This window comes from Primulina tabacum, chromosome 4 (genome assembly GCF_025594145.1).
Source record: "Primulina tabacum isolate GXHZ01 chromosome 4, ASM2559414v2, whole genome shotgun sequence".
Classification (NCBI taxonomy): domain Eukaryota; kingdom Viridiplantae; phylum Streptophyta; class Magnoliopsida; order Lamiales; family Gesneriaceae; genus Primulina; species Primulina tabacum.
In genome coordinates this window covers 1,464,601-1,697,130 of record NC_134553.1, presented here as the reverse complement: position 1 = coordinate 1,697,130, position 232,530 = coordinate 1,464,601, and the positions used below count along the sequence as shown (strand labels likewise).

At 34.4% G+C, this 232,530-nt stretch overlaps 30 protein-coding genes and 1 long non-coding RNA gene across 72 annotated transcripts; 14 read left to right on the top strand and 17 right to left on the bottom strand.

The window, feature by feature from the left end:
* Positions 1 to 334: 334 nt before the first annotated feature.
* Positions 335 to 7,323, bottom strand: LOC142542263 (putative sugar phosphate/phosphate translocator At3g17430). Of its 3 annotated transcripts, XM_075648808.1 has the most exons (11): positions 7,006 to 7,323; positions 5,358 to 5,638; positions 4,326 to 4,433; positions 3,275 to 3,306; positions 3,149 to 3,199; positions 2,501 to 2,562; positions 2,373 to 2,408; positions 2,147 to 2,276; positions 1,496 to 1,761; positions 1,315 to 1,409; positions 335 to 863 (listed from the first exon to the last, which is right to left on the bottom strand). In XM_075648808.1, the coding sequence occupies exons 2-11, from the start codon at positions 5,439 to 5,441 to the stop codon at positions 690 to 692; spliced, it is 1,038 nt and encodes a 345-aa protein (XP_075504923.1). In that variant the 5' UTR covers positions 5,442 to 5,638; positions 7,006 to 7,323; the 3' UTR covers positions 335 to 689. The 3 variants fall into 3 exon arrangements, with proteins under 3 accessions (XP_075504923.1, XP_075504922.1, XP_075504921.1); XM_075648807.1 differs by having other exon boundaries at positions 2,147 to 2,408; positions 6,985 to 7,322; XM_075648806.1 differs by having other exon boundaries at positions 2,147 to 2,408; positions 7,006 to 7,322.
* Positions 7,324 to 14,378: 7,055 nt separating this feature from the next.
* LOC142542261 (uncharacterized) lies at positions 14,379 to 19,753 on the top strand. Of its 2 annotated transcripts, XM_075648801.1 has the most exons (9): positions 14,379 to 14,496; positions 15,338 to 15,711; positions 15,805 to 15,892; positions 16,466 to 16,551; positions 17,580 to 17,658; positions 17,832 to 17,891; positions 18,603 to 18,724; positions 19,024 to 19,095; positions 19,442 to 19,750. In XM_075648801.1, the coding sequence occupies exons 2-9, from the start codon at positions 15,377 to 15,379 to the stop codon at positions 19,542 to 19,544; spliced, it is 945 nt and encodes a 314-aa protein (XP_075504916.1). In that variant the 5' UTR covers positions 14,379 to 14,496; positions 15,338 to 15,376; the 3' UTR covers positions 19,545 to 19,750. The 2 variants fall into 2 exon arrangements, with proteins under 2 accessions (XP_075504916.1, XP_075504917.1); XM_075648802.1 differs by lacking the exon at positions 19,024 to 19,095 and having other exon boundaries at positions 19,442 to 19,753.
* Positions 19,754 to 21,159: 1,406 nt separating this feature from the next.
* Positions 21,160 to 26,139, bottom strand: LOC142542260 (putative plastidic glucose transporter 1). Of its 2 annotated transcripts, none has more exons than XM_075648799.1 (12): positions 25,742 to 26,139; positions 25,534 to 25,663; positions 25,072 to 25,272; positions 24,659 to 24,758; positions 24,360 to 24,472; positions 23,815 to 23,908; positions 23,587 to 23,743; positions 22,597 to 22,743; positions 22,446 to 22,519; positions 22,080 to 22,168; positions 21,541 to 21,655; positions 21,160 to 21,470 (listed from the first exon to the last, which is right to left on the bottom strand). In XM_075648799.1, the coding sequence occupies exons 1-12, from the start codon at positions 25,929 to 25,931 to the stop codon at positions 21,285 to 21,287; spliced, it is 1,596 nt and encodes a 531-aa protein (XP_075504914.1). In that variant the 5' UTR covers positions 25,932 to 26,139; the 3' UTR covers positions 21,160 to 21,284. The 2 variants fall into 2 exon arrangements, with proteins under 2 accessions (XP_075504914.1, XP_075504915.1); XM_075648800.1 differs by having other exon boundaries at positions 25,534 to 25,660; positions 25,742 to 26,137.
* A 2,247-nt stretch (positions 26,140 to 28,386) lies between these two features.
* Positions 28,387 to 29,960, bottom strand: LOC142541391 (protein SHORT-ROOT-like). Its single transcript, XM_075647926.1, has one exon. It carries the CDS (start codon positions 29,874 to 29,876, stop codon positions 28,554 to 28,556), a length of 1,323 nt encoding a protein of 440 aa, XP_075504041.1. The 5' UTR covers positions 29,877 to 29,960; the 3' UTR covers positions 28,387 to 28,553.
* A 6,237-nt stretch (positions 29,961 to 36,197) lies between these two features.
* On the bottom strand, positions 36,198 to 41,560 carry LOC142542258 (uncharacterized). 8 transcript variants are annotated; one of them, XM_075648793.1, is made up of 6 exons: positions 41,351 to 41,560; positions 38,491 to 38,959; positions 38,252 to 38,377; positions 37,996 to 38,076; positions 36,600 to 36,755; positions 36,198 to 36,409 (listed from the first exon to the last, which is right to left on the bottom strand). In XM_075648793.1, the coding sequence occupies exons 2-6, from the start codon at positions 38,506 to 38,508 to the stop codon at positions 36,350 to 36,352; spliced, it is 441 nt and encodes a 146-aa protein (XP_075504908.1). In that variant the 5' UTR covers positions 38,509 to 38,959; positions 41,351 to 41,560; the 3' UTR covers positions 36,198 to 36,349. The 8 variants fall into 8 exon arrangements, 7 of the variants coding, with proteins under 7 accessions (XP_075504908.1, XP_075504910.1, XP_075504911.1 ...); XM_075648795.1 differs by having other exon boundaries at positions 37,996 to 38,062; XM_075648796.1 differs by having other exon boundaries at positions 37,996 to 38,062; positions 38,845 to 38,959.
* A 1,324-nt stretch (positions 41,561 to 42,884) lies between these two features.
* Positions 42,885 to 44,881, top strand: LOC142541390 (uncharacterized). The gene is made up of 3 exons (XM_075647925.1): positions 42,885 to 43,092; positions 43,203 to 43,283; positions 44,594 to 44,881. Exons 1-3 carry the CDS (start codon positions 42,979 to 42,981, stop codon positions 44,612 to 44,614), a joined length of 216 nt encoding a protein of 71 aa, XP_075504040.1. The 5' UTR covers positions 42,885 to 42,978; the 3' UTR covers positions 44,615 to 44,881.
* Positions 44,882 to 45,569: 688 nt separating this feature from the next.
* Positions 45,570 to 51,985, bottom strand: LOC142542257 (uncharacterized). Its single transcript, XM_075648791.1, has 8 exons — positions 51,559 to 51,985; positions 51,287 to 51,475; positions 49,886 to 49,985; positions 49,282 to 49,344; positions 48,449 to 48,560; positions 46,881 to 46,963; positions 46,635 to 46,696; positions 45,570 to 46,002 (listed from the first exon to the last, which is right to left on the bottom strand). Exons 2-8 carry the CDS (start codon positions 51,463 to 51,465, stop codon positions 45,897 to 45,899), a joined length of 705 nt encoding a protein of 234 aa, XP_075504906.1. The 5' UTR covers positions 51,466 to 51,475; positions 51,559 to 51,985; the 3' UTR covers positions 45,570 to 45,896.
* Positions 51,986 to 61,686: 9,701 nt separating this feature from the next.
* On the bottom strand, positions 61,687 to 65,280 carry LOC142542262 (uncharacterized). Of its 2 annotated transcripts, XM_075648805.1 has the most exons (4): positions 64,362 to 65,280; positions 64,047 to 64,301; positions 61,987 to 63,548; positions 61,687 to 61,910 (listed from the first exon to the last, which is right to left on the bottom strand). In XM_075648805.1, the coding sequence occupies exons 1-3, from the start codon at positions 65,158 to 65,160 to the stop codon at positions 62,026 to 62,028; spliced, it is 2,577 nt and encodes an 858-aa protein (XP_075504920.1). In that variant the 5' UTR covers positions 65,161 to 65,280; the 3' UTR covers positions 61,687 to 61,910; positions 61,987 to 62,025. The 2 variants fall into 2 exon arrangements, with proteins under 2 accessions (XP_075504920.1, XP_075504919.1); XM_075648804.1 differs by having other exon boundaries at positions 64,047 to 65,280.
* Positions 65,281 to 68,761: 3,481 nt separating this feature from the next.
* Positions 68,762 to 79,185, bottom strand: LOC142542255 (fanconi-associated nuclease 1 homolog). Of its 3 annotated transcripts, none has more exons than XM_075648789.1 (15): positions 79,034 to 79,185; positions 78,814 to 78,937; positions 78,122 to 78,624; positions 77,932 to 78,036; positions 77,066 to 77,330; positions 76,913 to 76,975; positions 75,498 to 75,572; positions 75,276 to 75,394; positions 72,422 to 72,492; positions 72,267 to 72,354; positions 71,373 to 71,513; positions 71,085 to 71,308; positions 70,037 to 70,310; positions 69,675 to 69,908; positions 68,762 to 69,571 (listed from the first exon to the last, which is right to left on the bottom strand). In XM_075648789.1, exons 1-15 carry the CDS (start codon positions 79,136 to 79,138, stop codon positions 69,122 to 69,124), a joined length of 2,841 nt encoding a protein of 946 aa, XP_075504904.1. In that variant the 5' UTR covers positions 79,139 to 79,185; the 3' UTR covers positions 68,762 to 69,121. The 3 variants fall into 3 exon arrangements, with proteins under 3 accessions (XP_075504904.1, XP_075504905.1, XP_075504903.1); XM_075648790.1 differs by having other exon boundaries at positions 71,373 to 71,486; XM_075648788.1 differs by having other exon boundaries at positions 78,814 to 79,171.
* Positions 79,186 to 85,756: 6,571 nt separating this feature from the next.
* On the bottom strand, positions 85,757 to 90,795 carry LOC142542254 (uncharacterized). 2 transcript variants are annotated; one of them, XM_075648786.1, is made up of 8 exons: positions 90,373 to 90,795; positions 89,901 to 90,112; positions 89,121 to 89,402; positions 88,672 to 88,794; positions 87,613 to 87,763; positions 86,997 to 87,217; positions 86,169 to 86,205; positions 85,757 to 86,084 (listed from the first exon to the last, which is right to left on the bottom strand). In XM_075648786.1, the coding sequence occupies exons 1-8, from the start codon at positions 90,689 to 90,691 to the stop codon at positions 85,966 to 85,968; spliced, it is 1,464 nt and encodes a 487-aa protein (XP_075504901.1). In that variant the 5' UTR covers positions 90,692 to 90,795; the 3' UTR covers positions 85,757 to 85,965. The 2 variants fall into 2 exon arrangements, with proteins under 2 accessions (XP_075504901.1, XP_075504902.1); XM_075648787.1 differs by having other exon boundaries at positions 86,997 to 87,169.
* Positions 90,796 to 91,546: 751 nt separating this feature from the next.
* Positions 91,547 to 98,322, bottom strand: LOC142542253 (uncharacterized). 4 transcript variants are annotated; one of them, XM_075648784.1, is made up of 11 exons: positions 98,038 to 98,322; positions 96,493 to 96,587; positions 96,073 to 96,130; positions 95,246 to 95,440; positions 94,856 to 94,932; positions 94,287 to 94,369; positions 94,083 to 94,134; positions 93,335 to 93,403; positions 92,612 to 92,698; positions 92,452 to 92,513; positions 91,547 to 92,076 (listed from the first exon to the last, which is right to left on the bottom strand). In XM_075648784.1, exons 2-11 carry the CDS (start codon positions 96,517 to 96,519, stop codon positions 91,896 to 91,898), a joined length of 891 nt encoding a protein of 296 aa, XP_075504899.1. In that variant the 5' UTR covers positions 96,520 to 96,587; positions 98,038 to 98,322; the 3' UTR covers positions 91,547 to 91,895. The 4 variants fall into 4 exon arrangements, with proteins under 4 accessions (XP_075504899.1, XP_075504898.1, XP_075504897.1 ...); XM_075648783.1 differs by lacking the exon at positions 98,038 to 98,322 and adding an exon at positions 97,337 to 97,491; XM_075648782.1 differs by lacking the exon at positions 98,038 to 98,322 and adding an exon at positions 97,005 to 97,177.
* A 3,743-nt stretch (positions 98,323 to 102,065) lies between these two features.
* LOC142542252 (PTI1-like tyrosine-protein kinase 3) lies at positions 102,066 to 106,635 on the top strand. Its single transcript, XM_075648780.1, has 8 exons — positions 102,066 to 102,330; positions 103,272 to 103,449; positions 103,720 to 103,973; positions 104,079 to 104,205; positions 104,290 to 104,563; positions 105,799 to 105,931; positions 106,020 to 106,106; positions 106,230 to 106,635. The coding sequence occupies exons 2-8, from the start codon at positions 103,356 to 103,358 to the stop codon at positions 106,347 to 106,349; spliced, it is 1,089 nt and encodes a 362-aa protein (XP_075504895.1). The 5' UTR covers positions 102,066 to 102,330; positions 103,272 to 103,355; the 3' UTR covers positions 106,350 to 106,635.
* Positions 106,636 to 110,228: 3,593 nt separating this feature from the next.
* LOC142542251 (chitinase-like protein 1) lies at positions 110,229 to 113,890 on the bottom strand. The gene is made up of 3 exons (XM_075648779.1): positions 113,410 to 113,890; positions 111,719 to 111,878; positions 110,229 to 110,792 (listed from the first exon to the last, which is right to left on the bottom strand). The coding sequence occupies exons 1-3, from the start codon at positions 113,789 to 113,791 to the stop codon at positions 110,384 to 110,386; spliced, it is 951 nt and encodes a 316-aa protein (XP_075504894.1). The 5' UTR covers positions 113,792 to 113,890; the 3' UTR covers positions 110,229 to 110,383.
* Positions 113,891 to 115,151: 1,261 nt separating this feature from the next.
* Positions 115,152 to 123,005, top strand: LOC142542249 (CMP-sialic acid transporter 5-like). 4 transcript variants are annotated; one of them, XM_075648777.1, is made up of 16 exons: positions 115,152 to 115,341; positions 115,951 to 116,144; positions 116,286 to 116,402; positions 117,504 to 117,560; positions 118,472 to 118,549; positions 119,188 to 119,232; positions 119,879 to 119,938; positions 120,150 to 120,272; positions 120,421 to 120,498; positions 120,647 to 120,716; positions 120,884 to 120,991; positions 121,130 to 121,263; positions 121,342 to 121,421; positions 121,936 to 121,984; positions 122,068 to 122,131; positions 122,650 to 123,005. In XM_075648777.1, the coding sequence occupies exons 2-15, from the start codon at positions 115,977 to 115,979 to the stop codon at positions 122,116 to 122,118; spliced, it is 1,218 nt and encodes a 405-aa protein (XP_075504892.1). In that variant the 5' UTR covers positions 115,152 to 115,341; positions 115,951 to 115,976; the 3' UTR covers positions 122,119 to 122,131; positions 122,650 to 123,005. The 4 variants fall into 4 exon arrangements, with proteins under 4 accessions (XP_075504892.1, XP_075504890.1, XP_075504891.1 ...); XM_075648775.1 differs by having other exon boundaries at positions 115,937 to 116,144; XM_075648776.1 differs by having other exon boundaries at positions 115,152 to 115,344; positions 115,939 to 116,144.
* A 1,107-nt stretch (positions 123,006 to 124,112) lies between these two features.
* LOC142542247 (putative E3 ubiquitin-protein ligase ARI8) lies at positions 124,113 to 132,640 on the top strand. Of its 2 annotated transcripts, none has more exons than XM_075648773.1 (15): positions 124,113 to 124,585; positions 125,424 to 125,545; positions 125,784 to 125,889; positions 125,982 to 126,072; positions 126,595 to 126,767; positions 127,463 to 127,567; positions 127,651 to 127,739; positions 128,643 to 128,750; positions 128,943 to 129,033; positions 129,156 to 129,245; positions 129,829 to 129,876; positions 130,670 to 130,741; positions 131,249 to 131,348; positions 131,447 to 131,573; positions 132,044 to 132,640. In XM_075648773.1, exons 1-15 carry the CDS (start codon positions 124,373 to 124,375, stop codon positions 132,309 to 132,311), a joined length of 1,803 nt encoding a protein of 600 aa, XP_075504888.1. In that variant the 5' UTR covers positions 124,113 to 124,372; the 3' UTR covers positions 132,312 to 132,640. The 2 variants fall into 2 exon arrangements, with proteins under 2 accessions (XP_075504888.1, XP_075504886.1); XM_075648771.1 differs by having other exon boundaries at positions 124,115 to 124,585; positions 125,421 to 125,545.
* Positions 132,641 to 133,600: 960 nt separating this feature from the next.
* LOC142542248 (calcium-dependent protein kinase 24-like) lies at positions 133,601 to 137,508 on the top strand. The gene is made up of 8 exons (XM_075648774.1): positions 133,601 to 134,271; positions 134,627 to 134,750; positions 135,594 to 135,737; positions 135,973 to 136,125; positions 136,216 to 136,331; positions 136,472 to 136,639; positions 136,741 to 136,974; positions 137,167 to 137,508. The coding sequence occupies exons 1-8, from the start codon at positions 133,747 to 133,749 to the stop codon at positions 137,311 to 137,313; spliced, it is 1,611 nt and encodes a 536-aa protein (XP_075504889.1). The 5' UTR covers positions 133,601 to 133,746; the 3' UTR covers positions 137,314 to 137,508.
* Positions 137,509 to 137,779: 271 nt separating this feature from the next.
* LOC142542246 (tetrapyrrole-binding protein, chloroplastic-like) lies at positions 137,780 to 138,811 on the top strand. The gene has a single exon (XM_075648770.1). The coding sequence runs from the start codon at positions 137,905 to 137,907 to the stop codon at positions 138,697 to 138,699; it is 795 nt and encodes a 264-aa protein (XP_075504885.1). The 5' UTR covers positions 137,780 to 137,904; the 3' UTR covers positions 138,700 to 138,811.
* Positions 138,812 to 141,087: 2,276 nt separating this feature from the next.
* Positions 141,088 to 144,875, bottom strand: LOC142542244 (uncharacterized). Of its 12 annotated transcripts, XM_075648765.1 has the most exons (7): positions 144,746 to 144,875; positions 144,542 to 144,603; positions 143,702 to 143,765; positions 143,029 to 143,148; positions 142,780 to 142,837; positions 141,712 to 141,820; positions 141,088 to 141,434 (listed from the first exon to the last, which is right to left on the bottom strand). In XM_075648765.1, the coding sequence occupies exons 1-6, from the start codon at positions 144,759 to 144,761 to the stop codon at positions 141,739 to 141,741; spliced, it is 402 nt and encodes a 133-aa protein (XP_075504880.1). In that variant the 5' UTR covers positions 144,762 to 144,875; the 3' UTR covers positions 141,088 to 141,434; positions 141,712 to 141,738. The 12 variants fall into 12 exon arrangements, 6 of the variants coding, with proteins under 6 accessions (XP_075504880.1, XP_075504878.1, XP_075504879.1 ...); XM_075648763.1 differs by having other exon boundaries at positions 141,088 to 142,696; XM_075648764.1 differs by having other exon boundaries at positions 141,088 to 141,820.
* A 929-nt stretch (positions 144,876 to 145,804) lies between these two features.
* LOC142542243 (calmodulin-like protein 3) lies at positions 145,805 to 146,764 on the top strand. Its single transcript, XM_075648762.1, has one exon. It carries the CDS (start codon positions 146,014 to 146,016, stop codon positions 146,632 to 146,634), a length of 621 nt encoding a protein of 206 aa, XP_075504877.1. The 5' UTR covers positions 145,805 to 146,013; the 3' UTR covers positions 146,635 to 146,764.
* A 782-nt stretch (positions 146,765 to 147,546) lies between these two features.
* On the top strand, positions 147,547 to 150,474 carry LOC142542242 (protein FAR-RED ELONGATED HYPOCOTYL 3-like). 2 transcript variants are annotated; one of them, XM_075648761.1, is made up of 3 exons: positions 147,547 to 147,775; positions 148,244 to 148,967; positions 150,064 to 150,474. In XM_075648761.1, exons 2-3 carry the CDS (start codon positions 148,494 to 148,496, stop codon positions 150,262 to 150,264), a joined length of 675 nt encoding a protein of 224 aa, XP_075504876.1. In that variant the 5' UTR covers positions 147,547 to 147,775; positions 148,244 to 148,493; the 3' UTR covers positions 150,265 to 150,474. The 2 variants fall into 2 exon arrangements, with proteins under 2 accessions (XP_075504876.1, XP_075504875.1); XM_075648760.1 differs by having other exon boundaries at positions 147,547 to 147,782.
* Positions 150,475 to 152,109: 1,635 nt separating this feature from the next.
* Positions 152,110 to 154,574, top strand: LOC142542241 (putative fructokinase-4). Its single transcript, XM_075648759.1, has 4 exons — positions 152,110 to 152,641; positions 153,219 to 153,551; positions 153,892 to 154,008; positions 154,150 to 154,574. The coding sequence occupies exons 1-4, from the start codon at positions 152,231 to 152,233 to the stop codon at positions 154,276 to 154,278; spliced, it is 990 nt and encodes a 329-aa protein (XP_075504874.1). The 5' UTR covers positions 152,110 to 152,230; the 3' UTR covers positions 154,279 to 154,574.
* Positions 154,575 to 154,688: 114 nt separating this feature from the next.
* On the bottom strand, positions 154,689 to 156,660 carry LOC142542240 (B-box zinc finger protein 25-like). Its single transcript, XM_075648758.1, has 4 exons — positions 156,349 to 156,660; positions 156,044 to 156,263; positions 155,514 to 155,825; positions 154,689 to 155,122 (listed from the first exon to the last, which is right to left on the bottom strand). Exons 2-4 carry the CDS (start codon positions 156,224 to 156,226, stop codon positions 154,892 to 154,894), a joined length of 726 nt encoding a protein of 241 aa, XP_075504873.1. The 5' UTR covers positions 156,227 to 156,263; positions 156,349 to 156,660; the 3' UTR covers positions 154,689 to 154,891.
* A 3,665-nt stretch (positions 156,661 to 160,325) lies between these two features.
* On the top strand, positions 160,326 to 162,128 carry LOC142542239 (protein STRICTOSIDINE SYNTHASE-LIKE 13-like). The gene is made up of 4 exons (XM_075648757.1): positions 160,326 to 160,854; positions 160,940 to 161,227; positions 161,328 to 161,495; positions 161,593 to 162,128. Exons 1-4 carry the CDS (start codon positions 160,484 to 160,486, stop codon positions 161,999 to 162,001), a joined length of 1,236 nt encoding a protein of 411 aa, XP_075504872.1. The 5' UTR covers positions 160,326 to 160,483; the 3' UTR covers positions 162,002 to 162,128.
* Positions 162,129 to 162,682: 554 nt separating this feature from the next.
* Positions 162,683 to 176,217, top strand: LOC142542238 (electron transfer flavoprotein-ubiquinone oxidoreductase, mitochondrial). 2 transcript variants are annotated; one of them, XM_075648755.1, is made up of 18 exons: positions 162,684 to 163,199; positions 163,762 to 163,838; positions 164,353 to 164,459; positions 164,921 to 165,002; positions 165,076 to 165,184; positions 165,308 to 165,354; positions 165,453 to 165,527; positions 165,687 to 165,803; positions 166,401 to 166,469; positions 166,695 to 166,787; positions 166,962 to 167,064; positions 174,330 to 174,454; positions 174,918 to 174,967; positions 175,048 to 175,114; positions 175,286 to 175,365; positions 175,538 to 175,666; positions 175,737 to 175,803; positions 175,988 to 176,217. In XM_075648755.1, the coding sequence occupies exons 1-18, from the start codon at positions 162,731 to 162,733 to the stop codon at positions 176,069 to 176,071; spliced, it is 1,950 nt and encodes a 649-aa protein (XP_075504870.1). In that variant the 5' UTR covers positions 162,684 to 162,730; the 3' UTR covers positions 176,072 to 176,217. The 2 variants fall into 2 exon arrangements, 1 of the variants encoding a protein (XP_075504870.1); XR_012819488.1 differs by lacking the exon at positions 175,988 to 176,217 and having other exon boundaries at positions 162,683 to 163,199; positions 175,290 to 175,365; positions 175,737 to 175,804.
* An 855-nt stretch (positions 176,218 to 177,072) lies between these two features.
* Positions 177,073 to 181,346, bottom strand: LOC142542237 (putative transcription factor PosF21). Its single transcript, XM_075648754.1, has 4 exons — positions 180,654 to 181,346; positions 178,965 to 179,097; positions 178,531 to 178,615; positions 177,073 to 177,697 (listed from the first exon to the last, which is right to left on the bottom strand). The coding sequence occupies exons 1-4, from the start codon at positions 181,340 to 181,342 to the stop codon at positions 177,393 to 177,395; spliced, it is 1,212 nt and encodes a 403-aa protein (XP_075504869.1). The 5' UTR covers positions 181,343 to 181,346; the 3' UTR covers positions 177,073 to 177,392.
* Positions 181,347 to 191,355: 10,009 nt separating this feature from the next.
* LOC142541389 (uncharacterized) lies at positions 191,356 to 193,626 on the top strand. The gene is made up of 2 exons (XM_075647924.1): positions 191,356 to 191,542; positions 193,103 to 193,626. Exons 1-2 carry the CDS (start codon positions 191,417 to 191,419, stop codon positions 193,421 to 193,423), a joined length of 447 nt encoding a protein of 148 aa, XP_075504039.1. The 5' UTR covers positions 191,356 to 191,416; the 3' UTR covers positions 193,424 to 193,626.
* Positions 193,627 to 196,395: 2,769 nt separating this feature from the next.
* LOC142541388 (uncharacterized) lies at positions 196,396 to 199,444 on the bottom strand. Of its 3 annotated transcripts, none has more exons than XR_012819328.1 (3): positions 198,769 to 199,444; positions 196,784 to 197,676; positions 196,396 to 196,710 (listed from the first exon to the last, which is right to left on the bottom strand). It is a non-coding gene; the product is annotated as an uncharacterized LOC142541388 (long non-coding RNA). The 3 variants fall into 3 exon arrangements; XR_012819327.1 differs by lacking the exon at positions 198,769 to 199,444 and adding an exon at positions 197,841 to 198,262 and having other exon boundaries at positions 196,397 to 196,710; XR_012819329.1 differs by lacking the exon at positions 198,769 to 199,444 and having other exon boundaries at positions 196,400 to 196,710; positions 196,784 to 196,847; positions 196,932 to 198,262.
* Positions 199,445 to 200,715: 1,271 nt separating this feature from the next.
* LOC142542235 (DNA topoisomerase 3-beta) lies at positions 200,716 to 211,003 on the bottom strand. Of its 4 annotated transcripts, XM_075648750.1 has the most exons (15): positions 210,855 to 211,003; positions 210,710 to 210,766; positions 210,257 to 210,360; positions 208,079 to 208,172; positions 206,947 to 207,046; positions 206,602 to 206,842; positions 205,839 to 206,001; positions 205,642 to 205,761; positions 205,297 to 205,376; positions 204,486 to 204,764; positions 203,457 to 203,625; positions 202,859 to 202,987; positions 202,535 to 202,747; positions 202,111 to 202,290; positions 200,716 to 201,563 (listed from the first exon to the last, which is right to left on the bottom strand). In XM_075648750.1, exons 1-15 carry the CDS (start codon positions 210,873 to 210,875, stop codon positions 200,913 to 200,915), a joined length of 2,601 nt encoding a protein of 866 aa, XP_075504865.1. In that variant the 5' UTR covers positions 210,876 to 211,003; the 3' UTR covers positions 200,716 to 200,912. The 4 variants fall into 4 exon arrangements, with proteins under 4 accessions (XP_075504865.1, XP_075504867.1, XP_075504866.1 ...); XM_075648752.1 differs by lacking the exon at positions 210,855 to 211,003 and having other exon boundaries at positions 206,947 to 207,032; XM_075648751.1 differs by lacking the exon at positions 210,855 to 211,003 and having other exon boundaries at positions 208,079 to 208,167.
* A 1,140-nt stretch (positions 211,004 to 212,143) lies between these two features.
* On the top strand, positions 212,144 to 212,536 carry LOC142541316 (cysteine proteinase inhibitor B-like). Its single transcript, XM_075647871.1, has one exon. The coding sequence runs from the start codon at positions 212,144 to 212,146 to the stop codon at positions 212,534 to 212,536; it is 393 nt and encodes a 130-aa protein (XP_075503986.1).
* A 693-nt stretch (positions 212,537 to 213,229) lies between these two features.
* On the bottom strand, positions 213,230 to 223,617 carry LOC142542234 (putative UDP-N-acetylglucosamine--peptide N-acetylglucosaminyltransferase SEC). Its single transcript, XM_075648749.1, has 28 exons — positions 223,276 to 223,617; positions 221,216 to 221,359; positions 220,992 to 221,092; positions 220,845 to 220,895; positions 220,588 to 220,704; positions 220,446 to 220,502; positions 219,942 to 220,061; positions 219,728 to 219,790; positions 219,556 to 219,634; positions 219,047 to 219,156; positions 218,890 to 218,943; positions 218,729 to 218,796; positions 218,503 to 218,605; positions 217,866 to 218,068; positions 217,258 to 217,354; positions 215,998 to 216,069; positions 215,770 to 215,846; positions 215,574 to 215,690; positions 215,396 to 215,480; positions 215,155 to 215,322; positions 214,932 to 215,042; positions 214,763 to 214,849; positions 214,475 to 214,602; positions 214,315 to 214,397; positions 214,126 to 214,231; positions 213,884 to 214,030; positions 213,599 to 213,719; positions 213,230 to 213,512 (listed from the first exon to the last, which is right to left on the bottom strand). Exons 1-28 carry the CDS (start codon positions 223,457 to 223,459, stop codon positions 213,399 to 213,401), a joined length of 2,967 nt encoding a protein of 988 aa, XP_075504864.1. The 5' UTR covers positions 223,460 to 223,617; the 3' UTR covers positions 213,230 to 213,398.
* Positions 223,618 to 229,216: 5,599 nt separating this feature from the next.
* On the bottom strand, positions 229,217 to 230,129 carry LOC142542233 (glycine-rich protein-like). Of its 2 annotated transcripts, none has more exons than XM_075648748.1 (2): positions 229,912 to 230,129; positions 229,217 to 229,805 (listed from the first exon to the last, which is right to left on the bottom strand). In XM_075648748.1, exons 1-2 carry the CDS (start codon positions 230,015 to 230,017, stop codon positions 229,483 to 229,485), a joined length of 429 nt encoding a protein of 142 aa, XP_075504863.1. In that variant the 5' UTR covers positions 230,018 to 230,129; the 3' UTR covers positions 229,217 to 229,482. The 2 variants fall into 2 exon arrangements, with proteins under 2 accessions (XP_075504863.1, XP_075504862.1); XM_075648747.1 differs by having other exon boundaries at positions 229,906 to 230,082.
* Positions 230,130 to 232,530: the final 2,401 nt, after the last annotated feature.

Below are 232,530 nucleotides of genomic sequence, written 5' to 3'. Positions count from 1 at the left end.
TTATCACTATTATTATAATCAATAATAAGAGAGTGTGTGTGTGTGTGTGTTTGTGTATATATATATATATATATATATATATATATATATATATATATATGTCGAATGGTTAATTTTGGGGTGGCGATCTATTTGGTATAGGGAGGAGAAAATGTATTTTTATCGTTGTACGAGTCGTGCTACTGATATACGCCAAAATGTAGTGGAGATGCAAGATCTTTTCTTCGGGGTCAAACAATTCGTTCAGGGACAACCGAGTTAAATAGCTCAAATAAAACCACAACTAAGGAGAAAAATGTAAAAGATTAAAAAAATAAAATAACATTTTCCGAGAAAAGACAACTAAAGATTCACTCAATAGAGGGATACAACAAAATCTGTAATTGTACACCCAAAAACACATGCTCTGCTTCGATATTAAAAAAGATGAAAAAGCCAAGCACTAGATTAAAACCTCGAGTTAACAAAGCTGTGTAAACTACCAACGGTTCGCAAGCAAATGAAATATTCGCTACCTGCTTGAACTATTTTAAGTTCTTTAAGAAGTATTTGATCAAAAGATGTTCACAAAAGAATCGCACAATGTCACAAAAAGGGGTGTGGGCTAACAAACATGTACTAGTTCCATTCTAGAAAATAAAGCTGCACTAGAAATGGAAGACTAAGCAAAGGATATCGTAGTTCACCTACTAAGTAGGCTTTGTTCTTGAAGAAAGACCTTTGGAAGAAGGAAGCAATGGCGCTTCTTCGTCTACAATTACATCTAGATGAGATCCACTTCTTCCATTCTTTCCAACGATACTATAGCTTGAGTCTTCACTCGGAACATACAGATCAGATGACCTCTTTTCGGTCTTAAGGTCCTGTAAAAATGGACATGTAAGTAGTTTCTGTGGTATCAATTCTTTCATTACTTGGAAAAAGCAGTGACAAGCAACGTTATACTACATTGATCTATGGATGCGTAAAGTTTCAAATTCTTGTAGAGTTAACGAAAAGTTGTGAGTATTACATGGTACAAGGAAATAAAAGCAACTTTAAGAAAGCGACATCCAATTCATGATATCGTGGGATTAATCACAATACAGATAATCCACATTAAAAGAACCAGAAAGCTCATTTCCCCTCCCATGGATAGTCAATAAAGGCATTTTTCTCATGCCGTGTTCCCATTTTCAACTTGCAGCGAACAACAAGCTACTTCCCCGAGCAACTCAAGCGATAAGCTATGCTAGTTGGAGATTGGTAACTTGGCTTTTCTATTTTACATCAACTACTACTTTCGACACAGTTTATCCCAAACAAGGTGTTTACCTTAGCTGCTCTTTCAGTGATACTCTCGGCAGAAGTTTGAGATGACCGAGCATCCTTGGCCTTCAAGTAATTGTACATGACTACTCCACACAAGGCTGCAGAAACAGGAATAATTTTAGGTTGCCTTCCAGAATTTTATTTTCAAGAACTGCATATACTGCATATGGAATAAGAAGGGTACCGATAGCATAGCCAATAAGATTGAGCTTGGTGATAATTGATTCAGGAAAAATGATAGTTGAAAGCGCAATAAGTATCCAATCTTTTAGAACACCGGCAACTCGAATCGTCACTGCACCAGTTCTACCAATTACCAAAAAAATTGAGAAATTCAAAGCCAAGGCACAAAGTGCATTTGAGAAGAATATCCACAAATTGAACTGTATCTGGGAGACTTCCATTTCCGGCTTCTCCAAAAGATACCAAGGAACAAAGAGGAACACAAAACTGCACATGGAAAGAAAATTATCATGATTTGGCATGAGGGGTAAAAATTGTCTCCTCAAAAAAAAATACCAAACACCCTTTCTTATTATCCAAAACAAATTTTCAAACGAAACACTAAAATGAAACCAAATATGCGCAAATCTCCCAAAGCAGTAGTCTGTGTCATCTGCTAGAAATGCCAACATTATAACTGAACAGGCACCTTGAAATTGAAAATAAACTCTCATTTCGGTAATCTTGATAACAAGATCACATCCTCCTAACGGAAATCTTATGATGTTTACACATGTCAAAAAATTTGGATTTTTAAATTTTACCAATTTTGTGCCTTCCACAACAATTTTCATTCTTGCGCTTTTCTCAGACATTAGGTTTAATTAAGTACCTGCAAGGAGCAATATAATACAAGCTTGTGATAGGGTTGAGTGTCAAGCCCTTCTTCTGAAGCAGAACTTGAGTGAGGACCAACCTAAGAGCCTCAGCAAAGATTCCGGTAACTTGATAAACTGTTCCCACTACGTTGAAATGAATTTCTCCATATGAAGATATGACAACACCAAAACTGACCAGGATCATGTTAACAAAAATGTCGCATTTTAATTTGTCAGTACCACATACGACAGCCATGAGAAAAGTGGCAACCGGCACTGTCATTGGATATAAAGCGAAGGTTTCGAATCAGCAAATTTATCAAAGATAGCCAAAAAAACCGAGATTAAAAGAAAGCATAAAAACTTACTCAGAGCTTTGAGCATTTGTATGAAGGCCACAGAGATGAACAAATAGGCAGTATTTCCAAACCTGCGAAAGCATGCTCAGATTAGCAACCGAGAAAGGTAGTGCTTTACAAAAATGTAATATGGCATTGAAGCTATTGGGATGGACCCAGAAATGAAGGCTGATGCTGATAGAAACATTTCAAAATACAATGCCCCTCTAAGAACTAGTTATTAGATGAAAAACAAGGGGGAAAAGCAGAGGATGCAGTTGGTGATTACTCCATTATAAACTTTCACGACATACTCGAACAATATGGGAAAGTAATGATGTGATGATGTATGTATGTATAGACACAAACCCACAAAATGTTATCCCGTAAAAATATATTTTTCCCAAAGAATCATAATTACAGTCTACCCATGTAAGTTTATTGGAGTGGCATACAATGAATATCCAAGGTCATTACAAATAGATTTGAGATACTATTTTCCACAATGCTGGACGAGTTTACAAGACAGATAAATATACCGTTCATGATAATCCAATTTTGACATTATAAAAAATCTATATTATCACAGAAACATAAATAAGTGATATATCTCTGACATGAAAGACAAAACCCATATAACCAATCAAGGTTTCTCACTCTGCAGAACATTGTACTTACCAAAGACTCGATGCAAAAAAAGCACTAATTGGAACAACACATGTCACATATCTGCAGATTTTGTAAGGCATGGTTAGTTAGAGAAACAACATGAACTGAATGAGAACGAGGATGTAAATCACTTACATTTCAAAAGTCATCTTCACAGGTGAAACAACCTGCGAAAGTAAAATTAAGTGAAGACTATTATGGACAATGTGCGGTAAGTAATCACATTGATGTCCAAGAAACAAATGACTGAAACATCAGACAGAAGATAGCAGCACACCAAAGGATACAATACATGTTCAAGGAAGAGTTAGAAGTGTATTAATTTTTCACAAGGGGACAAGGAAATGCACAAAGTTGCACAAGCAGGGTTCTATTTGGCTCAACTAAACTAATTAATGTACTACGTCATAACACTTGGGAATACAGACAGCATTATATGACCTAACACCACAAAAAGATATAGGCAGTTTGTGAAACAGCACTAACAATTTCATAGTATGTACCTCACCATACTTGATAACAAAAAAAAACACAGGAAATGATGATCTATTTATGTTGAATGGAAATATGGATATGATCGTCTATTTATCACAAAAACTGATACCAAAGAAGAACGCAAAGCGGTAATGATCTGTATGACTCGATGAATGTTTCATGATCATGTGGTCATTTAGTAATTGATCTTAGGACCATGCTCAGACTGCAGTCATGACTCATGAGAGAAAAAACAGAGTCCGCAAGCTGCAAACTGAATAATGAAAATCCCCAATCACCTTGATATGCATTGAGATCAGTGACTTGATTCTAAAATTTACATCAGTTAAATTTCTAATACAAGGAAAATGTAGAACACTTTTAACCGTCATTATATAAATGTTCCATGAAGAAATTTTACAAACTCGATCAAGAATAAAGAAACTTATTGTTTCCGATGCCGTACCAAGTCTAAACCACCAAATTTCATTGATTTCATTCAGAATAAGTAATGAATCATTTCATCTGGTGTCCGTCGAAGCGTACACCGTAACGGTAAATAGTAAGGAAAGATGACAATCCATTGCAAGCTTATTGTGTTATATATCAGCTTCACCCTTCAAGGGGTAAGAGTCAGCCCAACTGCAAATATTAGTGAAATAAATATGGAATAGAAGTGTACCAAAGACAGAAGTTCTGAAATACTCTCTACCTTTAAAACGCGGATCAAAAGGAAGGCCACCAAGCCCGAAAAGCCCATGTGTATCATAGTAAGCGTTATTGGAAGTGGGAAATTGAAATACTTTGGCGAGAGAACCCACTGCACAGCAAGAAACTAACGTAAGGAAGATGATTCACAACTCAAAAGTATAATGAACGTCATATTTGTAGTTTGATGGAGAAGGTAAAATGGGTGTTGATGTAAGACCAGGCCAAACATTATTAGCATCATACAAAAAGCACACCCTCGAATCACATGCCAAACTTTGGGAAGGCGATGAAATTGAAGAACCCTCAACTTTGTTAATAAGGCAACAAAATAAGCACACAAATAACTGATCCACCTTTTCAAAACAATAAAAATTTGTTTACAAGGAGCATAATAATCTCATGAGTTATGCTTTTTCGTTAGGAGACGATTGAGCACTACACACGTAATGAACAGAGGAATATTACAGATCGTTCTCTAACTGTTAGAGCCACATTGAACTCTAAAATACCGGAACTAAATGATGAGATTAAGTTGATTAACTCTTTTGCAAGATTGATAAATTGATATACAGAAATAATTAATTAAAGCAGAGAAACTGCCAAAGATGACCAAATTTTTCTATTTAAGAGAACAGCAGAAGAGCCCAGACTTCACCTAGAAGCCAATAGATACACAATTCTAACCAGAGTACGTCAAACCACATTTAAAACCAAACAATATAACTTCATATGTTGTTGTCTACATGACAAGAAATTACTTTGTCATAGAAGCAAATACTGATGATCTTATAGTTTTAAATAGGCCATCGCTGATAACCAATACAGATACGCAAAATAGGAAAATGTCCAACTGCGGAAAAACTGAAGCCCAGAGCTTCAACAGCTGATACTATTACAATTGTCCAACAGAATGATGAAGAATAGGTGAAAGAGAAAGGATGATATATACAATCAACAAATGTAACAAGAAAAACCAAGAAGAAAAAAGAGAATAGAATCAAATATTGTCCATCTCTAAAGAGTGATTACATACCTTGTTGTACAAAATAACTCCCGATGATAGAACTATATATACTAACAGATACAGATAGGTCAATAAAAGTTGTCTGCTGATCATCGTGTGCGTATATGTATTCCTTCAACTATCACACAGACAAATCCAACTCCTACTTTGTCACAGCCGGCTGGATGAGTTTCTTGAAATAAAGTAAAATTTTCAGCTCAGAATGAAGTAATTCATCCCCTCGAAAACGGTGAAAAGGCCGTGATTTTCGCAGAACTGTTTGTAACTCCTTCACAAAAGGCCATATAGACCTAAAAATAAAATGCACATATGCATCATGTAATTGATCTACACAGCATTGTCAAGTAGAACATCAATTTGGCAAAGCATTCAATCTTGCCAAATATATAACTACATCATATTTTCAATAACAGTCCTCATGAGTTAGTTCTTTGCTAATCTTTTAAAATATTTATGAAACATGAGCTAATATGTATAAAGTACTCTGGCCAATTTCTTTAGTTTTCTTTATCTCTTATCAATTATATGTGAAACATTTTCTTTCCTTATCTTAACTGAGACAAAATCACACATTCAATCTCTTTTTTTTCATGGACAAAAATCCTTGATCTTAATCACATAAGTTTGAGAACATTTTCCCAAACCATTTGGCCCAGTTAGTATCAAATTAAATTAGACTTCCAGAAGGCAAACTCCGAAGGAAACATCTATAAGACCCAGAGTATATTTTTCTGCTCATTTGTTACGGCAATACTGTTAATGGGCTAGCACCTGGTCTGATCTATGGCCCTGTATTAACACACATAGTAGTCGGATTTTAATTTAGAAATGTCTCGGAAGCATTGAAAACATCGAGCATTGTTCCAAGTGGACAACATCTCTTGACCGTAGATGAAAACTGGTAGTTCAGTTCAGCTATCCAAATTTTTGCTTTCATGCAAAAGTATAACTCAGTCAATCTCTTCCTTCAAAATATCCATTGGGGTAAATATTTCAGAACTACAAAATCCTACTCTGGGTTCCACACGACGTCCTTTTTTAGCTAACCTGATACTTCAAAGTACATCCCTTATTCCCTTTCATTAATAACTCAGGGACATTCCAACTCTACAGTTCATTTCCACTTGACTAAATGCATAGTGAAACAATTTTGTGTGATAACTCAAACACAAGATTCATTCATGATAGGAACCAAAATAATAACATTATGGCCTACATAACTGACATTATTCGTTAATCTTCCTAGACAATTACCCATGTTTCTTAGACAGCTCTAGCATTTCATGCAGTCATGGAATAGCAAGTGAATGTCAGGCATGATGCAGCAAACAAAATGCTTGAAAACATGATTTATAACCACTTCACGAAAAGAATAATCTACTAGATCGCGCATCGACAAAGGTAAGCATAAACTCACAGGAGGCACCCACGTAAGTTACCGAAATAAGTTTTTTTTAAAAAAAAACATATGCTTAGCCAGTAATGGCGATCAGTCTGTGAGCAAGGGCAGGCGGTGAGCTCAAAGCTAAAGGCGTCAAAAACAAAATAAAAATATCAGCAGCGACAGAATGACATCCCTAAAACAACACAGCAAAGACGTAGTGGACAATGTTGCAGACATTCGAGAATAACAAACCAGCAACTGTAAAACACCGACCGGAACCCGGATTCGAGCAAATCCAGTGTCGATTTTCAACAGGTCTCCAAGAAACAGCGATGTGATTCGAATTGGTTCTCCGAAACTCCCAGGACTGGCGCTCACAAGCACCGACCCTCGTTCTAAGTACAGTTCAGTTATTGCGGTGCTTTGGAGTGGGAAACGTACTGCTTTCGGAAAAATGTAACAATTGATTAGTTGTGGTGCAGAGGCAAAGATGAAAAGAGTCGCTTCAGATCTCGGAGATTTGTTTCTCTCTCAAGCAACATGCTAAACCAAAGTTGCTTGCAAAAATCTCTCTCTATGGCATAATTTATAATGTGTGAACTCCAAAAAAACATAAATTCTACTGGGATTTTATCAAATTGGATTGGATGAAATTTTTAGTGATCAAATTGATTGGAAAAACTAAATTTGAATTCAATCTCAAATTTACTTGTCTCACATTTAATTATATGTTTAATTGCTAAAAACAATATAAAATATTATTTATGATATTATATAATTTGTGTGAACGAACCAAAAATCGTCTATATTTCAATTTTTTGGTTCTTTCCTCTTGTATAGGTCTTTTCCAAATTTTTTATCTCCAAAATGATATTCTTGTTCTTAAAATAAAAATATCTATACTATTTTATTAAGTTTGAGACACTTAAATTAACTAATTTTGGTGTCATGACCTGTTTTAATAATCTATACTATCTATACTATTTTATTAAGTTTGAGACACTTAAAATAACTAATTTTGGTGTCATGATCTGTTTTAATAATTATATATATTAATAAAATGTTAAAATTTTAGTGTAAGTTATATATGGTTCAGCGGATAAAGTCATTGTTTTTTGGGATCTAGGTTTTAGGTTCAATTCGTATTGATGTTATTTTTTAATTCTTTTATTTTTCAATTTATTTTTAATTTATATGTCAAAATTATAGTATAGTCCCTCATTATTTCTTATAATTATATTTTCATCCTCATTTAAATATAAATCAAATGAATTATATAAAATCGCAACGCATACGTCACTGTAATAGTTATAACGAATAGCCGTGCAAAAATGAAAATTATTAACTAATCCATAAACAATTTAAAATAGCATTAAATAATAAAAATATATGTCTATATATATATATATATATTGTTGTGAAAAAGTAAAAATTTATGGTAAAAAGTAAAAATCTCAAACTCTCAAAATTTACCAAACTACACACTTTATAATATTTTTCTCTCTACTCAATTGTGATTTTCTTCACAAATGAGAGATCTATTTATAGGAAATCTTTACAAATAATCCAAAAATAAAATACATCATTACCTACATCATCACACACTAATTTTCAATATTTACAACTCTTATTTTCAACATTCAAATATTCAACATTCAAATATTCAATACTCACATTTTAAATATATTTTTCAACACTCCCCCTTGTGATGATGATCATAATGATTGTCTTCATTACGTGTTTTTATACTGCCTCGTTAAAAACCTTACTAGGAAAAACCCATTGGGATAAAAACCATAGTAAGGGAAAAAGAGTGCAGTCACGTAAACTCCCCCTCATGTTGACACGAACAATTCTTCACAAATTTCGTAGATTGCGCATCCCAATATTATATATGTGACGTAGGAAGTGCCTTTGTGAAGAGATCTGATGAGTTTTCACTTGATTGAATGTGACGAACATCAATACATCTATTCTTCTCAAGCTCCTTGGTGAATGCGAAGAACTTAGGAGGAATATGTTTAGTTCTGTCGCTTTTTATGTATCCTTCTTTCATTTGAGCAACACATGCAGCATTATCTTCATATAGTATCACAGGCTTCTCATCAGATGATAATCCGCATGAAATTTGGATATGTTGGGTCATTTATTTTAACCACACACATTCACGACTTGCTTCATGTAGTGCAATAATCTCGGCATGATTTGATGAAGTTGTTACGAGCGTTTGTTTCTGAGAACGCCAAGATATTGCAGTGCCTCCACGAGTAAATACATATCCAGTTTGGGAACGTGCCTTGTGTGGATCAGATAAGTATCCAGCATCAGCATAACCAATTATACTTGGATTAGCATCTTTTGAATACAAAAGTCCCAAGTCTGTCGTTCCTCGTAGATAACGGAATATATGTTTAATTCCGTTCCAGTGTCTCTTTATTGGATATGTGCTAAATCTTGCCAACAGATTCACGGCAAAAGATATATCAGGCCTTGTACAATTTGTAAGGTACATAAGGGCACCGATGGCACTTAGATATGGTACTTCTGGACCAAGAATATCTTCATCATCTTCACATGGACGAAATGGATCCTTTTCTATGTTTAATGATCTAACAACCATTGGAGTACTTAAAGGATTTGTTTTATCCATATTAAAACGTTTAAGGATCTTTTCTGTATAATTTGTCTGGTGAACAAACATTCCACATTCTTTTTGTTCAATTTGTAAACCCAGACAATGCTTGGTTTTTCCAAGATCCTTCATTTCAAATTCTTCCTTCAAGTATGACACAACTTCTTGAATTTCTTTATTCGTTCCAATGATGTTTAAATCATCAACATATACAGCAATAATTACGCATCCGGATGTTGTTTTCTTAATGAAAACACAAGGGCATATTGAATTATTTACATATCCCTTTTTCATCAAGTGATCACTTAGTCGATTATACCACATTCGACCTGATTGCTTTAACCCATATAATGATCTTTGTAATTTCACAGAATAACATTCCCTGGGTTTTGAACTTTGTGCTTCAGGCATCTTAAATCCTTCAGGGATTTTCATATATATATTACTATCAAGTGATCCATATAAGTAAGCTGTAACAACATCCATAAGACGCATTTCTAAATTTTCAGATACCGCCAAGCTAATCAAATACCGAAACGTAATTGCATCCATCACAGGAGAATACGTTTCTTCATAATCAATTCCAGGCCTTTGAGAAAAACCTTGTGCAACAAGTCGAGCTTTATATCTTACTATTTCATTTTTCTCATTTCGCTTTCGAATAAAAACCCATTTGTATCCAACAGGTTTTACACCTTCAGGTGTAAGGACTATAGGTCCAAAAACATTACGTTTATTTAGCGAATTTAATTCAACCTGGATGGCATCTTTCCATTTTATCCAATCCTGTCGATTTTTACATTCACCAAAAGATTTTGGTTCATGATCTTCGTTATCATTTATGATGTCGATTGCCACATTATAAGAAAATATATCATCAATTTCATCTATATCTTTTCGGTTCCATATTTTTCCAGTATTAATATAATTGATAGAGATTTCATGATTCTCGTCAGTTTGTGGTTCTGACAGAACATTTTCATCATCATGTGTTTCTTCAGGAACACCATTCTCTATTTTGTGATCATCATGTGTTTCTTCAGAAACGTCATTCTTTATTTTGTGATCATCGTGTTTCTCTATAAATTTTCTTTTTCGAGGATTTTTATCCTTGGAACCGACTGACCTTCCACGCTTCAGGCGTTTAATGACATCATGAGTATCTTCCATTTGTTTCTTTGGAATTTCAATTCGAGCAGGGGCATTTGCAGCATGTATATATGATTTAGTTACCCCTTTTGTGTCTGCAAATGCATCTGGTATTTGATTTGCTATTCTTTGCAAGTGTACAATTTGTTGTACATCTTTTTCACATTGTTTTGTTCTTGGATCCAGATGTAACAATGATGATACATACCATGTAATTTCTTTTTCGGTATGTTTCTGTTCTCCCCCTAACATTGGGAAGATTTTCTCATTAAAATGACAATCAGCAAAACGTGTTGTGAACACGTCGCCTGTCTGAGGTTCAAGATATCGAATGATTGATGGACTATCATAACCAATATAAATTCCAACCTTTCTTTGAGGTCCCATTTTCTTTCGTTGCGGTGGTGCAATAGGCACATACACCATACATCCAAAAATTCTCAGATGAGAAATGTCTGGTTCTTTACCAAATGCAAGCTGCAATGGGGAGTATTTATGATATGCACTTGGTCTGATGCGAATTAATGAAGCAGCGTGTAAAATTGCATGTCCCCATATAGAAATAGGGAGCTTTGTTTTCATAATCATTGGTCTAGCAATCATTTGCAGACGTTTAATCAATGATTCAGCCAATCCATTCTGTGTATGTACATGAGCAACAGGATGCTCAACAATGATTCCCATAGACATACAATAATCATTGAAAGTTTGGGAAGTAAATTCACCAGCATTATCAAGTCTAATTTTCTTGATTGTATAATCGGGAAATTGATTCCTCAATTTTATTATTTGAGCAAGTAATCTTGCAAATGCAACATTTCGAGTTGATAATAAACATACATGTGACCATCTGCTGGAGGCATCAATCAATACCATAAAGTATCTGAATGGTCCACATGGTGGATGAATTGGTCCACAAATATCACCCTGAATACGTTCAAGAAACATTGGTGATTCAGTTTGGATTTTGACTGGTGATGGTCTTATAATAAGTTTTCCAAGAGAACATGCTTTACATTGAAACTTATTATTCTGAAAGATCTTCTGGTCTTTCAGTGGATGACCATGTGTATTTTCTATAATTCTTCGCATCATTGTTGAACCAGGATGTCCCAATCGATCATGCCAATTGGTTAATATCGAAGAATTATCAACTACCATGTTTGATTCAACGGGACTTATATGTGTATAATGCAATCCAGTAGGGAGCATTGGTAGTTTTTCAATCACATATTTCTTTCCTGATTTATATGTGATAAGACACATATATTTCTCATTCCCTTCATTCATTGTTTGAGTATCATACCCATGGGAATATATATCATTAAAACTCAACAAATTTCTTTTCGATTGTGGTGAATATAAATCATCATTGATCAAAAATTTTGTACCATTAGGTAACAAAAATTGTGCTTTACCACATCCTTTAATCAAGTCTACATGACCTGATATTGTATTCACCGTTGTTTTTGTTGGTTTTAGTTCCAAGAAATATCTTTTATCTCGGAGGATAGTGTGCGTTGTACCACTATCGGGTATGCAAACTTCAGCTTTGCTCATAGCATTTTCCATATTTGAACTTCAAAAAAATATGCAATGAAATAAATTACTTGCAATATATATTTAAATATAACACAAATCATAATTATACAATAAAACATTATTCTATGAATACATGAAAAATAGATTATTGTACATTTATATTCTACCATTATATTGTTCATTTTCAGAGAAATCGTTGAGAAAATCTGCAGCATCAATATTGTTCATTTCTATCCCACCAACATATTGATCATTTCCAGAGAAATCATTCATAAAATCACCAGCATCAAAATGAGTTGAATCACTCAAACGGTCACTGCGTTCAGTGAAGTTGGTCTCCTTTTCTTTCCCCTTTAATGATTCTTTATAAAGTTTACAAAGGTGCTCATGGGCTCGACAAACTTTGGACCAATGTCCTGGAGTACCACATCTGTAACAAGAACTTTCATATCTTTTTGAGTGCTTCTCATTAACACTTGTATTCTCATGATGCCTTTTCTGTGGATGGTTTGGGACGTTCTTTTGAGATGAGTTATAAAAATAACTATCTCGATTATTTTCAAAACCACGGCCTTGACCACGACCACGGCCAATTCCACGTCCACGTCCACGTCCACGACCTCGACCTCGACCTCGACCAAAACCTTGTCTTTGAATTTGATTTTGGTTTCCAGGTTTAAATTCATTTTTACTTACAGCATTTACTTCTGGAAATGCTGTTGATCCAGTGGGTCGGGACTGATAATTTCTCATTAATAGCTCGTTGTTTTTTTCTGCCACAAGAAGACAGGCGATGAGTTCAGAATATCTCGCGAATCCACGTACTCTATATTGTTGCTGTAGAGTAATATTTGATGCATGAAACGTGGAAAATGTTTTTTCAAGCATCTCAGATTATGTGACCTCATGTCCACAAAATTTTAATTGCGAGATTATTCTATACATCGCCGAATTGTAATCACTGACTTTTTTAAAGTCTTGGAATCTCAATGTATTCCATTCATCCCGGGCGGTCGGAAGTATAACTTCTCTTATATGTTCGAATCTTTCTTTTAATCCCTTCCACAAAGCCATGGGATTTTTTTCAGTCAGATATTCACATTTCAATCCATCGTCGAGATGTCGACGCAAAAATATCATGGCTCTTGCCTTTTCTTGTGACGTGCATATGCCATTTTCTTTAATGGTCTCGCTTAGACCCAATGACTCAAGATGCATTTCTACATCTAGAGTCCATGGCATATAATTCTTTCCCGTGATGTCGAGCGCAACAAATTCGAGCTTTGTTAAATTTGACATGGTGGTACTAAAAAAAATTACGATGCATTTTATTAGTCAATAATTATTGCAATACAAAGTAACGGATAAACAACAAGTACAAGTATTTGTAAAAATAAAGAAAACGCACGATGAGGATATTCTCCGATAAATAAAAGACTCGTGAGTATGATAACCAAAATAATTAAAAATATCCTTGAGAAAGCCATCTTCTTTTTTCTTCGAAAAATTTGATGATGAATAATTTTTAGAGAAGAAGAGAAAGTTGGAGTGATGGAATGTGTTTGTGAGATCATATTTATAGGGCAAAAACTAGCCGTTTTTTACCATTTATGACCGTTGGGGTACAAAAAAATAAAGGTATGTATTTGTATAATTTTATGGTAATAATATGATATATATATATAATATTAGACATGTTTAAATAATTATGTATATCATATCATAATATTATAATGAGTGTCATAATTTATTTTGTTTAAAAACCTTATAGGCTTTTATACTTGTCGTATCCCTTACCGGGAGTGTGGGATGTCGTCTTAACATCCTCCCAGGATTTATAACAAGTTTATGAAAAATTTATTTTTATTATTTCTAATAATAACATTATATTGTATATTAAATAAATACACAATAAATAAATAACAGTAAAATAAATATAATTATTTTTGTTACCTTTTTCTTCTGTTTGGAGCTTGGAAAAATATGTAGGACTTTTAGAGCTTCGTGCTGATAACGTGTTGTGAAAAAGTAAAAATTTATGGTAAAAAGTAAAAATCTCAAACTCTCAAAATTTACCAAACTACACACTTTATAATATTTTTCTCTCTACTCAATTGTGATTTTCTTCACAAATGAGAGATCTATTTATAGGAAATATTTACAAATAATCCAAAAATAAAATACATCATTACCTACATCATCACACACTAATTTTCAATATTTACAACTCTTATTTTCAACATTCAAATATTCAACATTCAAATATTCAATACTCACATTTTAAATATATTTTTCAACATATATAATAATTATCCAACAATCATCTTTTTGTAAATGGATAAACCGAAAAAACGGTTACATTTTGTAAAATTACTCAATTTTCGTAACCTGCGATCCGAGTAGTCAACGCTAACAATTTCTGCAGCAATCTGTAATTTCAGGTAAGATTAATAATCTGTGTATGTGATGTATTTAGATGTATCAGTACGCGGGTGTATAGTTGATGTCAAAATTTTGTCCTTTTTTGTTGGAGAATTGTAGTCGGTGCAAGCTGCTGTACATTCTATTTTGCTCTGAAAATTTAGTATCTTTGGTCAGAAAATCATGAAATTGGGAAATGAATGGAATATGATTAACATGTACATGCTTTAGTTGTGGACTTGGGATAAAAGAGTGGACAAATTGTGTTCAATTTAGTTGCAAGTTTTCTGCATGTTTACAAGTTTCATATTTAATTATCTTGTTTAGTTGTGACATATAATGCTTGATGAATGATATCAAAACAATGAAAAGGGAAAAAAACTGATTAAATGTTGCATTCACTGCAGGGTTGTGCTGGATGAACGACTTTAGTTTCTGAGTGGTACGAACAATGTTTTACCTTGTTTTGCTTGTACGGAACTGATTGGTAAAAGAACTAATTTGTTTAACATCAAATCAGAATGTTTGCACTTTGCAGTTTTGAAGTTTCCTGGTTGATTAACTTTCCATGGCTAGTTAATTTGAAGTACGCATGCTTAGGGTGTTTTTAACTTATTGAAGAAGTTAGCATCTGCTCAAGCAGTCAATTTACCAGTTACAAAAGTATAGATGATATTTGCTTTACCTCATGACCAAGAAGGCCGCTCGAGAAGCATTGGATATTTCTCTCTCTTTTTTTTGAGTTTTGTTTATCTGTACACAAAATATTATTTGTCAAAAAAGAAAGAAAAGTGAAGAAAGATAAATTTAGTTGTGAAAGAGAAAGGCTTTATTTTCTTTTGATACTGGATAAACATGCAGTTAATAGAAGAAGAGAAGGGCTGATTATGCCTTGTGTGTATGCCATGCTCTCATTTCACCATTTTGAAGGAGCTCCCTGCCTCTTCATCTCCATTCTTGGCAATCCCTCAATATAATGGAATGCTTCCTGCTGATATGAAGCTTAAACAGCACATGTCTTTTTCTTTAGCTGCATCGAAGGGTGTTAGAGGTAATGTTGACCAAAGTCTTGACGCTATTGTGAGTACGAGCGATGGAGATACCGCTGGTTTATCAAGTGAGAAGGCTGCTAAAGGGTCAGGGACTTCGGCTAGAGGACGCCGTCTGTTAAAAGTTCGCGAGGAAAAGAGGAAGCGTGAATATGATCGTCTCCATAACTATCCTGCTTGGACAAAGTCGTTTTCAGTGTCTCCTTTTCCTGTTGACCTTTTTAGTTTTATTGCACATATAGTTGTTGCATTAGCTGGTTATTACTTGTTTTAGTGCAGGGTGTTGGAAGATGCTTGTAAAAATGATTCCGAGCTTCGAGCTGTTCTGGGAGACAGCATCGGTAACCCTGAACTCATGAGAAAGAGGGTGAGGTGGTATTTATTTGGACTTTTTAATAATCTAACTCGAAACTTTTGATTGTAATTTTTCTCTGAGTTTTTGAAACAACTTTCATATAAATGCTTGTTTATATGTTTATGAAAGCCTAACGTGATATGATTTTTTAAAAAGATGTCAGGAGTGGTGTTTTTAAAAGTTATTGGCATTTTCCAATTTTGAAAACATTTATGCGGATGATTTTTGCCAAGCTTTTGATTCTTTATTTTTCCTTTTTTGGGTTGTTTTTTCTATTCTGGTCTGTTTTTTGGGAGTTGATATGTTAGCGTTATTGTTATTCCTTTGATCAAGACCATAGGAAATACCTGCAAGGTATAATTGATTAGGTATGCCGAATGGATCTAATCTAACATATTAATTTGTTCAGGGCACTTGTTAAGTTTTTTCCTCGAGCTTCTGAGATTCTGATCATAAACTGTGATAGACATATATTTTGGCGTGCTTATTTTATTTGGTACATTGAAGTCAGATGTTTTACTAGAGCATAACATGGCATACTAGTTTTTAGTCTAAATTTTGTAGTTTAAATTTATATTTTGACAGGTGGAAGATAGGATACGTAGGAGGGGACGAGATTTTCAAAAATCTAAATCCGGCTCTGTCCTTGCATTCAAAGTCAGCTTTAGAGAGTAATGGCCTTGCACCTATTTGTTGCTTCTCAATATTTCTCTTTTATTATTTACTTATCTGTTGCAAACCTCTCTTGTACTCTATCAATTTAATTGGTTTCTATAATCTATGTTATTGGAACTGAAGAGAGGCTGGATTAGCTGCATATTACTTTCTTGTGCTTTTAATGTTTTGGCTCTTGTGTTCTTTTTCGCAGCAAAAATTTCTTTGCTTGCAAGTGCCAAAAACAGAAGAACAAAAAGCCAGGCAACTTGTTTAATTGTACTGAGAGAATATATGGTTTATATTCAGCATAGTTCGAGATCTTAAATTTGAGCTCATTCAGCTTTTACTGAATAATAGTAACATGGAAGAATCTGTCAATTTCAAATGATGATGAAGGAGAGAACTCTATGGATTAGATTTTCTCTTGCAGCTAGTTCAAATAATTCATTATTGTCAGTACTTACATATTGAAGTTAATGAATTTGTGTGCAAAAATCCAATAAAATATCTTGCTGAAAATTTCAAATATCGATATGGGATTTCTATGTTAGATGCGGTTTCTTTTCTGTCAATGGTTTTATTTTGGCATGTGTGCTAACATTTGGTGTAATTGCTTGTAGCTCTTTCCTATTTTGGTGGCATATCACGTGACTTGCTTCATTTTCAGTTATTACCGAAAATAATGAGAGATGCGTACTACAATTCTATTTGATTGTGATTTGAAGAAAGCAAAAAGTGGAATAATTTTAAGAACAGTATTCTAGCAAGTCAGGGAGAAAGTTAGTATAAAATACTGTTGTGGTTGTTCATGTAACCAAGAGTGAAAATTTCATGTTTAAACGTTTTGGAAGTTGTGATCTCTGTCATGAGATCCAATGTCATGCTTTTCCAGGATAGCATTCAAAGGACATTCTGAATTCATTCCAAGTTACTATAAACAAACTAATTATCTTATCTTAGCAATCAGTCTCACGTTCGATGAACTATAATAGATATATTTTTTTATTTGAAATTCTCATATAGTTTTTGTCATGATTTCTAGTTTTAATCCTCTTGATTCCTACATATGGTTTGAGCTGTATGGATCACCTTCAGATCGAGATGTTGATATACTCGGTAGTGTATGTCAATTTTCTGCCCTATCCTTCTCGTTCAAATGAGTTCGATTTCATCAGTTAGTTTTGGGATTATGAACTTCCTATATGGGTTCTTTTTTTGTCTATCTTTTGTGCACCATACTATTTGATATATCTATGATTAAGCCCTTAGAATCATCGTATTACAATCATGACAGGTTATTCAGTCGTGGTATCTGATGGGTCGCCTAGGCGCATTTAATTCAGCCAATATTCAGGTTCAATCTTCTAAAAATGCATGTGCTCTTTATGTTAACTGGCCTTTATCCCATCTCCTCACTGGTTGGCGTTATAAGTTATCTGGTATTTTTCATGAGTGAACATAGAAGGCTTCATGCGGACAATAAAGGCCACAGGAAAAAGCATGTATAGTGTTTCTTTCTGAAAGTTGCAGCTTCTAATTATATTCTTCTGTCCAATTGAGTGTCGATAAATTTTATGTACCACTAATTGTTTTAAACCTGATTATTTGTTAAATCACTTTTGAAATTTTGAATAGTTTAGCAAGCCCGCTGATCATTTTGATGTAGTTTGTACCTTGTGGCCTGCACTTGACAGTTTTTAGACATGGTTTTCTTCCACATGCGCTTTCACTATTTGCCAACCACAAAATGACTCAAGTTTTTTTTCTTTGTAGTTACTGTTGTAGGGTTTGCAAATTATTTGTAGATATATCTAATCATGGCACATTATTCCTTGACTTTTGGAGATTTAGTGGCACATCATTAGTAGAAACATCAACGACTTTACAAATCTGCTAATTATTCTCGAACGGGAACATCATGTTTAAGACATTCTGTGTGTTAATTATGTTTGTGCTGGTATGTATATCCCATATCATGAGAACATTGAATCTATCTATTGAAGAATCAAGTCATGCGTTCCGATCATATCATGGTAGATGCTAAACCAGTTTTTACTTTATGTAGTTGACAAATTTATCCATGGAATACGACCCGATATATGATGCAGATAAAGGTTCTAAGGCGATGCCTTCATCATTTCATGATATAAGTGATGTTGAGTTCCAAGACAATTGGGGTAGAATCTGGTATGTAGTTTTTCGATTGCTCTGTCAATACCTATGCAATATCATATTTTGCAAAGTTATAGCAACACTCTCAGACTCGGTGATTGTTTTAATTGCCAAAATTCTGATTAATTTTTTTTGCACAAAACCCTCTATTTTAAACGGACAATTTGAAGAAAAGTTCACATCTATGGTAAATATCTCTCATTTGCTATCAGAAGTCGTCATACTACATACAGCCATCTCTATAATTACATCATACCTCTAGGTTCTATTGCAACTGTTTCTTCAAATATCATTATATACTCATGTTATTACAGGGTAGACCTCGGTACATCCGATTTCTTTTCAATTGACGTTCTTCTCAACTGCTTGACTGTATTAAGCTCGGAGTAAGCCTGTCTCCCTCTTCTTCTTTTTTCCCTATCGTGACATCAGGCATGAACATGCAGCTGATCTCATATATTGGTTGGATTCAGAAACAGGATCTTGCAAACAAACAGAACCAAACCAACAATGACTGATAATATCGTATTCAAGATTGAGCGATAAAATTTTTATTCCAAGTTCCATATATTTGGTTTGAATATAAGAAGTGATGTAATTTTAAATATTCAGACAATATCAGTGACAGGAGTAATGTCTCTGCCAAAACAATGTCGCTTCAAACGGTTTTGTCGATTATTTATTCTCCACAATTTCTATAATGAAGTGTTGAATTGTTTTTTCGTGTGGCAGATATTTAGGAATTCAACAGGTAGTTTTTGGGGGCCGTCGAATGGGAGACTGGGAAGATGGCATGACAAGTCCAGAATATGGATACAAATACTTCAAGATATAAACAGCCTTTGGAAGGATGAACAATTGTTTTTCTGGACTCAATAATTGGAGTCACATGCATTGCATAGATAATGTATACGCAAACAAGTTAATTAATTTGTCTTGTATTACCGGTTTGTATTCTACTTGAAAATCTTAGTGTTGTGGGGAATCACAACCAAGATCACCTAAATTTCCTCCAACTCATGTGTGGCAGTTTTCAAAGTCCCAAATACTACAGATAATCGGGATATAATCGCGAACAACAAACTGGAACTCAAGCAATGATACTGAGGTGAAACCCGAGAGGCGATGCCTTAACGGCGTGAAATCTTCTGATCAGGTCTCCCAGCCAGACGGGATTTTTATCAAAATTTGAATCTCCAATCCATTCAAGCTTTTGTTTCTTTCTTAAATCAATACCAGTTTATCAAAATTTATCCCAAAAAAAAAAAAATTAAGCAAACTGAATTGTATAAAGAGGATTCAAAAATTAGTCAATTTATAAAAACAATAAAGTAGTAATTCATGTGAACAAACATTTACAACAGTTTAAAAATGACTCGATCGAAATTTCGAAAGGAATAGATCGGATTGAAATTTATAAAATTTTCTAGCTTCAGTGTTTTGGGGAGACTAATGTTGGCGATTTTATACCAGTTCTGAGGTGGATTGTTGTGGACAAGTAAGAAAATATTGAAGGAGAAGAGGGGATAAGTTCATGCAAGATTTGATCGATCAGCATAGGAGAATTATGGTTTTTAAAGGGAAGAGGGATAGGACACTGATTAATTTTCTTTTTGTCTCTTCAAGAAACTGATCCAGAAACGTACACAGATGAAATTATTGAAGGGCTTATGCAGGTACGTGTTTACCTCTCAACATGTTTTTAAAATTGTATAGCGCCACCCCCCACACAAGGCTTTTCGAGTTCTAGTTTCCGTCTACCAAGTGCATTTTTTAACTAGACAACATACGCACCAAATCGACGATAAGAAAGGATATTCGAGATTGGTCGGCCATCTCGACCTCCCTCAGTTACCCTTTCTCCATGGGATCATCAATGAAACTATACGTATGTATCCAGCTGATCCCGTCGTCTCACACGAGTCATGGGTCAAGTGCATAGTAGGCGGATACCAGTCCCTCAAGGGACAGTGTTGTTGGTGAACTTGTTGGACATCCAAAACTGTGACTAATTCTGGAAGAATCCAAGAAAATTTGACCAGAAAGATTCATCATTTCGAAGGGCAAAGGGATGGATTTATGTCGATGCCATTTGGATATGGAAGAAGGGGCTGCCCCGGTGAGAACTTGACTATGCACGTTGTGGGATTGGCTTCGGGGTCACTAAATCAGTTATTTGAATGTGAAAGAGTTGGGGGGAGACCTGGTGGATATGAGTGAAGGGCCCGGGATTACAATGCCTAAGGCTCAGTCTTTGGTGGCTAAATATAGACCAAGGCCAATAATGAAGAAGTTGCTTTCGCAAATTTGATCATTAGGAATATGGTGGGAGTAATGTTACTTATTATTATTATGTTTCTTATTTACACATGGAGTAGATTAATGTAACAATTAGGTGTCCGAGTAAGGTTGACAATCACAATATTGGCTTTTAGAAGATTCGAATCACAGTAGTGCAACAGGCAATTTTATACATAAACACAACCATATTATTGTTCAAAGTGCAAATTATGATTCTGTATATCATTACCATCAAATTTTCCGGGGAGACAACAAAGATCCTAATATGATCAACTCATTTCCTGCCTTGAGACAGTGAAACCTCGATTTCTTCAAGGGATCGCCCTTTAGTTTCAACGATGAAATAGTAAGCAAATACAGCAGCTAACAAGGAAACCCCACCAAAACCCGCGTAAACTGGAGCAACCCCAAATTTATCCACGAGTTCAAGGAAATACAGGCCCACCAAGAAGTTGAAGACCTGAAATCACCGAGCATATTACATCAACATAAGACTTACATTGCATAACAGTTGCCTTTTGTTTACATACCCAGTGAACAGAGAAACTGAATGCCATTATTTTCCCTCGTGTCCGGTTGCTGCTCAGCTCGGGTATAATAATACCTGTAACCGGGCCAGCTCCAAGAGCAAAAGTAAATATGTACCTATAAGCAACAATCTTTGATGTCAAAAGACTGAACTTTTAAAATCCCATCCTACATTGGTTTATGGGAGAGATATGAATGACTTTAGGATACCATACTACATAACCTCTAGCAATTTGGGGTTCAATAATTTTCATAAAATGGTGAATGTAAAAAAATAGTTGCTAATCGAGCCTCATTATTTGCCGACTAAAACATAAGGAGCTTCATTTCGAACTATATCACTCCCTTCCATAAATTAAATTTCCCAAAAAATTATCTACTAGCAGATATATGCATTGGCGGGCATATATATGGATAAAGAACTCACACGACATTAAAAAGATAGGATGCTTTGAAAAAGAAAAGAAGGAAAGCACAAGATGAGATACGGGGACTGAATTTGACAAGATTTACTATCACATTTTTATACTAGAAAGCATACATTATGGTTCCGAAAATTGACAAGTTGCTGCTGATCTCACTACCCAAAGGAAAGCTGATCCCACCGGCTATGGCAAACATTGAAACAGCCTGCAGAAAGATCGTTATCTTTATTAAAACACAGGCGATAAAAATAATTTACAATAAATACTTCTTGCCTTGGAACATTCGAGAGTATAGCCATGTCATTCGACTTATTTCATTCAGAAAATTCTCAATCAAAAGCATATTTGACTATTGGTATGGAAAAAGATTATGCATTGAATGAACCTCATATAGCGACACACGATGACTATAGCTCATCTAAGTCAAATTGAACGAAGATATTTTATCAAATTATTTCATATTTGTATGTATATTCACTCACCATTCCCAAGTAACTTCCAATGAGTAGCACCTGTCTCCCTTGCTTATCCATTAAGTATGAGGCACAAAGTGCGCCTAAAAATCAGCTCAGATCAAAAAATTGAGACCAGAGTTATGGTCATAACTAGTATAGGCATAGATAAAGGCAAAACCTGCCAAGTTGGTACATCCAACATATAAGCTGGCCAAAGCACTACTTGTGATTCCTACATCTCGAAAAGTTAAGGATGAAAAATAGAGAACCCCGTTTATGCCCGCGAATTGCTGAAGAATAAAAAGGGCACCACCAATTAACGCAGCTGCAGCCACAATAAAAATGGACTGGGCAGTAAGTATATAAGAAAGACGCTAAGGATAGTATAAGGAAGTCCAACAAATAAAAAGTTAGAAAATAATAACGTCAAGAAAAGTCTTACATTTTTCATAATCTCTTATTGTGTCCAATCATTCTTTTGGTTAAAGAGAAGTTTTTACATTAAAACCTGAAATCTTGTCAATATGTTATCTCCTCTTGAAACCAATTTGTCAGATTAGGGTAGCCTAAGCCTCTGATCCTAATTTACCCAAAGCAGCTTCAAGTATCTGCTAAAACTCGAGAGTTAGTATAGTTTTCCAGAAAGATCCCTTTCTTTCTAGATATCGAATAAAGCAAAGGAGATTATGTTCCATGAACGTTCTGCTCAGTTCATAATCGGATCGCAGAGCAAATACGTCTTCCATAAAGTCCAATGTTATTTCCGAAAACTTAGGGTTCTATTTCAATATCCCAACACAATCTGTTTCTTTAATCCTCACTCAAGGCTTCGTAAATAAAAATCGATATGTTTTGTTCATGCATTGAAATTATAACATATAGATCATACAAATTCCATAAATTATAGGCTGGAGTCGAAGTAAAAGAAAATGCTTTTTCTTTAGTTTATGCAGGTTCTACTAGGCTGAAATGCTTCAAACAAAGTCCCCTAGCGAGGCATTCAACCCAAGTCCTTGTAAGCAACTCAAAGAACTCCAGTGTATTCAATGTGCAAGGTAACTTAATGGTTTTTTCTAGAAAGCAGAATAGGCAACGAACCACAACATGCACTTCAAGCTCAAAAACATAAATTGGCAAATGAAAAATGAAAATAACACCTTGATATCACCTCTAGAGTGAGGCTCTGCCAAGAGTTCCACCCAATCACTATCGAAACCATTACCGTCATTTTTAATGACAGACTGGAATTCTTCGATTACTTTATCGACTTCAGACGGCCCCCAGATTCTGCTTATCACTTCTTTGGCTTCTCCAACTTTCCCTGCCTAAATAGACCAGGATATTTATTTAGACACAGTGAATTATAAAGGCAGCCAATAAATAAAATGCAACATACTTTACATAGCCAGCGAGGACTGTCAACTGCAAATTGCATGCCAAGGGCAATAACGAAACCCGGGATGCTAGCCATGTATAGCATCACTCTCCACCTGGTATCAAAAGACTTCAAATTCAACAGCAGGAATGAAAAATCTGAAAATGAAGGTTACTACTTGCAGAAATACTTAGAGGGGAGCTAGAATCTAAGAAAATCACACCTCCTTCAAATTGAAAATTTTGAATTTTATGTTGATTTTTCTGAGAATCCTACTTTCTCACCCTAATTATATTAAACAGCCCCCATCACTGAATTTTCTATGTCAGCCCCTAATTACAAAGATAAAAAATTTGATTTTCTATGTATGGGATAAAAGCAGTAACAGACAATTTTACAGATATATAAACATTTTATTCGTGAAATTAACGCGTAGTTGCATGACTTATCCCAGCCTATAAATACTGAAAGATAATTAGGAACACAGGAAGAGAAGAAAACAAACAAGAATATGATCAACTTTCAAAATTAGAATAGTGGGGAATAAGTACTTAGGATGTGCTCACCAGTGGGGATCATTTTCTGAAGGGATCCCTAAACATAGCGAGGCAATAATGCCAAGGCACGTCCCAATTTGAGCAAAGGTCCCTAAAGCACCCCTATATTTTGTTGGTGCGATCTATGAAAGAAGAATAGAAGTTAATAAACAAGAAGACTGACCATACTCAAAGCTATAGAATTCAAGCTCAAAAAGTATTACTCTTGGTATCACAGAAAACTGGACATTTGGGCAGTTACAAAAGGAGAAAACAAATAGAAGATCTTGTTGCCCACACAACTTATAAGTCTGAAACATTAACTTTACCTCTGAAATATAAATAGGAACGAGAACTGTGTTCACACCAATACCAAGGCCAACAAGAAATCTCCCACACAGTATTTCGTTCAGGGAGTCTGCTTGAGCACTGGCATAAATTATTCAAACATGGAATTAGAAAAATGGCAAACATGGAAGCACGTGTCCTGCTAAATAATTCTTTTTAACAACAAAGCATCATAAATTTAAATTTGTGGTATCTGAAGTTTGCAATTTCTTTCATAAGAAGTCAAATAATACTACTTTTTAAATGTTGAAGAGCCAGTGGTCATTGATTTTTCTTTATTTTCCTAGCATGCGTGTGTTGAGTGATTTCGCAGGGAAAATATGAAAGGTTGACTGACGTTTTCCACTCCCTTGATACACTAGAAAGTGTAAAACAAACGTCTGTTAAAATTTACCTTATTATTGCACCGAGTATAAGAGGTATTGTGTCAATTTGAAAGGTGCGACGACAACCAAGTTTATCCACAAGAGAACCACAGCTTATGCTTCCAATAAATGCACCACCGATGAATATGCTAACTACAAGCCCCTCTAAAAATGAATTACCTTCAAAACCAAGCTCCTTAGCAATAGACACAATAGGACCATTCATTACCCTGAATAATGGATAATTATAGAAACATTTAAAGATGGTCGACACAAGTAGAGGCAGACACAAAAAAAACAACAATACATCAACTAACAGACACATCTTAAGTCCAGTACACTGTTTCACAAGATTAAAAATGCATTCAATCTAAAACAACTCAATTAGACGTAAGAATGCGCCAGATCAGTAGCTAACATAACATTTACATTCGTAGAACATGCATAAATCATGTTTTAAGCAATCAAGAACATCAGAAAGCGCAGCATACCCAATGTGATAACCAAAGAGAAAATTGGACATGGAAGCAGTCAGAACATGTAGAAAAGCGGGCAACCATCCAAATTCAATCCCTTCATCGGCGTTCTTTTCAGTCAAATGGAGCTTATTTTCGCCATCTGCTGAACCCAAAAGAAGATAAATTGTTCATCCATCCCCAAAATACTACGCCACAAACATGAAGAACCCAGATGACATACCTGAATCCTGAGGCTCCAATCCAGGATTCTGCCGCTGTTTCGCCGCACGAAGTTTGAAGTCCTTGTTACTTAACAGCAAGCATGAAATAGATGGGAAAAGTGGGTACTTTTTGCTTAAAATTGTGGGTGTCTGAAGCAAAATCGTTGAATGCCATGCGGGCGCGGACAAAAATGGAATAGCTTCGAGCATTTTGGATCGAGAAAATGAAACCACCGGACAAGTTATACTAACTGATAGAGCGAGGTTAGACTTCTAGTTCCAACGGATCAATCAACGGAACACCAGACAACTATTTCTTTATATATGAAAGCATTCGGATGCTGCGTGGCGTCTGGCTTCTGGCTTCGATTTTTGTGGAACTCGTGTCCATTTTCTAGCTTTTTCTTCGATTTCGTGCGAGTCATTGGCCATGAAGTTAACACGAGGGCATAAAAGTATTTTTGTGGTATCCTTTTCCGTTGCATTTTATGTTGTTTAATTTAATAAACAGCCAGTGTTGCTAAAAAATAGATAAAATAAATAAACATCCAGTGTTCATGTGTGTCATAATAATTTTTTTTATATCTTTGATCATTTTTGTTTGTAAAAATAAATATTATTTTACTAAGACATGATTATTATACACTGCATAAGATTTACTGATGTAGTTTAAATTCTAAAATATATTAGAGTTAAGTTCAAGAAGAAAAAAAATGAGAGATATACAAAAATCACAAAACTCATGTAATATAGTCTCACGGGTTAATTTTTGAGTCATATATTCTATTTGGGTAATCCATGAAAAAATATTATTTTTATGCTAAAACTATTAATTTTTATTGTAAATATAGATATGATTTTTCCAGCTCACAAATAATGATCAAATAAAGATACGTTAGACGTTCTCATAACAGACCTTACAAATTTTGTTAATAAACTTACAACAGTAAAGTTAACTAACAAATATCATGAAAGATAAAATATAAAAAAAAAATTGGTGTCATATCGACAGAACAAAATTAATTAACACTAGTAAAAGATGCACACGTGTTGCATGTGTTATTATTATTTTTAATTTGATCAAATAATACTAAACAATTAACAAGAAATTATTTTCAATTTAGAATTGTTGTTCGATTTAAAATGGAAGTTTTGTTTATATTTTTTTCTATGTAAAATATGGAGTGACTTAAGTAGGTTTTCAGTAAAGTAAGAAGAGTAATTATGAAATTAAATATTTTGGTTTCCTCTAAGGTAGTTATTATAAGGATCTCACACTTAATAATACAGTATATATGAGACATTCAAATTTAATAATATAATATATATAAATATTATTGTTGTATCTCATCCAACAACTCATATTTGGGATGAGATTTTACATGTCAAGACGTTTTTTGTTTTAGTTTCTCAACTTTGAAAACGTGCAACTTATGAACAACCATTCTCCTCACTTTGGGCCTGTCGATGTTGATATTATTGGGCCTGTAGAAAAATGAGTTGCTTTCATTTGAATTTATATGGAATGGATTTGAGCGAGCCCAGATTGGCAGACCCATCAACCCGACCCATCCTAGTTTTTGCAAGAAATAATTTATAAATTGCACAGCATATCAATTATAAATAAATTTCAATAAAATATATATATATATATTTTAAAAGATTTTGTTCCCTTTAAATTCCTTGAAATTGTAATATTTTAGCGTCGGCCATATATGGACGAAAAAAATAAAGGAGAAAAGGTGTGATAAGATTAAAGTTTGCAGGAAGAAATTTTTTTTAAAAAAAAGAGGATTTTAATTTCCACTATAAAAGATTTGGAGCAGAAAGGGGAAATATGTTGTTCATATCAGTAGACAAAAAGGCAAGCTTGGGTTTCATTTGGTATACTTGTGCTTGCCACCCAAACGTGCCTTTTTAATTAATGCAACTTTTTCCAATTCATTCATTTATATTGCATCATTTGATGTTAAGAAATTATTTTCTAAGTTTTATATCTAAAATTGTTGCTTCGACAAAGCCATTTATTGAGTTTCTAAGCTCACTAATTATATCATAGAGTTATAGTAGGAAAAAACAAGTCGAGTTTATGTTAGAACTTGAGGGTAAAAACTTGTGTGAGACGGTCTCACGGGTCGTATTTTATGAGACGGATCTCTTATTTGGGTCATATATGAAAAAATATCACTTTTTTATGCTAAGAGTATTACTTTTTATTGTAAATATCGGCAGAGTTGACTCGTCTCACAGATAAAGATACGTGAGAACGTCTCACAAAAGACCTACTCAAACTTGAGATAAGTATTACTTCAGTTAGTCAGTTGACTTTAATAAGTTGGAAATAATTACGATTGACGAATTCAAAATATATTTCATTGTACTAAAGTATAATTCAGTTCTTAATTAGTATGCAATTAAGGTTATGTTTCTAGTCCAAATATTATTATTATTATTATTATTATATAATATCGATACTTATGTGGTGTTTAAGTACTCCTTATATTATAATTTATAACAATTTAAAGCATCTGATCAATGTATTGAATTAATTATTTATACCAAACGGAAATTAATTGTTAAAGTAGCGCTGTATTTTTCAAACAAGAACAATGGCAAACAAGAAGAGAGAAAAGGCCACAAACAAGGAAGAATAATTAGACTTGAATCAAATTATAACCCCAAAAGAATTACAAAGTTGTTGAAATATATTATATATAACTCTATGTTTTGCAACCCTTGAAAATCGATATATATTTATAGAAATCTCATGCTAATATAAAATCGTAAAAAACGAAGATATATATATATATATATACCTGAAAACACATACTTTTAGGGTTTCCATACTGAACACCACACCACAGGTTCTTCTTTCCAACTCAAATAGATACCTGAATCATAGACGGAACCGGGGGGCGATATGTACGACCACCCTGCTCGATATCGCTTAAGCAATGCTTTGATATCATCGATGACATCGTCACTATATCCAACTGACGAAAAACCCGAATCCCGGAGCCTCTCAGCCCATTGGATCCCCCTCTCCCTCCTCTCATTTTCCCCTCCATGATCACTTTCGTCGTCACAAGCCAAAACCCTTACCATGGTTCTGGAGCACTCCCTCTCCAACATCAACTTCTCATTGCTAGTAGTTGGGAAACTCTCTTCTAACATGTCAAAGTATGCTGTATAGAACCTCAAACATTCTTCGAAGCACTTAACGAAGTCGTTTTTGTTAGTTGAAAAGTCAGCCTCCTCTTCAACTATTGTGACAACCCTCGGTTTTAGGGTTTGGATCATTTTGATGACATCCATCCTTTCTTCAACACGAACTTTTCTCAATGCTCCAATACAATTCACAGCCAAAGCTTCATCTTCTTGAACCCCCAAACCATCTTTTGTCAGGTCTCCTAACCGGTATAGGCCGCTCACGACCTTGAACTCAAAGGGCACACCCATGAGCCTTGCAAACTTCTCCATTCTTGGAGCTATCTCCTTCATAACCGACTTCGCGATGCTGGTTGTAACGACAATAGTCAGCTTTAAACTAGGCGTTTCATCGGCCCTTGTAGCTAAGGCTTCTAAAAGAGTAGGCCACTGTGTACACAAAGTGTTGCTTATATCAACGATATGAATCTTGGACTCACCCTCTAAGGCTTCCAAAATGGCTCCATTTGATGCCACATGACCGAAAGTTGTCCAAGGGCTCACTTCTTGAAACTTTAGGATCAATTTTCGGATAGAGTCGAAAGAGTGGCTCTTTTCTGCAACCGATATCAGGGTTTTGTGACAACGGTGACCGGAGTCGGTCGCCTTACAGACGAGGGCTTGCAAGAAATAAGATGCTAACTTTTGATCACAATCTCCATATGGAGAAGCAAGCTCATTCAACATCCACAGAAGGTGATGGATCTTGGTCGAGTCCTTATCAGATAAGGCTCTGGCACACTCTGTGAGTAGTTTTGATGCCCATTTCGCGTCGGAAGCCTCGACCGAATCCGAAGATTGGCTTGCTGCAGATGTGTTGTTGCTTTGAGGCTGATTGTTGAAGTTGCTTCCTTGTGTGTCTAACTGATCAAGAATTGGATTGTTTTTTGGGTTGGAAATTATGTGTAAGAAGCCAGCTTCATTTGAGAGGATTGAGGTTCTATCCATATGATCTAATTCAAGGCACTTGTCCACAGTTTAAAACTATATGTTTGTAAGTTTATAGTGCGCCAAAATATAAAGACACATGAGTATATAAATTGGAGTGGACCAACGGCACCAAGGGGGGCATTCTTTAATTCCCCTCAACCCAAAAATAAAATAATAATAATAATTACTATTTTTTTCCCAAAAAAATCAATTTTATTCATCCTCTTAAAATAATATGCCTACGTGCGTGAAGGTTTTATTTGATGTGTATTGTCAATATATATACTAGTGACGATGGCAGGATAAATCGGGTGAGTTAAGTGGGCGATGTACCGGGTTGGGTAGGTTCTTCTTATACACTCTGGAGACCGGATAGATGGTACACGGGCTGAAAAATCTGAACACATTAAGAGCAAAGAACGTTAATGTGGCGCCGGAAGATTTTTCGGCGTGACCAATCTGACGCTTAAGTCATTCAAGTGTTTTTCGCAAAGGAAAATATAATATGAAAATGTATATTGAGCACTTGTGCAAAAATGTTAAATGAATTGAATGTTTTGTAATATAGCAAACCTGAGAAAAATGTTAAATGAATTGAATGTTTTGTAATATAGCAAACCTGAGTATTTATAAAAGAAAAGTCAATGATGATCTTGTTTTCGGTGCTATGTCACTCCTCATGGCAGGACAGCTGCCTATGCCCTGCCCCTGATACGTTACAACTAACAACTGATATTACTTCTGGCTTGTCACATCATTCATATGTACGCTGAATGACATGTCAATGATTTCGGAGTATGGTCCTCCATACCTGTGGGCCTAGGATTGACGTCTGTTCCGAAGTGTTTGGGCAGTGATCTCGATGTGAGGATACAAATATGGTTCCTGATTCACTAAGTCTCCTTATGATGCTCGGGCTAAGCTTAGAGCTCAGGCTTGTTTGTGGTCAGTTTCTCTGGTTGTTGCTAACTTAGGGATGACTAATAAAATAGCACTTTTTCGGAATGATATAATGCCAGACGTGTCAACACTACATCAAGAATTTCGCTCAGTCGTGTCAGAACTTCGATGAAAAATAGAGTAAAGTAAAGAAAAAATAAATTATTTTATAAATACTTAAATGATAAAAAAATCCAATTTAGGCAAAATTTTCTGAAATAAATAACTCCACTAATAATTATTTTATTTCATTTCCTATAGTATACCGTCGTACAAATGAATCAAATTAGATAAAAGAAAGCATACACATTGCTCAAATAAATTAAATTTGGTTGGATAATTAATTATGAGAAATATATGAAGTTGGAGTCTCATATGTGGTTGTCTTCTCTATATCGTTTTTATCATCTATTTGTTGTCATTAGCTATGAGGAAAAAATCGCGTGCTTTGTTATTTTCCCATTACTAATTAATTAATGAAGATTCCATTGCTTGATAAGCTATACCTGGTATGTCGAATGGCATACATCACTTCAACTTCAAATATTATTTAAAATTCTTTGATGATAATAATAAGAATAAATATTTATTTTGATTACTATTGTTGTTATTAATTAATTTTCGTGTGTCATGGTGAAGTCTTTTTTAAAATTTCAGAAATTTTAATTTCCTCGTATCTGTTTTTTCACTTTTTGGTGCAAAATATATTGCAAATATAATCTTCCCTCCACTCCTTATTCAGTTTTCCACACGGTTAGATATTATTTTTGGTTGCATGTATTTTTTAGATTATTTATCCAGAAAAATTAAAATATTGATTTGAAATTTTGTGAAGATAAGGAGATAATTAAAAATAATAATTGTTTGGATATGTTTTATGATGTGTTGAAGATATTGGAAAACATTACTTGAAAATTATATTTCTATATTTGAAAAGATAATATATATCTGGGATATAATGATGAGTTTTTCTATATAAAAGAGTGTTCATTTTGAGGATTTACGAGGGCGGCCATGTGCTCCAAGGGACATCAAGAACTTTTAATGTTATATTATTTTGAGAGAGTATCAGTTGTTTTGAACGATATTTTGTGAAGAAAAATGTGTACTGTTCATTATGTGTCGCGACAACTGCTACGACAAAGTTCAATTAGTTCCAACTTATTCATTCTGATTTCAAGATTTCAACTTGTTGGTAGTATACACATACTCAAAAACTTGTGATTCATTCATCACAAAAGGAAGGTGACGTTCTTGGGATAGAAAAATCCACAATTTCCAAGCGTGATCGAGTTAGCAGACATTGAAGACGAGTGATGCTCGTCAAGTAAAGTCTATTGAATGTGTTCGTCATAGAGACGTCATTAGAAAATAGAGTTTTTATTTAAATAAGTCATTGTATGATTATAATCTGTTTATATTTAGTGGATTTGCTTAATAGCTGAGTGCAGCCCTGTGAAAGTAGGTCGGTTGGACCGTACCACGTTAAAATTGTTTGTATTCTTATTTTTGCTTTTTTACATTTCTTAATTGGGTTAATTATGCAAACTTTACAAAATAGGATAAAATCGAATCAACAGATGGCCCAGAACCGGTGCATTATTTTTTTGATTTGATCCTCAAGTTTGGTTATGCATGATGGATAATACATTGTACCCATCACGAAGTTAGGGGGAACTGATTGGAACATCTCAGTTTGATTTCTATAATTGTCTTTATCTTTGTCAAAAAAGTAGATAGTTATGATATTTTTAATTTTTTTGATTGATTTATGGTTTTTCCAAAAATAAGGCAAAGAGAGATATTGTTAGATGTTATTTTTTGTTGACTGTATTTTTTATATTTTTAGTCAAGAAAATTTTAAAGATGGATTTGAAGAATTTTTTGAGATAAGAAAATTATTGAACAAGATAATTGTTTGAATATGTTTTTTGATATGTTGAAGACATGATGAAAATATTGGATGACATTATCTTGAAAGACAAGATAATGTGTAAATTTTGAAAAGGCAAGGTCTATATTTGTATGACGAGTTTTTCTATATAAATAAGTGTTCATTCATTTTGAAGATTTTGGACGGTGACCATGTGTGCCAAGAGAGGTCGAAAGCTTTTAGTGTTATATATTATTCTGAGAGAATATAATTTGTTGCGAGCGACTTTTTTTTAAGAAAAACGTTTACATTTCATTTTGTGTCGCAATAACTGTTACAACATGGTTAAATCAGTTCTACCTTATTCATTCTAGATTTCAACCAGTTGGTGGTACACACATACTCAAATACATGTGATTCATCCCTCGGGAGAAGAATGTCACGTCTTTGGGAGAGAACAATCTGCAGTTTTGAAAGGAGTTTGAGTTAGTGGATATTGAAGACGAGTTCATGTGCTCGTCAAGTAAAGTATACTGGATATATTCGTCATGGAAACATCATTAGAAAAAAGATGAAGTCTTTTATTTGAAAAAGTCTTCGTATGAGTGTAACTGTTTATATTTAGTGAGTTTGCTTGATACCCAAACATGACCCCGTGGTTGTAGATCGGTTGGATTGAACCACGTTAAATTGTTTTTATTCTTATTTTTTCTTTTAGTTTTACATTTCTTAATTGAGCTAATTATGATAACTTGGTAAAATAAGATAAAATTGGATGAACACATCCAACTACCATACATGTTTTAAAATTTCTCATTCAAATAAAAATAACTCAATTATCGTTAACTTTTACACATACAACGCATATGTTTCGACTGTTGGTTATTATTATTTGTGTGCCACCCGTTTTTTCCTAGGCTGCGAGCTGCGCGCACGTCCAATAGATATTGATCTCGTAATTTAGTTGATGCATGGGTGGTTTAAACTATATATAAATGACGAAAAATTTTAATTAAAGAAATGTTTTGACCTTTAAAATGTTATAGAAATTTTCGTTTCAAGAGATAAAGCGACGTCCACTTTATAATGTGTTCCATCAAACGACGGTGATGCTTATTTTTCCAGAGAAACGAGCTTTTTCCAAAAACATGTTTCGAGTGGTTGCATCTTCCTCAATTTTTTTTGCAGATTATTAAAAAATTCTTAGTCCCTATCACATAATAAAAACAAGGTTGTAATTAACATATAAAATTAGACTTCAGGATTACATGACAAATTTAGATTCTCATAAATATATATATTTATATATATATATATGCACACACATTGTGTGTGTGTGAATTGGGCATTGGAGCATAGAGAATATCACTGACGAGTAAGTCTCTTGTGAGACGATCTCACGAATATTTATCTGTGAGAAAGGTCAATCCTACTTATATTCACAATAAAAAGTAATACTCTTAGCATAAAAAGTGATGTCTTTTCATGGATGACCCAAATAAGAGATCTGTCTCACAAAATACGACTTGTGAATCAGTCTCACACAAGCTTTTGTCATCACTAACTATACACTTGGGTTAATAGAGGGTTGGATATTTTAAAAAGTATTGTATAAATTATTTTTATAGGCATTCAATTAATCAACATCTTATTCTTCGTACCAAACAATATCTTGTATGTTTTCAAAAAAAAAACAATATCTTATATCAACCCTTACTAAAATATGTAATTGACAAAAATAATATTTAATATTTTTTAAAAAAAATATATTTTATGGGGAAAACTTTAAAGGGGATAAAACCAAAACCAAAACCAAAAGGTACCTAATGAAGTTTATTCCACACTAAAAAATGAGACAAGAGGACAAGAACAAAGATTTTTGTTTTATCTTTCCAATCATTGGAGAAGTGCCAATGAACTCCATTCCTCAAATTGCTTTCATAAAATAATACATAAAATGACGATTCCTTCCATATGGGCCCCTTTTTGCAATGCACATTGTCTCCTTGTTTAATCCTTTACATCGTATTTTAATATAGATGCATTGATTTTTAAATTAAGACCTAACAGAAAGGTTAAGCAGGCCAGCCAATATAATATATATGGCAAAAACTTGTGTGAAACGATCTCACGGGTCATATTTTGTGAAACAGATTTCTGATTTGGGTTATCCATGAAAAAATATTACTTTTTATACTAAGAGTATTACTTTTTATTGTGAATATCGGTAGTGTTGATCCGTCTCACAGATAAAGATTCGTGAAACCGTCTTACAAAAGACCTACTCAATATATACATACACGATGAAATGTTTTCACATAGTCTTAATAATCAGTTGTGTTACATTACATGGCAAAGAACACCTGATTATCACAATGTCTAAACACTGAGAATTTACCATAAGTTAGTTTGTTCGTTTTTCTAAAAAAATTATGACAGTGGGGTATATGAGGTTTTTGCATCATCGTGGGAACTATTGAAGCACACCGTTTTCTTTATTCATTACTTCGAATAATGAATAAATGAATCGATCAGTTTCCATGAATAAATCTATGTACCTTATTGTGCATAAATCGAGAAAATTTCAAGTTTCTTGATTTTTTATGAGGTGGGCTTAAATGCAAAACGATAGACTTTTCTACAATCACCAACAGAACTGTAGACACCCCGTTTATGGTTTACGAGGAAAAAACCAGCTGCACCTTGCATATTATTATTAACGAAAAACAAATACCTGAATAAGCAAATCAGTTTCACACTGCATTTTACTACAAATTCACAGTCCAGGTATCTAATGCACGCTTAAAACACCCATAAGAGCCTTTAGGTCGAAGCAAATGAGCACTTCAACAAAAGAGCGATGCGTCGTTGGCTTGTGGTTAGACTGTGATCGTCACATCTTTTCAACTACATAGTGGTGACAATGAGATCAAACTTCTTAACCAAAATAACCACATGACATGTTTATTACTGATACAAGCATAAAGTTGGCCCCCTAGATAAGTGCAACTTTTGAAAAAGAAAGCTGTCACAGTGTTGTGCCACTACTTTTCTATTTGATTCCTAATTATATTAGAAAGCGTAGCATGCCAGTGCCGACTTCGAGTTCCAAAATATGACTCCACATTCCACTTTTGCATGCATTTTATGCAAGTAAATAAAGTACAGAAAAAGAGTGCTACCCGAACAAGTTGAGTCACTAATTTTCACTTAGCCACACACTAAATATTCAGTAGCAAGTCTCAGAGACAACCATTGGAAAGGAGAAACTTAAACAAAAAATTCACTTACCACACAGAATCTTCAACTGTATCAATATGTTAGAGATGAAAAAAGATGATCATAGAAACAACCATCACAAAAAGTCAATGAAACTTGCCTCAGATGGCAATTATCTTCGTCTCGAGAATAATTTGTTCATTTCAAGTTCCACGGTTCCACCAGAGATAAATTTTAAAATTGTATATGTTATCCATTCAGCATTATTTGAAGTTGTAATTTTACAACTCCAACCAGCATCAAGTGTAGAACAAGCAACTCATTACATCGGATATTGCATTTTGATACTTGGAACTGTCCTCAAAGTTGAGTTTCATGAATTTAGTCAAATTCAAATAGATCCAGCTCTAGTTCCAGTTTGATACATCAATCACTAACTAACAAATTCTAAACAAATGAACTAATGCTTCCAGCCCTTCAAGAAACCATCCACCACATATGGCTCGAGAAATCCCATGAACTGCAAATCAAATAAAATCTTTCCGTTTTGAACATCTTTGATTTCTTCAGATGTAAATCTCTTTTATGCGTTTATATTGTCCAAACTACTCTTTTATTGTGCATAAAAGTATAGCCAAAATTTAAAAGTTCCTTTTGTTACAACAGCTATTAGAAGATCATAGTTAAGAACTTCACATAACATTGTATACCTTAATCCCATCTTCAGACCACCGTGCCCCAAAACCTTCGGCAATTCTGATCTCCAACACGATTCCATGAGGTGGAACGATATGAATGTTCAGCCAGGTACAACGAGTTAATAAGCAACTGATGACATCAAGAGAGAGCCTATTTTTTTTCAGAATCTGGATAAAAATGAAAAGCCTTGTAAACTCCATCAAGTGTCAGATTCATACTGTTTCATACAGACAACCTTCTCTAGAATCTCTCACAATTTTGCCACTCAATATGATCATAAATAGACAGATATACTCCCTGTAGATCCAGACCATTGAAGTTAATAATGATATAAACTCACTAATTCATACTAGAACTTGAGCACCAAAACTTAACAAAATGTGGGATCCCAGATGGATTGAACTCGATAACTATCCTAACTTACTACTCTATTACACATATGAGCCAGATATCACCCAGTTTCCACTACTCTTGTTTCATATAAGTTACGAAGAATTCATTTGTCCTCCAATTTCTGGAGATGGAAGAATTTTTAATATCTGTAACAAACTAGATGTATTATATTTTAATTTTCAGATCTATTTTAATAATAAAAATTTAACTTGCAACCAACAGAGTTCAGAAAAACGAGGTTGAGTCAAGTTAGATCATCAGCCCAGGAAACCGTCTTGAGTATCACTACTCATAAGCTTATGAAACAGCTTGCAAGCTACTAAATATTAAATAATTATTTTATTGTCACTATAATAAGAATGCCAAAATTCAAAAATAAACTTTTTTATTCGTAATTGCATGCAATATTTTGCATGACATATAAAAAATGAGGATAACTTTTTTAATCATCTAACCACACTCTCGATTAAAAAGATTTCATAATATCAAACTATTTACCATTTCATATAATCAACATATAATTATGATGTGACAATACCAACAACCACCCACTAAGGTTATGAGAGAGAAGAAAACATGTTAAAAACCCATTTGTCAATTCACATCAAGAATTATGACCTATCTGAAAAAGGTGAAAATAAAAAGCACAGAGTGTGAACAATCAATAAAGTTTTTCAACATTGAAAAATATTTTAGGGAAGCAGAAAAATAAATATTTATCCATGAATTCGATTCAAGATCAAGTTTCACATTTGAATAAAGACCGCTCATGTTTGAAAATATTCCCATGATCAAATCAATCACAAATAATTTCCACTTGTAATCTCACCTTGTGAAGTACAAAAAACTGAATCTCAAACTCGGTTAAAGCTTGCTTGGTGAAAATTTCTTGAGCAGATAAGATGAATGACACTTTAGTTGATAGTTGTTGATCAGTCAGGCGAAAGTAAATAATCTTGAGCTCATATGCTAACAAGGTTCAATTATGAAGAAGAATAATCAAATTGAACTGACCATTTCCACGTAAGGCACCCCAGTATCCTTTGCTGCTTCTATTGGCATGCTAGGTCCCTGGCACCAGCTGTCAAGGTCGAACTTTTTACCTCAAGCAAATAAAATATGGATACAAAAATAGAGACGAACTAATGCACCATTTAACATCTACATGCACGAGTAAAATCATATCACGAAGCAGAATGACACAAGATAGAAGACGTTATTCAATGAATAGTAAAATGTATTTGCAAATCATATAGAGGCATCATCCTACATGTGGATTATGTGGTTCCAAAAAGGTGGAGAGCCGAGTTGATGGTGGGGGAGGAAGTAGTTCAGGAACTGTCCCGACAGTATGAACAAAGCCCAATGGTCTTTGAATTCCTTCATAGCTCAGTCCCTGTAAGAGTAAATTTACATACAAACTACGATGTGTTTATTGACAAAAAATTCTGAGTTTGATATCAAAAGGCATAAGCATGTAAACCAGTTAAGGAAAGCAAGGGTGGTTACCAAAAAACACAAACGCATGCTTCATATGTAGATGAATCACAGATTTTGCAACTGCATTCCATGCGTATTCCCATGCCTTTGGACCATCACAAACATGAAATGACAGGAAAAGAATGCATAAAATTGAATGGGACATTCATTGAAAAGAGTCCAAAACATAACGAGGAAGCATACTTCCAGACATCATTGAAACAAAAAGATTGAAGATGCTAGAACACCAAAGTCTAAAGACGCTCTTATCCTAATGATATAATGTTTTAAATCATGTTAACAGTCAGTATGTTAAAACACATTTTTTCAAAAATTAATAATAATAAAAGAACATGAAAAAGAACACCCTGTTATAAACCATGCCTGTGAGTATTATTATCTGGATACACCTCTGCAACAATTAGAGTCCAACACATCATGCCTCTTATTTTCAAGCTTTCCTTCTCTTCAGAGTAAAAGGCTCTATAGACTCGTACACCTGAAAAAATTTGGTAAATACATAATTCCGGAAAGACTCATTTTAGTTATGGCATTCTTTTTTCCTCAATTCTGCAGTTCTTGATAGTTTAACTTGGAAATAACTTTTTACAAGTCTACTGATCCATATAAAGTTCTTATTGGAATAGCCCTAACAATCACCCACCATGGGGAAAGCAGGAGCAGATTGTTCCCCAAGTAATATCCGAATACAGTTACCTTACTATTTGTCAGAAATCATTTTTCTCAGTTTCCAAGTTACGCAGATCATTTGTTCATACATCATGCGAGATGGACTTGAAATTGCAAACATTAAAATGGGATTCACCTATTCACATATGACTGGAAATGATCAAATGCGAGATGAGGTAAGATTGATGAGGTAAGATTGAGAAATAAATTGAGGGATAAAGTTGAAATGAACTTTAGAATATAAAATTTGAGTGAATTTTTGGGAGTGCTTCAAGGTCGTGAACAGTAATAAATAGCAGTGGCCGAAAAAGTTTCATAGTTTACAAGTCGTCGCTGAAAAGCAAAGATGTTGACAAGAGATGAAATATCAGGATTAGATGTGTAAACATATTATTTAAAAAATGGTATATGTGCTCTTGCTCAAAATATATTCAACAGATGACCTAAGACGAATGATCATGGACAGAAGATTAAGTTATTAACGATTATCGAGTTTTTATGATACCTAAGTCACTGGACTTAATAGATACGCATCCATGGAGATAAACATCAGAGATTTTTTCTGAAGAGATACATTTTTGTACGTGACTTCTTTGTTTGAAAAGCATATTATGAACCAGTTTTTATAATTCTTATCTCATTTTCCTTTGTTATGACATCCATATTATGAGACTTTTTTTTTACAAATTCCAATCTTATTATCTTCTTGACTTCTTCCCACTTTCTTATAATGGATGCTTTTGCATGTAGCCAACGAAATGTCAATGAAAAGGATTATTTTCCATAGCAAATGAATAAAATAGAATCGGAAATAAAGATGTTCATTCCTGAACGTGAGGGGGTGTATTAATTGTTCACATCAGTTGGATAAAATTCATGGGACTTGCATATATTGGCTTAAACAATCCTCCCCCCTTGAACAAGCTTGTGAAGTTGAGTTAGGTCCAAGTTTCAATCTTAACATGGCAGAGCTCATGTTCCACCGTTATGTGTTGGACTGCCCCATAGTTGGACCACCTGTTCTGCTCATAGTTGGGTCATTGTAAACTTCACGCTCCAGATATTCATTCTTGGGCATGAGAGGGGTGTGTTAGTTGTTTCACATCGATTAAATAAAATACTTGTGTTCTGTTTCTGTTCTGTAGTGTAGCTTACTTAGTGTTTGCTACATATTGGTACTTGTACTAACTTTGTGTTTTCTGCAAGTGGGGCAATGATGATGGCTGTAGGTGACTCTCCTGACCAGTTGAACCGGTGTTGGGCCAAAAGGTGGAGAAATGTTGGGTTTGGCCCAATTTTTCTCCAGCCCATTACCATAGCCATTTTCCCTTCCACCCCTTATTGTTTTCACGTCTGGGCTGTAGGGCTTTAACAAGCCTCTCTTCCTTTTTTATTTATAGTGGCCGCCTAACGTTTTTTCTCCCTGAAGAGAGTGAGCAGACGATTTGAGAGAAGTGAGAACGTGAGACTTTGCTTCGTGTGCGTCTTCCTTCGGTGACTGAGTGTCTTCGGTGTTCTCTCTGATTTGTGTTCCTTTCTCTCTCGTTTGCTCTAGTGACAGTAAGGGGCCAAATTCTCTGAGTGTGTGTGCAACCCGCTGGCCGTGAGAGCATTAATCAGTGAGAGCGTGAGTTGAGGGCATTAATCAGTTTTTCTATTGGGAAACCTTTTGTGGTCTTCACCTTGGTTTACTGCGTATTTGGAGAGGCCAAAATCAGTTTGTCTGAGCCCCTTTTTATTCTAACATATCATATTATATTGGTTAGTGTTGTGGCTAAAAGTTGCAGGTTGGCCAGCCTAAGAGGAAGGTACAGCATCACTCACCGGTGGGCACCCATAACAACTTGGAGTTAAATATATGAATTTGTGAAATCCTCCCACTTGAGCTACTTTCTGGGGTTAAGTTAGGTCCAAGTTCTAATATTAACAATTACAAATTGTGCAGCTTCATTATCATAAAAATTATGAAATCAAAAATTTGCTCATTAAGCTTCAATTCAATGACCCATACAGCAAGAAAAAGGCTTTAACATTTTTTCCATTGATGATAGTGAGGCCTTCAACTTTACTAGCCAACTCATAGACCATAGTTCATCTCTCCTATCTCATTTCATCTATCTAGCAGAAAAAGAACAGTTATGAAACCACGTTAGTATATGAATCGATAACATATATTTGTTTCTGAATCGGGAGGAGTTACCTCCATTAGTGGGCAGGAGATCGGAGGGATTAGCTCTGGGAAGGTTGGCGCAGTAAGCATTTGAAAGTCCGCAGTCGATTTCCCTCGAGTGGATGGAATCAGGGTGAATTCCAGCAGCTTCTATGCAGTCCTGCAGTTGCACCCCGGGGGAAACTTCCGGCAGCGGTCGCGACGCATCAATTGCATGTGGCCGTGATTAGTAATGACTTCTAATTTATCTTACCTATAATCGATTATGTTTATTAAATTTAAACTTTATTTACTGCCTAATATCTATGACGGTGAAGTATTTTATAATTTTTAAAGTTCAATTGGAAGTTCAAAAAAAAAAATTTTGTCAAGTTGGGTTATTTGAGTTCAACTCAAAAAATTCGAATATATTAATGAGTTATTCAAATAATTGATTGAAAATAAATTTTTCGAAAGATTTGAAAAATATAATTTATACTCGAGTTTGGCTCGAAAAAAATTCGAACATGTTCGAGTTTGATTTAAATTCGATAAAATCGAATATCAATCAAATATTTTTCGAGTCGGCTCAAAAATTTTTTAAACTGCTCAATTTGTTTATGATATTACATCCAATTGCATATACCACATTTTTTTTCTCTTAGAATAACTTTCATTTTAAAATTTAAAAAACTAATCCATTCTATACTTTTTCTATATATGGTGTTAGATTGCGTATGTCATGATCCACTATTATTATTACTAGTAAAAGATGCACATGCATTGCATGTGCTATTATTATTTTTAGTTTGATAATTTGATCAAATAATACTAAATAATTAACTACAAAATTATTTTCGATTTAGAAAAGTTGTTCGATTTAAAAGGAAAATTTTTGTTTTGATTTTTTTCTATTTAAAATATGGAGTGATTTGAAAAATTTTTTAGTAGAATAAGAATGATAATTATGGAATTAAATATTTTGGTGTCCTCAAAGGTAGTTATTCTAAGGCCCTCATACTTAATATAATAGTATATATATATAAAACATATGGACATTAAATTGATTAATGTTTTTTGAGTATCGAAAATATTCTGTGAAATTATAAAAAAAAAAAAATAAGGCAACGGGGCACTAATAATAATAATAATCAACTTAATAATTAGAAACTATTGCCAAAGTAATTAGTTTAGAAATTCACATTTTCAAATTATTCGGGTTTTCTTTAATGAAACAACGAAAAACTAATAAATAAAAATATAAAATAAATAAGAAATTTAAAATAAACTATTGGCCGCTGTCCTGAATCTTGGCCCCTTAAATATTTAGAAGCAGGGCCCAACTCTGGCCCATTAAATAATTTTAAAACTTGGGGCTGGTTTTTCAGATCTTAGCCCATTTAATAATTAAAAGCAGGGACCGGGTCCTTAATCTTGACCCTTGAACATTTAACTTCGGCCCATTAGTTGTTTTTAGAAAAAGGTGAGGGTTGGGCTTTAAGCCCATTGAATAACTAAAAGCAGGGACCTCGGCCCCTTATCCTAAGTATTACAACAAAATTAATTTGTTATTGGTAAATTTATTTTTAGAAAAAAATTGATTAATTCACTGAAACAGTTGTGTTCCTCAATATATCATAGAAATCACTCCCAATTTTGATTGAAAAAATCGACAGAAAATGATTCGGACGAGGATGTTATGGTTCAGTTTTGGCTTCGCTTCTGCGTCGGCGACTATTGCTCAATTTGTGTACAAAGATCTCTTGTTCGATAGCAATTCTATCGCCTCACAAGTAGGATTCCGATTTACAACCCCCAAATTTGTTTGCATCTTGAATACTGAATTTATGGAGCTGGATTTGTTATAATTTGTATCTTTTTTGTGCCTTTTTTGTGAGCGCAGATGAAGGAAAGGTTTAAATCGTTGGACAGCAGGGTTTCCAATCTTGAATCAGCCTTTTCCAGCAAAACCGATGCACCTCGGGTACGATTTTTCATTCTTTAGCAATTTTTCAATTTTTTTACCTTTTTTCCTGTGTTAGAATTCGGATATACTAGAGTCAGACTGTGTGAGTTGGAACTTGGCTTTATTATACAGTCCATGTTGGAGATGAAAGATAATACGTTTCATTCTTTAGGTAATCTATGTATATGTTTGTTAAAATCTGATAAGAAATCATATATACTGATTGGAAATAAGTGGGATGCCATTCTTTACATAAGAATCTATGAAAACAGATATCTCGGTGTTTGGTCATCTTCCAAATAAAAAGAGTTGTTGAGGCTCACCTATGCAAGTGTGTGGATGGAGTTGGGAAGAGTCCATTTGCTATTGGAAAATGCAAATATTTTGTGAGTTTTGATGCACAGCTACGAAATTACAACTGCAATCTTAAATCTCTGTCCACTCTCACACCAAGAACTTCACACCCATGGAACTTCCTTCCTTTCTTTCTTTTTTTTTCAAAAAAAATACAATAACCGTTTGAAACCGGAACTTAGCATCTTCAAGAACCTGATTGTGTTTTATCCTACCAACAAGCCACTTTATCCCATGTTCGGGAGTTGGGTCGGGGAACTCCTCTCAGGCATCATCTTCAAAAAGGTGCAATTATCTCTGCATACGCCCAGCATCATGATTATCATAGCCGATAAGTTGCAAATATTAAATAAACTTTTCACACCATGAAACAATTTAATCGGTTAAAGAATATTTTAGTATTTGAGTAGATGGGGTTATCAATTGTCTACATTCGTCAATTTAAATAAATATAGCCGCCTTTTCTATCTGCATAATGTTTCTAGCAAATGTTGTAGTTATATGAGCAAACTACACAAGAAACCAACCATGCCTAAAATATTAACCAGACTAAATTAGATACACTTATAAATGTTCTTCCAATCATGTGTGACTCTCATTCTTACCATCTAGAAATTAAAGTGGTTCGATTAAGTTGTGGAAATCGTGTCAAGCATTGATAAATCTAGACCAGCCGTCTTTTCATCCCCTCTATTCACTTAGCACGTGCTTGTGCCAACAATTCATCATATTCTGGTCACATTTATTCCAATATGGACCCTGTGGCCTTTGTACAGGGAAAGCGATGATCTTGAGGAGTCAAATAAAATGACGATATGTGATTATTTGTTTGATTGTAGGTTTTTTGATTTGCATGTTTTAACATGAATTTTAGTAAACACGATCACATAGAGTGATTAGTATCTAGTAATGACTGATTTCAAACTCTTCATGTGTAGCTCGTGGGGTCTTTTAATGTGTCTTGCATCTTGCAGGTTGAAGAAACTGTTGGATGAAGCTTCGAACTTTTGCAGTTGATGTGTACACTCTTGGCAACTAATGCATAATCGAACCTAAGCTATAATTTCCCTGTGACTACCACCGACCCTTTATTTCCCTGTGTACACTCTTTTGCAGCAGATTGATTCATCAACATTTGCGATCGGTTTGTTGAAAAGAAAAACAAAAAAAGTGTGCCATTGACGAGGTCCACAACCTAAATTATCCCTCTCTCAAAAGTTTGTTTCTTTCTTTTTTTCTTAATGGTTTTGTTTTAACTTCCATTCTAATCTTGCACGTCTATTCACCAAAAACTATATATGTATTTGGTTCTCCTATATTATGCTAGAACTATTTTTTCTTAATAAAATATTCTTAATACAAAAAATATTCTTATTTGTTCTTGTAAAAGTTCATGATACAAAATGAATCTTCTACAGTCCTTTACAACTCACACAATCTCTTCTCCTTCTTGAATATCTGGACTACAAACGCTTTGTGTATGTAAAAACAATACCTAAGTTTTCATTCGTTTACATTCCTTTACTTTGTGCCTTTGTCACGATTTAAAACGCTGCTGGAAAAGAGAGATCGCGACAAAGACGCAAAATATGTTGTTTTAAATAAGTTTAGTAATTGATACGCAAAATTGCAAGGAGTTTAACGATGTATTTTTTAAGTAATTGATAGAATACATAATGGAAACAAAACAAAATTAATCATATATATTTACAACCATTGATATAAGAATAAGTTTAGTAAAAAAGTCACATTTATTTAATATAATTGATCTGAGTTAGTAATAAAGAAAGATAAGGTATTAGAAAAATGAGAATGACTTTCTTTGAAATATAAAATATTATCGAAAAATTCAAACATAGTTTGGCCATTACACGATTGCTATCATGCCGAAAAAGTGTCTTACGACTTGGCTTCTATGACATTTCATAAACAAAGTTTGGCCATTTGACAAGTCAAAAAGAGCACTATGTATATTCATGGGAACTTCATAGCAATAGTGGATTGATTTCAATGTGAAGAATGCCTGCCTGGATTTATTATTACAACTCAAACAACCTTGGTACCTTATTACACTAATCTAGAGTAACTACATCTTATCTTAACTACTAAAAGCACAAAATTTATAAAAATATTACCCCCACAATGGACAAACATGTTACAAGGACGAGGTTCAAAATAACGACATGTAGAGCCTTTTACCTTTGCTGAAACAGATGAACTCCTGTCCAATAAATCTGTTTTAACTATTATCCCAGGCCGGTTCCAACGGCCCCTGGATCAATGAATGGGGAAAGTTGAGGGTGGAAGAATGGTACTGGCTAAGTCTTCATTCACTTTAGGGAGGGGAGGCATCTTCTTCATTGTCTGGCCCATGCCGTTCAAGCTGGACATTTCAGATGATACATAATAACCAACATGAAGGAATAAATAGCTATCGAGGCAGAAAAAGAAAAAGAGAAATTAAATCTAAAACTACGGATAAAGAGATGATTTTAAGGCTTATAACACTCAAGAAATTCGTTGAATGTGAAAGTTGCTCCAAAACCCAGCAAAAAGGTCTAAAGTCGATCTTTTAACACTCGTTAGATGGGATTCTTAGGCTCCTAACTTGATTAAACATTGAATTTCAATCTGGTTTGGACCCTTCATAACAGCACTAACTAGAATCCAAGACATGGTATCTCGAAATAAATCAAATAACCGTTCGACATCATAACATTACCCAGTTTCATTTTCTAAAGATGAAAGAAGATGATTTCTGTATAATAATATAAAATCAAACAACTCCAGATAACTTTCTCTAAGACAAACTGTTAACTTAGAATACTCGAGTTAACAGTTTCATCATCTAAGCTTGTGCTTCATGGGTTTAATACAAACTGTTAACTTTAGAATCATTTGCGCTAAAGTAGACTTGACAGCAACATCTTCAAGATAACTCTTTAATTACTGAAAATCATAGCACATTGGTAAACAAAACAAGAATACAGCACAAGGAATCAACTAATTGCGTACTTGTTCAATATTTTGTAGATGTTCTCTCGAGCTTGATTCAAAAGTCCGATGTTTTCGTCTATCTGAAATATGAGAGAAATTGCATCAACTTTTTCTAGTAAAAAATCACCATTTCTTCTAATAGTTATATCTGTGTTATGTTGGAAATATTACATACACGAAGAAAAATATCATGAATGAATGCCCTGTAAAATGCACATCGGTGGGTAAAAATTTTCTCAACTATTTTTGCAAAATGTTATGCACCTGATGAGAAGCAAGATTCGAAGATATCTGTTTAAAGGCCCAAGAATTTTGCTCAATAAGCCGTCGAGTGACACCAGTGACATCTGCATATAAACCATCAATGTCTAAAGAAGCTGAGAGGTTAATTTCAATGTAACAATAAGTTCAATATCGATCCTCTAATATATAAGTTTAATGTTTCAAGTAGCAAGTTTTCTTGTGTTTTTAAAAGAAAAGAGTGCTGCAGCATCAGTCTTCACACTAGCATTAAATCTCTTCTCTAACCTTAAAGAAGAATGGTTTCTACATAATATTAGAAAATATAACTATGCAGTGTCAAAGAAGTTCTGTTTTGCTCAATCTAAAAGCCATTATCAATCAGTAGCATCATAGTCGTGCCTTCAACAACACATGCATAACTCGTTAGAATCTTGATTCAATTGTTACACAATACTAGAGATGGAACATTTAGAATTCTGTATTTCTCAATGCAAGAATAGTCGTCTCTTAGCTAGGGTCTCTAGTCACCCTCTTGGATCAAGAGAAAAGTCATATATAGTTCTCGTCTGGACTACCATGCTCCATAAATCCGAATTAGTACAAAATAAACTTATGTTCGAATTCAACATATTCTGAGCGATTCTGCTTGCTACTATTTGGCGTCCATGATCTCTCGAAATTGACTTCACGTTTTTCTATTCCAATAAGCGTGGCATGTTTTTTAAGCTTTCAGATTTTTTTTAAAACGAAGCTCTCAGAACTTTGATCATACAAAACTTCAGCTTTTTATGCACATAAATATCGATTTCACATCTACTCCAAACCATATCATCAGTAACCACTACCAAGTTAACTAATTAGAAAAACCGCTACTAAACATTGGAAATAGAATACAAGTACATATGTTTGACATCTAATGAAAAACGTCTTGCTTTCTTATCATTAAATAGCAAAGCATCTATTACGTTAATTTCTCTTCTATAATATTTGCACTTCGTGTGATCTTTTAAGTTCCTTTTGTGGCACTAAATCAGCTCATATCAACACTTCTCCCAGTCATTCAACACATGATACGTTTTTTAGCTGCTTGGATAAAATTTTATAAGATAATTGTAGAGCATCAGTTAAGGACCATTAAGCCTATTCCATAAAACTCTTGCCCATATCAACTGAGCCAGTCTCATCTCAAATCCATTTGGTCTTGGCAATTAATTTTCAATATTGCATTACTCTTCAACATTGATCAGCAAGACCCATCAAGTTTAAAAAGTTTAAACTTCTTGAATATCCGTACTACAAACATTTGGTGTATGTAAAAACTACACCAAGCTTTCATTCTTTTTTCCAAAACACAAGTGCAACAAACTTTAGTTCCCTAAATTTGTGGCTATTTCATCTGAAAAATTCTTTCTTAAGTCATAATAACAGCAAAAACATCTAAAATGCTGCAGGAAAAGAGAGATCCTGACAAAGGCACAAAATATGTCTATTGTGCATAGTCCTTGCAAGTTGCAACTACCTGATATGGCACATCTTATGATTTATTAACTTCTAACAACTACGATGTCCTAATAAAAAAATGTTCCTACCATTGTATGATATGCCATCATCATAGCCATCAGAAGCCATTCCTGAAGCATGAGAAAAACCCGACTGGATGGCGAAGCGAGAAGGCTTTGCTGAAGAATCAACTACCTTTTCCTGAGAAAAGAATAATGTAACAGTTCCCTTGAGCTTCTGAAGTCTATGTAAGAGATTCATTGAAATACGTGTGATAAAATTAATGGATTATATAGTATAGTAATCAATTAAGAGTCCACAATGAAAAAAAAAGGTGGTTAAAAGAAGAAATAGGGGAAAAATTAACGATTGTAAGATTAGCCTAATCCTAATTGGTGATTGCAATTACTCATAACTTAAGGCAAATTTTTGTACATATCACATGGACTTACTATACCCTAAAATATCAAGGACAGTACAAATTAATGGAGAAATGATGACCAAAACACCCACGAATACTGTAAGAAAAGTTTGTGAATGCTCAATTTTCTCCAAATGAAGGTCCTATGCACCATGAATCCATGGTCAAAAAATGACGAGTTTCTAAATACAAACTGTAAGGATGGGGTGTTACAGATCGAACATATAGGTAATAATACCGCTGTGCAAGTAGAAAGTGAATGTTTATTCTTATTACATGAAGGAAAAACAAATTTTATCGACACATTGTCTAGAGGGGAAATTTGAGATGCAAATGGTAGGCTTAAACATTAACCATTAACATCTTAATTTTTTCATTGAATTTCTTATGGCACGCTGCGAGCATGAGCTATTTCTCAAATAAGCTGTAACAAATATACATCCGATGACTGTCTAGAGTAACATACTAAGATTCAATAACGAACTAAAGAAAAGCACAAACCTTTCTTTCTTTACTTTTCCGTACATTGAAATCATCTTTCCTTCTCTTGGTGATTTCTTTCTTCTGCAGCCATTAATATATCACTCAAGATAAGTACAAAATAATATGCCAAATTCTTGTTAATCTATTAATAAATTTGTAAAACCAACTTAAAGTCGTCAAGTACACATTATCTCAGGAGTGCGGAATTCTTGATTGATAAATCATATGCTCGTGAACTTCTTCTCAATCTTTTCCAACGAATCGTAACCACAAACACAGAAAAGACACAACTATCCAAACATTCCTAGAACTTAAACCACACAAAGCTAAATTACTATTTCACCCATCAAACGAAACAAACTCAAAAAAATTTGGGAAATTATAGGAAAAAAGATATAAAAAAATATCAGTTGAACTATGAATCGTCAGTCAATGGGGTGAAATCCCACAAATGACAAGGGTGAGGATCCCATATCCCCTATTTTCAAAACTTGAGCATAAATTGGCTACTGAATGGCATAGTAATGCACTCTACGCTCATGTTTAGCAATAGAGAGCAAACCGCAATTGATCTCAAATGAATCTAGTTCTAGAATTTCGAAGGTGATGAATAAAAATTCACCGTCATCCATCTGCAGCGCAATGCCACATCGCGAACTGTCTTGTTTTTTAGCTGCTGAGCGATCTTCGCATAGCGGATAATGTTTGACTCAGAGGCATATCTGCAATGTGTATGTTGTAACACGGAAAAATCAGCAAAATAATTGCTTTGGGCAAATGTATCAAAATAATTCTCATGAGAAGTTATTTGTCTGAAGGCTTGATAGAGAGACCAAAACAAAAAATATTAAAGATTAGCGGCAAAAGCATTTAAAAGCTAAAACATTACTTTTCATCTACAGTTATTTTAGATGCAAACTCGACTTCGATATGCTGTTTCAAGCAATCAAATGGACATCTTTGAACACTTTCCTAATATCCCTGGCACGTCTTGGATATATAACATTCAAACTGTCATTCCATTACCCTGACTTTCATACTTTTGTTAACAGTCAGTCTATTTCACACATAATACTTCATATCGCTGAATATTTTTCTACTAGTGCACAAAATAAAGAATACCATGCTGGGTGAATGTTTGTGTTGTATGAACTCTTGAAAACCCCATCAATAATTCCCATTTCACTAGTAACCAAGAATACCAAATTCTTAAGCACAATAAGTCCAGCCCCAAACTACACTGTGTTAATAGTTCATTTCTGCATATTCATACATCTGAATTTGAATGAAATTGTCCTAGTCTCACTCTAATCCCCTCCCCTTCTCACTCCAAATGCTGAACTACTATGAAAGCAAAAGAAAAGAACTTTATCTGCATTAATAATAGATCTAAATCAATAAAAGAATTTATAAAAAAAAATTCCAAGACGTGACTAATAACTACAGTTGATGTGGTTGGTGATGAGAAAGCCAGTTTAATGATTATCCCGTCAGACTTTGGGCAAAAATTTGTCTAAGACGGTTTCACGGGTCGTATTTTGTGAGACAGATATCTTATTTGGGTCATCCATGAAAAAATATTACTTTCTATGCTAAAAGTATTACTTTTTATTGTGATTATCGATAGGATTGACCGTCTCACAGATAAAATTCGTGAGACCGTCTCACAAGAGACCTACTCCAGACTTTGTTGACATGAAAAGCAGACGAAAAGAAAGTAAAGGGAACTTAGCAACTATGAAACAAACACCTCAAAAAAACCAAAGAAATTAAAATATATAAAATATTTACCATAAGTCCATATCCGAAATCCCTCTCAATAAATGATCTAAAACGTATCACACAAATCCCATTATTTATTCCAATAAAAAGAAGAAAATCCTAACAAATAGAACCAAACAATTTCCAAATCTCGATAAACAGCAGCAGCATCAAGAACTTACGAAATCCAACAGAAAAACTCTTTAATCGAATAGTAAACTTCCAAAGAAAAATCAAGGAATAAAGATCCAAATCATCTCACTTGGCCAAACCTTCCTCCAACATAGTTTGTTCCTCAGGAGTCCACTCCATAGAAATTGTCTGCTGATGCTGAAAAGTTGGCACACCCCACTCCCCACTAACCGGGCTTCCATTGTATGGAGACACGGAGCTATGCCCTTGTTGTGTCCCTTCTTTATATGCCCCACTTGAGCTAGCCATCAAAAACTAACTACACACATGAACAAAAAAACACAGAAAATCTCAAGAACCAAGATTGAAATTCCCAACAAAAGAGGAAATCTCAAGACATACCGGAGAAAAATGAAGAATCTTTTCACCAAGAAAACAAGAATTGAGGATCGGCTGGATTGGAATAATAGTTGAGCAAAAAAGATTATTCTTTTCAGTTTGAGGAGGGCTCTAAGCTACTGAATTGAAGGACTTTAAGAGTGTGAAGGGCCAAAAAAAGCAACAAGGAATCTTGAAGTGCGCTTAGCAAGGGTGTAGTATGCGAACTGAAGCAATTTTTTTGTTGTGGCTATTTATATATTTTGGTTGCATGCGTGTGTGAAAATGGGACCTGAGATTTTGTTATTTTCCCAAACCGATTCGACACTGCAGAAACCGTTCGTATCTGGGTCTGGGATTTTTGGGGAAGATTGTGCCCATTTTAGCTGCTTATCCATCCACAAATCTATTTAACATAAAAGAAAATTATATGCCTGCAAAATATGTACTTTTTTATACAAATTTATGTTCTTTTAGAACAAAATTACATGTAAAACTGATAATAAAAAATGAATATCTTTAGATTGTGCTGGATATGTGTGTGTGCGGGAGTGGGCGCTGACACATTGACAGCATCTTCCTTATTTTTTACTTTGGAAAAGAAAGTTCTGTTCTTTTTGCTTTTGGCATTGTTGGTTTTGTGCGACATTTGTTGTGTACTTGGAATTTAGCTAATATTTTATAGAAATTGAAAGAATTTTATATAAATATATTTTAGAAAAATAATAATAGTTGGATGTGTTAAAGAAATAAAAATATGCCATATGGTAAATTATGAGCAGTGTTGTTGGCTGGGTTAAAGGTTTCCTGCTCTAAACTTCCATCTAAAGATGACAAATCCGTCTCCGTCCTCTATATTATTATCCATATTTCTCATATTTCTTAAGGAAATAAAAAAAAGAAATTTATATTACATATTTGGGTGGAAAAATTAAAATTTACAGTACCACTACTGATGTGGACATCATGCGACTATGATTATATATACTTATTTATTTTTAAAATAAAATAAATGTAAAATAGCTGATAGTGTATATCTACAAGTGCGCTCTCCTTTTCGATGCAATGATCATTTTTATCATTTTTATGATTTATCACGTTATGATAATTATATAAATTAGTGATCACTACTGAGATAGTTTAAACTTTTAAAATAAATGGAGAAAAAAACATAAAGAAATGTACAAAAAGTAATAATAAACTTACACCAATGAAATTAGCTAACATATATTAAAAATGATAAAATGGTAAAAAAAAAAATTTGCATACCAAAGTTACTTAATATGAGCTGCTCAACTTTAATAATATAGTATAAATAATATATAAATATTAATGTTACCTATATTTTGTGCTTGAACGTGAGTTTGTTTTAGTCTTTCCAAAATATGAATTACTATAGGTTTCCTCTTAGGTTGAGTTATAACCTAAATTCATGATTGATTTACTTGGTTTTAACTTTATAATTAATTTATATGTATAGATATATCACAAAAACTTTACTGTTTTATGGTTCAATTTTGTGAGACGAATCTTCAATTCGACTCATGAAAAATTTATTTTTATGTCTGAATATTATAAATAAATATTGTGTAACATATGACGATTTGAGTAAAATCATTTTTTTCTCTCAAAAATATATTATATAATATCATTATAAACATGAATCAGATTGACTCACATCACAAATATAAATTAGTTATATCGTTTTATACATAGATACAAACACAATATAGATGATGTGGACTGTAAATCCCAAATGCATGTGAACGGATCTTTGAGTTATCAGCACAAGGGCATGCATGCACCACTAGTCACTACGATCAATTAGGGGTGTGTAATCGGTCTATTCGGTTCGTCTATTCGATTATCGACCGAACCGAATAGACCTGAAATCGATTTTATTTTCGAATAGTTGAATCAATCGAAATATTCATAAAAACCGAATTAACCGAAATCGATTTTCAAATTGGTTATATATATATATATATATATATATATATTTAAATGCGAATTTTAACACACACCAAAAAAAAAAAAACAATAAAGAGCTTATAAATAATAATAAACATTGAACTAAAAATATCAATAACAAATAGAAATATTGAAGATAAAATCATTGGATCGATGAGCTTTCTTCTGATGTATGAAAAATTGAGCTTTCAATCTAATGTATTTTTAATACTCATATACAATTTAAATTAATCTATTACATATATAAAAGAGTCAATCTTTTTAGAATTGTGATTTGTCTTTTAACCTTTCATTAATTTATAGATTTTAATTAATTATTAATATTAATCTATATCTATAACCAAAACATTTGTCTTTTAAGTCATCATCAATACAAATCCAAGAATTTAATAAAGATATATATGTGAATTTCTAATTGTTGTAATAGTAAAAATGAAATATCAAATTTTTTAATTTATTCCACCTAATATATAATTAATTAGTAGCCTAATTATTCCACATAATATATAATTAGTAGTCTAACAAATGCTAATGAATTATCACTACAATATATATTGATTGTAGTAATTTATATCACTTCAAAAATAAAATGTATCTCCTATATTAAATTTCTCAAATAATCTATCTTTATACTACCTTTAAATATTTTACCCTTTTAATTTTTTATCTACATGTTATTTTATGATTTTAATTCAATTTTGTAATTATATTTTAGGGTAGTTTCTAATTAAGTAATAAATTATAATATCACAAGAAGATATAAGAAAAAATATTTATATATGCTAACATGATAAGTATATAATAATATATTAATATGAAATTTAATACTAATATATTTTATGATTTTTTAATTAAGAATTGAAATTAAAGAGTTTAATAAATTATTTAGTAGAATTTATATCAATAATTATGAATATTAATATATTAATATCATAAAATATGAATCTCATAGAAAAATTCAGAGAGTTAGCTATAATAAGAAATTTAAAGATTTTAATAGAAGTTTTTTTCAAAAAATTATATATCAGACAAATTTATAAATTACATAAACAAAATTTTGTAATATTAGAAACATCTACCAAGAATATTTAAGATTTAGGCGTAAGGGTCTAAAGTTAAACTCAACCATGCTTTTCAAAAACAGTGAAACCAAAATCAGAACTAAAATCTTATCTTGGCTTCAGTTCTAAAATCAACTCTCATAATATATAAATTTAAGGCAAAATTTTAGAACAATTAGTTTCATCGTTTCACATATTTTATGAACATTTTATTTGATATTTAAAAATGGATAATAGAAGCAATTTTTTAACAAATTATATCTCAGAAAAATTTATAAATTCAATACATAAAATTTGGTATTATGTGATCTTTTGATTTATAATTTTTAATTTTTATATATATAATATATATATATATATATACTATTTATGAAATTTTAAGAAAAAAATCAACAACAAAATAAGTGACAGAAATATTGCATATAATTTGTCTATGATACAACTGTAAAACTTAAAAAGCAAATGATTTCAAATGTTCAATACTACGACCTATTTGATATTAAAAAATGGATCATAGAAAACACATAATTTGAAATGTCCAATGGACATACATATACAATCACTAAGCACATAAAAATAAGAAGAGCTGGAAGTATTACAGGTTAACGTTACTCATCTCTTTCCGACCGTTGGAATGACAGCTTATATAAGAAGAGCTGGAAGTATGTAAGAAAAACATCAACGCGATACATAATCATCAAGCTTTCAACAGTGTGATTATCTTCAAGCCTGCATACTTAAAGAGTTTGAGCGCAATCAAAGATCATATATGTATTGCTCATCAAGCACGCACTCAACAGAAAGTTATCTGATCATTCAATGATCAAATTCGTGCTACTAAAACAAATTGTTTACTTACATCAATAATCTTTTGAGTTATTTGATTAATAGTGGTGTCTGGTGAACTGAGAGTTCTAAAAATCCATAAGTGTAAAGTGATCACTAAGAGCTCTAAAACAGGCAGTGTGATAAGTCCTGATTGGAGTGGGTTGTTGCAAAAAGTTTTGTAAAGCTAAAGTCTTTTAGTAGAATCCTTCATACAGAGGAAGAAGGGGTGACGTATGAGTGTTTTTCTCCGAACATCCATAAAATTCTCATGTCTTTACTTTTCACAAGTCCTTATATTTCGAACTATATCATATTGTTTAGATTGTTAACCGGTTGAAAATTTCATTAGAAATATTGAACTGCCTTCCGCACTTTTCACGTGGTTCATGAGAAAATTTTTCAACCGTCTAAAAACGATTGAAAACAAATTTTAAAAGTTAATATTTTTTAAAGAATTTATTCACCTTGTAATTGAAGGCTTAATGAAAAATATAAATTATGTACTTTTTAAAAATTTATTCATTAACTAATGTAAATGAAAATTAATTTATCTATGATATATAATTCTAAAAGCAAAAGGTAAAAAATTTTTGTAGGAGGTTAAATAATATTTAAATTGAATATTAGAGGTTATATTTCATTATCAATATTATTATTTCATTAGTTTTGATAATATTTTGGTGAGTTAGTCACAAATATTTTAAATTAATAATTATTTGTCATTATTGTGCTTCACTTATATAAATTATGATTTATGCATTTATAAAATCCATAATTGAGTTGATTTTTAGGTTATTATACCTTATACGTGGTTCTTAGATATATATTTTTTTCAAAATTTGTTTTAGTTCAATTCATTCTATATATTATGCTCATTATAATTTATTATATAACATAAAATCAACATTTTGAATTTTAATTTGAGATACTAATGAAATTACAAAACCACATAAAAAGAAACAAATTTCATCATGTTCCAAAGGAGAAACCATAAAATTCAAGATAATGAAAAAATAGATGATTTCAGTAATATTGATGAGGAAACTTAGACAAAACAGCCACACAGAGATACCCAAAAACTAAAAATTAAACAAGAAAAAATTTGATAGCACTTTTTCATATTATGAATATTCAATAAAAAATGGTTATTCGATTTCACTCAATATATCTCACCTAGGCTAATTCGCTTGCTCATTACAACGTTTATTCACCACGTGCAACGCACGTGTTACTTGCTAGTATTTATTAAATAGGCTAATTCGATTTAACTGAATTTTCAAATTAAAACCGAAATCGAACCGAATTAACTGTTTGTTTAAACTAAACCAAATTTCTGAAATAATTCGGTTTAATTGAAATTTTGCACACCCCTACTACCAACAAAGTTGGAGTTGGCTAGATTTAAATAAAAAGAGATTCGAGAGTGGAGACAAGATTGGATATATAATATATTTTATTAATGTTATTATTTGTATTTCACTTTATAACTAAATTTTATAACACATTAACCGGAGTGTGGATAATATAAATTAGAGTGTAAATATGATCCACATTATTTTATATATATTTATATATGTATATCACACACTAACACAATGGACCATTCTTAAAAAAATAGTAAAAAATTAATTATAAAAATAATAATGGCCTTTTTATTCAGCCAATTAAATTCCATATATTTATAATTTGGATGGATTGGATCGTTAAATGTGTGAATATAATTTTAGGATATTTGATAGAATAACATGGGAGAATAACATTGGTTAAATTTCATTTTTTAAAAATGATTATCTCCAAATATATTTTCAAATATCCATGAGAAAATAATTTTTTTTAAAAATATTTGATCAATTTTTTTTTCTATCTATCTCTTTTGGATCTTATGAGGACAAACCCAAGCCCACTTATTATACGTTTATTGATGGGATGGGCCTGATGACTAGGTCTGGTATTACCTCCGAGTCCACAACCTACTACTACAATTTTTTTTAAAAAAATTGTATGCAAAGGAACTTGTCAAAAAATTGGAGGTAGTAAACTATTTTCCTTGATGAATCCAGCGTAAGGATTAGAAAAATTAAATATCCCCCCATTTTTTAAGAATATATCTACTAACAAAAAGCATTCACAAGGTGGAATTTTGTTTAAATATAAGGATGTCTTACATGATCATGTATCTCGACGCGAAAGACTAATGGTCTCAAAGCATAGCTGGGAAACGGAGCAGCTGGGCTATTCTCCGATCTTTCGAGGTGAAAACAATGGATTTTCTGCATACCATCTCTCCAACCCTAGATCATGAGAATGGCCACTAAAAGAAGATGACTCGCGATTTCGAATTTTTGTAGAGGGGGGAAATCTTATCTTGTAAAGTTTATGACATGGCCATGTGATAACTCTCTTGATACAGCTTCACATGGAAACTCAGTAGTTCCCTCTATTTGAAAGTTGTAACTTGTCTACCAGATTGAATGCATATCCATATTAATATCATTCCCCGTTACTAACGACTTCAATATTTTGTCATGTCAAGATTTCATTCTATAGAAGATGTTCATATTTATTCTACTTTGACCGATTGAAAATATATCTTTAAGGACAAAGTTGCAGGTCAGATCATGCCCTTTGATGAATGGATGCCACTGCCATTTTTTATGTTTCCCTTGTGAAAGTTGCGTAGGAGAACATTGTCATCGTCTTATCATAATTTTTTTTTAAAAAAAGAAATAATGAAAACTAGCAAGACAAAGCAGAGACGGTTATATATCATATAAAGATGACAAAAACTTGTGTGAGACGGTCTCACGAGTCGTATTTTGTAAGACGTATCTCTTATTTGGGTCATCCATGAAAAAATATTACTTTTTATGCTAAGATTAATGTTTTTTATTGTGAATATCGGTAAGGTTGACCCGTCTCACAGATAAATATTCGTGAGACCGTCTCACAAGAGACATAAGATGTCATACTTACTAAAAGTGGATTCATTAATCAGTGGCTTATTCGCTGGTCCTATATGCAAATGTTTACAGGTGAAAGAATATCAAACAAGTTTTTCCACTCAATATGGGCTACTGCCAAGTTGGGAAGATCCGGTGACAGTAAAATTCTTGAAAATTAATATCAAAAGAAAAGTACTTTGAAGACAAAGATGGTCTAGAATATAAATATTTAAGTTAAGTTATATCAACTTTTCATGGTACCGAGTTAGATCAATACTAGACATCGGAACTTGGTCAGTCCAATTTTCTTACTTGGATTGATATTCATTTTGGCCAAAAGTCAGATACCGAACATAGTAGCGCTTCAAATGTTCAATTTGAAATAGTTCAACAATTTCTCAAATAAAACATATAACAATTTACATTTACTAGGATTGTAATTCGGATAATTAAAGACAATTTTGATTGTACTTTCTAGTATGTTTTCAGACATTGATATCAACAAAATCATTGTCGAGACAGGGTGATCTTAGAAAATTGTTGCGAAGGTCTGCCTTTCGCTATTGCGTACTTCATTGCAATCATTAACTTCTTTAGTAACATAAAATGCAGATAGAGCAACAACGAAGATTCAAATATCAATGTTTGAACATATTCAAGTGTACGTTAACACCAAAATATGTAAAAATGAATATTTATGATTGTGTTCCACAGTAATGAGTGACGATAAGAAAATATCAGTTCTCACGGAGAATAAGGCTTTTGATAGATTAAGAACATGAAGAAAGACACATAACACAAGATCATACCGCTTAACACACCCTGAGAAGCATAAATAACCATGATTAACACAAAATCAAGAAGGAATTCGAACACTTGACTCTCTCTCAAAAGATCTAACCAATTATTCTTTCTCTAAAAACATTCACGTGCATACATAATTTAAGTAATAGCGAGTGAAACGATTCGACTAAAACTTGAATAGTCGGCCTTCCAAAAAATACAATAATATTGAACCGTTAAAAAAAGTGTATGTCTACCGATATTCACAATAAAAAATAATACTCTTAGCATAAAAAGTAATACTTTTTCATGGATAACTCAAATAAGATATCTGTCTAACAAAATACGACCTATGAGACCGTCTCACACAAGTTTTTGCCAAAGAAAAACTTGTCAATTCACTTTCTAAATTAATAGATTTATTCACATATTTAGATAAGAAATAGATTTTCTAATTTTTAAGATCGATGACCAAAGATCTGCCCTAGTTTTCTAGGGGGGAGTATTACAAGGACTAAAATACAACTCTTCATAAAATAAGACGTGGAAGGCTTGACTGAATACAACCACATTAAAACGAACACATATCATTATTTGCGTACAACATCCAAACATCATTTATTTATACGATAAACATGTATTAATTTACAACATCGAACGTTTTTCATTTTACTAAAAATTATTATGTATCACCATATATGAATAAAACTAAAAAATCACATGATAATAGTTTACATATGTAAAGACGATAATATGATTATTATTTTGAAATATAAGATTTTGATGGATCATTGGCAGCGCATAATATATTTATATTCCAACCAAAAGTAAGTGTAGTACAATTATTCGAGCAGACATAGAAGAAAGGAATCGAATTGGGTGGAACTTTATACGAATAATTCAACCAAAGGCCGAGCACATACAAACAAGTAGAATATAATATAATATTTATAATATAAATAAAAAGAATACAATAGAATAATAATAAAAGAAATATTTTGAACTTCAATTATGGGAGCTGCAGCAGCCTTCAAGCTGCTGTCCCCATAAATAGTTACACTGCTGTGTGCGTTGAAAAAAAAAAAACATTATCAGTCATGCAATTAATATCTTGTACTAAATTCTAATATTATATTCATATGAAAAAATTGTCGTATTATTTTCATGAACATAACCATAAGCTCATTATATCACACGAGTTTGCCACATAAACTCGAATTCCTGAGAGTACTATATTCCCATGTGTTACACTTGGAGTGTTTACTCGACTATAAAGTTGTAAAATTTTAACCACATATAATATACACATTATTTCAAATTTTATTAAAATACGAGAGACTCACACGATTTAGTGATGTTGAGACATGAAGAAAATTACTCTCGGTGGACGATAGACTGATTCGTATATTTTCAAATTTCATTAAAATATGAGAGACTCACATGATTTAGTGACGTTGAGACATGAAGAAAATTACTCTCGATGGATGATAGACTGATTTGTATATATTTACGAGTTTTATGTGAAGATTACATATATAACGCTAATAATAATTTTCTCACGAAATTTAAAAATTGAGAATGAGTCCAAAGACTTGAAAACAGATATTTATTTCTTTGGATGCCTTCTTCACAACCAGACAAGCAACCAAAATTTAAGGGGAAAAAAGAGGATGAAATTTATTTTAAATTTTTCTTAAATTATAATCAAATAAATTCAAGATTTTTTCCTTTTTTATGATTGTAAAATAATAATCTCTAGAGTCATGCAGAATCTCGGTGATAATATTGATTGAGGAACAACTTTTTGAATGACAACAAACTAATCACTAATTTTGGAATAATAATATTGAAAATGAATCGAAGACATAAAATATGAGCAGATTTGGTGAGATTCAGGTAGAAAATTCCAACTACCCAAGAAATAAAAGACAAAAAAAGTAGACCAATTTTCAAATGGCGAATTCATGAAGCATCTTAAATATTTTACAAAATCCTTGTGAATAGATAAATTGCATGCCTAATCATATATATACACACATATACCTTGACGTCAGTACTAATTATATTATATTATATTATATATATATATATATATATATATATATATATATATATATATTTTGTCGGTAAATGCATGTTTGGAAATAAATTTTTTGGCTACATTTAATCCGAATCAAAAAGTAGTTTCACAATCAAATTATATATTATTAAAATCAATTCACGGTCTCTTTGATAATACATTTTATGATATATAATATATGTTTTATTAATTCCGTGATCGTGTTTCTTCTTATGTTGTAAGTATATGCATATATAAATATAAACTGTAAGGCCGGCCTAACCTAAAATCAAAGAAGACAACAAAACGTGAGTACCTTTTATTACTTAATTTTGAGCTCACATGAACAAGGAAACAGGAATAATCAATGCAATTCAATCAAACGATCGAGGCCATACACTATACAGAAACAAAATATAATGAAGGAAACAACACGATAAACAAATTTCTAGCCCTTAGATCACAGGCTTAAACTACATACACACTGGATAAATACTAGTCACACAAGAAGATAGTTCGTCTTTGAGCCATTTCCACTTGAATAAATCATGATGACCACCCCGTGTAGTAAAACTGCAAAACAAGTCGATGCGAACTGAACAAACACGTAAATTTTTGAGCTTTCTAATGGTTGGAGGACCTTATTTATGAGTAATCTATCCGCCACGAAGAGTTTATGCCTGGATCTTTTCTTGTAGAAACCTTCTTTTATTCCGTCATTTAAACTGTATGCTGAAAAATAAACGCATGACTATGAGATGATATGGTGAACATATTGATTTTATATAAAGTGAAAAAGGTTACTTACATGGTTGCCTTAGTAAATTTGGTGAGTTTTTTGTGATTACTAGTAAGTTGGAGGAGGTGGAGACGTGTATACATAAACTGGTGGTGGAGGTGACTTTATGGGCGGGGGAGGTGATGTATAGTAGTACGGAGGTGGAGGTGATGGTGAAGGCGGAGGCGGGGACTTGTAAATGTAATGTGGATGGGGGGAAGGTGGCGGTGGAGAAATGTAGTGGTATGGTGGTGGGGGCGATGGTGATGGTGGTGGTGGGGAAATGTAATGGTAGGGAGGTGGAGGAGATGGCGATGGTGGTGGAGGTGATTTGTAGTAGTAGGGTGGTGGCGGTGAAGGAGATGGTGGGGGAGGAGATTTGTAATAGTAGGGAGGGGGTGGAGATGGCGAAGGTGGCGGTGGGGATTTGTAGTAGTATGGTGGAGGAGGAGATGGCGATGGCGGTGGAGGAGATTTATAATAGTAGGGAGGTGGTGGAGATGGAGAAGGTGGTGGTGGGGACTTGTAGTAGTATGGTGGAGGAGGCGATGGCGATGGCGGTGGAGGAGATTTATAATAGTAGGGAGGTGGTGGAGATGGCGATGGCGGTGGAGGGGATTTATAATAGTATGGTGGTGGAGGTGATGGAGATGGTGGCGGTGGGGACTTGTAGTAGTATGGATGATGAGGAGATGGAGATGGTGGCGGAGGGGATTTATAGTAATATGGTGGTGGAGGTGATGGAGATGGTGGCGGTGGGGACTTGTAGTAGTATGGATGATGAGGAGATGGAGATGGTGGCGGAGGGGATTTATAGTAATATGGTGGTGGAGGTGATGGAGATGGTGGCGGTGGGGACTTGTAGTAGTATGGATGATGAGGAGATGGAGATGGTGGCGGAGGGGATTTGTAATAGTATGGCGGTGGAGGTGATGGCGAAGGTGGTGGTGGGGACTTGTAGTAGTATGGATGATGAGGAGATGGAGATGGTGGCGGAGGGGATTTGTAATAGTAAGGTGGTGGCGGAGACTTGTAGTGATATGGAAGGGGGTATGGTGATGGTGGTGGTGGTGATTTATAGTAATATGGTGATGGAGGAGGTGGAGACTTGTAAATATAAACCGGTGGAGGTGGTGGTGGTGATTTATATACATAAGGTGGCGGAGGTGGTGGGGACTTGTAAACGTAAGTTGGCGGAGGAGGTGATTTATAAATGTACACCGGTGGTGGTGGCGGCGGCGACTTGTAATAGTACGGGGTTGGGGTCGGCTTTGGCTTTGGCTTAGGCTTATTACATTCTTCATAAGGAGTCTTTGGAGCATAAGCAAATGATTTAGCATATAACACAACTTCATGCTCAGTCTTAGATTTCACTTTGAGCTTGGCTCCTTTCTTTCCCCAATGAAGATTTGTTGGAATATTGCATTTGGAATCCTTAGGTGGTGCATGGAGCTTAGCCTTGCATGCCTTAGCTCCATATTTTCCATATTCAAATCCTTCAATTGGAATACTATATTTTCCATTAATCTTTGTCTTGCCGTACGCCACAATTTTCTTGTCGCCCACCTTGCATGTCACCTCAACAATTGCACCTGTATGAATGAATATATTATAAAAATATTAAATTAATTTTTTTTAAAAAATAAGAATGATTAAGTCTTATTTCTTGAACATATGTATGACATTATTAAATAAATGATAGAATTGCTAATTACACATATGAACTTTTGATTGATTTCTTCAAAAATATAAGCATACTGTTTTTAGATATTTAAATGCAAAAATGCAAACAAATATAATAAAGGAAAATTTTTAAAAAAAATGCGGATATTAATGGGTCCACTTTGAGTGAAAATTCAAACATTAGACGATTAATGCCATACATTTAGTTTTGATAATTTTTTTGGAAAAAAATAGAATATATATGCATATATAAGAATAAATTTGGTTTACATGCATTCGATATATAGCCAATTAATACATCTTTACTTGAAAGATTATGTTCCCTCTTTTTATTCTTTTTTTTAAAAAAAAAACAAAAACAATAAAATAAGCAAGAAATATTTAAATAAATAATGAGAATTGTCTACCTTTGAGATGTTTCTTATCATGAGATTTGATGGGATATGTCCAATCATAGCACTTGTAACAATATACTTTTCCTACAACCTTAACAACCAATGGATGATGTGGAGGGTAGTAAGGGACATGCGGAGGTGGTGGAGATTTATAGTAATATGTAGGAGGGGGTGTCTTCACCGGAGGTGGTGGTGAAACATAGTGATATGGAGGTGGATATGACTTTGGGGGTGGAGGTGGTGAAGTATAGTGGTATGGTGGCGGTGATTTTTTTGGTGGTGGTGGAGATATGTAATAGTATGGTGGCGGTGGTGATGGTGACGGTGGTGGTGGGGATTTGTAGTAGTAATGTGGTGGATGTGATGGTGATGGAGGTGGTGGAGATTTGTAGTAGTAATAAGGAGGTGGAGGTGACGGTGGTGGTGGGGATTTATAGTAGTAATGTGGTGGAGGTGATGGTGACGGTGGTGGTGGGGATTTGTAGTAGTAATGTGGTGTAGGTGATGGAGGTGGTGGAGATTTGTAGTAGTAAGGTGGTGGAGGCGATGGTGATGGAGGTGGAGGCGATTTGTAATAGTACGGTGGAGGTGGTGATGGCGAGGGTGGTGGTGGAGATTTGTAATAATAAGGTGGTGGTGGAGAAGGTGATGGTGGAGGAGGAGACTTGTAATAATACGGTGGAGGTGGTGATGGTGAGGGTGGAGGTGGTGATTTGTAATAATAAGGTGGTGGTGGAGAAGGTGATGGTGGAGGAGGAGACTTGTAATAATACGGTGGAGGTGGTGATGGTGAGGGTGGAGGTGGTGATTTATACACGTAAGGTGGTGGTGGAGAAGGTGAAGGAGGCGGTGGTGATTTGTAGTAGTACGGTGGAGGTGGTGATGGTGAAGGCGGTGGTGGAGACTTATATTCATAAGGTGGTGGTGGTGGAGGAGACTTGTAATAATACGGTGGATGTGGATGTGGTGATGGTGGTGGAGGAGACTTGTACTCATAAGGCGGTGGCGACTTGTACTCATAAGGGTCTGCTGATACAATGCTAGAAGTAGCCAATATAGCCATAGCCACCATGAGCTCCGGCAAGAACCGTCCCCTGGCAGCGGGGCGGTGGCCACGAATCGTCATTCTTTGACCGGAAAATGCCACCAATGCCGACCAATTTTTGTGAGTAAGTTGCTCTTGGTCTGGTCAACAGAATGAGAATGTGCAATTGCACAGCTTTTCTTGGGTGGAGATGAACAAAGTTGATTTGTGTATATAAATAGGAGATGGATAGACACATTTATTGGCTCCTCACAATAAAATAAACAATAAAATAAACAATATTGAGTCACTTCAAAAACAGCTGTAATATCACATTCTTTAACTCCAATAATCGAACCAATTCCAGTTTTCATTTTATTGATTTTCTAATTCTCACCTGCTGGCTGCTACGGTATCGCTATGTGTACTAACAATATTTACACAGAAGATAATTCTTAGTATAATTATATATATATATATATATATTTATATATGACTTGATCAAGTCATAGGCTCTTAAAGAAACGAACGTAATATTTTGCGTGTGTTAATTGAACATAAATAAAATAATAAGTCTGTAAAATTATTTTCAATTTATAACCAGTTTATATATTATTTTATTTATGTGAACGAATGTATTTAAACAGTTTTAATACTCAAAACAAACAAGTGTATGTATCAGCATCGACGAACCAGTTTTATTTCAGTTTATATATATAATTTTGATATGTTGTTGATATTTATTTTATATTATGTTTATATTTCTTCCAAACAAGTTTTTTTTTTTTTATTTGGATTATTTGACCATGTTGATATTATCTTGATAGTTACATTTGGCAGTAGACGATTGAAAGTTGAGATACTCCACAACAACTGAGGAAGACGTACACTCAATCCAAAAAATTCAAGACTAATTAAATCATTTATTTATCTAGATTAGTTAGTGTTGCACTGAATTCATTATTCATGATCATTGAAGTAATTTTTTATTAAAAAAATTTAAATAATCATTTTTGGTGGTTAGAACTGATTGAAACATTTCAATTTCCCCTTGAAGTTTTGAAATATTTTTTCTTGCTGTAACTTGATAGTGACTTGAGGTAATAATGTATTCCGGGGTAGCTTTGGTGTTTGACGTCGGGCAAAAATTTATTTGAAATGATCTCACGAGTCGTATTTTGTGAGACGGATATCTTATTTGGATCATCCATGAAAAAATATTACTTTTTATGCTAAGAATATTACTTTTTATTGTGAATATTGGTAGAGTTGACCAGTCTCACGTATAAAGATTCGTGAGATCGTTTCACAAAGAGACCTATTTTTTTATATGAATGATGATACATTAATTAATTATATATATTTTTGTTTCATCCAATGTTTGATTCAAATTTTATGAAAGATTAAAATTCTGACTAATTTTAGTACATCTACTTCATTTCTGTTCATAAAATGTTACCAGATAGATTTTAGAACTTTTGGAATATTTATATACTTTAACATTATAATAAAATAAAACCAATTGATTTTTTTAAAATTTTCTGATATCAAAGTTTTTATGCATATGAATTATTGCAATGTGTGGGGGGCTTTAATTATTAGAAAAAGTTAAAGGTAAAAAATAATAATAATAATAATAATAAACCCACATGGTCATGTTGGAAAAGCAAACCCGCATTCAGAACTATAGCAATCCAAACATGTTTTACGAACAAATGGAAATAATCTCTCAATTGCTCCTATTTTTATTTTTTTGTAAGTAAATCTTATACACAATAGAAAATGCTACACAAACTAGAGCAGAAAAATTTTAATTTTGATTTTAAATTTTTTTTATTACAACACACGCGGGGAACGAACTCGAAGAATCGGCTAATCTGAAAGAAGGTGAGACCATTGGGCTACAAGTCAGTTCTCTTGATTTTGATTTTAATCTAAACATATCCCACGTGATTTTCGACCAAATGTGATTTGAAATGACAGATACTGATTTACGTACAATTAATTATTAAAATGAGACAATTTATTTGCTAAAAATAATAATAAAGTCTTGCAAGATTTTTATTTAGGATTTGAATATTTCTCCGAACTGTACATATAAGACGGTGCTGTTGCTAGGAAAACGTTGAATAAATGAGAAAATCGAATCCTTGAAAATTAAGTTTAATGAATATAAATAGTACAATAATTTTATTAAGTTAATGAAATTAATTTTTGAATCCATGATTGGTTGATAACTAATTAGCGTTGGCTCAATTGATCTGGAAATTGAATGGCATGATTGACGCACTGATTGTATATTTTTCTTCAATAAATTCACACAGAATATATTTAGATAAAATGTGAATTCAACGAATATATGTAGATGAATAAATAGTTATTTTATAAAAATAAAATAAATAAATAAACATCACTTGTACAAAAAATAACCAAACTATTAATTTGGGATTATTATTGTATAAATATATTAATATTATAGTTTAGTTTTATAAAATAAACACATCTCTTGCACAAAAATTTTAAAAAAAATATTAATTTGGGATTATTAGTGGTATAAATATATTAATATTATAGTTTAGTGGGTATTTAGTCTTTCATTAAATGCATGTGATTTCTCGATTATGAGCATCCATGCACATGCATTTAATCCAAATTCCAAATATAATATGGAACTTGAAATCATTCTTGAAGAAATCAAATCATATGTAAATGATATACGTACTTTTATTTATTAAAATAAAAAAATTTTGATTGAGAATTCCATCTCAAATTCGAGGTTGAAGGCTCTATCTCTAATTAACGAATAAAATATCCATATTTACAATTAAGCAATAGTTTTCCTCTACAAAATAATAATTAAAATGTAAAATTACATGACCTCAAATTATGCGGTGAATATCTGTCTTTGAATAATATTTTTCCTACCAAAGTTAATTTCAAATAAAATTACTGATAAACTCACTTTGCAAATTTTTAAATCTTAAAATAAAAAATCTCCAGAGACGTGTTCTGCTAATTCATGTAATGACCATTAAGTCCTATGACTAAATGGAATTTAATTTAAGGATATGCTGATCCCTAGACAGAGACATCCCATCTCACGAAACAGGACAGAGTCGTCTGCAATTTTCCAAAATAATATTTTTTTAAGTAAATATTTTATTATACTACACAAAATATAAAAATAACATATTTATTCGAAGACATTATTCCAGCCAAGGCTTTACCGGGAAAGCACAACGAAATTATATATAGTCTTATTTTAAAAATAAGATGTAAAATTTTTATAAATTGTTTTAAATAAATTTAATAAAAACCATCTTAATAATTAGAGTCAACGTTCTAAACTGAGTTGATGATTGAAAGAGACTATCGTAAATAGTTTTGATATTGATTTGGTCGGTTAAATCAATGTCTATTTAAATACTAATACTAATAATGGTATGTTCCGACTGGAATAATAATATAGATTATGCCACTGAGATATTACTTTTATTTTGTCTAGCAGCTTCATCTTCCGAAGAACCACTATTTTATATTGGTTTATAAGTCGAGATTTCCCAATAGTTATTTTCGAAAATAATCAACTTTTTGCCATTTCCTCAACCGTAGAATAATCAGCAATTATGATTTTCAGGTCAACTGGATGTCATCAAAACTTTTTACTGGATGTCATCAAGAACAGATTGACGCAGCCAAAAAGTTATATAACATGATGTAAATTAACGAAATCGAAGATAAAATAAGAATTTGATAATGTTTTTATGATCGAAAATGTAATTACCATCGACAATTTAATGCTGTCGTCCCTGTTAAATTTTTGTGTTGAATTTTTTCAATTCTTTTAATTTTTTTCTGTGATGTCTTGTACATATTGAGTGTTCTTGCTGAGGTTTTTGGCTTGGTCACTCCATTCCAATGAAAGAGGACTCCAGCCAATCTCTTGTAAAATTCACGTCCGATGTCTGACTTAACTTAAATGTCCAGACGAGATCATCCGATCAAGTCTGGTGCTGTATCATGGCTGTGCTTAAAATGAACCACTGTGGTAAGAGTGTGAATGTCATGATATTGGTTCTGGAGCCGGAGTTACCTTGCAAACCTCGACATTGAAGCCACAGTCTAGTAGAACTAGCAACCATGCCCGCTGTTGTTCGGAAAGTCGATCATTTGGGCCTTTTACTTCCACGAGCTTTGCTTCGCCTTTATAACAGTCATGGAGGCGCCATAGCAATAAATCAGGCATGCCACTAGACCAGCTGCGGTAATCTTGGGCCAAATGCCGGCAGGTTGCGGCAAGAGAGACACCACCCATGCATGTAACAACTGCTCGAAGATCAGATAGTGAATGCTTCTCCCAGTTGACTCCTCGGCAGGCTGTTCCAAAGTGTGATTCCCATGTTGTGATTAATATCTCTTCTGCCATGCCCTCCCGGATTTTGTCCAGGAGTTCTTCTATGAGGCTCTTTCTAACTTCGTAGAAGTTGTCAGTCTCCAGATCCAAAGGTGCAGTCTGCAAAAGAGTAAGATTTAGTGTGTCCATATGTTCGGTCTGGGAATGGGGAGAGTAGTCCACAGAAGCTATCATGCAGTTTTAATTTGATTGTTTTGTGAACCTGAAATTTGGTGCGGAAGACATTTGGTACATCAGCAAAAATAATATCCCACAGCAAGATCCCGAAAATGGTTAGCCAAATGCCACTCTCTGTATGAACACCGTGCCAACCACCACCTTCCCCAGAATAATAATCTAAAGCAAGTTGTTCGACTCCACATTGCTCTCCATCTTCACTATAAAATATGCTCTTCATCCCTGCTTTACGATTTAATGGTTTTCCTTGAATATGAACCTACATTGGCATGATAATCAAATTATTGAGACAGTAGTATCTCCAATCAATCCAGGAAAATAACAACATAGTATTGGTGTATCACTGAAAAGATGAAGCTAAACTTTTTGCATTCAAAATCCATTTACCTCTGCAATCTTCCTCTTAATTAAACTTGAATAACTAGGTATTTTCCAGCGCCTGGGTGGTTTCCCCAACCGTAGTACCCGTCTTTGCAGGGCTACTCTTGAACCTGCACGAACCCATGGATCGAGTAAACCATCTTCGGCAGTTTGTAAACTCTCTTCCAGACGTCCTAAATGTTCCAGATTAACAGAAAGCCTTAGAACCCAATAACCCCGTCTTCCGTCAGAAACGAATGTATTTAACAGCCGTCTGAGTAAATTGATGGCATCACTATACCTATAAAAGAAAATTGTCAATCGTAATATGCAGCTTGCAAAGTTGCACGAGAGAACCAAGAAATTTTCTAGAAAACAAATAAAGACACTAAAATCTGAAGGTTGTTTGGATCTCCTTTCCCTGTAACTTCAGAAGTGTGGAAATGTTCTTGTCCGGATACAAAGTAACAGCACAATTATTTTCCTTCAAATATCTGGAAGTAGCAAGAGTCACGATGCCAACCCCCGCTGCAAGATTCTTTAGAATTCTGATATGAAAAGCCATAGACAATACATTTGGATGAAACAGTGGTAGATACAGAAGTGCACAATTTCAATTTCACCTTATGGTCAGCTTTTTGGCATATTTCTCGTCTTATCCCAAAATTTAGAAGTCCACGGTTTGAATATTTATGAGTACAAATAAATCCTGGGCTTTTTTAACTTCCATTCAGGACATGAGCATCATAATTACAACCAAACCTCATGACCAGTGTTGTAGTCAGGGGCCGATGTTAAAGAAAGACAACTGAAGTTAACCAACCTAAAAACTCATATTATTCATCCTTGTTTCTACAAGTTAATTGGACTCACCCAAAAACAAGACATTTCAGGGCCAAGCAACTCCACAATTATTAAATTTCATCATTGCATACACAATGTTCACTGGCTGTTGTGTACAGTATTGCATCGGTTTATCTTAGCAGAGATGAACAGAAAGCAAATGGTAGTATTGTGCTTGGAAACATATTCGCTAGGTCAAGAAACAGGAAAAATATCCTTTAAACACCCTTACCTCTTTTCACGCTCAAGAAACGACACGCCCAGTAAGACCACCTTAGAGTATGTCCATGAGGCTGAAAAGCGTGATACAAAAGATGCCATTGATTTATCAGTTGAATATTTTCCTTCTTCAAAAGAAGTCATCAAGTTTGAAACAGAAATCTCTAGGCATCTCAAAACCGACTCATCGTTGCTCTCATCAATAGCCTCGACCATGATTTGTGCAACTTCAACAGACTGCAATAATTATATATTCAGTCAGGGAGAGACAAAAATAATGCTGACAGTAAATCAAGTGTACCTCTTCAAAAGAAAGCAAGTCACTCCTGTTTGAAAATATCTGTTCAGAGATTATACAGTTGTAAGCAGGATACTTCACAATGCCCAAATCCACGAGTAAAAAAGTTGACAGATCCTGTTCTCCATTAAGGAAGAAAAGCCTCTGTAGTAGGTAAAAATAAATAAATAATGGAACCAAAAGAGAAAAACAAAAAACGGATGTGAGAAGAGTGGACCCATGTCCAAAACGGTAACAAGATGTAATGTCCCAAGGTTGTGAGTAGTGTGGACCCATTTATCCCACCCTTACGGGAGAGGTCTATAACGATAACAACAGGACCGTCTACTAAAGAGGGTGACAAAGCAATATGCAACAAAAAAAGTAGGAAGGCCAAAAAGAGTAAACTGAAAAAATAGAAAAACAAACAGAAGAAGATGCAATCCAGTTTCCTATATACATGAAGTGCAGCAACTAATTTCTGGTTCCTATTCTTGATCAGGAAATGGATTTTATGTGATCCTCGCAGTATGTTAAATATCACTGCTTTTTAACTTTTATAAATGCTTTTTCAGAATATGAACAAGCACAAACTTTTAATAATAAATGTAAACTCTACCTATAGGTTTTCACATATTGCCTTGGAAAAACTTGCAAAAGACCTGGCAAGCAGCCATATAATTCAAGCCCTTGGCTGTGACATTTTTAATTGACCCAAATTTATCTAGTTTCGCTCACTATTCCTTGTCAATTAACTTCTTTTCTTCAATTAATGAGCTGTTGAGAACAGAGTGTGTCTGGTGTAAACAAAGACAAGGTTATACTACAAGAGACACTTTAATCAGCGGCCCAAAGGGACGGGTACATAAACAAGGGGGAAAACACTCAACATCAACCAACCAACTTAAAGAAAATCACCTCAATCCGCCATATTAAAGATTCAGCTAATGGTGATACCCGAACACAAGTACCAGTTCTTGCCAAAAAGAAAGTTTGGAGCTTGGTGCTGCATAAGACATTGAAGGCCAGTTAGATCAGAAATACACCTACCTATGATGAGTAAATTCCCATACCAGAGGTCACCCTTGCATGAAGATAGAAGCAAATTGATCATATCCTGCTTTCTCGTACCTTGATTGCGTTTCTGAATATTGGTAGAGTAAAAAGAATCGTAAATTTATCAGAAAATATGAAGAGTTGAGAACTGTAGCTATAAACAGTATGTTAAACACAGACTCCAAATCTTTATTATTGTACAAGTGCAAGTGATTTATTAGCTCCACAAATACAAAGTTTCAGGGCATGATAAGAAAATCGCATTGAATCTCGCAGATGACTAAGATGTCAATTAAACAAGGTAGAATTTCTTTGGTTTAAAATTTGAGAAGTTAAAGAACATGGTCATGCTATAATTAGAAATACATATAGCAGCTAAACCCAGGGTAATACTGTGTCACCACTTTTCCATTAGTAAGAATGTGGGAATGAAAATAATCCTTGAGTATGTCATGAGAAAAATGGGCCTTGTTTTCTTATGTGATAGATCATATTCACTTAAACTGTTAAATGATAAAACAAAGCGCACAGATTGCCAAGTGTATCCAATTATGAAACCATCGCAAAAAGAAGGAAACATCATTCGTTTCTGGGAGGATGTTTGGGAGGGAGAGTCATCGTTTAAATTACGTTTTCCAGCTTTGTTTCGTATTTCCATTTCTGTCAATAAACCCATTAGTCATTTCGTAGAAATCGTCAATACTGGGGGTAGTTCCTCTTTCATTTGGGATGTGAGATTTAGAAGAGATCTAAATGAGGGTGAGTTAATTGAGTTCACTAATCTGTTAAGAGCTTTAGATAGTGTCAGTTTGCAGGAGGGTATTCAAGATTCTAGAGTGTGGTTGGGTGACGTTTCGGGGATTTTTTCTGTCAGATCTTTCTACGATTCCTTCTTTCCTACTTGTAATTTTCCATTATTCAACTCTTACACAAATATTTGGAAAGTTCCTGTCCCACATAAGATAAAGATTTTCTCGTGGATCGTGGCCTTGGGGAAGTTGCCGACATGCGACTTCGTGCAAAGAAGATGGAAGAACTGTGTTTTAAAACCACAGTGGTGTTGTCTATGTCGAAATCATGAGGAGAGTCAAGATCATATACTTTTACATTGCTCCTTCGCGGGAGGTATTTGGATCAAAGTATTAACAGAGCTAGGAATTCAATGGGCTGTACCTAGGCAAGCCACTGACCTACTTCATGCCAACTCATGGTACCCGTTCGACAAAAAATTCAGAGAGTTTTGGTTTATCATCATCCATTGCACATTTTGGACCATTTGGTTGGAAAGGAATAGAAAGATTTTTGAAGATGTGTCCGAGTCAAATGATCAAGTGTGGGAGAGAATAAAATTAAGGGTCGCCACTTGGACTGTCGACTTGTTTCAGATTAATCATTTAAGTGTGTCAGAGTTATTTAGGGATTGGAAGTTCGTATGGTATTGAGTATTGTATTTTGTTCTATTTCATCGGTTACTTAAAATAGTCTCTTTGTAACATTGTTGCGGATTACTCATCCGCACATATGATGTAACTGTTTCCCAATCCAATAAAATAGTTTCTTATCAAAAAAAAAAACTTAGTATGCTTAAAGCAATAAGTCTGAGTCTCAACAAATAGCAAGAAGTGCCGGGTGTGCACTATTAACAGAGAAATGCTTCATTCACCTTTTCAACCAGTCATTTTAGCAACGCAAATCATAATGGAGACCATTTTCAAGTTATACATTGAATCAAGAAAAGGACAAGGCAAACAACACCAGCCATTCAATGATGAACAGAACCAAACATATCTATAACAAGAGTAGCTATTCATTGGGTGCTAATTAGGACTGCCTAGAGTACTACAAAGTAGCTTCATATAACTTCTTTATTGCAGAACTACAAATACTTCTGTTTGTCACCCTGACTAGATCATAACAACATGATACAAAATATGTGGCTCATATCTGCCCACACTGTTAGTCTCCTTCTGTGTAGTCACCAAAAGTCTATACTAACTTTAGGAGCATAAATCATGGTGTCAACACAAATCAGAGTGAACCATCCATTATGCTCTATTTCTTTGGACATAAGTTTTCCCGAATCGTTAGTAAATGAGGCATCTTCTGTAAAAGAAATAACTGATGATGATTGAATGAAGTACTAATAAGGACATTGGTCAACTTATTAAGCTCATCGTCCACATTAGATTGAAATATTCCAAGAGTTCGATAAAAAAAAACATAACATGGAACAAAATATGTGGCCCGTATCTGTCCACACAGTAAGTCTCCTTCTGTGTAGTCACCAGAAGCCAATACTAACTTTAGGAGCGTAAACCATGGCGTCAACACAAATCTAGAGTGAACCATCCATTATGCTCCATTTCTTTGGACAGAAGTTTTCCTGAATCGTTAATAAATGAGGTATCTTCTGTAAAAGAAATAACTAAAAATCATTGAATGAAGTACTCGTAAAGACATTGATCAATCATCAACTTATTAAGCTCATCGTCTACATTAGATTCAAATATTCCAAGAGTTCAATAAAAAACATTAATGAGCCAAGTGTCAAGTACACCAGTAGAGGTTCAAATTTAGTGCCTGGCATACACAACCTACACCCATTTTCAACTATAGACTGACAGAATCACCTCCTTTGGGATGTGGAAAGTAATATTTCCCATAATGTGATTAATAACAGAATTGAGTTTACCACTTATAACAATTTCCAAACACCATATGTTGATAGGTACTGTTTTTTCACATCTACTTCATGGAACCAGTTCAAGTATTGGAGTTGGTGGATGAATCAAATCAATGACTCAATGTCTGGCTAAAACTATACAAATGATTGCACATATATAAACAACATAGAACATTTTATAAACAAACCTTGTTAAGCATGTCCAAAGCCTCCCGTAATTCATCCGTGTTAAGCACATTCAAGACCTCCTCCAAGTCATTGTCATCTACTTCATTCTTCGATGGAAAGACACATATGTATCCTGCCTCTTTATTAGCCCAATACCAATAAAATCTATTCAAGCTCTATTCAACTTCATAAAGAATGCATGTCTAAAATAAGTGTTTTAACTCGATTAAAGATATTTTCACCTGAGAGACCCTTTATTGCCTCAGTCAAATCAGCTACCTCAGGGTATGAAACATTTGATATTCGAAACCATGGCCCTGAGAGAAGAAAACCAACAATTTTTCTGACAATTAAGATATTATAGGCAAAACCTAAAAGATCCCTACCACAGCAACAGTAAAACATTAAACATGTCACTTTAGCAATTGCATGTCACTAGAAAACAGGCATGCCAAAATTTTAAACCAAACATGATACTGCATTAATGATTTTGCAGCTTCACAATAAAGTAACAATAACATATATGTAAATCTTGGATACAATCAATTAACAGATTTTTTTCATAGGTCTTCAGCACACGGGAAAGAACTCTTTCAACTTTAGTTTTCCAAAGTATAAGTGAAACAAGAAACTTTACTTTAAATAGTTTCCAACTTCAATAACAATTGGAAAATCCTCTTTTTTTTACCAGTAGGATAATAAACTGACAATAGAAGTTTTGCAGAACAAAACAGCTGAGCAGTCGTGTTACCATGTCAGCTTCTAATTTCTAAATGTCTATGCTAGTGACCCACATGCTAAAAAATTCAACAATTACACGAGATTCACTCCTAAATCATATCTAAATAATTTATGAATACAACAAGAGTCAGGGTCAACATATTACCAAACTTCATTTCAGAAGGATAAGGATAGCAGGAAATGAAGTCAAAGCAGGCGTAAAGTAAGGTTTAAGGGATATTTTGCTTTTTAACCAAATGACAATTATAAAATGGACGGTATTCCCTCTAAACTTACAATCCATCCAAAGTCCAGAAATCTCCAAAGCTGTAGAAAATACATGAAGCCTCCAATTCATAAGGAGGATTATGTTACAGCTTTTTGGTGGACAAAATTCAATAATATTTTCAAGTCAAGAAATAAATTACTAAAATTTGAGTTTAATATACTTGACAATGAACATAGTGCCAAGATAAATTCACAATCATCCATAACTCACTCAGCTTGCACATATCAATTTGATTCTCTTTGGAATAGACGACTGGCAAAAGAATCTGTACGATCTTGTCATCTACTTAGGGTACGTTTAGATGGGCTGATGGGATATGATGGATAAACAATATTGTGATTATTAAAATAGTATTGAATAAATAATAACATGTTTGGTTTGATTAAATTTGGGATATGATAAAATTAGATTTGTATCCTTTTTAATAATTAACAAAAATAAATAAACAAATATATGAAGGATATTATGATAATTTCGTATTTCATGATTTGATTGACGTGAGATAAATAATCAATACATAAAATTGCAACCACACATATGATGGGACCAAACAACCAAACATAACCTTACTATATAGAAAGAATTTGTGGCATCAGTTGTACAAAACATAAAAGAATACTGACGGTAAATAACTGGTTGGTGTAAAACCTTTCCGTGTGTAAAGCCGAGCAAAAAGTCTCTGGCTATCATCTGAAAGCAATATAAATGATTCTGCAAGTGAAAAAATGCACACACATTATAATCATATGACTAAATAGAGAATGGAATATATTCAATTACATGAAGTACTAAAAACAGTACCTAAGAAAGACTTCTCACTGATGGTGAAAACATGTGCGCTACTCTTTAAAACCTCTAGTATAATCAGTATCATATTATGCTGATATCTGATCATCCCAGGGCGACTGGTCTTGGCAAGTTTAACAGCATTTAAAACATGTCTCCATAAAGTCATAAAATCTTGAACATTATCGCGATATTTTTTATCACATAACTGCACATTTTTGCATACAATTTGAATAGGAACAGCAGCGCGATAATCTTTTGAAACAGATGTTATACTTCCCTGGAAAAATACACAAGATTATAACTGGTGAATACCAGCAATCAGGAGAGAAATTGTTTCAAACTAGAAAAATATCTGAGAAATAAAAAATCTACAAGCACAAGGGGGTGCGACCGTGCGTGCCTAATCTCAACACTTTTACTGTAGAATAAAGATTAAAGCACATGGAGAAAAAGCAATAACGTTCTTCCACAGAGGTTGGGCCAGAGGGAAAGTTAATATAATAAAAATCTAATAAATATATCCATTTTCAAATTTTAAATATGCCCAGTATACCATTGACAGAACCACAAGATTATTTCTGTCAACGGGATTCTCAAATAATCACAGAAAAGAAGTAATCTTCAATAATAACCTTCTGCGAACAAATGATTTAATCTCAAGACATCATTAAAAAGAAGAGGATTATCAGAAAGTCATTGGTGCATTTGTCAGAGAAAAGATTTGGCGGATATTCAAGTTGCACTATCTTTAATGGCAACAGAAAAAAAAAACACTCTAGCAGGTCCCAATTCATGATTCAGAAAGTACTGGCTCTATGAAGCAAAGCAAATTCGATTCTGATATTCAAACTATATATTCCATGAACAGAGCCCAGTACCTCAAAGGTCAAGTCAAACATGCATATCAAAGGAGACAAATACTGAGCCAACTCTCGAGGTAAATAACCCAGCACATTATTGTCATCAAAATCTGCATAAATTACCTGGTCAAAGGGGGATATAACACTGATATAAATCAAGAATTGATTGTAAATCAACACAACACAAAAAAAGAACGGAAAGCTGAACCTTGATGGCGTTTGGATCCTTAACGTTATCAGGATCTCTAGAGAGGCATATCCTGGATTCAGGATCTAGCTCCTCTCTTCGACCATACCTGCGCCCAACGATGAAAGTTGGAATGAACACCTTCGAGATGTCGAGATCATCCAAACAATCCTCCAGCACATATTTAGCCCTTTTTGAAATCAATGGTGGTGCCGCAGGCTCCTCATTGTCAGATTCATTAGGAAACGGATTTCCAATAGAACTTGCAGTTGGATTCTTCCTCGAAGCAAGCAAACCGTAAGTTGACTCTTCTTTCTCATTTCCACAACCTCCAAAACTATCTGACTCATTTATGTCATGTATTTTATCACAAGTGCTACTGGCAATGGGATTACTTTGATCAAGGTGTTGTCCGGCCGGCTGAAGGTCACAGTTACCTTTAACTTTTGACCTAGAGAAGCTCAACTGAAGAAGAGTAAGCTGGCTTAGTTTGCGTTTACTCCCTCCTTTAGCAAGGCACACATCTGAAATCATAAAACACACTTTAAATTGAAGTCTAGACAAATAAAAGCAATGATGATACTGCATTGCATATAATCGCTAATAAATTTAAAAAATTCCGACAACAACAACAAAAACAACAAAACAAATGGACGAACAAAGTTGGATGCCTGATCTTGACACGAAGAAATACAACATTGCACATATCTAACCTAGATGGGAATTGATACTGGCGTTATCGTGAGCAGGAAACTTGTTTCCACAGACCGGACATTTCTCCGATTCTGAGGCAGAACCAGAACTTTCTCCGATTGCATCCTTCTTCTGCTTTTCATCCTGTTCGTACAAATAAAAAAACATTTTTGCCATAAATTTAGCGAAAAAGCAAAAATTCAGACACGAGCAGTATACTGAAATGTGGAGTAGATTAACCCGAGATGACGACAGCGAGGAGGAAGAGAGAATGGTGCGCCGATTGGGTAGGAAGCGACGTCGTTTCCCGATTAACCGGACCAAGCTTTCGCGGCCCGTTAGCATGTCTTTTTCTTTATTTGGGATTGGCGGAAAGGCTTTAACACAAGTTATACGCATTCCCGATTTTAATTATTCAATTTAATTTAATTATATGAAAAATGCGGTGAAAAAGTAAAAATTTATGGTAAAAAGTAAAAATCTCAAACTCTCAAAATTTATCAAACTACACACTTTATAATATTTTTCTCTCTACTCAATTGTAATTTTCTTCACAAATGAGAGATCTATTTATAGGAAATCTTTACAAATAATCCAAAAATAAAATACATCATTACCTACATCATCACACACTAATTTTCAATATTTACAACTCTTATTTTCAACATTCAAATATTCAATACACACATTTTAAATATATTTTTCAACACTCCCCCTTGTGATGATGATCATAATGATTGTCTTCATTACGTGTTTTTATACTGCCTCGTTAAAAACCTTACTAGGAAAAACCCAGTGGGATAAAAACCATAGCAAGGGAAAAAGAGTGCAGTCACGTAAACTCCCCCTCATGTTGACACGAACAATTCTTCACAAATTTCGTAGATTGCGCATCCCAATATTATATATATGCTTTCTGAATATTGACGTAGGAAGCGCCTTTGTGAAGAGATCTAATGAATTTTCACTTGATTGAATGTGACGAACATCAATACATCTATTCTTCTCAAGCTCCTTGGTGAATGCGAAGAACTTAGGAGGAATATGTTTAGTTCTGTCGCTTTTTATGTATCCTTCTTTCATTTGAGCAACACATGCAGCATTATCTTCATATAGTATCACAGGCTTCTCATCAGATGATAATCCGCATGAAATTTGGATATGTTGGGTCATTGATTTTAACCACACACATTCACGACTTGCTTCATGTAGTGCAATAATCTCGGCATGATTTGATGAAGTTGTTACGAGCGTTTGTTTCTGAGAACGCCAAGATATTGCAGTGCCTCCACGAGTAAATACATATCCAGTTTGGGAACGTGCCTTGTGTGGATCAGATAAGTATCCAGCATCAGCATAACCAATTATACTTGGATTAGCATCTTTTGAATACAAAAATCCCAAGTCTGTCGTTCCTCGTAGATAACAGAATATATGTTTAATTCCGTTCCAGTGTCTCTTTGTTGGATATGTGCTAAATCTTGCCAACAGATTCACGGCAAAAGATATATCAGGCCTTGTACAATTTGTAAGGTACATCAGGGCACCGATGACACTTAGATATGGTACTTCTGGACCAAGAATATCTTCATCATCTTCACATGGACGGAATGGATCCTTTTCTATGTTTAATGATCTAACAACCATTGGAGTACTTAAAGGATTTGCTTTATCCATATTAAAACGTTTAAGGATCTTTTCTGTATAATTTGTCTGGTGAACAAACATTCCACATTCTTTTTGTTCAATTTGTAAACCCAGACAATACTTGGTTTTTCCAAGATCCTTCATTTCAAATTCTTCCTTCAAGTATGACACAACTTCTTGAATTTCTTTATTCGTTCCAATGATGTTTAAATCATCAACATATACAGCAATAATTACGCATCCGGATGTTGTTTTCTTAATGAAAACACAAGGGCATATTGAATTATTTACATATCCCTTTTTCATCAAGTGATCACTTAGTCGATTATACCACATTCGACCTGGTTGCTTTAACCCATATAATGATCTTTGTAATTTCACAGAATAACATTCCCTGGGTTTTGAACTTTGTGCTTCAGGCATCTTAAATCCTTCAGGGATTTTCATATATATATTACTATCAAGTGATCCATATAAGTAAGCTGTAACAACATCCATAAGACGCATTTCTAAATTTTCAGATACCGCCAAGCTAATCAAATACCGAAACGTAATTGCATCCATCACAGGAGAATACGTTTCTTCATAATCAATTCCAGGCATTTGAGAAAAACCTTGGGCAACAAGTCGAGCTTTATATCTTACTATTTCATTTTTCTCATTTCGCTTTCGAATAAAAACCCATTTGTATCCAACAGGTTTTACACCTTCAGGTGTAAGGACTATAGGTCCAAAAACATTACGTTTATTTAGCGAATTTAATTCAACATGGATGGCATCTTTCCATTTTATCCAATCCTGCCGATTTTTACATTCACCAAAAGATTTTGGTTCATGATCTTCGTTATCATTTATGATGTCGATTGCCACATTATAAGAAAATATATCATCAATTTCATCTATATCTTTTCGGTTCCATATTTTTCCAGTATTAATATAATTGATAGAGATTTCATGATTCTCGTCAGTTTGTGGTTCTGACAGAACATTTTCATCATCATGTGTTTCTTCAGGAACACCATTCTCTATTTTGTGATCATCATGTGTTTCTTCAGAAACGTCATTCTTTATTTTGTGATCATCGTGTTTCTCTATGAATTTTCTTTTTCGAGGATTTTTATCCTTGGAACCGACTGGCCTTCCACGCTTCAGGCGTTTAATGACATCATGAGTATCTTCCATTTGTTTCTTTGGAATTTCAATTCGAGCAGGGGCATTTGCAGCATGTATATATGATTTAGTTACCCCTTTTGTGTCTGCAAATGCATCTGGTATTTGATTTGCTATTCTTTGCAAGTGTACAATTTGTTGTACATCTTTTTCACATTGTTTTGTTCTTGGATCCAGATGTAACAATGATGATACATACCATGTAATTTCCTTTTCGGTATGTTTCTGTTCTCCCCCTAACATTGGGAAGATTTCCTCATTAAAATGACAATCAGCAAAACGTGCTGTGAACACGTCGCCTGTCTGAGGTTCAAGATATCGAATGATTGATGGACTATCATAACCGATATAAATTCCAACCTTTCTTTGAGGTCCCATTTTCTTTCGTTGCGGTGGTGCAATAGGCACATACACCATACATCCAAAAATTCTCAGATGAGAAATGTCAAGTTCTTTACCAAATGCAAGCTGCAATGGGGAGTATTTATGATATGCACTTGGTCTGATGCGAATTAATGAAGCAGCGTGTAAAATTGCATGTGCCCATATAGAAATAGGGAGCTTTGTTTTCATAATCATTGGTCTAGCAATCATTTGCAGACGTTTAATCAATGATTCAGCCAATCCATTCTGTGTATGTACATGAGCAACAGGATGCTCAACAATGATTCCCATAGACATACAATAATCATTGAAAGTTTGGGAAGTAAATTCACCAGCATTATCAAGTCTAATTTTCTTGATTGTATAATCGAGAAATTGATTTCTCAATTTTATTATTTGAGCAAGTAATCTTGCAAATGCAACATTTCGAGTTGATAATAAACATACATGTGACCATCTGCTGGAGGCATCAATCAATACCATAAAGTATCTGAATGATCCACATGGTGGATGGATTGGTCCACAAATATCATCCTGAATACGTTCAAGAAACATTGGTGATTCAGTTTGGATTTTGACTGGTGATGGTCTTATAATAAGTTTTCCAATAGAACATGCTTTACATTGAAACTTATTATTCTGAAAGATCTTCTGGTCTTTCAGTGGATGACCATGTGTATTTTCTATAATTCTTCGCATCATTGTTGAACCAGGATGTCCCAATCGATCATGCCAATTGGTTAATATCGAAGAATTATCAACTACCATGTTTGATTCAATGGGACTTATATGTGTATAATGCAATCCAGTAGGGAGCATTGGTAGTTTTTCAATCACATATTTCTTTCCTGATTTATATGTGATAAGACACATATATTTCTCATTCCCTTCATTCATTGTTTGAGTATCATACCCATGGGAATATATATCATTAAAACTCAACAAATTTCTTTTCGATTGTGGTGAATATAAAGCATCATTGATCAAAAATTTTGTACCATTAGGTAAAAAAAATTGTGATTTACCACATCCTTTAATCAAGTCTACAGGACCTGATATTGTATTCACCGTTGTTTTTGTTGGGTTTAGTTCCAAGAAATATCTTTTATCTCGGAGGATAGTGTGTGTTGTACCACTATCGGGTATGCAAACTTCAGCTTTGCTCATAGCATTTTCCATGTTTGAACTTCAAAAAAATATGCAATGAAATAAATTACTTGCAATATATATTTAAATATAACACAAATCATAATTATACAATAAAACATTATTCTATGAATACATGAAAAATAGATTATTGTACATTTATATTCTACCATTATATTGTTCATTTTCAGAGAAATCGTTGAGAAAATCTGCAGCATCAATATTGTTCATTTCTATCCCACCAACATATTGATCATTTCCAGAGAAATCATTCATAAAATCACCAGCATCAAAATAAGTTGAATCACTCAAACGGTCACTGCGTTCAGTGAAGTTGGTCTCCTTTTCTTTCCCCTTTAATGATTCTTTATAAAGTTTACAAAGGTGCTCAGGGGCTCGACAAACTTTGGACCAATGTCCTGGAGTACCACATCCGTAACAAGAACTTTCATATTTTTTTGAGTGCTTCTCATTAACACTTGTATTCTCATGATACCTTTTCTGTGGATGGTTTGGGACGTTCTTTTGAGATGAGTTATAAAAATAACTATCTCGATTATTTTCAAAACAACGGCCAATTCCACGTCCACGTCCACGTCCACGACCTCGACCAAAACCTTGTCTTTGAATTTGATTTTGGTTTCCAGGTTTAAATTCATTTTTACTTACAGCATTTACTTCTGGAAATGCTGTTGATCCAGTGGGTCGGGACTGATGATTTCTCATTAATAGCTCGTTGTTTTTTTCCGCCACAAGAAGACAGGCGATGAGTTCAGAATATCTCGCGAATCCACGTACTCTATATTGTTGCTGTAGAGTAATATTTGATGCATGAAACGTGGAAAATGTTTTTTCAAGCATATCAGATTCTGTGACATCATGTCCACAAAATTTTAATTGTGAGATTATTCTATACATCGCCGAATTGTAATCACTGACTTTTTTAAAGTCTTGGAATCTCAATGTATTCCATTCATCCCGGGCGGTCGGAAGTATAACTTCTCTTATATGTTCGAATCTTTCTTTTAATCCCTTCCACAAAGCCATGAGATTTTTTTCAGTCAGATATTCACATTTCAATCCATCGTCGAGATGTCGACGCAAAAATATCATGGCTCTTGCCTTTTCTTGTGACGTGCATATGCCATTTTCTTTAATGGTCTCGCTTAGACCCAATGACTCAAGATGCATTTCTACATCTAGAGTCCATGGCATATAATTCTTTCCCGTGATGTCGAGCGCAACAAATTCGAGCTTTGTTAAATTTGACATGGTGGTACTAAAAAAAATTACGATGCATTTTATTAGTTAATAATTATTGCAATACAAAGTAACGGATAAACAACAAGTACAAGTATTTGTAAAAATAAAGAAAACGCACGAGTAGGATATTCTCCGATAAATACAAGACTCGTGAGTATGACAACCAAAATAATTAAAAATATCATTGAGAAAGCCATCTTCTTTTTTCTTCGAAAAATTTGATGATGAATAATTTTTAGAGAAGAAGAGAAAGTTGGAGTGGTGGAATGTGTTTGTGAGATCATATTTATAGGGCAAAAACTAGCCGTTTTTTACCATTTATGACCGTTGGGGTACAAAAATAATAAAGGTATGTATTTGTATAATTTTATGGTAATAATATGATATATATATAATATTAGACATGTTTAAATAATTATGTATATCATATCATAATATTATAATGAGTGTCATAATTTATTTTGTTTAAAAACCTTATAGGCTTTTATACTTGTCGTATCCCTTACCGGGAGTGTGGGATGTCGTCTTAACATCTTCCCAGGATTTATAACAAGTTTATGAAAAATTTATTCTTATTATTTCTAATAATAACATTATATTGTATATTAAATAAATACACAATAAATAAATAACAATAAAATAAATATAATTATTTTTGTTACCTTTTTCTTCTGTTTGGAGCTTGGAAAAGTATGTAGGACTTTTAGAGCTTCGTGCTGATAACGTGTTGTGAAAAAGTAAAAATTTATGGTAAAAAGTAAAAATCTCAAACTCTCAAAATTTACCAAACTACACACTTTATAATATTTTTCTCTCTACTCAATTGTAATTTTCTTCACAAATGAGAGATCTATTTATAGGAAATCTTTACAAATAATCCAAAAATAAAATACATCATTACCTACATCATCACACACTAATTTTCAATATTTACAACTCTTATTTTCAACATTCAAATATTCAATACACACATTTTAAATATATTTTTCAACAAAAAATACATTAAACAATTTAATTTGTTAATTTATTTTTAATTCAAACATCATTCAAAATTCAATAATATTAAAAAAAATTATCAAAAAATCGTGAATAAATATAATCATATTTTTCTAACAGTTCCTTAAAAAAATTTCTATCGGCACCATTTCGTTTTAAAGAAACGGGTTATAGAATACAACAATGATCATTTGATTTATCGTGAAGATAACGTAGTCAAGGCAGGTGATTTGATCCACATTTTAAAGTTTGAGATCGAGCAGTTAACCGTATAATCGGACAATTTTTAAAATAAAAACTGAAATAAATTTTATCTAATTTATTCACTATAAAAAAGTAGAGCAGATACCCAAAAAATGTTAAAAAATTTCCATATCTTAAATAATCAAGACGAAAACAAGATAACTCCATTGATCATTTCATATTCCAAATGAATTGTTTGCCCGCGACCTACAAATTATATTCGAAAGATAAGATTTTGATTCAAATGGTATTTTGATTATATATATATAAAAAAAGTTTCATATGCAAATTAAGGAGATTCTCTATAGTCATCAAGAGATCATCTACTCCAGAAAGACTTGAATTCTGTCGCCCATTCTATCTTTAAAATCCAACAACTGCTTACCGCCTTCTTCAAAAGCTGCATCATCCAATAACTCCTTCATGTTTATGCCCCCAAAAGCTGTGCACAAGCAAACAGTATGCATTTCATATATAATTCTGGTGGTTTATAAAAAAAATACTGAATTTTTTAACTAGTCAGAACCTGGAATTGTGTTGGTGATTCCATTCAAAAAGCCTGCCTGAGAAAACAAAAGATAAAATGTGTACTTGAGATGAGAAATATAATCATGAGAGCCTCGTCTTGGAGAATTCTCAACCCAAGAACCTGACGTTCAGACCAGCTAACTACGTACTTCAAATACAGAATTTCTCAAAAAAAAAAAAAGAACAAAAAAAAAGAGGTATTTCACATGCTGGCTTGTGTTTACCTATGAAATATGTAAAACCCGATAAGTTTCGATATATTAAAGAGTATTATGTCTGTCAGAAGGTAGGAACAGATAATAGTTCAGCTCCACCATATGGAGAATATTCGGAAGCTATTACAAAGCTCTATCTGGCATGTGATTCTTACAATCAGCCTCTTTGGGTCGACATTTAGGGTGTAGTCAACCTAGTGGCTAGTATAAGCTAATATGCTCTGATTTTACAGTAACAAAGCTTTCCAAATAAACAACCAAACTGCAAAACTCAAAAAAAATTGGCAAAAAACTAGTCAGACTTCAGCCTACAGAATTGAGCTTGGCAAGGACAAGAAAACAGCTAGATCTGGCTAAAGTTGGTTATTGGTCCTTGTACTCATTAATTTGAGCTAACATCCTGGCTTAAAAAACCAAAAGATAAAATCATTTAAGCAAAACCTATTGTGTATATGATTGTTTTATACATATAAAGAAAAACTTTAGATTATTTTCTGTTGTTCCAGACGTAGAGCAGCTTTGAATCCGAAAAATCATTGCCCAATTCAACTAAGTCACCATGAGTAGGAATGAAAAGATCGCTTGAAATATAGAAAGGACAAAAGACTTACTGGTATTCGGACATCAAGTCTTTCAGATCCATCTCTTCCAGTTATTTTGACTCTTAACTTCCGGGACCAAATGCCAGAGAAAGGGCCCTCAGAACCATCTGCGTCATAGTTACGGTACTTTTCAGGAGTTAATACTTCCACCACAGCTTCATAGGCCCTCTGATTGCTCTTCTCTACATCGGGTTGAATAGAATGAGATGTGCAGCTTGTGGAGGAATAACCTAGATTTAAATAAATTTTCCATGTGGGCTACTCTTGGATAGTGTACTAACTTTAGTGAAGGAAAGTAAAATTTTCAGAAGACACAGGAATTGGTTGAGGTTTTGAAGAATAAATCGCATCAAGATCTTCAAATATGCTCAGAATTCCAAAGGGATGAATCACAATTTCTAGGACACCTTGTACTTTTTCGAATCATTGCTGTTTACCAGTTAATTGGCTTGAATAAAATAGCATAATAAACAACCACACTGTGAACTATAAATGGATTTGGTTAAAGAGATAACTACTGTGACCAGTATCAGAAATTTTTAGTGGAATTCCTATTTGTTCGATCTAACTAAAGCCAGCATGCTTTAACCACCAGAACTGTTCTGAAATATTTGCTTTTGATTACCTCTCTCTACAGAAAGTTGGTTGATCTTGGTGTCATATCGCATCTCTTCTTCGTAATAAGTATTAAAACCCAAAATTTCTTTAATTTCTTCAAAAGATGGCATGTTTCCAGGAGAAGGCAGACGACCTCCTTTAATAGCCAACAATGCATCCTGTAAGACAGACAATGAAATTATGCACCAGTGAACTTAGTAATGTTGTAAAATAGGACAGGATACACAGCAGCCAAGGCTAAAAAAGGGTTGTGAAAGTATCAGGTTTTAAACCAATTTTAATTTGAATCGAAGCTACTTCAGGGATTGATTAAATATTCGAATTCAACCCCTGCGTGGAAGGTCAAATATTGATGAGGAGAAACGATTCATTTTCAACCTAGTGCTAAGAATATAGTTGTCTATGAATTTATACAGTAATTTCACTTAAGTATATGAATACAAAACTCAACCCTAGAACTCATGTCAACAGACTCACTCCCACACTGAATGAATTGCCTTGACACCCCCGATGAGGCAGATGGTGTTTGCTAATTGTAAAACACGATATAGCAAACACCAAGGTCCTGCAAATTTACGGGTTCTTAATTTTTTTCAAAGGGACTAGTACTGATAATTTGAGCAGTATATAAAGTACATACATGGAAAAAAACGAAACAATGTTAGGAAACAAGGAGTGAGGCCAGACTCCAACTAGTTCATAAATGAACACAATACAAAGCATGACACAAGATCTAATTAGCAAAACTAGTTATACAAAGCATGGGAAGAAAAGAAAGAACTTTCCAAAAGAACATAATTTATATTTCACTTGAGAATTTTCAAGAATCTTGGCTGACATCATCCACATTTTGGTGTTTAAATTCAGTCCATCTTCTAACCAGATGGAAACCCATAGATAAAATCATCACAGTCAAAAAGAAAATTATTTCACACTTCTGTGTGATCAAATATATGGTTCTACTAGTTCAATGTGACCAAAGTCAGTGGCTGTTTTTAATTTCACTTTATAGACTCAAACCCACTCAATTTACTTAGCACATCAAGGAAAGAAAGAACTGAAATACCTGCATTGCACGAATGGACACACCCATCAATGACAATGGATATGCCACCAGTTTGTATCCAACATCAGCAAGCTCAATAGGACTAAGTATTGGGGTTCTTCCGCCCCCTTCAAGCATGTTGGCCTGAACAAGATATACATCTATAAGTAAAGTTTCATCCACGCTATACAAATGTAGTTAAGTAATAATGTCATATACGCGCGCGCGCGCGTGTGTGTGTGCGCGCGCACTCACAGAAGGCTAGCCATATTACCTTGCCAACGTCTAGCTGTTAACCTTGCCGGTAGCCAGTTTTCAAACAGTTATAAACAGCTAGTTGGAATTTGGAAAGAACTTTAATAGTTTTGCTTTCAAACAAAATGTATAAAATTTGCGTATCCAACAAGTAGAACATGAAAGCTTCAACTATGAGATGTATAGGTACTAATTCACTAACTAATATGGCATACCATTTTTGGAACCAATGGGGAAATTTCACAGAAGGCCTTCATCTCTTCTTTTGAAACAAGAGCATCAATAAATAAAACATCAGCTCCTGCATCGGCAAGAGCACTAGACCTCCAAAGTGACTCTTCCAACGACACAGCTTGACGAGAATCGGTCCGTGCTACTATAATGATGTCAGAACCACACTCTTCTCGAGCATCGACTGCTGCTTTTATTTTCATCACTGCTTCCTCTCTAGGAACAACTCTTCGACCCTGTGTATGACCACAAGCCTTGGGAGTAACCTGTAGAACACCTCCTTTAAAAGTAGTAGAAGAAGAAGATATCAACAAGGTAAAAGTAATGTTAACTACAATAACTGATCATATTGGGGTTTGGTAGAATGCCATGCAAAAAAGACTTCGATATAACAGTAGATAATGTATTGCTGGCGATGACAACAAATAAGCACTTATATGATGGGCAACAAATGATTACTGCCAGATATAAAATTACCAACAACAATTTTCCTTTCATTGTTTACATATGTCAAATCACTTGCCAGTGGAAATTTGGTTTTACTAAGTATTTCGAAGCTACGATATTTTTCAAGCTTATTTAAGACAAAACTACAATAATGAAGCTAGCGTACCCTTCAGAATGCCCAACTTTATTTTCTTAGTGTTATACATCCAAAAGGCAAGAAATGTTAATCAAAATAGCCATATACACAGCGTCGAAAATGAAATAAGGTAAAAATAAAATATGACACATCGAAAAGAAATCTTTTCAGTGGTATTTACCTGATCTTCTAGAATAATTCCAGCAAAGCCAGCTTTGATATATCCTTTGACAGTTCTCTTCACGTTCATTGCATTCCCATATCCGTTATCCCCGTCCCCAATAATTGGTATAGACACAGCTTCAGTTATTTGCCGTCCTTGATCCACCATCTCTCCGAAAGAGATTAGTCCAGCGTCAGGCAATCCTAACCGGGCAGCTGATATTCCAAATCCTATGAATTAAACAGATTACATTATTCTCCCTATAAATGGTGAGCCCGAAGATTACTTGACACAACATAACTCATAGTTTTCACCTCAAATTCAAACTAATCATATCAACCACGGCATCACGAAAAACTTGAAATCCTCATAAGACTTAAACGTGTAATATTTAGGATAGAACAGCAATCCACCCACCAATGTGGCAATTGGCGTGAATTCATAGAATACGTGATAGCCAGAAAGCGTCAATAGGAATCAAACAAGTTACCAGTAGTGAAGCAGAAATCAAAACCAGCTCTCTCGACGAGCTTAGCGCTGAGAGCATCGAAACAAGCTGGGCCCAGATGAATCCCTGGAGATTCCAGAACCCTCCGAAGCAACTTCACCGGAGACCTGATGACGTCATCTCCAGCCGGAACCCTCCCACCATAGCTACTCGAGGAAACCCGAGTCAGCGACCATGTTCTACCACTGCTCGTACTGGTAAATGCAGATTTGAAACATGACTTCGTTGAAAACGGACTTGAAACTGGATTCTTGAGATTTAGATAAGGGTGATCGTAGAAGGATGGGGAAGAAACGATCATGGTTGGCAAACTTTTTTGCGGCACTCGGTCTAAACAGTGTAGTATCGTCGTATTTATAAATATGGCCAATTCTCGGGTTCTTCTTTTACACAGACTTGCAGTGGCTTCACTGTATTTTTGTCGAGAAAAAAAAATATTTGCTATATATATATATATATATGAAATAAATTATAAATTAATTAAAAATAAAAACTAAAGATAATTATTATAATAGTCACATTCTTAATCGTTATTTATTTAATAGTAACATTCTTAATCATTATTTATCTATTTGTTTATAATTTATATATATACATTTCATTATAAAAAATTTTGTGAGATGGTCTCATGAGTCAATTTCGTGATATATATTTTTTATTTGGTAAAACATAAAATATGTCAAAATTTTTAATTATTATTATAAATATAAACAAACTTGACCACTCTTAATATTTACGAGATTGTCTCACAAAATACTTATTGAAAATTGAATGGTTTAACTTAATTTTCTCAATTCAAATTAGAAGCGTATACTTCACTTTTATATTTATATATAACTCAATCATTTTATTGATTAGATAATTGATTCTAGATGTTCAAAATTTTTTATCTTTAAATTTGATTGAATCAAGGCAACTGATAAAAGCACAAATACAATAATTTAGAGTACAATCTGTAGCAATATATGGCAAAAACTTGTGTGAGACGATATCACGAGTCGTATTTTGTGATACGGATATCTTATTTAGGTCATCCATGAAAAAATATTACTTTTTTATGCTAAAAATATTACTTTTTTATTGTGAATATCGGTAGAGTTGACTCATCTCACAGATAAAGATTGTCTCACAATAGACCTACTCGCAGTATATATACGACACAACCAAACTCGATTTCGAATCAGCCACAGGTGGTGTCTGAAGACTTTACAAAATCACATCTACAGGATATCTGTTATAATTCCTTCATACAACAAGCATCACTGTATGATTTTAAGAAACTGACTAAAGCAGGAAAAAAAAAAAGGATTGACGGGACGACAGTTTTATTATGAGAGGGATCCTACTCTTTAAGCAATAGGAATTTTTCCAAAATATTTATTAACGAATTTTCCAATCGTCGCATCCTCAAAGCTCGATAGTTGATGATGTATTGGGAGCTGGGAGGACACAAGAATCTCACTCTTTCCAATTCTTTAACATCGTCGAAATCTTTTCGACCCTGTTTACTTTTCCACGACGCCACTTGAAGAAGCAATGGCCTGTTTACTAAAACTTCCAGATTTCGAGCTTCCCACTATGTCTCTGTCATCTTGTTGACGAAAACCGGCTTCCTCGTCAAAATGTTTGCTATGCTCAATCTCCTCGTCAGCAACCTCTGCCTTGTTTTGATCCGTTTTATCACCCCTGCATTTGATCATATCATGAAACAATGAAATAACGAATATATTGATGGATTGACAAAGTCACAAAAACTCAGAGAAGTCTATATAGCATCACCATCGATTTGGTGTCCATGAAAGGTACATTGTATCAAAAAGGCAAAGTGTTGCTGAATTCTGAAATTTGTTGAAAGACACTTCTTTTGAAAATTTATGAAGCTCCCGTTTAGCACCAAGTCCAAATTTTTAATATTATTGCTATTAAATTTTAAAAATAAAATAAAATCTCATTGACAGCAAAGCCTTCAGTCAAAGTGAAAATACTTCTATGTTTTTAACTTCGGTTATCTACTGATTAAAGAAAAGTGCAGGGAAAACAAAAGACTAAAAATTTGGATACCATGAATAAACGACGAGCCCAACAGCAACAGCAGCAAAGGCTACATAGTACATCCAATCCACCTGGAGAATATTGAAAATATTGTATACTAGGAATATAAAAAGAAAAGAAAAAGAGCTACTTAATTATTATTTTCTCTTCATTTCTTGTTTTCCCGGACCTTTTCCTTGTATGCAAACATCCGAATAAAAACTGCCCACATATCTGAGGTGAGCAAAGACAGATTTAGCATTGTAGCTCCGCTGATCTGCATGAGAAGTTGAGGGGAAAAAGGGATTCATCAACTGAGCCAGAAATTTAATATCTCGTAAAAGAGAGTGAAAAATTAAGCATCCTGAATACCAATGGCTTCTATATACAGAAAGTAAGAACTTGTTGTCACTTAGCCTTTTATCCCAATATAGATCCTCCAATGGAATTGGACTTCTTCTTCTTTTATAATGACTCTCACAAACGCTTGGGAGTTGGGGTTTATTCGTATGCATAAATATAAAAGGTGAATCGCAAAATATTTCTTTTACTTCACGATATTCTCCGATACCATCATCTGCAATCTTTTGCAGGAAAATTTATTGAAAGTTGCTTGGAGAAAGGAAGCAGATTACTACCCATAATGAGAATAATATTTCAAACAAATCTCTACCGTCATACCGCCTTTATTACATTTTATGATTCAACATCAAGTACGGGTTTTAAGACAGTTTCTACTACATGTGACAGGTATTACTTTATCTATGACATGTTCAAAAAGAATTTATACTGGAGACTTATTTCATAATTCGTGACTTTATAAGACTGAAGTGCCGAACACCAATATAAAGCATGATTTAATTAAAAAAAACATTAAGTCACCCGTGGATTAGGCACAGAATTAATAGGATACCTTCAGCAAGACGGGGACTCCAGAGTAAAACAGAAACATGGCCAAAGAAAATCCAACAAAAGGAAAAGTCTGTAACAAAAATTAGTAAGGATGTCAAATCAAGTTCAAAGTTCAAACCAGTCCAGTGCACTTTGTAATGAATCAATGACATAATGTTATTTGAGATCCAGAAATGAACTTTGAACATTCCACAAGCATGAGACCGTACTAATAACACAGTGCATGGGGTTTTAAGAAATCAGCAACAAGAAAATGTAGAAAGCATCAAAGTATTACCAGCTGCCAGGAATTAAAATATTTATTATCCAGTTTAGTGGGGTGTGAAAATAGCTTTTACCACCACAAAAATTTCACAAAGCTCGTAGTTTTGATCTATCCTCATACATACACAAAGAATATTGAAATACACTAATAAGATAGGAACACAAATGCTTGCAACATATAATTTGGATGACATATATATGCTTCAGAAGATTCAATGTACAAAATCCCTGATGATCGTATTTTAGTGTTGAAAGGCATGCATGAATGCTTCAAAGCAACATTATACTGGAATATATGAACAACACAGGCAAATTTCCCGTGTGCCAAAAAACCAGGAAATTTGAACTATAATACAAAATTATCAAGTAGGGAGCCTTGATCATTGTTCGTATATTTGTCACACAAACAAGAAATAAGCCGAGGAGGAATATGAAGCAAATGGTGAGAGAAAGTGAGTAAGTGAGCAAGAGAACAAGAGACATACCGCCCCAGCTGACCATTGAATGGATTTGAGTTCATTCCGTTCAAGTATGCTTCTGTACACTTGGTTAACGAAGTCACTCATGCCTCATGGTAAAGCACCATGTAAGTAATGTATGTATGCTATCACAATATGATGAGCAAAAATTGTGTTCAGCGTGACAAACCGTTACATGAAAAATAGCTTCAAAGCATAGAGAAAGGATACATCTGTATAGCACTGATAATGGCACCAAAGGTTCCTAAAAAGGCCATAAGTTCAACCCTATCAGCACTTTTAACGAAATACTCCTGCATAGACCAAAAACACGAGGATTCATTAATCTTCAAATCTAAAAGTACAAGAACACCAAAAAAGATTGATCTGAAGTCATTTTTTTAACTAGAAGGCATCAAGCCACAGAAATAACCAATGGGTGGAAATAACCAATAGGGATGATCAATAGCAAAAGAAATTGAGAAAAAAGTAAGAAAACTAAGGAAAAAGAAGAAAAGAAAAGTCAAAGAAACAAATGAAGGATATGAATCAGCACATGAAACAGAAGAAAATCACAAGTGGTGGAGAAAGTATATAGAGAAGCTAGAGGCTGTGTGAGTAATTCAGTAATTTGAAGAAACTGGAATTAGGAGCATAAAAAAAACTCTATTAAACAGAAAAAGAAATTTGAATTATTTATCATGTGATACCGGCAAAATTTTCCAACAATGGAGATTCACATTCCAAACACGAAGTTCAAATTTAAAAATTCTAAGCAGTGACATTCAAAAGCGACCTACCTCACTGACGTTGCTAACACCGTAAAGTGTGGCTCCGGCAATCACAAGCAGATCACCTTTTATTGGGTTGCTACCACCTATAACGATGATAATTATAACATCATAAATTATGTTGCAAAATATTATAGCATCAGAAACTGAAAATGATCTAAAGAGCATGAAAGAAAAAAGTGAAAAGAGTCGTCAAAGCAGTGTTTACTAGTCCACGGAGTTCTTTTGTCTTTGCATTAATTAACAAAAAGAGTTTGGTGCTTCTAGAGTGGCTTGGTTGATGAGCAGGAAAGAGCAAAATTGTTCAAGTACTGCTCCGAAGGAGTCTGATTTTCTAAGAAGTACTGATAAATGGTAACAGTTAAGTGTTAACTGGTATGCACTGAAAAAAATTCTTACTAGCTCTGTCTGCAGAATGAACGTCTGAGAAGACAACAATAATGAGGCCAGCAACACAAATGACTACACCAGCAAACTTTTTAAATCTGTACTTAGTCTTCAAAAAGAACCAGGTAAGAAACAGCACACATGGTATTGCCCAACAATCCAGTAGCATGACACTCGTAATTGATGTGTACTGGTACGCCTTCACCACTATTATGCCAAAAAGATATTAGCTTCTGTAATCTCACACAATCAGACACATAATAAATGTCAGTTTCCTTTATATTTATATTCTGTTTTGCAGTATTTCTCTCCAAACAACAGTTTCCAGAAAATAAGAATAAAGCATGCACTTGATAGTAAATATTATGAGTTGCAGTACGCAATGCAAAATGTATGCCTCATCTGATCTGGTCCAGTCCAATATATAGTGACTCTTATGACAAATTAAAGCTTTTGAAGCTTTGTGATGTAAAATGTAATGAAGATGCACTTCCTCATACACTATCATGTTTTACATGGAAATTGCATTTTGTAGCTAAAAAAGATACAATATAGGATCATGCAATCGCTATTTATGAGTTGGTAGAGATTCTCAAAATAGCTAATAATTCCCTATAACAAAAGCACATAGGATAAGGCATCATGAAAACTAATGGTCTTACGAAATAACCAAGAATAAAATCACAGAATATATTAAAAATAGCTACAATCAGATGATGTTATAGATTAATCAGATAATCAAAAAAAAAAAGTCATGTTTTAGGTTTACATTAAAACTGATAGTTTAATGTCAAGCTTATAAGACTCATTAGGCAGGCATATAGTTATTATAAACTTACCAAGAAAATTAGCTTCTACATCAACCAATCCAAGCGCAAGGTAGTAATACCATTTGGCCTGCTTACAGAGGGAAAGCGCACAAGGAATGTTTAAAATGGCAGTCATCTCACTTGCAATACCCAAAAATTATGCACGAAAAGACAATCAAGACAGCTGACATCAAGCATGCCACATATGATATACTCAGCTAAGCGACAAAACAATACCACAGATGCGACAAAACAATACCATAGATGAGAAAGATAATATTCAATGAATAAAAACTCAAGATTTGTTTTTGTCACCTAGAAAAATGCTGTGAAATGTATAGCAACTCAAGTTTTGATACGCAGTCGAAGTTAAGCTGTTTGCTCCAGGACATCTGAATTTCTTAGTGAGAACTCAATGATAAAGGTTCAAAGTGAAACCTACAAGCTTACCTTGAGAGCTTGCCTTCTGTAGAGCATAATGCCACCATATATCAATGCCAAGAGTACATAATTCAAGAACGACTGCGAGGTTGGTGCATTAATTCCTACATTCGGAGACCGAACAAATGTTTCATGTTAGAAATTGAACACATTGAAGAAATATGCTGCAAGTGACAAAGACCCTTGTTCCATAGTCCCTATATCAGCCAGAGTTGCTGGAATGGCTGTAGGCCATAAACCTGGTCTTCTATTCATAAAAACAAAAAAACAAAACAAAAAACATACATGACAAAAATATATTTTCATTAGCAGGAAGTGAATGCTTTCCCCAGAAAGCGTACAGAACGAAATTCTTGTTCAGTTTCTACTATATAACAATTAATTCCACACCAAACTCAAGCCCGTAAAAATAAAGCATACTTCTTTTTTATTTTTGAGAAAGAAAGCAATGTCTTGATCATGATAAAAACGACTAAATGGTTTAAAAATTTTTTAAAAAAAACAAACAAACAAACAAAAACCTTTTTTGGCTAGTTCAGAAGATGCAAATCCAGTTGAAGTGATGAGAAGAGAAAGAAATTGTCCCAAGGCAAGACCCAACAATGTATTCTTCGTCAAAACATCCTTCCAATTCACCATAATTACTCAATTCTTATGTGTGAACACAATAATTCAATCAAAAAAATTTAGAGAGAACAAAGGGTTCCCTTTCAAAAACAAAAAAGAACGAAAGAAAGAAAGAAAGAAGAGGAAATTCAGATATCAAAGGGACCAAATCCTATGTTGATCCATTACAAATTTATTCATACGCTCATGAATATAAATAAATAAGCACATTTTGCAGGAAGAATACTGATTTATGTATGGAAGTCAATGTGATGATGAGATTGTGACTCCTTAGGAACGGCTGTGAGAAATTCCCAGATGCCCAGTCACTCTTTCAGAATCACAATTCTGTTTCATGTATCCGGTCTCGAATGTCATTTTGTGAAATCGATCCATTTATGATTTTATTGTAAATAAAGATGGAGCCGAAATTAATATAGAAAAGATCATGTATCTTGTTAAACGATCTCACGAATACGGGTCAATCCTACCGATATTCACAATAAAAAGTAATATTTTTAGCATAAAAAGTAATATTTTTTCGTGGATAACCCAAATAAAAGATATGTCTCAACAAATACGATCCATGAGATCGTCTCACGTAAATTTTTGTCTTAGAAAAATGGCATCTTCTGTGTACGTACTAAAATACTGTGGGGGCTTCCACGAGCCGCATGATCTGTCCAAAAACAAAAATGCTTTAGGTGATTACTCCTGTATTTTTTTAGTGCTAATCAATCTACATATGCTTATTCCATTTCGCTTTGAATTTTGACCCACCAACAATCACAAGCTTGTTTCATAAAATGGAATATGGAAAAAAATCTAATTCAAAAAATCATCAATCATATTTTTGTGTACATGATCTATAAGATCGTTTAAATCTTGGATCTTGTGAACAAATTAAATAGCTAGATCTTGTGATTTCATATAATAACACGAAATTACCTCGTTTGACCAACTCCAAAGATGAAAATCCAGTTGAAGTCCAGAACAATAGAAAGCAGCTGTCCCAACACGAGTGCCGTTATTGTGGTAGTCTTATTCTTCAAAAACTCGATAATTTTTGTATTGATCATGATCTTGATATTAACAAAACTCAACTTTAATGCATTTAGGAGTCGCTATTATTGTCGTAACTTCCTAATCGAATCGTGCATTTGCATTCCATCCCTTCAACGCAAAACCAGCTATAAGATATTGCATAGAGCTCTTCATGGTATAAATCGTTTGTTGTGTAATGTTGGAAATTTTGTTTGAGTATATATATTGACAGCAACTGAGGAAGTAGACAATTAAATAATTAAGAGGCGATAGTAAAATGAAAGTGAGCAAAGTTGACGATGACAATATTGTATTGATAAAGTCTATTTTTTGTGAAAAAATAAATAATAAATGAGATATTTATTGGGTAAATTTGAGTAAAATACATTTTTCTATCTTTAAATTAAGATTCATTACTTAGGTATAAATTTTTATAAATCAGTACATGACAATACCATAATTTTAGTTTTAACTCCCCACAAATTCAAGTTTACATTTTTGCCATTTTTTTTATTTACAATGGAATAAGAGTAAGTACTTATTTTGACTCACAAAATATTTATTTTGGAGTTCCAGCTACTTGATTTGTATATTTGAATACTCCAAATGAGTAAAAAAATACTAGATCTTCAAGAATTATCATAAATTTAATCATTGTTGGTCTTTTCATTGAAAATACATTTGGGATGCATTATTCATGTCATTTATTTAAAAAAAAACATAGTTATCTCTTATCATGAAATAAGAAAAAAGTACCTATTTTGACTTGAAAAGTACATATTTTGGGGTTTCAATATTTGATTTGGCTATTTGAATATCCAAATGTTTAAGAAAATAATCGATCTTCGAACGATCAACATAAAGTCAATCATTGTTGGTATTTGCATGAAAAAATATTATGATGACTTTTTCATGTAATTTAATTTTTTTTAAAAAAATATTGTTCATCACTTATAATGAAATAAGAGTAAGTGCTTATTTGGAGCTATAATGTACCTATTATAGGGTTTCAGATACTTGATTTGACTATTTGAATACTCCAAATGTCTAAAAAAAATACTCGATCTTCGAGCGATAACCATAAATTCAGTCATTGTTGGTCTTTGCATAGAAAATACATTAGGATACTTAGTCGTGTCATTTAATTTTTATTTTTTTAAACATAGTTCATCACTCATCATGAAATAAGAGTAAGTACTTATTTTGACTTACAAAATACCTATTTTGAGGATCCAGATACTTAATTTGACTATTTTAATACTCCAAATGTGTAAGAAAATATCGGATATCGAGCGATCACAATAAATTCAATCATTGTTGGTATTTTTGGAAAAAAAAAACATTAAGTAGTGTTTGCAATCAATACCTTATTAATATTCATTCATAATATTTAAGTAGTGTTTGCAATCACTATCTTATTAATATTCATCTAAAATATTTATTAATATTCATAAAACACCAAGAATATACTTAATTTGACGTCATACTTATTAATACTCATTCACAATACCGTTGATATAAAAATACACAATTTTTGTCATGAGATACTTGATGTGGCCTTTTAAATACTAAAATTGTTTATTTTACTTTAAAAATTACACTTTGAATTTAATCTTGAATGACGTATTTGGCGTTCATGAAATAGCAATATGAAATATCTATATATAGTTATAAAATTACCTAATTTTTCCCGGATGATATTTGATGTTGATGTGGCCTCATAAATACAAAAAAAAAAAAATTGTATTGTCAAAAAAAAAATTGGAATATAATCTTGAATAACTTATTTAGAATTCATAAAATAACATCATGATGCCTAAATTGGTAAAACAAATACCTAATTTTTGTCAAGTGATATTTGATGTTGCCCATTAAATATTAAATTTTTTACCAATATTCTCCATTATATTTATGATTATTCATTTATAATAATCACTAATATTCATTCAAAATACTTATTGGTATTCATTAAATAATAAATGAGTAATTCAATTGATATCGTCCTTAATAGTATTCATCAATAATGCTTGTTGGTAATCATTCATTATATTTATCAGTATTATGTCATTATACTTATGGTAATTCATTTTTAATACTCATTAATATTAATTCACAATACTTGTTGGTATTCATTAAATAACATGTGAATAATTTTTGATATCATCCTCATTAGTATTCATCCACAACATCTGTTGGTGATCATTCATTATACTAAGGACTATTCATGTATAATAATCATTAATATTCATTCACAATACTTGTTGGTATTCATTAAATAAAAAATGAATACTTAATTTGATATCATACTTGTTATTGAGTGATTTGTGTTGCTGACATACGTGAAGCCAAAATATTATACCTAAATTGGTACTCAAAGTACCTAGTTCGAATCAATAGATATTTTATTTGGTCTTTTAAATACCCTTATTCCATTATTTGAGCATTTGAAAAAATAATAATTTAAGTGACTTTCGTCGGTAGCATCATGAAATCAAAAACAAATGTATAAATTGGCAGTTAAAGTACCTAAATTGAGTTAGCGGCCAGCGGGATACTCAATTTGGCCTCAAAAATACCTAATTCGTTCCAACAGATACTTGATTTGGCATCGTAAATATTATATTCCATTATTTTGATACGTAAAAAATATATTACGAAGTTAATGTCGAGTGGCTTTGTTGGTGGCATCCGTAAAGTCAAAATATAATATATAAAAATTAGTACTAAAACACTTAATTTGAGTAAGTGAGTACTAGATTTGGCCTCATAAGTACATAATTCGAGTCAATAGATACTTGATTTGGCCTCGTACATACCTTTATTATGTTATTTGGGGATGTAAATAAATATATTACAGGTTTGATGTTGAATGACTTTTATTGGTATCATCGCGAAGTTAAAATAATATACCTAAATTGGTATATATAGTACTTAATTCAAGTTAGTGGATACTTGATTTGGCCTCAGAAGTACGTAATTTTAGTCAATATGTACTTGATTTGACCTCGTAAATATCATTACTCCATTATTCGGGGATGTAAAAAATATATTACACAGTTGATGTTGAGTGACTTTTATTGATGGTATCGTGAAATCAAAATATAATACCTAAATTGATATTTAAAGAACCTAATTCGAGTCAATAAGTAATTGATTTAGCCTCATATACCTAAATCGAGTCAATAGATACTTTATTTTGTCTCATAAATACCCTTATTCCATTATATAAAAAAAGCTATATTGTGTTATAAATATGAGCCAAAATATTTTAATCATACAAAGTAACATATCATCGATACCAAATATCAAATTAATGATATCATCATTATTAAAAAAAATTAATTATATTAACATCATATCAATTATATAAAATAACAAATTATTAATACCAAATATCATATTAATGTTACATCAAATTAATTATTCTAACATATAAATGTCAAAACAATTAAGTGATCATACTACGCTGGTTTCATTCAATCAACTATATACTTCTATTTTCCCAACTGTCATCAAGATAAAACACAAATTTTTTAGCATTCAATACCATTAAGCAAATTCTTCTACTATTAACTTTAATTGAATCATTAGTAAAAAAAACACATAAGAAAATAACGTGTATATTGAGTTAAGAAATGAATAGATAATAAATTGTCAAATATTCAAGGCTAAAATAGTAAAATGATCATTTGTCGAGAGTTAAAACACAACATAAGTTGGTGTCGAGGACGACAGAAATAAAAAAAAAAAGAAACACGTGGATACTGGAATCCTAATCAAAATTGGTAAATAAATGTATTTTTTACCAATCAACCTTATTCATGGGAATAAAATGTCGGCCAGGGTCAATGTGTCATTTACATTTTTGTTGACCATTTCAAAATGAGGCATAAGCCATAATTAATAACGTGCATATAAAAAAAAATCCACCCTCTCTCTCCTCCACCTTCCTCTGTTTTGTAAAGAAAATCTAAAAAAATCTATTTCCCCATTGAATCAATCTATTCCATTCCTTTGCCTGCCTGTACGCTTACCTGTATCTCCACCCCGCTTTTTCTCCGATCTCCCTTAATTAATCTTGAAAAATCCTGCTCCCCATTTTCATATATTCAATTCTATACACACAGGGTTGCGTACACGCTCAGATTACAACCAGTGGAGAGGGAGGGGAAAAAAGAAAGAGGCCCATAAATTTCGGTGGGTGCGATTTTCTTTTACGGCTTTCTTGTTATTGTAATCTGATTTTCAAATTTTCGTTTCTTTTTCCGCTGCTCTTTCTCTCTCTTATCTTTGTGAATTGTGGTTGTTTATTTTTCTAGATCTCTGTTTTTGTCTGTTCGTCTGCGGTGATTGTTTTTGGGTTCTTTGAATTGTTTCTTTTTGGTATATTTGACCTACCCGTTTTGGTGATGGATGATAGATATGTTCTAGGGCGTGGTTTGGTGGTAAGATTGTTGATTGAAATCATCGAATGGGTTTTCTGAGATTGTGGGTTTTTTCATTTCTTTGAGGAATTATTTGGGGCGATGGTTTTGGTTTCAGTTTTTGGATTGTGATCATCTTAGACCTGAAAATCTGATTTGTCGTTTGCCTTACGTTTACCTAGGACCAATTAATATATTTTAAATCCAAGGGCGGTTCAACGTGTTTTTTGGTGAACTTGTATCTATCATATTCAGATAAATTTAGCATGAATTTGATTTTTCCATCTTCTGGTCATTGGTCCTGTATATATCTGTGTTGGGAGTAGATATGTAAAAGGAAAATTAATTATAACGTGCTAACAGTGAAAACTCGATAATGGTGTGAATAAATGCCTTTAAACATTACAAGGAATCCTTCCCATATAGGTCTTTCAGCTAGTTTTCATTGAATATTTTGACTCTACACGAAGTTTAAAGTATTCCTCTATTTTTTTGCAGTAATCAAACCTTAAAAGAACTTTTATATTTAAAAAATCCTATGCTGCTGCCTAAATTTATAATGTTGATTCACTGTTTGGCGATGAACCTTGATAAGAATTTTATAAGTGAAATGAGGTTCCTGTGGCACGTCTTTGCCTGCGGTAGTATGGATTTTACAATATGATGTTGGTATATTCACCTCGTAATATTAGCTTTGTTTGGCTAACATTTTAGGCTCATGCTCCTCCTCCTGGTTACTTTGTACACTTGGAGAACAGGAGTGCTGAAGACGATCTTTATTTGAGAAGAACAACAAGGATGCGTAAGTGGCTTTGTTGCACATGTCATGTAGAGGAAACGTACGACTCACGTGAAAATGAGCACCTGAAGAGCCCAAGGACTCACGCTGATGGCAAGTTCTTATCTTTTCATCCTTATTTCCTACCGTGAATGGAATGAAAATTACTTTTAGTTATTTTTCTGATGATGCCAAATTTGAGAAACTGCTGTTATCGTTGTTGATGAAAATGTTGATAGCTGCACTCAAAGGGATGAACTCAGTATTGCACATGTAAAATTGATCGTGCACTTCTTCACTAATGTTTAATTATCTTCTCTTATAACACTTATCTCTTGGTTGCGTTTGGCATCGACAACTCCATCTGTGTTGTGCAAACATCAGGATATCAAAGAGGCTCGAAGGCATCAGCTCCTGTGAAACCTGAAGTTCAGAAGTCTGTACCTCCGATTGAGGTTCCTGAATTGTCTATAGAGGAACTAAAGGAGAAAACTGACAATTTCGGGTCAAAAGCCTTAATTGGCGAAGGATCTTATGGAAGAGTGTACTTTGCACAGTTAAACAATGGCAAGGAGGTTGCTGTCAAGAAGCTTGATGTGTCATCTGAGCCCGATTCAAATAATGAGTTCTTGACTCAGGTATGCCGAACTTTTGTGAATTTCATGCACCCCTGAAGATTCTGTTTCTCTCTTTCTCTGCATGATGTGTGTTGACCCATCGGCACGGAACTAATATCTCCCTAGGTTTCCATGGTGTCAAGATTGAAGAACGAAAATCTTGTTGAATTGCATGGTTACTGCGTGGACGGCAATCTCCGTGTCTTGGCTTATGAATTCGCTACTATGGGATCTCTTCATGACATCTTGCATGGTATGTAGATAAGATTGCTCTTGATTTGGTTTTGGACGTTGTATGAGAACCAAGAGAACTTTTTTTTATCATGCTTGCATACAGGGAGGAAAGGAGTACAAGGGGCACAACCTGGTCCTGTACTTGACTGGATGCAACGAGTAAGAATTGCTGTTGATGCTGCGAGGGGACTGGAATATTTGCATGAGAGAGCACATCCTTCAATAATTCATAGAGATATCAGATCCAGCAATGTGCTTCTGTTTGAAGACTACAAAGCCAAGATTGCAGATTTTAACCTTTCAAATCAGGCTCCTGACATGGCTGCTCGCCTTCATTCTACTAGAGTTCTTGGAACCTTTGGCTATCATGCACCAGAGTAATCTTTCCTCACTCATTTTTATATCATTAAGTGATTCTGATGTATATGCATGTATTAACGTACAGTCCTTAAATTTCACCTTAAATCATGTCTTGAAATCCGATTTGATATTTACATCTAAATTTAATTTGCCAAGTATAACTGTATAAGCATGGGTTTCCCTCGTTTTTTGATTGAAGTATCACAGTCTGTAGGATGTTGAGATTGAAAGAGTTGACTTGATCTCATTTTGAATCAACTTGATAGGAACTTGGTTGTTGGGAACAGAAAATAGTTGAGTAGATAATTGCTCATGCATCATTTTGATGGTTGATATGTGGTGCTTGATATTCCTTTTCAGTATATACACTGACATACCCCTTTATGAATTCCAAGAGTGATGGGGTGAAATGTTTATATTGCATTTTAGGAAACAATGTTTCTGTCCATATTTGTTATAATTTTTTGCATTGTCTCATGCCACTTGAAATGATTTTCTTTGATATGGGTTTCGTGAGGTGTATGTTCCTTTGAGACTAAATGACCTTGTGATAGCTGCATTGAGCCTGAAGATTTCTTTAGATAGCTTGTGGGTTATGAATCTGGTTTTAGTTAATCCATGTGGTCCTCAGTTCACATTGAAAATGGTGCATATTTTTTTCTTTATTCTAAAGTTCTGTTTATATTGTATGTGCGATAATAGGGAGAGAGGGACAACTTTTTTTTTTGCATTTTATGAAGTCCCCATTAATATAGTGCTCTTTTTGACTTGGCCTAAATTTGTGTATAACCATCTGTTTTTCTTGCATCTCTCAGAAATGTCATAGAAGCTCATCATAGGACACATTTGGGGCCTGATAAGCAATAGTGTAATTTCTAGACTGTTATGCACAAGTTTTAGTTTCACATTTTTCTGTTAACATGTGTGAAGAGTACAGTACAACTGCTGTATCTTAAAAAAACAAGTATCAGCTGCTTATAGTGGATGGTATCAAAACCATCAGGTGTCTTGATGTATACTAAGCGGTCAACAGAAATATTCTGTAGATATGTTCAGCTAGAGACTAAAATTGATGATAATGCTAATGTTAGAACTTGTTGCTTTTCTTGTAAAAACTCCTGAACACTTACAAGTTCTGTTCTCGAAGACATCAATCCACTCGAATCAAACTCCCTCTATCGTTCATAGATCACCGAGGATATTAATTCATTCGAGGCAGTATTTTCATGGTTTTTTCTTGAACCTTTTGCAGATATGCAATGACAGGGCAGTTGACTCAAAAGAGCGACGTGTATAGCTTTGGTGTTGTTCTGCTAGAGCTCCTGACTGGAAGAAAACCTGTTGACCACACAATGCCTCGTGGACAGCAGAGTCTTGTTACTTGGGTAATTCGTTTAAGTTTATTCTGATCTCCTATCCTAAGTTTCTGATGTAATCGTACACATTTAAAATGTATTTTCTTTATACTTTTAGGCCACTCCAAGATTGAGCGAAGACAAAGTGAAGCAATGTGTTGATCCAAAGCTTAAGGGCGAATATCCTCCAAAAGGAGTTGCGAAGGTGGTCCCCTATATTTTGTCGGTTAAACAAATAAGAGGATTTATTTATGTTTATGAATGAATTTTGTATTTATAAGAAAGAAATGTAGAAATTTAAATTGCATGATTTTTTTTGGCCATCCAGCTTGCCGCTGTTGCAGCATTATGTGTGCAGTATGAAGCTGAGTTTCGACCAAATATGAGCATTGTTGTGAAGGCTATGCAGCCACTGTTGAAGTCGTCTGCCCCTGCTCCGGAGATTTAGTACCGTTGCTTGTTGTGTTTGAATTCTTGTGAGTTTTGCACGGAGCTGTTCGTATTAAAGTTCTTGCTGAAAATCACTAAATGGTTTTTTCTTGGATTTGAGACATTTTGTATTGTTCTAAATGACTTGGTTGGGCTTGTTTAGTGCGGTGGTCTGCCTGTATTGCATTATGGCAGTGATGTCTTATAAATCCTCGACGGAATATGGAATTGGATGCTCTCCCGAGAAAGATTCTGCTTTTGCTTTCAGATTTTAAATACAGACGATCTGTTTTTATCGTTATTTACATGGTATTTTTTATTCTCTTCTACTTTTACTTCTGATTCTCATTTTGGTATCTTTTCCGACATCTCATAGAAATGGGATTTGGATTTTGAGAAAGAATTGGATTTAGAAATCATGGATTTAGAATTTTTTTTGGTGTTTGGTTTGAAATTTAGAAATCTATTTCTTGTTTGGAGAAAAAAAGATTTGAATTTGAAATTTTAAAATTTTACTAAAATAATTTTTTATCTTTTACATATATGATTTTTAAATCATATTATTCACATTATTAAAAAATCAAAAACTTAGAATTAATATTTTCACATACAATTTCTGTTATATATTTGTGTTTTACAAACTACGTAAACTTTTATATAATAAATAATAAACTATTATCAGTGAGAACAAAATAAATTAATCAAACATAAAATCTAAATATTCAAATTTAAATTCAACGAAATAAATTATTTCAAAATTAAATATTCAACTACATCATAATTTTATAAATAGAAAATAAATTATTATTATTAATAAAGAATTGTTCAATCTTCATAACAACTAAAGTATGAGTAAGTCTTTTGTGAGACGGTCTCACGAATTTTTATCTGTGAGACGGGCCAATCCCACCGATATTCACAATAAAAAGTAATACTCTTAACATAAAAATTAATATTTTTCATGGATGATCAAAATAAGATATTCGACCCACGAAATTAACCGTGTCAGAAGAGTTTTTTGTGCTAAACTAGATTTTAAGGATAAAATATGGAAAATAAAAAATTAATAAATTCAACATTGAATCTAACCAAGAATCACATCCTAAGTTTTATTCTAACAAATCAAGGCATTGTTAAATCTTAAGATGAATGGTCCATTTTCCATGACAGCCAACAAAGATGGTCATCACGTGGAAGTCCCAAGAAAAATCAGCTGCAGTTGGATTTGTAATCAGGAAATCAGTTGCTACAAAAACAAATTTTTTTTTTCAGTTTTTTCAATTCAATATATATCTCTTGGCAGCGACATTTGCTCTGTTCAGTGACATCCACTACTTTAGCAATTTGCAAGGGTGTAGCATTCAAACTATCAAGTCTCTTATTCAGATCATCAGATTTTGATATTTTTTTCTTGTCATTCATAGATATAACATTTGTGGATGATTAACGAGGAATGAAAGTTTGTTGAAAGTTTTAAATATGAATATTTAAAAAAGAATAAGAGCAAAGCTAGAATATAAAATAAACCTGATTGACGATTGCAATAAAAAATCCAATGAACTGACGATGGGAGATGAATGTTGTGGTTTATGAAGAAAGAAAGTCAATGGAAGAAAAATGATGTGAAGAGAAAATAGAAGGGATAAAATTGAGAAAATAAATATTTGAATGTGTTTTATTTGTTTGAAATCCAAATCCTACCAAATCTTATCAAATATGAAGAGATTTAAGCCAACACAATAAAATCCTAGAAAATTTCATGAAATTCTTCAAAATCCGATTTTTTTTTTCAAATTCCATGAAACCAAACAGTAAAAACTGGATTCACAAATCCAAATTCCCCCAAATCCCATTAAATCCAAGCTTCCAAACATTGAGTATTTTGGCACTCATCTTACATATTTTTTTTTAGACAAAAATTTGTGTGAGACGGTCTCACGAGTCATTTTTTGTGAGACAGATCTCTTATTTGGGTCATCCATGAAAAAATATTACTTTTTATTGTGAATATCGGTAGAGTTGATCCGTCTCACATATAAATATCCGTGAGACCGTCTCACAAAAGACCTACTTTTTTCATGGGTTGTGATTTTCAGTTTTAGAATTGATAACATGGAAGGAAATGAGATAATTAATTGGTCAAGAAATCAAGAAACAGTTCCTTTTCTAAAAAAAATATCGAATTGATGAGCTTTTCTGTAATCGGCAACTCAAAGCTTAAACCTATATTAATTTCCTAATAAAAAGAAAAAAGTGCTTAAACCTAGAAATCAATCAATCACAAAAAACTAGAAATCATGTTAATTCCGAATCTCACTATGTTGGGTCATTCCACACAATAATATTTAGTCCATAATTATTTACTACCACTAGACACATGCATATATAGAAGATAGACAGACCATTCTAGTGGGGATTACCTTGAATTTTTAATTCATCGTACACATGTATTCAAGAAAGTAATCTTGAGGTAATGTCCAAATTTCTCTTCCCCAGATCTCGTGACATTTACTTAATTCTATTGAAATCCATTATTATTCGTAATTTATCTAAATTTTAGTACAAATTCATATCGATTTGTTGTTACTCTTGAATTATGGTTGTACTATGAATTCATCCTCTATGAGTCATGTAAATGATCCAAATCAAATCAAATAGTATCGGGCTTGAGCTTGGCTCGTTTAAGATTGTTTGAGGCTCGAGCTCGACTCGAGCTCGATTCGAGCTTTTATTATCAGGCTCGAGCTTGATTTGTTTTGAAATTACCAAGCTCGGGTAAAGCTCGAGCTCGGCTCGTTAAAAACTCGTTTAGCATATTAATTAAGCCGGGCTCGAGCTTGATTCATTAATAGCTCGTTTAACATGTTTAACAAGCCCGACTTGAGCTAGACTCGTTTTTAAGCTCGTAAAGTATCGAATTGAGCTCGAGTTTGAGCTTGATTCGAGCTTGTTAAAAATGAAATATATCTATAAAATAATTTTAAATTAGACATAAAAATGTAAATTCATTTATAAATAGCCAAAACGACACAAATAAGAGCTAAAAAAACATAAATCAATATATTATTGAACATTCCAAAATAATAAATCTAGAATATCCATCATACACTGATATCACAATATAAATAACAATGACATAATTTCACCCCTTTAATACTTCAACTAAGTCTGGTGAGAAAGTAAGGAGGACGTCAGAGAATCTATTAAAATCAAGAATTACAAACTCATCTCCAATAACAACTAGTCAAGTATCCTACAAAGTCCATAATAACATTAGTACTAATATTTTTATTTGTATTGTGTTCAATTTCTTCCATTGACATTACTATTAATATTTTTATTTGTCAACTCAACAAATGAACCAAGCTCAAACTTACGAGCAACCTAAACGAGTCGAACTCGAGCTTCCGAGCCACCTAAACAAGCTCGAGCTCGCGAGCCTATTATCGAACATGTTTGCGAGCTCACGAGCCGAATATCTTTAGAATTGAGCTTGGTTTGATTAAATTTTCGAGCTCAAAATCGAGCTTGAGCTTGAATTGATATGATTAACAAACTAACTCAAACAAGCTTTGAATCGAACCGAGCTTTGAATAGCTCGCAAACGGTTTGATTCATTTACATCCCTATCTAGGCTTTATCGATGATTAACGATTCTCAGGATTTTGAAATGCAGTCTTCTACTTATTTTTACTTTCAGAACATTTCTCTCTTACCAATTAGTTAGCTTTGTTATTTTTCTCCTTTACTTGCATATGCATCATGTATGTCTATTGATTTGTTCAGAGAGATCACCTTTTGAATTATGTTGTTCCTTTTTTTTTTGGTGCATTGTGTGAGGGATATCTCAAAAGACTGATACATGCAAATTCCAACAAACAAATATTACACACGTACATCCATCTAAAACCAAACTTGTATTTTCAGAACAGGTAAAACAGGCAATCAGAGCAACATAAATCCTTGTCTCTAAACGATAAGCACATGCACACAATTGAATCACATGTTGCTCCTCTTCTTACAATATATATAGCTGAATTATAGAGACTCCATTCAAGAGGAAGACTTATAGGATGGATTAAAAGCAATCTGCTCGCCACAAGAAAGCACTTCATGGGGACCTGCCTCCTCACGCCCAACTCCCAACAAGTCGAGATAATATAGGTAATGAGATATCAAAACATTCATGGGATCAATCTCACCTTGCCCGCAAATAATATCACCGTACAAAATATTCATCGTGGTGCCAAACCCTGGAACTCTTTTCTCCATGGTGTCGTTTTTTGTGGGTTTCCAGTTTCCGACAAAAATGTCGTGGGCTGAAGGTTGCCCCTTTTTCTTCCGGGTCATCCACATCGACATTGCAGCCATGAAGGCTATTGTGGCATTTTGTTCCAGGTATTCAGGATGGTTCAACAAATCTATCTTCATATCTTTACCTAGCTTTCCATAATTATAGTTCCTGCAAACAAGAAAAGATGTACTTATTAACTATCATTTAGACGATTTTTAAACAGAATTTAAAATATGTTTAAGGTCATGCTGGAGAGAGTTCTGAATCTCGCATTAGATACAGAAATAAAAACAAGGACCAAAATGGCAGATTCCAAATGATACTCCCCTGCAGTCTGGTCGTGAAAGATATACAAACGACTTTAACCATGCAGTATACTTCCCTCTTATCTTGGGTCAATCATTTTGCTAAGTGAAGATACATCTGAAACAGTTGCTAATAGAGCCCATAAAGCAGGCTTGGTAATGCATGTGGGACCAGGACCTGACAATCATGACGAAAGAAGTTCTGGTGGTGACAAGGGAGTATCCGTGCTGATATTGGTCACAGCAAGACTAAGAGAATCAACCACTCGAAGATGTAAGCTCCCACGTTTTCATTGGCTCAACGGAGAGGAAACCGTAGTTAATAGAAAGTGTTCATAGGTTCAAATCCTAATTGTCTGGAAAAGTTCATAATCCCCTTTAACAATCTCGGAAGAAGATAAAAAATGAGGCTGTAAAATATACAACGTCCACGCCAATTTTGACCAGCTTATAAAATAGCATGTCAGCAGCTCTTCTAGAATCTAGAATAAAACGTTTCATATGTAAATAAAAATGTTCCCATTAAAAAGTTTTTTGTGACGTTTTTTTTATAAAAAAAAAAACAGCTTGTTCATATATTAATGTCTTTTCCAGCCAAAATCTGAAGCTCATGTTTAAATAAGCTTCCAAGACATGGTTGTCCGGAAAAAGCTTAGCATGGCGCCCCTCACAGTTGTGGGTGTGACTAAAAATCCAACAGCCACGAAAAAAAAAAAAAATAGAGCCATTAAGCCAGTAGTCAACTTCAAGAACTATAAAATAAATGGAGCGAATGAAAAGATCCCATACCAGTAGATGGGAATAGCACCACGACCATAGTATTGTGCTCCAGGAGCACACGGATACTCATATTTAAAGAAATCATCACAATAATCTTGACTAGGACTCATTTCCTTGTTGTAGCATAGGCCCCAGGCCAGTGGTCCACCTGTGGCCACTCCATAACCACCTGCATTATAGTTTTTACACTCATCACCACACAAAGAACAGGCAAAATGCAGTCAAAAGAAATTTATCTAAAAGATAATTACAATTACATGAGTAAACAATCTTATATCCTTTTCTACAACATAATTTCCATCCAACGTGCTTTATTTTTGATAATTTTTCAGTGGATTATAAGAAACTAGGACAGCCCTCAATTCAGACATCCATAGTCGTATTGTCCAGTATCCTTACCAATGAACTCTGACGCCCTGAAATACATATCTGCTATGCTATTAGTTTTCAGGTTCAGTTAATTAATGTGCCTAGCCATGTGTAAGTATGGCCTCTACATAGAGGAAGGTTTTTTATTTTAAGTCACACAAAAATACTAGTCAAAAAATTCTAAAAATTATTATTTACACAAACAAAAACTAAACCAATTATTACAATCGGTATTAGAGTCTAAAACCAAAGTGAATAGGTTTCATTACTGCAATGTTTGGATCCAAGATAGAGCTGTGAAAACCGAAAAAGAAAAGAAAAAATCATGAAACTCTCTGCACTGTATTTTCATTTCAAGAAAAATCAACCTTATAAAAAAATCGTTACTGTGATGAATAAAAAAGGAATGTAGTTAACAAATTTTAGTAACATGTAATTGTCACAAAATTTCCTCCAATTTAACTACAGTCTATTCCTAGGTGTTTACCATAGATGTTTTGGACCCAAGCATAGCCTGAAACAAAGAAATTAATTAAACATTTTTCATCACTGTTATTAAAATAAAAAAATAAAAAAAGAAGCTCTGGCACCGCATAAAATGTTAGCAAAACTTTAGAACTATAAGAAAGAAAACCTAAACTAGTTCGCTCGAGAAATCATTTGAGATAAATTGAATCTGAATGGAGTAAAAAACAGGAATTAGTTGACAGCTGATGGATGGCAGGGTAAATAAATGTATTTTTCAGGTGAAACTTACTTTGTTAGAAAAATTATATATAAAACTCACTGCTTCTGATCCATCCCACCAGTCCACTGCAAAGTATCATTCTTTATTTTGGGTGCCGGTTGCATTAGAGGAAACATTAGTACAATTTGGGTATAATGGAAGAAAAATCCAAAGATAAATAAATTAAAAACTGCTGAAGCATAACCATCATCGCCAAACATGATAGCATTCATTTCTCGATCTCATTTTAGTTTTACCCGTCTTACTCAATAGAATTCAGTAACTTGAAATGATTTTTCAGGTCAACGAAAATAAAGCTTTCAGTAAGTTTCAGATTATTTTCCTTGGCAAGATCTGGATAACCGTTGCTTTCGAAACGCACGTCAGAACCAAGGTGAAATTTTCACTCAGAATACACACAAAAAACAAGATTTTTTGAGTCACGCCCAATCAACAGCAAGCACGACCACAGATGAAAAAGTGAGTAAAATGCAAGATGAAAAAACTAATTCAATTCACTAAATATAGGGAAAAAAGTAAATCGATCCAGCCGAATAACTCAATATACTAAATCGGCATAGAAGAAATAAATGAGAGAGCTCACAGGTAGTCTTAGCGCCGACATGGCCAAGAAAAGCAGCGAGTTCCTTCATCTGCATAAGCTTCCCACCGGTGGTCCCAAAGCCTAACGGCTGATAAACGGAGGAAGCCAGGATGAAAGATCTGTAATCCCAGAACCCAACGGCGTGAGCGACGGGAGAATTCCTCTTGGAGAATAGATTCTCGAACTGGTAGGTCTGAAATAATTTGGAAATGGTCTGATTGCAACAGTATTCCGAGAATGTATCGCATTCCCATCCCTGCTTGCACACCCTCTTCCCGCCGACCTTCTTCACGATAATCTCATCCTCCGCATGCACCGTGCAGACACAACAACCCACCATCAACGCAACCAACATTGCCGCAAACCCTCCATTACCCATCATCCTTAATCGAATTTTTCTCCCCTGAAGACGATATGAAGCTTTTAGAGTGGTTTTCCAAGGCACCGCTTGTGAACAGAGCAGAGGAGATGTCGCTGTCGTGAAATGGAAGTATAATAACGAAATCCTGGAATGGACGGTGGAGATGCATTTAGTGGACGGTGAGGATGTGGAGTTACTAGCTGGATTTGGAATCAAGCAAAGCGAAGGACTAAGGTCTGGTCAAGTTTACCGACACCTACCTTACGCTAAATAATGAACTTTTTATATATTTATAATATTACGTACTTTATTTATCTGATCAATATATTTTATTGATTAATTATTGACCTTCGAAGTTTACTTTGAGTACACCAAACATAGTGACAAGTTTTGTGTAATATGCTTAAATTAAGAAGACAGAGATATATATGAATTGAACATCTGACTTCTTGGTAGTTGTTCGTCATACCCTACCATCTCGACTACTCAATAATCTTATGTTTTTATTTATGGTACCAATTTGTAGCTATCTTGGTAAAATAATGCTAAAAGTTTTTATTTATGATACCAATATGTAACTATCTTGGTAATATAGTGTTAAATGTAAAACGGATATATATTACAATGATATTTATATTAATTATATCATTAGATTTTTCTATAATATTATGAGATTTTTTTTATATTTAAAATATCATGTGATTTTGATAAGTTGAATTTTTTGTGATGTAAAAATTATTAGAACAAGTAGAACTCATGACTCATCTTGGTAACCTATTCCACGTGTATTTGATTTTAAAAATATTTAACTCAATTATTTTTCAAATAATATGCATCATGTATAACTTGAATTAGATAATTAGAAAATGATCAAATAATTATTGTTATATCAAATATTATAGATATTGATAATAATAATAAAAAACAATAAAAGTGAGATGCATCAATTGTCTCTCACGACAACTCTCACGAGATTTTTATAGATCAATTTTATGATGCAATTCGTTCCACCAAAAAATTTACTTTTATTTGTAAACATGGATCATTTCAACTCGTTTAACGGATATAGATATGTGATACCGTCTCATAGACACTTATCAATCGTCTTTTAGATGGACAATTATTGCATATATTTGAGCTGCATTTTTATAAATATCCGTTTATGAAAAAACGTCATGTAAATTTATTTGATTTTACTTAAACATAATTTTAATATTAATTACTTTTCCAGGTTTTAAAATTAATTTACGTGTTTTTTTTTCCGACTTTCAGTTACATTAGATAGTTATTTTAATCTTAATTATTGTTACTATTATTTTATTAAAATTTGATAGAAAAAATAATGAATATAAAAAAAATAAAATTCATGTCGTAAATCTAAGATCCAGCCCATTTAATCTGCAGTGGCTGATTCTCTTAAAATACGAAAACGTTTTCGTCGCCTGCTCAATTCTCTGCACCTGGACCTCTTGGATCTTCTCCGCCGGAGCTGTGCTAGATCTGGTTGTCATTAGGCCGCCGCCACGTCGGAAATCACTGTTCATCCCGACAGTTCAAATTTTGTGTCGCAGGTACTGTTGTTGCTCCCAACTAGTTTACGTGGTGGATATGCGAATCTTGTATGACTAATATCATGACCCTCCAATGACCGACCCCCCAATTTTTGACAGATCAATTGGTATGAGTTACGGCCCGTTGCACTTTTGCTTTTGTTTTTGTGATTTCCAATTATTCTTCCGTCAAAATTTGACTTCACACTTAACGTTCCACTATTGCTTCAAGCTAGAGAAACTGCAACTTTGAATTTCCTGGTAGATTTGGTTTTGTTTCAATGTCGTCTAATGTATTGCCACATGTCCGATTAATTCTTGTATGACTTTAAGTATATCGGAATGCTTTGTCACGATGAGAAATGAATCAGGAGTTTGATTGCAAAATCGGATACCTATGCTCTGCCCGTATTTGCATACCTCTGAGTCGTGGTTTGAACCCCCACAGTTTTTGTACATTCCTTGCTTATACAGATGCTTGCCACCTCACATTTTAGTGGAAAAAAATCGAAATTTACCCATTCCAGTTAAGTTCGTTACGCTACTGACCTGTTAGATTATACTAAGATAAAAAGGTACATGCAGAGAATGATATTTTGATGTGTTTTTTTTATAGGTAATTTTGTGCAGCCTGATACTGCCAGGGGTTTTGGCCGATGAAAAACGGGATGATAGAGTGCAGTGTCTGTCATTCCAAGCTGGTGTCTCCGTCCACCAAGTCTGTTTCACGAGCCTATGATAAACACAGGATCAAGGTTTCGTCCAAGCAACGGGCCCTTAATTTCCTATTGGTTGGTGGGGATTGTGTTCTCGTTGGTTTACAGGTATGGGGTTATAAAGTTTCTCTATATGTTCAGCTTGTTGTGCATAAATTTCTATCTCAATGCTTTCCTTTATCGACATTTTATGAAGAAACATACCATGTTCTTATTGATTTTATTGTGATCGTTCTTCATTTCTTCCAGCCCATTTTGGTTTATATGTCAAAGGTGGATGGAAAGTTCTTGTTTAGCCCTATTAGTGTCAATTTTTTGACGGAGATTACAAAAGTTGTCTTTGCAATTCTAATGCTTGTATTACAGGTACGTTATTTCCTTCATTTTCTGTTGATGAAAATTTGAATCCCCTTTCATATGTTCCCTGATTTTTTTTTTGAGCAAGATTCGCCAAAACAAAAAAATAAAGTTTCTTTTTGTATTATTGAATGTGGAAGGATTTAAAAGCATGCACATTAGATGTCAGAGGTCAGCAAAAATATTTTTTGTTTGATCCCATAATGACTTATTACCTTGTACTATATTTTTTGTTTGATCCCATTATGACTTATTAAGAAGAAATTTTTCCACCACGGCAATGATTCGTGCAGTGGAACATTATAATACATGCATAGTAAAGGAGTGAGAAGAATTCAGTGTTGTAATGCAATTGCACGAATGAGGTTATGAACCGAGTAAACCTATGTTGGGCTTCAATTTGGTTGGAATGTATAGAGGTGAGAAAAATTGCAACAATCGTGAATTGGGGTCTCTCTCAATACCCCCAAATGCACGTACCCAATTTGATTGCTACCTATATTTGGTGTTGTTTTGTTACATTCACTTGTTTACACTGACCTCGTACATTACATTTAACAAAAATCACTTGTATGGGAAATCAAAAAGTTTTCTTTTCCATACGTATCTCCCACGGATTCTCACCCTCTTCCAGACGACGAACACTGAAACCCTTAAGCCGATAAGTAATGGTGCTTGAAATTTCTGAAAGACACGACTACACTTGACAATTGGGGTCAATAAACTTAAGCTCTGGTGCTTTGTAATTAAGATCAGAGTAGAAAGGTGCAAGAGGTTTTAAGTTTGAGAAAAACGTATTGAATTTTTAGCGTGGTAAATTTGGATAATTATCATTTACGTTATCTCAATTAATTCATAGAGATAATATAATAATTTTTTTCCCTGCCAAGTCCTATCAGATAAATTTCTTCAAGTGACTCTTTTGAGTTCTCATTCCCTTTTTAGGACGACAAACTTTCTTTATTGCTTAGTTATTACATATTTAAACTATATTCAGCAGAACTAGAGGTAGACTGGACAGTTGTGTGCAAAGTATGATTTAATGTTTTTGTGTGAGGCAAAACTTACATTTAAAAAGAAATACTTAAATTTGAATTTTTTTTCCTGCAGACTAGGCGGCAGAAGGTTGGTGAGAAACCACTTCTTTCAATTTCCACGTTTATTCAGGTGCCTTTAAATGCCAATAAAGCATTTTCTTTAGACGAATTCTGACATCCACTTTCTATTTTATCAGCAAAGAGTGACGTTGTAGTCAAATTTAAGCTGTTCTCTCTGGGTAATGGTAAATCTGTTTAGTAAACTGAATATTAGAAGCAAAACTAAGCTGTTCTCTCTGGGTAATGGTAAATCTGTTTAGTAAACTGAATATTAGAAGCAAAACGGTCCTATTAATGGGCTTGTAAAATGAGACTTAGTGGTACCCAATTTATCTATCCCCTGACTACTTGACTAAAGCATTCCTAGTTACTCCTTCAAAAACTGTATCACATATGTGATCTCTGAGAATTGATCAGTTTTTCTGTAGTCATCAGAAAAATTGTTTTGACTGAATCCTTCAGTTTTGGATAATCAAAGCTATTGTTTTGCCCTAACTTTTGGATATCCCATCGAAATAAGTTCCAGGCATCAATTTATCTACTCATGTTTGTTTTCTTAAATTTGGTTATAGGTTACTTAATTATCAGCGTCCATGCAGTAAGCTTGTGTCGAATATAGACATTGTCATTCTCTTTTAGTCCTGCTGTTGGACCTGGAGTATTTGAATGCATTTGTTTGTATCCTGTATGGCGAATCTGTCTATCAAATTTCTGCTCATGTTTGTTTTAGAGGTTAGTTGCATAGGGGTGCTTAATTAGAAACATCCATGAGGTAATACCGTGTCAATCATGGAAATCACCTTTCCATTTTGGTCCTGCTTTTGGAACTTATTTGTTTTAAGGAATTGGTTTGAATGCTGTATGATAATTATATCTGTTACATATTTGAATGAAGGATAATTTAGTGCCACTAGGTAAGGTATTTACTACTATCATATTTCTTCATTTTGTTGATGGAATAATTTTTATAATTTTCTGCAGGCTGCTCGCAGCAATGTGCTTCTTGCGGTTCCAGCACTTCTTTATGCTATAAATAACTATCTGAAGTTCATTATGCAGGTATGATTTGTATATTTGAATTTTCTTGAACTGTATTAGGCTAGTTCAGAGACTTCCTGAGGGTTTTGTGGAATTCTGGTCACATTGACAAGGTTTGTCAGCTAGTGGATGCGTCTGACTAGTAACTTAAATATTAGGATATCCTTCTGAATTGAATAATTATATTGTCAAATGCATTTGCATAACGTTCAAATGCATGTGTTTTATTAGGTCCATTCTAAGGTTGGTTCCTCCAAGTGTGTTGATTTGGGTAATTCTGCTTTCATTTGACTATCTCGAGGGAAAAGATGTGTACTCAATCCTTGTGGATACTAGAGCCAGTGATTGGCAATAAATTTAAAGTCTTAAGGATGCAAAATATAATGAGGAACTATGCGCTTTGAGACCTTCATGGCCTTCAGGATGAAATCACACTTGAAAAATAACCTTTTGTTCACACAGTCATATAGCGAGTGGGCTATAATTTTCCAAATTGATATCTGATAAGCATGACCGAGCATTGACTGTTTAAGAGCCTCCCGGAGTTTAACTGCTCCTTTTGACATAATTTTTGTTTGTGTTATTAAACTGAGAGTTCCTCCTGCTTACTAACGAGTTTAATCTTGTGAAACTGCTGATTTTTTGTTTGGTTTTCCCAGTTATATTTCAACCCTGCAACTGTTAAAATGCTGAGCAATCTAAAGGTATTACCTGTTCCAGCTTATGTGCATATTTACATCTTGTTTCTTATCTTATGTGCTGGTTTATTAAATCCTTTATCTTTTTTGCATTCTATCCATTGGAAGAGCACATGTATGGATTCGTCCTGTTGAGTACTTAGTCACCGTTGGCAGGAAAATTCGTTTTGATCTTTTTTGAGCTATTACCACAGTTCACAGGGGAAAATATCACAGGATAAGATGTTACTAATCATTTTTTCCGTTCTTTTCGTGTTTGATCGCAATCGCATAAAATAATTACAACTTCGCTCTCTTTCCAAAGCTTTGTTCCCCTATTGTCTTAATTACTGTCAGTAGGCTGCTGGACCTATTGTTTCATGTCCTTTTGCCTCTTTTTTTGGTGATCAGATAACCAGCATAGCAAATGTTCTAACTGACGCTAGCACAGCAGTGCATTTCTTTTATCTTCATTTTGATATATAGTTTTTTCTGTTTCTGTTATTTTGTCATTTTGATACATTGGGGGGGACGGGGACTCGGACCCGAATTTGTTCCTCTCTCATGTATGGGAGGATGGCGCCACAGTGAGAAGCTGTTGACGCTGTTAATTTGTTTTCATCTCTCATGTTCGCTAATAGTGTTTAATAGCATTTTTTATGTTGTTTCATAGGTTTTGGTCATTGCTGTGCTTCTGAAGATTGTAATGAAACGCCGATTTTCAATTATTCAGGTTAGTTCCGTAGTCGAGGCTTGATTTTATATTGATTTAACATAGTGAATTTGATCATATTATCTGGATATGTGAAAGCATTCTTTTATCTCTATGTGTGCCTGTTTGTATTCCTTCGTAACCACATGATAAGTTTTTTTCTTTATGTTTTTGTGGTTTGATGTATAATTATTTGTGAATTTCTTTGTGCTTGTATATTGTTATGTAACAGTGGGAGGCTCTTGCTCTGTTGCTCATTGGGATCACCATAAATCAACTTCGAACCTTACCTGAGGGTGCCACTGCCTTGAGTGTTCCAGTTACAACTGTTGCATATGTATATACTCTGATTTTTGTAAGTGCTTAATGGCATCTACTTATGACTGCATTTATGAAATGCTAGATGTGTATCCATGCAGTTTAATTTATCTTGTATGCTTATTCTTTTGGGCTATTGATGGATTAGTTTTCTACAATAGAAGCTGAATTTTGAAAGTTCGCAGGTGACAGTTCCTTCTATGGCCTCAGTGTTCAATGAATATGCCCTGAAGAGCCAATACGATACCAGCATTTATCTTCAGGTGATTTGCTTTGTGTTATATCACTTAAAGTTGACTAATTAATTAGCCACTGACATCTCCATGGTTGAGGATTTTTTATTTATCTTTGTTGTAGAGACACGCTTGCTGAGTTATTTTTTTCGGTGCTTATGATTTATTTGATTCGCAGAATTTGTTTTTGTATGGATATGGAGCTATATTCAACTTCCTTGCTATTCTTGGATCTGCAGTTTTTAAAGGTACTGGGTTTTAAATTTCTACTCTTCTCACCCTTGCTTTTTTTTCTTCAACCATTTATCAAATTCTGAGTTTTTTTGTCATATCATGGCATAATCACAAGCTTACTGCTTCCCACTGTAATTAAGTTGATTACAAGGTTTGCTTAATAAATATTTTCATATTTCAGGTCCCGACAGCTTTGATATATTCGAGGGACATTCAAAAGCTACCATGCTTTTAATATGTAACAATGCCGCACAAGGAATTTTATCCTCCTTTTTCTTCAAATATGCTGGTGAGAATAAGAATTTATTGATGAAAATCGGCTATTTTGTTTCTTTACAGTGGACTTGTACCATGCACGATTTTCCAATTTTACTTCCTGTTGTCAGTCTCATATGATAAGTGAATTCCTGTTGCAAAATGTTAACAGATACAATTTTGAAGAAGTATTCGTCAACTGTAGCTACAATATTTACGGGCATAGCATCTGCTGTTCTGTTTGGCCATACTTTGACAATAAACTTTATGTTGGGTATTTCAGTGGTTTTCATCTCCATGCACCAGGTATCGATACTCAGAGAAGCATCTTTTTATGTGTAGAAGTATGTTGTTGCTTACGCCTTGGTTTCTTATGTTTGTCAGTTCTTTTCACCTCTTGCAAAGGCCAAGGAGGATCAACAAAATGGGATGCACGAGAAATTGGACATGCAGGATAACCATAGGTAATTGTATCTTTTATGACATTACTGCACACAAAATACTATTTATTCTTCATTGCTTTTTTCTTATTAATTAGACGTAAGAATACTTGCAACAGGATTCAAAGATCATCTGATTTCAAGTGTCATAGTTTACCACGATGGGTACATAGTATTTCATAATTTCTCCGAATTATAAATAACTTTACAGCCTCTCTCTAGTTCCAATTTTAATCAATTAATTAACTTTTGCAATCGAGCTTGTTTCCTTATTGTCTGTGTGGATGTCATACGCTCTGTTATGCTGTTGTCAATTCCCTGAAGCAAAAACCTGGCTGGTTTGATCCAGCAACTTGAATATTAGACTGATGCTTTTGTCCTTTCTCATTATTTTGTGTTGTGATTTTGAATTTACAGCATATCATGATATAACAGCTCTTATCTTTCTTACAATTTGTTCTGAAACAATATTTTGCATCATCAACAGATTATTTACATAACGGTCAACGGATCTTTATTTTTTTCTGGTTCCTGTCAGGTCGAGGGAGTCATCCTTTATAAATATGGCTGCTGGCGCAAATGAAGAGGTACAGTTGCCATCACCCTTATATATGCATTTGTGTATGCTTTTTTAACTGCATGATTCATCGTTTCTTTTTGCTTTATCCAGGCTAGCCACCGTGTAGGACCTGATGAAAAACAACCTCTGCTTCCCAAGTAAAGTTAATTTGATGGTATGTTTCTGAAATGTGAAGTTTTTCTATCTATATTTGTGGTGCTTATGCCCTTTGTACCATTCAGTGTCTGAATACATAACTTGATACGTGTGGATTTGTAGCTATGTTAACTGCAGTTATGCCTTAAGAAGCTTAACTCAATATGAATGAGTTTGTAAATCTTACGAAGTTGTATAAAGCTGCTCAACCTTACGAATAAAAAATTGTCCTGTGACATTTTATACTAAGACACGATTGATCCGAGCCAGTCTGCCATTTTTCACTTCGGAGCAGGGATTATCCAATCTCCTCCCAAGTTCGTTTCACTGTTGCAAAAAACACGATACTAAAATTCCATTAATAAATGTGCTTGAGAAATCATCAAAGCTCAAGTCAGCTGACAATGGCACAACCCATGAGATAATTAAGACGTCCTTGGACCGTTTGTGGTTTTCTACTGAACATTTTACGGTTGATATTGATTAGGCGAAGACTTGTATCAGCAAATAACACATTTGATGTTGAATCTGCTGCAGGTGGTTTCGAACAAATTACATGAAGGCATACAACAGAAGATAACCCGGAGTATCAATTGGTGGCAACAATAAAATGCTAATGCTACTAATACAGTGGCAGTTTTCTAACTGCAATTACGATTTTTTTTTGGGTGTTATGCTGTGGAGGAATACGAGCTTACATTATATATTGTATATGTGGCAAATTTAGAAGGGCCGTAGTAGCTCAATCAGTTTTGAATTTTTTTTGGGAATATGTTTTTTAAATGGAGATTATTTCAACTTTTGGTGGTTCTGTTTTTCCTCTATGGATTGTCATTCTTACGTATAAAATTGATGTAGGCGTTCCTCTTTCTATAATGCAATGATTTTCTTTATGTGAATGATTATCTTCTGCAGAAGAAAAACAAGATTGTGATCTCATAAAAATTGGTTAATATCTCACAAATTAATGTAAGAATTCCGCTACGTACTGTATATGCGACTTCATTGTATGTTGTGTTCGAAAGAACTTTGTGATGTGTGGATACTCCTGGAATTTGATATTTCCAACACAGTTAACTTACAGTCCTTGCGTTCGTATGATATTTATAGTATTTTTCAAATACCATTCTATACATTTGGATACGTGGGTGTTGATCGACCTCACATGAATACCCTAAATAAGCTTTCTCTCAGCTTGTTTTTGCACGATGTTGTAAGAATTAGTCTTGATTTTCAGCAACCAAAAATATTAAAATCCAACTTAATTTCAAGGCAAAAACTTGTGTGAGACAGTCTCACGGGTCGTATTTTATGAGATGAATCTCTTATTTGGATTATCCATGAAAAAAAAATTAATTTTTATGCTAAGAATATTATTTTTTATTGTGAATATCGGTAGGGTTGATCCATCTCATAGATAAAAGTTCGTGAGATCGTCTCACAAGAGACCTACTATAATTTTAACAGTATATATGAACAATAAAAACATCCAACGTCAAGTGCAAATGCTTCATGCTTCTCAAATAATCTATATTAGTCTCTTGCACGCCATGATGAGTGCGTATCTATTAAAAAAAATAACTTTTTAATATTAAATAAAATATCATTGTTTTTTAAAATCTATGATGATTAGATATTTGAAAGTTTAGATTATATAAAGTTAAAAGAATATTATTAATTTTAAAAATTTGAAAATAGATGTGATACGATAATCATAGGTCAATTACAAATAAATTAAGGTTAGACTAAAGAGTAGGTCTTTTGTGAGACGGTCTCACGAATCTTTATCTACGAGAGACGGATAATCCTACCGATATTCAGAATAAAAAGTAATACTCTTAGCATAAAAAATAATATATTTTTATGGATAATTTAAATAAGAGATCCGTCTCACAAAATATAATCAATGAGATCGTCTCAAATAAATTTTTGGTTAGACGAAATTCTGAGATTTATCGCTAAATATACGGTAAATATAGATTTTATTCTAAAGAAAGGGAGGAGATGAAAGCCAACTTGGATTCTAAATATCACTGCAATAACACAAACCCTGACGCGCACGGGTTCATTATAAATCAAAACGAAAAGGAGAAAGAGTTGAAGCACTTTCCCATCTCCTATTTATTTCCCATCTCCTCTCCACTCAAATCAAATCAATTAGTTAACATTATCAAGCTACTAGTTTTTCGTTTTTTTGCTAGTACTTCCTAGGGTTTCTCTCTCGGTGTTGATTTGGTTATCGTAGCAATCGGTAGTTGTGATGGAATCGGAGGACGATATGCACGATGCCAACGATGTGGCGTCGGTCGAGGAAGAAGACGATTATTACAGCGGCGGCGAAGAGGATGAGGAGGAAGACATGGAAGCTGAAGAAGATTATAACTACAGCTATGACTCTGGCGATGAAGAGGATGAAATTGATGATTACGAATTTATTACCAATGACTCTGATGTTGTGTCCAGGCATTCACAGGTACACTAGAGAAACAGCCTGCTCTTCTTCTTTTTCTTTTTTTTTTCCTTTTCACATTAATTTGGTTATATTGCTGAAAGATTGAGTTATGGGAGATTAAGTTGCAAGAGAAAGCATTTGATTTCAAAGATTTTCTGGGTCTCCTGCCACTTTTAAAAATCTTTTTCGCGCACTTTAAGCTGGAAACTGAGTCTGCGAATCTAAGTTTGCTAATTCACGGGAACAAGGCTGGATAATTAGTTACTATGCATATTCTGGATGGACTAGGTGAAATTCTTGTTTTTTTTTGCCTTTAAGGAGGTTAAATTTATTTTTTTAGCGTTTGGTTGTTTCAAAGTTTTAGCTTTGTGGAATTTTAGAGATCGAGTTAGGGGTTTTCAATTTAATCACACAATAAATGTTAGGCTTAATTTGTGCTGTAAATGCGGTCAAATGCAACTTTGGTTGTATTAGCATATTTGTTTTTATAAAAGCAGGGACAATCTTGATCGAGTGGCAGAACAAGAACACCTGCTACCTACGGTACTGTATCTCTGTTGAGTTAACCAAGCTCGAGCAGTTTAGCAGCAGGAAAGAAAGACATTGTCATATTCTCTTAATCGGTTTCAGTAGAGCGATTTGTATCCCATTGACCTAAGTTTGTAGATATAATCTTTATTGAGTGGAAACAAGCACCAAACTACTACAGGGGAACATTAGCTAGGACATTTTATTAATAGAGTGCCTTTTTTACTTGCTCTACCATATGAGCTATTGATGAGCCAGTGAGCAAGAACACTTGTTTGTAATTCCTCGTCAAAATAATCCTCAACGCATATCCTTGTTTATGTGCCAGAAGAACTATACCATCTTAAAGGAGGAAGATATACTACTACGCCAAGAGGAAGATATTACCGGAATTTCTACCGTCCTTTCAATTTCAAGAGAAGCGGCTTGTATTCTCTTGCGTCGTTATAACTGGTAGTCTTCTTGTTCCATTGTCTCCAATTTAGAAATATGTTATCATTTTTCTAAAAAGTTGTTTTTTTTTAGTTCGAGTTGTGTGATTTTGTTAGAGCATGAATTTATCAAAATTACGAGTTTTTGGCAAGTGAAAAGTTCTTTTATACCCTAGATGTGCTACAGCACCGGAAACTTGGCAGCTTTTTTTTGTGTTATGATGTCTTTACTAATTTTTTACATGAAATTTACTATGGAGGAGCGTGAATAATGTTCATGAAGAATGGTTTACGGATGAAGATAGAGTTCGTAATGCTGTTGGCATATTGGAGATGCCGGCGGTGAATCTTTCCAATGTTAAGGAAGTAAGTTACTATTTTGCACCATAATACTTCCTATCGTTATGGACGGGCCTCGTTCTCATTGACCATCCATGTTTGTTAATATTTTCTGGTAGGTAACATGTGGGATCTGTTTTGAGAATTTCTCTCGTGACAATCTGCGCTCTGTCGCATGCCATCATCTTTTCTGTGACACATGCTGGAAAGGTTTGTTGGCTATGACATGGATTGACTGACTTATTATTGAAACTACCTTATAATTGATTCTATGATTTGAGGGGTTGAATGGCTTAGAGAGACCGATAGTTACCTTGTCTTGATGTATATCTGAAATTCCTCCTCAACCTTTATGTTTAATTAGATGTTTGTGGGTGGAACACCTGAAAATTATGTATAGATGGACCTATTGATGACATTTGTTATTCTTCTAGTCCGATGGTTTCTAAATATGGTAAAAAAACTATTACTTGCGTGTCACAATCAACATCTCATGATTGTAAAATGCTCCATGAGTAGCTTAATTTCTAAGTAGCGTGATTGATCAAAAAAGACAATTTCCTCTATAATGATAAAATAAGTGATTACGAGTTTGCTTTCTTAAAGTTTTAACTGACATGCTTGGAACCTGAAAGGTTTATTATACATCCTTTATTCTCAAAACTGCGACTTTACCATGCTAGGAGATTGTCTTCAAATAATGTTGGCATTTTTTACCTGTATTCTTGTTAGCTTACATTAGCACATCCATCAATGATGGTCCCGGCTGCTTGATGCTGAGGTGTCCTGATCTATCTTGTGTTGCTGCTGTTGGGCAAGATATGATTGATGAGCTGGCAACTGATCTAGATAAGGAGAAGTATCAACGTTATCTTCTTAGATCTTATGTTGAGGACAGCCGCAAGGTATTTGTTTTCTTTGAGTACTTGCTGTTGTTTGTAAAAATGAATTTCTAACTCATCATTTTGGAGGGAAACTCAAGTTTCTCTATATTCTAGTGGAAGAGATTAAACAATGTACCACTCTCCCCTTCATATGATTTACAAAGCTTTCACATTATATTCCAATTTGAGAGCTAGGGAGGGAGGATTGTTTGGCTAACAAATAATTTCGAATCTCATTGATAATATGGAGAGGATCTTCGTAAGTGGATCTCTCTTGTTCTTGTTCATTGCCCTTCACTACAAATGCTGCTTCTACTCCTGTCATCACTTGTACAATTTCTATATTACTAATGCAAACAAGATGCAAAGTTGGATTTTCCGTTAAGAGAGTAGTAAGCCAGCTCCCCTGAGGTGGCTGGATGATGAGATTGAGATAATTTCTTGAGTCTACTGTTTATTTTAAATTCTTCAAGAGTCTTTTAAGGTCTTTGTGCTCCTTGAGATCTACTTTTGTGAAAAAGCTGGAGGTGATGGTGATTTTGCACCTGCATGATGCAATACTTTTCCACTGCTTCAAGCATCAGAGGGCATATTATGATGGTCTCATCTAGTGGATCTCTTTTGCTTTGGTTTTCTTCCCTCATTCCTCTTTAATTTTCTGGATTTTAGGACATGTTAATTAATTGTTATTTGTTACTACTATTGTTCTTTCACAGATCAAGTGGTGTCCTGCTCCTGGTTGTGATTCTGCTGTGGAATATGTTGTTGGTAGTGGAAACTATGATGTCACTTGCAGTTGTTCATATGGCTTCTGTTGGAATGTAAGTTGAGCTGAATGATATTTAATTGTCTTGTTTGCCTTATGAAGATTTCTTGTACAAGCATAACAAATTTCTTCAACCAGTGTACAGAGGAAGCTCATCGGCCAGTGGACTGTGAAACCGTGTCAAAATGGATTCTGAAAAACAGTGCAGAGTCGGAGAACATGAATTGGTAAAAGACTTATTTGGGCGGATGCTTTCTTTTCGATCATTTCGTTATTTGTGTTCCTGGCTCTCTATATGCTTGGTAAAATATCTTTTCTTGTACAACTACAGTCACCAAAAGACTTTAAATAAATTACGTTCATCCCCAGTGTCCAACAATTATTTGTTCTAATTGAAGATGCAATGTGTCACATGTGGTGACTAGTACTATACTCCATTAGATCTGGATATCTGAAACTCTGAATTGCAAATTCTCGTGTAAAAATGTTGAAATTTTCGATATTGACGTTTTTTATAGTTGAAGCAGTTACCTTTCAATGGAGAGAATTTATTTTACAAATAATGTTCTTGAAAATGTAAAGCTTTGTCTTAGTTCCAGGTTAGGCTTATATTTGCAAAAAAGTACTGATTTTGATATGATTTTATGTGGTTTTACTTAACATTAATGTTGAAGCTGTACTCGTTCTGTGCCCTGCAGTAGAATCACATTTTCACCATGGATTTCTGTATTCACTTGTTCCTCGAGTCAATACAAACTTGAAGTTGCTGCTGTATGAATCTTTTTGAAATGAGGAGCAAAAGCCTGGTTTCTTGTTGCATCTATAATTTTCTTCCTCTTTGTGTACAACTGACCTTATATTCAATTTTTTATTATCCCCTCCTTTTCTATTTCCACGAAGAACAGATAAGGTCAGGTCCTGTTATTCGTTAAAATGAGCTAAATTTTAGGTTCCATGAGTGTCATAGTGCATAAGGTAAGGAAGTCAGGGCCTGTTCATTTCTTGTGGTATGTATGGTGTGACAACATGATGTTTATTTTAGTTAGAAGGTTGTCTATGTATTTATCAGGCTGGAGTGGGTCTCTTGTCTTAATGCAGAACCATGATTATACCAAACTTGTTGCTTTTAGGATATTGGCCAACTCGAAACCTTGTCCCAAGTGCAAGCGTCCAATCGAAAAGAACCAAGGTTGTATGCACATGACTTGCACACCACCCTGCAAGTTTGAATTTTGCTGGTGAGTTTTATACTTCAGTACTTTCAAATTAAACAGCTTCAGTGTACATACTTTTCTTGTTGTTCATTAGCTTTGGTGGAATTCCTTTATTGGAATTTGAAAATCCTACTACCTAACATAAATTCAGCTAACTAAATTCTCTTGCTCCTAGATAATCTGTTACTGAATGTGGTGTTCTTACTGGTTTTTCAGGTTGTGTCTTGGTGCATGGTCTGACCACGGTGAGAGAACAGGAGGTTTCTATGCTTGCAACCGTTATGAAGCAGCAAAGCAAGAGGGGTTGGTATGTAAATTAGGGAATCCATATTTGTTTAATGTTTCCCATTGCATATGATTGTCTAAGTTGTTTGTTATTTCTGAAATAAATTTAAATTTTACCTGATATTTATTGCATTGTTTGCACAGTACGATGATGATGAGAAGAGAAGAGAGATGGCGAAGAACTCTTTGGAAAGATACACTCATTATTACGAGCGGTGGGCTTCCAATCAATCGGTAAGCTCTAGTAGTCAGGTTATTTAGTTATTGTCGGAATATATTGTATAAATATGTCAAATATATATTTTGTATTATATATCCAACAAGTACACCATAAAGAGGTACTTCTCTAAGTTCTAGCAGGTTGCTTAAATTTATGAACTAATTGGAAATCCTCAGGGAAAAAAGTAAGAGAGGGTGGTGTTGTCCTACGCTTCTTCTATGATTGAATAACAGCTCTTCATCTCATATCATACCTTTGCTGCTTGAGTCATCACCAACTTTCCATTAGGTTGTATTGGGATTGATGGATTTCAAATCAATGGATTTCAAATGTATTGTAATGTATTTTTGTAGTTTTAGGAAATTAAGATCATAAATTTCAAATTCACACTTTACATGTTTATATTGTAATTCATATTAATTAGGATCGTAGACATTTGAAAAATATTTTACTTCATGTAACTAATGTGTAAATAAGTAAGGTATGAATTTAAGATTGCGATTTGCATCTATTGTTTCTTTATTCTAATATTATTAGCATTGTGTCATTTTTCCTCCTTCCGTTCATAACGTTCAATGATTTGCCGATTCAATGCAGTCAAGACAAAAAGCTCTGACAGATCTACAGCAAATGCAATCTGTACATGTAAGGATTTTGACCCTATATCTTAAAATATGAATGTAATTGTGATACAAATTGGTTACAAGATGAATCTAATAATTGCAGTTACTTTTCTAGTACTGTTTCCTGATGGTGAACCTGCTGTAGAATTTGAGAGCACTAGTTTTGTAGAACACTGTTTTTGTGTGTTTCAACCTAAAAGGTCACTTATCTTTGTTGAAAAAAATTGTTGGACAGGAGATATCTATGATCACCCTTTGATTTATTTTATGTTGGAGTGCAAAAGCATGAAGCACTTTGTTTGAAACGAGGCTTATTTTATTTTTGTACCATTGCAGTATTTATTTGGGACAAAATGGTCTGAGAAAATGAACTTGAAGGTTATTTTACAACATACAGGCTAACTCAAAATTCCAACCAACCCACTCTTTTCTCCTCCGTGTTGTACTTTTGATTAGATTTGAGCATGCATGCTGAGGTTGTAGTTTGCAATAAATGGTGTGGAGTGTCCCATTTAGAGGGGGTTTTCAACCCTTATGTGGGTATAAATTAAATTGGCTCAATCGACCCTCATTGTGCTTCTGAAACTTCATTCCATTTGCAAAATTGTTCACGATCATGGCTTGGGTCATGGATTGAAATCACACGCTATCTTGAACATCAATCACCAATTACTGTACGAAGTTTGGCTATCTAAATTTTGAAACTTGAAAAGTCTAGGATTTGGACAAATGGAGTATATTATACATGCCACATGACTGCCAGACTTTTTAAATGTGATTTCTTAGTTTTAAAATCCTTTTTTTTTCCTCCCCAGCTTGAGAAGCTTAGCGAAGTACAATCACAACCTGAGTCACAAATGAAATTCATTATAGAAGCTTGGCAACAGGTAAATACTGTGACTGATTCAGTAAGCTATTTCAATATCGAATTTTACTGATAAATAAATGAATTTGACATGAAGTATATTTGTGAATTGACTTTGAAATCGTACATCAGCTTATTGAAGGATGCCTGTTAGTTTCCATATCAAGAATATACGGTTTGCATATTACCTAAAATTCACGGTCCATCTGCCTACAACCAGATTGAAAAGTTATTTTACTGTTCGTTTAGTTATTTGAAAATGCCTTGCATTTGTTTAGTTTGTTACTTAATCTGGATTGGTCATAATGGAACAATCTGATTTTATGCTGTTCTTGTGGAAGAAATGTTCCTTGTTCTTCATCGCTATTTGATCTAGCTGGACCTGACTCTGATTTCATTGAGGAATTACGTATTTAGTACATTTTTCTTAATGCTAGGATTGTCTCCTGACTAGTATTAAACCAAGTTGTGTTGACTGTTGATTGATGTGTTATTTATTTATTTCTGTTGAACAATGAGACAATCGCAGATAGGTGAATGTCGGAGGGTTCTAAAGTGGACCTACGCATACGGCTATTACTTACCTGAAAATGAGCATACTAAGAGACGTTTTTTTGAATATTTGCAAGGTATCATTTCTCTTCTAGCCGTAGAAATTTCTGGATGAGTTGTTCAGATTTACTTTTATACCTGTATTGATTAAACCATTGGAATCCTTGAATTTTAGGTGATGCAGAAGCTGGTCTGGAGAGGCTTCATCAATGTGCTGAGAAAGAGCTAATGAATTACATCAATTCAGAGGGGCCATCAAACGATTTTAATGATTTTCGTACAAAACTTGCCGGCCTGACAAGGTAGTTTCTGGTTGGATAAATTATGAACATATATTTGGTTACTAGTTTTGCTAGTCCAAAATGTATTTTTTCAAGTTTGTTTTTTTTACTTCTATCCCTGTCTATTTGTTGAAAAGGATGAATAGTTGTGTGGTCTTGTTGACGTTTGATTGCTGCATCCTAAATATCGTAAGAAGGATGGACATTGTCTTGTTACTGTTATTTCAATGGCCATAAAATGTTTAAAACATGCATTTTGGGGACATTGTCTTGTTACTGGTATTTCAATGGCCATAAGATGTTTAAAAAATAAAAATGCATTTTGGGGTCCAAAATATTGTTCCCTGATTTTGTTTCTTCCAGTATGAGAGAAGAAGATTAAATGTATACTGTTGGTGATAGTCTTAGTATGCACAACATCAATATGTTAAAACTTTAACCTTTAGTTTTATTCAACGGGAGTAAAATATATTCTCATTGTTTTGTAACAGCGTGACACAAAATTACTTTGAAAACTTGGTTAGAGCATTAGAGAATGGTCTTTCAGATGTCGATTCACAGACACTAGGTAACAAGACAAGCTCAAAAAATTTATCAGGAAGCAGCAGCAAGGCAAAAGGGAGCAGGGGCAAGGCCGCCTCTAAAACAAGCACATCGACCAGGAACACTGATGATTCAGGTAATTGGGCATGTGATCAGTGTTCGATCTTGAACACACGATCTGCTACGACATGCCATAAGTGTCATCATAGCCGTTGAAACAAGCTATAACGGCGTGAAACAGAGGATCTTTGTGTTGAGTTTGCTATGCTGTGGAGGTGCTACAAGCACTGAAAGATGGGAGACAACGGAGATCTTAGCTAATTATTTCTTTTTTTTTAACGGGGCGGAGGGTTTGTTATCGAGCATTTCCTGGTCCAAAGTATTTGTAAATAAGTTAATTCGTGGAGTCAACGAACGAGTCACCTTTCTCAAAAATATACTTTAAATGTGATTTGATACGCAGAACATAAGAATTCATAGCTGCATGCTGACTTGACTTTCTTGCTTTTCATACGATGAAATGATAATTTGATCTTTAATTGCAATGATCTTGATCGGGTTCTGCATGTATGGAACGGTATTACCCTCCGGACATTACCTTAGGTTGTGTGGATGTTTATTGTAGGGTTCATTGAAAAATATGCGGGCAGTCGATAGGATTTATTCAATCATACCTTTAGAGCATGATCCATATTATTAATATAGTAATTGTAAATAAGTTATGTGAGGTATTTCACGTTCGATGAATTGTCTTCCGCACTTTTTTTGTAGGCATGGGATTAACTATTGCCTTGAACTAACTTGTCATTAGATACACAATTGAGACAACATCCATAGCATCTCTTTTAACGACTATGCTATGGCTGTAATGAGTAATATGGGGTATGGATTACCTAGTCAGAGTGTGGAAGTATCCTCCGAGCGTGACAACGTACTTCCACTTGCATTCTATGATATGTTTTGGTTCGACTTTTTAAAAATGGTTTGGATCACTCACTATTCGTATCAATAGAAAACGAACGCAACCTATATGATTGGGTGCCATTTGTGTTAATGGGGTTTAAAACGATCAAAGCTTAGGCGACAAAGCTCAACTAACGACAGATTGAGAGATTCGGTACAATACAAAATGAGTATAAAAACGACAATGGAGGCTGTGAATGCACAGGGCATGCCAGTGGTAAGTGTGGTATTCTTTCATTCTTTCCTTTTTTTAACGATTAGCCAATTAGGGGAGAATAAAAGGATATGTATGCATGTATCTCTGCCTAGGCTATACATAATATAACACGCACAGATATATATGTATATTTATTTATCTGTGTGTAGGTATGTGTGTTGACTGTTGAATCTTACCATGTCCGGAGAAGTTTCTAAAGTAAAAAATATTTATTGTTTATTATGAGAGGAAAGAAAAAAGTTTCAAGGGATATGAGCCAAATCCGGAGAACACAAGCAAAGCCAATAATTACACCAACCACCTTGTTCTATATCCAAGAAACAAGGGATCTCCCTCTTTTTTTGTGTAAAACTCGGCACCTTTGTTTTTTTTGTTCCCTTGGGATCTCAAAACACAAGAAATCATGAAGTAGGGTTGGCAAAATAATCAAACACAGAAAACCATTTATCGATCAATCCCAATCCCGATCCCATGGGAACTTGCATGTCCCTCCAAGCAAACAAAAGCTTTTCCAAGAGATCCAAACATGGAAAATCAATCCCAAATGCCCAAGAAAACGAGAAATATAGCGGGAAACTGGTTCCCTTATCCCACAAGATGTCGCGCCCCATCCAAGTGTTGAAAGATCCTTCAGGGGAAGACGTATTCAAGAGATATAAATTCGGGAAAGAGCTCGGTAGGGGAGAGTTCGGGATAACTTATCAATGCGTGGACAATGAGAATGGGGAGAATGTAGCATGCAAGAAGATATCAAAGAGCAAGCTAAGAACAGAGATCGATGTCGAGGATGTAAGAAGAGAGGTGGAGATAATGAGACATTTGCCTAAACATCCGAATATAGTGAGTTATAAGGATGTGTACGAGGATAAAGAGGCTATTTATCTTGTGATGGAGTTGTGTGAAGGTGGGGAATTATTTGATAGGATTGTTACAAAGGGGCACTATACCGAGAGGGCTGCAGCTCTCGTCACCAAGACTATTCTTGAAGTTGTCAAGGTTTGTAATAAATATATATATATATTATATATATATATATATATATATAGTTTTGATATGCTGCACACTTACCGTGCACACTTACGTGAGCATCGATGAGGTGTCACTCACCCATTGGATACGCAATTTTTTCTATATTTTATCACATCCAATGGGTGAGTGACATCTCATCGGTGCTCATGTAGGTGTGCACGATAGGTGTGCAGCATATCAAAACTGTATATATATATATTGACACACATTTGCAGGATATATAGATGAACATAAAATTATACCAACATGCATCTATATATCCTGCAGATGAACATGTTCCCTGTATTATAAACGAACATTACCTTACTTGTGACTGTCCCAGGTATGCCACGAACACGGAGTCATACACAGAGATCTTAAGCCTGAAAACTTTTTATATGCCAACGAAGGTGAAAACGCCGCAATCAAGGCTATTGATTTCGGACTTTCTACATTTTTTGAGCCAGGTATAATGTCTTCTGTTGCCAGTTAAATTCAATTAGCATCTGCAGATTCAAATTTCTGTTTCATCTCCATTTCATGCTAATCAAGCTCTTCTGTTGTTGTGCTTGTGAATAAATTAAAATTGCGCCATTATTAAATCGAATACAACATTATTCTGATATGGACGTGCAATTAGAGTTGGTGGGAAAAAAACAAATCTTTTGGCTGAGAGCTCCACTAAAATGGCACTTTAACTGATAAAACTCTCTTTAGCTAAGCCGATGAAAAAGTGATAACGTTTTATAGTACTCCAAATGACAGAAAGTGTTAAGAATTGTTGGTGTAATAAGTAGTACATGAGAGTATGTGTAAGACTAGTACATGATCATGAGCTGCCCAGGATATGCTGCACCTGAGGAAATATTTCCTGTGTAGCACACGTTAGATATATTGCCCAGTGTTTCTCTCGATGTAGCGTAGACATACCCATCGTGAACTAGCAATGTTGCAAGATGATGGTGGATAATATCTAGGGAAATGAAAGAGGCATGTCTGCGGTATTTGCGAAGGGTTCAAGTCGAAATCTGGTGTTTGATTGTTCTACAATTTGTATAATTTGAGATACAATATCATCAAACAACTACAATGACAGACTGTTGATCTGTCAACCATAATTTCGATAGTTTGCTACGAATTCATGATTAACACAAGAATAAGCATCACAGATACTCACATGCATTTGTTTTAACACTCAGAAGATCAACAAGTCATCACACCAAATTGCTTCAATTGTGATTATAAAACTAGAATATATATTTTTTCATTGGCATACATATGATTTTGTTTTTTATATAAATATATATCAGGTCAACGGTTTGTTGAAATTGTTGGAAGCCCATATTACATGGCCCCTGAAGTACTTAGGCGCAACTATGGGCAGGAAATTGATGTCTGGAGTGCAGGTGTCATTCTTTACATCTTGTTATGTGGTGTCCCTCCATTTTGGGCAGGTAATTGATTTAAATATCTTCTTCACTTTATATTCATATTGATTTTGAGGCTGAGCATGATTGTTAACATGAAGCTGAGATTGAACTGGACTCAGATTGCGCCCAGTCGATTTGTTCGTAAACTAACTCGATCACATGGCACCGAACATGATGGATATTGTTTCATATATTGCTCCAATATGTATTGTTGTTATTCTGAAATGAAAGGAGGGGTTGGATGAATTGTCTAGTGCAGAAACCGAAGAAGGGATTGCACATGCAATAGTGAAAGGTGGGTTAGTTTTTGAAAGGGATCCATGGCCAAAAGTTTCCGAAGATGCTAAGAATTTGGTGAAAGGGATGCTGGAGCCAAACCCCTACTCACGCCTCACGGTCGAAGAAGTCCTTGGTACGTATAAAATTTGATTTCGAGACTCGTGAATATATACCATAATAATGTATATATGATAGTTCTAAAATCTTGTACATTTTCTTGAAGAAAACCAGTGGATACAAAATGCTGACAAGGTCTCAAATACTCCTTTGGGAGAACGTGTTAGAACAAGAATCAAGCAGTTCTCTTTGATGAATAAATTCAAGAAAAGGGTTCTCCGAGTAAGTAATTCGGGTTAGAACAATATGAAGTTCTGCGTGATTTCTATTGTAAATTGATTAGTGGTCAGATAAAGGTGGAGTTCATATATATATATATAAATAAATAATATAGGCAGGACTTATGTTTGTATGTTGTATAGGTTGTAGCAGACAACTTGCCTGATGACCAAGTACACGGGATCAAACAAATGTTTCATATGATGGACACGGACAAAAATGGAAACCTTAACTTTCAAGAACTGAAAGATGGTCTAAATATGATTGGACAATCTGTTCCTGATCCCGATGTACAGTTACTTTTCGACGCTGTAAGTATATATTATCGATCAGTTTGTCATAACACTGATAGGCTGCTTCAGTTTCCTTACTGCAAATGATATTTGAACCTTTTTTTTCTGTATGTATGTAGGCTGATTTTGATGGGAACGGTTCTCTTAACTGTGAGGAATTTTTGGCACTAGCTGTTCATATGAAACGGATAGGTAACGACGAACTTCTCAAGCAAGCCTTTCAGTTCTTCGACAAGAATGAGAGTGGATACATTGAGTACGAGGAGTTGCAACAATCTTTGAAAGACGAGCATCTTGGCCCTACCAATGACCAAGTTGTGCAAGACATTATCTTTGATGCTGATTTAGACAAGGTAAACTTAATTCATTTTTTCACGCATTATGGCGGCTTTTCTTTGATCTATATACATATTCCTGCAAATATTCTTGCGGAACCGATGTTGGATCATGAAAGTTCAGGCAGCACAAATAATGTAGTTCACGACATACTGCGGTTTGTTGTTCATTGTGACTCAAACTTAATGACATTATGTATTGAAATACAGGATGGGCGCATAAGTTTTCCAGAGTTCAAGGCTATGATGACAACAGGAATAGATTGGAGGATGGCTTCTCGGCAGTACTCTAGGGCTATGTTCAATGCACTAAGCATGAAACTCTTTAAGGACCAATCCTTCCAATTCAAACCCTGATCTTGTTTGTTTTCAAGCTCATGTTGTTGGGATATATAAGGGAAAAATACTAATGAAGTTCTGGTTAATTTTGTTTTTTTCAATAACCATTACTCATTCATGTACAATGAAATTTTTCCTGGGATTGGGATTTCTTTGTTATTTATATGCTACATTTCAAGGTTTTTTTATGCTTCCAAAAAATAAAGTTAGAATTCAACAGGGAAGAAGAATGTTGGAACCATTTATTTGTTTTTTTCTTTCAACTGAAACTAATAACACTTGGAGTGGAGGCAAAAACTTCAAGACTTGGTTATTAATGATAAGATATAAAAAAAACATCATATGTCGAAGGGGTCAGCTCGTAACATTTCATCAAAGATTTATAAACTTGGATATATACCTGAAAATAAATATACCAAAAAAAATCGTTTATAAATATTTTGAAATAATGAACCAAAATATTAAGAATTTGTAGTTAAGCTGGCATCCAACCTCACCCATCTCCAGCCAATCAAATCCCTCCTTTTTATTTTTTCTTGATGACTTTCACTCTTCAGTCATCTCTTATCTCTCCTCCTTCCCTCCATTCTTCTCTTGATCCTACCTCTAATGGCAACCAATCTTTTCAAGTCCATTTACCACCACACTTCTCCATGCCGCCGCCACTTCTCCACAGACTCCTTCCCCGCTGCCGCCGCCGCCACCACAACCAACACCAACACCAACACCAACACCAACACCAACATTTGTTTCTTCCTTAAGCCAACAGCCACCACTGTCTCCCTGTCACGCGCCACCACCTTTCCCATCTCCTCCGCCACCTATTCCACACCCGCCACCGACCACTCCACCTCCCACAATATCTCATTCGACCTCCTTCAACAACACCTCTCCAGCCAAAACTTCCAGCAAGCCGACGAGGAAACCCGCCGCCTGATTATGGTCCTCGCCGGAGAATCAGCGCAGAAGCGCGGCTACGTGTTCTTCTCCGAGGTGCAGTTCATCCCAGAGTCCGACCTCAAGACCATCGACGAGCTCTGGAAGCAGTATAGCGACAACAAATTCGGGTACAGCGTGCAGAAGAAGATATGGAAGAAAGTGAATAAAGACTTCACCAAGTTCTTCATCAAAGTGGGATGGATGAAGAAGCTCGAAAGCTCCGAAGTTGAACAGTACAATTACAGGTCGTTTCCTGCAGAATTCATGTGGGACATGGATGAAAACACGGTGGAGGGTCATCTGCCACTGACGAATGCGCTCAGAGGAACGCAGCTTCTGAAATGTATTCTGAATCACAAAGCATTCGAAGACGATGAAAACGAGGAAGAAGAAGAAGAAGAGATACCTGAAAATCAAAGCAGCAAGCCGTTGGGCAAAACATTTAAGACAAGCTACTCGTTTTAAGAATCTGCGGAATTCGTTGGGAGAAGAAAGCATGAATATTACATTGTAATAAATTTTTCTAACATTATTTTTGTTCTTGTTTCGAGTTTGATTAATTACATGGATACAACCACGACTATATATATATATATATATATATATATAACATACGTATAGATACATGACTTTTAATTGTTAATTTTCCAATATACTCTTATTCATTTAATGTAGCAAATTAAATCAATAATTTTTTTGATGGATTCTTTTATAATTTATTGTCTATCTTAAATGTCTTTTTGGATATTAATGCATATTGAATTTATCAATTTATCTATAATTTTTCTTTGTTGCTAACTAAAATTTGTCACTAAAATTAGTGTATTTCTTCATGGTTGCTAATGAATATTTAATATTTATATCTTATCTTTTCTTTTTTTTTATAAATTGATTTAAGTAATAATTAAATAAATAGTTACTCAATAATTTAGTGATTTCATTTATGATTCATTATGTATTATGATAATATTTTAGATAATAATGTTTTTAAAATTAAAAGTTTCTATTATTATATATTTTTGTTATTAATTTTCAATTGCGTTCTAAACATAATACAAAGTATGATTATATTAGTATTATTCTATTACGAAATCATTGTATATAATATATTGATTTGTTATATTGTTTGTTCTTTTCAACCTATTAATTAATTTCTAATTGTATATGATGAAATTACATACATAAAAAATAATTTTTTCTCTTTTCTACATATTAATTAATTTATCATTATATATGATGAATTTATATACATAAAAACTATTTTTCACATTTCAAAATAACAAAATTGTTATTTAATATTACTCACATATTAAATTAACTAAGTTATGTTTACCAATTCATTGTGCATTATTACTATGATTGCAATTTACTGAAGCATAGGTGATGACATAGAGTGGTCATTCTAACAATTAATATTTGTGTTTAAATTATTATTAGCAATTAAAATTACTTTGTGTTCGATGAAACTATTTGATTAGTGAGAATAAATTTGATTTAGAAAAATGATTTATAAAATGTAAAATAACAACTATATCATATTTGTTAGGTGTAATAATTGTTTATGTAAGATATAACAATCCAAATGTGACGTTTGAGTTGTTTTATGATTTTAAAAGATTTTAGTTAATGTTGCATCGTTACCCCAGTTATAACTTTTGGTAAATCGACAAATGTATGATCTTACAATTGGTATATATAAGAGTCAAAGTCATGAGATCGATTCTCATAGATTGCAATTAGTGTAATTATTGATATTGTTGGAATGCAATAATTGTCCTTGTTGGATACATCGATCGAATCATGACGATTGAGCTACTATACCGTTTAAAATATTTGAGTTGATTTGTAATATCTATTCTATAAAAGGAAAAAGTTGAACAAAATTCGCAATGAGTTAAAAGTTAGCAAAAACACAATTGATATTTAACTTAATAACAAGTTTATGAGTTTTATTTTAACATCATTATGATAATTTAGTTAATTAAGATAATTTTATTTGACAATCACTATATGCACTCCATTTAAATACATTGTGATTTTGGTTTTAGTAAAATTTACTATTCTCTTAATTTTATTTATATTGTTTTTCATTGTGAATGATATTTGGATGCAAAATATCTTTGTTAATATGAGAGAGCTGTCATTATGTTATAATCATGTAAATTGAAAAATGTTATATAAATAAGTGAATATATTTGATTTATCGTCATGGTGTATTTTTATTTATTGTATTTTGATAAATTTAGATTAATAAATACTCATAAACAAGATGTTATTCAAACGATTTTAAAAATTATCTAAATCTCGTTATTATATTTTTCATTATTAATCACCACGTGCGATGCACGTGATCATTCCTAGTATATATATATATATATATATAATATTTCATTTTTGTGGGGAGAATTGTTAAGATGGGATTCGAGCATAAAATTTCAAAGATTTTGGAATCAAATTTCTTTTTTAAAACTCGATTATAATGCAAGTAGCATTGAGTCGCTAAGAAACTCGTAACTTCTTTAGTTATTAGATTTACAAGTTAATTCGGATAGTTATTAAATTTTAATATTTCTAAGTTCTAAGCTATTCTAAAATAAATTCACCTTCATGGAGCTGAAATTGGAAGTTCTACATTCTTTAAAAAAAAGAAAAAGAAAATTGGAAGTTTATTCCCTAATTTCACAAATTAATGCGTATTATAATAATCATAACAAGTGGAATTAAATTAGTCTTTTTGATTTCATACTGGATTGAGAGCTTGAAACTACTCATTCAAGTTCAAATAGTACTTCAAGATCGAAGATGATTGATTGCACTCAAGTTCATGCTTAAAATTGAGCTCTACACAGCGTAAAACTCAATCGTGGTTCGCTTCTTCTATTTCCAAATATATTTGTAATCTGATTTGGAACTAAGGTGTTAAAGCATATGGAATTGAAAAACAAGTTGTCACCTAACGAAAATTATACAAATGTCTAAGGAACTTCAGTTAAAAGTGTAAATCATCACTGCGAGCCTTCGTCTCCAACGCCGTGGTTAAACACAGGGTAAATTGATTGCCAGCCCCTTTGTTAATGGAGTTATTCATCAAATCAAATGAAAAAAGAAGACTCTTTATGCACAAGGGCAAAGCCTCTTTGTATGCCTATGTGAACCACTGCAAGAAAGCACAGATGGTGTCTTCGTGAACAAGCAAGCGCCTGGATTCTGGATATACAGGAAGCCAATTAGGAAAAGTAAAAAATTGTTGAGTTAAATATTGCGCGAAATATGAGTAATCGCGTGAATTTTTAAAGATGATGTTGCTTTGTCATGTCCTCCAGCTTCCTGAAGCACCTCTAAACCAAACAAACAAGTAAAATCAGTAATTACATGTTACAAATATTTTTGTATGACTCGAATCCGAAGATAAATTTACTGGGCTCAAATTCAAAAATATGCTTCTTATCAAGGACTGATTCGTGGACATAAAATAACAATGGTACCATATGTTTCGGGCATCATCTACAACTTCAGCTGGTTGACCAGCTCCAAGCCTCCAACGCTTGACAAACAGGAACCTTTGCAGCTCATGTATTTTTGAATGCTACTTATCACAAAAGAAAATCATAGAATTACAAGTACTTAACTGAGATGACGTGAGGAGTCCGGAATAGTAGTTGATATGTGAAGTATGAAAATGCATCACGTGATCTTAAAATGTTAAGAACCTTTTTTTTTTCAGTCTCTCCCGGAGGTCATGTTTGCAAAACAGGAAGAAAGTTGAAGCAATGCTAGAATCTCAAATGCATACCATATGATGGCCAATCATCGTATTCAGAGAACGATCCATATGCTGTTAACCATTCGTTTAGTAGTATGGAAATGGAAGGAAAGGAAAAGATTAGGGTGGAAAAGTTTTAAAAAATTTTGTTTGGAAGTTTTTTGAGGAAGAGAAAAGAAAGGAAATTGAGAGAAAACTTCCTTCTCCACATTCAAAATTATTTCCTTCCAAAAATGGAATGAAACACTAACACAAAAAATTGTTTTCAAATAAATAAAACTTATTTCCTTTCTTTTCTTTATCAACTCCCAAACATAAAAATACACCATCTCTCTTCTCTTCCTTTCTTTTCCATTCCCACCCTAACTAAGCATGCATTCACATAAGAAACATGAAACGTAAAACTATGATTCACTAAAAACAAATGATACAAACAGTATCTCCCATGACACAAATCCATGTCATCTGGCAAAATTTTAATGAGCAAAAAACTCAAATCTGGTAAAAGAAAAAATTAAGTCGTTAATGTTAATAAAGATTCATGAGCAACAATCATCATACCAAGATAGATTTCTGAGTTCAAGTAACAAGATTGAGAAGAATTAAGCTTATATTTCACACTGATTAAGCAGCGCCAGTTTGTTGGACACACAAGATTGTCCATTAGACTTGCAAACTGAATCACACGATTCCCCTTGACTATCACGTGGAGAAAAAATATTACAGTTTAGGATATGCAATCTTTAAGGTTGTTTTCTTTATCCAAAAATGCATTATCTTACCTTCCTATAATGATATTGATCCCAACCAGTCTTGCTTTTACTTGTGTACCAGAAGATCCTGTGATTAAAATTAACTATCATTTAGTATGAACAGTTCATTGTTAGGTAGAACCTCACATGCAATAACTTTTTCAAACATAACAGCCCACAAAAGCTATCCTCAAACATAAAGCAACTTGAAGTAGCACAAAACGAGACATGTTTCAAAGACCCAAGTGTAAATCTAAGAAAAAGTTACTTCAGGTAAACCATAGGCTGGACAAAAGTAGCAACTTCGGTTAGCATCTCCAACAGTCATGCCATGGGAAAGATTTTGGCTGCCTGCACGCACTTGAATCCTTAAAGAATTAGCATCTATTTCGTACAATCCTAGCAGATATGAAGAAAGTCCGTAGAGTTCCAGACAAAAACTACACAAGGCAGCTTCATCTTTCAAAATAAATTGGAAGCTTATTGGCTTAACAATTTAATGCCCCAAATACAAGATACATGGTAATCCCAATCTCATGCTTGATTATATAAAGTACACTGACACCCCAAAAAAAGCAGACACAAAATCACATAAGGTCCCCCAATCGAAGCAACAAAATTAACACATCCAGAAATAATTAATTGCATAAATGTAAAATCTGCAATATCCCCTTGTAAAGTCTTAAAAATCAGAAACAACCAAATAAGGTAAAAACATGGAAAGTAAAAATGACCCATTGGAGGATGATGTTCAAAATCAAAGCAAAAAAAAGCCTTTTTTGGCAAATTGCATTCTGAACCTAGTACAGGCTAAAAAAAAAAAAAGCGGATTCATGTTTAACTTAGAGAACCGGGAAAGGGCTAAATGGGGGGACAAGTTAATTATCAACCATCAGAAAGATGTGCTTGTAATCTTCATTTCCTTGTATGTTAAAACTATTCATGCGCAAACCTGATGAATTTGATGGTATGGTAAAACAATGATGATATTCACTCAAATAAGCATTTTCATGCACCTGAAATATCATAAAAGAATATCAAATGCTATTTTACATTCTATGATATCAGTAAGAAATATGGTTCAGAAATTCATAAGAATCGAAGAACACACATTGATCAATGTTACTTCAGAACATCAAAAATTAAACAAAAAAAGAGAATCAAAATCCTCAACATCAGTGAGTTCAACTCAGACTGTTCACACACAAAAAAATGAGGCCATACAAATCACAATAACTCTCTGCTTATAACACAAAACAGAAGTACATTGGCCTTTTGCATTCTGTAGAAAGTTCCACTTCGTAGACAACCTGAAACTACATCACGTTCAGGTTCATTTTAAATTTTAAACAAGAATAATTGTCTCAAACAATATGTTTTTTACAGCAGTCGATAGATCTCTGATAGCGGTGAGGAGATGTTCTCTCTTCGAGGATAAAATATCTGACAGCCATTTTAGATTGATTAGATACATTCTTAAAAATGAAGAATGAGTTAGTAAATTAATTGTCAAAAAGTAAGCAAAAAATAAAGGGAAGAAGCCTGTAATACTGAAAAAGAAAATAAATACAATTTGGGTGAAACAAAAACATCAAGATCACTCTTTTCACCGTAACTATTACAGCACCGTCCAAAGAGAATGGCTTGACTACGGCCAATATCAGTACATCAGATAGCCAAATAAAATTATCACCACTTCTTTTTTTTATGGAACGATTATCACTTCTTTAATGCTTTGAACAATGTCACTAACATAGTTAAATAGACCAAGAAATCGCAAATGAAAGCATACCACACTCTCAGAATTATGGCGGCATCTCCCAGCACAAAAGTAAAAAACATTCCCATATAATCCTGTAAGGCACAAATCAAAGCCAAAATATTCTCATAACTCAATTTGAACCAAAAGGATAATCATTTATACACACTATAAAAAGCCTACAATCTTCCTTACAAGTTACAACAATACATTCACATGTCAAAGGGTTAGCAATACCTGATTTTAGGTCCATTCAGAATGAATGTGAATCAAATATGGGCAAAGGCTCGCCCAATTGAGAATTTGTTTTGAATTTTACCCAAAATGTTTCATTTTATAAATCCCATGATCTTTTCCATATATTTTCAACGTAGGATTTGGTTGTATTTCCAATATGGGTCCACTCATTTCTCTCATTATGTAATCACACGTTTGTTGTTTGAAAAGAATATCTTATTCATCAATGAAAAGAGTTTGTCTTAATAAAACTATTGTTTCATATAATGTAAGGTACTTTTATGAAATAGACTCTAGGTCAAAAAATATATATAAATAAGAGATCAGCGTTGGGACGGTGCATGGTTTTTTCAGAGATAAAACGGACAGCAGAGAAACTCAGCACGAAGAACGTCGATTTAGTTCAGTGAAGAGTTTGTATGATTGACTCACGTTACTTTGTTGTTGTGTATTGTTGGAGACATTCGAAGACAACATTCGTGTACAGTGTTGGTTGAAAAATTATTCGTGACTTCGTTTTAGGCGATGTTGTAGTTGCATTTGTGGCTTTGAGTTTGGTTTATTTTAGATGCAATTTATTTCCTTGATTTGTTAAGGAAGATAGTTTTCATAAGTGTCACTAACATTTGTCTCCGTAAACATGTTCCAAATTTTAAGTGAAAATTTTTTCACAAGACACCGTACAAATATAAATACTTGTGCATATTTTAAAATCTCGTATTCTACTTATTAAAGTTTATTTTGTGTTAAATTAAAACATTTCGCTGCATTTTGTGAATTCGTGTTGTCCACACATGCACACAACAATTAAATATGATACACACAATTTAATTATTTTTCGTACTTCTATGTTAAACAACCCTACATTGTTTATTATATGTTTGCTTCCCATCGGCCGGCCTCTTGCTTGGCCGTGTCTTCCGCTGTCCACGGCTAGTTGTTTAAAAGACTCATATTAAAAAGTCGCCCATCGTTGTAGGAAAGTTGCCGCCACAAATGCGCAATTATATCAACGCGCTTTTAATTAAAAAATTCCACTACTTCTACTCCTCTGTTTCTGGCAGCATATGTAGGGGAAGGGGATCCCTCTTGTCCAAAGAAGAACATTGAAATTTCTCTCTGTCTATTTTTCTACTCAGCATTCTCTTTGCTCCAGCCATTTCTATCTCCCCAAGTTCCCAGCTCTCCGATTTTTTCTCAACAAACCCGTATAACTCACACCATACGATTGGGTTTGTTTTTTCAAGCTAAATATAAAATATTGAGCGATGCCAGCCATTTTTTTGTGGAATTTCCTCGTGTACAAGCTCTTGAACACCGTTTTCTTGTACTTGATACCCAAGAAATTGAGGGCCTACTTCCCCTTTTCTTGGCACCTGTTATCGCAGCAGCAATATAGCCAGAAAAGCCCCGTGTCACCATTGGCTGACGTTTCACGTCGAATGGACGCGAGTGAGCTCAAGAGGGTGTTCCAGATGTTTGATCGGAACGGGGACGGGAGGATCACCAAGGAGGAGCTGAACGAGTCGTTGGAGAACATGGGAATCTTGATCCCGGAGAAGGAGCTGAGACAGATGATAGAGAAGATCGATGTCAACTTAGATGGATGTGTTGATATTGATGAGTTCGGGAATTTGTACGGAAACATCGTGGATGAGAGGCACGAGGAGGAAGATATGAGAGAGGCATTCGACGTTTTCGACCGGGACCGAGATGGTTTTATCAGCGTGGATGAGCTGAAATATGTGTTGGGGTCCCTTGGATTGAAGTCAGGAGGGGGTGCTGAGGATTGCAAGAAGATGATAATGAAGGTGGATGTGGATGGAGATGGTTTCGTCGATTTTAAGGAGTTTCAGATGATGATGAAAGGGGGAGGAGGATTCCTTTGAATCAGTCAGGACCAATTCATTTATTCATTAATCTTTTGTGGGTTGGATTAAGAAATCCAGTCGATGGAACAATGCGGTGGATTCGATGTATTTCCGGGCAAAGATTGGATTTTGTCAGCTTATTAATGAACTTTGAATGTTTTCCGAGGATCTTAATTGTGTTGGCTATTACTTTGTTTCAAAGAAGATTGCTGTTGTATGAATGACCAATCTATAAGCAATGTTCCAACTCAGATTCATTTTATCACATAACCATATAATACAATCACTTGTTATTCAGCTTTGTCATTCATTACAGCTTTACAAAAACTTATGAAACCATTTATTTCTCAATAATGTTGTCGAACTGACAGCAACAACAGATAAATAAATATACAAGCTAATCTACAGATGCTGAATTCTTGAGCATGTACGATGGCCTTGGCAATACAGGTCGAATTAATAGCTAATTTTCTCCATTGGATCCAAGAAGCACATGCGTCATTTCTATCCGGATTCCTTTCGCAAATATTTGCTTTCATCATCTCTCTTTGCCAAATTCAAAGGTACTGTAAATGATTGCAATGCCATGGTTTGGACAATTCAGCGAACGGCCAATTCTTTAAAAACATCCACGGCTCCATCTGATAACATATTAACAGCTAGGAGTTTGCCTAGAAACCAAAGTCGACCAATTCAAGATTTCTTAATGGATATAACCTCAGCTGCTCTCGATATGCAGCACTAAGACGTTTCTTCAGCTGAAGTTCTGCACTCAAATCTGGATCCTATAATAATTGCATGATTTGATCAGAGATGTTGGACTACAAAACAATGCACAAAAGGATCATCCTTAAAGTACAATTAAGATTATATATTATTAAAGTAAAATAATTGTTGATATTACATTACAAATTATTAAAAATATAATATGGAAAAGACAATGTGAAAGCGAAAACCCGGCCCGTGTCGATGAAGCCCAGAGGCTAAACCCAGGTGGAGCCGGTCTAGAAAGCCGGACCTTTGGATCTCGCGAATCAGAAAACGCCACCTCATTTCAGATATCGTTCCAATTATTCCACCCCCGCCAACTCGTCCTCCGCCGCCGCCCGCGGTGCTAACTTCAACAATTGAGCCTAACGCATGTCGGGTTTCTCTTCAGGTTAAATGTTTGTCGCCATTTTCTTTTATCCATGTATTTTTATGATTGAATTGAATTCATGTGTGTTTTTTTTTTTCTACCGACGACTGAATTATTACCCGGAGACGATTAATATTCCGATTATTTTGGTAATTAGATGTTATTTTCATCACTGGAATTTTCTCTGTTTTGGAGTTAAAGGTATAATTTTTAAACAATGCCCGTGAAAATTTGAATATTCTGAAGGCTTGTATTTAGTCTGTCCCTGCCACTGTTTATTCGGTTTCTATTCTTTTACTAATTAATTTTTAGAGAAGAAATAAATTGAACTGGTGGCTTTCTTTTTACATTTTCATGGAATAAAATAGAGGTGGAGGATTTTTTTTTTCGGGGGTTTGTGAAATGAATGTGCAGCTCTGCTCAACACCATCACTTTCTGCCGCAATCATAGCAGCCACTTACATTGGCTTATCGTACAATTTGTTGCAGGACTATTCCATCTTTGCACTGTGCTACTCCAGCTGGATAGCGGTAGGGGGAATGTTATCCATATTATATTTGGATTTTTTTTAGTATTTCTGAAATTCAGAGCGTGGATTTGTTTGTTCCCGGTGAAAGTTTTGCTGAATTCTTCTCAAGATTGATTTTAAGATTTTGGTTTGTGGGAATTGCCAGAAATGTCTGCAGAGTCTTGCAAGTGCATGAAGCCGTATGTAGAGACAGTGAAGAAGAGGTGGCTATGAATGCACGATCTGGTGGAGAAGTGGTTGATATGAATGAGGGATCAAATGAAGCTCGCATTCATGAACTTGAAAAAAAGCTGTTAGAACAAGTTGTGTATAGTGAGGAAGAGGCATACATGTTATATTGTGACTACGCCCAAGCTATGGGTTTTAATGTACGCAGAGGAAAGCAGTACTATTTTATGGGAACTCGAAGGGTTAGATCAAAGGCATATTGTTGTTCGAAAGAAGGGGTTAAAGATGACAAAGCAGATGTTAATGGTTCGGGTTATAAAAAGGCGGATACTCGAACAGGATGCAAAGCAACAATATCTTACTTGTGTGATAGTAGTGGTCAATGGAAGGTGTCGAGATTTGAGAAGGAGCATAATCATGAGATGGCCCCGCCATATGTTAAGCCCTCGAAGAAATCTGGACAAGCAATTTTAGCTTCTAATGCTTATGGAAGTTGTGGTGCATTAGATTCACCGGTAAGTATCTTGCTTGCTTATACTTACTTACTCACACCTAATAGTAAATTATGGTTGAAAGAAACGTGATGGAGTATCAAAAATTGTTAAGAGGTTCTATATTGGCGCTGTATTTAAAAATTCTGCTAAGTTTATATAATCCATTACAATCTGATGCTATACATGTAAATAAGGTTCTGCTAAAACTTAAGCGAACAAGATTTAGAGAATTGAATTATAAGCTCCACAATTTCTTGTTACATTGGATTTTTTTTTCGACCAATATTAGGAACTATCATTGCATCTTCTGGCAAAGATCAAAATTATTAAATTTTTGTCTAATTATGTTGAACATTGTTGAATACAGTATATCTTGCTGTTCAGATAGCAGTTGTTGGTGATCGTATGTAAGAATACAAAGAAGAAAATTCTTCTAAAAGATGAATCTTTTTTTCTGCCGTCGATCTGTTAAATTTTTACCTGACTGTTTAGATTCCAGTATCAGTGTCCTATCTCGATGCTCAAAAGCTTATTTATTTGTTGATGCTTGGTTAGTTGCCCAAGTGTTATCATTTACTTGTGATTGCATCGTTTATTTGCTTTTCATATTCTTCTTCTCTTTAGCGCCGATGAAGTCCAATAATAATTCTATAGTTATACATTTAAAAATCTTATTTCATCGTAGCATTGAGGCATTAGGTGATAAAGTATGTTGGTTCGAAAAATTGCTTTCAGTTAAATGTACATCTGTGTATGTGGCACAACATCAATATGTGGTGCTTCGACGACTATGGTTTAAAATATATGATTGTGTAATTACTATATACGGTTCTAGTTTTTGGTACAAAGCCTTTGAGTCTTTTCAATTTTCACTAGTTGGAAGTTGGTTTAATTATCAGAAGGGCTTAACCTCTCTTATGGTTTAAATTATCCGAATTGCATCGTTACTAATAATTTTTTGTATGGGAGGAACAACAACAAGAAGCGCTAGATTGCATAGACAGTACATGATACCGTGTGTGCATTTTCACTGAATCCATGCTGTGCTGTAAAGATTAACTTGTCTCAAATTTCAGATAATTTCTCTTCAATTTCTTCATCTTTTACATTTGTGTAGAGTGAAGCCGAAAAAATCCGGGAGCTGTCCTTGCAGCTGGCTAATGCGAAGAATCGAGCGGAAACATTTGAAAGACAAGCTGCGACCTACAAGAGGCAACTGGATATGGTTTGTGAGCATATCGAAGAGCATAATCAGTCATCGTCGAAGAAGATTCAAACTGCTTTAAACAATGTGAAGAAGTTGGAATCCAGAGATTAGCAATCCCATTATTTTCTGATTGTTTAGTGCATATTAACAGTAGATGGATGAGCATCGTGTTGTTCATCATCTATCTCTACGTCTTTCTAATTGTGTTGTATATAATAGTGTAATAATTATGACGGTGGCGGCTTAACATGTAACGAGACTGAAATTTAAGTTTGATAAATTTACAGAGCTCTGATTAATAAAATCTTCTTGATTTGTGTATCCAAATAATTCTTTTGATGATTATTCGTGTTTTACACCAAACTTTCTAGCTTTTGCTCGAGAATACCAAATAATAACCTATCAAGACAGAAAGCATTGATCCGAAGTCTGTATGTCAATGTAAATGGGATACAAGTAATGATCATCATACGAGTATGGAGTTGTCAGTTGAGCTTGATATTCAATTATGAATGGCTAATGCCTTTCCATTTTAACAACTTTCAAATGCATGAAAGAATTAAGCAAATAATTGTTCCAAAAATACATGTACATACATATATGCGTGTGCGTGTGCGTGCGCGATAAATTATTCGAGCTACATGTCAAATTTCTTGAGTTGATCGCACGAAATTATTCGGGCTACCTGTCGAATTTCTTGAGTTCAACTGCCCGAATAATTCCGCCGCTCAAAAACTGGTACAATTCTACTTTACTTGATTCTCTTTACATTTTTCTCTCAATTATTTGATTCCTTTTTGCTCCGAATTAATTGTCTTAAACGGGCTCTCCTCACTTGTCCCGGTAATTTACTATCCAATCTTCAATTTACGTTAAACCCCGAATCCTTTTATTAGTTTCCTGGTGATTTTTTGGGCTTGGATTCAAGGTGTCTACAACATCTTATGAAATGCTTAGAACTTGTCACTTTATTTACTTGAAAGTGTTAGCTGATATTATAAAATAAATAAACTACGGAGATCTAATAAAAATATATAAATATATTTTTAAAAAAAAGATAATACCAACTTGTTTTTTTTTTTTTAAGGATAATTCAATTTTTAAGCATCTTATAAATTCTATAAACTTATAATAAGATAAATACTAGATAACACTTTTATTTTAAAAATTAATTTTGTTATTGTTGGGTTCGTATTTTTGTATGATTATTGACGTACTATTAAAGAGTAGGTCTCTTGTGAGACGGTCTCACGAATCTTTATCTGTAAGACGGGTCAACCCTACCGATATTCACAACAAAAAGTAATACTCTTAGCATAACAAGTAAGACTTTTTCATGGATTATCCAAATAAGAGATCCGTCTCACAAAATACGACTCGTGAGATCGTCTCATGCAAGTTTCTGCCACGATTAAAATGTTGGCCGGTTTTTGCCACGATTAAAAATGTTGGCCGAAGTTATATAGTCAAATACCGTGGATGATGGATGGATTCGAGAAATTATCGGGGAAGTCCATTTTTACTTTTTAGATGTTGGTAGAAATAATTGCTTGTTTGACATAATAATAACTAGCCATAAGTTTATTCGCATGAATATATATATTTTTAATTGCATTAACTATTTCTTACAGTTAATTAATTATTAAAATTGAAAATAATACAATATCTATATTCTTTAAGGACATAAAGTATTTTAGTTACGAAGTCATTACCATTATTTAATAATCACACATGAAGAAGATCTTGGTAAGGATAATTATGTTTTTTTTTACTTTTAAATTATTCATCGATTTTTTTTTTCTTAATTTTGATTATTATTATCATTCTTAAAATCACCAAAAAAATATTATCTCGATTTTGGATAATTAATTAATTAATTTAAATCCTCTTTTTATCAGATAAAAGACAACTTTTCCCATTCTAATTCTACTTGCTACGTAGTCCCTACCACCTTCATCTCTATCAATATAAACTGCTTTGCCATCCCATTCTTCTCCGCGGACACAGATTCAGACTGTTACTTATATCAGTATACCTCCGATTTTTCCATTTTCTGTGTTCTTTTTCGACGGCAGCAATGGCAGGAACTGTCGACGGCGGTTGCGGGAGTGGTTTGATCGTGAGTTTTGGTGAGATGTTGATAGACTTTGTCCCCACAGTCTCCGGCGTTTCTCTGGCGGAGGCGCCGGGGTTCCTGAAAGCCCCCGGCGGAGCCCCTGCCAACGTGGCGATCGCGGTGTCCAGGCTGGGAGGGAGAGCTGCCTTCGTTGGGAAGCTTGGCGACGACGAGTTCGGTCACATGCTCGCCGGGATCCTGACGGAGAACGGAGTGACGGCCGAGGGAGTTAGTTTCGATACGGGAGCACGCACGGCGTTGGCCTTCGTGACCCTACGCGCCGACGGGGAGCGTGAGTTCATGTTCTATAGGAATCCCAGTGCTGATATGCTGCTAACCCCCGATGAGTTGAACCTCGACCTTATTAGATCTGTCAGTACTCGTTCGAATTGACTTGTTTTATGTGTATATTATCGATACTAAAATCCAAAATATTGCTAAGATTTTTTTGTTCGATCGATTAATATCAGGTTAATTTTATTTTGTAAAATAATTTCTGCAAAGAAAAAAAACAAATTAGCTGGAAGTGGACCCATATGATTTCTTCCCTATCCAGGTTGAGATTAACAATATTTTGAAATGGGTTTAAGCAAAAAGATCAGTTAGATTCTGTTTAATAATACAGATTCTACCCAGTGTGGCGTTCGAATCTAGTCAAGTTGAGCCGCTTCTTACTTTAGAATATTTAACGTACGACATATTTTTGTGTGTATACATGTATGTTTTTGTGTGTGTGCTCTGAGGTTTTTTTGGCAGCTTACCTAATCCCAGCACCCACCAACCATCTATTGTTTGATAAATTATGTAATTTTACCAAGTTTGTCTCTGATTCTTGTTGCCTAAAAATGTGTTCAAATATTTTTTTTACATTTCAATTTATGACGGGTATCCTAATATTAATCCATCAAGAAAATTCATGATTCTAAAAGTTTGTCGTTCATGTACATAGGCTAAAGTGTTCCATTATGGATCAATAAGCTTGATCGTTGAGCCATGCCGATCGGCTCATCTGAAGGCGATGGAAGTGGCGAAGCAAGCCGGGGCTTTGCTCTCGTACGACCCGAACCTCCGGCTACCCCTTTGGCCATCAGAGGAGGAGGCACGAGTTCAAATAATGAGCATATGGAACAAGGCGGATGTGATTAAAGTTAGTGATGTTGAACTGGAATTCCTTACTGGCAGCAATAAGATCGATGATGAATCCGCCTTGTCTTTATGGCACGATGATTTGAAGCTTCTTTTAGTTACCCTTGGAGAAATGGGATGCCGATACTACACCCAGGTAATTAATTTAAAGTTTAATGATATTTTTATTTCTAACTATGCAAAAAAGATATGTTAGAAGATATTTCGATAGTGAATAATAGTATATACATTTTAATTGGTGGGTAGTAGTGGGATATTTTAAGTGGTGGAGATATTAAAACGAGGCGGCCCTGTTTCTGAATAAGCATGCATTATTTTAGATGAAAGAATACGATGGACCCGGAAAAAATATGATTTTGTCATATTATAAATTAAACAATATAATAATACAGTACAAATATCTACCTCATGAATGAAACAGCGGGCCGGATGAAATATTTCCTGAATGTATGATTCAATATTAAAATACTCTGCAGAGTTTTCGCGGATCAGTGGATGCATACCGTGTGGAAACAGTGGACACAACTGGAGCTGGAGATTCTTTTGTGGGAGCCCTTCTGTGCAAGATTGTTGATGACCACTCCATTATCCAGGTAACAATTAATAATCTTGGATTTTCTTTGTTGGGTTTTTTTACATTAAGAGAGGTGAATACGAATAACCTTTTCGAGGAGATTTGATATCCTTCTGAATCTGTCTTGTGCCTGATGATATTGTTTAATTGATAATGTCAGGATGAAGGGAGATTGAAGGAAGTGCTCAAATACGCTTCTGCATGTGGAGCTATAACAACCACCAAGAGGGGAGCAATCCCAGCTCTTCCTACGCACTCAGATATCCTCAATCTTACCAAGGAAGCTTAATTGATACAATAACATAATGCAAACACAAATTCAATTTTCTTTTCTTTTCTTTTCTTTATTTAATCATCGCAATCAAAATGGGATGGCTATACCAATCTCACGTGTTGAGATTCTCGTTTTTTCCCCCTAAGTTTTGGTAGATATGCATTATAATGTCTACATATATGTGTATTTGTATAAGGTTGTTTTAGCATGTTAAGGGACATAAAATGCTTGAACATTATAACGACAAGAATCCAATCTTGAAAGTGTTTGAATTAAGTACCATGCTGAAAACTGCAATAATATTAAGATTTTTTTTAAGGAAAGGGGGAGAGAATATTTTTCTTCCAATGCATCTGATAAACCAATCCTCTCCTGTTTTACTTGATATCCAACATTTCAAGGGGTAAAGGGGCACATATCAACCATAAGGGAAAGAAAACTTCACTCACGAAAAATTTAGATCTACCAAGTTTGGAATAATTAAGCAACAAATATCAGTAACCTTACAACTGCAGACACGCGCCCGAATGAATGCTTCCTTCACTTATTACACATATTAACCAGCCACTTTAGTATGCAATTTTAGCATTGAAACTCCCAAGTGTTTCTCATATGTGATTATTAAGATTCAACCCAGATCAGGAACTGTGAAGAACTCTTCATCATCTTCGGGGATTTCGATTCTAGGCTTCTTGTTAGGCATGTGCCATTTGCCTGATCGATGAGAAGTTGCGTAACTTGGCTGCGACATGCGCAGCTGAGGGACTTCAGCTGCAGCCATTGCCTCTTGATGTATTCGTTCACCGAACATATTCATCTCTGTCAACCAGTCGAGCTCATTAAACTCGAGTTGCTCCTTCTGCAGATGTACTGATACTTTAGCATCTTTATGAAAATAAGCAGAACCAATAATTTTGACTAGGGGGGCAACGGAAGATATGTTGTAAAAAAAACTCTACGACCCATTGAAATGAAAAACTACGTTTGAAGACTAAAACTCGGAATTTTTCACGAGAAAAAATCCCGAAATGAGAAACTTTGCTACAAGACTAAATCTCGGTGGATTTAGGCAACAAGAGCCAGATATATATGTCATAATTTTTTTTTCTAGATCTCCATACTTTGCCACCTTGAAACTCCCTACTCCCCCTGGATGAATTCGTTGACACTTATTTGTGAATCTTTCTTGGAAGAAAACAATCTATCCATCAAATAAAGACATGTATACACATAAGGAGTTGGTATTTTACCTTATCCGATGAATCGTAATCAGAAAATTGTAGAAAATCATCAACAGCCCAAGATGGCGGTGATGTTATGCCCGGAACATGATGTGCCATCATTTTTGCAACATTCTGCCGTGGATTCGACTTTGGGGGATTAGGCTCAATTGGATTTTTCAAATTTTCTTTGTCACAGTTGGAGCTGCTCAACGCCACACGTATTCCCGTGGCTAAAAACCTCTGGTGGTTCGCAGCAAGGGCGTTTGCGTGAATAGGTTCATCACAGTCCTTACAGAAGAGTGCTCTGTCCTCCACACAGAAAATGAAAGCTGCCTTCTCCTATACATGATCAATGACCACAAAACATAGGAATCAACTTCAAAGTTCAAGCACCAAAGTCAGCGGGGAAATAAATTTAAGGCGTCAAACGTAAAAGATGATGCAAGTTTTTCTCCTCTCGAACAGGCTAACGGGGATTGCTACAGTATGGTGATCCAAAATCACTTTAGTCCCAATCGATGAGCATACAATGCAACAAAAATAGGGGAACCACGTACTTGGCAAATGTCACAGGGAGGGAGCTTGTTGGAGAGGGATTGGAGAAGCAGCCTCTGGTGTTTGCTGGCAAGCTTGTTCGCCGCATGAACTTCAACATCACATTTCGCACACAGTGCCGCCTCATCTGCGCAGCATATCACGCTTGCTTCTGCCTTCTCACACACATCGCACCGAATCTTCATATTATGATGATGATGATGATGGGCTCAATTCTTTTCACTATCAAGAATAACAGCAAAAATCAGCTACCAATAAAATCAGATCCCATAACCCTTATCACTAAACATTTATCATGGTTCTATACCAATATTCAAGAAATACACCACAAGATCAAGTTTTGGAATGAAGGGTCCCTGTCAAAATACGCGATTGGTCGAATAAAATATCTGACCCGAAATCTGGATTGGAATTTGAGTTCAGACAGAGAAATACATGAACCAGAACAAATCTCTTTCTGAATGACAAATGTTGCCAATAAAGTAAGAAAACAAGACAAGAAAGAACAGCAGATGGAAGAAGAAAGAAGAATCTGCGAGGACCAGAAAGAGAAGTGGCTGGCGGACGATTCAGATAAGGATTAAGATTTGAGAATCAAATGCTTGGCCATAATTAAGACAGCAAGGAATCTGTGAGGTCAAACACATGTGCGTGACCCTTGAGTTGCGAGGCATTATGATTTATGAAGCCGGGCATATGTATAATTCTGTGATCGATAACTCGCCACTACCAACATGTAATATTTTTATCTTATCTTATTTTGAAACAAAAAATCCACAGATTCAAATTTTATTTGATGGATTGAATACTACCAATTCTCTGCCCTCTGGTTGGCAAAGATAATGCATTTAATGAAATTAGTTGATCGGCAATTGTTCAGGTTTTTCGAGCTTTTTTTAAATCGATGGTTATATTCTTTTTATTCAATATAATAAAATCATTCAATATAGCACAATTCATCACAAAGAATTCCATAAAAATTTCTCGGAGACAACATATAGTTGGGGATAGTGCCCTTGAAGCATTATAATTAGATTATGTTTTTATTATTAATAAAAACGACATTTATTATTGAACATATTTGCATAAAATATTATTGTCATGAATATCATAGTAAAATTCCCTAGTTTATTGGATGTAATCATGATTTTAGTATATATAAAAGTTATATATACACGAGGATTAAAATTATGGATAATAAATTTAAATTAAGTCCGTTATTAAAATAATTAAAGTATATCTTAATTAAAACATCACTAATGCGGCCCATTAACATTATGAATGTGACTGTCTTATCCGGAACGTCGATGTAGAGATATCTAGATGAGGACATTTATATATAATGAGATTATGTAGGACTAGGACCGATTTAATTAGATATTTCATAATAAATTCCGTTGTTAATATGAAATTCTATTTAAATCATAAGATGATCATATATGGACATCTTAATCCTGATGTGATTATAAACTCCTGTTCATTTCAATATGATTCTTAATTTGCTTGTTTAAAATTTGCAATTGTGCATTGTTTTCATTACTTGCATTTTAGATTTATATTTGAAATAAATGGCTGGGAATATGAATTCACAGACATGGAATCCATTCCTTCTTGCGAGAAGTAGAAAAACGATTCCCTCATTTATTAATTCTGGAACTGAGTGTTGGGCCCAAGTAATTTATAATTAAATTATAAATTAAACCACTCACTAGTGAATTAATGGTAAATGAGGAGAAGAAGTAATTAAAGAGGTAAACGAAAAATTCATAGCTTCAATTACGAATTGTCTATGGAGGATTAATCCATATGTAATGATTATATCAATTGACTGCTCAATTTTGTAGAGTGAGATATTTCATAATGAAGAAGAGTGCAATTCCATATTTTTAGTGGAGTAATTATGGAATTAATAAATTAGATAAATTAATTAAAGATTTTGATTGTTTATTTAATTTATTTGAGCTTCTAATTATGAGTCCATAGTCCCCGATACGTCTTTCAAATTAATGACGGATTAAAAAAAATGCAATTTAGAAATCATGTGTGGATATGGAAAAATGTTTCCATAACTCCAAGAGTTTGAAGATAAATATAATTGATTATGAGATATTAATTATATCAAATTATAATTATGAGATAATTATATATTTGGATTATTATGGTAATATCCAAAAGTAAGATATGGCCGATGGTTTTTTGAATCTCAATTAGATTGGGATTTTGCCTCTTGAGTTGGATATTATATATAGGATCCTAGGTAGTCTTTTAAAAGCACAAAAAACAGATACAACTCATTCTCTATTTTTTCATGAGTTGAAAATAGAGCAGAGAATAAAATAAAAGTTTGATTTCTAGCTTTTGTGTTTTTTGAGTGCGCACACACTACCGTCGATAGGAAGGATCGTACTGGAAGGCTGTGGTTTCTACGCATCTCCGATTCGTGAAAAGGGGAAAACTACAAGAGGTTAGTTTTCTAGTAGATTTTTTTAAAATTCATAGTTAATTTATATTCATATATTCGATTATAATTTATGAAATTATGTAATGGCTTCCGCTGTGGTTCGATTTGATCGAAAATAATTTTTTTTTAGCCGGAATTGTTCCGAAGGCTATATAATTTTCAACACATATTTATGTAGATTATCCCTCGGATGTCATCAGCAAATATCTCAGAGAATCAGCAAACATGTAACATATCTTTCTATCCCAAAAAAAATCATTCAATCAAAATTTAAAACAATTGGTTGAATATGATGATGGACCTTGAATCTGCATGTGGTCGTCTCCATTTCCATCCCCTGCAATATAAAACGCCTTGCTCCCAGCATATATTGTGCTTCAGATATTTTCAGTAGAGCTTCTAATAGCAAGAATTGATCGCGTAAAGTGCGTCTTCTATCTGAAACATGAATTGATCTTTTATAGATGATCTTCAAACATTCGGATCTGAATAGTCTAAAGATGATCAGTAATGTTTGTCCATTTAGTTCGATAGACCTTGAATACTTGGGGTCCGGGAGTGGCTCAAAGCAAGTCGTCTGTGTAACCTTGCTCCTACCCATCTTTCCCAGTTGTCGTAGTTCTCGGACATCTTTCTTTGAGAGCTTCGGCACTGGAAAAACTGAATGTACATGAGATTTCCTGGGTCAATAAGACAAGTGTTCGGTGGACCTGCTGGTCAACTAGCCCTGTTGCATGACGATTAACTAGTAATTAATGTGTATGTGATAGTGCTCCGATATATTTTTCTCTCCATTCAGACTTTAACACAGCAAACACGAATGATAATTAAATTGACAAAATATATTTCTTTATTATAATATCTAAATTTTCGGAGAAAAAATATAAACTCTCTGTAAAGATTCAATTTTTGGCTTATGTGAATAAAATTAATATATTAAAAAGAAAAATAAATAAATTTAATCAACCCAAACCGTAACGTTTTGGAATATGCATCATTTATGATTACAATTTGGAAAAAGAAAATTGTATTTTAGCTTTACGAGTGAGTTTTGTTTTTAGTTATTTATCTTATCAAATTTTAATTTTCGTATTATATTTTTTGATTTTTGACAATTTTAATTATTTTTCATCAAGAGTGTTGACGTGACACTAAAAATCACGTCGGAAAAATTAAATTTGTTAAAACAACAAAAATAATGGAATGACGAAGACATCTGACAATATATATTGTCAAAATCGAAAATATACATACATATCATCTTTAAATTATTGCAGAAACGAAACCATCATAGATTTAATACTATGAGATTTTATCAAAAATTAAAATCATATTAGTTTTCTGAATTTGATTTCAAAAAAAAATGTTAAATTGTGAATTATTAAATCTTTGTATAGTAATTAATAAAGATTAGGTCTCTTGTGAGACGGTCTCACGAATCTTTATTTGTGAGACGGATCAACTTTATCGATATTCACAATAAAAAATAATAATCTTAGTATAAAAAGTAATACTTTTTCATAGATGACCCAAATAAGATATCTGTATCACAATTTTTTGTCATTAATAAATAATAAATCCCTATCATCTCATGCGAGTGTTCCTAATGACTATAATAAGTTAATAATAATGCGATATTTCACTTATAATGATATTTAAATTATAACACAACTAAAATAACATTTTTGGTCAACCCTCGAAGTTATAATTTTGATACGTTATCTATCAACCGTATCGATAATAAGCTGATACTAATTTATGTACAATTTTGATATATTTATTTATATATTTGTCAAATTTTTTCTGTAAAAAAAAAAAAATAAACACCAAAACCATGAAGAATCTACTCCCAAACCACAAAATGCCTCACAATTCTCACATGAATTTAAAGAGTCCAAATCCTATATTACCGTTTCACATACATTACTCGACATGAATTGCTGCAAAACAGTGGCACAAGACACACGTTTCTTCCTCCCAAATGGAGAAAAGAACATTTCAAATAAAAGATGGGATTCTATTTCAGCATCCATATCTAGTACTATTTGTTTTAGTCTTAAGCTTTATGGTTATGGACCCGTTCGGGTTGAGTCCGGTCGGGGGAAAAGACTTTAGGCCGGTAAAGAACGACATCGCACTTTACCATCAAGTCATGGAGATTTGGCCGGGGGATAACCGGAGCCGGCTTGGACTAGGGAGATTGGAGTTTAAGGATGACGTTTTCGGGCCCGAATCGTTGGAATTTGATTCTCGGGGTCGTGGTCCATATGCTGGACTAGCTGATGGGCGTGTGGTTAGGTGGATGGGGGAAGATGTTGGGTGGGAAACATTTGCACTAGTTACACCTACTTGGTAAGCTCATTTTTGGAGACAATATATCAAATATAAGCGCAAAAAGTATGGACAGGTAACCATTTTTATGCAACCTTGTCTGCAGGTCTGAGAAACTATGTGCAAAAGGTGTCGATTCAACAACAGCGAAGCAATGGAAGCTCGAGTCAGATTGTGGGCGTCCCCTCGGCCTGAGGTTCGACATGGAAACCGGAAACCTGTATATTGCAGATGCTTACTATGGCCTACTTGTTGTAGGTCCCGAAGGAGGCCTGGCCACTCCTTTGGCGACGCAAGTCGATGATGGCACGCCTATTCTTTTTGCTAACGACCTTGATATTCATAGCAATGGATCCATCTTCTTCACAGATACTAGCAAGAAGTACAATAGGGTGTAAGTTCATGTACATGGAACCATTCGACCCTAAAGTTCACCACCAAAACGGATTTGGTACCACAAGTTTCACGACTAATTAACAGAATCTTGAATGCAGGAACCATTTCTTCATCTTGTTGGAAGGGGAAGCAAGTGGGAGACTTCTCAGATATGACCCTCCAACAAAAACAACACATGTTGTGTTGGAAGGATTAGCATTTCCTAATGGAGTCCAGCTCTCAAAAGACCAATCTTTTCTACTATACACGGAAACTACAAATTGCAGGCGAGCACAGTATTATTACTAAGTTCTTTGTTATTATGATATCTGTGTCCCCGTACACTAGAACATAATGCGATCGGGATTTCTAATCATGTTACAGGATCATGAAGTACTTCTTAAAGGGTCCGAAAATGGGCACAACACAACTTGTTGCAAATCTACCAGGATTCCCTGATAACGTGAGAATAAACGATAAAGGTGAATATTGGGTGGCGATAGACTGTTGCAGGACTCGTGTACAAGAGACTCTAGTCCACAACCCATGGCTGAGAAGCGTGTACTTCCGGTTACCTATCCCGATGAGATACTTGGCTAGAATGGCGGGAATGAGAATGTACACTGCGATATCAAAGTTGAGTGATGAAGGGGACATTTTGGATGTTCTTGAAGACAAGGAAGGTGTGGTGATGAAGTTGGTGAGCGAAGTGAAAGAGGTAAATGGGAAGCTTTGGATAGGAACTGTGGCGCACAACCATATTACAACTCTTCCTTATCCTCTACAAATTTAGTTATGTGTGTGAATTTGATCCAATCTGTTGTTAGATAAAATATGTAATTCTGATCTGTTTATTCTCTGTCAATCTTAATCTATAATTTGTTCTTTGTTTTTCATATAATTAGATTATTAATGCCTTTTATTATTTTATAAATTACAATGTGAGGATGATTGGTTCGATGAAAAAAATGTTTGATTATTCGTATTGTCCGGACGCGACCTCAAGCATTGTGAACTACTAATTGTATGCCTTATAATAATAAATTTATATAATATACAATTATAATAGAAAAAGAACAGACATTTATTAATTAGGGAAAAAAAAACTTCGTATCCAGAAACTCTAAAACATTATCTTAAAAAATTCATAGTACTATATTTTCATACAATCCGAAATAAAAATATCTATGATGATTTTGTTCCTAAATACATATAATTTTTAAATAATTAGATAAATATTCACAGATTGAACGTTTATATAAATTTAGATTATATTAAAATAAAATATGACATTTACTATTAAATATTATTATAACTATATTTTTAAAAATTAAATTATAATTTGCGAGTCAACTCGATTTCATTGTACATTTTATTTGAAGGAATTACAAGATTTGTATGAATTTTAATAATTTGAATCAGAAAATAATCATAATCATATAATTTGGAAGTTTTAAAAATTGAAATATAATAAATGGTATCATATCTTCCAGTTTCTGCTTCTCCGAAGTACCGCTAAATCATGTTGAAGCTCGTCTCCTCCTCTTCCAAATCGAAATCATCTTCTGTAAAATCTTACTCCTTTCCGATTCGTTTTCCACCTCTGCACAATCTTTTAGAACATAGCGATCCCCACTCTGTGCGCGCGCAACCGAAGGTTCTTTATTCATGTCGGCATTCTATAAATTCGGCAAAGACCGAATTTTTAGATCATAATAGAAATGGGTTTTTCTCATCTGCCTTCCCCAAAATACCGTCAAAAATTAAAGAAATTTGTTGGGCCGGTATTGGTTTTTGGAGGCCTCCGAGTTTGGTTGGTACAATAAGGAGTTTCAGTGGTGAATCGGTGTGCAGAGATTCTTTAAATTATGATGTGGTGATTGTTGGCGCAGGACCTGCTGGATTATCTGCAGCTATAAGATTGAAGCAGCTATGCAAAGAAAAGGATGTTGATTTATCTGTCTGCGTTGTGGAGAAGGGAGCGGAAGTTGGTACGTCTTTGCTTCTCCTTTTTAGCTGCCAAATTGAATGTTTCGTTATATGCACATGCAAACGAAGCTTTCAAGTTCGAATTTTAGATAAAGGCAGTGCCAGTATATTTGGTGAGATTTAGATTTTTATGAAATTTTTAAGAGTTAAATTTGAATATATTTTTAGTTAAGAGAGCTGGGCATGGTATTATGAACTGTTTATCGAGTGATGAGCTAATGTAGTTTTTACCTATTCTCTTGAAATATTTATTTGGCATGTAAAAAATACTGAAATAATGTGGAGATAGTGTGTAGGGTTAAAATTTGATGATCTTTAACAGCAGGGACTATTTTGTGTCTATATAAAGATTCCAATGGTCTTGCTTTTTTCCTTGGAGTCTTTAATCTTTTGTCGGAATGGATTTGAAGAATGGAGACTTCATTTTTCCTTGTGTTCTAAACTGCTTCAGCTTCATTCTTTATCAATATGCCAACTCTTTGTTAAATGTTCTAGTTCACTGTTCAGCGTGTTGATTTCTAAACAACTTAACTGTGACCACCTTTTTTGTGGTTTGGTCTTTAGGTGCTCATATACTATCAGGGAACGTTTTTGAGCCTCGAGCATTGAATGAACTACTTCCAAAGTGGAAACAGGAAGAGGTTTGTTTTTGGTTTTGTGTATATGTGTGCCCTCTAAAGATCAAAAGCATGTTCCAAATGCAACTTTCAGATTTGTGTTGAACGTTCTTAATTATTTTCTGACACCAATGTTTTGTGATCGAGGATTCTTTCCGTTTCCGTTTCCGTTTCCCTTTCCCTTTCCCTTTCCAGTAGTGAGGTGGTAAATACCAATGCAATAAACTCTGGTTTGGATGATTAACATCATCCATTATGATGAAAATGTGTTCTTCCCACCTCTTTCATAAGCAATCAAGCAACATCCCCCATGAACCGCTGAATACATTGCAAATATTGTGGCTTGGTATTTCCGAATAGTATTCTAGATTAGCTAACTTTAAAAAGCTAACAGTGTATGATAAAAGTTCAAATATTTGAAGTTAGAAATGATGTTATTCATCTATGATTGCTTGTGCTTGATACTCGACTTTTTTATTCTTATCATACCTGAATCCTGATACTCTAGTTTAGGTCTTACTGGTTGATGTTAATGCAGGCACCTATTCATGTCCCCGTGTCTTCTGATAAGTTTTGGTTGCTTTCCAAGACTCGTGCTTTTTCCTTACCGTCTCCTTTTAATAACCAAGGAAATTATGTTATAAGGTAAAGCTATAGAGTTTTCATGTCTTTTGATGACAAAATTTTATAAACGAAACTTGTAACCATTGAGGCCACCTATTTGGAAAATATTTGGAAAATGTTCTACAGTTTTACTACTTTGTTACCTTGTTTACCAATTACCATGTTCTGACTCGGTGAAATCCTGTGATCCCTCCCACATGGAGTTTTTTCCCAAGAATAATAATGTTCCTTCCCTTTTTTACTGGTAAAATTGCTTCTTTCCTTATGTTTAAGTTCCTTGATAATATTTCTTGTGATGGCGACAACTCCAACTTTGAAGCTGAATCATGAAAGTGCTTCTTTTTGTTTTCGAGGAGTAGGAATCTTGGAATGCTTTTAAAGTATAACTATGTCAACATATTCATATCTTTACACAGACGAGCTTGGTATACATGCAGTTGTCATTTATACCCTCATTTATTAATGTTCAAGATACTTTTCAGTTTGAGTCAGTTAGTACGGTGGTTGGGACTGAAGGCTGAAGAATTAGGAGTTGAGATATACCCAGGCTTTGCTGCTAGTGAGGTAAATTTCTGTTTTTTTTTTTTTGGGATCACTTTCTGATGAAATTTTGTTCTTATTTATCATTTACTTTCAGATATTATACGGCACAAATGACAAGGTAATTGGCATCGCAACAAATGATATGGGAGTGGCTAAAAATGGCTCTAAGAAAGATAATTTTCAGCCTGGCGTTGAACTGAAGGGCAAGTATTATGACCTAACAATATACTTGCGTGTATCTGTTTGAAATGAAGAACAACATGATATGTTCTCTTTCTGTTCCACATCTTCCTTTTGTAGACTGAGTTTGCTATGGTAATATATAGGGCGCATGACACTGCTTGCAGAAGGTTGCCGAGGATCTCTATCTGAGGTTTTCAGAAAATTAATTTAATGTCTTGATGATATTCAAAAATCCCTTGGATGGGTCTGAATAATGTTATAACACGTTCTCATACGATTTGTGCCCAGAAAATAATTAAAAAGTACAATTTGCGCGAGAAAGGGCAAGGGCAACATCAAACTTATGCTTTAGGACTCAAAGAGGTGATTTACAGTATCCCACATCTTTACACTCACTTTTTTATTTTATTTTGAACAAAGCATCCTTATTGTGTAAGAATGGGAATAAAAAATGCTTCTTAATCTTTCCTAGTGTTTGGATTTTGGAAAGCTGAAATTATTCCTCAAATAATGTATTGGCAGGTTTGGGAAATTAGTGCAGACAAGCATGATGCTGGCGCTGTGCTTCACACCATAGGCTGGCCACTGGACCACAAGACTTATGGGGGCTCGTTCTTGTATCATATGAAGGATAGGCAGGTAATTCCAATATTATGTGTATTGAATAACAAGAAGGCCCCTGTGATTGTGATACCAGAAAAATTGTGCTCTATTTGAACATTTCAGTTTGAAATACTTGCTCTACTTCTAGATATATTGTGCTCTGCCAGTTCAAACAAATATTTTGGGTATTAAATTTAATTTGCCTAAAAGAAAGTTCATCTCTGATCTCTGATAGAAAGAACTTATCATCTAACTATTTAGGCTTTTGTTGTTTTCATTTTTAAAAGAATCTGGTTGTTGGATGGATATCATGACTAGCATCAATGATCAACTCCATGCAAAAAAATAATAATATCTAAATACACGCTGCAGTTGAAATTTTAAAAATTTATAACAAGTGTAACCGATTGAACGGTGCTACTTAGTTTCCAACGTTCTCATTTCCAAGTTAGTTACAGAAAAGGGTAAGTTTTCATACCTCCTGCTTGTTTAACACGAATTGCGCATCTTTTGTCTCAACTTATGTTTCAATATTGTTTCAGTTTATGCCTTGCATATGGGGCATACCAACCATCTTTTAACGTATAAACCTTAATTGAATTTGAAATGTGGTCTTATTTTTCCATCTTACAGGTGGCTATCGGTTTGGTGGTTGCCTTGAACTATCACAATCCTTTCTTAAGTCCATATGAAGAGTTCCAGGTAATTTTGGTGAACAATTAATGTTTTCATTTTGCTTGTTATTTCTTCACTGTTTTCTTCTACCCTCTGGATAATTTTTATTGTGGCCCCTGCCCTCTGAATTCTGCTTATTGAATTTATGAAGGAATTTAAATATATTTTTCTTCTAATATTTGGCAACATAAGCGCCTGTTTCATGCCAGAAATCTCAATCTTAATTTTTATTTTATGTATTTTTTGTTTCAGAAATTTAAGCAGCACCCAGCCATCAGACCTTTTCTTGAGGGAGGTACAATCCTTGAGTACGGTGCTCGCACTTTAAACGAAGGCGGCTATCAGGTGTATGAGAGTTGTTTTTTGCTTTAAATATTTAGATTTTCAATATCACTGAGAAAGTAGAAAAAAAGCAGAATTCCAATGTTTTCCTAGTTTTATTAATTTCCGTAATATTCCAGCAAATTTAAGATTCTTTAGATCTTATACAATTAGAATTTTATGTTAGTCAAATTGCAGTCCCTTCCATATCCAGTTTTTCCCGGTGGAGCAATCATCGGATGTTCTGCCGGTTTTCTAAATGTTCCAAAAATTAAAGGGTCTCACACTGCAATGAAATCAGGTACTGATGACTGAATTAATTATTTAAAATTTTTCCATTTAATTTTTACTTGATATTTGACGGTGAATATGAAACCACGAGAAAAGCATAAAATGTTTGGTTACATTAATATTTATAAATCTGTCTTCAATGCCGATGATAATTGCGGAAAATCTGAATATTTGTACTGTTGCTCAAGACCTGCTAATTGTATAGTTTAATGTTCTTTACATATAAATTAACTTTAATTGGTTTAAGTAAACATAATTCCTTATGTTTTAACCTGTATATGTTTTGGCATTTATCTATGGAGAAAATTTTACTGAGCCTTTAAGAGGAGAAACCCTCATCTGGGGTGGTTCTTGGCCAAATAAAAATTATACTTTCTCCAAATCAAGAATCAAGGGGTTTGTTAAAAAATACTGTGCAGTGAGATTAGATGTTCAAGCACCATATTTGTCAGCGGTCCAAGTGGTCCATATTTAAGGCAATGAATTTTTGACTTAGAATAGGATTGATTTCATGGAACAACCAGATTTAATCAACATAATATACTTGTGATGGGCACTTTATATGTGAATAGATTTAATTATTGTAAAGATTTTTTAATATAAATGAACGATCAATACAAAGTGTATGTGAAGTTTGGTGGTTTAAAAGTCGTAGTTTTGAAAAAAAGCCTAGTGAGAGAAAAATTTGAAAATGCTCCCTCCCTTCTCCAACGTTCAAACAACCGGTTCCTTCCTTCTTCCAACCAGCATCTCCATCTACTGAGTCTTGTCGGTCACACTTTTTCCCAGTCACCGGCGACGGCCGTCGGCCGCCGGCGACGCTTATTCTCATATTTTTTCTGTCTTTTCTGACCAAAATGTCTTGTCCTCACATGACGTTAGTAGGCTGCCATAATCCGACGCAGTAATCCGCTGACTTTCGCCTTACTCCGCCGTCCATCACCAACCATTTCCGACCATTGTCCAACTTCGTCTACCATTCATTCCGTCATCCACCATTTAGTTTTACGACGATTATTCTTCGCCCATCGTCGAACATCTTCAAGCGATTTGTGGCTGTTTATTGTATCAACCTAACATATATACTACTCAATCCTTTCAGCATACATACTTTTCCTCAGTTATTGGTCCGAACATTGTCAACCACTTTGAATATTGAAGCCTTCACCACCATCAGAGATGTTACCAAGGAAGACTAGCAATTACCATTTTGCTGAGGCAGTAGAGGAGGTTAGAATAGAGCAAAAATTATTTCTAATCTCACTGGGCAGAAGGGGAGACTTCATTAATATCACAGAGAGAACTCGGAATGCGAGTTATATGCTGGATATTGATCGTGACAGTGCTTATTGGATGAGGAAAATTATGGGGGATTACATTACAAATCCTAAATCACAAAATACCTTTAACAGATTCAGAAGGGGGGAAGCAGTTGTTTCGGTGCGAAAGTTTGTTAACAGCCGAGGAAGCTACATTGAGGTGTCAAAATTTGAGCGATCCAGTAAGAAGCAGCGAATTATTATTCCAAGCGGAAGATATGAGGAGGGCTGGAAATGTTTGGTGTACTATATTGAAAGAATTTTGAACAACAGTAAGTTCAAAGGAACATTGAAGATCAACCAACAACATCGACAATCCTTGTTTGGTGGAAAGATTCATTCAAAACCTACTGAATCAGGGAACATTGATGCCCACAGAGAATTCCGCCAGTGCTTGACCAAAGAGTGGAACAAAGCTTTGGTAGTCACGAAGGAATGTGTTAATATTTCATGGGAGATGGTAAAGTCAGCCATTGGTAAAGCGGTTGCCAAGAAGATAGAGATATTCCCTTTCAATGCAAATAAAGCAATGTGGTGGCCGAATATTGGAGAGGATTTCGAGTTTTATCTGAAAATCAAGAGATGCTTTTTCGAGAAGAGGATTTGCTTGACTTTTGAAAGTTGGAGGAGTGACATCAACACTGATGAAGAAGTTTATGAATGCTGCAATAGTTGGATCAGGATTGTTGGACTACCATGGGATATGTGAACAACAGATGTGCTCAAAAGTGTGGGGGATAGTTGTGGGGGATTGGTGGATATTAGTCAAGATACATTTATGCTCAAGGATTTGGCAGCTGCAAAGATTAAAGTGGTGGGGCTAGAAGGGGGTTTCATTAATAGCTCCTTGACAATTCAGACACTTAGTGGACCTTTGACTGTGCGCATTTATGTTGATTCAATCAACAAATCTGCGTATGAAATCTACGAAAAAAGATCATACGCTCAGGTAGTAGTTGATGGGGCTAGAAAGATAGCGGGTTGGGGCAGAGTGAAAAGATCTATTGAGGAAACCGCTGAAAATTTCAAACAAGCAGGGGATGCGAGGGAGGTGATGGTAACAACAGCATACAAACAGAATACAAGTGTTGGTGAAGATACACAACAAAAATTTACTGGAATAGAAAAGGTATTAGAAGGACAGGTCCATTTCAAACACAAAGCATGGGAATACAGCAATACTAAGATTGTTCAAGGGATAGAAGTCTTTGTTGGTAAAAAACAGGATGGTGATCCGACCTCAAGCAGGGATGGGGGTAAGGGTTCTAAAGTGTTGGGATCAGAACCAGCGAGAAGGAGCAAACATCTCAAAATTCTCAAAAGGGTGAGTCCGAAAGGAGTACATGGTTTCAACAAAGGAATAGTTCAATCTCTGAGCAACAAAAGGAGTGAGCATACATGGCGCTGCGATCATCAACATGACATCAGTGAACAAGAAAAGAATTATCAGATTGTTTATACTAGAAGGAAATCAGGGAAAAAGCTTGCTTGGTTTAATGCACAGGATGAAACAACAACAAAGATCAAGAGACAGTGGTTGGATGATGAATTATTGCATTAGGAACAGTATACCACATGGGATGACAGGGATTTCACGAAGGATCAAAGCCACGGTTCTGAAGAAGATAGTGATTTCAGCGATGCCGGGACTCATATAACCATTACCTCAGACACGACGACACACACCAGCTTGGGTTTGGAGGACATAGGGAATCTCTTCGCATCACCCTCGGCTAAGGTACACCACACAACTACTGCTTCCCATATTCATTCTTCCAATCATTCATCTCATTCTTCCAAACGTTCTTTCAAAAACAACTCTGGGGAGGGGAGAATTACCGAGGTTGAGGGAGATTTACTGGTTGGTGATAAGTTGGGTATGTTAGGAATCAATAACCACGAGGGTGAGAGGGATAGTAGGGGGTTGATGATATTGGCAGACAAAGATGGAGATTATGGTTGTTTGAAGATGATGGGAGTTAAAAGAGTAGAGATCGGGGATGAGTTGAAGAGAGAAGGACTGCGTAATTTGGGAGAAGAGTTGGTTCCATGAAGATTTTGTCTTGGAATATAAGAGGAGGGGGGGTCGGCAACGAGGAGAGGATTCATTAGAGATATGTTACGAAAAGAGAAACCCGACTTAGTTATTCTGCAAGAAACAAAAAAGAAAGTGATTGATAGAAAATTTATATCCAGCGTGTGGAAATCAAGGTTTGTTGATTGGGTTCATTTACCTTCAATTGGATCAGCGGGGGGGGGGGGGGGGGGGGGGGAGGGATTTTGGTTATGTGGGATCCGAGAGTGGTATCCATCACGGATAATATGATTGGGGAATTCACAGTTTCGGTCTGCATCGATAAAAATAATGATTTGGATATTTGGTGGTTTACGGCAGTTTATGGACCATGCACAGCAACATTGCGTAATAGATTTTGGGATGAGTTGGCGGGCTTGAGAGTTTTGTGTGGGGATAGGTGGTGTTTGGGAGGGGATTTCAATGTTGTGAGATTTTTGAATGAGAAAATTAACAGCCACTCACAAACAACAAGTATGGCTTGTTTTGATATGTTGATTCAGGAATTAGAATTGTGTGACCCACCACTGATGAATGCGAAATTTACATGGTCAAATTTGAGGGCAAATCCTATATGTAGCAGGTTAGATAGGTTTTTGTTTTTGGGAGGATGGGTGGAATTATTTTCACATCATAAGCAAATTGTTTTACCTCGCATTACTTCGGATCATTTCCCAATTGTATTGGAAACACAGAAAATTAAATGGGGGCCCTGTCCATTCAGATTTGAGAACATGTGGTTGCAAAATAAGGCTTTCAAGGATAAATTTTCTATGTGGTGGAATAGCACACAAGTTCAAGGATGGGAGGGTTATAAGTTTATGAGAAAACTTAAGTACATTAAAGAAGCGATCAAATTATGGAATGAGGAGGAGTTTGGGAGAATTGACATGAGGGAGGCAGAAATGATAAACAGAATTGGGAGATTGGATGAAAAGGAGAGTGAGGGGAGGGAGAATGCGGAAGGGGTGACTGAAAAAATTAAGTTAAAATGGGAATTGGAAGAATTGGTGTGCCGGCGAAATAGAATGCTATATCAAAAAGCAAAGATTAAATGGTTAAAACAAGGAGATCGCAACACCAAGTTCTTCCATTCATTGTTGAACCACCGAAAAACAAAGGCAGTCATAGAGGATGAGGGTCAAATAATTCAATTCATTGTTGATTATTTTCAGCAATTGTACAGCAAGACAGATGTGGAAAGATTTGGGATTGAAGGAGTGGAATGGACACCTATCGACGATGATATGAGGGTAGAGCTTGAACAACCTTTCTGTGAAGATGAGATCAAGAAGGCGGTGTTTGCTTGTGATAGGTGTAAAGCACCGGGGCCCGATGGTTATACTATGGCGGTCTACCAGGATTGTTGGGATGTAGTTAAAGGGGATTTGACGAAGGTATTCACAGAATTTCATGAAGGGGGCATCATTAATGGGTTGACCAATGAATCGTATATATGTTTGATACCTAAGAAACATGATTCGTTAAAGGTAAAAGATTTCAGGCCAATTAGCCTCACTACGAGCTTATACAAGATAATTGCAAAAGTTTTGGCTACAAGGATGAAAAAGGTGTTGTCACATACATTGTTCGAATCTCAAAATGCATTTATTGAGGGCAAGCAAATTTTGGATTGTTGTTTGATTGCGAATGAGTTGGTGGAAGAAGGGAGGAAGAAAAATAAAAAAGGATGGGTTTTGAAAATTGATTTTGAAAAAGCATATGACAATGTTGAATGGGATTTTTTGGATTTCGTCTTAAAGAAGAAGGGGTTCGGGGAAAGGTGGAGAGGATGGATAAGAGGATGCGTGTCTAATGTATCGTTTTCAATCATGATTAATGGGAGACCGAGGGGGAAATTTAAAGCATTTAAGGGACTTAGACAGGGAGATCCTTTATCACCTTTTTTGTTCAACATGGTTGTGGATGTTTTGGGTAGATTAGTTGACAAAGCAAAAGAAGACAAATTCATCATAGGATACGAAGTGGGCAGAGAAAAGGTGGAAGTATCTCATATACAGTTTGCGGATGATACATTGTTTTTTGTTAAGAGGGAGGATCACTTGGGATTTTTGGTGAGAATTTTGAAAGAGTTTTGTGATATGTCAGGATTGAGGATCAATTGGGATAAGAGTGCTTTGCTGGGATTAAATCAAGATGAAGTAGAAGAGGGAGATATGGCGAGGGGAATTGGTTGCCGCAGGGAACAATGGCCAATAAAATATTTGGGACTCCCTCTCGGTGGTAACCCATTACAAGCGTCTTTTTGGGAACCTATCGTCATTAAGATAAAAAGAAGATTGGCATCATGGAAAAAGGCGTTCTTGTCTAAGGGCGGAAGACTAACATTGATTGCCGCGGTGTTGACTGCCTTGCCTATATATTTTTTGTCTCTTTTCAAGGTACCAAAAGGAATAGCGGGGGCGATGGAAAAAGTAATGAGAGATTTTTTGTGGGATGAGAATGAGGGCGAATCACATTGTCATATGGTTAGATGGGAAAAAGTTTGTAGACCGAAGGAGAAAGGGGGATTAGGCATTGGGAATATTTGTTTACGAAATATAGCTTTAATGGGAAAATAGTGGTGGAGGTTTAATGTTGAAAATGAGTCGTTGTGGAAAAGAATAATAAGGAGCAAGTATGGGATACAAGAAAATGGATGGGATGCGGGGTTGGCTAAGAATGTGACTTTTAGATGTCCGTGGAAGTTCATTTCAAAATCATACCCGACTTATCACCGACTAGTGAGATTAGTGGTTCGAGGGGGGACAAAAATCAAATTTTGGGAGGATATTTGGTTGGGAGATTCATCCTTCCGGGAGTTGTTCCCATCTTTGTTTCGTGTCTCCTTGGTTCATAATTTGCCTATCTCTTATTTTGCTCACTTTGATTTTTCCACAAATGCTTTTTCTTGGGACCTTCATTTCCGTCGATCACTCCGAGAGGAGGAGGTCACGCAGCTATCTTCACTATTAAGCATTCTAGAGGGGGTAAGATTAGTGGAAGGAGTTGATGATTTTCAGCAGTGGGAGGGGGATCCATCCGGGAGGTTCTCGGTCAAATCTTTTTTCCTATCTTTTTTCATGCATGACAATGGCGCTCATGATTTCAAATTTTTCAATATCATTTGGAAAGTGCCTATTCCTTCAAAGGTTCAGATATTCTCATGAACGGCAATCCTTGCTAAATTACCAACAGCTGAGATGATGCAAAAGAGATATCCTAATTGTTCTCTTTGTCCAAACTGGTGTGTGTTGTGTCGTCAGGAGGTGGAAACACAAGATCATTTGTTCATTCATTGCAAATTCACTCATGCATTGTGGGCCAAGGCTTTGGTGGAATTGAGACTGATTTGGGTTGTGCCGAGGACAACTAATGATTTGTTTAATACGGATCTTGGCCATATGCTCGGTAAGAAAGGTAAGATTTTTTGGAGAATGGTAATCCACGGAGTTACATGGGAAATTTGGTTGCAGAGGAATAGAAGAATTTTCCAAGAGTTAGAAGAAACAACGGAAGATATCTGGGGAAAAGTCAAGTTCACGTTAGCCAATTGGATTGGAGCGGATAAAAACTTTTATGGAGTCTCTACATTTGACATTTTAAGGGATTGGTCCTATGTGTATTGTTAAAATTAGATGGTTTTATTTGGGTGCAGTAGATCGCTAGTCCACTTCTTGTAATGTTAAAAGAACTATATTAATAAAATTTATGTTTCTCATCAAAAAAAAAAAAGTTTGGTGGTTTTAAATATTTTAAGGATCTGTTTGGCAACACAGATTTGACATGTCAAGGAAATATTCTAAGGTATATGTCTGGATAAAATTTTATCATATATTTCTGTTTATAAATGACAACATGTCTAATCACTTTCTGTCTCAGGAATGCTTGCTGCTGAATCTGTTTTCGGCACACTCCATGAAGATTCACCTTTAGAGGCCTTCTGGAGCAGTTTAAGAAATTCATGGGTATGGAAGGAACTTCATACTGCAAGAAACTATCGTCCAGTTAAGTGTTTTTATTTGATAAAAATTACACTTTCAGAGTAACTAGGTTGGTGTTTCTGTTTCGTAAGAAATGAAATGTATTTCAACGAGCTCAATTTTGTCGCAGCGTAGGCCATGAAGCTCATTCTCACGAGGCTATTAAAATGTTTTATATACATGTGATCCTAAGTAGAACTTGCTTGCATCAAACTAGATAAAATCAATTTACCTTGTGTGTTTGTGCTGCCTAGTTGTATTTTTTGGCAGTTATAGACCTAGTTCCCCTTCCTCACCCATCCCCCCGCTTTCTCTTCCTTTTGGTTTATTTTATGCTTACAAATGAGATTTTACCAACTTCCCTCAACAAGTTTGTTTCTTTCTGGAAAAAGATAAATTTGTTGCATAATAATATTTCCTACAGTTTTGAAAATCTTGATAAAATCAATTAACATCCAACTAGAAATTTGTCTTGTGTGTATTGCAGGCATTTGAATATGGGCTCTTTCCTGGTTTGGCTCTAAGTGCCATAGAACAGTAAGATTATCTCTAATTTGTGCAGAAACGTATGTTTTTTTGGGAATATAATAACCAACATAATTTGCCTTTGGTGGTAGCTACGTAATGAAAGGAAAATCTCCATGGACTCTGAAACATGGAAAACCTGACCACGAGGCAACTGAGGTAAGAACTTTTTGCAATATAGTCGCACACTTATTATTGTACTATCTGATTGCGATTTTCTATCTTTGTTAAGTATCGGTTTAGCAGTTTATCGATCAGTTACATTATTATTAGCTAAAATGAAAATTCGAGTATTCTTTCTTGCTGATTATTGATGAACAAAATTTTCAGGAAGCACGGTTGTGGGCACCAATCGATTACCCAAAACCTGATGGTGCTGTATCATTTGACATAACAACCTCTTTGTACCGGTACTTTCTCTACTCTAGTTTATTTAGACATTTATTCATTGGGAATCCTTGGAAAAGTCATGAAACAAATCTGCGTCATTTGATCTTTTTCTGTAGGCCTTCCAATTTTTCATTGCTTTCTGTAGGCCTTTCAATTTTTCATTGCTAAATTCTATGTTCCATTTTCAATTAGGAGCAATACAAATCATGATCATGACCAACCTGCTCACCTGCGTCTGCGTGATGCAAAAGTTCCCGAACTTGTAAATTTACCAGCCTATGCTGGACCTGAATCCAGATACTGCCCTGCACGCGTTTACGAGTAAGTATGATTTTTATATTATGTATAAATGTTTTTCAACGTCACTGAATCACTTCTATGATCCATATAGGTACATTGCAGATGAGAGTGGTCGGTTAAAGCTGCAGATCAATGCACAGAATTGTTTGCATTGCAAGGTAATAAGCTATACGATTTCTAGCTTTAGTTCAATTTTGAACTTGGCTTGAAAAAAATAGCAATTGAAATTTTATGGATGATTCTACCCATTCGGTTGCCTTTGATTAGGCTCACAACAATTGTTTTTCCACACAATTCTTTGTAGTAAACATTAATGAGGCAGAAGTTTTCATACTTATTCAGGCTTGTGATATTAAAGATCCCAAGCAAAATATCGAGTGGACGGTGCCAGAAGGCGGAGGAGGACCAGGCTACACAGTCATGTGATGATAATGGAGTCCGAATCTTGTCGCTATGCTGTAGCTGTAGGGGTATCAAAATGTTCTTTTATTTTGTAAAAGTATAGAATAAAAATGATGTTTTTTTGAGAAATTTGTGTTATTTACTCGCATAATCTTTGCTTGATTTGATTTTTCTTTGGTTTCCTAAAATCCTTGACGCTTACCTTCCATTACCACCAATTGTTTTCCCTGGACAGTCCTAACCCTCCCCCAACCAATTATAATAAGAAAAAAATTTAAAAGCCAAACCTGAAGTTGTTTTGGATGTATTGAATTTAACTTATATAAAGACATTTGATTTGGGAATATATTTTAAATTTAAATTAAATTTAAAAATCTATCATAGTTACTAACATTCAGAGAATGAATTTAAAGTCATCGGAATTAAATTAATATAAATAAATTGGATGACTTAAAATAAAGAAGAATTCATGATTCCAAATAATTTATTTCCAATTCCATGAATTTCGATTATGATTTTATTGTTAACAATAAACAATAAATCTATATCTTAATTATTTACACATTAAGTATAAAAAGTAGAATGTATTTTAAATGATAATATTAGTGAATGAACTTGAAATTTATCATAATTAACATAAAATATTATATAAACATGTAATCGATGAATTTGAAATTTATGATCTTATTTTTTTGGACAACAAAAATAGATTTGAAATTAATGGATTTAAAATCTACAAATTCAAATGCAACCTTGATAATTTTCTGTGTGGAAAAAATAATGTGTCAACCCCACTCTGTAGGTTAGGCTTACTTGCACACATGTGCCACTTCCCCCAAAATCATTCATTCTTATTAAACCTAGCAGAATATGTTTTGAACCAGCTTACATTCGACATCATTTTAAACTTTTGAGTCAACTACCTCACATCTCCAAAGGTTTTTATCATAAAATTTGTTTAAAAGCTTGTTGACATTTTCCTAGTAACTGTTGAAAAAAATCAGATGTAATATTCGAAATGACTATTTTACTCACAACTGATCGCTGAATTGAATAAAAAAATACTTGTAACCCACCAAAACAACAAAGTGGAATATCATTTAGTAATACTAAAGTAACTAACTGAACAAAGGAACCTCATGCTCCAGAGGCAGCAAATTGAACAAATACTGTAACAAATCATTCACCTAAATTTCATACACTACCAAGACAAAAAAAAAACCACATATCACGTTGATACAATAACCTGAACATGCTGACAACGAGTTTCCGAGCTTTGTGATGGCCAATATGCAGATACAGATCTCCGATATTGAACAAACCAATGCACACACATTTACCACTTCTAATCCTTTGACAACTCATTGGGAGCAAGGAACTTATACACAGAACTTCTCAGCTGCTGCTTTTCCTGCTGCATCGAGGGTTGCACCTGCTGAGTCAGGTGTGGCTGTTTCTGACCCTGTTGTATCTGGAGCTGCTGCAATTGTTGAGCTGTTAACAACGCTTTTGCCGCATGATTGTTGGGGTAATATTGCTGGTTTGCGCCATAGGACGCGGGAATATTCATTTTAGCTCCACCGTTCAAAATTGTTTGACCTGTCAGCATTTTCAGATGCTGGATCTCTTCCTTCAGTGCATCATTCAAAGCTGGTTTAAACAGTAAAGGAACATCAGATTTTAAGCTATTAGTGATTCGTTTGAACAGAAGTTAATAATGGGGAGTGAGAAAAAGAAAACCAGATGAATGAAAATGAAATTATATTATATTTTCCTTGCATGAGTTACAGGTCAAACAAATCAGAATAGCAAATAATAGACGCGGGAGTCGCAAAATAACATGTGAATTAGTTTTCAGTGTTTTCTTCAATCTTCTTTTGAATGAACACATAAAACATTTTTTCCACAACGGAATCAAAGTTGATATCGTAACTTAAATGAAGCTGAACTGCTCAAGGAAATCTGTATATGCAAATTTTACACCCACTACTTTAATTCTATTATTGTTCAGGGCATCAGGATGTGGGGGAAACGTGGAAATATCATGGTGATGCAGAAATTTTGTGTTAAATTTAGGAAATATAGCAATAATAAATATTAAGCTATATTAAAAATACATCATGTTAGTTTCAGAAAAAAGTACGAAAAAAAATCACCCAATGTAATAAGAAATTATCCTTTCATGAAAATGTCAAGTCTTATTCGAGGAATTCAATGGAATTTAAAATGCTGCTCTAATCCTCACATCATTCAAGAGAATCAAGGAATAACTAAATGATCCTAATCTCTATTTGTTTTTTGAAATGGCAGTAAATGGCACTAGTTAATCCACTTAATGATCAATTAAGGGCACTGGTATAACTTCAAGTCAAGCATTAGTTAACATTATTCTAGTTAATTATTTTGGTATTCCCCACAGACTATATACTAGGAAGTAAACAGAAAAAAATGAATGAAAGTTCCTGGCAACAAAGCAGTCTCACCATCTTGCAAGTGTACTTGTTGTTCTGATGTTTGCAACCGAAGTTTGAGTTCACCGTTCTCAGCGGTAAGACCATTTGTATCTCTCTGTTGGTTAAAAAGAAAAGAATGAAGTCCACGTAAAGCTGTCTCAATATTGGTTAAATGTAGCTCAAAGGCTAAAAGCTATGGAAGTAGTTGAGAGAAAAGAATGCTACAAGAAGAATCTTCATTTTACCAGATTTCTGCTTTCATCATTTGCATTTCATTTTATTCAACTAAGTCTACTTTACTTTCATCTAAGGACCCTGAGATGCATTATACTTGTTAGCCTTTTGGAAGGTATGCATGAGTTTCTCTAGTTCTTTTGTCTACGGATGGATGGAGGGCAAGTGTTGTTTGGAAACCATCCAACAATAATAATTAATATTCATTACAAGTAAAGGTTTAAAAGAACCTGCAACAAGGTCAACTGTGCAGACAAGGAAGTTGCTTCTGTTTGCAAGGACTGGACTTTCCTTTCAAGCTCGCCTATATACCTCATTTTCCGTTCCTTTGACCTTGCTGCAGACTGCCTATTTGCCCAAATCCTGTTCAAGATATGCAACATACATATGAGAAATAATAAAAACTTAACTGCTGACTCTCTCTCTCTCTCTCTCTCTACACAAAAATCTTAACAGGAAAAAAATGTTCAGATAATTTTTTTTTAGTAAAATCACCAATAGAATAAAAGACGGATTATGTGACATCGCATTCTCATTCTACGAATTACAGTCTGAAAAAGGAAACATGAATGCCAAGCAATAGAGAGTTAATAAGATAATGATAGAGATAAGAAATTGAGAATCGTGTTTTGCTAAGACCAATCAGGAGCACATATTCAATAAAAAAAAGGCAAATAATTTTACAATTCTAATCTGCTTCAGCACTTTATGCTACCCAAAGATTAAAATTCAAACAATGACGAGAAAGAAACAGAGCAAATCATAATAAATTTAAATCCAGTGGAGTACATCTTCTAACAAATTAAGGCCTGAACACAATGTGACTGTGCATTCATGGAGGAGACAAACTATATAGCAATCCAAAAAATGACATACAGAGAGATCGAGAAAAAACATGTTTGGGTATAGAGATATGTGCATGGATTTTGCTACCAGAACGCCCAATAACTACAACAGAAATATTACCAGTAATTACGATAATATTTTAAAATTTTAAAATATATTTTATGTTATCAGGTAAAAAATTACATAGAAACCCCATCTGGATCTTCAGAAATCTGAAAGTAGAAAGACATCATCCAATCAAATACCTTCCGCCAAATATTGGATACATGGGATTGATAAAACCAAAGCACCCAAATGTCAAGACATGATGTGCAAATTTCAACACATGACCCAGAAAAAAAAAGCTCGATATTAACATTCTAAGAACAAACTCTTTAGCAATACTATAGCTAAATATATATTATTCAAATAGCTAGCATCAAAGCAAAAATTTCCATCAGTTGAGTTCAGGCGGTTCCAAGAAACTTGCTGGTTCTAAAAGTGACAAAAATAGAATCAAATATTAAACACAGAAAACATAAAAGCATGTTGAAGAGTTGTTTGTCAACCACTATGAACGAAATAATCATAAAATCATACTGGAATAAGAGAGAATCCCAGAAACCACGGAAATACATAGTTTGTGATTTTAAGACTGTGTCCAAAATAAAATCAAGCAAGCCCACTCACATTGAGGAATCTACAAAAATTTTAAGGTAGCACGCCAAATAAAAATTTAAAAGAAGTACTGCACGAAAAGTAAAAAAGAGCTTTCTAACACTCACTAAAAACATAATAAGGAGACAACTCGAGATTTGGATCTTGACAAAATGGCAGTAATTCCTCGCTTCTTCACTCTAAAGATATTATAAAAGCGACAAAATATAAATAATGTTCAAGCAGTGAGCATAAGTGTGCATTTGAAACATCTAGCTGTTATTGTAAACTACAAATAGAGTAGAAAATAATCACAATGCCCCGATTAGTCAAGCCACAGTTATTAATCAATCAATGGGTTGGTAAATACAACAAGAAACCAAAAGAACTAACTTGGTTTTAAAGTCTTAACAATGATTTATTATTGAAAATATTGCCTCTTAGCACGCTTTGGATCGATAAGAGCAAGTTCAGCAAGCTTAGCAGCAGACAGTGCTTTCTTGGATTCAGCTGAAGTTAGATCTTCCAAACCGGACATTAGCATCTCAGATTTGATAGTAGCCGATCCATCCATGGACTGGCTATGCTGATGCCTAATTCTTGGCTTATCATTTAAACCAGTATCCATGATATCGGCTGACATGCTGCCTAATGATGCCAGAGCAAGACGAACATGTGACTCGGTTACTATAGATGCAGAAGCTTCACCAACTTGGTATTCAGAAGTCACCGAAGGTGAATTGAAATTATCCATACCGAGATATATGGAAAGCAGGTCCTCCTCCGTATCATCAGAACAAGATGGTCCATCAAATCCACCCACGACCCCAAGATCGCTATCAAAGCTTATATCATCTGGGAGGGTGAGAATCTCTGAGTGAGCCCGTCGGTGCCCCAATTTCTTAGGTGGGTTGTCAAGCATCCGGCTTATATCATGACTAAAACGGCTAGAATCAGGTAGTGACCCGTGACCAAAATGACCATCTGGTCCAAAAGGAGGTAACTTTGAAGATCCTGGTACCTCTGACTTCACATTATAAAGACTAGCAGATGGTGAAAAAGCAGAGTACCTCCCCGAAGGTGGTAGTAAGCTTTCACTATTGTGGTGAGACTTATCCTTACCCATCACCAAAAATATTTCAAAAAGCTCCAAAACACAATGCTTCAACTTCCAAAGGCTCCTTAAAAACGAGGAAATCGTCGAATATAACCCAAACGAAGTAAAACCCTATTAAATAGACAGCTTAAAGTTTCAACAAACAAGATCCCCATTTCTCTGGTGAATCTGCCAAATGGGCGTCAGATATGAACCCTAAAAATTCTCTCTTCAGGACTCAAAGTTAAGATTCAATTCGAATCCTAGTAAATCTCCATTGATGGACCACTGATGCAGATGATCAATTGACCGTAGATAATATCTCAAGTAGAATTTTTTATTGAAGAAAAAACTGAAAGAGGAAGAAGATACATAGAATTTTAGTCTTACAATAATTCTTAATTACTATTATATATCAGTCACGCTTACTAATATCATATAACTCAAGTTATATATATAATATCTCCTCAAGCTTGTAAGATGCCAAGCAAATCAAGTTTGGTCAAGAGGTAATGATGTTGGTTTGAACCCAAAAGCTTTTGTGAAGAGATCAGCGGGCTGGTGATGTGTGGATATATGAGAGGTGTTGATGATGTTGTCCCGAATTTTTTCACGTATGAAATGACAATCAATCTCGATGTGTTTTGTACGTTCGTGGTACAATGGATTTGAAGTGATGTGGAGTGCTGTCTGATTGTCACAATGAAGAACTGTTGGTTTGCCAAAATATAATCCCATGTCCGTGAGGATATCGAAGCCATGTGATTTCACAAGTAGTTGTTGCCATGGATTGATATTCAGCTTCAACGGAAGAACGGGATAAAGTATTTTGTTTCTTGGTTTTCCAAAAAATGGTTGACGTCCCAAGTTTAACAACATAACCAGTAACTGATTTTCAACTCATTAAGCATGATCCCCAATCGGAATAGCAGTAAGAAGTGAGTATGAAGCCATTTGTGGATTACAAAAAATACCCAAGGCAAGAATTTTCTTGAGATATCCAAGAATCTGAAGTGCGACATTCATGTGAGAACGTTTTGGTGCCTGCATAAACTGACTGAGTGTTTGTACAACATAACAGATATCCGAACGAGTAATAGTAAGATAAATGAATCTGCCGATAAGTCGTTGGTAAATTGATGAGTCGGGCAACAAGAGATCCGAATCAGAAGTGGATTTGGAAGATGAGTTGCTTTGATCATATTCCAGAGTAGTAAGCTTCAAATGTTGCTCCATGGGAGTATCATAAGGTTTACATCCAGTAAAGCCTTTATCAGAGAGTAATTTCAGAGTATATTTGTGTTGATTTAAGCATATCCCTGCCTTAGAACGAGCAACTTCGATCCCTCAGAAGTATTTGAGTGGACCAAAGTCTTTAATGGAAAGATGCTACTGGAGATAGTTTTTTAAGGCAGTGATGCAATCAATGTCATTCCATGTAATGACTATATCATCAACATAGAGTAAAAGCATTGTAATTGAATCACCTCGTCTCTTGGTGAACAATGAATGATCATGAAGGGACTGTTTGAATCCAGCTTGAGACATTACTTGACAAAATTTGGAATTTCATTGTCTTGATGCTTGCTTCAACCCATATAATGATTTAATGAGTTTGCAAGCATGATTGGCACGTTGTTTGGCAAAGCCTTGAGGGATTGGCACATATATATATTTCTTCATGTAAATCACCTTGTAAAAATGCATTTGTCACATTCATCTGATGTAAATACCAGTTCTTAGCTTCTGCAATGGCCAACATACATCGAACAGTAACTATTTTAGCAATTGGGGAGAAGGTATCATGGTAATCAATACCATATTGTTGGGTATATCCTTTGGCAACGAGACGGGCTTTGTATCGGTCGATGCTTCCATCTGCTTTATGTTTTATTTTGTATACCCATTTGCAACCAATAGGTTTCTTGTCAGGTGGTAAAGGAACAATCGTCCATGTTTGAATGGCCTCCAAGGCTGCAATCTCAGCATCCATTGTCTCACACCATTTTGGATCAGAAGCGGCTTCCTTAAATAATTTAGGTTCTGAGAATTCAGATATGGATGCAAGGAATGATTGATATGATGGTGAGAAATTGTGGTAGGAAAGGGAGTGAAAAATGTTGTATTGTTTCGAAGAAGAAGCTGACAAGGTAGAATTGGAGCAGATGTAATATTTGCTCCAAGTTGGTGGTCTAGTAAGTCTTGAGGACTTCCTGGTAGCGGAAAGAGGATTCCGAGGAGAAGAGGTGTGTAAATGAGCATCTTGGGGAGGTAAATCGGATGAAGATGAAGAAGGAAACTCATCGAAGTTAGGTACTGTGATTTTTGGAAAGATTCCTCGATCACCAACATGTGAAGAAAAAGGAAAAACATCCTCGTGGAAGACGACATCTCGAGATATATAGAATGTATGGGTAGATAAGTCCAGTAGCTTAAAGCCCTTTGACGCACTGGATATCCAAGAAATACATATGTCTTGGCTCGAACATCAAATTTATGTAAAGGCTTGAGGTTGGATGCGTAGCATAAACATCCAAAAACTTTTAAATGGCTATATGTGGGAGGTTTGTTGAAGAGAACCTCAAATATTGTTTTTTTAGACAGTAAGGGAGTGGGGGTGCAATTGATCAAATATGCTGCATGAAGAACACATTCACCCCAATATGAATCTGGAATAGAGGCTTGAAACTTGAGTGTCCGAGCTATGTTAAGTATGTGCCTATGCTTTCGCTCAAATAGGCCGTTTTGTTGGGGTGTATAGAGACATAAGCTTTGATGGATAATGCCTATGGAAGCATAATAGAGTCGACATTCAGCGTTGAAAAATTCAGTGGCATTTTCGGTTCGAATGGTTTCCACATTTTTGTGGAAGTGGTTTGGAATGTAGGTAAAGAATTGTTTCAACAACTGTATGTATCGGATTTAAAATGCATTAAAAAAACCCATGTACATCTCGATAAGTCATCAATCACGGTGAGAAAATACCTTGCACCATCATAAGTATAGGTGTCGACAGGGGCCCCAAATGTCATTGTGTAATAGATGAAATGGATAAAGTGAAGAGTGTTTATCTGCTGGGGAAAAGAACTTCGAGTTCGTTTTGAAATGGGGCATATTCGACAGTGACTCGTGAGTGATTTGTGCTTGATGAAGGGTAGGAATTGCAATCTAGACAGAGATACATGACCAAATCTTTTATGCCATACACCAATATCACTGTCTTTACAATCAGAAAAATGTACATGAATGCAATGAAGTGGATAAAACAGTAGTGTTGTTGTTACAATTGGTATTGCGGGATGTAACAGATTCTACAAAAGATGAAGTATTGGCAAGATAGTAAAGGCCATGCTTTTGTCTACCAATCGCCATGATCCTCACAGTCAAAAGGTCCTGAAAGAAACAAAAAAGTTGGTAGAAAATAACACGACAATTGTGGTCTTTGGTGAACTGAGATATTGATGAGAGATAGAAATGAAAATCAGGAACGTGTAGTACGCGGCGCAGGACACATGATGGTGATATACGAACAGAACCGGTAGAATGAATAATGAATTGAAGTAGTGTTACCATTTGGAAGCCCAACTGAACCAAGAGCGGTTGCACATGGTTGCGAGTCGTGCAGTCGACTTGAGGTCCCTATAATGTGAGAATTTGCACCGCTATTCAAGATCCATTCATCAGTATTTGAAATTGACATTAGGCTTGTGAAGTTACCTGCAAGATTTGTCGTGGCTTCATTCATTGGCGAAGAATCACCAAGAAGTTTCAGAATCTGGCGGTACTGAGCATCAGTAAATGTATGATGCATCACATAAGTAGGTTGTGATTCATCAATTGGCCCAGACTAACCAGATAGTTGAAACTATTGTTTGCATAAGTCTTGGAATACTTCTGATTGAATTTCAAGAGCTTGTGCTGAGGAAATTTCTTATGTAATTTATGGCCTGGAGGGTAACCAATCAACTGAAAACAATTTTATTTGGTGTGTCCCTGGATCTGACAATTTTCACACTTTACTAAATCTTGTTTCTTGATAGATGAAGAATAAAATGCAGTTGTGGGAATTTTTGCAATGTGCTGAGAGGAAAATGCTTGACGAGTTGATTCTTCATGAATCACAATTGAGTAGGCTTGGTTGACAGAGGGTAGATGATTCATCATAAGAATATGACTCTGAATCAGACCATAGCTATCGTTCAATCCCATAAGAAATTGAATAAGCATCTGTTGTTCTTCATGGTCAAGATATTTTTGAGCACTTGCACACTCACATGAGGGAAGAGTTACCAGTAAAAGATATTCATCCCATAACCATTTGAGCTTTGAAAAAAATTCTGAGATAGAAGATGAACCCTGGGATAAATGAACAATGTCCCTTTGCAAAGAGAAAATTCTCGAACCAGATATTTTGTCAAACATTTCCTTCAGGTCTTCCCAGACCTTGGACACATCATTGCAGTAGATAATGCCACCGAAAATTTCCTTTGATACAGAACTCATGATCCAAGATAAAACAATAGCATTGCATCTCTCCCATTGATGCAAGGTTGGATTAGTGGCTGCTGGACGAACAGAGGAGCCATTAATGAATCCAAGCTTGTTCTTTGCTTATAGAGCCAGAAACATCGCGTTGCTCCAGACACCATAATTCTCGGTGCCAATGAGAGGATCTTGAACCAACGAGATTCTCGGATTATCCAATGGATGTAAATATAGAGGATCGTTGAACCCGATCGTTCCCGAATGAACCGCCATGAATTACAAGCTGATGTGATCTTTAGATTTGGATTTGCGGAAATAGAATACTACTGATACCATGTTAAGATTCAATTCGAACCATCATAAATCTCCATTGATGGAGATAATCAATTGATTGAAGATAATATCTCAATGAGAGTTTTTTACACAAGAAAAAATTGAAAGTGGAAGAAGAAGAACTTCCATGTATAAAACTTAATTCTAACAAGAGTTTTTAACTGTTATTGTATAGCTGTCATGTTGACTAACTAACTCTACCATATAGATCAAGCTATATATCTAACACTCAAGCGACAAAGAGGACAAAGGGACGGAAAAAGGAACGCGTAAAAACCATACAATTCACAACTCAAATACAGAATACAAATGTACATACTTATACATATAAAACAACAGAGAAAAAAGTGAGATGAAACAAGAAAGTATGAAATAGATCAGCGGGAAAATGGGATTACAAATCCCAAAAACAACATACACGCAGATGAATTCATACAGTTGAAATTTTATTAGTTGTCCGAAGATCTGCAGAGACACAATGCCTTTTCACAGGGTTGGACACATTAGGAGGCTTCGAAGTGACGATGGATAAATTTTCATCGTCATTATTATTTTTTTTAATGAATTGAATCCATTAAAATAGGTAAAAAGTTAGTAATACAAATACACTTGACATCCCTAGGAGATAGACTAAATACCAATCACAAACATACCATACATCCATCAGAACCACTAACACATATATCAACCTACATCAACACATTTGTCGCTTGTGGAACACAACGGTATGTATGAATCTTAATCTTCATGAAAATGGCATCAACATTAGGCGTCTCATTGTCGAAAATTACCCTGTTCCGAAGATTCCAAACCTGGTAAACTGTTGCAGATAGTGCTATGATTCTCATCTTCGCTAAAGTGGATGTCCCTTTGTAGTTGTTTCAAAAGGCTGTAAGTATTGAATTCGGAGTTGCTATGTTCTTCCTCATGTCAAGCCAATTGCGCACATTATTCCAAATAATCTTCGAAATTTTGCAAGAGAAGAATAAGTGATGTACTGTTTCAAGATCATCCTTGCAAAGAACACAGCTACGATCTGGAAGAAAGCCCATTCTATCCCGTGTCATAAGCTTCGAGTGGGCAACCAACCAAAGAACAAATCGATGTTTCGGTAGGATGCAACTCTTAGCCAACAATGGTTTCCACGGCCACACACCTTTTGAGCGCACAAAGTAGTGATATGCTCTTGAGAGGCCCCCACTCTGACCAAACCAACTTCGAAGTCGAGCAATGGCAACATCTTTGCCACCCTCAATTCTAACAATGTCATTTCTAATGCTCAAAATGTTCTTGATTAATGGTGAGTCATCATGCTTCCCACTCCAATTCCACACACCACCGAAACAACTGTAAACATGATTAACCCATCTAATCCACAAACTCTGCTTCTCCGAATGGATGTTCCACAATGTTTTAGCAAGCAATGCACAGTTCCAAGCCTTCAAATCTTTCAAACCCAATCTCCCATCCTCGAGTGGCTTACATAACATAGACCATGCAATGGGCGGATGTTTTGTGGGCCAAACAAATTTGTGACAAATAGAGTGTATAGAATTTATCACACAACTTGGGATAGGTAAAATGGATAGCCAGAAGCATTCAATACCTTGTATAACCGATCTGATCAACTCAATTTTCCCTGCATAAGATAATGACCATGAACTCACCTTCCTAGTTACGTTGTCAAGAAGATCAGTATAGTCTGCTGCACATAATCTCTTCGCCGCAATTGGTATCCCAAGATATCGGAAAGGTAGTGTCCCAATCGAGAAGCCCGTGATGTTCAAGATATCTTGCTTGTTATACTCATCAATGCTAGCCATAAAGATGTTAGATTTCAAGGAATTCATGCGAAGACCAGCCATGTTACCAAACTGATGTAGGCATTGCATAATCATCGATACACTATGTCTATCCCCATACGAGAATAAAAGCAAATCATCAGCATATGCTAAATGAGTTAATCTTAGGTTGGCACATTTTGGATGAAAGCTGAAGCTTGTGGACCGAGACATTCGTTTCAGCATTCTAGACAGAACTTCAATACATAAAGTAAACAGAAGAGGAGATAATGGGTCACCTTGTCGAAGTCCACGCCTACCTTGGAAGTGCCCATAATAGTGCCCATTAATCACAATAGAATACGACGTCGTTGTGACGCACTCCATAATCCAATCAACAAATCTGCAAGGGAACTTCAAAGATAACAAAACATCATGTAGGAAACCCCAGTCAACTGTGTCATAAGCCTTTTCCAAGTCAATCTTGAGAATACACCTCGGAGATCCACGCTTGCGTGCGTATTTGCGCATCAACTCTTGGGCTAGATGGATATTATCAACAATAGATCGCCCCTGGATGAACGCAGCTTGTGCCCCATCTACAAGATCACCCAAAAAACAGTCAACCTATTAACAATTATCTTTGAAATGATTTTGTAAAATACCGTACAACAAGAGATAGGCCGATAGTCTTTGACTGTACTCGAAACAGCTTTCTTTGGCACAAGGGCGATGATAGAATGGTTCCACTGTTTGAGTAGTTTCCCATTTGTGAAAAATTCAAAAACGGCTTTGCACACATCATCTTTAATTATATTCAAGCAACTTTTGAAGAATTTAGCTTCAAACCCATCCGGTCCCGGTGCTTTATCATCATCTATATCATACAAAGCTAGCTCAATTTCAACAACCGTAACTTGCTTAGTGAGCCCATCCCATTCATTTTCGCTAACAAACTGTCCCTCTTCGAACATGCCATCATCGAGAATGTCTCTGTCCATATTGGTTCCCAACAAACCCTTGTAATGTTCCACAAAACATTTGGCTACCCCTTCTGTGTCAGAGCATATGTTGCCATCTTCTCTTGTAACCGTCAAGATTGCATTCCTTTTGTTGTTTCTTTTTATCAAATCATGGAAAAATTTAGTGCAGCGATCCCCCTGTTTCAAGTAATTGATTTTCGCTTTTTGAGATATTTTCATTTAGTGAATTCGATTTTTATAAAGTAGGGGATCCTTGAAATAACTATTTTTAGTGTTTTGGTATCACATTTAAGTACAAAAAAATACAACAGTCAATTACAAAATTACTCCATTTTTTAAATAAAAATATCATAAAAATATATTTTAATAAATTTATAACTTATACATAAATAAAATATCTTATCCACTTACTATAAAAAAAATATCTTATCAAATTTCTAAATTATTTACTTTATTTTAAAATATTTAATTAATTATATGACTCCTAATTTAAAAAAATGTTAATTTAAATTTAAATATAATAAAAATGGTAACATTAAATAATTATTTCAACAGTACAAAAGGGCAATAGTAAATTCTTTTTAGAAAAGCTTTAAAAAATAGAATTTGTTAGAATTAAATTTAATTTTATGAAGGTAATGGGCTTAAACTTCCATATTGTGAGACCTGATTTTATTTCAATGGGCTCGAAAATTTATATAGTGTACACAATGGTACTGTTTCGGGCCCCCAATAAACTTTAATAGCTTTGTATTTGACCCAACAAAAGATCACTCGTACAGCCCAATTATATACACACACGATCCAAATTTGGAGAACCATTTCGAAAATTATGTATGTTTTTTTAAAAAAATTATAGGAAAGTAATAAAACATCATGTCTTCCATAAAAATAAAAATAAAAATAAAAATAAAAATATTTTTGTGATAAATTATACAATGCCATATGCACTATATAGATGACCACTCACTTAATAATATCTCGAAAAATAATATTATTATAGATAGACAATCAGATGTAAATAATGTATCGCGCTTTTAACGAAAATTATTTATTAATCTACGAGAAAAATTAGATGTTTTAAAGATTGATCACCGCCTAGACGTCGCGCCGCCCCCAACGGCAACGATCTTAGATACGATGAATATGGCTTCATTTTTTGTATTTATTTATAAGGAGAAATATATAAATTTGAGATTGAAAGGATGGAACATGGGACAACACTATACAATCATATGGTTCCTACGAAAACCCACACTCCACTATATAAAAAGTCCAGTTGGACCCACTGTTCTAGCACACACTCATTTGCCCTATTGATATATATATCATCGGAATATTAGAGAAAATTACATTGTACTCCTCGGATTGTCAAATAAATATCATTTCACACCTTTTCACGCAAATACTATAATTGGGGGGAAAAAGTAATTTATTAGTTAGAAATTTAACTTAATTCTTTTTAAAAAAAAGAAAAAGAAAAAGATGAGGATAAAATCAGAATGAACCAATATGTATAAGCTTATATTTGTATCTAGAGAATGTCATTTGTGAGACGGTCTCGCGAATCTTTATATGTGAGACGGGTCAATCCTACCGATATTCACAATAAAAAGTAATACTCTTAGCATAAAAAATAATATTTTTTCATGGAAGACCCAAATAAGAGATCTGTATCACAAAATATGATCTGTGAGATCGTTTTACATAAATTTTTTACTTTGTATAACTATTGAAGATCCTTCTAGTCGTGTTCAATGGTCCGAAGTGTGTTGGAAAGTCGAATTAGTTAAGTAAATAAATTGTAAGATTTTATCGATAGATAATTTTATTACATGTGTCCATTGAGAATAATTTTTTATTTTGTCTTTCATTTGAAAGAAGACGTATAAAACTTTATAATCTTATTATATTGTTGACCAAAGACCATGTTATATATATAACATAATTTGTTGGAATTAATTTTGTATTTATTTTGGAAAAGGTTATTTGCCCATCCATGAATTATATGTATTATACATATGCTTTTGCCTTGATGTCTAATTTACGAAGAGATTATAGACAATAATTTGTCTGTGAAGGTCTCACGGATCGTATTTTGTGAGACGGATATTTTATTTGAGTCATCAATGAAAAAATATTATTTTTTTATGATAATAGTATTACTTTTTATTGTGAATTATAATGTAGGGTTGAACTCGTCTCACAGATAAAGATTCGTGAGACCGTTTCATAAAAGACCTACTCGAGATTATATACGTATATTATAGATATGATTTCGTTAATTTATGGGAGATTATATATATAAATAAATTTGGAAAATAATGTGCATGCTACAGATAATATTATTTTGTTTGGAAGTTTTTTTTATCTATATCCTAATTTATTTTATAAAAAATTATATTAAATAATATTCATGTGTTATATTAAGGAGACCCTAAAATCGGAGTCACGCATAAAAACCGCCCGACCCAAGAAAACAAAAGCAAAGGTGGGTGAACTGGTGTGGAAACGATATCAACATGAACAAGGGAGAATCGGAGCAACGGGGGGTGACCCTCGATGATCTGAAGAACAAGATGGCGAGTTTCGCCAAAGAAAGAGATTGGGATCAGTTTCATAGCCCGAGAAATCTGCTTCTGGCCCTGGTTTGAGCCTCATTCTGAACTTTTTTCACGCCATTAAAATTTTCTGAATCTCGCTTTAAATATTGTGTCTGGAAAAAAATTGTCTCTTTTCAAGTTTTATGATTGGGATGTTGTTTCTTCTCCTCCTTTACGTGGTCGGTGACGGGTACACCAGGTTGGGAAAGGTGGTGGTGGTTCGTATTTGTTCTTGGTTGAATGGTAACTAGCACAAAATAACATGCTGATGCACTCATCTTTCTTTCTGTTCTTTAATTCGGTAACACCATTACCATGCAAAAAAGAGACTTTAGGTTTCTTGGTCTTCTCATTTTAACGGTCTTCGCTTTCCCATTTAATCCTGCTATTGTTCACCTCTGATTCTTGATAATCATTCTCTAAGTTTTCTGTTTATCCCTTGTGAAAATCCCATTGAAATATTGAATAAATTGTTTTTCTTTCTTCTATATCAATTCTTTCAACAAGCATATATTTTTTCCTATGTTCTAAAGCGTATATGGTTTAATATCTATATATAGTTCTTTTTTTTTTTAATGGAGATATATCTTTTAATATAGTTAGGGTCTTAGTCGAGAATTGAGACGGACCAGGATACAGCTAGCTCAATAATTTTTGGATAGAATTTGCAATTTTTCAAAATTGTACTTCAAATTTGTTCGTGGGTCCTTCTGTAGAGAACAAAAGTGTTGTGATAGACTAAAATGCTCTAATGGACACACTTTAATATTTATTGGAATCTGTTTCTTTCATAATTTCTTATATTGGGAATTCTTAAAGAAGAAGAAGAAGAAGTATAAAGTTAGTTGCTTGGTTTCCCATAAAAAAAGACAGGCCTTTTTTTCTGAAAAATTCCCTGAAAGTTCTTCCTCTCTCTCTCTTTTTTTTTTGTAAAGTTAACCATTTTTGTTTTGACAATAAATGTTTAGCTGTTGATACAACATTAATCAGCTCAATTGTTCAAAGACATCGTGTGTAAAAGGAAAAACCAGAAAATTCCTTTATTTTCAACAGCTTTCTTAGTACCTAAAACTGGCTCAGTATTGATTTTTATGTTTCTCACAATATCATTATAGCACTACTGTCAGAAAACACTGTCTGAAGCAACATCAGAACTGCCACCAACAATGATATGTTTCTACTTAGCCACACTTAATTTATCCGAAAGTGTGACTCAAAAACTAAAGTCATCGAAAAGTGCAGTGGATTTGGCACTCCTACACACAATTATCATCATCTCGTGTCTATTAGTTAAATGGTATATTCTTGCGTGCCTTGTTTTTTTCTAGTGCATAATATAATACATGGACTTGGGAGAAGTGAGAATAATGATGCCTTAAATTTGCTGCTCTACTTAGATTAAAATACATTTTTTAACCCAGTGCTGGGGACTCAAATTTCAAAGAATTTTTGGCGTCAGCAATTTTTTCGACATTTTACTGGTTAGCTGTTGAGCATGTTCTACCAAGTAAGCAAGTTGGCTATCGGCTTAGGCGTAGTTTTCTCTAATTCTCTGTTTGATCTATAATTTAAAGTGTTTGTAACCATTTTACGTGCATCAATCAGGTGGGGGAAGTGGGAGAATTGTCTGAGATATTTCAGTGGAAAGGTGAGGTCCCAAGAGGGCTGCCAGATTGGCAAGAAAAAGAGAAGCAACATTTGGGTGAGGAGCTTTCTGATGTTTTGCTCTATCTTGTTAGACTATCAGATATTTGTGGCATTGATCTTGGTAAAGCTGCACTCAGAAAGTTGGAACTAAATGAATTGAAGTACCCAATTCAAATCTCCAAAGGATCTTCCCAAAAACACAACCAAATTCATTGCACCAATGAGAATCAAGATCTTGTTGCATCTAATCATCATCAGTACCATGATGGTAGTGTTTGATGAATGAATCTTTTATTTTCAGTATTATTATCATCTTCCATCATATTATCGCTATTATTGTTTCTTCTTTTTTTCCCCTTTGTGTTTGTCAGAAGGAGTACAATCTATATTTGTGATATATTTATTTGAGTCACTCTATGAACTGTCATTTTGGGGTCTATTGAACCTTTTTTCGCAGCTTTTATTCCACCTTTAATTGTCCATTTTGTTCCTTTTGAAACTTACATTACACCGTGGATCGTGTTGTGGTACATGTAGAAAGTGGTCATTGAGTATTACTCCATGCTCCATGCCTAGTTGCCGACATGGCCAGGCCAACTGAAAGTTCTCCTACATATGGGAATGGGACCGATTTAATTTTATTTTTATTTTATATACAATTGCAGATGGGAATTTCCTATCTATATCTAAATCTTATAAGCATCCACAAGTGTAATTTGTACCCAAAACCATATGGATCTTTATCTATGCGTCAATATCTGTTCAAAAAAATTAAAAAATTATTGATAATGAATGTTTAATGCGAATCCAATGGGTGAATGACACATCATCGGTGCTCACAAAGGTGTGCACGGTAGATGTGCATGATATCAAAACTATATATATATATATATATATATATATATATATATATATTTTGTGTGTGCATTATTCAAAATCTTCGGCTAGTTAGTATTTAGCATATGATTCATATGTGTGTGCGCGCGCGCGCATTATTCAAAAATCTTCGGCTAGTTAGTATTTAGCATATGATTCATATATATATATATGTATATATATGCGCGTGTGTGTATTATTCAAAATCTTCGGCTAGTTTAGTATTTAGCATATGATTCTAAGTTATATTGGGCACTTGCAGACGAAGAAAAGTCTGCGCACTTGATGTGTGCCCAATATAAATTAACGTATTCGATAAAAAAAAAACATATAATTAACTCCCAAGAACTGGGCTTTGCTTGCCGCAGACAAATTAACAGCTAGCTCGAACATACGAATGTACGATGGACAAAAAAATCAACAGATAAGCGTACATATGAAATATTGTCGAAATAAAATGAAACTAGGTATGTATAATATATCCAAATTAAGATTTAATGTCGTCATGTCGGCCATTTGATCTCATTTGCTTGTAAGATATTATATAGAAAGACGTGGAGTTTTGACATGCATGCATGCTGCGCATCTGCAGAAAGGCCCGACAAGGTAACAAATTCTCCTGATACCCAAAATGCTTATTTCCCACTCAGATGCTGAGTTTTTTGGAGTTTAATATAAGATATTTTACATATATTTAATTAATTCCTTCATTATTACAAGTTAATTCGGTGTATATATCCGATAAAATGCAGATACTAGGAATCATCGGAAGAGTAAAGAGCTTTTGCTTCAATTAATTGATTATTTGAAGAGAATATCAATTCTCGATGCATATATTAATTCTAGAGTTAAAAATACTAAGACTAATAAATCACTTAATTTGACCAATATCTAGAACTTGTCTCCTAATCTATCACGGACTCTTAGATTCTTGACTAATTAAAATACAAATTATTTCAACACGATCGATGTCCATTATTGTAGTATACGAGGAAAATATTTTTATTTAAATAGAGATTATTTGTAATCTATTAAATGTATTTCACTATTATTTTTTTTCACCAGGTATACAATCGAATAAATAATTCATATTGTACGTTCTTTTTGAATCGGGCAAATATAAATTAGTTAAGCTGAAAGTCCAGATCATATTTGAAAAATGAAAACAAATTAATACCTTTACATATTGTCTCATTTTTACTCTAAATGATTGTTGCTTTCATCATAGAGAAATCTTTATAAAAAAATATCAATAAAAATTGCAAAAAATTAAATATTTTCAATCATTTATTACAGTCTTTTTTTTTTTAGAATTGTCATTTTGACGGAAATTTACTATTTTAAGTAAAAACTCAATTTTTATATGTATATAGATATAGATTGTCGGTAAGATTAACATAATATTTGTGCTTTTTTTCTTATACATTTCTCCTGGAACAACTTTCATTTAAATTGAATAATATTAAATGTCACACAACAAGGTTTGGATTCTTCTTCAAATCGAGTCAATCTGTTGCTCCTTCAAAATTGATAAATTGTCTGTCAATCATGTTCATCTGCACGTAAAGTCGTAGGAAATATAGACAACATTCAAAAGTAAGAAATGAAGGGAGGAATTGATAGATTTTTTAAATGTGAATCAAATATAGATATTCAATCATGGAATTCATAAAAGTATTGCGTAATAATAAATAGTAATGATCCAATAATAATGAATTGATAGCATAGAAAGTACCAACACAATGTCACGAAAGATGAGGATGGTCGGATGGAGACAACTGCGTTACCATATATTTTTACGAAGACTTTTTCACTGGTCGACATGTTTTTTTGCTTTAAATTCCAAGTGGTCCATTCCACATAGCCACCAATCATATAGTACACTTACAAGTGCATAAAAGCTTCCAATAAATCCTAGTACAAATGTCACGTGTTCAAAATTTAACTATTTATTAAATCCCAATGGGAATCATACACTTGTCATTTTCACCATTACTATTATTATTATTTTAAATTCCTTTTATCATGTTTAAGTATAGTTATAATAATAAGAGGAGCTGTTTGAGCTTGGGTTCGAGTTCGGTTCGATCCTAAATAACAATGAAAACACCCTCCGCCCCATGTAATCAAGAAAAAATAACAATATGCAAGGCGTCAAGCCAATGAACCTTGGTATAGTGACTGCAAGGTTGAAGCCCCAGGAAGTTTTGGGCATGACTCTCAACAAAAAAGGATCCCCACCCCCATTTCTTCGCTGCTTTTTGGATGTCAACATGACAAATAATTAATCCCCAACATGGGAAAAAAACGACTACCTCTACTTACACAATAAACATCCTGTAGGCACTCACAATCATAAAAGCATACACTAGTATCATATAAGAACTGAAAATAAACAATGACATTATAATGAATCATGTAAAAATTCATTCAACTATGAACAGATGTGTGAGTTAATTAACGAGGCTTACACTGTACAATAGCTGCTGCACGAGAAATGAACATGGAAGATTGAAATTGAGCATCCAGAAATTTCTATACTCTTTTTGTTTCATATTATATGTTGGACCATCACCAAAATTGGTAAGAGGCTGAAAAGATTAATCATGGAACCCCTGTTCTAATACGTGCTGCAACGCTCTTTTGATTCCCTCTTGATTGAGTGAGGTTGTTAGCTGTATTTCTTATACCTGATTACAAAATGAATGTATAATCAGATTACAGAGAAAAATAAGAAGAGTGGGTCCTAATAGTGGTACATGCCTGTCGTCCAGCTCGAGCAAGAAGTGTGTATTGATCTCCAAGCAGATTGCAAGATTTGAAGTCGCTGAATGATTTTTTACTCATAAGCAGAGGACAATGAACTTTTACGAATGGTTAAAGGATGGGAGTGTCGTTTGTTCGCACTAACATTTGAAAGCCACAGCTGCAAATCTTGTGAGACCACCCGTTTCTCGAATTCTTATCGGCTGATTCTCAAATCATCAATGCTGAGACAGTATCAGCATGAACCCAAACAAGTTGTTCTAAAATTGGGAGATGATGAGACGGAGACAAGAGAGGAAGAACATTCATCTTGTGTGGAAGTTGAAAGACTAGACTATGCATTTGAAACTCACGAATTATGTCTTTAAGAGATTTCTATGTTTCAGAAAATTAAAAAAATTTCAAATGCATAGTAAATTCGTAGTCCGAGCACCAGTTCTTTACAGTAGAAAATCAACACACGGCTATCAATGAGGACAAATACCCAGAGTTAGTTTACACCAACTTAACCCCCACAGACCCCTATGAACACTTTACAGCATTAAACCTTCAGCACGAGTGTTACCTTATCTTTGTTCCATTATTACATGTATATAGTAGAAAAAAGTATTTCACCCTCTAAATTCGTCAAAATGTTTGAAGTTTAATTTTGTCCCACCTATATTCATCTTAAGGCACCAAAATCAGAATTGACATGACAAATGCATGTGCAGCCAATTTTCAAGTTGATATTTTACTATAATCGAAATCAAATTAGCATGGATATTAACAAATGCTAGTCCTACCCATCTTCCTTCAGCAGTTCTCCAATGTTTGTGTCGAGACCAGGAAGAGATTCAATAGTTAAATGGTAATTTGCACTTAAAAGTATCAGAATCTACCGAAGCATCCTGCAAAGCACAGCATAATTGATTGAAAGCAATTGTGATTAGATTTTATGTATATGCATTCCCATATGGTACAATGATCAAAATAATGTGATTAGATAATCTACAGAGAGATGAAATAAGGATGATTTTATATTCAAAAATGAAATTTGGAGGTGTTTTTATACATTTCCAAAAGTTGTGGAGCGGAGATATTTTCCATGGAAGGGAATTGTGGCTCTAGAGCCCAGCGTCAAATCTACAACATGAAGGATTGGTGTTGCAACGCCTCTCTTTTGTCACTCAGCCAACAAACTCGGTGTCACAACACATTTTCTATGTTTTTACACCAAAAAGACTCAAAGTCGCAACTCCAAATATAGTCGCGATGTATGCAGTCCACCCCTGCAATAAGCTAACTTCCCATATATAATTTTAAAATTTTCAAACAGGTAATTTCGTATATTAATTTTTCATTCACCACTATCAATTTTGAACAAACAAGCATACTTCGATAATTTACTCTTGAAATAAATTATGTATATCCTCTTTGTTTCGATAGTCGAGAAACACGTTCAAAAGAATTTTTGATTATGGTCTTAAACCCATTGTTCTATAATTCACGACATCCTAGAAAAAGATTTTCATCCAAATCTTTGGGTTGAACCAAAAACTATTTTTAACAATTTTTAGTAGTACCTTAACTTTTAATATTTGCATGTTAATGAATTCCATAGAGTTATTAAAAAGCTATTGAAAATTTGAATACACCTAGACTTTTATAGAGTTTTTAAAACTCTATGCTTAAATACCACTTGACTTTATAAAACTGTATGAAAATCTATTTTGATTATCACTATATTTTTATAAAGTGTGCAAAAATATTGATTGAATACCTCTAAACTTTTAAAATCTACAAAAACCATTAAATCTCCAACATTGAATACAATCACGAACACTCAAGTGATGATGATATTACGTTCCTTCTCTTAGGACATAACCGGTCTGGACCTAAATGCAACAAACTATAAAACTGAATTAAAAAAAAATGAAGTCAATGCAACAACAGCAGCAACCAGAAAATAATATATTCACATCAGTTATATAACTCAGTACCTTCATGGAAATCATATATCGAACCTGTCAAAGCACTTGCAATATCTTGGATGCTCGTGTGAGGTTCTACATAATAAGTAAAAAATTTTAATATCTAGTTGCTCACCCATAAGCCAATGAGCATTACTAATTAGTATCATTTGGGCAGGCAGGAAAACTCAGGCATCATTTTAGTACAAAAATGATCATATCATGCATGAAAATGGGAGTCGCTGGGTTTTTTTATTGTCAAATTACATCCAGAAACAAACCGTGTGTTATTTTACCTTCTACTATTTATAATTTTAATCAAGTTCTGTGGACTGCTTCCATACTTTAAAGTAGTCTGCTGTATTTTCAAAGATTGAGACATGCTTCTGACTCTTAAAAAAATTTGAAACACATATTTCAGAAACAGAAGAAAAAAAGTTTGGAGTGTTTATTCAACCTTCTTCTAAACACTCCACCGATCCTAACACCTGGTATCGGAGAGGGTTTATCTCGTTCTGAAATATCTTCTGCAAAAGCTATGGTATCTTTCAGTAAGATTACCATGTTCTCTAAAGAAAACTTCGATGACCGGAAAATCAAGATGAAAGCTCATCTTACAGTACAAGACAATGACATGTAATATGTCACCAATGATGGTCCCATCAAGATTATAAAAGCCAGTACAACAGTGGCTATAACATAAATAGCTCCAACACCAGAGCACATAGGAATATGGGACTGGGGGGGAACGTTGGCTGTGGTTTATTTCGTGGAGAGGCGCGGTGTGTGTGTGTTTTGCGGATTTGGTGACGTGGGTGATATGGGTGCCAGCAGTTTTGCATCATGTACATTCTCACCGCCCACCGCCTGCATTTCCCTTTTATAATCAGTGGGAGTAATTTTTTTTTAATATAAAGAATAATCTATGTACAATTTATTTATCAACTCTCTATAAACTATTTTTTTAATATAAAGAATAATATTTATTATTAACTCTCTATAAACTATACTTTCAAAAAATAATTTATATAAAATATATATTTTTCTCTTGATATTGTTTTATTATAATTATATTATAAATTATGTATTAAATTTATATTTATTTGTTTAAGTCCCCAATCGATAATTGCCTTTATCCATTTAATTTGACGAATTCATAGATTAAATTCGTGGAAAAATGATCAATTTTCTTAATTTCATGAATTTAGGAGGATACTTTATTGCAATTTTCAATCCAAATACTTGTTTTTGACAATTTGATTCTATCAATAACTAATTCAGCTGATAGCAATTATATGATTTGTTAAACATTTATCAAATATATAGAATGGTTACACAACAAAATTACATATTTTTAGAAAATAAATTAACATAATAAAATTCATATGTTATCCCTTGATTCTACTTTTTTGATAGCAGATATTTATATAGAAAAAGTAGGTAATCTAACCAACGAATATTTAATATAAGAATAAAGAGTTTTTTTTTTTTCACTTGTGAAATATCGAAAATATACAATTATTTGATGTGAAAATTAAATAAAAATCTTAAACCTTAATATTTTATAAAAGTTGTACAAATATCATATACACTAACTGGAAATATGATGAATCGAAAAAACATTCTGATGATATCTCATAGATGGATCAAAACGACAAGCTGACAAAACAGTTAGAAAGAAAACTCAATTTACGACAAGTCCCATTTCAGATCGACTATACTAGTTCGGATGTTATCTACGCTAACTGAATGCTGCAAAATCGAACTGAATGACACAATTACAACAACTGACAATACCTTATTAGTATAGATAATGTCTGAACTAGTCTAGCAGAACTGAAATACGACTCGTAATAATTTGAGTTTTCTTTCTAACTATTTTGTACGTTGGTCATTTTGATCACTAGTATATGAGATATCATCAAAACAATCACACTCAAGGGTTTGGTGAAAAAAAAAAAATCAAAGAGTAATAGGTCAAAAAGACCATTCACTTTGCTATCATTTATAATAACAAATTTTATATTTAAAATCAATCAACATAGTTTATGAAAATTAAAAAGTAGAACTCACAAGTCACCATAAGTTGTTTCACATGCACTCTTCTACAGATTCAGCTCACTCATTTCTTCCGTCGCAAAAATATAGTCGGCTACAATGCAAAACTGCTACATTCAAAAATCTCGGAAGCTCATTTTTGGGTCTTGAGGTTTCTTCCCACCACGTCCTCTGCTGCCACGATATCCACGTCGCCCTCTTCCCCTACTCCGTCCCCTGTGTCTCCCATACCCTGAAAACGACTTCCCATGCTTCATCTCCACCAGTGAATGCAACAACTCATCGCAAAGAATGCATCCAACGTGCAACGTAGTTCCATCCTTTAAAGGGGTCGTCTTCTTATTAAAGTCTACCTCTATGATAGTTGAGTCGCACTCAGGACACTGGTCTTCAGTCGTAGAGATCCTATGAGCGCCTTCAGGAAGGGAAACAAGGCACTTGCACATATTGCAATAAAGCCTCCATTTGGGAGCGCTGACTGGATCCAGCACCATTGTGCCGTCACATTCTGGGCAAGCACAGACGCCTTGGGATACCATGGAATGCTGGCATGTGGGGTGTGGGCAGAGGAAACATGGCATGCCAGCTCCCTTCCCCAACGTAACAGCACTACTTGTTTTACTTTCACCGAATATATTTTCGATGCCTTCAAATGGCGGATTGTTGAAACAGTAAGGGCAGAAAGGGAAGGATTTACCGTCTGGACCGGGCATCGAGAAGATCAAAAGCTCGAAATTATCTAGAGGGCAGGTTAGTTCCTTGTATAGCTGGAAGAAAAGAGAAACCAGGTATGTAGCAAGTGCAACTAAGCTAATAAAAGGAACGGTAAAAAATGACATCAAAGCCAGACAGTCAACATAGTAAGGAATCCAACATTAGCATCTCTTTATGAAATACTCGCGGTCTGATATCTCCAAAACGCAATATGCCAGTTAAAGTACGAAAATAGTTTGCCAGTTCATTTACCAGATCGAAACCATGTATACTAATGTAGTTGAAAGAATCTCAGGACAATTGAATATAACCATCAAGCAAATCTGACACACAAAGAAACTAATCGCTATAAAATTGGGATCACATCTATGTTCAAGATCACAATATTTTATATTTTATACATATTACAGACTTATAACAAAATACTGCCCAACAGGGGTTCGTTTCTAAGAGGGTTAAAGTCACTGAACACAAAAATTAACGCAAAAACCAAAGTTTTGAATAGGTATACTAGAAGAATGAAAAAGATCCGATGCAGTTACTCCAACCTCAGGGGAAAAAATACTGAACACTCAAATTCCATGAGATAGTTGTGGTTACCTTGATTGTACCCTTTTGAGGAGTGTAATAAATTTCCTCACATGTGGCACAGTATAGCCGTGATGGCTGGCTTGATATGTGCTTCATGTATCTCAAACATTTGCCACATTTACTAAGAACACGCCCAGAATCTGAGAGAGGAGAAAATTCCGCTTCAAATAGCGCATCCATGTTTTCAATCTACACTGGAGCAAGAAGCATCAACTTATAAAGAATACAAGCTATCTGTATGGAAAAAGTCTACAAGCTAGCTATCTGTATGGAAAAAGTCTACAAGCTATCTGTATGGAAAAACGACAATTCAAACTTGTCCCATCAACAGAAATAATTTCTAACACAGAATACAAATTAGAAGAAAAGGATAAAATGCAAAAAAGTTAGAATGCCTCGCAATGGAAAGCTAACTCAATATAATCTTCATCACCTGCTTGACAAAGTAAATAAACTTCCTTTTGAATTGCTCTATCACATGCTCTACAACTATAGAATGGTCCGCCTGACCTTTGGCCACAAGGCTGATCTGGTGCTCAATGAAACTTCGGATGTCAGGCAAACAGAGATCTGGATCTATACATTGGTAGCCTCTTATTAAGCTGATACCTAAAACAGTAGGATACAATCTTCTACCTGCTTGTACCTGTAATTCGGATACAATGGCACGTTAATTCTAACAAGTCGACAACTTAAAAATACATATTCCACCTTTACTCAAGTTCAGTCGTGAATTTAAATTTATATAAGCAATAACCTGTACATAATTGCGTTCACAAATGTTGTTGATATGGACAGGAATGGATGCATCTGTCCCTATGCCATTTTTTTCCATCAACGATATAAGTTCACTTTCACTAAGGTAATCTGGTGGTTGCGTGCTTCCCTGAAAGTCCAGAAAGTTTATAGATAGTAGGGAAGAAACCTAGTATTGCGCTTTAGTATATCTCATCACATCACATGGATTGAGCACATTGGTGTTATCACCACAAAAAGCTGAACTGTTGTGATTCACATATATAGTCACCAAAACAATAATTTTGGTGTGATTACTAACCAAAGATTCACTGGCCAATTTTTCTGAAAGCTAGATTAAGCACTCAATCAATACCAAGAATAAGTTCTCTGCCTTTCACCAACTTCAATTCGAGAGTCCAGCATAAATAGTTAAGGACATTGAATTATTACAGAAAAATAAAGACCTGTTACGTTTCAGGATCACAAAAAGTTCACAAAGAAAAATAAGGAATAATAGGAGCACCTACTACTCTTAGCACAAAATAAGAAAGGGAAAAAAGGAGAATAATGTACATCTTAACCAACAAATCAACTAAAAAGTTTTGTTCTTCCAATACCTCGTCGATTTCAATTCTCGAAATGCGAATATTCTCCCCTTCAGAAAACTGAGGAATATTTATCTCACTTACTGCCAACCACGGCATGATAGATGTGAATCCTTGAGCTATGACATGCTGTCCAACACAATGGAATGATTCTCCACCAGCTTCAAATTGAACTTTTACCCTGGAGGAAATTAAAATTATGGATAGTATATCTGCACGCATAAATATTGATAACTAACTGTAAATAACAAAAATTTATATTGTTCCATGAAGAGTCCCAATACATATAAAAAATAGTAACAAATGAATGAAAAAACCGGTTATAGATAAAGCACAGGCATCAGATTCAAGTTCTATTAGTTTAGTTCCTTTTTTGATAATCTGTGTTCTTTGATGATGAATAATGTAAAACATAAAAAAATGTTAACTAAAGCAGAACATATGATACAATATGGTATGTTAAAACCCATAAAGTTGCACCATCCTCAGTCATGAAGAAAAAACGTGAATAAAATTTTTTTTCCGACAATGTAACTAGACTCCAAATTAAAGCACAAAAAATTAACTTCAGGACAAACAACCTCAAAATGCTTCTAACCCTCTAGTCTGTAGAGCTACCATATGATGTAATTCATGCCTCAATATAATATGCAGCTGCCAAGCCACATGCACAATAGTATCAGCATGCTAACATATTTTATGAAAATCGCTTCATAATAACTTTCCTGATTCATAAATATCCACAAACATCAACTAGTGCATACGGATATTGCAGAACACGGGGTCTACTTAGCTCACTTCAAAATCATAATAGACTGAAAAATTAGATCCCTCTGTAAAGTAGAAATTTTCCGTACAATTCAGGAAGACAATGAAATGTTTTAAAAATAAAATGGATTTTCTATATAATGACACTTGAGAAAAACAAGGAAAAGGATAAATTTATTTTTTTAAGAATAAAACAAATATGAGAAACAAAAAAAGCATTCATGGAAGACAGTACTCACAAATGTCAAATGTTAAAAAAATAAAGAATTTTACCTTGTGTATTTGCAATCGGGAGAAAGAGATCCGAGAAAATGTTGACAGATGTACTGGTAGAGCTTCCATGCATCATGCCCCAACATATCCTCGGTAGCTGAAGCCATTGGAGTAATTGGGGGATGATCACCTGCATCACTTCCTGAACGTGGTTTGTGATAACCCTCAGAGAGAAGATGATGCACGTAACCACCCCATACTGGATTCTGAACAAGTGCCCCAAGAGTGCCCTTGTAATCAAATGAAGATGGATATGCAGTGCTCTCTGTACGAGGATAGCTAAAGCAGCACCAAATAGAGAATAAAAATTAACATTCATAGCAATTATGATCAAATCAACAAGAGACCCAACGAAATATCACATATAACATCATCACTATGCATGATCTCAAGCTGTAACACCAAAAGAAGGGGGGAATTTTCCATAAAGCTCGCATTATTTTTATGAAAATGCAATTATACAGCAATGGAATGGCACAAGTACTCATCGGAATGACAGTGTAAACTGTTGAATTATTTGTGCCACAAAATTCTAAATAAAATTGAAATAAGGTGTTCGAAAATCTGGGGTAATATGCAGTATGGAGTATAACTACTTTCAGTCAATTTCTGTACTAAAATTCCACAGTACTGTAGATTTCTTTAAGAATGAGAAAGATGAAAGTTTCCAACCTACAGGTAAGGTTACTTAATGTGTGGTCTAGCAATCAGCAAGCATGTCATTTTATTAATGGTATGTGATTTTATCTAATACACGACGTTGCTAGAATAACACAAAATAGTAAGAGGAAAACTGATGAGAAGGGGAAACCTGATAAAACCTTGTGTATATAATCGCTCTGCCAATTGCATAGCCAGGTGAGGTCCAAAGCCCAAAGCACTTGAAGCAACCTGGAGTTAGTCAAAATTGCCATAATTAACGTTTTTATTCCCTCCCATTCATGCTGTCCTCCCGCACTAAAAAATTCAAGCCGGCAGCAGAAAAAATTAGTTGCTAAGAGAATAATTTAATTTTCCATTTTGAAAACAGTCTAAACAAAAGTTGAGTAAATTTCACAAAAAATGGGTGAAAGGCACTAATTAATAGTCTGACAGTAAGGGCAAATCATTCGGATCACAAGAAAGGTCAGGAAACATCCACTCAGCATGGTCTCACCTTCAGAAGGTTCACCGTGTTTAGACCAGTTGGACGACCTTTTGACTCCTGTTTTTCTGATATATCAGTAACTTTCAATATTCCATCTTCTTTTACAAAGTTCTGGAACATCATAGTAATCTGAAACAGAAATATAATTTCAGGATTCGCTGATGATATGAAATAGAATGGTCGAACTTAAAGATAGAGGACCTCACATCTGAGTCAAATAACCTGTGGCGCTCCCATTCTAATTTGAGTTCGTAGCCTTTGTGTATTATGTGAGGATGCAACGCCCAAAATTTTTCTGGCTTAAAAGTAGTAATTTGTAGGTGTCGTTGCACACAAAATCCAAGAGTCGGAGTTTGGCACGGTCCATAACTGCAGATACGATCAATAAAATTGCTTTAAGTTGCAAAATAAATGGCCAAGAAAAATTAGGCTTCAAGAGAAGTAGCTGCTGCTGAAAAAGGTCATTAGTAAGTATATGAGAAGGATAACATCAAAATGATCAATAGAAATCACCAAACATGGCCCGGAGTTGAACTAATGCAAAACAGTAAACTGAGCTATTAACAAGTTTCTAACATGATCGATATATTCTATACATATTGTATTAAACTAATTACAGAATGTAGGATTTATTCATAAGAGAACTTAGTCACGACAATTTTCTCAGAATTGATTGCCAATAACACAAGATTTAAAAAAAACAAACACACACACACAAACACACAACACATGATTTGAGCAAAAATAACTGAGATGGATAACAATAAAGCGATTCCACTGGAAAATTGAGAGAATTGCATAAAGAATGATATAGCAACAACGTTGCTGTGGTTTTAAACACAATTGTCATTGATGTATTAGGCTATCAAGCAAAAAAAAAAAAGAAAAAAAATCAGCAGATATTCTCACAGCCATAGAGACTAAAAGATTCTGCTGGGAAAAAATGGCTAGACACGGAGAAAGACTGACGAGATAACTCTTGAATCAAGGTTTCCATATTTCCCATTGAAATAGCTTGTCTGAAATCTTGTGAAGGCGACACCAACTTTCAAATCTATCTCTTGGCGGGCGTCCACAGCCAATGCCTCATTCTTGTTAGGTTCGACGAGGCTATCCATGGCTTTATGAATATCCTTCTCAGTGACAGATGAGAACCGAGCACGATAAACTTTTTTGCCATCTTTCAAGTGGAATCCAGTGCACTCAATGACTGAAACCAAATGAATATAAGAGCAAGAAATGGCCATTTTTACAGAAAAGGCAGCTTCAAAACATAGTAGTAGACTATAAGCTGTGGCATTGAAACAAAAATACCTTCAAAACATATATTTTCACCTTCACGATCACAATCCAACCACAACACTAGATGTCCACAACCACGAGCTTCTTGGCTTAAATGCCTACAAATGTGAGCCTTTCTCCAGAAGCATGTTAACAATGTGAAATGTCTAGTTCAAAAACAAAAGGAATTTTGAAGAAAAAACTAAATGGTATATTATTATATAATTAAGAGTAGAATTGGACATTTGTCAGAACAAGAATAATGCACACTATGTCTTAGTGGAACTGAGATGTCTTTTAGGGGGGAAAATACAAAAAGACCAAATAAAATGATTGAGTGGAAATAATTAGTCATAAAGAACCATCAGGAGTAAATGGCATAGCGATTGTATTCATAATATGTACGAAGAATTTACACATCAAGCTTTACATGTTAGATTTATGACATTCTTCTACCCTATTTTTAATCTCGTTCTTGAACATGCTTCTGTACTTTCTGCTGCGATAATTGACGCCTTGGGTTATGATGGCATCATAGATAAGACTCCTACCATGACTCAAAATAAATCTTTCTTTCATTCTGTCACTTGATATGTGATCAAAGCTCATGCAGGTAACAACTTTCATTTCTCTACATGTTTGTCTACATGTGTAGAGCTGTACACAAATTAATCATCTATCAAATTTGTGCACATCTATCAAATTGCTGAATGTATTTTATATATGCAGCATATAACAACAGTAGAGCATGTGCTTTAATACAGCTCTTAAAATGGAGGAGAAAGCTAGTTCTGATTTTAAGAAGTCAGTTAATCAGAGCACGTGAAGTCATATTACTTGAAAATAATCACTTTAGTTCCCTCAACTCTCTCCCTAAGAAGTAAGTAGATGCCTTTCTAACACAAACTTTAAATTCAAAGGTGCTTTGCATACAGTCAACTGGTACGGGACAAAATATTACCAACAAGTGGAAGGGATTTGTAAGTGGGACTACTTGAGTAATGTGTCTAAAGAAACAAACGGTGAGTTTAGTTTTCTTAATTTGCTTCACATTTTTTTAATATAGATTATGCATCACATCTTAATGCTACCAAAGACGCGTGTTTCAAGTCTTAGTGAAATACCAGAAAAAGATGTGGCCATGTAGCACAATGAAATATTTTACCTTTGGGTTAGATTCTGTCTTAGCAATTGAGGCGTCGAAGAGATCCAGAGGATTTGTAGCATTCCAATCTTGATATCGAGCTGGAAAATCTACACTAAATGTCCAACAAAAAAATCTCAATAAACATCAATTTTTTGGAACTCATACAACTCAAGTATTAGAAGAGACGATATCTTAATTTTAGACAGTGTTCTAAATGGCGGTCGAGGCGGTCGCCTAGGCGGTAGGCGGCCCTCGACCGCACTGCCTACGCATGAGGCGGGTGTTTTAGGCGGCCCAAACTATACGGCGTTGGGGATGCGGGTCGAGGCGGTGAGCAGGCGGCGAGGAGGCGGTCGAGGCGGCGAGGATGCGGTCGAGGCAGGCGAGGCGGACAGTCAAGATTTTTAAGTTGTAATCAACAATTTTAAAAACCTAGTCAACAATTTAAAAACCTAGTTAACAATTTTAAAAACCTAGTCAAAGTCAACTAATTTTAAATACCAAAACCCTAGCACATGTAGATGATTTGGAAGATTAGTTATGTTTAGTATAATACTTGTTCTAATGATGAATAATGGATTGAAATTTTGAAATTTAAATTTAGTTTTTTGGTAAAAGTAATTATATTACTTTGTTAGCATATAGCATTAATATGATCATGAATCTTCATTAATTATCTTGTTAGTTTGCATATATATATTTATTTGTACATTATTTAGATGATATTATATTGTATGAAGATTCTTTGTGGTTAAACATTATTTAATTACACATCTTACATAAAAAATGATGACTATTTGTGATTATATTGCATGATTATATATGATTATCTATACAAAATTATTTAAAAAAATTCAACGGTGCCTAGGCGGCCGAGGCGGTAGGCGGTCACCGACCGCCCCGCCACTGCCTCCCGCCATTTACAACCTTGATTTTAGATAAATGTCTTGTACAAGGACAGAAATCCAACTTTCACTGGAGAAACTATCTCGTTAAATTCAAAAACTTCCAAGATAGGAGGAACTAGTACAGCTCTCACAATGGAGGGTTCACTCGAAGAGGTAGAGAGTGTTCACATCCTTACAAATAAGATCCACACTATAAATATTCATAAAATTCACCTAGCTAGAGCTCGAATTTTTCCATGTAAATCAAAAGTTTACATTGCTATATTTGCATTATACTATTCATGCAGAAATTCTACATGTATGGGACCATCATACGACTTGATACAGGAGAAAGGGTGGAAAGTAAGTTTGTAAAAAGACCATGGACATCAATCTCCAACATCTATAAAGTGAAACGTATGGACACAATGGACACCTGAAGAAATTCGACATTAATTAGCATATGAATGATCGAGAAAACATTTACATTTGGAAAAACTTGAGTAAGCATTCCTGTTTCAAACAAAGCAAGGACTTTTACACTACGACTCTCCACTTTATTCTCATGCACGTGTATAATTATTGTCGCTATGAATGTTATCATATAAAGAATGTAATAATTCACAAAGTGAAGATCTAGAGACGCGTTTTGAGTTATTGATCTCTAAATTTTTCTTTGTCAATGATTAGTCAACAAAGGGTAGATTTTGTTGTTTGAGAGGCGCACTCCTGAGTAGGACTAGACCCTAGAGTTTGGCATCTCTCAGTGCATGAGCATTACTTAGGAGACACCAGCACACATGAACAGGACTAGCCCCAAGAGTTGGATGTCTCTTGATTAATGAGTATTAGTTTGGAGACAAAACACGAGTAAGAAAGCATAAGATTTCAACTGCTCTTTCAAGCTGAGAAAATATTGCAGTAGTAGTTCTATACTTCTATATAATTTATTCTTGAATTTTATGGGAATCTTAAGGGGTACATACTTTGTGCAATACCTTAGAACAATCTATGGCAGAAAATTAGATGTGATATTAAAAATAAATTCCCAAAAGTGAACCTCAGGAAGTCATGCAATTTGGGCTGGATGTATAGTTACTGGTCAATTAAGGTTTCGATATATTCAATCTGTAGACCTAACTGAACGGTTCAAGGAGATCATTTTGGCACGACAAGTGAAACAAATCGAACGAGAACTTGTTGAAGATCGTTGGGTAATATATCGGCACCCACCCACACTATTCAATGACATCATCATGTCAGATAGCAAAAAAATCGAGAAAGATACACTCTTTAGGAAAATTTTAACCTGAAAACATGGCCAATCACTGACGTCACTTTATAATGCACGGGAAATCCCAAAAACATCCCATCAAACTCATGCACCTCGGTACTCCCCCTTCGGTTGGACATCTGCAATAAAATGAACCTTTTCAATTCAAGTAAACAGATCTTGATTATATAATCAACCGAATAACAATACTAGATAAAATCCAATTCCAGGTAAAGCCAGAATCGTTCAGAGATCAAAACATAATTTTCAGTCATCACTCAATTAAGCCAATCAAACCTGCAAAAGGTCACTTTACCAAGCGAAACAAAAAACTTCTGATGCATATACATGTGACAAAACCAGAGAAAGCCATAATCTTTAATATTTTCTTTTTCATATCACCACCTCCAGAGCAAATACAAAACAGGTAGCTATTAAACTGGCTCAATGAATTCCATTAAATTTGTAAAAAAAAATATGACGACATACACGGCCACCGGAAAGTACTGAAGCGATCGAGAGAGCAATGCTCGGCTTCTCTGCCACCTGAATTCATGAAATGTAAAAAATGTCAGACTTCCAAAACAAGCTGCGAATTGAGTAAAAAGCAAGAGTTTTCTTGCAAATCTGTTACCATTAGAACTTTAGGTGCCATAACTGAAGCTCCAGGATGGATTCTTGTGAACCAGCTGATTGAATCGGAGTCCTCTAGCTAGGGATATTTGGAATGCGACTGTATACTCGAGACGGATGGCCCGTGGACCTGATATCGGATCGGTTATTGCTTATCCAACCCGAATATTAACCAACGATAATTTTTGACTCATCTAACTTAATTTAATTTAATTTAATTAACTGTTCATTTTTCACTTATCACTTCCAAACAAATAAATGGACTTGATCCTCATAGATTTGAATTCTCTTTACATCAAATCTATGAATCTCAAATATATTATTCTACTTTTGTGTAACTAATGCAAATGACTCCTACTCATCTATCAGCTCCTCTAGTAGATCGGTGCGGTTTTACGAAGCGTCTAACTAACATATAGATTTAAGATTTCATTTATTGTTTCGTTATTAACGATCACAGTATAATCGAAATCTATGAATTTCAAATCCATCTCCCCAAATACAACCTAAATAATCTTAATTTATGGAAATTTGATAATAATGTAGCAACTTTAACTTGTTTCCGAATTATGCGTCAGGTTTCTATGTATCTCCTATATTATTTTATGTTATACATTAAGTATTTCTCCCTCGATGAGTATATATGTCAACTTTCATAAAAATAAAAGAGACTCACATGATCAAATGATATTGGAATATGAAGATAAATACTCTTGATGTAGCATAGACTAACTTCATCATATTCCGTTTTCATACACATGGTTTTGATATCATCTATTTGCGATTGAAATCTGAAAATTTCAAGAGTGACCTGAACATGACGCATTTGGTTTGGTTGGTAGGATAGAAATGAAATAAAATAAAATAATTAATTAGTAAATTATGTTCTTATTTGATTATATACCAAACAATGCCTAACATTATTATTGATCATATTCAGTTTGTATTAAGAAACAAAAATGTTTGAAAATACCAATTCCAAATTAACATGTCAAATGAATGAATCGATTACTTGCACGAGGCGCCAATATATGTTTGTGTATATATATAAAAGATATGTATATATTTAATCGTCCATTAATGCATGGCGACGTGAAATGTCCTCCATGGCTCCATTGGCATTTGGCACGGCTGATGGCATAGAAATACGCGGCGGTTTGTGCGTGTTCGGTGTTGCCACTGTCTTTCATACGTGTCCATGAGCCCCCAGCGGGCCAAACTCCACTCATCCTCTATATATCTCCCCATTTTTCTCCGTTTCATCAATCCCATAACTTGAGTACATCAAAAATGTCAAAATCCCCCACCATTATCTTCCTCCTCCTCCTCCTCCTCCTCGCGCCGCCACTGTCCATCCCCTCCTCCGTCGCTGTCGGAGCAAGAGTGGGTGGACGGACGGAAGTAAAGGACGTGGAAAGAAACGGGGAGATTCAAGATCTCGGCAAATTCTGCGTACAACAGTACAATCTTCAGCTCCAGAAGAAGGGCAGCCAGGCTGCTACGCAGCCACTTGAGTTCTCGAAGGTTGTGGAGGCGCAGACTCAGGTGGTCTCTGGGATCAAATATTACCTGAAAATCTCGGCTTCGGGACAGATTTATGACGCAGAGGTGGTGGTTAGGCCGTGGGTTCGTGCCAAGGAGATGCTAAGTTTCTCACCTTCCCCGCGTAGCACCGGCAATTAGTTATTAGTGCTTTAATTACTTGAGAATGTAACGTAAAAAGTACTAATAATATTTTAAATATTACTATTATCAAGGTGTTATTTGATTTTCGTAATGTTAAATACATCTCGTATTTTAATCATCAAAAGTATATACATTTAGGTTGATTTTGAACATATTTATTTCAAATATATTCTTACAATTTTATAAAAAAAACAGTATTATTAATTACAAATTTATATTTTTAATGTGAGTTTGAAATTTATTTTACTCGATATGCTTAACGTCATAACGTGTAAATAAATAATATACGAAATTTCAAATTTATTTTTTTCATGTTTTATTTTAGTTATACTCGATGAAAACATTTAAATTTTATTTTACTCTAAAATTTATTTTTTATTCTTTGTAATTAATATATAAATTTAAAATTTTATTATAAAAATCTATTATTTAATGTTTACGAAAATGTTTCAGAGATAAATTTTATAAAATAAATATTTTATTTGTAACACTCAAAAAATATTATTTTTTATATCACAAATAATAAAAATTAATTTACTTAACAAATAAAAATATATAAAATTGTCTAAAAAAATCTTATTTAATTGTTAACAATTAAACTATAAATCAAATCTATCCATCAAAGAAAAAAAAAAGCTATTTTGTACATGAATCATTGTCAATAACAACCAAAATTTTGTACATGAATCATGATCAACAGTAGATTATTTTAAAATATAATGATAACCGGCCTCATATTTTTCTCAGCCGAATCAAGTTCCATAACACTTTAAAATTATAAATTACATAATAAGAACTAATCCTCCTACAATCCTCGTTCTTTATCTACAAAAATCTAATCTTTTTTCTCTATATGAATCTAATGGTCATGTGGAAATTCCAAGTCATTCTCATTGACTTTGAAGGCTTGAGGATGTTGACCAGAACAGTACAAATTCCACATCCTGAAGTAGGCACGCTCCAAATTCTTCACCTGAAAAATGGTAGGAAAGGTGTAACGATGTATTCATTACTTAAATGCAGAGGATAATAGCCTAGTTCTAAGATAAGACGACTGACCCATCGTGCAGTGTCAAACAGAGGGCAACTCAAACGGGCGGCCTTGAGTCTGCTGGTTAGATTTTGAAGCTTCGAAGGATTCATGGCCAAAGACACCGCTTTTTCTTCGTACTCTTTCATACTGACAAATACGAAGGTAAACCGTGACACAATAGGCACACAAATTCCAACATCCACGTATTAGGAAAATGTAAAGAGAATGCAATTTAAAATTGATGCCATAGAAAAAGGGTGTGAATAACAAACAAAACTTGCCACCAGATAATTACAGGTTGAAACACCTACCTATGAACAATCATCTCGTCCCCAACTCCTGTCGCCAAACAGAGTGAACCAGCAACTCTAGTCGCCATTTTCTCAAGCGGAAGAGTGACCATAGGTAGTCCAGCCCAAAGAATATCTGTTCCTGTTGTATGTGCGTTGCAAAGAGGCCTATTCAAAAGGAAATCAAGAAAAATTGATCATTCAATTCAATACAATACGCATTGCTTCAAATGGTTTCTGCTATAACCAAAGTGAATGCTTACGTATCAAGAAATAAGTCTGCTAACGAACTGCGTCTAATGTGTTCCTGTTTCATTGCAACATCTGTGAAGATTATTTGGTCTGGTAACACACCTAGTGAAGCAGCACCTGGGCCATGGAATAACAAATTATCAGGATTTGCCTACGAAATATACATTTTCATTTGTCACCAGAAAAAATCTGTAGCATACGTGCACGAAGCCTCATCTCCCCTGCCGCCGGAAATCTAAGAAGCCAAAGTGCACTCTTTGGGACACGCTTAAGGATATTGCACCTGCACAAGTAAACTGCATGCTTTATTTCTGATTTGCTGTATATAATACTCACAACAATGAAAGTAAATCACGTTACCATATCGTGAGTATTTCAGGGTCCATTTTGTAAAGTTGATTGAAACAGGCGAATATAAATTTGTCCTCAGGAAGTCCATAGTCCGATCGCTTGGGATGGCAGTTTGGATCCAGTACATCACGGTTTTTCTTAAAGACATAACAGTGTGGGTAAGAATAGCAATAATCAATATTGAAAAGTTTTGTGTACGTGTTTGTGTTTGTGTGTGTGTGTTTGTGTGTGTGTGTGTGTGTGTGTGAGAGAGAGAGAGAGAGAGAGAGAGAGAGCGAGCGAGCGAGCAGTGTTTACCTGTTTATAGTCATTCACAAAATAGCAATGAGGAAGACTAGCTATTTTTTCAGAGTATATATGAGAGTAACATGTTGGAGAAACGAACTGCCATGAAACAAGAAGAAACAGTTCAAGACAATAAAGTTGCATGCATAGTAAAATCGTAAGGGCAAAAAAATACGCATACCTCGTCAGTAACCAAATAATGTATGTAGGTCGCTCCAGTTGTCCCAGGAAATCCCATATAAGACACCTGGATAGGAGCAGGCTGCATAGCAAATATTTCATTTCTTGCACCCTGCAGAGCACAGAGTCAAAGTCATTTATAATGCAAGAACTCAATAATGTAGCATCCAAAGATATGATGACTAACTGGAAAAATGAAAAGTGACATAATGGTAAATTGATACCTTGGTGTAACCATTTAGATTGATGAGCACTTGTATCTGATGTTCATTGATCATCCTCGCTATCATATCAGATGACATTGAAGACACATCAATGAAATGCTCCGCTTCAGATTGGATACGAAGCCTCCATTCAGTGCCATCATTTGGACTCAATGCATAGCAGAATATCTATAAGGGAACCATAAAAAACATGTTAGAAAAGCCGAAGTGCTTAACCAAGTTAGACACAAATGAAGCTTACCTCAATATTCTCTCTATTATGCATGCCAAAAACCGAACCCATAAGATGAGACAATGGATGGTTACCAAAGTCACTGCTTACATATCTGTAAGAGACGAGACATAATTTGAAAAAAAGGTACTTTCAGTCCCAACAGAGGAGATTCGGAAGGAAAATGAGGAAAAACTTGTCAACAAACCCGATCCTTAACCGGCCATTCCTGCCCCCGCTCTTTACAGGCAATGGAGGAGCATGATTAAAAGAAGGAAGTGAATAGCGGGATGCTACTACCGAAGAATGTACTGCATATTTTCGACTGCACATATATAAAAGCTTTTCATTAGAAAATATTTCATTTGCAATCATCAAAAAAAATGAATAACGAAATTTCTCACCTGATCTCCAATGCAAGCATGGGGTCAAGGGGATACGCAATTGCATGGAAAGGCTGCACACTTGGGATGACTGACAACTAAATAAGAAGGGAAAGTCAAATAGTAATCATTATTGACAATAATTAACTGTCATATGGATGCAAATGGACAAAATGAGGGAACTAATTAATTTTCAGATGGCAGAAGGAGACGAGCATATAAAGTTTGCAAAGAGGACTTTTGACAAACCTTAATCTGTCTCCTAAGTATCCCTTCAACTTCAATAAACATCTTCTCCCGATCATCCCAGTCACAGACGCACTGAAATAAACACCATTGAACCAGCCAATCATAGCAAAGAAATTACAACCAGTTAATCAAACTGATAACTACTAGCTCACACACGCCTAAACAGATGAAGTGACAATGAGATTACAAGAGAGAAATCTCCGTGAAGGAAAATAATTTCCAGCTTGTAAGAATCATTCTTTTTTTTTTATATAGGAAACAATACTTTTATATAATAATAATGGTCGTTTTACATAAAAAGCGGATGAGCAATCTGCGAGTTCAAAGAAACTAATACACTATCGTCTAGACAATACAAACTTCCAATCTTTAACAACATCTGCAATAGAAAGATGATTGAACTCTGTGATCTTCGTATCTTTAGCTTGAACACCTCTTCAAAAAATGAAAAACTACATCCATGGCCTTTGAAGTGTCCAAATTACTGCTATCTCCTCTTCCAAAATTATAATTGCACCTACCTTACTTGAGGTTTACTAACTTCTACAACTTCCTCTGTACAAACTGAGAATATTTTGAAGGTGACGTAACTGACGTTTCTGCCCCTGTAAACCTAATCCTTTAATTGCAATTCAAAGTTCAATTCAACGACTGTCAACTCTAGAAACTACAACTTAGGTAATCATACAAATCTCATCACACGTGTGTATTTACCTGTTTAGTGCTATACCTAACACACACAATATAACCGAAAAATCATGCATCATTTTACACTCCTTTATTTTCCCATAAAAGAGTCATACATCATCATCTTAAGGGGAGTCAAAGAAGATTGTTCAATGCCTGAAGTCAATGGTCTCCATTGCCCTCCAATAAATAACCCACCAAGTTTAATCAATCATGTCATTTTCATATCAGGTCATGGAAGAGTACTGTTGACCTAACAAAGCATGAGACAAAAGAGTCCAGGAAATTCTCAACTTGCAAAACCCGAACAATGACTACTTATTTAAACTAAGCAGGTAACAAAGTGAAAGTCCCCAAAAAAGAGAGTACATCCAAATGAGCAAGAAACAAACATGGACCTGAATATCAGCAAATAGTCATTACTACAACTAGAAAAGCCACAAGAATTTCAATAAATGAGACACATAAGCATTTGGATATTAAGTGATGTATATAGTTTTGGGTTAACCCATTCAAATCTCAACTCAACCGTCAAGATAAATCCAAGCTCTGATTAGCGAATTGTAGGTGTACCTGCAAAGTGTGAAGAAGGTTACATGTTGCCTCAGGGAAATCTGGGCGCAACATCAATGCTTGCTTATAACTTTTAATAGCTGCTTCCACATGACAACTGCAAGCAGCCCACGAGGTAAACAAATCGTATTATCATGTTAATCATCATAAATACGAGTAAAATAATGTCCCAAAGTCATAGTTGGAATTTGAATTTCATCAAAGGAAACTACAACGAAATGCTTCCTTTTGTGCAATTTGATAGGAAAATACAAAGGAGAAGTACAAAATATGAGAAGAACTATTATGTACTACATTTTCAAAATACCCAAGCCCAATATCACATAGAATAAAAATCTTAAAACTGAAATTCGCTATGTATAAAGTAAAATTAAAGAAAACCTAGATTTGTTTTCTTTACTAAACTCAGAATTCAAACAGAGAACTTATAACCCGACCCGTCACCCCCAAAAATATAATGATAGTAAAAAGAGAATAGCTACAATGATTACCTTGTCACATAACTGCAGGATGATAAAACTAGGTGGGTAACCCACTTTCGATTCCCATGATTTCTTAGCCTACAAAATGAATGACTAAATTTTACAAGAGAAGAAATGAAAATGTACCTGTCCTTGTAAGCGGAAGCCAAATTTGCATGAGCCTCAGCCATCATTGGTCGGATAGCAATAGCATCGAGATAGTCTTGAATCGCCTCATTAACTCTTCCAATTTCTTTGAAAGAGTTTCCTCGATTAACCAGTCCATCTGCAGCCAATGGATCTATCCTCAAGACCTCGTTGTAGCAAGATATCGCATCTGCATGATTGCCCTGTCATTGAAGAAAGTATAACCATGGACAAATTTCTGATCATATCTCATAACAAGTGAGCGACAAGTTAGGACTTGAAAATGTATTCACACCCATCCTATCATATAGCTGCTTCTAGATCGAAAGAATGAATGGATTTGAATAAGGTAATTAGTTTGGGCAACGGCGAAAATTGTAAAAGATATTTGAACTTTGTCTGCCCATGGTTGTTTCCGGTGCCTAAACTATATGCTCTCTTAAATGGTCTTTATCAAACTAGGCTGAGTAGAGTAGGTAGAAACTTCTCATTGCGTGCACTGTGACATTGGTAACTCACACAAAACTTTGATGGGCACAACCTTACCATCTCTAGAGATGAAAACAAAGCACCTTAATTTCATTGACTAGTTTAAGCTCTTTAGACCTTTTTTGAAGGAAAAGAACCAGCATTGCACCTGTTGTTTGTATATTATAGCTAAATTATTGAAAGGGGCGGAAAGTCCTGTTGTGACAGACAGTGTTGCCTTGTAGCATTGAGCTGCAGCACTCATCATATTCCTTGAAAAAAAAATAGCAGACGGAATTCATGAAAATCAAAATGATAAAAACTAGAATTCAAGGGGAAAAGAATCTGAAACAAGAACCATACACACAAGCGGTGCACATTGATACGTAACATACCACTCCATATAAATATTTCCGAGATTGGTGAGAGCTTGAGGATGACTTGGTTGAAGAGATAGGCATTGCTTCATAGACACACAGAATTTGAATTAAAAAGCAGCAAACAGAGAAAAACAATGAACCCACAACCAACTCAATCATGGTGAAAGATAATTTACGCGGTAGCAGTGAATTGCATCCTCCACTCTTCCAGCATCTTTCAATGCATTGCCCTGCAGTTGAAAAACATTAAAACGGAACATAACCTAAATGCAACAAGTATTAATTTACAAATTAAAATGTTAAATCAGCACTATTAACAAATAAAATAGCAACCAAGTTATTGTATGCCTCCAGGAATCCAGGATCACAAGCAATAGCTCGTTTGTAGTTGAGTATTGCCATATCAAGGTTGCTTTCCTCATAGTACACACTTGCCAAGTTGCCTGCAATGGTTGGCATACATTACTGTAAAAAAATCTTACTTTTGACAATAACATGAAGTACTAAACCGTAAGAGAAAAAACAAATGAATTGCAAGTTCAAACTCAGTCATATTGTCTTAGATAAGTCGAGTACAAACTTAGTCACATTATCTTAAATAAGTCAAACAGAGTACAAACTTGGTCACATTATCTTAGATAAGTCAAACAAACAGAATGTCAGATTACAACAAGATGATATCTAAAAATTAATATATGATTGCATTTTCCAACAAAATTTGATTTACTTCTTTATCTCCAAAATATTCTTTACCGGACAAGAAACACTAACCCTCGCTAATTTATCAAATGGTGATAAGCAACAACAAAACTGATCCTATCAAGGCATAAAAAAAAACTCACCAAAAGCCATTGCGCTGTCTGGTCGTGACTGCAGGGCTCGTTGATAACATACAATAGACTCTTGAGGCATTCCCAAGGCCTGGAAAATGTAAAGAATACTGGTCTTTTCCCGAATTCTTGCCCTTCCATTTACAGCTACCCAACCTTACAACCAAATTATGTTAGAGTTTACCTTGTAAACATTTCCCAAATTCAAGTAGGCATCTGAGAAGTCGGGCTTCAACTTCACAGCTTCCTGAAAATAGAACAATACACGGTCAGCAGTATGCACAAAATAAAAAAGCATCCAATTCAAACAAAATATTAAAGCATACATAAATTAGACAACATCCAACTCACAAGACCTATTACATTTTTAAAAGGATAAGAAAACATCAATCAAATACCTTGTAGTAGTGTAGGGCCCTGTTAAGATCACTTGCCTCCATACAAAGACCAGCAAGATTAGACCAGGCAATAGCAAAAGTTGGCTGTATACGGAGTGCTTCCATATAACACTTAGAGGCCTGAGAAAAAAAGACCGATTTCAATCCTTCAATTAGGAAATAGCTAACAAAGTCTATGATCCTAAGGCGGTTTCTGTTGCAATAAATTTGGTGAAATGAATATTGCAAAATAGTTGAGACATTTCACTGAGATGATAGTGTGGTTTAAATAACGGGTTTGAAAATTCAAAAAGATATTAATGTCGAAAGTCATAAGATGTAAAATAACTAAGAAGCCAATTACCCTACCAGCAGACCATCACAAGATGTAATTATTGTTCACAACAGATGCATAAATCCAAACCCCACCCCACCCCCACCAAAAAATAAATAAATAAATAACAAGCAATTGCTGAATAGCTGAAAAATGGTGCCAGGCTAGCAATTGGACACCTGCTTTATTACCTCTTGCACTAATCCTTGAGCTTTCATCAGATTTCCAAGGTTACTATGAGCATCAACCTAATAAGTTGTATGTTAACAAAGATGTGAGGCTACCAACACGTCGATAAGGATGGTAACATAATTAAAAGAAAAAGAAACTTACCGAAAGAGGATTCAAAGCAAGTGATTGGCGACAACATTGGGCTGCCTCATTCAACCTTCCTTTTCTCATGTAAGCACTGGCTAAGTTAGACCATGCATCAGCAAAATTAGGTCGAAGCTGTATACAAAATTCACATCATAAATAGACGGCACAGTTTTATATTATTTTATAGTACTAGTACTAGTATAGTAAATATCAAAGTGACAGACAGACCTCAATCCAATACTAGTATAGTTATATCAAAGTGACAGACAGACCTCAATCGCAATCAAGTAATAGCGAATAGCAACATCAACGTTGCCTTTCTCCTGCAAGAAAAATATAAATAACACAAGTCAGAAACTTCACCGTCAAACTAGCAAGAGTTCAGTGTCAGGAAAAAAAAAACCATCACAAAAACATACTTTCCAAGCATTTGCCATATTCCCATAGCACTCGGCAAAATGTGGATCAATTCTAAGAGCTTCTTCGTTCTTCGCAATGCACAAATCGAAGTCGTGTAACTAGAAAACAAACAGTACAAATTCTAGCTTGAGATGATGTCTTGCTGAACATACTAGTTCAACTTTAGTAACCCAATAATAAAAGTATAAAACGCAACATAAAAACATGTAGCAAACTTGTAACTGATAATAAACAGCACCCAACAGAAGAAGGTTATCAGTGCGTCGTGGATTTCTATCATACACAGCCTTGCTATGTTCTAATGCCTGCTTATAATTTCCTGCTTTGTAATTCTGATGAGCAAGGTTCAAGAGCATGTCCACGCCAACTGAATAATGAGAAATAAGAGAACAAACCCAGTAAGACTCCGTATATATAATTGTACTCCAAACTGACATATGAATTAAATTAGAAAAGTTTATTGCTCCATATGTCCTTGTGATTTGGCTTCTATCATTTTCACTCTCAATTAAATGATCCACATTCTCGTCACAGTTCATATTCAGGAAAATGCTTTCATTGCCTGGACATCTACTGATAGATGCTCATGCTAGGTTCAAATAATTGTGGGAACCTCCCAAAAGATTGAAAAAGAAGAATTTCAAAACCTGGAATATTCTTATTTGTTCATGGAAGGGCATTTTTGTTATGGTGCTCTGTAAAAAATATTGTTGCATTTCTTGAACGTATATTTTGAGAGAATCTCAACCATAAAATTAAGGTTGCATCATACAATTGGAAAACTGCATTGCAGTAAAAATTATTCCAATTGCAGTGGCATCATATGCTAAAGTTTGAACATATCTATTAAACTTTAGTAATACACTAATACTGCAAATACTTGTCCATCAATAAGATTGAGATAATAAGCAGCTGTAAATCCACATATCTATACAAAATAAGAGTTGGAAGTCCAGGGACAATGATTTCAATGTCGGTGAGTTGGAAAGTTTAATTCCTCAACTGCAATCAACTTTCTATAAGTTAATGAATAATGTAATTTCTTGGGAATATTGACCCATAATCCATATATTAACTTTGTTATTCCGTTAAAATCCATAACTAATACCCAGAAGATCCAAGGCATGCTAAGATATTTTTGCGTTAAAAGGTCCATGATAACATTTAGTACTTCAAGCTTGAGAGTAGTATTCCCCCCACCCCCAAATTTCTTGTTCAGTAGAAGTGTAGAACATCTGAAAGAAGAAAAACTGAAAGTGTGAATCCTCTTCCTCCCGCTAAAAGTAGCCAAAGTATCTTGTCCCACCATGAGCACTTCTTATTTACACCCAATAAACATGGGTGGCAATAAAAGTATAAAACTTATTTTTGCTCTTTGTAAAACCTAGGCCATCAATTTGGGTCGAAAACTGAGAAAGAAGAGCCTCAAACAATACATTTCGAAAAATGATTATGGTCCTTCTGGATAGGTAAACTGGTCAGGCTATGCATCAACATAATAGATGCGTATAAGATTTTTCGAAATATCTATAAATCTACATACATGAATGAAGGACATCTATTCAGAAAGCATTTGTGCATTTAGAATTAAATTTTATTTCCATATTTTCTATCGTATAAATACTCATTCTCTTCCTCTTTCAAAGTCCTTTCAGTTCTCTAGAGGCAATTTCCGTCCCGCCCCCTCCTCTTCTGAGAACTGTCAACTGCCTATAAAATTTGTAACTAAAAAGACTTTAATTGTTTCATGTGGTTTTTACATTGCCCCTAGCAATGATAAGTAGCATCATGATTCGATAGCTGACATGAGTTCTTCCAATTTGGAATTTTCGGTAATTGGATTGAAAATAAGGCACCCCATGACTAAAGCTAAATTATAGAGACAGTGTAATTGTATCACTGAGCAACTTGAGATGGACCACGTCATTTTTGAAATTCGAATAGCACTCAGTGACGAGGCTTATCACATAGAATGCTTAAAGACAATAAATTTTGTTCCCGGTTTTTTAAAAATAGTTGTAGCAATACCGATCATTCAAACCAAATATTTAGTTAGACAACAAAACAGCCCACAGCTTTTGCAAGTTTTATATTTCCCTGAATTCAGATAACAAAATTCTGAAAAGGATAAATTTTTTAATTTCTCGATAAGACTCACAATTCCACAAGTAACAACGAAACTAACTCGTCAAACACTCAAAACCATAATTCTTTTAACAAACAAGACTAAAAATTACTAAGAAAAACGTAATACAAAAATCACAAAACTGAATAAAATGGAACCTTCGCTCGAAAGCTCCGGCTTGACGTTAACCCCGGAGGGAAAAGACAGAGATGGATCGTCTATGTGATGATTGGCCACGACATTGTAAGGAGTCCTAGACCCCACCTGCGACTGTTGCTGCTGCCGCTGTACCTGTTGCAGACTCAGGTTGTACTGCCGCGGATTGCTCTGCAACGAGAGCATGACTCGTGATCTAAACAACTATCACCTCCGCCGCGGAATTAATCTCATAAAACTGCGGAAAAGTTCGAAATCCCAACGGAGGAAGGGAAATTGGGGAGGAGAAATCCCTGAGAACGGGTTTTTTCTAGAGAATTGTATAAAGACAAAAGTTAAAAGTAATAATGAAAGGAAAGTAGAAAAGAATAGAATTAGAGGGAAAAAGAATAGAATAAGATTCGCAAAAAACGCAATCTCACCCCTAAAGATATGTTGTTTCACTTTTCGAACCGGAACATTGTCAAATCGATAAATTATACCCCATATCCCAGTTTTCTTTTCCAAATGCTTTTTATTATTTTCTTGATTTGGGGAGCAGATTACAATTAGGTCTTTAATTTCATATATTACGAACTTGATATTTTAATGTTAAATGAGCTACAAATCATCCGTCTAAATGCTTATTTTAATATACATTTCAATATTTGATTATCCCTAGCCAATTGATTGGAACAAGTTCAATTAGCACGATTTTTAAATTTTTGAGTTAGAAAAAAATGTTATATCCGAATTTCAAACTTGAAATATCGTCTCAAACTTCAAATATTAATGTTTATATGAGCTACAAATCATATATATTAGCGTGATTTTTTTTAGGGGTGTCAATTTGGTGAGTTGGGTCGGGTTGAGCAATATTATTATTCAAAAATTGTTCAACCCGAACCCAACCCGAATTCGAGTCAACCCAAAAACTCTCAGCCCGAACCCGAACTCGAATCAACCCAATTTTATTTTTTTGAAAAAAAATAAATAAAATTCAACACATAATAACAAAATCTCCCTCATATATATGATTTAAATTTTAAAGTCTAATTGTAGAAAAATAAATTATATTTACTAAATCAAATAAACAATTGTTTAAAAATAAAAAATGTTCATAATAAATATTAAATTATGAAAATTTATGATATAAATATAAAATAAATATTTTTCAGACATACAATATATAAAAATGTAGGCAATATTTATTAACTATATATTTTTAAAAAAACTAAAATTATCGGGTCCAACCCGATCTGACCCGAACCCGAATACCCCAAACTCAAACCTGATTTTTTTCGGGTTTAACCGTGTTGAGCTGGTGATTCGTGTCTGATTTTGACACCCCTCTTTTTTTGGGGGTTTAGAATATGAAAGATTGAAATAAAGCAAAGAAGATGAGCTAAAATTAAAATTCTCTCAAATAATAAGAATACAATTGATGTTATACCACAACATTAAAAAAATATTAATTAATTGCATATACTGATATGGAGGGACGAAGAGAATAAAAACAGATTCAGCTAATCAAAATCGTTACTTTCAACGGCCTCTTCTTTTTATCTGAAAAATGATGATACGATGTCAATGAATGTGTTGGACAATACGTTATCTTTTTAGCACTTGGATACCCTCAAGGAGCACCAATCTCTCCCGACAAAGATTTATCTGCATGAAGCTGACCATATAAATATATTTTTTTGTATATAAATTAGCAAAGTATTCTTAAGACAAGAGGGAGAGTGGGAAAGGGGAGTAGCTTGCAGGGGAGGGTGTGGTTTTTTAACGACGACGAATGTACCGACTCACACGACGTTGAAGGGATCCAATTACGAGAAGCCTACCTGAATATTGGCCAAATTATAATAAACTCAAATGACTAAGTGATAAAGATAATCGAGTCTGATTTGATCTGATATCGTTTGACTGTCAGATTCATCGATTTTGCAAACAAATTGAGCTGACTCGAATATTTATATTTGAAATATACTGAATTTGAAATAAGATTTACCGTGTTCGAATATATTCTCAAATTATATAGTTCAATAATTTGTGAACCATTCACAAGTTGATGTATTTATTAATTTTAGTAAAAATAAATTGTAACTAAATGTTGAGATTGGGACTTAAGTTTAGCTCAAAGTGATGATTATCCAAATCTATATATACAACATCCAATGAGTTAATCCAGTTGATGTGGAAAACACACCCCCTCAGGCCCAACATTGAACAAATAGAGCGTGACGTTTACAAGACATTATTGGATGTCTCATATGATAATCCAACATAAAATGATAAGTATGAGCTCTGATATCATGTTAAAATTATGGACTTGAGTCTAACTCCACTCAGGACTGCTCTATAGATCACCTGATAATGTCTTGTTAACTTCACGCTTCAGGTTTTCATCCCTGAACATGAGGAGTGTTAAATGACTCACATCGGCTGGATTAAGTATTTGAAAGTTGTATATATGACTTGGATAATTATTCTCTCTTGAACCAACTTTGAGGTTGATTATAGTCCATGTAACATAAACGAATCGACTTATCCGAGTTGTGATTCTAAAGTTCGGCCATAAAATTGAGCTTGAATCTTCATCCTAAGATACCCATATGAAGTTTTCCTTTCAATTTCCCATCTTTCCCTTTTCCAAATCAATTAAGTTTCTAAAATTTATCTACCAATTTAAGTACTATTTCTGAGTTTATAAAGCATGAAACGAATTATGCTCTTAGTATATATATATATATGGAGGAGTATAATCCGAAATGTTCAAGAAATAGCAATAAAAATTACCAGCATGCATACATAGGAAAGAAAACTTGAAAGTTACAAATTTAGCTAATTATTACTTTGTCATGTTCTACCACATGATGTATAAGGTCTGAATGTGTTAATAAAGTCATTGCTTTTTTAATATTACATTTTCTTCGGCAGTTCTTCACATGCATGCACAAGGAAAGTAGCACGCTACATTTAATTATAGGCACGATTTAAAGATTCATTTTCAAATGTACTCGCTGTTGTCATAATGTAAATGATGTAATTATAAGCACGTCAGTTCCCCGCACAAACATATGTGTGTGAACAGCCATTTTTAGACGGACAAAACCACCTGATCCCTCTACGAAATGTAACGATGATGCGACTATATTTAAAGAGTCCAAATGTATTGGTTTCGAGGCAGTGGTGCGTGACTCCGATGGATGCTTTATCGTAAGCAAATCATGGCGGAAAATGGTTTGTTTGAAGCTAGAGAGGCCGAAGCACTTGCCTTTTAAGATGCCATTGTGTGATCTCCATAATGTTATTTTTGAAGAGCGATTCTAAGCTGGTGGTTGATGCAATCTCGGCGACAACCATGGACTTATATTATCTCAGGTCGTTGTCAAAAACAACCTTCTTTTAAAGTTTAACATGTTAAAAAACAAGCAAATATGGCAGTAGCTAACTCTCTTGCTAACCCTGTCATTTTTTATGCTAGTCTTTATTTATGTATCATGACCCATACATTATTTGTTATTTCATTTACCAAGATTGTACGAATGTTGCCTAATTGATGAAATATAAATCATTTAAAAAAAAAACAAACACTTGACAATCGCACTTCTATATATATCATGATGCCTTTCCCTTGTGTGTGCGCCCATCATGGACACCGATCGACCTTGTATTTTATTTGCAAACTTTCAAGCAACGTACCAAGTCTTTGTGAATATATTAGAGGAACTTGAACAATACTATTTTCCCAGTCCAAATTTCGTACTGATTATTTGGTAAAGATATCTTTCGTATCACACGACAAATACTCATTTTTAGGTTCAGCTTGCCAATCCACATCTGCAGCTTGATTAGCATACTAGCAACATCTACTGATCTACAAACCCCATAGCAGACAGCCAAAACGACAACGTCCGCCACAATAACCTCCGTCTATGCAACCTTCTTTAGAGCTATTCGAAACTCGATTCGATAAAAACTCGTTGAAATAAACAAACTAAGCTGAAGCTCTACAATATTCGTTGGTAAGTTCATGAGTTATCTCTCATAGTGATAAAATAATAGTTTTGATATTTAATTTATTTATTTAGCAAATTACTTATAAAATATATAGAAAAATCTATTAAATTTATTTATTATAACAAATTTACAAATTTTAATAAAAATGTTATAATTTTCTCAAAATATATAATTTACTTTTTAGTAAAGATTTAAATGTATAATTTATATTTATTAAGTTCGATAAAAGCTTGAATAAGCTTGTGAGCCATGAATATATTCGTTAAATAAAGCTCGAGCTCGGCTCGATTATAAACGAGTCAAGCTCAAACATTCAAGAGTTCTACACGACTCGATTATATCTCTATTTGAAAGTATTTTAATTTATTATGATAATTTATTTTATTCAATTTTGGATGAGAATGTTGACACAGTCGATTTATTTATACTATGGATCGTATACAATTGGGGTGACACTATTTAAGAGTAGGCCCCTAATTTAGTTGGCCGTCAGAAATTTGTCTTTAATTAACAAGTCAAATATGTCAGCACTATCTTGATTAAATACAATCATTTAACGAAAATACATATATATTTGACTAATTTCTTCATGATAATCGTCGTTCAAAATATCAATCGTGAAACTCAATCATCAAAAAATGTGATTTAGTCACTTTTCAATAAACTAATATATGAGTGATTATGAAAAATTAAAATAAGTTAATAATTAATTAGGAATGTTATCCAGAATGATTAAAAAAATTGTCGTAGAATATTTTTTCATGTATGTGTAGAGGGATATTTCCGATTTCTTAAAGGTCAAATGGCAGCTAAATTTCAACTATAAACAAATTGTGATAATTCAAAGGCCGAAGTTCGGATGAGGATTAGGCTAGCTAGCTAATTAGTCTTCCTTAATATGTATGTCCACTCATACATTTAATGAAGTCAACTCCTAGAGTCATAAATAAATAAATATATATTATAATATATATATATATTAATATATATATATATATATATTAGATTTGGTCAAAATTTGTTCCATGGCCAAGTCTAAGACATAGCATACTTGTTTTTGGTACTAGTTGAAAGTTATGGAGTTAAGATATGTAAAATATGATTAATATATTGGTGTAGGAAACATATTTGGGGCATAAATATAATTTATGGAAAAATTAAATCTTTGATTCGGTAATTTTTTTTTTTACTTTTTGACAACTTAGATCTTTCATATATATGGTCAAATTTGAGTTATAGTTTGTTATATATTTTTATTTTGTAATTTTAATCTTTATTTCCAAGGTGCCAGCACTACGACGTTGATGCATGTGAACTGATATGATATTGATATGTGTATTGTCACATCTTAAATTGTCAACTATTTGAAATGTTCAGGACAAATACTGAAATTTAACAAAATAACAAGAAAGGTAAAATTGCAATGTTCTTTTTTCATAATGAAATATCTAATTATAATATATTTTGTGTGTATCATTTGATTTAGCATAAGTTAAGGTACGTGTCATCTTTTGTCTGATATATATAACTAACTTTATTTGATCACAATTAATGCACTACAATCAACGCTATCCAGAATAATCACTCTATCCAAACTATATCACAATCATTTTCACTTCTTGGCGAGCTAGCCTAACCGATATGATCGGGAATTTATTACTTTCACTGGCCGGAATTTAAAGTTTTAATCGGCCTAATAATTGTCGATCGATGTCCACCAATAAAAGTATTTTAAAGATTTTTAGTCTGTTCGTTGTTAACAGTTTTTGCTGTATATTTATTGACTTGAATATTGAAATGGTCCCAACATGATATTTGAGCGCGTATATTATTTAAAATTTATCGCTTAAAAAAGATTAACTAGTGAGCTCTTTTCTTCCCCTTCTATGTAAACATTAATTTAAAATTAATCAAGAGGATATAAATAGCAAGAAAGAGTGAAATTTAAATTTTCGTATTGTATACATGAGAGCTAGGAAGCCATTCCAGAATAGGAAAAGAAATACATATTTTACAACTATTATGACTGTAATTACACATAATATGACACACACACACACATACATTTCACTATGTATGTATCGATTTGTGTCATCCACTATAGATGACCGCAAATCTTGCACACATTTATTCACCATTCTTACTGTAACTTTACTTTCGAAGCACAAACTATATCTTGTTTCTACAGAAATGCAGTTGTCTCATTAATTTCCAGGCTCGGTTTGCAAATCAGCATCAGCTGCTTGACCGGCATAGTAGCAGCACCTGCATCCGCCATAGCCATAGCTGCGACCACAGCATCCATAACGGCAGCCGCCACCATACCCACCACGGTTTCCTCCTCCATACCCTCCTCTGGGGTAGCCTCCATATCCACCTCTTCCAGGGTAGCCACCATAGCCACCACGGTTTCCTCCATACCCTCCTCCCGGATAGCCTCCATATCCTCCTCCCGGATACCCTCCGTATCCTCCTCCGGGATATCCTCCATATTGGTCTACCCCGACTTCATTTGTCTCATCATTTTCTGAGAAAATAGACAATTGCCAACCCCTTACATTTTGTTAACAAGGTATAGTTTTTTATACATCAAAATAATTATTTAAAATCAAATTAAAAGTACTAACCAGTACCCTCAGTATTGGAAGTCTCAGCCAATTCCCTAGCAGCTACTTCAGAAGAGATGAGAAGATACGTGGCTAAGAAGAAGCCAAGAAAGAGAAGTGCCTTCGAGCCCATATTTCTTTGAAATTATTTAATCCAACTTACTAAGATATTTGGTTTTTGATTTTGGATGAGAATGTAGGCACATTCGAGTCTCTATTTATAGGCACAAAATTGGGATGCTATGAACTAAGAGGTCGCAAGCTAGAGTAGGCCCTTGATATAGTTGGCTGTTGCAGAAATGTCTTTAATTAATTATGTGTTCATACTTTAACCAAATATTTTTTTCGCTCGCCTCGTTGCATCATGCATGGTGTCCTATGGCATTCGATTTTCTTGGTACCATACTCGTTCGTGTTAGTTTCATGTATTACAGTAAATTTCAGAAAATTTTGAATTTGGTACGTACGTTTGGTGCTTAATTCACCTTTACTGCTGTCTTATATATTTACAACCTGAGATGTAAATACAACCACCATTCTCAGGGTATTAAATGACTGTGTCAATAGAAAATGAATAACCAGCTGAGATGTGTGGGTGCAGCAGGCAGGTGTTAACTAGGTCATATCCCCCCCACATATTTGTATAATTAATTTCATAGTAATATATTTTTTCCGCTTCAGTGAAATAATTATAAAATCCCATAAATAAACCATGTTCAAAAATATTATGTAATGCCATGAAATAATTATATCAGAGCCCGACTTCTCCTAAACAGTGTGGTTCGGGGATAAATCAACGCGAAACTGGTAGAAATGTGATGCCTGTGACGGAAGAGGGCTGGAAGAGATTTCCAGTGTCAAGAAGTTACACAGACAAGGAACGGTTCCTGTTAGAATAGATGCCCTGCAAGCCAACGGTTGACTAGAGAATTTATTGACTCAAGTGAAATAAACAATCTTTATTTTAATATAATTTTAAGATATAAAATATGGATTTCATTTTATAAATTACCCTCCTACTATTTTGACATTTCCACCACCCTCTGATGAAAAAGGGAAATCGTATTTCCTTAGTAGGCACGTAGAGTCCAATTAGCCAATTATAATCCCGAATAATATCAGCCAATTATAATTTCTAAAAAGTAGAGTCCAATTGCATCCCTATGCAACCTCCGCGTGTTTTGTCTCACGTTTAATAAGGACCCAATAATATGACGTCGTTTATTTTCGCGTGTCAAACCAACTCATCAATATTGAATTGTAGTAGACGGTCGCCATGAGTTCCCCCAATAAATTCCCTAGCCAACCGTTGGCTTGCAGAGCATCTACTCTAACAATCTCCCACTTGCCCTAGAGCCAACTACCCATAATCCCATTGCTTCGCGATGCTTTTCAAACAATGGTCCTGGCAAGGGCTTTGTAAGTGGTATCAGAGCCAGGTTTTCTGAATCGTATGATTTTAAATTATATTGAATAATTTCTTTCTAACCACACAAGAAAATTTTCAGAAAAATTGATGCACCATAAAATTATTTTTTTTCGGAAAAACAAAAAAAAAAAATTTCGCGATCTTCCCGGAACTGTTCCAGACAGACTGCACGCAGGGCTGAGCGCGCAGCGTGCGCGCGCGGAGCGGCGCATCGTGCGGAATGTCCGCACGCTGTGCGCCGCCCTGCGCAGCGCACAACACGGCGCAGCGTGCGGAGCGTCCACACGCTGCGCGCGGCGCCGCGCGCACAGAAAGCTGCCACTGCCCGAAACGTTCGGGCAGCGAGGGCAGCTGCTCGGGATCGTTTCGGGAACCGTGCTGGATGTTGGGCTTAAATTGTTTGGGCCCAGGGTGCAATTTTCTGATTTTTCAAATTTTTGGGTAAAATTGATATTTTTGAAAATTGGTTCAATTTTTATTTTGGAAAATTAATTTTTGAAAAATTAATAATTTTCTTGTAAAATAAATAATTAAAATATAATTTTAATTATTTATGGTAACAATGAGTTTTTACATTATTATTGATTTAATTGAAAATTAAATAAAGGAGTTTATTTAACTTATTATATTTTTAATAATTGTGGTGGTTAGTGATAAAATTATTAGATATATGATTGATCAATTAATTAAATTGATGTTAATATTTGATATTAAATGTATGAAGGATGATCGAGAGCCTTGACCAATGTGTTAGGTGTATGTTAGGATATTTTACTGTTTTATTCATTTTGTTAATATTTGATATTATTAAAATGGGCCTGGTTTATGGCTCATTCCACCCCATGAGATGTATCCCTTATGTGCCACGGCTATTTAAATGTAATTATTAGAAATAGTGGGAGATCAAGACTGGAAGATGGTGGACCCGATGATCAAGATGAAGACATGTAAAATATTGGAAGCTTTTGTAATCGTTGCATTTGCATCCCTGCATTCACCTAGGTTTTGGACCTGGATCCATGTATGGCTCACATGGATCTAATAGTGTTGGAGATCGATCATCCTTATTTATTGTTGAATGTCATATTATGATATATGTGATATATAGTTGTATGCATGTATGTATATTATTAGATAATATAGTTGCATGAATCCGGCAAACATACAAACATGACACGCGATTTTTAAATTAAAATGATGAGACAAATTTTAAAATT

Bases quoted from the DNA above. Each gene is read 5' to 3' on its own strand.
- LOC142542263 (XM_075648807.1), bottom strand. From the start codon at position 5,441: ATGATCAGCAGACAACTTTTATTGACCTATCTGTATCTGTTAGTATAT. The intron at 1,762-2,146 runs GTACTTAATTAA...TTCCATGTGCAG, and splicing joins TATTATATTGCTCCTTGCAG to TTTTGTGTTCCTCTTTGTTC. The intron at 864-1,314 runs GTAAACACCTTG...CCATTTTTACAG, and splicing joins TCACTGAAAGAGCAGCTAAG to GACCTTAAGACCGAAAAGAG.
- LOC142542261 (XM_075648801.1), top strand. From the start codon at position 15,377: ATGCCATGCTCTCATTTCACCATTTTGAAGGAGCTCCCTGCCTCTTCA. The intron at 17,659-17,831 runs GTATGTCAATTT...CAATCATGACAG, and splicing joins ATGTTGATATACTCGGTAGT to GTTATTCAGTCGTGGTATCT. The intron at 18,725-19,023 runs GTATGTAGTTTT...ATGTTATTACAG, and splicing joins GACAATTGGGGTAGAATCTG to GGTAGACCTCGGTACATCCG.
- LOC142542260 (XM_075648799.1), bottom strand. From the start codon at position 25,931: ATGCTCGAAGCTATTCCATTTTTGTCCGCGCCCGCATGGCATTCAACG. The intron at 22,520-22,596 runs GTTTTGCCTTTA...GCTGATTTTTAG, and splicing joins TGGATGTACCAACTTGGCAG to GCGCACTTTGTGCCTCATAC. The intron at 22,169-22,445 runs GTGAGTGAATAT...ATCTTTCTGCAG, and splicing joins TTGGAAGTTACTTGGGAATG to GCTGTTTCAATGTTTGCCAT.
- LOC142541391 (XM_075647926.1), bottom strand. From the start codon at position 29,876: ATGGATAGAACCTCAATCCTCTCAAATGAAGCTGGCTTCTTACACATA.
- LOC142542258 (XM_075648792.1), bottom strand. From the start codon at position 41,410: ATGCTTACTGCGCCAACCTTCCCAGAGCTAATCCCTCCGATCTCCTGC. The intron at 38,077-38,251 runs GTAGGATGATGC...TGAGGTAAAAAG, and splicing joins TGGAACCACATAATCCACAT to TTCGACCTTGACAGCTGGTG. The intron at 36,410-36,599 runs GTATACAATGTT...TTTGATTTGCAG, and splicing joins GGTCTGAAGATGGGATTAAG to TTCATGGGATTTCTCGAGCC.
- LOC142541390 (XM_075647925.1), top strand. From the start codon at position 42,979: ATGATTCGGACGAGGATGTTATGGTTCAGTTTTGGCTTCGCTTCTGCG. The intron at 43,093-43,202 runs GTAGGATTCCGA...TTGTGAGCGCAG, and splicing joins GCAATTCTATCGCCTCACAA to ATGAAGGAAAGGTTTAAATC. The intron at 43,284-44,593 runs GTACGATTTTTC...TGCATCTTGCAG, and splicing joins GCAAAACCGATGCACCTCGG to GTTGAAGAAACTGTTGGATG.
- LOC142542257 (XM_075648791.1), bottom strand. From the start codon at position 51,465: ATGGCTAGCTCAAGTGGGGCATATAAAGAAGGGACACAACAAGGGCAT. The intron at 46,964-48,448 runs GTAGGAACATTT...GTTTATATGCAG, and splicing joins TGATGGCATATCATACAATG to ATGTCACTGGTGTCACTCGA. The intron at 46,003-46,634 runs GTACGCAATTAG...TGAAATGTCCAG, and splicing joins ATCTACAAAATATTGAACAA to CTTGAACGGCATGGGCCAGA.
- LOC142542262 (XM_075648804.1), bottom strand. From the start codon at position 65,160: ATGACGATTCGTGGCCACCGCCCCGCTGCCAGGGGACGGTTCTTGCCG. The intron at 63,549-64,046 runs GTAGACAATTCT...TCATTCATACAG, and splicing joins TGATAAGAAACATCTCAAAG to GTGCAATTGTTGAGGTGACA.
- LOC142542255 (XM_075648788.1), bottom strand. From the start codon at position 79,138: ATGCTAACGGGCCGCGAAAGCTTGGTCCGGTTAATCGGGAAACGACGT. The intron at 78,037-78,121 runs GTTCAGCTTTCC...CCCTTTGACCAG, and splicing joins AGGATCCAAACGCCATCAAG to GTAATTTATGCAGATTTTGA. The intron at 71,309-71,372 runs GTACACTTGATT...TAATTATTGCAG, and splicing joins ACTTGCTTTCTTTTGAAGAG to TCTGTTGAAGTTGCACAAAT.
- LOC142542254 (XM_075648786.1), bottom strand. From the start codon at position 90,691: ATGATCGTTTCTTCCCCATCCTTCTACGATCACCCTTATCTAAATCTC. The intron at 89,403-89,900 runs GTAAATACCACT...GGTGTTCTACAG, and splicing joins GAATTATTCTAGAAGATCAG to GTTACTCCCAAGGCTTGTGG. The intron at 87,218-87,612 runs GTAATCAAAAGC...ATTTAAATCTAG, and splicing joins CCAACTTTCTGTAGAGAGAG to GTTATTCCTCCACAAGCTGC.
- LOC142542253 (XM_075648782.1), bottom strand. From the start codon at position 97,122: ATGGTGAATTGGAAGGATGTTTTGACGAAGAATACATTGTTGGGTCTT. The intron at 92,699-93,334 runs GTATCCTATTAA...CTTCTCATGCAG, and splicing joins GAGTCCCCGTCTTGCTGAAG to ATCAGCGGAGCTACAATGCT. The intron at 92,077-92,451 runs GTATCCAAATTT...GATCAAATGCAG, and splicing joins GGGCTCGTCGTTTATTCATG to GGGTGATAAAACGGATCAAA.
- LOC142542252 (XM_075648780.1), top strand. From the start codon at position 103,356: ATGCGTAAGTGGCTTTGTTGCACATGTCATGTAGAGGAAACGTACGAC. The intron at 104,206-104,289 runs GTATGTAGATAA...GCTTGCATACAG, and splicing joins TCTTCATGACATCTTGCATG to GGAGGAAAGGAGTACAAGGG. The intron at 106,107-106,229 runs GTGGTCCCCTAT...TTGGCCATCCAG, and splicing joins CTCCAAAAGGAGTTGCGAAG to CTTGCCGCTGTTGCAGCATT.
- LOC142542251 (XM_075648779.1), bottom strand. From the start codon at position 113,791: ATGATGGGTAATGGAGGGTTTGCGGCAATGTTGGTTGCGTTGATGGTG. The intron at 111,879-113,409 runs GTGAGCTCTCTC...ACTATAATGCAG, and splicing joins TGTCGGCGCTAAGACTACCT to GTGGTTATGGAGTGGCCACA. The intron at 110,793-111,718 runs GTATGGGATCTT...TCTTGTTTGCAG, and splicing joins GGTGCTATTCCCATCTACTG to GAACTATAATTATGGAAAGC.
- LOC142542249 (XM_075648777.1), top strand. From the start codon at position 115,977: ATGAAAAACGGGATGATAGAGTGCAGTGTCTGTCATTCCAAGCTGGTG. The intron at 117,561-118,471 runs GTGCCTTTAAAT...AATTTTCTGCAG, and splicing joins CAATTTCCACGTTTATTCAG to GCTGCTCGCAGCAATGTGCT. The intron at 121,264-121,341 runs GTATCGATACTC...TATGTTTGTCAG, and splicing joins TTTTCATCTCCATGCACCAG to TTCTTTTCACCTCTTGCAAA.
- LOC142542247 (XM_075648771.1), top strand. From the start codon at position 124,373: ATGGAATCGGAGGACGATATGCACGATGCCAACGATGTGGCGTCGGTC. The intron at 127,740-128,642 runs GTAAAAGACTTA...TGTTGCTTTTAG, and splicing joins GAGTCGGAGAACATGAATTG to GATATTGGCCAACTCGAAAC. The intron at 128,751-128,942 runs GTGAGTTTTATA...CTGGTTTTTCAG, and splicing joins TGCAAGTTTGAATTTTGCTG to GTTGTGTCTTGGTGCATGGT.
- LOC142542248 (XM_075648774.1), top strand. From the start codon at position 133,747: ATGGGAACTTGCATGTCCCTCCAAGCAAACAAAAGCTTTTCCAAGAGA. The intron at 136,126-136,215 runs GTACGTATAAAA...ATTTTCTTGAAG, and splicing joins CACGGTCGAAGAAGTCCTTG to AAAACCAGTGGATACAAAAT. The intron at 136,332-136,471 runs GTAAGTAATTCG...TATGTTGTATAG, and splicing joins TCAAGAAAAGGGTTCTCCGA to GTTGTAGCAGACAACTTGCC.
- LOC142542246 (XM_075648770.1), top strand. From the start codon at position 137,905: ATGGCAACCAATCTTTTCAAGTCCATTTACCACCACACTTCTCCATGC.
- LOC142542244 (XM_075648763.1), bottom strand. The intron at 143,766-144,541 runs GTATGCTTTCAT...ATGATATTTCAG, and splicing joins GCCATAATTCTGAGAGTGTG to GTGCATGAAAATGCTTATTT. The intron at 142,697-142,779 runs GTAAGATAATGC...TCCACGTGATAG, and splicing joins ATCAATATCATTATAGGAAG to TCAAGGGGAATCGTGTGATT.
- LOC142542243 (XM_075648762.1), top strand. From the start codon at position 146,014: ATGCCAGCCATTTTTTTGTGGAATTTCCTCGTGTACAAGCTCTTGAAC.
- LOC142542242 (XM_075648761.1), top strand. From the start codon at position 148,494: ATGAATGCACGATCTGGTGGAGAAGTGGTTGATATGAATGAGGGATCA. The intron at 148,968-150,063 runs GTAAGTATCTTG...ACATTTGTGTAG, and splicing joins GTGGTGCATTAGATTCACCG to AGTGAAGCCGAAAAAATCCG.
- LOC142542241 (XM_075648759.1), top strand. From the start codon at position 152,231: ATGGCAGGAACTGTCGACGGCGGTTGCGGGAGTGGTTTGATCGTGAGT. The intron at 153,552-153,891 runs GTAATTAATTTA...AATACTCTGCAG, and splicing joins GATGCCGATACTACACCCAG to AGTTTTCGCGGATCAGTGGA. The intron at 154,009-154,149 runs GTAACAATTAAT...TGATAATGTCAG, and splicing joins ATGACCACTCCATTATCCAG to GATGAAGGGAGATTGAAGGA.
- LOC142542240 (XM_075648758.1), bottom strand. From the start codon at position 156,226: ATGAAGATTCGGTGCGATGTGTGTGAGAAGGCAGAAGCAAGCGTGATA. The intron at 155,826-156,043 runs GTACGTGGTTCC...GATCATGTATAG, and splicing joins CTCCCTGTGACATTTGCCAA to GAGAAGGCAGCTTTCATTTT. The intron at 155,123-155,513 runs GTAAAATACCAA...GTACATCTGCAG, and splicing joins ATTACGATTCATCGGATAAG to AAGGAGCAACTCGAGTTTAA.
- LOC142542239 (XM_075648757.1), top strand. From the start codon at position 160,484: ATGGAGAAAAGAACATTTCAAATAAAAGATGGGATTCTATTTCAGCAT. The intron at 161,228-161,327 runs GTAAGTTCATGT...TCTTGAATGCAG, and splicing joins AGCAAGAAGTACAATAGGGT to GAACCATTTCTTCATCTTGT. The intron at 161,496-161,592 runs GCGAGCACAGTA...ATCATGTTACAG, and splicing joins ACGGAAACTACAAATTGCAG to GATCATGAAGTACTTCTTAA.
- LOC142542238 (XM_075648755.1), top strand. From the start codon at position 162,731: ATGTTGAAGCTCGTCTCCTCCTCTTCCAAATCGAAATCATCTTCTGTA. The intron at 164,460-164,920 runs GTAAAGCTATAG...GATACTTTTCAG, and splicing joins CAAGGAAATTATGTTATAAG to TTTGAGTCAGTTAGTACGGT. The intron at 175,115-175,285 runs GTAAGAACTTTT...CAAAATTTTCAG, and splicing joins CTGACCACGAGGCAACTGAG to GAAGCACGGTTGTGGGCACC.
- LOC142542237 (XM_075648754.1), bottom strand. From the start codon at position 181,342: ATGGGTAAGGATAAGTCTCACCACAATAGTGAAAGCTTACTACCACCT. The intron at 179,098-180,653 runs GCAATATTTTCA...TATCTTGAACAG, and splicing joins GATCCAAAGCGTGCTAAGAG to GATTTGGGCAAATAGGCAGT. The intron at 177,698-178,530 runs GTGAGACTGCTT...TGTTTAAACCAG, and splicing joins ACAAGTACACTTGCAAGATG to CTTTGAATGATGCACTGAAG.
- LOC142541389 (XM_075647924.1), top strand. From the start codon at position 191,417: ATGAACAAGGGAGAATCGGAGCAACGGGGGGTGACCCTCGATGATCTG. The intron at 191,543-193,102 runs GTTTGAGCCTCA...TGCATCAATCAG, and splicing joins GAAATCTGCTTCTGGCCCTG to GTGGGGGAAGTGGGAGAATT.
- LOC142542235 (XM_075648750.1), bottom strand. From the start codon at position 210,875: ATGGCACCTAAAGTTCTAATG. The intron at 210,767-210,854 runs GTAACAGATTTG...TCATGAATTCAG, and splicing joins TGGCACCTAAAGTTCTAATG to GTGGCAGAGAAGCCGAGCAT. The intron at 210,361-210,709 runs GTATGTCGTCAT...ATTTTATTGCAG, and splicing joins CAGTACTTTCCGGTGGCCGT to ATGTCCAACCGAAGGGGGAG.
- LOC142541316 (XM_075647871.1), top strand. From the start codon at position 212,144: ATGTCAAAATCCCCCACCATTATCTTCCTCCTCCTCCTCCTCCTCCTC.
- LOC142542234 (XM_075648749.1), bottom strand. From the start codon at position 223,459: ATGCTCTCGTTGCAGAGCAATCCGCGGCAGTACAACCTGAGTCTGCAA. The intron at 221,360-223,275 runs GTTCCATTTTAT...CTCATTATTCAG, and splicing joins GCCGGAGCTTTCGAGCGAAG to TTGGCGTGGACATGCTCTTG. The intron at 218,944-219,046 runs GTTGCTATTTTA...TTTCAACTGCAG, and splicing joins TGGAGGCATACAATAACTTG to GGCAATGCATTGAAAGATGC.
- LOC142542233 (XM_075648747.1), bottom strand. From the start codon at position 230,017: ATGGGCTCGAAGGCACTTCTCTTTCTTGGCTTCTTCTTAGCCACGTAT. The intron at 229,806-229,905 runs GTTAGTACTTTT...CTATTTTCTCAG, and splicing joins TTCCAATACTGAGGGTACTG to AAAATGATGAGACAAATGAA.